The sequence below is a fragment of the Lampetra fluviatilis genome, chromosome 28 (assembly GCF_964198595.1).
Source record: "Lampetra fluviatilis chromosome 28, kcLamFluv1.1, whole genome shotgun sequence".
NCBI lineage: Eukaryota > Metazoa > Chordata > Hyperoartia > Petromyzontiformes > Petromyzontidae > Lampetra > Lampetra fluviatilis.
Window position 1 is genome coordinate 546,818 of NC_136302.1, and position 288,358 is coordinate 835,175.

Sequence of the window (288,358 nt, forward strand, 5' to 3'; positions counted from 1 at the left end):
ATCCCCCACTGGAAGCAAGGGAGAGGTTGGAGAGGCGAGGGTAGAAAAGCTAGCAGTAGAGAAGCTAGCGGAATCCTAAGTGTGAGCGTGAGAAGGCTAGCAGTGCAGAAGCCAGCAGAGAGATTATCGCGGAAAGGCTTGCAGTGGAGAAGCTAGCAGAGTATATAGCGGAAGGCTTGCAGTGGAGAGGCTAGCAGAGTGTACGGTGGAAAGCTATCAGAGTGGGTAGTGGTAGGCCAGCAGCGGAGAGAGCGAAGCGAGCGGAGCGTGGCAGGCTAGCAGTAGAGAGGCTAGGGGAGTGAGAGTGAGAGCAGGCTAGCAGTAAAGAGGCTAGGAGAGTGAGAGAGAGAGCAGGCTAGCAGTGGAGCGGCTAGGAGACAGAGAGAGAGAGTAGGCTAGCAGTGGAGAGGCTATGAGAGTGAAAGAGAGGGCAGGCTAGCAGTAGAGAGGCTAGGAGAATGAAAGAAAGAGCAGGCTAGCAGTAGAGAGGCTAGGAGAGTGAGAGCAGGCTAGCAGTGGAGAGGCTAGGAAACTGAGAGAGAGAGCAGGCTAGCAGTAGAGAGGCTAGGAGAGTGAGAGAGAGAGAACAGGCTAGCAGTGGAGAGGCTAGGAGAGTGAGAGAGAGAACAGGCTAGCAGTGGAGAGGCTAGGAGAGTGAGAGAGAGAGAGCAGGCTAGCAGTGGAGAGGCTAGGAAACTGAGAGAGAGAGCAGGCTAGCAGTAGAGAGGCTAGGAGAGTGAGAGAGAACAAGCTAGCAGTGGAGAGGCTAGGAGAGTGAGAGAGAACAGGCTAGCAGTGGAGAGGCTAGGAGAGTGAGAGAGAGCAGGCTAGCAGTGGAGAGGCTAGGAGAGAGAGAACAGGCTAGCAGTGGAGAGGATAGGAGAGTGAGTGAGAGAACAGGCTAGCAGTGGAGAGGCTAGGAGAGTGAGAGTGAGAGCAGGCTAGCAGTGGAGAGGCTAGGAGAGAGAGAGCAGTTTAGCAGTGGAGAGGCTCGGAGAGTGAGAGCAGTTTAGCAGTGGAGAGGCTAGGAGAGTGAGAGCAGGCTAGCAGTGGAGAGGCTAGGAGAGAGAGAGAGCAGTTTAGCAGTGGAGAGGCTAGGAGAGAAAGCGATGCGAGCGAAGCGGGCGAGCAGCGCGAGCGAAGCGGGCGAGCAGCGCAAGCGCACAGGAGAAAAAGAAGTCCGCGTGAAATAAGCACACGACATATATAATGTGAGGGCCGAGGGCGAACAGATAAATGAGTAACAGTGAACAGGAGGAGGCCCGACTCCCACCCGCACTGAACACAGCGCGACTGCTGTACGCATCAAATGACGCGCTGGTACAGCAGCTGCTGTTGCTGCATTGGCAGTGGTGCAAGTGTAATGTAGTAACTTGGCGGGAGACGACCTTACGGGTAGCACACTCTTTATTAACACCAACTTATATTACACGGGTGGCTAACTGCAGCCTAACCCACGGGGTTCCCCTGGCTACACCCACACGGGCTCTTACGCCCCGTAGCTTCTCGGAACCCACCCGGCTGGGGTGTCCGTCTCGACTCTGGGTCCCACAGCCTCGTCCCACATGGACGTCAGACCACGGGTCCCACAGTCTCGCCTCCGAGCCACACAGGGTCCCGGCCCTTACAAGGACAGCGGGACTAGGGGTCTCAGGGCCCTACCTCTTCAACTCCGTCTTCGATCTTCAACTGGTTATCAACTCCCCGAGTGCTCCCGCGCGTCCACCTTTATAGTCCTTCATGCGGACGTCGCTGAGAGCACCCACCCCAGTTGACCAATCACTGCGCGTTGCCCACGATCCTTTTTCCCACCTTGTGTCAGCGCGCACAACCACGCACCCCGCGCCGCCCCGTGATCTATCACTGTCGGCGCGCGTCAACACCACCACTACACAAGCGTGAAATTAACAAAAATAAACTCAACTTGTTCCGTCAATAACACTGTGACCTTAATAGAAAAAAACACAAACCAATGTATGTGACATGAAGAAGGACCTGCTGCCCAAAGTTTCACCTATTAGATGGCCTTCAAGGCCACCACAGTGTTATTGCTGGACGTGTTTGAGTTGCTTTGTGACTGCATCTGACCGCGTGGCTCCGTTTGTCCGATAGCTGCATCACAGCCGCCCGGGGGTAGCTCGGGGGCAGAGCGAGCGGGCGGGTGGGCGGGCTTGCAATCGGAAGGCCACGAGTTCAAACAACGGCTGGGGGTTGACACAGCCCACCAACCCCTCACTCCGCGGTGGATACAATGAATATCACTTGTGAGGGGACATCAGCAGTGTGCATGTACTGTGTGTTGAACTTCTTCCGAACTGTACGCAGCCAACCGTACTACTACCGTGGTAGTAGCGATAGAAGAGCGACCACCTGAGAGCGATGGACTGGAGTGAATCAGTGAGTGCTGGATCATATATCCACCTCACCACTTCACGTTCAATTCTATCCGGTGCAATGAGGTGGAGAACTGGGTGCTCCAAACTCCAGGTGTGACTGCAGTGTCCCCTCTCCCACCTCACCCAATCATCGTTCGACGCTCGCCAGTTGACAGAATGCAGCAGCGATTGACCTGTGGATCGACTGCCAACCGTCATACGAATGCAGAATTTCCACCGCTGGCTCAGTTTCTGTGAATGGATGGCGAGCACCGCCTCGACGCTCACGTTGAGGGTGTACGCGTTTCTAGGCGAGCTCCCCCGATGCCCCTCGTGCCCCGAGATGTTGACAGTGGAGAGATGATAGCGGCGGTTGTTAATTGGTGCAGAGCCCGAACTGTGGGTGACGGATTCCCCCCTAACAACAGGTGACGACGCCTTGACAACGATGATCACAACGATGTCGATGATGATGATCACCAGTAGCTGCTGCTGTGTGGCTCACTGCCCGGCCTGGCAGAGGCCACGCGAGGTGCACTGCAGCCGAGCAAACGCGATCGGCCAATTCCTCCGAGAGAGACTTTTCTCTCCACCGAGCGCTCCTCCAGCGCGGACCCAAACATCCCCGGCGCTAGAATACAAAGGCGAGTCGTGTGCCACTCGCACGTTTACACGGCAACCGTTCACGGAGATCGTGGGAATGTTTGTGGCACCCAGACCACGGTAGGCTGCAATTAGGAGAAGGTTTATGTGGCGCAGGGTGTTAGGTAGGAGGCTGAGAAAAGCCCCCCCACACTTAAACATCCTCATCAGGGTGTAATTAATGACATCCATAGACAATACGGATGGCCAGGACTCGGCGCGTTGTACACGGGCAGTATCATACCGAGGCTCCGTCCACCCTGTTCGCATGCGCGTCACACGGTCTCCCCGCATGTCTCGTGGACGATAGACGTGCACGTGTGTATGGTGTGGACTTGTATGCGTGCATGTTGAACTTTTTTCCCACCATACATAGCCAGCCCTGCTAATCGGAGGTGCGGGGGAAGGACAACAAACTAATTACAAAAAGTAGTTCTAAAAAAATGGCTTCTCAGTCGAGATTTAAAAAGTGCCATAGCTCCAGTGGCTTCTTAATATCAAACTTAGAGGCCTGGTGTCATAACTTCTTATGTACAGGTTTGGAGTTGAGAATCAAACAGAAATTACCTGCAAGAAGTCTCCACGTTCGTCGTTGTGTCCATGGCCAAACCCCGACTCCACTGGCAGGCCATCAATAAAAAAAACATGCAGCGACCGAACTGGACACAGGCTCTATAGTGCTACGCTTACTACCCTTAGCCACCTCTGCCTCGTTATCATCAGACATGGTCTATCCACTGCTGGATGAAGGCTTCCTCTCAAAGCCGCTGCCGCTGCCACCTCCTACGATCCTACGATGCAATAATCCACGCAGCACCTGCACACTAGTTAAATTAATCTAAATTCTAAACTATATATTTTACCAGTTAAGGCCCCCTGAGCTATATATCTCTTTTTCAGAAGAAACCTGACCACAAATGATAGCCCAACGAAGTGGTTTATCACGTGGATATTTATAGCAGCCAGATGCTCTAAACGTATGTTGATTCTAAATGTGGAGGGGAAAAGCCGGAGGAGCCGGAGAATCTCCGTCTCCTCATTGGACGCGCTCTCTCTTGGAGGTGTTCCATTCCTTAGCTGCCCCTCTGTTATCGGTGTCGACTATCGGCCATCGCCGTCCCTCATGGCCGTGACGACGCGTCCTGCCCAAGCCCCGCTCACTTCTCTGAACAGTTCCTTTGCCACATACTCTAAAACCACATCCTGAGAGGCCGATTGTTATTAAACACCATCACGTCTGGATTTTACCATGGACAGACATTGAAATCAATGGATATGGAAGCGTTGCTCTAATCCATCACCCTCCAGCGTGCAGAAGTTACCTGAGCCATCATCTGCATTAAGAGAGCGGTGCAGTACGACTCGCGAGAGGAGGCAGGCAGGAGAGGCTCTCTGAGAAAATGGCTTCCAGTTTCGAGACGGGAGAACACAGCACCAACATGAACGGAGAAAGCCGAGGCCACCGCAATCACCTCAGTCACGTCGGCGACCTCGGTCACCTCAGCTGCTTCAGTCACCTCGGTGACCTCGGTGACCTCGGTGACCTCAGTCACCTTGGTCATCTCTGTCACCTCGATCACCTCAAGTTGCCAGAAACAGATCTACAGGAAATGATTGAAAAACTGCAGAGGGAAGTTTCAGGATCATTTTGCTGAACCATTTGCAAGAGTGACCTGGGGTATTTAATTTGCCGGCAGTGAGCGAGGATTGCTGCTGTGTAATCTCGGCTGAGTATTTCGCGATATCATTGTGGTGCTTGTCAAATTTGAATTCTGACGTTGGCACACAATGGTCAATATTTGCGAATGACGGCGCTAGATTTTTATCGTTCGCTGTAAAGCTATAACTCATTTCGTTTGAACTTCTTTTGGTGTTTGGTTTGTTGTCCTTCCCCCGCACCTTCGATTAGCACTGTTGGCTATGTACAGTGCGAAAGAAGTTCAACATGCACACGTTATTACAGGTAATACCACACTACAGTATTTACCAGGGCAACCGCTGAATGCGAACCGCGAACCTCTGCAACACGCTGGCGAACGCGCTACCTTTGGGCCACGACACCGCTCACAGAAGACGGCAACATTTTACTCGAGACACGAGCAACAGTCGCGCACGACAATTATGCTGCAGAATTGGTGGAGGTGGAGTGGTTCACACAAGTGAGGCAGAGACTTATTTGGAGGCAACACGTTTATTTCACAATAAGCCCTAAAACATGAAGGGGTATAACTGCCCCTTCACCAGCTACCCTAGGGAGATATCTCCTCCGGGCTAGCTAACCCTAGCTCACACGGGGGGGCTATCCTGGACCGGACCCTGGCTCGAGTGCGGGTCCTGTAGTCGGCCAGGTCTTCTCCAGGTGACGGCTTCTTTCTTCAGTCTTGCAACAACAGCCCCCCGACCCGTTCAAGGGTCCGGCTTATTTTGCCAGTCCAGGGGCTTCCTCCACTCCTAGCCATGCCTCCATTCTCGAGCCTTCGAGAGGGATCTGCTCCTGGTCCTGTGGTCCCCCCAGCCCCCTCCTTAGGGTCCCTTGGCCGGTACCTCCAGTCACCAGGCCTCCGAGTTCATCTGGAGTGCCATGGCCCCCGGTGAACCCCTGCGCTGTCCCTGGCACTCTCGCCCCCTAACCGCCAGAGGCTGGCACTGCATGTGGCTGGTGTGAGCGGCGCGCATCGTGCCTCACACAGGCCAGCTTATACCTCATGCAGTGGCCTCCACCAATGCCACTACATCACCCCCCCCCCTCGTAGCACTCAGCCATTCCGGTTGACAACCCCCCATAAATGAGCTGACCCCTAATAGCAACCTAACAACATGTGCCTTAACGAGAACAATAACAAGCCTGGTAATAAATACCCCAGCCCACCTATATAAATATACACTATATACAACTATACATCACGACCAGGAGCATGGGGCAACAATACGGGATAGAGAGGGTAACAAAGCGCGCAAGCTCAAGCCCCGCACCCCAACAACCACTGCCACCCACACCGTGTATAACCCTACGAAAATTCGACAACAATGGCCCGACGAGTGAGACCTCAATAATGTCGTGGGGGGGGGGGGGGTGGCACGTGTGACTGGGGGTCATGTGAACCGTGAAGTTTTGGAGCGAGTCCGTGTGGCCGGTCCCCTGGGGGAGGGCCTGGGGGGACCTGCAAGAGTTCCGAAGCAGCTAGTTCTGCACCGGGAGCCACCGGCTGGGCGGCGGAGCTTCCGGCGCCCGAAGCTGGAGGAGCAGCAGGCGGTGGCACCTGGGAGGGTGTCAATCGCGTGGCATCTGGGGATGAATCGACAGGCCCCTGCTGAGGATCCCCCTCGGCGGACACACCCCTCAGTCCACCGGACACGTCACACACTTGGCCCTTGCATTTTAGAGGTGAGATGGAATCGCGCGGAGCGACGAAGGGCTTGAGGCGCGACGGGTAGACAGACCAGTACCGGCGGCCCCACTGAATTTGTACACATTGTGGGCAGACAACGTGAACGATCTCGACTGGCCCTCTCTAAGGTTTGAATAATTTTGGCGAAGTATTGTTGTTGTCACTTTATTGTCAAGTGTGTTACATGCATGACATACAACACAGATGAAATTACAGTCCTCTCTCTTGGTCCCACGGTGCAACCAAGCAATTAAAAAATTAATCACAATTAACAGACATAAATAAACAATAAACAATTGGCGATCAACACAAGATAAATAATCAAAAATGTAATAGACTTAAAATAAACAACAGTCAAGAATTATAAAATGTAAAATATTATTTAAATAAAATATTTAAAGAAATAAGATATTTAAACCGGTGTGGTAGTGCGATGTAGTGCAATGTGCAGTCCAGAGATCAGGATGTACGAGTGAATGTGTGTGTGGGGGTTGGGGTCAGGGGGCAAAGGGGGGAGGGTGGGCAGAGGGGGGGAGTGATGGTAGAACAGGGAGGGAGCTGAGTCTCCTGACAGCCTGGTGAAAGAAACTGTCTTTGAGCCTGCTGGTCTTGGCCCGAAGACTCCGCAATCTCCTCCCTGACGGCAGCAGGCTGAAGAGGCTGTGAGATGGGTGGGTGGGATCACCTGCAATCTTGATTGCTTTGCTGGTGATGTGGGTGTTATAAATGTCCAGAAGAGGGGGGAGAGAGACACCAATGATCCTCTCAGCTGCTCTCACTATGCGCTGCAGAGTCTTGCGGCAGGACACAGTGCTGGTGCCGTACCACACGGTGATGCAGCTCGTCAAGATGCTCTCAACGGTGCCTCTGTAGAAGGTGTGCATGATGGGGGGCGGGGCTCCTGCTCTTCTCAGTTTGCGGAGAAAGTACAGGCGCTGTTGGGCTTTTTTCGCCAGTGATGCAGTGTTGTGACTCCACGACAGGTCTTCAGAGATGTGCACACCCAGGAACTTGGTGCATCTCACCCTCTCCACTGCAGCACCGTTGATGGTTAGCGGAGTATGCTGGGTGTGCACTCTCCTGAAGTCCACAACAATCTCCTTCGTCTTCTCAACATTCAAGTGGAGATTGTTGTCCTTGCACCACGTGGCCAGCCTGCTCACCTCACTCCTGTAGTTTGTCTCATCCCCGTTTTTGATGGCACCCACCACAGTTGTGTCATCCGCAAACTTAATGAAGAGGTTGGAGCTGAATGATGGTGTGCAGTCGTGGGTCAGCAAAGTGAAGAGGAGGGGGCTCAGCACACATCCTTAGGGCAATGGAGCCATGCCCTGTCGCCCAAAACCCACTCATGGCGCGAAACACGCCGATTCCGTAGGCGCTCGTTAGCCAACTGGTGCGCATGAGAATGCACCCTAGAAGCTTCGCGTGCTTCAGACAGCCTCTGAATGTTGAAGCGTGTCGCCTCGGAAATTTTGGATTTAGAGAGTAGGGGCGCTATGCGTAGTTGAACGTCAATTGGGGGGTCATGATCCCTGCTGTACACCAGATAGAATGGGGAATAGCCGGTGGAAGCATGAGGAGCCATGTGGTATGCGGCCAGCACACCCGGGACCAGCAAGTCCCAATCAAGCTGGGAGGAGAAGTTCTTACCCTGGTCGGTTAATAGACGCGCGGGGGCACCCTTATTCATAACATAGCCCGCCAAGAAGGCGTCAGTGTTGGCAGCCGCCGACTGGTTGGGGAGCGGCCAAGCCATAGGCCAGCGCAAAAGGTATTCCACCTCCACCAGTAGATATTTATTACCTCGGGGAATAACGGGAAAGGGACCCAGAATGTCCAGTGCGACCAGTTTGTTGATGCGTGAGACACGGATCGACTGCAAGGGTGGACAAGAGGGCCTGGCGAGCTGTTTTCGCCGCACGCACTGTACACAACTCTTCAATAGGTCAGCCACATTCATGGCCATGCCTGGCCAGAAAAAATCACGTTGGATTGTGGCGAGGGTCTTGTGCACGCCCAAGTGTAGCATGCACGGCCAACACAACCCTCCCCTGCAGGGCCGTGGACACGACAACGGCATAACGGCGTGCCCCCTCGTCCCAGCACATCAGCAGGCCATCCCTCAGGACGACCGGAGCCAGGCCCCTATGGCTTTCATCACCCATGGAACGCTCAGCATGGCGACACAACTTGACCAGGGACGTGTCCTCCATCTGGAGACGTCCCCATTCAGTGAGGTCAAGCTCAAGTACGGAGTCGCGTGCCCCAGGACCGTCCATCTCCTCCGTGGAAGCCACATCAGCCGATGCAGCAAGGGGCAGGGCCAAAACGTCAACTGACCGCTTACAGCGGCCAGAACCTGAAAAGCACGCGCATTCGGCACGCAACGGCAACCATGACAGGGCATCAGCATTGGAGTGCTGAGTACCCTTCCTGTATGCCACGGTGAAGGAAAAATCCTGGAGGATCTCGAGCCATCGTGAGAGTTGGCCAGATGGCTGGTCGACCCGCAGCCTATATTCCAGCGCGGCATGATCCGAGCGTACTGTGAAGTGCCAGCCATATAAATATGAACAGTACAGCCGCACAAATAAAACAATTGCCAGGAGTTCGCGGCACGTGACGCGGTCACGCTGTTCAGCCGGGGAAAGTACCCTGCTACCATATGCGATGACACTCCACTCCGTTGACAACCTGAGATAAAACTGCCTCAATGCCGGTGTCACTCGCGTCCATATCGTGGACGAACGGAATAGTGAAATCGGGGTAAAGGAGGGGAGGGACGTTGACCAGGGCCTCGCAAAGTGCCAAAAACTAGGCCTCCTCCTCTTCTCCCGAATAAAACTTTTGACCCTTGGCTGTCAGCGCGTGGAGGGGTTTCGCAATGATAGCAAACCTGGCAACAAAGTGGCGGTAGTAAGATACGAAGCCGATAAAGCTCCGCACCTCCCTCACCGACGTGGGGGTAGGCCACGTCCGAACGCACGCCGTTTTCTCGGAGTCAGTAGAAACACCAGACTTACTAACAATGTGGTGGAAATACCGCACAGATGTTTGCAGCAGGTGGCATTTTTGGGGCTTAAATTTGAGATTTGCCGCCTGCATTTTGGCAAAAACAGTGTGCAACTGATCAAGGTGTGCATCGAACGTACGGCTAAAGACATTGACATCATTGAGATATATGAGACAGGAGTCCCACTGGAGTCCAGCCAGAACTAGCTCCATTAAACATTGGAATGTCGCCGGCACGGAGTGGAGTCCCATTGGGAGCTGGTTAAATTCGAAAAGGCCCTGCGGCGTGCAGAAAGCCGTCTTGGGCCTGGAAGCTTCGTTCAATGGCAACTGCCAAAACCCGGACAGGAGGTCGAGTATGGAAAAATACTGGGTGCCCACTAGAGCGTCCAGGGAATCGTCCATCCGGGGAGAGGGTAAGCATCAGCCACCAAAATTTTGTTGAGTTTCCGAAAATCGACACAAAAGCGCAAGCTACCATCGTGCTTCTTAACGAGCACAATAGGGGCTCCCCACAGACTGGTAGATGGCGAAATAATGTTGGCGGCCAACATTTCATCAACTGCCAGCCGAACATGCTCTTTTTCAGCAGGACTGAGCCTTTAAGGGTTTGGCAGATGGGAGCAGCATCACCTATGTCATTGTTGTGGCTTAACAATGTGGTGCGGCCAATATCGAATTTACTGGTGCTAAAAATATCAGCAAACTCCATTAAGAGTGACCTAAATTTGCTCCGCTGGGCTGTGGACAGTTTCACAGCCTCTGAGCAGAAGGGGTCCACCCAGCGGACATCTGAAACCGAACGCGGCGTCGGACGTGACCCGGCCCCAACGTTACCCACCCGAAGTGCAGGCGACGCATGGGCAAGTACCGTGCCTTGCGGAATGATGGACGTTTGTAACCCGGCATTCAGGACCTGAATGAACAGGTCCCTGTCAGCAGACACCAGGGTCTGTGCCCCCACCAGATCCAGCCCCCGCACAGCTGCGTTAGAGGGACCCAGGAGGATCCCTCCCGCTGTTGCCGCTGGATCAAGCGGCTTTCGCAAACGCAGGGGAACGAGCATTTGCGCGCCTGGGAGAATCTGAACTGTTTGGGACGCAAGCGCCTGTACCGTGGCGTTCACCGTACACAAGCGGGTGGGCAGGAATGCCAACCGACGGCCGGAGGGCAACTCGATACAAACCTGATCGATTAAAATTTTCACCTGCATTTTTCCCAAAAAATCGGTCCCTAGCAAGCATGGGACAGCGAGGGATGACGAACCGAGAATAGGCCCTGACAATTTGACGTCACTTCGACAGGGCGCAAGGAACGGCACTTATTCGGCAATATGTTATAAATAAGCTCGGAAATAATGGTCGCCGACACCCCAGTATTGACGAGCATATGAAAATCGACCTCCTCAATGGAGCCCACAACAACCGACGAATCCGCAGTCGCGGCGACCACCCTATGGGCCAACTCCGACCACTGACTCGGTCGGAGTGGCCAGTCAGTCCGAACGCACTCTGCACTCCCCCGTACTGATGCATGATGAGACCGCGACCTGGCACAATGAGATGCGTGAAGGGGAACTAGGGGCCGAGTGTGTGTGGTGTCGCGACTCGCCCCGGGTTACCATAGAGAGGAGGATGGTCGGGCGGACGACGGCTGGGGCCCGGGGAAGCATCGTCGAGGCGCCTGGCAACCCGATGCAACGTGGCCTCGCAGGCCACAGTTGAACCAGGAGACGAGGACCCGCTCCGGTCGCGGCGACGTCCTCCCCCGCTGGCGAGCGCTTTCTTAACGTGGCTGGTCATCCCTTCGCCATCCACTGTCCAGGGTTGATGCGGAGGCCTGGGCAGGAGCTGGCTCTTGCAATACACTGCACGCCTCCTCGGGCGCAGCACATGCCGCCAATCCTGTCTCCCTTTTGGAGAAGCACGTGCGCTTGAATGCTCCGTGCAACTTTCAGGGAGCACAAGTCGGTGTCGTCGATGGCGTGGACGATCACCTGCAGCTCCCGCGCTAATGACAGGAGCTTTTCCATCACCAGGGCGTCGATGCCCTCCTCGTCCATCCGGGGGTAGGCGGCCTTTACCAACGCCAGCAGTGCACTGCAGAAGGCGAGAAGCATTTCAGTGTCCCCGCGCCTCCGTGCGCGCGAAGCGGTGATGAGTGTTGGACGGCGGCCCGTAGATCGCCGCCATCTGTTGCATCGCCTGGTGCAATGTGGCGCAATCAGCTGGCGGGATGGTGACCAGGGCTGCCAAGGCGTCGTCGTCGAGGGCAGCGGGAAGCGCCTTTAGCACCTCAGCCTTCATCCACCCCACCATGAGGCAGTTCATGAGGAAAGCGCCGCTGGAAGGCAGCCCAGTCGCCCCCAGCAGCCGAGAACTCCCTCAGAACGGGCAGGCGCTGCTGGAGAGATGGGACGCGTGCCGCCAACAGCTGTTCCCCGTCACTTTTGGCGGGAACTCCGCCGCTCTCCGTCGTCAAGATGGCGGCCCCCTGCACCGGTCGCGCCAAGCGTGACGCGGCGGTCCCCGGTTGGCGGGAAAATTGGGTGGGATCTGCGAAGACCTCCGGTTGGCGAAGAGTTTCGGCGGGAACTTCCACATATTCAGTGGGAACTTTGGAAGTAGCGGCGGGAGCCGTAGGCCCGCGCGGCTCCACTCCCCCCTCGTCCGCCACCGGCCCCCCGCGATGAATTTCGTCCAAAATTGACGCCGCTGTGTGGATTAGTTCGGTGAGGCAGGAGTGAGCCACCTCGAGCGCCCTCCCCCACGGCGGCGAGCCGCAGAGCGGCCGGCCGGTGTGTTGCTCGCCCGGTGGTGCTTCTTCACCGCCAACCCCGGGGCTGTTGCTTCGTCATCCTCTTCCTCCGGAGACCAGGTACGTGCCCTGCTCCTCGTCTCCATTCAGCCAGTTAATTAATAACTGTGTGGCCACTTCTAACACCAGTTGTAGTGGTTCACACGATGGAGGCAGAGATTTATTTGGAGGCAACACGTTTATTTCACAATAAGCCTTAAAACACGAAGGGGTATAACTGCCCCTTCACCAGCTACCCTAGGGAGATATTTCCTCCGGGCAAGCTAACCCTAGCTCACACAGGGTGGCTATCCCGGATCGGACCCTGGCTTGGGTCTGGGTCCTCTAGTCGGCCAGGTCTTCTCCAGGTGACGGCTTCTGTCTTCAGTCTTGCAGCAATAGCCCCCCGACCCGTTCAGGGGTCTGGCTTATATTGCCAGTCCCGGGGCTTCCTCCGCTCCTAGCCACGTCTCCCTTCTCGAGCCTTCGAGAGGGACCTGGTCCTGGTCCCGTGGTCCCCCCAGCCCCCTCCTTGGGGTCCCTTGGCCGGTACCTCCAGTCACCAGGCCTCCGAGTTCACCTGGAGTGCCATGGCCCCCGGTGAACCCCTGCGCCGTCCCTGGCACTCTCGCCCCCTAACCGCCAGAGGCTGGCACTGCATGTGGCTGGTGTGAGCGGCGCGCATCGTGCCTCACACAGGCCGGCTTATACCTCATGCAGTGGCCTCCACCGATGCCACTACAGAGGGACACCACTGGAGTATACAGCAGAGTAGAGTGGGTCTACACGGGGCTACGCAAGGCAGATTGGAGTGAAATGATGAAGCATCACGACACGAGAGAGAACCGGAGCAGGAGAACGTTCGGAAGCTGAATTTTAACCGTAAATAGCAGCAGGGCGATGGACGTGAAGGAGAAAGTTTTCAATCGGAACATATCGCCGCTGTGACACGCGAATCGGACACAGGCACAGTGACCACGACGATGCGACAACAGCTCGAGGGTGCAGCGGGATGCGTGTTGTCCACCACTGCTGGGCAGTGGCTTCAGCGTCACCACCGTCAGACGTCTCAGCGATAGCAACGAGCACGGAGCAGGGAATGCAGAGCACGGAGCAGAGAGCACAGACAGGGAGTGTCGATTACGGAGTAGGGAGCACGGAGCAGAGAGCGCGGAGCAGCGAGCTTGGAGCAGCGAGCGTGGAGCAGGGAGCTTGGAGCAGTGAACGCGGTGCGGACCATCAAAGGAACTATAAAATCTACACCACGGTGTTGGCTTCTTGCGGATATCCGCCGTGATGCTGAACTCGGCCAAACTCCGCCAGCCCACCACTACCACACTGCCCAGCTTCCACTACACACAGCTCATCAGCGAGCCCACCACCACCACACTGCCCAGCTTCCACTACACACAGCTCATCAGCGAGCCCACCACCACACTGCCCGGCTTCCACCTTCCACAACACACAGTTCATCAGCGAGCCCACCACCACATTGCCAGGCTTTCAACTTGACCAGAAATAACGAGCAACGCTGAACCAGATCGGCACAAACTACGGAAGGTGAGGTCGACACTTGATGCATTAACTCCGCACTGCTCCCAAAATGCATTTGACGTTGGGTAAGTGGATGAGCGGGTGGGTGGGTGAGTCACCACACTGTACCGCCAGCTCCCTGTCACCAGCTCGCTGTGCACTACGAACCCAGCGACACAAGTCCCGCTCACGACTAACACCAGTGACGATTATTTGAACCGGTCCTGAGCCTCCTTTAAGTCGACTCAGTCTCAAATGAGTACATGGTGCGATGTGTAAGCATCGCCACTTGGGAGACAAAGGCGATCGGGCGTGATGCTGGCCACCCACCCACTCGTGTACCGTTCCGGCCTTCATAAGTGCTACTCTCTAACAGCACTTGCCCCAAAAGTCTGTTGAGGCTATATGGGAGATCTTTGTCTTTGTTTTAAGACAGCAACTTTTCACACAACAGGGGGAGAACAAACTCCACGCAGAAAGGTGCCCGGGTCAGAAATCGAACGCAGGAATTTGCTACGATGACGCGCTAGTGTCACCACTGCGCCACCACCTCCACCACCCTGCCACCACCACCACCTCCACCACCCCGCCGCGGCCACCTCCACAACCTCCACCACCCTGCCGCCACCACCACCTCCACCACCCCGCCGCCACCACAACCGTGGCTCGGAGTGGGTGGACGGCGTGGGAATGACATCGCCACCTCACGGACTCGTGTCCACCAGCGCGTGTCCACCAGCGTATGTCCACTAGCGCGTCCACCAGCGCGTGTCCACCAGCGTGTCCACTAGCGCTTGTCCACGAGCGCGTTCACTAGCGCGTGTCCACCAGCGTGTGCCCACCAGCGTGTGTCCACTAGCGTGTCCACCAGCGTGCGTCCACCAGCGTGCGTCCACCAGCGTGTGTCCACCAGCGTGTCCACCAATGCGTAACCATGGTCACACACGCCTCTCCACGGGACGCCTGGACACACATCTTCATAAAAATAACATCTCCCAGAGCTGCCATCGTCGATGTACTTGAGAATTTTTTTTTTACTTGTGGGGGAAGATAAAAAAAACTCCCACCAAAATGAAGATTCAGGTCCCGCTGCCTCCGTGCTCTCATCCGTCATTACTGGGTCTGTTGACACGAACGCAATAACACAAATCACCTGCAATCCATGTTGTTTCTGTCACTTATCTTTACAATAAATGTGTTTTAAAAAGTTAACTTATCCGAGCCAACTTTGGCAAACGGACAGTGTATTTAATTTACAATGTATTTTTGTCTGTGGACAATTTTTTTGATATAATTTTGCAATGCGATTGCTTCTGCTCCGATTACGTTTGCTTCACTGTCGTACTGAAGTTGCTACGTTATCGCTTTTGTCATCGTGGTGACTCAGGTTAGGCTCTTACCGTGGCCTCTCGAGTTCTCAGCTGGTCACGCGGAACCACCGACTCGTAGAGCACCGGGCATTGAACAGAGAGACGTACACAAGCCACGAGCAGCGTCACCCACACAGGTGACCCTCAGTCCTGTGGTCGGATTTCCACATCATTTGCAGTGAAATTATGAAACTTTGTATTTCTATGTTACCAGGCAAGCCATACTGATCTTTATAGCTCCTTTTCAGAAGTGACCTGGCCACAAATGATAGCTCAATGAAGTAGCTTATCATGTGGAAATGCATAGCAGCCAAATACTCTAAATGCGTGATGTTGATTCTAAACGTGAAGGGAAAAAAACGGAGAACCCGAAGAAAAATCTACGGGAGAGAGACGCAAACTCCAAATATACAGCAGGCGTCAGGATCGGTATCGAACCCACGTCCTCCTGTATATCAGGCGAGGTAGTTAACATCTCGCCACCGTGGCGCCCCGACCTCAATCCAGTGGGTCACCTCTGCCAAAGGCTACAATTCCAGTGGCCTATGCGCTGCGACTCACGCGGCCCTCTTTACTTTGTGCCCATTCACGGCCGACCGAACGCATGTGACCAAATGCCCCGGAATGCGCGTCTACCCTCCCTCCCTGCCTTCATCAACTCGCACTGACCGGCGCGGTGAAGTATGCTTGAAATCACCCACACGGCACCGCACGCCATGGGGGTGGCCGTCGTCCAGCAGTGGATTGGCACAAGGACCGCGCGAGTGCGTGAGTCATCCGCTGACCCGCGTGATGAATGCACGCAACCGATGCCACCGGCCACTTGGCGCGGTGTGGGCGATGGTCCCGCGGCAGCTGCTGCCCGAGTCACGACGTGAGCGCGCACTCGGAGCTGCTGATGGGACGCACGGCTCGCATTCACGCAATGCCTGCTGCCCAGTTGTCAGTGTAACGCCTGGTCGCTCTCACGCTCGCTCTGTGTTGCTCTCCCCGGGGCCCTATGCCACTCCCCCCCGGGGCTCTGTGTTGCTCCCACTCTCCCACCTCGCACTGTTGCGTTGGGGAAAAGGCTGTCAGCTGCTGCTCGCGGTATTGTGGACCGGGAGTCTCTACATTCACGCGATCTACGTCCGTTATAGCCGCACAAACAGCAGCTGCTACTGCTGCCTCTGCTATTGCAAAATGTAAACTACGGGAAACTAACTGGCCAAGCCAACGCACGTGTTGTCTGCCCAAGTGAGCCCAAACACACAGCGACCCACGTGCCTAACGTGTGTGTATAGCACAGCAAGCCCAAAGGCCAAAACCGTTAAGCGGCCAACAACAAATAGCACCGTCAAAGTTATAGTGGATGAGGGTGAACACGATCGTTGAATGAGCTAGACCATTCGTCCTCCCGAGTCGTGGCTAGGAGTTGAACTCAGGCTGGCCGGGTTCCGGGTGCTCCGCCACTACGCCCGTCTACGCTGAGCCGTAGTCGGTTCGTGGCGGGGCCTCGGTGGGGTTGCTTCGGAGCTCGGAGGCAGGCGGTCCTGCACCGCTCACAGCTGGTGACCGCACACATTCCGACGTTACATGAAAAGACGCCAGCAGTGGAACGGAAGCGACTAGGACCCTTGCGTTGAACGCTCAACACAGAACGCAGACGTTTCTCTTCGGGCACCGATACATCATGAGAGGAGAGGTGGAGGAGGGGGGCAGCTGAAGGCAATGATGGAGGAGTTGCATCGGAGATTTACGAGTTTCCTGATGGTCACGACCTCGGGGAGCAATGCAGCACACGCGCAGTCGAGTTGCATGCCCATCAGTAGCCATCACCGTCTCCTTCTTCTTCCATATGGCATTTTCGGGGATTGCAACAGATTACAAATTTACGTCGAGGTTTGATTTCTATTCGACTGCTACAGGAGTAGCCGCGTGGATTTGTTTCAGATCGCCGTTGAGTGATCTGATTGGGCAACCGTTCACGATGTGTTGCACGGTCTGAGATGTCGCACCCCACAGTCACAGACTGGACTCGTACATTTTCCAATTTAGGAGAAAGTGTCCACATCTTCCATGGAGTGTCCGGATCCGATTCAAGGAGGACCAGATTTTGCTCAGTGTGAAGGCCTCCCCAAATCTCCAACCACCACCATCTATCCACTGCTGGATGAAGGCCTCCCAATGCCGCGTCAATCACAGGGGCCGTTTGACCATACTACACCACTAGGCCTTGGCAAGGTAAGGTAATTTACCATTTTTACCGGGTAGAAGGGTAAAGGTAAAGGTGTCGACATGCCAAGGGGTAAGGTAAAGGGTAGGGTAAAGGTAGCTCAGAAGAATTACCCGGTAGGGTAAAGGTAGCGCGAAGTATTACCCGGTAAATACGGTAGCTTGTTTACTAATACAACCTCCGTGGCTTTTATTCGTAAACAGGCTTTTATGAAATGTACTAGTAATGGCAGAACTCCACGACTCCAGGAAGTGGGCCCACTTGCCATAACGTAAGGGACCGTGGCCAATTACAGCCAACGTCAGTTGACAGTGGACAATTAGACCCAAGCCGACACATAACATATACAAAATAATGTTTCAAAATATATATTTTCTATGTTAGAATATAGTATTGTCATCAGTATGACATAAGTATACCAAGTTTTCAGTCGATACCACATTGGGAAGTGGGTTAAAATTGAGTTACAAGATTTGAGGATACAATGACAACAACACCAACAAGCGTGTAAAATTGGAATCGTAGAGAGTATTCTATATGAGTAAAGCGCTCTACCTAGAATTTACCGTTATAAACCTTTTTCATGTGTAGTACCCCAGTAATTACCCTGTAATCGGGTAATTTGTATGGGGTAAAGGTAAAAGGCAGGGTAAAGGTAGGTTCGTTGCTTTTTACCTTTTACCTTACCTTGCCGAGGCCTATACATCACGCTGGTCAGTGCGGGACCATGAAAGGGAGGTGGGCCGGAAATTGAACTCAAGTGGCCGGGGTGGAGGCCGCAGCGCATAAGCCACTGTGCCACATGGCAGCGGCCCTATTCACGACATTTTTTTGAGAAACAAAAGGGTCAGCGTGACGATGCGAGTGGCGGTGATGAGGCACTCCGTCACCAGAGTGGAGCAAAGTGTCCCTCACTCTCCATGAACTGCTTCTTGTGTTTACTTTGTTATCCCCCCCCGTCACCTCCGATTAGTATGGTTGGCTATGTATGGTGCAAAAGAAGTTCAACATACGGTACGTATGTAATGAGCAACTTTCGCGACACATCGTGTAGGGGGTACTCTTCTTTATTACACATACGGGCACAGCACAGGCCAGCATTATCTCCTTCATCTTCCGAGGACACACTTTAGATATTAACGTTCTTACTGACTACACACATGGTTGATCACACGGCGGGTTCCGCCCGTCCACGCCCGGCCTCGCCGCTGGCTGACGGCGTGCCGGTAAGGGCGGTGGATCTCCGCAGATCCGCCACGTGGCCGAACGACGGAGAGAGATGACGGCGAGCAGCAACGCAGTCCGAACCCAGGACTCCACACACCGACCCCGAGTCCTCCTCCACCTCCGCTATTTCCGCAGGCGCGGCTAGGCTCCGCCTGCAGCCACGCCCTCTCCTGGAACCTTCTAGCTGGTTCCCGGAGTTTCTCGGCCAGCCCCGCCCTTTACCTTTGGCCCAGATACCTCTCCCTTTGGGATTGGATGATGTTTATAGTGGTGCCTGTACCCGTGCTTCCCTTTTCCAACCAGTAGATGTCACTGTCATTACACATACACACGGGGGACTGGCAGCGCTCGCCCGGTTCACGTTGCCTCCACAGCAGCTCAGCGATGCGCACAGGCGCAGTGCTCGGACCAATACCACACCAGTTCCTTATCGCGCAATTCTACAATCAGTCAGTCTGTCCACCTGGCTTCACTCTGCCACGCCGTCAGTGCATCATGCTGGACAGGTGCCGGACACAGGGTGAGTTATCTGGGGTGTTCGTGACAACCCACACTGCAGCTGTGGCACCTTACAAAGATTTCACGTGCATATGTATGTATGTTGAACTTCTTTCGCACCATACATAGCCCACCATTGCTAATCGGAGGTGCGGGGGAAGGACAACAAACTAAACACAAAAAGTAAGTTTTAAATTAATTAGTTTTCAATCTGGATTTGAAAGTGCATAGCTCCCAGTGGCTTCTTAATATCGCAAGGAAGAGCATTCCAGACGGCCGCTGTGTATGTATTTGTTGGTGACTCTTCAGTGACTTAAGTTCATCGGAGGGCCACGAGATCTACACGTGGCGACGGAGAACGCTACCGCATCATGGCTCAGCGATTATGCACGCGCTGAATGAACCACGGGCTAGCTGGACACGAAGAGCAGCAGCCTAGACGACTCTGAGCGAGAGTTGAAGTGCGTGATCGCTCTGAACGTCTTGCGACATGCAAAGTGGAGTTATCGAGAGCCTCGCTGCTTAATCCAAGAGGACCGCACGCCACGTTGTATAGAAACCAGGGGTCAGCAACCAAAAATAACAGGAAGTGACATTTATGTTCGAATTAGGTAACAAACAAAAAAAGCCTCAATATTGCAACGTGATGAATACGAGACGCTGGTCCTTAAAGAGCCACACGCGGCTCCGGAGCCGCAGGTTACTGACCTCTGTTAATAAACGCACACAAGCAGCCAGGTTAGAAGAGTACTCAGCCAGTCTATAGGATGCGATGCCTTACAACGGGAGCCAAGCTGCATCAAACCGCAGCTCTGTCGCGATGCAATGTGCCACGGTGGGTGAGTGAAACCAGACACGTGAAGCCACGCACCGCTCACCCAACCGCGCTGTTTAATCGCCACAGGCTCCAGCAGCAACGCCAGTGGCGGCAGCGAGCCAAGGTCACCCGCAGCCACTCTCACGGCACGGCGCAATCTCTCTGTAGAGCGTAGCCATTGACACTAACCTGGCCCATTGTGGTGGTGGATGCCACGTGTTGAAGATACCCATTCTGTTTCGTGGCCTGGATGTGAGTCGCATGTTGTGTACGAGTTGTTATGTACCAGTCGTGCTGTGTACAAGTTGTGTACGAGTTGAGTACTGTGTACAAGTTGTTGTGTACAAGTTGTTGTGTACGAGTCGTGTGTTGTGTACGAGTCGTGTGTTGTGTAAACAACACAACGCTACAGCTGCCCTAATAAGCGTCCCTCATCTGCACATTCATCAGTAACACCGCTTTCATAGGAAACACGTAATGGGCGACGTTTCAGGTAACGGCCCTTCTTCACAGCACATCGATCAATCGTCGTTCCGCAACATCTCATCCACACCATGAGCACCCTACCTCCACGCTGACGCCACAATGTTGTAGCCCTGCAGCCACTAGCGGTGTGACAGCAAGGAATGTTGCATGCACGTGTAATATCTCAATTACGGCGGGAGACGAGTTGACGGGGCAGCACTTATTTATTAACACTGATGCAATAGTAACAGGTACAGCCGAGATACAGCCTATGCTACGCGTGCCTAACTCGGCCACGCTCTCAGGTCCTCCGGCTACGCTCTCCCTACAGGGAGCTATCGGACCACAGTAACAGGTACAGCCGAGATACAGCCTACGCTACGCGTGCCTAACTCGGCCACGCTCTCAGGCCCTCCGGCTACGCTCTCCCCACGGGGAGCTATCGGACCCGCCTTGCCAGGCACGGGTCTCGACCTCTGGGTTACACAGCCCGGCCCTTACAAGGACGTCGGGCCGTGAATCCCAAGGTCTCGCCTCTGAGCCGCACAGAGTCCCGGCCCTTACAAGGGCAGCGGGGCTAGGGGTCTCAGGGCCCTATCTCTTCCTCCGTCTTCTGTCTTCACTGGTTGACTTCTCCTCGAGCGCTGCTGCGCATCGCCTTACATAGCCCTCCGCGCCAGGGGGCGGGGCCTATGCGGACCGCGATGTGGACATCTGCCTGCGGACCGTGATGTAGCCACCCACTACGCGCTGTCTCACGATCCTCCCCGCCAGCGCGTACCACCTCTACACACGCGCCATGTGCAGGGGAGCGGTGGTGGAGCGGTTAGCAGCGCCGCGCTAAAACCTGGCGAAGCGAGTTCCCACTCACGAGAAACACCGGTGACGATTATCTGGACCGGTCCTGGGCCTCCCCTAGATCGACTCAGCCTCAAATCACTACCTGGTGCGGTGTGTAAACAACGCCACGAGGGAGACAAAGACGGCCGGACGTGGTCCTGGCCTCCCACCCCCTTGTGCGCCGTCTGTTCAGGCGTTCACCGGTCAGCCGCCTTCTCGCAACTGTTATCCCCGTCCTGGCTTCTCCATCATCGGCTCCACCCCGCTTCTGTTAACGGCTCTCAAACCCTCACCACCACACACCTCAACACTGTGACCAGAGAACTCACCACTCACCTCATAAACCACTCACCCTCCTGAACCTCACCAGACACACCTGACACCTCACCACTCGGTACAGACACTCACCAGACATAACTAAGCTCCTGAAACTGTCCGATGCAGTTTCACTACGCCACACGCACACCCATTCTAGATGAATGCATTGTACCAACGGACTGCACGACTACACCACACCGCTACCCCTACACCACTCGTGTACACTACCGCACCATTTCACTAAACCGGTTAACACGAAACCACAACCCCACCACGCCACTAAACTTCACTGTCACTTGCTCACTTATTTCTCCTTCATTCACTCATTCATTCCTCATTCACTCAAGTGGCTCTCCTTGGGTCACTCACTCCACCCGTCCGTTCACTCAATCGTGCCTCTCAATCATTAATTCTCACCCATTCTCTCATTTCCTCCAGTTCCTTCAATTCACTTATCCCTCACAAACGCACTCATTGTCTCATGTACACATGTTTCGTTCTAGCGAGCAGCAAAACATCCTATTTTCCAATTTCCATTAAAGATTTAAGACCCAGTTGTTGAATTCAACAACACACTTCAGGACAATTCTGAGATAAAAAAAAAAGTTGTTGAAGTACATTTCTCTTTCATTCTTCCCTCCTTCAATCACTGAATCCTCATTAATTTTGTCTTACCTCAATCACGCATTAATTATCAGTCTTACCTTATTCAATCACTAAATCCTTTCATTCATTCTCATATAATTAAATCAATCATTCCCTCCAGTATCACACCCACCAGGCTCCCTGGTCCTCTCCTATGACTTCCTGGCCCTGCCGTTGCGAGGGACACCGTTGCTAGGGACACCGTTGCTAGGGACACCGTTGCTAAGGATACCGTTGCTAAGGACACCTGTTGCTAGGCTAACAGCTGGCCTTCACGGCCAGCAGATAAACATTTTGTTTCGTAGTCCACCGAGTGGGATTGTTTTGTTTTTCGCTCATAACTCGGTACCGCAAGGTCGTAGAATACCTTGCTTGCACACCCTCAGATGACGGCGCTTTCCAACGATACCAAATGTGTGCCCTTAGATACCGTGCCGCAGTGGCGAGATGTTAACTACCTCGCCTGGTGTACAGGAGGTCGTGGGATTGATCCCGACCCTGCTTGTGTATTTGGAGTTTGCGCGTTTTCTCTCTCTCCCCGCGATCGCGTGGCTTTCCCCTCCATATTCATAATCAACATCGCGCATTAAGAGTACGTGGCTGCTATAAATGTCCACATGATAAGCCACTTCGTTGAGCTATCATTTGTGGCCAGGTCGTTTCTGAAAAATAGCTATATAGCTCAGTGGGCCTGACCTGGTAAAATTAAAAGATGAGTTAGTTTATCTTTGTCAAAAAAAATTGATTTGTATAAAGTTTGTAAAAGTTCGTACAGACAAACCAACACACAGGGGTTGGGTTTTATATGCAGCATAGATCTGGTGTGACAACGTACATGAACACAGTGATGCGTGTGTAATACACATGTACATGATACATGGATCGGGCATACACGTATGTGTACAATGGACATGTGCACAAGGAGACAGCATACACTGTATGTGCAATGTGGCATCCGTGGCGAGGGAAGAGCTGTCACGTCTGGCTCTGGTAGCACCCCGAGTGGCTGTAGAGGTACAACACGTGGGGCGCGAGCACGGAGAGTAGTGACGGTGTGGATAATGGGGATTGATGATGATGATGAAGATTTGGAGTTATGGTGTAGAATTATGATCATGATGATGATTTGGAGTAATGATATAGAATGAAGATGATTTGCAGTGATCATGTTGAATGATGAAGATGATGATTTTAAGTGATGATGATTTGGACTGATGAAGATAATGATGATGTGGAGTGATGATGTAGAATGAATGATGAAGATTATGATTTTGAGTCACGACACAGAATGATGATGATTTTGAGCCATGATGATGATGGTGCTGGCGCCTCTAGTGGCCGTCGCCGCCGCAGTGACTCACAGTCGGAAGACGCGCTCCACCTCGCGTCTCTGCGCTCGGGAGAGCAGCTCGGGGACCTGGGTCCCCCCCCTCTCCCCCGCGATGATCCGGGGGCCCCTTTCCGCGGGAGGCAGCTCCACTCGCTCCCCCAAATCCCGGTTCCCGTGGCTGCTCCCCCCGAGAATCCCTCCCGTCCCCTCGGTCCCTTTGGCTCGGGGTCGCCACGACCCTTGGAGTGCCGCTCCGGCCGGAGCCGAGGCGCGGCGGAGCCGCTGGGAGGGGGGGCCCTGAGAGGGGGAGGGTAGAGAGGGGGGGCCCTGAGAGGGGGAGGGTAGAGAAGGGGGGCCCTGAGAGGGGGGCCCCTCGGTCCCCGCTGTGACCCCGACGGCGGCGCGCGTCTCAGCCGCCTCCTCCTCCGCAGCGCCGATGGTGAGGCGCCGCTGCAGCTTCCGAGCGAGCTCGTCACTCGCCATGGCCTCTCCCGAGCTCGTCCTCCTAATCCGCGTCCTCCTCCTCCTCGTCTCCCGCAGCTCTGACCCGCGGGTCCGCGCCCCGCGCTAAATTTACCCGTGGCGGCACGCGGGGGGCGGGGGGCTGCGCGGTGCCGCGGGGTAGCATGGAGTGGGCTGAGGTGGAGCTTCACGTGGATAGCGTGGAGTTGTTGCGTGGAGTTGTGTGGGGTAGTGCGGAGTTGAGTGGAGTTGTGTGGGGTAGTGCGGAGTTGAGTGGAGTTGTGTGGAGTTGCAGGCTGGACCAGGGTGGTATGTTGAACTTCTTTTGCACCGTACGTAGCCAACCGAGCTAATCAGATGTGCTGGAAAGGGCACTGAGCACGTGGGAAGAGAGCACGTTGGTGGGAGGTGGAGGGTGAAATCAGTGACACAGTGACAACATACAGTGAGTGACACAGCGAGTGATACAGTGAGTGACACAGTGATTGACAGCGAGTGATACAGCGAGTGACACAGTGAGTGACACAGTGATTGACAAAGCGAGTGATACAGCCAGTGATACAGCGAGTGACACAGGGAGTGACACAGGGAGTGACACAGGGAGTGACACAGTGAGTGACACAGTGATTGACAAAGCGAGTGATACAGCGAGTGACACAGTGAGTGACACAGCGAGTGACACAGTGAGTGACACAGTGATTGACAAAGCGAGTGACACAGTGAGTGACAGCGAGTGACAGTGAGTGATACAGTGAGTGACACAGTGATTGACAAAGCGAGTGAAACAGTGAGTGACACAGCGAGTGACATAGCGAGTGACACAGCGAGTGACAAAGCGAGTGACACAGTGATTGACAAAGCGAGTGATACAGTGAGTGACAGTGATTGACAAAGCGAGTGACACAGTGGTGACAGTGAGTGATACAGTGAATGACACAGTGACACAGTGAGTGACATAGTGATACAGCGAGTGACACGGTGAGTGACACGGTGAGTGATTCAGTGAGTGGCACAGTGAGTGACACAGCGAGTGACACAGTGAGTGACAAAGCGAGTGATACAGTGAGTGACACAGCGAGTGACACAGCGAGTGACACAGTGAGTGACACAGCGAGTGACACTGAGTGACACAGTGATTGACAAAGCGAGTGACACAGTGAGTGACACAGTGAGTGATACAGTGAGTGACAAAGCGAGTGATACAGCGAGTGACACAGTGATTGACACAGCGAGTGACAGTGATTGACACAGCGAGTGACACAGTGAGTGACAAAGCGAGTGACACAGTGAGTGACAGTGACAAAGCGAGTGATACAGCGAGTGACAGTGATTGACACAGCGAGTGACACAGTGATTGACAAAGCGAGTGACAAAGTGAGTGACATAGTGAGTGATACAGTGAGTGACAAAGCGAGTGATACAGTGAGTGACACTGAGTGACTCGCCATTCCGGAAGGGCGCGGCACCCCCGCCGCACAACGAGAGCTTGCGTGATTTGCCAAACACGCGAAATGCGCCACATATTGGAAGCTAAACAGTTTAAGCCTGGATCGTGAGTGCATGGATGGGCGACCGTTATCTCGAAAGGGTCACATGAGCTGCGGAGGCTGCATTGAGGGCAGTGCAAAAAAAAATCTGTTTTACCGCACGCATATGGTTCACGCCTTTACAAACTGCTGACCAACGTGGTGAAGTATGGCCACACAACCCTCCCAAGCCGCAAATACAGCCAGCCGTGATGATTACACTCACACGTGGGCTCCCCGTGTCCACACGTTCACTCACTCACACGTGGCTCCCCGTGCGCACGCGGTCACTCACGGCTGGCCGGTCACGTGACGCGGCGTGGTGCTGGAGCCGTCACGTGACGCGGCGTGGTGCTGGGGGCGTCACGTGACGCGGCGTGGTGCAGGGGCCGTCACGTGACGGTTGTCAAGCACTCGCGTCCCATCGTCGCTCAGGGAAGCTCGCGGCCCAGACCCGGTGAGTTTCTCTCTAACAACAGCAGCAGCAGCATCAAACATTCACAATAACAACAACAGCAACAGCATCAAACATTCACAACAACAGCAGCAGCATCACACATTCACAATAACAACAACAACATTCTCTGCTGTTAACGTACAAAGCTACATCTACTGCTGGACTAGGCCCTTGCGGGTTGGTTTTGCTGCGATACATTTCCACACGACGATAAGCCGCTTTGTTGAGCTTTTGTCGTTTGTGGCCAGGTCGCTTCTAAAGAAACAAGTTACTACCTCAGTGGGCTTTATTAGGTGGTAAGGTAAAAAAGTAGTTTAATTGTATTTGTGTGTGTTTTAGTGATGTGTTTACCTTGCCTATACTTTGCATTCCTATCGTGTTTCTGGATTGTTTCTTGTCACGTTCTGACCTCGCCCCCACTGGGCATCTGTGCCAAAGAGCTTTATAGCTCATCGGATTCCTCCGGTATGAATATTCTGATGCTGGTGTCGTGAGTATGGAGCCCTGCTGGGGTGATTGAGGTGTCGCTCGCCGCTGTTGGTGGCCGTGGCCGCGAATCGAACCGAAGTGGCCGGGTCCGTAGCGCAGTGGCGCTCACCGCTGCGCCACCACGGGGGTCGATCTCGTCCCCGGCTGGAGTCCGTCGAGCCGAAGTTCCTCGATTTCACACCCAGCCTGGTCTGTACATCTGGCGAAAAAGAGCTTTGTAGATCATCGGGTTCTTGCAGTCGAAATAAAATGATTATGATTCTGGTGCCACGCTCGTGCAATAATCACCCTCGATCTCTGTTGATGTTTCTGTTAACTCTGTTTCACTCTGAATTTGACCGAGCCAACTCGTCTTGGTCAACTCTTGTGTTGGATATTAATTATATTTCATACGGATTATGTTTGTGTACTATTATCCATTTCTTCTGTAACGCAGCTGTTTGCGCTCAAGATTTATATTTAATCCATTGTACTTTTATATTATTGCTTTAGTAATTTTCTTTTTCCATGTCACGTGAGACTATCCTTGTCGCCTAAGTTCTCACCTGGTGGAACACCATAAACGTGAAAGTCGAACTTGTCACACTTTGAAATGGGAGCCACATGAGTGAAGGTGGTAATGTATTATTTAAAGACATCGTACGTTGGAAATCCACCCCTCCCCTTTGAAAAAATAAATTGTAAGAAAATCCCCCTGTCTTCAGACCTTCTTGTGCTTGGCCCTCTGTTGGTAAAGCACGAGAGATGTGGCCACATGTCACGATTCATCACTAAACTTGTGTTCATTTTAACACGTCGGCTTTCCTGACCAATATGCAAAATAGAGGTTTTGTTGTTGTTGTTAAATCGCGTAAATAAACGGTGTCGTTAAACCCGCCACCATCTGACACAGCCAATTAGTATGGTTTGTCACTTAAACAAAACATGGCAATTAGTTACGAGTTCAGCACACCGGTGTGTTGAAGAGTAAACCCACAATATTTTCAATTAAGTACTACGTTTCGCCGGTAATTATAACCAGCCTCATCAGGCGACAGCCATAATTATTTACGCGTTTGTGTCTGCATGTTAATATCAATTACCGCCAACCTTTAATGTTCGGTACTTGGAGACGTTAAATTACGCCATCCAGTGCCGTATAAGTTAAAGTGAGGGGATTTTGCTGTGCATAGAGAAACTGACCTTGGGAATTTCACACAGGTGGTGAAAAAGTTTGGCCAAGGTCGCAAGACAAAAATGTGTGCAGACCACATCCCGCTGGACCTGCTCTCTTCTCTCACCCCGGTCCGGGCAAAGATGGTGGTGACACAGCGACCATGCTTTGTTTTATCACTCTCAACACGGCGTTCATGCGCAGTACATTAGTTTGCAGCAAGTCTTCATACGTATTTTAACATCGTGTACAGCCCTTTTGTTAATCCATACTTGGAGAAGGGTCTCTGTACACACTGTGCAGACTGTGGGTGTGATTTGACCGTCTGGTCAGTGAGGGAATAGTAATGACATGGGAGTGTAGAATTATAGGACAACAATGGCTTCTGCTGCAATGTCCTCTGCTACCCACTACGGAGCAGCCTCTGGTCAAGCCTGGCAGGCATCTATCCAAGCACTAGTCAGGCTGCGGCCTGCTTAACTTTGGAGATCTGACAAAATGGGTTACATTCTGGTTGATTAGGTAATCTACCATTTCGTATCAATGGAGACGAATGCATCTATTTTATCCTTTTTAATCTAACCTTGATGTTTAAAATATTTAGTGTGCTTGACTACAGATTATATGTGTGTTTAGTTTATTGTCCTTCCCCTGTATCTCCGATTAGTGCGGTTGGCTATGTACGGTGCAAAGAAGTTCAACACATATATAGTATGCATGTGTATGGAAGTCTATGCATATACCAAATCTGCACCCTGTGGAGCAGATATATATGTCTATATGAACATGTCTGGAAATGAATGCTTATGTGTGTGTACGCAGACGCGTTCACATACATCACGTGCCTCCGACAACGTATGGCATTATCCGCAGCAACGGAGCAAGTTTACACATCTCACAGATCAACCTGTGTGTCTGACGGGAGCAGGGAGGTATGGCAGCACGTGGACACATGCACGGGCAGGATTGCACCACTCACTAAAACTGTTTGGATAAAAACCTTTTGTCCATGTTGAGGTAGGGGCTGCTGAAAGTGTATGAGCAAAATCGTGAATGAGAAGGGTTGTCATCTAATTATCCATGAAAATAACTTCTCATATCCATAACATTAATCGTAGATAATTAAATGATTACGATCCATAGCTCCCTATATGTTAAACATAATTTCCAGTAGGAAGGGGTGTAGTGTAGATGGATTCAGGTGTACAATCCACTGCTGGATGAGGACCTCCCCATGCCGTGTGAGTCGTGGAGGTTATGTGACCACACTTCACGCCAGTCAGTGCAGGTCAGATTTGGTGCAAAATCAGATATCTCTGTGAGCAGGACTCAGACTCTGCTGGGGAAACCGATCACATGCAGGAGTGGACTGGACATCGTTTGCCGGTGCTCATGCAAGATCTTCCCGCATGTGTTCAGCGTGAGCACGCTGAGTGTTACAAGTTAACGCACTTTACAGGCGTGACGTTGGTTTTGTGCAGCAACAGTGAACGTGGCCTTTACATGTAATTTTTGACTGAATGTCGGCTCGGAGATTGGAATTGTGCCCTGCGTTTGCGCGTGCGCATAAATGCGTGCAATTGTGCTTGCAATTGTGCGTGATAGCATACAACAGGCGTGATTTGTTTCGGCTGGGTGCAGAGATTTGGCGTTCCTTGAAGATGTGGGAGACGCTTGCGTCCGCAAAGTGGAGGGAGAGGTTGGTGTTTTTTTTTTCTTTGAACACAATTGCTGATCACACGTCCAATGGCCTAAAACGCCAAGTGGCCAACAACAAACAGCACTATCAAGGGTTTTAATATAAGAGAATGTCTTGAATTGAGCAATGTTATAAGGGCTTGGGAAAATAAATTATGGGAGAGATTTTTTAATGTCAAGCACCGTGAAGTGTTGTGATCGGCGGAGTGGCGGGTGAACACTGTGGATGAGACGAAACAGTCTGGCAGACTGAGTGCTCAACATGGGTAGAGGAAGCAACGATAGAAGAGTGACAAGTGGGTTCACTGACCACCTGCGAGCAAGTGACTGGAGTGAATCATTGAGTGTTGGATCATCGATCAACCTGATTGGATGTTAAACAAGATTAGTTGTGCCTGACAGTGAAGTCATGTCAGTATCATGGCTGTATTCCACTAGTTCCACTTAAATTTCGATTTAAAGCTTTCGTGACTGCAGGGATTCATCTTCTTGGTTCTTTCGGTAAAGTCACGTAGAAGAGAAGTAATAAAATAATAAAAATAAAACATAATAAAATAATTCTCACGACGTTTCGGCCACAACGCAAGCAGCCGTCCTCAGGTGAAGAGGACGGCTGCTTGCGTTGTGGCCGAAACGTCGTGAGAATTATTTTATTATGTTTTATTTTTATTATTTTATTACTTCCCTTCTATGTGACTACTGAAAGAACCAAGAAGATAGTTCCACTTAGCCATTCATCAGATGCATGTCTAGCACATTTATTCTTGCACTGCTAGTGGCTGTCGTTCCTGGTGTTTGGCTTTGCAGATTTCCCAGACTAAATAATTTGATCCAAATTTAAAAAAAGAGTCATGTTCGTTTCCCTGTTTAATGTTAAGCAGAAAAAAAAATCCAGTTTTCTTTCATATGCAAATACTGACATGTTTTTCACCAGGAGAGACATGACACTGGTTAATATTGTTATACAACATTGTCATCTGCTTCCAGTGCACCTAACCATGTCTTTGAATTGGTTTCAGATCTCAGCTCCATGAAGGAATGTGGGTAGCTTTCAATCTTACAAGTGGCCGTGTAAACTAAACACACGAAGGACCGTGGCAAATTTTAATGCAGTAAAGTGGAGAAATCAGCGATCCTTTTTTGTCGCAACTAAAATCAGATTCGGTTCCCCACTTTGCTCTTTAATGCTGAGATTACTCTGGCTTTTGGGTCCCTGGCCAGGTCTGCTCTTTCAAGGATCCCTGCACCCCTACTACACGAATCAGGGAGGAAAGTTTGCAGATGCAGTAGTTTAATCGTCGTTGCAAATTGTGATTGGATTTTTCCTTCATTCATCATACATTTTATTTACAGATCTCTTGGATGCATACAAATGTTAATGGTTGCGAGTAGGCTTGCCTCCACAGATAATATGATTCTCAGATATTAAGAATAGTTTTCTGTTGATTTAAAAATTGTGAGTGGGAATGATTCTGCCGGAAATGTTGATAAAATTGATGATGATCTTCTTGATCGCCGTACCGATTGTATGGATGTTAATAATATTTACACTGGTGATGGCGCTGGTGATGTTTAGGTGGCCCAGCCAAAGGAAGTGCTTTCAGAAACCTTCATCCCCGAGGAGTTCCACATCATTCAGAACCATGGCGTTGTGGGCCTGCAGCTTAAAGACTCGTGAGTTTGCGCATGCGTGTGTACCGTAAGATGTGTGACGGTAAAATTGTATCGGGAATATTGCCTGGATAGTTTCGCGATCTGCGCACATTGTATTGTGTCAGTGTTCATGTGGCTTATGTACGTATTGCCTTTGAAGTTGAGGATGGTTAACAGTGGATTTTGTGGGGGTGTTTTCGCAGGAAATACACCACATATCTAGAAGACGATGAGAAAAATATGCGAACTTTTCCATCGATGTGAGCTACAGCGCCTGCCTCCATCCATGAGATGTTCACATTCACAGGCATCACACTTCAGCCCATACAAATAATCCTGCTCCACTTCTTGCTCCCACACCTGTGTAATGCGAGCGTAAATGGGGTTGTTGCTGGCCTCTGGTCCAATCACGCGGCCCGGGGCATTGGGGGGCGGAGCCTGGTCTGCGGGGCGTGTGGGAGGGGACACCGTTCACCTCGGCTCCAATGGGAGGCGAGGTGAATGGGGGCGGAGCCAGCGGGGTTGTATGGGAAGGCCAGATCTGACGATCCGGGAGGTGGGAGTCAGGGTCACGTGGGGGTGAATGGATATAAGGGGGGAGCCCGGAAGAGATCGGGGCAGTCGGGGAAGTTAAGAGGCTGAGCCACGTTGGGTGGTGAGGAAAAGATCCGCGCCATCGGCCACGTGGCCGAAGGACCTCAGCACGCCGTCGGCCAGCGGTGTGCGGAGTGCGGGAATAGAGGAGCTAACGGAGGAGCGTGCGTGGCACGCGAGAGAGAGAGAGGGAGTGTGCGTAGCACGCGAGAGGGAGTGTGCGTAGCACGCGAGAGGGAGTGTGCGTGGCACGCGAGAGGGAGCGTGCGCGGAGCGTGCGCGGGGCATGCGCGAGACGACACTGGTCCGGGAGGAGGCCAGTGGGGTGCGGAGAAGAACCTGAATAAAAGACAAACGGAGACCAGCAGTGCCTGACGGAGTCTTTTATTACACTGGTGTCAGAAGTGGAACGAGATGTCAAAACATCTCAAGAAAAAGAATGTACCTGCACCATCTTCAGAAGACGAAGAGGACCTTCCTCCGGCGGTGGCGGTCCTGACCATGGAAGGCGTGGGCGAAGTGGTGGCGAGCGACACGACAGGAGTATAAGATGTCGTCGGGGCGGCCGGGCCGTCTGCGACGACGGGCGCCGAGGACGGCTGGCGACAAGTGGCAGTCCAGCTTGATTCGCTGCGGGCCGTTCTGCTGGATTTAGTCACCTTGGTCGCGCCAGCGACGATGCCAGATCGGCCACGCGGCAGGCCTTCAAGCGGGGAGCCTTCGGGTGGGGCCGAGCCGTCCGCCATTGGGGCCTCTGCGAGGCTTCCCGCCCTCTCCGACACGTGGCAGGACTGCGCCATCTTGGGTGTGGTCGCGGACGAATGGCGGGAAGCCGCCATCTTGTCGCCGCCGCGGCGGGAAGCCGCCATCTTGTCGCTGCCACGGCGGGAAGACGCCATCTTGTCGCCGCCACATGGGACGCCTGCATTGGAAGACAGCGGCTCGGGGACTCGCAGCCATCGCCTGACGACGATTAAAGCATTCTCATTTGGAGGAGATTGGAGCGCATTTGCGTGGCGTTTTGAGTCAGCCGTCCGATCCACCAAGTGGACAGATGCGGAGGCCTTGGAAGTTCTGCCGACGCTCCTGGACGACAAGTCTTTGAAATTCTTCCGCTCCATCAAGGCCGCGAAGAAGGCAACGCTGAAAGGGGCGTTCGACGAAATGGCGGAAGCGTACGAGCCTCGGGACGACGCACACCGCAGATTCGTCCAGAGGCAACGGGCACCGGAGGAATCGCCTGTGGCTTTCCGGGGCGCTGTGCTTGAGCTGGCCATGGCCGCGTATCCAGAGACAGAGCCCGACTTGTTGGAGCCCTTGATACTGGGTAAGATGTTGGAGCTGTCCAAGGAATTGGGCATTCCGATGCCGGTGTGCGGCCATTAGCAGCTGACCTCCCGGATAGCAGCCAAGTGCCTCGACGCGCAGTTGAACTTGCGCCATTGGGCATAGGTGACCGCCTGGACGGGGAGCCCGACCGTGGACTCCGTCAAAGGCCGTCTTCGTGCCGGACGAGAGGGGGCCTGGCGATCTCAGCTGAGGGATCGTCGAGATGGGGGGGGGGGGGGGGAGCCAGGCGGCGGGCCGACTCGTCGTGTTACCGCTGCGGGCGTCTTGGACACTTCGCGCGGGACTGTCGGAGTCGCCCTCACCCGCCTCTTCAGCCGGAGTCCCCGGCCAGGGACGCGACGTCAACGCTGGAGAGTCAACCGTGTCAGGCAAGTCGGTACGCATCAGACACCCGGCAAGGCCTGTCATCTCATGCATCACCGAGGGTATGCATTCCAGGGGCCTGTTCTAACGGGGGGACTCTAAGGGATCCGCGTCGCTCGCTCACACAGTGGCGGAAATTTGCACGGAGGGTGGTCGCAGCCGCGACTGGGTCGTCGACCGTGCCGGGTTCGATACAGGGGGTCGACGTGCGGATTTTGGTAGATTCGGGCGCGTCCGCAACTATCATCTCGGACGTGATATTCCATCTCCTGTCCATTCCGTCGTCGCGGGTAACGACCTGTTTACGATTCATGTGTTGCGGTGAACGGAGGGAGTATGGGCATCGTTGGTCAGGTGGAGGCGCGTATTTTGGTTGGGGGTGTGTCGGCTTCGGGGACGGTGTTAATCTCCAGGTCCCTCTCTGTGCCGTGTTTATTGGGGACCGATTTCCTGGCAAAGATGCCCATTCAGATAAGGGTTGATCAGAATTGTATTGAGTTACCGGCGGGCCAGAAGATTTTCTTTTTGCCGTCGCCGTGGGGCCAGTCCGCTCCGGACCGCCAGGTGCAGGCGCTATCCGATGTTTCGGTCGACATTCCACCTGGCTCGCAGATGCTTATCCCACTGCGTTATCGGAAGCCCGTGCCTGGGGTCGAGGGGGCGGCGGGGGTGTTGTTGTTGCCGTCCAACGCGGTTACGGATGGCCTGGCGCTGGTCGGGGCACGGACAATTGTTTGGCCGGGTCAGCCTCCGTTTTTGCAAGTGTTGAATGGAGGCGCGTACATTGTCGTCGTGCCGGCCGGAACGGTTTTGGTACATGCTACGACCGCCTTCACGGCCCATGACGATCCTGCCCACCGGGGCCTCGTAGGGGGGGTTTCGGCCTCGACGGCGCAGGACGATCGATGGATCGCCGGGTTGTGCCAAGAAAATGCGTCCTTGACTACGGACCAGCGGTCCGCGCTTCGCGCGCTGTTGGAGAAATATTCTGATGTCTTTAGTAAAGACGATTTCGATCTGGGACGCACCTCGTTGCTCTCCCACCATATTAATACCGGGGATGCTGCTCCCATTCGGATGAATCCACATCGGTTGAGCCTGGCGGAGAGGGATCATGTACGCGGCGCGGTGGATGATATGCTAGCCGCTGACATTATCTTTCCGTCCAACAGCCCGTGGGGCGCTCCGGTGGTCCTGGTAAAAAAAAAGAATGGTAATTTACGGTTTTGTGTCGATTTTCAGAGGTTAAACAAGTGTCGGTTGCGGACGCTTACCCCCTGCCGCATATGGATGATTCCCTCGATGCCTTGTCTGGGGCGAAATTTTTTCCACTCTTAACCTCTCTTCGGGGTTCTAGCAGCTCCCCCTGGATGAGTCCTCGAGGGAAAAGACGGCTTTCCATATGCCGCAGGGCCTGTTTCAGTTTAATTGTCTTCCCATGGGGTTGAACGCCGCCCCTGCTACGTTCCAGAGGTTGATGGAACTCGTGTTGACCGGTCTGCAGTGGGACACGTGCTTGATATATTTGGATGATGTTATTGTGTTTAGCCGTACGTTTGAGGAGTATCTTCAGAGATTGGATGCTGTTTTTGCTAGGGTGCGTTCCGCCAATTTGAAATTTAAGCCCAAGAAGTGTCACCTTTTGCAACGATCCGTGCGCTATTTGGGCCACATAGTCAGCTCTGACGGTGTGGCCACGGACCCGGAGAAAACGGCGTGCGTCCGGGACTGGCCGATTCTGGCCACGGTGGGTGATGTGCGTCGTTTTGTCGGGTTCGCTTCCTATTATCGCAGGTTCGTTCCAAATTTTGCCACGATCGCTAGGCCGTTGCACCTCCTTACGGCAAAGGACCGGAGGTTCAGCTGGGGGCCGGCTGAGGAGGCGGCGTTTCATGGCCTACGCGATCGCTTGGCGTCAGCGCCGACGCTGGACTACCATGATTTCACTCTGCCTTTTATTCTGGATACCGACGCTAGTGACACGGGGATTGGGGCCGTCCTATCGCAGTTTAATGGTGGCGTCGAGCGCGTGGTGGCTTACGGGAGCATAGTTTTATCTCCGGCGGAGACCCGCTACCGGCCAATTGGCGCGATGGTTGGAAACTTTGCAGGAATTTTCGTTTGAGATTCAATATCGTAAGGGGTCGCGTCACGCAAACGCGGACGCGCTCTCCCGATTGCCACAGGGATCCCCCTGCGCCTGTGCCTCTTGCACGAATAGGTGCACGCGGGTTCCACAGCCCCCGCATCCTCTCGTGTCCGCTGTGGAGATGCCCGGGGCTTCCACGTGTCCGGAACTGGACGACGGGGTTTTGAATTTGCCGCGTTCCGTGTGGATTCGAGAGCAATTGCTCGATGATTCGCTGGGGGCCTTACGGAGTCGGGCTGCAAAGGAGAGGGGATATCCGTCGTCCGATGGGACGCCGGTAGCGGCTCTCCGTGACGGCTTGTTGATGTGGAGGGAAGGCTTGCACGATCGCTGGCGTCTTGTTGTGCCGTCGTCGTTGCGATATGAGTTGATTCGGATTCTGCACGCTGAGAAGTTGTTACATCTCGGGGTGCAGAAAACCTTGTTGACGTTACAGTGGGATTATTTTTGGCACGGCATGACGACTGATGTCGTCGGGCATATTCGGGTGTGCTCCGACTATGCCCGGCGGAAGCCGCCTAAGCAACCGTATGTTCCCCCAGTGCAGTCGATACAAGTGTCGCGGGTTAACGAGTTGGTGGCGTTGGATATTCTGGGGCCCTTTCCCCCGTCCGCTCGGGGGAACAAATTTTTATTGGTCGGGGTAGAATATCTTTCCCACTGGCCGATGGCCTGGCCCTTGCCCGACCAGTCGGCGGCCGTCTATCACGGCGGCATTTCTGTTCGGATATGGGATGGACAAGGGGGCGCCGGAAAGGTTGCTTACAGACCAAGGGCGAAATTTTTCTTCCAACCTATTGAGGGATGTGTGCGACGCACTGGGGACTAAGAAGGTTCGGACGTCTCCGTACCATCCACAAACTGATGGGATGGTTGAACGGTTGAACCGGACCCTGTCGGCCATGCTCTATCATACGGTTAGCGAGAAGCAGGCCGATTGGGATTTGCATATCCCTGGGGTGCTCTCCGCTTACCGGATGGCGCCGCATGCGTCAACAGGGTACTCACCCTTCTTTTTGATGTACGGCCGCGAGAATGTGCCGCTGGTGGAAGTGCAACTTGGCACGCGGGCGAGGGGTCCTGTTAAGCCCTTCCCCGAGTATATTCGTGACGCCGCTCGGTGCGTGGCGGAGGCGCGGAAGGAGGCCCGATTGGCTACGGCCAGGACCCAGGCCCGGAACGAACGTTGCGCCCGGCGCTCTCATTGTGGGTCCCCCTGGCGAGTGGGGGACATGGCCTGGCTCCACTGCCCACATGTACCGGTGGGGACCTCCCCTAAGTTGCACAAACCCTGGTAGGGGCCGGTTGTGCTTATTGAGGTCCCTAGCCCGCAGTCCGCGCGCGCTCGGGTCGGATCGCGGCGTTGGTACGTTCACACGTCCCGATTGAAACCCTACCTGGCCCTGCGAGTGGACGCGTCATCTCCTAACGTTGCCTTGCCGGTGTCTGTCGCGTCCGACGCGCCACTTACTTTGCCTGTTCAACCTGCAAGTGCGCCTGTCGTGCCTCCTGTAGAGGGGCCGGCTGTGATCCTGCCAGACACAGGGATTCCTGCACCGGGTGGGCCTACCACGGCGACGGGGACACTTGGCCCCGCTGCCCCTCCAACCCCGCCGCGGTTGTAGTTACAGGGGGCCCCGACTACGGACCTCTCTGGGGAACGAGGTGCTGGGACGGACAGGCCTCCACCAGCGGCGGATGGTTCCGGTTCCGCCGCTCCTAAAACCCTGTCGGGATTGCAACATCTCTCGTGAAGGACGGGCTGGCGACCCGCACTCGTTCCAAATCCCTTCCCTTTCGTTAAGTGTGTTGTTGTTATACTCTCCGTTGTGTCTGGTGATTCCTGATTGTGATGCTGTCGCTCGCATTATTTTGTCCTGTTGCAGCCGGGACGGCTGGCTTTTCATCAGGGGGGAGGGGTCATGTAATGCGAGCGTAAATGGGGTTGTTGCTGGCCTCTGGTCCAATCACGCGGCCCGGGGCATTGGGGGGCGGAGCCTGGTCTGCGGGGCGTGTGGGAGGGGCCACCGTTCACCTCGGCTCCAATGGGAGGCGAGGTGAATGGGGGCGGAGCCAGCGGGGTTGTATGGGAAGGCCGGTTCTGACAATCCAGGAGGCGGGAGTCAGGGTCAAGGGGGGAATGGATATAAGGGGGGAGCCCGGAAGAGATCGGGCAGTCGGGGAAGTTAAGAGGCTGAGCCACGTTGGGTGGTGAGGAAAAGATCCGCGCCATCGGCCACGTGGCCGAAGGACCTCAGCACGCCGTCGGCCAGCGGTGTGCGGAGTGCGGGAATAGAGGAGCTAACGGAGGAGCGTGCGTGGCACGCGAGAGAGAGAGAGAGAGCGTGTATGGCACGCGAGAGGGAGTGTGCGTGGCACGCGAGAGGGAGCGTGCGCGGAGCGTGCGCGGGGCGTGCGCGAGACGACACTGGTCCGGGAGGAGGCCAGTGGGGTGCGGAGAAGAACCTGAATAAAAGACAAACGGAGACCAGCAGTGCCTGACGGAGTCTTTGATTACACCTGCATGGATTAATATACAATACAATGTGGATTTGTATAGCATTTTCATGAAAATGCATCTCAAGACTGTATAGAAACCCTGGGTATAATGTTTTAGGGAGACAGGCATGCAGTAATAATGCACGCTTACATGCATAGGCATGTTTTCTATGTAATTGTCTTGTATTTTTTGTTTATATACTTTTAAGTAAACACTACCAAAGTAAAGTTGATAAGACAGCTTAGCATGGGCGAGCGTGGATCGTGCCTGCGTGCATGCACTGTATCTGTTGTTAAGCTTGGGTATCTGCAGAGTTCTTATCTGTGTGGGTATCTGCAGAGTTATTATCTGCAGGGGTATAAGGATGTGATTGTTGGAACAAATGAACCACAAAAACGACACCATCTCCATTATTAACACTTTCCTATAACAGGAAGAAATATACCAAAGTAGACTAACATTTTATCACATCGACTGTTCAAGTAGGCGAGGTTGGGAAGGGCACGCAGCTAGGAGGGATGATGGCCGGTGGCCAAGGCTAAGGAGTGGTAACCAAAGAAGGAGAATACACCTAAACCTACGCCACTGCAGGTGCTAGATGGATTGTTGTATCACAAGACTGTGAGAGACGGTGACAGTTTGGGGAGGCATGCGTGTGCAGTTTGGTGAACGTTCTGCGACTCTTGTATCGTGTGTGTGCTGTATGTGTGCTTGTGCTAGTGTTTATGCTACGTGTATGTATGTATGTTGAACTTCTTTTGCAAAGTATTAGCCAACCGTGCTCTTCGGAGGTGCAAATGTACATGTGTGGTGTGGGGAGACAAAGGCGGTAGGGCAATGGCGCTGGCCACCCACCCCCGTGTATGCCATGCTGGCCTTCATAGGTGTTTGCTTATACCACTTGCTCAAACAGTCTGTTAAGGCTATACGGGGGATCTTTGTCTTTGTGCTGCATGTGTAGGGAGAGGTGGCCCAGTAGTTAGTACTGCACTACGAACCCAGCGACCAGAGTTCGATTCCTGCTCACGGCCAACACCAGTGGCAATTATTTGAACAAGTCGTGGACCTCCACTAGGTCAACTCATCCTAAAATCAGTACCCAGTGCAAGGTGTAAACATCACCACTCGGGATACAAAGGCAATACTGGCCACACTCCCCCTCATGTGCTGTGCTGGCCTTCAAAAGTCCTCGTTAACAGTACTTATTCTAGATTTGAAGCTTTCGTGACTGCAATAATTCATACTCTTAGGTTTTTTCGGTAAAGTCACGTAGGTAAAAAATAAAAATCACACATACAGCACAGAGACACAAAAATGCATGCACATAGCAACATCGACCCCCTACTGCAAACACTTGGCAGGACCCTCCTGAAAACGAGTGCTTATTAAGGCTATACAGGAAATGTGTCTTTGTGCTGTACGTGTGATTGCGTTTGTGTGCTGTGTGTATGTGTAGTGTGTGCACTGCTCGTGTGTTTGTGGTGCTGTGTATATTGTCCCGTGTGTGCACTGCTCGTGTGTGTAGTGAGTCCAACTGAGTCGCAGACGTTATCTTGGGAGCAACACTATTTATTCACATACAATACGTAACATAACAAATGTACGTATGCCCATCTAACCACGCTACGGCAGAATTAGACACGGTTCGCTATGGGTCCCGGACCGCGTGGCTAGAGGCTTCTCCCCGACGTGGATCTTCGTAACACCAGCACACAAAGAACCTCACGCTCCTCACGGAGCTCTCGTTAAATGCCCCCGGGGCCCGGGCTGGGGCAGGCTCTGCCCTTAGCCCCGCCCACCTTCCAGGCTTCTCGAGCTCCCTCTCGAATGTTCCCGAGAGCTCTTCGGGACCACGTGACCGCCCCTTGGCCCCCGTCCACCGGTGGCCCCCCTCCAGCATCGTCCGGTCACGTGACAACAGGTTAGCCAGAGTATCATGCCCCAGGGTAACCCTGGCTGGCTGACGCTCGCTCTCGCTCCCTCACCGGGAGCCACCACCGCACACTGCTTGCGGTGCCTCCGCGTTAACCAGTGCTCACCCAACCACCGCTAGTGTTGGTACTGCAGCCCGCAACCCGGGCTGCCCGCAATGACCACATTACCGGCTGTGACTTCGCAAGTCCCGTCACCACACAGTGACAAGTACAGTCACTACATGTGTTTGTGGTTCTGTGTGTTCTGTGCGTATGGTGCGGTGTGTGCACTGCACGTGTTTGTGGTGCTGTGTGTGCACTGCTCGTGTGTTTGTGGTGCTGTGTGTGCTGTGCGTATGGTGTGGTGTGTGCACTGCTCATGTGTTTGTGCTGCTGTGTGTGCGCGCAGGCGTCCGATGGCACGCAATGAGGTGGTGGAGCTGACTCGCGTGCTGGATACGTGGCTGGAAAAGCTGGGACCCATGGAGATAGAAGGTCCCACACCTGTGAGTGAGCCTCGGGGTGAAGATGGTGCTGCTCCCTGTGCAATTGTCTTCATGTGTACATTTGTGTTTATACGTTTGATAAGCCATTTATTGACATTTATTATTAGTGCACTGAGTCTCAAGACTCGTTTTCAGGAGGGTCCTGCCAAGTGTTTGCAGTAGGGGGTCGATGTTGCTCTGTGTATGCATTTTTGGCTAATGGGAGGAAACCGGAGAAGCCAGAGGATACCCATGTAGAACAGGGGAGAACATACAAATGTAGTGGATTCACGGAGAGTGGAGACGACTTGTATAGGCAACACGCTTATTCCAATAACGGTAACAATATCAGTCTTCCACAAAGGGCAGCGGCCCTTTTACCTACTGCCTGGGGAGGTACGGCAGCGGGTCTAGGGGTCCCAGGGTCCTAGGCTAGCTGGTCTTCTGGCTTTGGTCTTCAAACTGGCCCCGGACCCGTCCAGAGAGTTCCAGGGGGGGTCTCGGGTGATCCTAGAACACCCCACAGCCCCCCCCCCCCCCTGCTTTGGGGCTGGGGAATGTAGCGACCCTCATGCCGGTCCAAGTTACTGCCTCTGGTGGGCCCTGTCTGCTACTGCAGGTAGCCCATTTACAGTGCGACACAAACTCCATTCAGAAAGGCGCCCAAGTCGGGCACCAATCCCAGGCCCTTCTTTCTGTGAGGCACGAGTGTTACCACCAACACATTTCTTCCTAGTCTTTCTTTCGTGATAAATATTGGTGTCATTCGGGACCTTGGCAACCACACTAGCTTGCAAACACCCAGCGCTGTCCTATGACCTCAACCAGCTCTTAGCACTCATTTTCTGGAGTGCACCAAGCCTGAGACAGGCATGTGAGTGAGATTCCACCTCGAAGTGGCAGTGAATTGCAGCTGTTGTCATGCGTCTGCTGTTGTCATAATTTGCGTGCATATAGATTCACTCCTTGCTGCAGCTGGTGCAACAGGAACAATGCATATACAACGCGGTTTTCCACGAGGTCATCCGGCAGGTCAGCGTGCAGTGCACGGAGAGGGGACAGCTGCTGGCCAAACTGAGGTGTGTGTGTGAATGTGATTGTTTATTAGCATGGTAGGGAGCGGTAGTGTAGTGGTTAGCGCGCCATGCTACAAACCCGGCGATCGAGTTTTATTCCCGATCACGGCCAACACCAGTGACGATTATCTGAACCGGTCCTGGGCCTCCCCGAGGTCTACTCAGCCTCATGAGTACCTGGTGTGATGTGTAACATCGCCACACGGGAGACAAAGGCGGCTGGGCGTGGTGTTGGCCACCCACCCCCACATGTGCCATCCAGGCCTTCATAGGTGCTCACTAACAGGACTTGCCCCAACAGTCTGTTAAGGCTATACGGGGGATCTTTGTCCTTGTTCATTAGCATCATCAACCCCAACTCAAACCCCGAAAATGCATTCCAATGTCACGATTCTTTGTCACAATTTGATTCATGATTAATGTGTCATCTCCTTTGTTCTGTCTTGTCATATGTTCTGCTTTGCTCCTACTGTTTTGTCAATTCTGTTCGTCTATAGGTATAATTAATTTGTCTCTCTGCCCTTTTGTGTCCGTTTCATTTACCATCGTTCTCTGTGGTGTTCACTCTCTCTTGTCTCACTGTACACGGCGTTTCCGCACAGTCTGTAATAACCACTGTGTATAGTGGTTATCCATCCATTAGGCTTACCCAAGGCTCTGTTCTGCCGAGAAAGGGAGTTAAGTTACCTGCCGGTTCAATATAGTATCTTAGGACGCAGTTGTACGTAGATGCCGCATGCACCCACATTGTGCTGTGTTGGTGTTTGGGCAGGGAGCGATACTCGTCCCTTCTGAGCCGCGTGCCAGTGCTGGTTGCCGGGCTGCACGGGGATGTCCTGGCAACTAGAGCCCAGCACCGCCGCCTCATGGAGCAGCTCACAGCCTTCCAGACGTCTGTCAACCGGATGGCCAGGTCACATGGAGTCTCAACAATAAACAGTGTCACCACCACACGGCTTGAACACCACAGTGCTTACACAGCACAACCTCACCACTACACAGCCTCTACACCACACAGTTTCACCGCCATATGGGCTTGGCGCCACACGGGCTGAACGCCACGCAGCGCACACACCACACACCCCACACCCTCAACGCCACACGACCTGAACGTCACATGGCCTGAACGTCACAAGGTTTTAACACAACTCAGCGCGTACACCACATCGCCTCACCGCCACACAGCCTCACCACCACGCGGCCTCGATGCCACACAGTGCATACACCACATATACACTAAAGACGTCACACCACATATACTCTAAACCCCATTTACCATGCACACCATAAACACCATTTACCAGATACACCCTTAAAAACCTTTCCATGCTTCTCTGCACACTTTAAATCTTTTGAAAACAGATGCATGCTTGGCTTTACACTGAGACACACAAACAGCAACACATGACTCAGAGAACATTTGCAAAATATAAACAATATTAACTGTTAAGAAACGTATGTGGGCTTGGGCAGGACACATCGCTCGGTACAAAGGACAATGGCCATTGGTCAGGACTAATGGCGGAGTGGCATCCAATCCTTCTTTCGTGTAGCTGATGCAGATGCAGAGCAACAACTACAATTTCACATTTAGGTCAAGCCAAATAACCGCGGCGTAAGTAGCCAACCGTGCTGATCAAGGACATTAAAGGAAACACAAAAATGTGAAAATGCCCACTGTGGAGATGGAGCATCAACTCGTGTGCAGGAGCTGATTGTTGCATCACAAGACTGGGCAATTGTGAAAGCTTGGGGGGAGGCCTTTATCCAGCAGTGGAAAGATAATGGCTGCTGATGATGATAGTGCCACAAATGAACCACAATACCTTGCTGATCTCGTCATGGAGCATAAACCATCACACAAACTCCGGTCACCCTCGCAGTGGCTTTTGGCTAACCATCGAACACAGATGGTCGCTGTATTGCATGCTTTCAGATGCGCTTCTGCGGCCATCTGGAACACTCTTCATTCCAATATTAGGAAGACACTGGAGTGATGCACTTTATAATCTAGATTGAAAACTAATTTTTGAAAACTGATTTTTGTGTTTAGTTTGTTGTCCTTCCCCCGCACCTATGTACAGTTGAAAAGAAGTTCAGTGTACATATTTACGTACGTGCAAGCCTGCTGGTGACACCCTGGCCAATAAGGTGCCACACTAACAACAGTAGCCTTGTGGTTCTGCTTGTGCTCAGATATAATTTCTTTGCTTCTGAGTGCAGCGAGCTGAGCTCTGTGCGAGAGCGGGACGGCCAGGTGAGCGCACAGGCCCAGAGGGAGAGAGAAGACCTCAAACGTGTGCTGGACGAAAGCAGACGGAATGCCAAGTGAGGCCGCAAACGTGCAAACACACGCACAGTCATACCCGTCCACACACTCACACACTCGCAATTACATGCATTGTACATGCAAAGACACATTTATGCACCTAAGCAGATGAACCAAATTGCTGAAATGTATCCAACCTCATTACATCTTGGAATCTAAGCAGGGCTGAGCCGGGCGGTGTTGGCTACATACAACTATGATCCAGCACTTTAGAGGCAGCGAGGGTTGTTGGGCGTCGAGGAGCCATACCCCTGGCTCGCCAGCAGAATGTTTCCATCTGTACGGGGATAGAATGTTGTCGCCTTGTGCACGCAGTTATTCTCCGAGTGCTCCGTTTTCCTTCCCCATCACTCGTCATTAATAGGCTGAAAATATATTAAAATAAAAATTCAATGCAGGCCCCTCCTGAAAAGAGTGCCTCAACTGCACGTGGCTCTCCTGGATAAATAAGTAATAATGTAAACGTTCATGGTGCTTGGGCTGTTTGATAGTGCCTGCATCCTCATCTAAACTCACTGCACTCCATACAATGTGTACGCCATGTACCGTGCGCGAGTGGTGCTTCGCATCACTGTGTCTCCATACAGCCTGCTGGAGGAGTACCACAGTGTGTATGGCCTGCACCGACACCGGCTGGAGAGCAGCATGGGTGTCTTGCAGCGAGAGAGGGATGGCTGGGCCTCCGCTGCGTTGGCTCTGGCATCCCAGGTGTGTGGGTGTGGATGTGTGCTCAAGCGTGGCTGTTGTGAGCAGGGATCAACCTGATGGCCATGGTTCAGCGGGAGTCATTAAAGTCAAGTTGTTCTTCACTGTACCTTCATCATCAACAGCCACTGCCTTTTCGCTGCCGGATTAAGGTCTCCCTGTGCTTGTCACCATTTAGTCGGTCCTGCGATGCCACATTCGCTGTCAAGTGTGAACTGATCTCATGGCTCGATGTTCATGGTGGGCATCCTCTTGCGCACATTTTCTTCTAAGCTGCCATTCCTTCACCAGTGTCATCCATCGGCCATCGTCCTTTCCGGCAATGCGTTCCACCCAAATCAACTTTCTCTCTTTACAGTCAATTACATCTCTGATGTGTTTGTTTGTTCACTGGTCTGTGTGCTCCTCTTTCTGTAACTAAAAGCAAAATACCAATGTGCCTAAATAAGAATGGTTTTGGTCACTGTCTGTCTGTTACTTGCCATGTCATTTAGATTTGGACACACTGACAAAAGAAATGTAATATGCTGAAGAGTGTACATACAACTGCACCTCCGATTAGCACAGTTGGCTATGTACGGTGCAAAAGAAGTTCAGCATACATTGAGAGGTGCACTCTTGGAATTACACAAAGAGGCAGAAGGAGGAACACATGGATTAGAAAACATACACATGTGGGCATGGGCAGGGAACGTTACCCAGTCGGGATGATGAACGGTGCACCGACAGCCAAAGGAGAAAACATGCCTGAAAGTACGTCTACCGTGGAGTTGGAGCGATGACATATCTTAGTGTGCAGGAGCTAGATGTATTGGTTCATTGCGAAACTTTTTGAGGGATGGTGACGGCTTGAGGGGCCCTTTGTACAGCAGTGGATAGATGTTACTTGGTGGTGATGATGAAACATTTTACTTAGTGGGTGGCAGAAGTTTACGGACTTCGCAAAAATATTTTACGAGACATTTTATGGCAGAGTGTGGAAATAATTCTTCACACCCTTCTGCTCACCCCCCCCACCCATCTCAACCCGTCAGCTGACGGAGGAGCGTTCCATCGTGAATGCGCGCCGCCTGCGTGGACATTCTCAAGCCTGGGCCAACGTTGCACAGCAGCACTTGCTGCTGCTCAGCAATCGGGTAGCTGCGTATATGGCAGCCGCTTCCCCATGTGGGTGCATGGTCACGAGGGGGGAGTGGTCGTGTACCGGTTAGCGCGCTGCGCTATGAACCTGGCGACCTGAGTTCGAGTCCTGCTCGCGGCCAACACCAGTAACGATTATCTAAACCGGTCCCGGGCCTCCCCTTGGCCGACTCAGCCTCAAATGATTACCTGGTACGGTGTGTAAATATCACCACTGGGGAGACAAAGGCAGCCGGGCATGATGCTGGCCACCCACCCCCTCGTGTGTCATGCTGGCCTTCATAGATGCTCACTAACATCACTTGCCCCAACAGTCTGTGAAGGCTATAAGGGGGATCATTGTCTTTGTCTTGCTCACATTCATCTTTGTGCATTTGTGCGTTCACCGTACCTATGCATGTGAGTGTGTGTGTTAATGCTTAATAAAAATCTAAATGTCATTGTGGCCACAGTCCTTAATGCCACCTGTGGTGGTTGGAGGCCCGAACTACACCAGATGTAGCCTCTCCTTCGTGTTTGTGGGTGCCGTTCACTCTTGAGAGGCTCATCTGCTTTTAATAATAAAAAAATACCCAGGGTCTAACTTTACAGATTACCCAGGATCTAACGCAGGGTTTAACATACACCTAACACATGGGTACATTTGCACCAGCTTGCATACAAACGTGCTCTACACTGGTAAACGTGTTTGGATCTCTTGAAAATGAATGGGCCGTATAAATTCACTTTTATTCACCAGTCAGGATCCTTGGAAAGCCAACATCGGTACATGGCAAGTTCCGTCTGCCTGACTGCTCCCTATCGGCTCAGCCTTTCCAAAGCTTGGCAGGAAAATTCATCCTCACCCCCAGCAAAACAATCGAGGCCTGCACCACACAATGCAATTCAAATTCAAACCACAATTCAATGCTGGCTTCTAGGTGTTTGCTATTTTTAGTAACTCTTAAGCTAAAATCCTATAATGGTGTTTTCATATATGTGCATATATTCATGAGGGTCTACGTCATGGGACCTCATTTGCCAGTACCAAAATATGATAATAGGTTTTCCCCTTTTTCCTGGCGTAAAAAAATGGAAAACCTATTATTCATGAGTGCTTAAACGTATTGCATTCATATAAGTACACCCGTATGCCCTCTTGGGTATGTGGTGTCATCATTTTCATCATATAATGTATTTAAATATGTAGCACCACTCACAAAGCTACGCAATCACTGTGTGTGTATGGAGCACATAAGCGTTTGTGTAGAATGCACGTGCGCTTGTGTTGGAGTGACGGTGTGTGACGGTGTGTGTGCAGGATGACAGTGTGGTGGCGGAGGTAGGCTCGCTGGTGAGCAGCTGGGCTGAGAAGGCAGCTCGCTTGGACAGAGCCTGCCTTCAGGCTGAGGCCAGTACGGCGGCCAGACTTCAACAGGCTCATTTCGGCCTCCAACGCTGGGTCACGCGTACTACAATCATAACGTAACGCATGCCAATGCACATCGACTATCAACATGCTCACTCTCGTGGAGTTTGTGCGCTCGTTGACATTTTTCAAAATAGGTGACGACCACAAATATATTACCAATGAAGTCTTGAGTAGCGGATTTCATTATAATCAACGCAGGTCTGTATGTACCTATTTATGCTGAGGAGGCTTGCTGACAGATCACGGGCAGTCGCCCTCCACTATAACGGAGGCCAGAGGAGCGACGCTCACAACAACGAGCGAAGTTCTGGGCAGCTAAAATGCAGTAAGTTGGCACAGTAGGGGGTCACAGGTGGTACATCTGCCAGTCATCTCAGTCTACCCATGGCACCTGGGTCTGTCCCGTGACCTGTCAGCAAGCCTTCGACACTTCATGTGGCCTCAAAGTGCACCTGGCCTGGCACAGGCACCGTGGTGAAGTCACCGCCACTTAGTGGTGAATGGCGGGTGTTATGTATGTAGAACCTCTTTCACACTGTACGTATCCAACCATGCTCATCACAGGTGCGGATGGTCTGATCAGGGGAGTCCTTGCTTTGGGCTTCACCTTGCCCACCTGGCCTCCTTCCCCATCCTATGCGTATGTACATTGTCAGTAGACCCCCCATAAGCAATTGTACGCATTTGGGTTAATCCCCCCTCCCTCATCCATGAGTATGTACTAAATGGATGGCCCCCATTCACTTGCCATTGTTGTGGCAAGGATTACCACTCAATGATTGGCCTATTAAGTCATTATAGGTGCTGCAAAACCGACAGCTGACCTCGTAAGGCGCAAAAATATTTTTTCTCGAGACACACGGGCCTATTAATTGATTGACTGTCAAGTATAATTTGTTTGTCTCTCATTGGCCTTGCAGGCCATATCAGCCAAAAATGTTTGTTCGTGAACGACACTCGTCCAAACGGTCTATAAAGGCAATACCGGGGATCACTTCAATGAATGAAATTGCATTTGTGTAGTGTCATTGATGACGGCACTATAGTGTAGCGACAGTACCGTGTGAGTGGTATTGTATGGGCGGAGCCTCTCCCTGGCACCTGATGGGCATACCAGGGGAGAGGCTGAGTAAACACGAGGGGGCACGTGACCGGATGAGGTAGTAACGAGGACCAGGATGAGGGTGAGAGGAACACGTGATGTGGGTCCTGAACTCTCACGAAGGATCTGGAAAAGGGGCGTGGCCAAGGGCGGAGCCTGGCCACGCCGCAGGGATAAAAGCCGAGCCCCAGGGGGGACCGGGGTTGGTCCTGGCTGGGAAGAAACCTCCTTCATCGTGGTCTTTGGTCTCCGGGCGTCGCACACGTGGCCTAGGCAGCGTGTTGGCTGTCCTGGTCCGATTTAGTACTTGTCCCATCCAGAGTGCAAATAGCCATCTCCCCCCAAGTTAAGTATAGGAATGGTGGGTTACCACCCTATGTCGTTATCCCGTTAGCATTAAGAGTTTATGTGATGTTAGTTAATAAAACGTGTTGCCTCCAAGTGCTAGTGTGCACCTCGATTGAACCCATTACATTTATATTGGGCTTGTGTATCGCAAAACGAAACATCTCACGTTGCAGAGCCGCCTATCAGCAGTTGACCCCATGCGACACGTGGTGACTAAGTACCTGGCCTGGCGATGGGCATGAGTCTGAGAGTAGGGGGTCATGATTGCTATGTGAGTAATTTGTGGGTAATCTTTATAGCACTTTGTCTTTGTACGCATGTGTGTCTTCTGCAGACAAGATGGAGAAAATGGATTTGGTTTCCCAGAGATGAATTTGATGGAAGAGCTTCAGGCTGACTTACAACGCTGGGCTGAGGTGAGCACGCTGTGTCAACTACACCTGCATATGTGTAATAAGACTCTTTGAGACGACTTCTGGAATCCGTATTTTATTCACTTTGGGTTACATCTACTTCACGCTGCTGATAGACAACGTGAAGGGACAGATAGACCGAGAGAGACGCACTGCCACGTGGCAACTCGGAGCCCCGCTCTCGCGTGGCTCCTTCCTCCGTTGGTTCCCGTTCTGACCACGTGTCGTTCCTCTCTACCCCTATTTAATCCCTGGGTCACGTGGTACGCTTCAGCCAATCCTCGTTAGCCTGCATCGAATCTTCCAGGCTCCCTTGTCAGCTCCCGGGACCACGCCCCTGACTCATCTCCCCATTGGCTGAGGCCAAAGCCAGCAGAACCAATCTCCATAGCTGTCACCCTTCCATCACGTCAGGGCCATGCCCCCAGGCTTCCCCCCATTGGCTGTAAACCAGAACCGGCAGAGCCAATCACCATGACAAGGTGTGATACGTCAGTGAGCCGGATATATTCTCATATTACATATGTATACAAGTACAAAGACACAAATCCCCCGTATAGCCTTAACAAACTGCTGGGCCAAGTGCTGTTAGGGAGCTCTTATGGAGGCTGGCACAGTACACGAGGGGGTGGGTGGCCAGCACCATGCCCGACCGCCTTTGTCTCTCCAGTGGTGATGTTTACACACCGCACCAGGTACTCATTTGATTCTGAGTCGACCTAGGGGAGGAGGTCCTGGACCGGTTGTGATAACTGTCACTGACGTTGTTTGCTGGGTTTGTAGTGTAGCGCACTAACCACTACACTATCGCTCCTCTATACCAATACCAATACCCGTCATTCACCACTAAGCGATGGTGACGTCATCACGGCACCTGTGCCAGGCCAGGTGCACTTTGAGGCCACGTGAAGTGTCGAAGGCTCTTTGACAAGAGGTCATGGGACAGACCCAGGTGCCATGGGTTGGCTGACTGAGATGACTGGTAGATGCACCAGCTGTACCCCCCAATTTGCTGTAATTTAGTTGCTCGGCACTCCGATCGTTGTTGTGTCGCCCCTCTGCCCTCAGTTGTTGTTGGAGGGCGACTGCCTCCAAACACTCAGTAGCGTATTTCACGAGCCTCCTCCATCGAGGCCAATCTAAGATACCACTGGTACCGGTCTTTGGCAAGTCCACTCAGCTCCACATCCTCCCGTACTGCATCAGTCCATCTTTTTTCCAAACCCATGTCGTGCCCGTTTAGCCCCCTCTATACGGCCAAACAGAAGCTGCTTGGGCATGCTTTGGCTGGGCATGCGGGGCTATATGACCCAGCCACACACAGAAATACACACAATAGGGATGGGACAAATTCAAATCCACATTCAGATTCTTCCCATTCCCACTATGAGTTATATGCACATATCTCGATGTTTCATGAAGTTGCTAACCCTTCTCTTCCCCCTCCTTTTACATTTGTATTACAAACAAATAACCGATAGTTACATTATTTGCTTTAGCTCCTTCCATAAACATTTGATGAGGTGATGCAGCGGTAGAGCAAGTGGCTCACAATTAGAAGGCTGCCATTTAAAATCCTCGCTTCAACTTTCAGAATCAGAATCTTTATTTAGACTCCAGGAGGAATTCGATGAGCTATGAAGCTCTGTTTCACAGATATCCAGTTGGGGCGGGTCAGAAAGTTAACAACAACACAAAATACAAAAATCAAAAGTAGTGCAAATTGTAGGAAAGATAAGCCACTCACTAAAATTAAATCAAGGAAAATAAATAAAGTACATGAGTACATTTTAAAACGTATGCTTTCGTGACAAATATCATCCATATGTAATAAAGCTCGTTGAGGCGACTTCTGGAATCCGTCTTTTATTCAACTTGTATTACAGCTTTCCTTCACGCTGCTGACAGGCAGCGTAAGAGGGACAGATAGAGAGAGAGACACACTGCCACGTGGCAACCCGGAGCCCCACTCCCGCGTGGCCCCCTTCCTCTGTTCATTCCCGTTCTGACTATGTGTCGTTCGTCTCCACCCTTATTTAATACCCGGGTTACGTGGTACATTTCCACCAATCCTGGTTAGCCTCCATGGAATATTCCAGGCCCCCTCGTAAGCTGCCGGGACCACGCCCCTGACTCATCTCCCCATTGGCTGTGGCCAAAGCCAGCAGAACCAATCCCCTACTTACAGCTGTCACCTTTCCATTACGTCAGGGCCACGCCCCTAGGCTTCCCCCCATTAGCTATAAACCAGGACCGGCAGAGCCAACCATCATGACTAGTTGTGATACGTCATTGAGCCGGATATATCCTCACATTACACATATACAGAGGTTTTGGGCTAACGAATTGGCATGTTCTGTTTACGTGACAACCCTCACTAATTATGGGATCTAACCCTAAAAACCTGTATCATAGATACACGAGTACAAATTGCAAAAGTACATCGATTTCTGCCGATTTTTCAACACTAAGTGCAAGCTTGGGTAAGGCAGCAAAACAACAACAAAACCAGTCCCAGACCTCACTAAAACAACAAAAAGTAGCTCAATAAGATTGCACATTAAACTTGAACTATTGATACACAGGTAAAGATCAAAGTTATGGTACTCATCTTCTGCTTCAGGATATTTTGTGAAGGAAACAAGGCGTTACTGCTGCAATGGCAAAGGATATCATTTGAGCAAGGGACTCACTTTGACTCCTTTCATAATAGAAGAGTTTATATTTTGAAATGTTTACTGTACAAAGTGAAGTTGCTCAGCCCCCATCACTGCCCTCCGGCGTGTGTGGACAGAGCCTGGCGGAAGATCTGGAGCGCTTTGGTGGAGTTGAAATGCTGGAGCTCACGAAGGAGCTCGCCTCTCTGGGTTCCATGTCAGCTCGGCTCACAGCGCTCTCTCAAACTCTCCATCACGAGCATTGCCATGGTCATGTTACTGCTCTTCAAATTGATTATAAGGGGGAAGAGCATCAGGCTGCAAACGAGGATCTGCAGAAAAGAGAAGTAAGCGATTTTAACGGTTGTCAGTGCCACACTGATGAGGAACAAAACATTGGTGATGGTGATGGCAGTGTAGTAGCGGAGGCTGGAGAGGGGTGGGAGCGTGTGGCTGGGAGGTTGGAGCGAAGCATGCGGTTCTTGCATGCCAGGGTGACCGGCGATAATGGTATGTGTCACTGTGAGTGTTTGGTATGCATCATACACATTCACGTGCTCCCTTCATCATTCAACGCCAGCCCATTGATTCTTACATCCATGTTGAGGACTTGGTCTACTATTCTGACTTGATTCATCTCATCCATACTTTGTTCAATTTCAACTCCCATACTGCCGGTTAAAACAACACACTCGACCACTCTTTCACTCACCCTGTTCTCCACCAACTCACCCATCCGCTCACCCACCCACTCACCCACTGCTCCTTCACTCACATTGCCCCCACTTTGAAACTCCCTGCCATTTTTTTCTCCAAGTTTTACAAATAATCTCGCTAAATTCAAGACGCGTGTTAACTTATCCATTTCAACTGAGATAGTGCTGTTTGTTGCTGTCCCCTTGATATTTTGGACCTTTGGGCCTGTTGTCAACAACTATGTAAAAAAAGAAATCTGATTGTGTTGTATGTAAATATGTATGCAATGACAATGACAACAATCCCCCGTATAGCACCCCAACACACACATTTGATGCCAACACCCACAAACACAAGTGTGTTGATTCCCTTTGCACTTTTGTCTCACTAGAGTGTGTGTGTGTGTTCCTAGGACTGGCAGACGCACTTAAGGATCTGTGCCGAGCATTTGAAACCTGGTCTGAAAAGCTGGTCCTGGCCTCCTCGTATGCACACGCCATGCCAGCTTCTGATTGGTTGCAGCTCGTTAAGTCCCTCTCAGATTGGTCAGTTGTTGTGATCAAGGCCCTGGTGTTGGTTGAGAACGTACCGTCTGAAGAGAAGAGCGAGAGGTGAATAGTGTTTTCAATACTCGGGTGCACATCTCCTGTTTACAGCCCTAGGCCAGTGGTGGAAATTCCACCTTTTTATGGCAGGGGCGAGTCTTCCCATAAGACAACCACGATTGACTTCCCAACATTTATCGGCCCCAGAGAGATGGTGGGTAGCATTAACCTCAACCAGGATTTCTAACTCGCAACATTCCGATTGCGAGCTGCTCACTACCACCGAGTCATCTTGCCAGTGTCTGCAATATTGGCAGTAATATTTAGTGGCTTTGAGCTACTGTTACGTGACCAGAGATTGGCACATATGATAGTCATAGTCAGGCCTGCCCAGAGGTGGGGGGCAGAAAGGACAATTTTTCCCCAGACCTCACATAAAAGAGGGCTCCACGGCGAGCCTGCGGATTGTGGGATAAGGGGACCCCACGTAGCATTCTGCCCTGGGACCTCCGGAACCTCCGAGTGGCCCCAACCATAGTCTTTGTGTGCAAGTGCCGGGCGGTGGTGGCGATGCACATGGCCTGTAATCCAGCACTGTGCAGGCAGCTAGGGTTGGTGGATCGCACACAAACGTTGTGAAACTCCCTTCCAGTGGGCATTCGAGGAGTTGCCATACCTTGGCTCGCCAGGCAAAGGTAGTACAGCAAGTGGACTAATCTCCATCTGTTTCCATTTCTACAGGGATATAGTGTTATAATTATTCAAATATGCTTTTTACCATCGTTACTGCGAAGTCTGTCCAGATAAATAACTATGTTTGCCTTCGATTGGCACAAGTGTATGTGTGTGAACATGCAGTATGAGAAGTGGAAGTGTAGCAGTTAGCAGCTGCACTGCGAACCTGCCGAACAAGTTTAAATTTCGCTTGCGACCAACATCAGTGACAATTATCTGAACCGACCCTGGGCCTCCCCTAGATCCACTCAGCCTCAAATTAGTACCCAGTGTGGTCTATAAACTTGGCCACTGGGGAGACAAAGGTGGCCGTCGTGGTGATGGCCACCCCCCTTGTGTGCCGTGCCGGCCTTAATAGGTGCTTGCTAACAGCACTTGCCCCAACAGTCTGTTAAGGCTACATGGGGGATCTTTGTGTTTTTTTGTATTTATAGTGGAGCGATGGATGCCGTGGTGGGTGCACTACAGGGCTGGGCGGGGCGTTTGTCGATGGCAGTGGATCGAGAAGCGTCCAGGCTGGCAGAGCAGGCGAGTGGCGTGCCCGTGTTAAACTCCACACATACCGGTCACACGCTATTGTGACGAACGACATCGGCGTGCCATCATGGCCAAAGTTGTTGACGCCACCTCACGTTTCTACCCTCCGCCAGGTCCCGCAGCTACTGCACAGTAGACACACAGCGACCTCCATCTGGCCCTAGGTTTCTCCCTTAGTCGCCTCGGTGGCATGCTGCGGTGGCGAGGTGTTAACTACCTCGCCTAGTATAGAGGTGGTCATGGATTCGATCCCGACCCTGACGCCTGTATATTTGGAGTTTACATGTCTCTCTCACAATGGTCACGTGGATTCTTCCCTGGGTCCTTTGGTTTTTCCCTCCACATTTAGAAACATGCGTTCAGAGTATTTGGCCATCTATAAAGGTCGATAAAATAAGCCACTTCGTTGCACTAAAATTTGTGGCCAGGTCACTACTGAAAAAGAGCTACATAGCTCAGTGGGTCTTACCTGGTAAAAAATTTAATAGTTTCATAGTTTAGCTGAGACCATTCAAATGTTGTCTCAGCAATCGACCCTCCCCCATCCCGCACACGTTCCACCCAGCATGGATAATGTTGCTGAATCGCATCTACAAACCTCACCTGTGGTGTTCTCCTGTGGACTTATCCTGTCTTGCCTCGAAATCCCTAGCATCCGTCTCTGACTCCTGTGCTCAAATGGCAACAAACCTCTTTTCGAGCTGCTTAGCATCCAGCTCTCTGGTCCAGACAGTAATACTGATAGCGCAGGCATCACTCCGTGGAACGCGGCCAGAGAATTCTACATATGTACGAAGAAGCCAAATTGCTTTTAACACATAGAGATGAAACGTTCAATCGCATCGTGTTTTACATATTGTATTTGTACATGCACAACCCCTTTTGCAATCTACTGATCGATGTACAGTACTTATATGCTCCATGCCTACACTTCCCAACTTTGCCAGCCCACACTGACCACCATGGTGAAGTACCGTCAAATAACCCCCATGACCCTCGCGGCGTGGGGAGGTCCTCATCCAGCAGTGGATTGACAGGGCTGTGCACACAAATAATGATGACAGCAGTGACAATGATCCGAGCGACACTCGCAACGATGATTGACGCTTTGTTCCGCAGTTGGGTATGGTGCGGGAGGGCATTTCGTCGTGGCTGGTGAGGGCTGTGCTCCACCTCGTCTCCCCATCATCACCATCACAACGAGGGGAAGGGGACGGCGAGGGTGAACGTGGCAAGGCCATGCTGAAGAAGGCGTCGTCTCTCGGCGGAACGATGTCGCACATCACTCGACACATTGCCAGGTGAGAGCGCACAGTCAATGCCTTTCACTCTCTTCATTATCATCACTTGTTCACCTTCATCATCGTTATCATCATCTTTACCTCGATGGAAATGATTGGAACTTCTAACTGTTGCAATTACCTCCCGCACCTCCGATTAGTATGGTTGGCTACGTACGGTGCGAAAGAAGTTAAACATACATATATTACGATCACCGGTGTAAACTTACGATGCTATTCAGAATTACCACAACATTCAATCTGGTTATGCTGTAGTAGAACACATTTTTTTATTGTGTTGTTCGGTGGAGTCTTGGGCATGTGGCTGTATGTCTTTTCTATGTCTATCACACCGTGGTGTAGTGATGACCACATTTCATCCCCTGCCTTTATTCACAGAGCCTTGGAGAATTAATGTCAACGTGATTGCCGCTTCCTTTTTCACATTGAAGTTTTAATCTTCGCGTAGCCTAAACTGCTTGCTGTTGGTGTCATTTTCCACTCCAGGTTGTTTTGTCAATTCGTGCCATCACAACAAATGCTTAACAAAGGTGCCAACTGCAACACACGCTGGCACCCGTGATGTTGCACACTCAGTATCGTACGCAGCGTGGGTGCACGCATTGGAACTAATTGTGGCTTCAGCAGGCAGCTGATTTTATGCTTTTAGAGTATTTGGCAGCTGCTATACATTTCCACATGAAAAGCCACTTCGTTGATCAATCATTTGTGGCCAGGTCGCTTCTGAAAAAGAAGCTAATAGCTCAGTGGACCTTACCTGGTAACATAAAAATACGTGACTTCTTTTTTTCGTGTGATTTGCTTACCTTTCCTTTACTTTTCACTCCTTTTGTGTTTTTGTATTTCTGACCCACCCCTTCTGGGCAGCTTTATAGCTCATCGGATTCCTCCAGTATAAATAAAGATTCTGATTTAGTTTTCTTTTAAAATGCATAAAGTGGCCATACTGGCTACTTGAGGCTTCTAAAGAACGATTATATCACTACCTTGCCCACTGCTTTGCCAAGCACATGTGATTTTAATGCAAATCAGAATGAGAATCTTTATTTATGGTGGAGGAATCCGATGAGCAATACAGTTATTGTTCACAGACTACCACTGGGATTGCCTTGGCACCACCACAGTGTTTTATGGTGAAACAGTGTATTTGTGCTTACCCATCATGCTAAACATATTCTCCACTGAGAGGGTTGACCACACATTGACTAAATAACCCATACAAAAAAATGTTTGTGGTATAATTGGGCATGTGAGATTACAAATTGCACACTTACATGTACACTGTACTGACATTTTGCAAACTGCCCATATTTTATTAACTAATAGTGCTTTTCAATAACATGTGGTGGTGGTTATATGTACTTTTTTTTTAAATCAACAAATTACTTCCTGACATGCAAATCACATAGAATACTCCCGACCTCATCACATCTCAGAAGCTAAGCAAGCAGGTTTGAGCCTCGACATTGCATGGATGGGTGACTACCAAGCACATCAGCTTGTCATAGGCAGCTGCGGGGCTGTGCTCTGTGGTGGGCAGCAGCGGTCAGTCCAGCAAAATCCCTTGTTGTACTGTAATTTCCATGTGCCCCATATCTATGTTCATTATCTTCACCAACCCACACTGACCGGCATTGTGACGTACGGTCAAATAATCCCCGTGACCTACTTTTAAGTTTATTTTAATTTCTTACACGGATGATCCCATTTCGCCAGTTATCCAGCTATCTTACACGGGAGATCCGTGGTGCTGTGTCATCATAGTGGCAACAAAACATGCAAAAATGTCAATATTGCAGAGCACGAGCACCAGGTCCTTACGGAATATTGCGCAACTAATAAACAAGGCATTTGATGGTCGTTAACGAGGTATTGCATGGCGTGGCGAGACCCTCATCCAGCAGTGGATAGACAACATGGCCATCGCGGGGTTGAGCGTAGTGGTTAACGCACTGCGCCGTGAACCTGGAAAACGGTATGCGGCAAGCACCAACAGCTGCGTGCGTGTCGAGGTTATGGAATTATCTGCAGTGTGACGCTCGCCGCTGTGGTTGTGCAGATGCTGTGAGGCTGTGGCGGCGTCAAGTGGAGGCAGCAGAGAGGGCATGGCGCTGCGAGACCTGGAGGTGGGGACATTGCCTCAGTGGTCATCAAGTGTTATTATTATGGTTGTTGAGTGGCTCGTGGAGATAATGGTCTGCCTGTATCAGTCTGGCAAGCACTGCTCAGATTGCGGGGTCAATCCCTGGGCCCCCAGTGCCACGGTGGCGAGATGTTAACGACCTCGCCTGGTATACAGGAGGTTGTGGGTTCGATCCCGACCCTGACGCCTGTATATTTGGAGTTTGTATGTTCTCCCCGTGGTCACGTGGATTTTTCTCCACCAGTTTTTCCCTCCACATTTAGAAACATGCGTTTAGAGTATTTGGCTATTATAAATTTTCACATGATAAGCCACATCGTTGAGCTATTATTTATGGCCAAGTCACTTCTAAAAAAGAGCTACATAGCTCAGTGGACCTTACATGGTAGAATAAAAATGAGTTTATAGTTTTTAAAGACCAGCATGTGTGTGTGTGTTTATATGCAGGTCGTTTGTCTTTCCCCCCCAATGTTTTATTCCGATTTTCTCCTCCTGTGATCCCTTCAAATGACCTGTAGCCCATACGGTAGGGGCAGCACTTTCTTACATGTCCTGCCACAAAGAGTGAGAATCAGAATCTTGATTTATCCTGGAGGAATCCGATGAGTATTGAAGCTCTTTTTCACAGATATCCAGCAGGAGTGAGTCAGAACGTTACAATAACAAACAATATAAACAACGATAGGAGTGCAAAGTATAGAAAAAGTTAAATCACTAAAAAAATTAAATGAAGTAAAAAGTTGCAATTGCATAAGTAAACCAATTCCAAAGCTTGGACAAGGCAGTAAAAACAACAGCAAAATCAGTCCCAGATCACACCAAGAAAAAATACATAGTCCATCAATAACAATGCACATTAATATTGAACTATCGATACTGCACGGGTAAGGATGAAAGCTACAAATTACCTTTGCAAATGCAATTGTAATGTTCGTCACAAGACAGTCAAGCAGATATTTTACAATTTTCTCGTTTTTTATACATCACTGTGAGCATACTTGCGTGCGAGTGTGCACGTGTTTTGCATTCACTGAATATTTTCGTGCGGTTTTTCACTTATTGCAGGTGGAATATTCTGAATGGATGGAAGTTAGTCAACTGTTGCTGCTTGAACTATCGTCTCATCAAATCCCTCCAGCGGACACTGCCGAGGTGACCGCTGTTTGTCTGCGGTTGCCCCGTCCACATTAAAAAGTCATCTTGTGTGCAAATCAGCCACGATATTTCTGGATTCACCTCACTCAGTCTGGATAATAGGACCGAGTGATCACTACACACGCTTCGTCACTGTAAATAATTCCACTTTATCTCTACTGCACAAATCACATTTTTCTGTGACTGACATCTTTTACATGATGGTGCGATTGGAAATGGTATTTTTGTGCTTGTCTCCGATCACGTGGGAGGCCCTCATCCACTCATCCAGCAGTGGATTTACAAAGGGCTGTACATGTTCAAGATAAATGTGGTATGTTATGTATACAATGTGAAATGTCAATCATAATAATCATCAGAAGGGCTTGTTATAACAATCCCAAGGGCATCCTCCAGTCTGCAATTATGTCTGATTAATGTTTCCTACAGAACCACAACAATGTCCACGGGCAACTCGGATATGGGTGATATCTGAATCGCAGCTTTGATCTGTGCCGCATCATCACGCGTCATGTGGGACATGAACAATGTATGTCAGCGTAGCGGCGCCACTGCTGGGCAATAGGGAGCACTTTCACTTGTCTATTTTCCACCATGGCAACCTGTGAGCAGATGCCACAAAGGAACCTCCATATCACCAACACGCAGCAGAGTGCTGTGCCCTCTGCGTGTGCGGCGAGAGATGCGATGCAGACGTCGCATTGTAACACGCACCACCCCCCCCACCAACCCATGTAGCTGCTTGCCTCCTTCTGTCCTTCATATCCGTGTAATGCTGACCTATGCGCACATGAACCATGGGGACAAATACAGCTCGATTAAGGATCTGTCATGCATTTGGTTTGAGAGTGATTAAAAACCAGTGTACGTATATATGTTGAACTTTTTTCGCGACGTACGTAGCCAACCGTGCTAATTGGAGGTGCGGGAGAAGGAGAATAAATTAAAGAAGTACATTTTCAATCTAGATTTAAAAGTGCATAGCTCCAGTGGCTTCCTAATATTGGAAGAAGTATATCTGAAAGCGTGGATTTCTTGGCGATGTTTGCAGACTGAAGACAAATGTTCGGACGCTACGGAGAAGAGTGGCCCCACCGTGCAGGTGATCGGACATGACGCCAACGTGGAGGCCAGATCCCTGAGCAAAGAGATGTCCGCACTCGCATTGGTATGGCTCCACAGCAAGCACAAGGCTTGCAGAGTTAGATCGTACGGTGGCATCTCGAACTAACATTCTTCAGGGTACTGGAAAAAATGAACATTAGATTGGATATTTCCTGCCATAAAAAGGCATGCATTTTATGCTGTCTGATTTTCATTCTCTGCTTCTCTTTCTCTTACTGCCTCTGATGCTGTACTGTTCTCTTACAATCTACTAATTCTACAGCCCTGTTTGTGCAGTCTCAGTGTTACATCTCTCTCTGCTTCTTTCTCAGTACAGCACCTTGCCTCTCCTCTCTGCTTACATCTCCATGTCGTGAGTTTCTGCTTCCAAAAAACGCCTTCGGTTTAGAGCCATGCAGCTCCTCACGCATTTTTTCTTCTTCACAAAACCCAATGTAAAATATTGTAAATATCACGTTGAGTTGTTGATACAGATGGCAGCTGAAACGAACGCTGCATTTTACAACATACATTTTACAACTGCAATGGTGATAGTTGCTGTCATGCTGATAAAGGCACATACGGGTGCTTATGATGAAGTGATCTCGATAGCAATTAACATTTTAGAAATTTTACTTGTTTAGCTTTCCCCTCATACGCTGGCTTCTGAGTCACCAATCAAACGCACGGTCGTGAGATGTGCAGAGCAACGCTGCAGCATCAGGGTATCCGTGTCCCAGAGCCTCCGCGTGAATCACGTAACGAGCTCTCAAGGTTAACTTGTCTACCTGCCAGCTTTGTAAGCCCAAGAAAGCCAGTGTAATCCATGCAAGGTATCGCGGCGTATTAATCACATCCTAACAAGAAGGCTGGTGGCAGAATGGTTAAACCCCTCTCTTTGATGTATTGTCCACACCCCAGAGATCTTTTATCCTCGGTGTAGACATGCATTTTACCTGGCAGCCAGTTGGCATCGGGGGCTATACATTATTTGTGGTCGGACCCTGAACATTATTTTGCATTCCTATGAGAAAAGTGAACCGCGTTTTGTTAAAACGTTAGTTAGCACGGCCAATTGCATTAAATTTCCTCGCTCAAGATAAGCGATGCTCCTGTAGCATACGTCATTCGCTATAAATTTGTTTACATCGATGTTTACGTTGTGAAAACCCAGTAAATCCTACATTGGACGTACTGCTGAAACACAACTCCTCATGTCCGCAATGTTAGTTGATCATTTGAGCTGTTTTTGCAGACACAAAGGAGGATTGTTATCGTGACGGGCACTTGCGTAGTTTTAAATACAAATTATTTTACCTGCTTGCCATCCTCTTTTGTAATGTTGTGTTTGCTTGTACACAGGGTCAACAACTTCAGACATATAATGCGATGACTACAATCAAGCAGCTACAAGCACAGATATTGTGAGTAGAAATAAACTGAGCACCCAACGTCTTCACTGTTGAATCTAATTTACAAATGCTATCAGTATTTTCTTTGTTGTGCAAACATCGTACCGGTGGTTTTAACATTATTCAGTCCATATCAGTACATGTCGAAGTCAATCATCAGCAGCCATTGTCTATCCACTGCTGAATGAAGGCCATAATCCATATTCCATGAAGTCTGGTATAGATGTGCAGGGTGATCCAATTGTAGAAGACCCCTGAGATATCAATAACCTCAGCTTACATCTTGTGGAATGCTGTGAGATGATCGCACCAGTCAAGTTGCACAAAGTTTATCCGGAGCAAGGCCACTCAGAGGTTTCGCAGATCCGGTGCCGAATTCAACGTGGGGCCCCCCTTTATCCCACCATCCACAGGATCGTTGCGGGGACCATCTTCTGTGTAAGGCCCAGCTCAAATTGCCCCTTCTGCCCCTCTCCTCTGGGCGGTCCTGATCAGGAAAGGGTTAAAAGATTGATTGAGTGATTGAGATTGATGGGAGACGCGTCGAGGCTTGGAAGTACAATTTAGCTTCCCTTTATTGTTTCCCTTTCTTTTCTTTTTACATTTCACCTGGATATTCCCTCGAGATGGCATATTATCGAGGGTGTCAAGTGACACATCGCAAGCACGTGATCACACGTACGATTTAAATCTATACCATCTACTGAATGCATTTATACAATGAACATCGTGGGATCTCACTCTGCACTAAGATAAAAACTAAAACTATTTATATTTTACCAGGTAAGGCCCACTAAGCTATATAGCTCTTTTTCAGAAGCAACCTGGCCACAAATTACAGCTCGGCGAAGTGGCTTATCATGTGGAAATCTATTGCAGCCAAATACTCTAAGCGCATGTTTCTAAATGTGGAGGGAAAAACCGGAGGACCCAGAGAAAAATCCACGTGACCACATTGGAGAGAGACAGGTAAAATACAAATATGCAGGTGTCAGGGACGGAATTGAAGCCACAGCTTCCTGTATACCAGGCGAGGTAGTTAACATCTTGCCACCGTAGTGTCCCACTTGCTCCAATTGTTCCTTTGTGTGGGCTCAGCCGCATTGCTTGCCTCTTAGCAGCCTGGGGGAAGCAGGCAGGCAAGGTTCCTGAGCATTGAGGTTCCTTGCAAGGAGCCGTGCTGCTGACCCCTACAGGAGCACGGAGGCGCGGGCGCAGAGCGCGGAGGAGTGCGTGGCTCAACTGCAAGAGCAGCTGCGCACAGCTGACGACAGGGGGGAGAGAGACGCGAGCAAGGACGGGCTGGGACAGAGCGAGGAGCAGGGAGAAGGTGGAGGAGGACGAGGGAGGGCGGTTTCTCATGTGGAGGAAGTCGCTTCCACCGGTACAGCTGCCGGCGGTGACGGTGAGACCACGGCACCGGCGCTCACTTGCGTCGCCCCACACCCGTGCAGCACACGATGCTCTAGGCGCTGTGGCCTTGGGGAGACTTTCCCAAAAATAAGTGGATGAGAGTGGTCAGAAAAGGGTCCCTGGTATCGTCGTCGTCGTCGTCGTCATCAATTGGAAGTAAAAACAGATTTAGCAACGTAAAGTTTTTTCATTATAAGTACAAAAGCTCTCAGCCTGGTCCAGACCAGCAGCTCAATAGAGCAGAACTTGTGACCATTTAGTTGTTTAGATCGCCAATTCAAAGAGCTGAGATAATATTCTTTGGATCTTCGGGTAAAGTCACGTAGATAGGTTCAAAGAAAATAACAAAAAACTACGACGTCTCGATCACAACACAAGCGATCGTCATCAGGAGGAAAAAAATTACCCGTAAAAACAAAGTTTTTCACTATAAATCCTTTATATGCGTGGCATCGGTTTTATTTTATTATTCATTTCTGTTTTTCTTGAGTAAGAGTTTCATTTTTATCACATTGGTATTTTAAATTAAATATGAAAAAAAAAATTCCTAAAAAGTGGAACATTTTGGAAAAACATTTTCACGAAAATAAATTGTCACGCACAACGAGTCTGTGTGCAAAATGTCAGCTCGATTGGATCACGGGAATTGGGTTAAAAAACGACCGAAAGATTTGCACGGTCGTAAGCGCGCAAGCAAGCAAGCAAGTGAACTTAATATAAAGGATTTTAAAAAAAGAGGGGGAAAGCAGCTGAGGCAGACTGTTTTAAAGGTTTAAAATGGGTGTAGCCCAAGGGTCATAAACGAAGTGAGCAGGGCTAGTGATGTTAATGTGAGAAATTAGCATGTTAGTGTATGATCGGAGAGCGGTCTCCACGACGAAGGGTGCAGAGGTGGCTATGTTAATGTGAGGGATTAGCATGTTAATGGAAGATCGCAGAGCAGCAACGTCGAGCTCGGCGAGCGTCTGAGGACGCTGTCGCCTCGTCTGAAGACGCTGTCGCCTCGACAGACCTGGTTTTCACCTGAGGACGGCTGCTTGTGTTGTGGCCGAAACGTCGTGAGAATTATTTTATTATGTTTTATTTTTATTATTTTATTACTTCCCTTCTACGTGACTGTGAATGTAAATTCAGAGTCAAAAATAACTACTAACATCGGAAGGTAGGATGGAAACATCACAGCCAGTTGTGATTTAAACTGGTTAATAATGTCCTTCCAATCATTGGTCAGTTTGTACCCATCTTCTCGGTTGAAATTGTGTCCGTGTATTTATATCTGGATGATTTCATGAACGAATCTTTGTTGATAGCCAGTGGGTTGCAGAGTAGCTTCGTCTTGGAGAAATCAATTTCGTGTGAGCCCACCACATTAAAACAATGATCAGCCACGGCCGAGGTATTGGTCCCACCGTGTTTCAGATCTACCTTATGTTCACGAACACGGTCCGAGACATGTCGCTTAGTTTCCCCCAATGCACAGTGAGGGAAAAAAGGATTTGATTCCCTGCTGATTTTGTACGTTTGCCCACTGACAAAGAAATGATCAGTCTATAATTTTAATGGTAGGTTTATTTGAACAGTGAGAGACAGAATAACAACAACAAAATCCAGAAAAACGCATGTCAAAAATGTTACAAATTGATTTGCATTTTAATGAGGGAAATAAGTATTTGACCCCCTCTCAATCAGAAAGATGTCTGGCTCCCAGGTGTCTTTTATACAGGTAATGAGCTGAGATTAGGAGCACACTCTTAAAGGGAGTGCTCCTAATCTCAGCTTGTTACCTGTATAAAAGACACTTGTTCACAGAAGCAATCAATCAATGAGATTCCAAACTCTCCACCATGGCCAAGACCAAAGAGCTCTCCAAGGATGTCTGGGACAAGATTGTAGACCTACACAAGGCTGGAATGGGCTACAAGACCATCGCCAAGCAGCTTGGTGAGGTGACAACAGTTGGTGCGATTATTCGCAAATGTAAGAAACACAAACGAACTGTCCATCTTCCTCGGCCTGGGGCTCCATGCAAGATCTCACCTCGTGGAGTTGCAATTATCATGAGAACAGTGAGGAATCAGCCCAGAACTACACGGGAGGAGCTTGTCAATGATCTCAAGGAAGCTGGGACCATAGTCACCAATAAAACAGTTTGTTAAAACACTACGCCGTGAAGGACTGAAATCCTGCAGCGCCCGCAAGGTCCCCCTGCTCAAGAAAGCACATATACATGCCCATCTGAAGTTTGCCAATGAACATCTGAATGATTCAGACGACAACTGGGTGAAAGTGTTGTGGTCAGATGAGACCAAAATAGAGCTCTTTGGCATCAACTCAACTCGCCGTGTTTGGAGGAGGAGGAATGCTGCCTATGACCCCAAGAACACCATCCCCACCGTCAAACATGGAGGTGTAAACATTATGCTTTGGGGGTGTTTTTCTGCTAAGGGGACAGGACAACTTCACCGCATCAAAGGGACGATGGACGGGGCCATGTACCGTCAAATCTTGGGTGAGAACCTCCTTCCCTCAGCCAGGGCATTGAAAATGGGTCGTGGATGGGTATTCCAGCATGACAATGACCCAAAACACACGGCCAAGGCAACAAAGGAGTGGCTCAAGAAGAAGCACATTAAGGTCCTGGAGTGGCCTAGCCAGTCTCCAGACCTTAATCCCATAGAAAATCTGTGAAGGGAGCTGAAGGTTCGAGTTGCCAAACGTCAGCCTCGAAACCTTAATGACTTGGAGAAGATCTGCAAAGAGGAGTGGGACAAAATCCCTCCTGAGATGTGTGCAAACCTGGTGGCCATCTACAAGAAACGTCTAGCCTCTGTGATTGCCAACAAGGGTTTTGCCACCAAGTACTAAGTCATGTTTTGCAGAGGGGTCAAATACTTATTTCCCTCATTAAAATGCAAATCAATTTATAACATTTTTGAAATGCATTTTTCTGGATGTTTTTGTTGTTAATCTGTCTCTCACTGTTCAAATAAACCTACCATTAAAATTATAGACTGATCATTTCTTTGTCAGTGGGCAAACGTACAAAATTATCAGGGGATCAAATACTTTTTTCCCTCACTGTAACTACTGCCGCAGACACCGGGGTATTGCATGTCAGGGATCACATCATTCACAGATGGGGTCAGATCACGAATTTTACGTGCTGTGTTGAATCGGACCTGGATCTTGTGTTTGCTCATGATTTTGGAGATCTTTTTGGTGACCCCTGCTATATATGGCAGGCAAGGTGATGGTTTTGATTGGCTCCTCAGATGTTCTATCCCAAAGGTTGAGGTGATAGCTTTACGGATTGTGTAGTCTGAATATCCATTCATCTTGAGAGCTTGGTGTACGTGTTCCAGTTCACTGGCTCGGTGGTGATGGTCGGAAATACATCGAGTTCTATGGTGTAGAGTTTTGATGAGGGAATTCTTCTGGGATGGATGGTTGTGGGAGTCAGGTATTAGATAGGCATCCGTATGGGTGGCTTTCCTGTAGACAGTGTCCCATTGAGCCATCTGGTTTCTTTTCAATTAAAACATCCAAGAATGGTAACTTACATTTACATGCAAATTTCTCACTTTAACATCACTAGCCCCGCCCACGTCGTTCATGGCCGTTGGGCTACACCCATTTTAAACCTTTAAAACAGCCTGCCTCAGCAGCTTTCCCCCTCTTTTTACTCCTGATGACGATTGCTTGTGTTGCAATCGAAACGTCGTTTTTTGTAAAAAAAAAAAATTGTTCTACGTGACTTTACCGAAAGACCCAAAGAATATGAATTCCTGCAGTCACGAAAGCATTAAGTTAGGATTTATCTCATCACTTTATCTCATCATTCTCATCGCTTTATATCTCATCCCTTTCTTTCTCTCTCTTGATGCAGTTGTGCAGAGTTCCAGATGCGATTCGCGGATAGCCAACATTATATATAGCAAGTTCGTTAAAGGAATACTGTATTTATTAATGTGCATAAAATATGGGGTTGTGAGAAAACAAGAGATGCATTGCAAAAGCAGAGCAGGTTTATGATAGAAAACACAAACAACATTTCCAATGTAATTGCATCTGCTGGAATGGACACGAGTCACTCGGTGGAGTTTGATTAAATGGTTAACCAGGCGTTTGAATGTTGTTGGACTGTCCCTTTAAATTTTAAGAAGCAACTTCACGTGAACTGCACGTAATAAACTCAGCAGTGCCACGAGGAGAGAACCCGGTCCCACGATGGTGCCGAGGAGGCGTAGCTTGCTTTGAGACCGTTTGCACTCTTTCTGTCTTCCTTTCCAGGAAAAACGTTGGGAATCCCTGAGCAAAGACACGGCCTCTCGGGAAAGCCACGCTCTGCCGAGAAGCTGAGTAGACCCAGCAAGTCCCCTCGCGGTGGCAAGAAACAATAAACTAAAAAACGTAATTTATATTTTACCAGGTTAAATTTCACTGAGCTGTTAGTTATTGTTCAGGTGACCTGGCTACACTTGATAGCTCATCGAACTTGGCTTGTCATATGTGGGAAGTTATAGTAGCAGCCAAAATAATCTGAATGCACTTTTCTAAATGTGGAGGGGAAAAAAACCGGAGGACCCAGAGAAAAATCCACACGGCCACTGGGGGAGAGAGAACAAACCAACTCCAAATATAAAACAGGCGTCGTCAGGGTCCGGAATCGAACCCACGTCCTCCTCAGCACCAGGTGAGGGATAAAATTAGCAGCCTTTATACGAAGGCGGCTATGCGCAAAACAGCAACGTGCTTAGTAGGGAAGTGAGTCCAGGAATTAATTAAATTTCTGAGAGGATGCAGAGTGGATGCCGCCACCACTCTCAGACGACAGCTGATCAGAAGCTTTCACATGTGCTACAGCAGTGGGTCGCCCCTCGTTAGGTTCTCCCATGCTGAGCGACACACGAGCCGATCTGTAATCTTCATCTTCGCTGGTAAAAGTCAAAAGTTAAAGTGATTTTATGCTCAAATGAGCACCGAGGCTTTGGTGTTTATGTCGTGTTTACAGCCCTGAGCCAGTGGTGGAAATTCATCATCCACGAAGTGGGAACAATTTTACTGACCCTGGAGGGATGATTGGCTGAGTCAACCCCCAAACCAGGATTTTAACTCGCAACCTTCTGATTGTGCGCGGTTCGCTCGACCGCTGACCCACCTGGCGAATGGTACGATTTTGGTGGTGTACCATTGCTGAGAAAGGGACTGTGTGGTGGATTAAAACTCATCAATACACATTCATAAATAACAGTACCCTATAGCGGAATATATCTCACACGTGAACGTTTGGGCAACGGTCCGTCTTCGTAGCAGGTGATCAAGGGCCATTGCCCCAAATGTCACCTATTGTTTTCCTCTTCAGGACCACATGTTGTGTTTTTGCTATTTGTGCTTGTGCACCACTGCCAGCGTGGTGAGCACATTTTCGTTGTTTAACGCTGGGATGGATCGAGCGGTGGTAGCTGGAACTGCGGGATGGCGAATGGAGATCCCTAGAGAAGCAAGTTGAACGTTACCTGTGTTGCATGCTGCCGTGACGATGCGTAATTAGCTGTGAAACGTATTACGTTAAGCGAATTAAAGTTTCCGTGTTGCTGTGGAGGCTTTTGGGCTGCAAGAGATGACCAGCACTTGACGGCTTCTGCAAGTCATTGACTCTTACAGCACTCCTATCCTTAACGGTGTGGCGTTCATCCTGTCGATACCTTGTAATTTTGATGCCCTTAATAACGCAATATTGGAACACAAATGTTACATGGCTTGGCTTTGGATCTTCTGTAAATGCCTTGGATATAAATACCCCGATTTACATCTCTCCATTTTATGTCAGTTTGTCGTTTCACAAATATGTCGTCACTTTATTAATACCACGACCTAATTTGTATCGCCTCATCCCACACTTATGTCGCTGACAGCGTCATCCATCCTTTCTCGTATCGTCACACCTTTGAGGAATCCATGCCCGACGTATTACGGTGTCACGGACATCATCCCGTAGGAAAGTAAATGGACGAGGGTGAGTTGCAGTAGCGCGGTCGCCGCTGTCCCGAGTCTCAAGAAGATACAGTGGGGAGATGTTCCACCACATATTGGTGGGTGGGCCATGTTTGCCAAGGCACCAAATCTCATTTTATGCAGTAAAAAGCTGAAAGCGATAAATTTCCTTTCCCGTTCAAATGAGCATTGAGGCATCATTGCTCATCTCCTGTTCACAGCCCTGCAGAGCCAGCGTTGTAAGTTCCACGTTCCATTTCACCGAGTAGCTAAGGGGTATTTGAAATTTATAACAAATTAAGGGATGACATGTCTACGAACAGAAAATGAAAACACTTTTTGCGGTGTAAAAAAATCATTGTACAGTAATTTTATGTGCAAGATTCATATATGCGTACAACGGTTCATAAGTAGGCTTTACAAACTGTGGTGGTTATTATATAAAGGGAATCATTTATCCACAGATGTGCACTAGAAATTAAAGTGTCGGCAAAGTATGCCTGTTAAAACACTTCCCAATGTCGGCATACAACATTAACTTCTGGGATACGTCATATTTCTGTTTCTTGAATGGCCTTTACAGCATAGCATCAACAATACTACTACGTCATTTTACCGAAAGAACCAAAGAGTAATTCCTGCAATCAAGAAAGCTTCGAATCTAGTTTGAACCACCTCAACGGGGAGGATTTGCCGTGTTTGTTTCACACTTAACTTCCAATTTAGCAATCTTTGGAAGAACGTAATCAACCAGGCTATGATTTAACTGCGTGTTAACCGACTCTCTGGGTTGCATTGCATGACACTTACTAATTTTAATAAACTTGCTTTCTCCGTACTTTTTTGTAAGTCTATTGTCTCTCCTCTGGCCGCTATGGGCTGGAATTCCACACAACTCTCTCATTGTTTTCTACCCCCACCCCTCTCGATTCAAGGCCTCGACACAGAGGTGTTGTCTTTCTGTGTGTCTATGTGTGTGTCCCTCTCTGTGTGTCTCTGTGTGTTCTCTCTCTACTTGTGTGTCTGGCTATGTGTCTCCGTGTCTGTGTTTTGTCTCTCTCTCAAATTTCACAATCTTTGGAAGAACGTTAATCAACCAGGTAGGATGTTGACTGTTGTTAGCCAACTCTCTGGGTTGTATTGCATTATATTTCTAAGTTTGCTATGTTTGTTTTCTCATTCATTCGTACCTGATGATGGTTGCTTATGTTGCAATAGAAACGTCGTATTCTATTATTATTAAATTTATTTTCTTTGTACGTGACTTTACCGAAAGAACCAAAGAGTAATACTGCAAAGTTCCATCTTGATAAAATCACATTTGCAAGTCCCATGTGCTTTTACTGGAAGGACCGCATTGGTGACCTGTGTCAGCTAAATTAAAACCTGATCACAACTTTCAAGGTCCAGTGAATTTTCCTCCATATTTACATGCACTCCACAGCTTGTGATGCGTACTGCGCTACCATTATGGATTTTGTTTGTAGCCCTTCGCTGTGGAATACTCTACTCTTTTGCTATAGCATTGTTAATTCTGTCCATTTCCAGAGAATGAAGGAACTTCTTTAGAACATGTATTTGAGGGACATTTAAAAACAGTGATTTGTCGACTTGTGATGTGCTGCCAGTACAGTGCTTAAATTTAACTACATCGAGAAAGCTTGCATTGTATATTGCGCAGTGCTTTGAGACTTCAGAAAGTGAGATATAATTTGCGTGGAGCAAGATGTGTAGCTTCCACGTCATGTAATGTGGCGGCAGCTCCAGATACAATAACCTCGAGCAGAGTTCTTCAATTTACGGCTCGCAGAGACATAGAAATATCCAGATGAGTGAGATGGGAGATAAACAAGAGGGAGATGAGAGAGCTGGGTGACAAGATGTACACATTAGTGGTCATGTGCAGATCTTAAGACATCGGCTGACATATTTGAAGAATTCTAGATTTGAAGCTTTCGTGACTGCAAGGATTCATATTCTTAGGTTTTTCGGTAAAGTCACGTAAAATTAATAAAAGTAAAATAAAAATCACGACGTTTCGGAGGCAACACAAGCTTCCGTCTTCAGGTGGAACCGTCACAGCCCGACAGCTGTATCAAGTAAATGAGAGATTACAGGAGATACCACTCCGTATACATAATGGTTGAGGGAGGGGGGAAGGGGCAGGAATGGCCCACTTTTTATTATTATGGTAAGGTGCGGTTTGAGACTATGAATAGACTGCATAACAAAAGACTGAGCCTTTATTATGGAGAGGTTCGGTTTGTGACTACGCCTGGCCTGCATAACAAAAGTGTGAAAAAAGAAAGCTTAACCTGGTAGAAAGCTAAACATGGTAAAACAAAACTGGCTGTCTATCAGTAACCTGTAATAGTTTTCTGTCAAATAAGATGGTCCAAATAAGTGTAGTTAAATCTTTTTTGCATGGTTAATCACATCTTTCCAATGATTACTCAGTTTGTAACCATCATCACGGTTGAAATTATGTCTGTGTTTGTATATTTGTATGGCTTCGTGTACAAACCTTTGATGGTAGCCAGGAGGTTTGCAGAGCACCTTGGTCTCGGAAAAGACAATTTCATGAGAGCCCACAGAGTTGTAGCAATGATCGGCAACGGCCCATTTTCTATCAGATACTCTCTGCTTCCCTTCACAGGCAAGACCTCTTCGGCAGTACTCAACTCAACCCAATTAGTCTCTATGGTTAAGGACATGGTACTATCTCCTGATGACATCCTCGTCAGTTTTGATGTAGTATCTTTGTTTACCAAAGTCCCAGTACCGGACACCCTAACAATAATTGAGGACTTAGTCCAACATGGATTGAATTCTGACGTACCTGCGTTGGTTAGGCATTGCCTCACCAACACCTATTTCACCTGGAATGGCACCTTCTACAAACAGAATGAGGGTACCCCTATGGGCTCCTCCTTGTCACCAGTTATAGCCAACATGTTCATGGAAAAGTTTGAATCAGACGCCATCCAGACATCCACCCTGCGTCCTTCCCTGTGGAAGAGGTATGTGGATGACACTTTCGTCATCTGGCCACATGGCCTCCCAGCATTGAACCACTTCTTGGACCACATCAATTCTAGACACCCATCCATTAGATTCACCATGGAAGTGGAGAAAGATGGTAAACTACCATTCTTGGATATTCTGTTTGAGAGGAGACCTGACGGATCCTTGGGACATTCTGTCTACAGGAAAGCCACCCACACAGATTCCTACTTGAAACCGGATTCCCACCACCACCCATCTCAAAAGAATTCTCTCATCAAAACGCTATACCACAGAGCCCATGGCATTTCTAACCAACACCACCTGGCCGGTGAATTAAGACATTTACATCGGGCCCTCAGGATGAACGGATACTCTGACCGCACCATCCGCCAAGCTGTTTCTCCCACCATACAGAAACAGCCACATGAAACTCCGACCAAAACTATCACGTTACCATACATAGCAGACGTGACCAAAAAGATCTCCAAAATTCTAAACAAACATATGATCCAAGTCCGATTCAGTACAGTGCATAAAATCCGTGATCTGATTCCATCTGTGAAGGATGTCGTTCCTGACTTACAGTATCCTGGAGTCTACAAATTGAGTTGCAGTTGTGGTGATTGCTACATTGGAGAAACGAAACGTCATGTTTCTGATCGTGTCCGCGAGCACAAGTCAGATCTGAAACACGGCAGAACTGATTCTTCGGCCGTTGCCGATCATTGCTACAACTCTGTGGGCTCTCATGAAATTGTCTTTTCCGAGACCAAGGTGCTCTGCAAACCTCCTGGCTACCATCAAATGTTTGTACACGAAGCCATACAAATATACAAACACAGACATAATTTCAACCGTGATGATGGTTACAAACTGAGTAATCATTGGAAAGATGTGATTAACCATGCAAAAAAGATTTAACTACACTTATTTGGACCATCTTATTTGACAGAAAACTATTACAGGTTACTGATAGACAGCCAGTTTTGTTTTACCATGTTTAGCTTTCTACCAGGTTAAGCTTTCTTTTTTCACACTTTTGTTATGCAGGCCAGGCGTAGTCACAAACCGAACCTCTCCATAATAAAGGCTCAGTCTTTTGTTATGCAGTCTATTCATAGTCTCAAGCCGCACCTTTAATCATTGGAAAGATGTGATTAACCATGCAAAAAAGATTTAACTACACTTATTTGGACCATCTTATTTGACAGAAAACTATTGCAGGTTACTGATGGCCAGCCAGTTGTTTCACCAGGTTTAGCTTTCTACCAGGTTTAGCTTTCTTTTTTCACACTTTTATTATGTAGGCTAGGCGTAGTCACAAACCGAACCTCTCCATAATAAAGGCTCAGTCTTTTGTTATGCAGTCTATTCATAGTCTCAAATCGCACCTTACCATAATAATAAAAAGTGGGCCATTCCTGCCCCTTCCCCCCTCCCTCAACCATTATGTATACGGAGTGGTATCTCCTGTAATCTCTCATTTACTTGATACAGCTGTCGGGCTGACGGTTCCACCTGAAGACGGAAGCTTGTGTTGCCTCTGAAACGTCGTGATTTTTATTTAATTTTACTTTTATTAATTTAGATTTTTTATCTACGTGACTTTACCGAAAAACCTAAAAATATATTTGAAGAACCCTGGCCCACAGCATGTGAGCGAATGCAGCTACAGCATCGGCGAGTCTTGTGTCCCACCAGCGTTTGCTCTTCCCGCCTCCGCCCCCTCTTGCCTCGCCGCTTCACCGCTGCTGTGCGCAGTGGCCGTCGCGCTGGTTTGTTCGTCTGCCATTGCCGGCAGTTCCAAGCGCGGCAGGGCCAGGGTGAGCCCCAGGTGTGAGCCCCCCCTCGCCCCCCACAGGGCGTCCAGCGTCTGGAGGTAGCGCAGTGACAGGGCGCCTGGCACGGCGGCGAGGACACGCGCCGCTCCCGACAGCTCCAGCGCCGTCTGCTTCTCCGCCTGCGCCGCTATCAGCTGCACACGGAGAGATGAGCACGTGGGCTTAAAGAGAGGCACGCGGGGGGGGGGGGCTCTGCATTGGCATGCTAGATTTACATCGATGGGGCATACGTGACGGCCTGCTGTGCCGGGCGGACTGGTTGCCCTGCATGTGCTAGAGGAGGGGGCTGTCACGTGGCTCTGTGGCTACGTGGGCTGACGGCCACTCACATACAGTGAGGGAAAAAAGTATTTGATCCCCTGCTGATTTTGTACGTTTGCCCACTGACAAATAAATGATCAGTCTATAATTTTAATGGTAGGTTTATTTGAACAGTGAGAGACAGAATAACAACAAAATCCAGAAAAACGCATGTCAAAAATGTTATGAATTGATTTGCATTTTAATGAGGGAAATAAGTATTTGACCCCCTCTCAATCGGAAAGATTTCTGGCTCCCAGGTGTCTTTTATACAGGTAACGAGCGAGATTAGGAGCACACTCTTAAAGGGAGTGCTCCTAATCTCAGCTTGTTACCTGTATAAAAGACACCTGTTCACAGAATAAATCAATCAATCAGATTCCAAACTCTCCACCATGGCCAAGACCAAAGAGCTCTCCAAGGATGTCAGGGACAAGATTGTAGATCTACACAAGGCTGGAATGGGCTACAAGACCATCGCCCAGCAGCTTGGTGAGAAGGTGACAACAGTTGGTGCGATTATTCGCAAATGGAAGAAACACAAAAGAACTGTCAATCTCCCTTGGCCTGGGGCTCCATGCAAGATCTCACCTCGTGGAGTTGCAATGATCATTAGAACGGTGAGGAATCAGCCCAGAACTACACGGGAGGATCTTGTCAATGATCTCAAGGCAGCTGGGACCATAGTCACCAAGAAAACAGTTGGTAACACACTACGCCGTGAAGGACTGAAATCCTGCAGCGCCCACAAGGTCCTCCTGCTCAAGAAAGCACATATACATACCCGTCTGAAGTTTGCCAATGAACATCTGAATGATTCAGACGACAACTGGGTGAAAGTGTTGTGGTCAGATGAGACCAATATGGAGCTCTTTGGCATCAACTCAACTCGCCGTGTTTGGAGGAGGAGGAATGCTGCCTATGACCCCAAGAACACCATCCCCACCGCCAAACATGGAGGTAGAAACATGCTTTGGGGGTGTTTTTCTGCTAAGGGGACAGGACAACTTCACCGCATCAAAGGGACGATGGACGGGGCCATGTACCGTCAAATCTTGGGTGAGAACCTCCTTCCCTCAGCCACGGCATTGAAAATGGGTCGTGGATGGGTATTCCAGCATGACAATGACCCAAAACACACGGCCAAGGCAACAAAGGAGTGGCTCAAGAAGAAGCACATTAAGGTCCTGGAGTGGCCTAGCCAGTCTCCAGACCTAATCCCATAGAAAATCTGTGGAGGGAGCTAAAGGTTCGAGTTGCCAAACGTCAGCCTCGAAACCTTGATGACTTGGAGAAGATCTGCAAAGAGGAGTGGGACAAAATCCCTCCTGAGATGTGTGCACACCTGGTGATCAACTACAAGAAACGTCTGACCTCTGTGATTGCCAACAAGGGTTTTGCCACCAAGTACTAAGTCATGTTTTGCAGAGGGGTAAAATACTTATTTCCCTCATTAAAATGCAAATCAATTAATAAAATTTTTGACATGAAATTTTCTGGATTTTTTGTTGTTATTCTGTCTCTCACTGTTCAAATAATCCTACCATTAAAATTATAGACTGATTTTTTTTTTGTCAGTGGGCAAACGTACAAAATCAGCAGGGGATCAAATACTTTTTTCCCTCACTGTAATACCATCAAAGTGCTACATATTTAATTAATAACATTTCTTGTGTATCTGGTGCTCTGTGTAAAAGCATTTGCTAAATTTACTCCGGCACACACACCCATATAAAGCATGGACACAGCTTTGCAGCAGTGGCATGCCGGTCCGCGCACAGCGCTCCGAATCCAGGGGCCTGAGTTATATTCTCCCAGGGAGCGCAGGACCGGTTCAGATATCACTCGCCACTGATGTTAACCATGGCCAGGAATTAAACTCGGCACCACTACCGCATGTTTTTGATCCACGTGTCACAGTGGGTGACAGGCACACTGGAATTTAACTTTTCATGATCAACTTCGGTGTTACTAAAAAAACTCCATCCTGTTCTCGTCTGACTTTTTATCCCATAAATGAAAATGTAATCGCGTGGCCAAATGTGCTGCCAGTGCTCATCGTCTGTGCTGTACAGGCGGGAACTTTACCAAACTCGCATCCCTTCATTACACCGCGTGTGTTAGCCGCGCCGCACGTTCAGCCAGGCACAGCTGCGGATTTTCCATTTGGCCACTTCATGCTGCATCCTCACTTCCTGGCCCTTGTGCTGACTTCTCGGATTTTCCCGATGACGCATGACGCAGTCGCAAGCGAATCACCGTGCATAATCACTACGTTTGCTTTCTACGTTTGTTCTTGAACTCACCGGTGAGTGAGCCACGGCAATGATAATCGGCGTGTCTTTAAACACTTGCACACAAGGCGACACTTTAATTCGATTTGCCTGTGTTGGGTGGTGGAGGGGTCTTGCACCTGAAATTTAGCCGGATGACGAGTCGGAGTTGTTTGTGTGTATACAGGTTGTGTGTGTGTGCACGTGGATGGATGCAGGTGTGCGTGTGTGCCAGTGTGTGCCGCGTTCGCTACCCGTGCCCTCGCCGCCCTGTTTGCATCGGCCTCCACACACACGGACGTCTGCAGCTCCAGCGGAATCCGGACGTCATTTCTGTAACCACAGCACAAACATCACACCACAGCTACGCCACATCCACACCACACCTATATCACAGCTACACCACACATCACACTACAGCTACAACACACCTAGACTGCACATTACACCACAGCTACACATCAGATTTGCACTGTTAGCTACGTATGTGTAATAAGAGCCATGTATGGCTCACGTGGCGATCGGCTTGCCGGTCCCGCTTTGTAGCCAATAAAGGGAGAGCCAGGGAGCATGGCCTCGGCGTGATCACGGCATGTTAGCTAGGGCCATTGGCTTGGCCAATTTGGGCCTCAGCTAATGGGAAGCCGGATCAGAGGCGTGGTCCCGGGATTGACGGGGAATGATCTGGAACGGGCTGGGCTGACTACGGAGGATTGGCTTAGGGGTACCACGTGACCGAGGGATGAAGAGGGGGAGAGACGAGGGAGTCGGGAGCAGACCTGGGAACGAAGAGAGCAGGAGCCACGCGCGTACGGGGCTCTGGGTGCCACGTGCGCGAGTGACTTAGCTGGTTGTCTGCCCACTTCCCGTTGCCTGTCAGCAACAGGGAGTATGTGTAACTGTGGAAGTGGAAAATAAAGAACTTATTCCAAGAGCCGTCTCGAGAAGGTTTATTACATTGGTGTCAGAAGTTCTTCTGGGACCGTTTGGACGATCTTTAAGATGTCCAAGCACCTCAGAAAGAAGAACCCGCCCGAGCCTCCATCGGAGGAAGAGGTCGAGACGGACGAAGATGATCTGCTGGGGGCTACAGCTCCTCTGCCGCCGGCTGCTGCTACTCCCCTCGACGCCTCTCAACGCCGACAGGGTGAGGATACGACCACCGCGGGGGCGAAGGACGGATGGCGGCTGATGGCGGAGCAGATCGAGTCATTACGCGCAATTCTGCTCAGTTTGGTGACTGCGGTGGCGTCCTCACCAGCCGTGGGTCGCTAGATAGCGGACCAGCTTAACGCCGCGGATAGAGATCCTGCCCAGGAATCGGCGTCCGCCATTGCTCCTGCCACGCGGGAAGAGACCGCCATCTTGGGCGGGGCGGCAGCACCGGAGCCCTTGGCCGCCATTTTGTGCGAGCCTACCACCACGCGGTCGCCGGACACCATTTTGCCTGCGACGGGTGGGGCGTGGGAAACGAAGTCGGAGACGCCCGCGGCGTATGCCTGCCACCGCGGACATCGCCTTCCCCAGATCAAGGAATTTATCGCCGGGGGCGATTGGAGTGCTTTTACGTGGCGCTTCGAGTCGGCCTTCAGATCCGTGCATTGGACGGAGGCGGAGGCGCTGGAAGCGCTACCTACACTGCTCGATGATGTTTCTTTGGGGGTCTTCCGCTCCATCACGGCATCCAAAAAGAAGACGCTGCGTGATGCGTTTGCAGAGATGGCGGAATTCTACGACTCGCCGACAGCGGCCACGAGAAAATTTATGTCGCGTCGCCGAGGACCGGAGGAGTCGCCTTTGGCTTATCGGGGGGCGTTGGTGGCGCTGGCCATGGCCGCGTACCCCAACGCGACAGCCGATCATCTGGATCCTCTCATCCTTTCCCGTATGCTGGAGCTGTCCCAGGAGCTCAACATCTCGCTGCCGGTATGCGGCCACGAACTGCTTACATCGCGATGGGTGGCGCGCTGCCTGGACGCTAAGTTTAACATCAAGCGCTGGGACCAGATGGCGGCGTTGGCGGGGAAACCCGAAATCGACGGGTCACCATTGGGGTGGTCTCCACGACGGGTCGTCCACTGCTCCGACGACTCCGGCGACGACGACATGCTGGCTGCTGCTGTTCCGCACGGGATTCCGGGACGGCGGCCGCGCGACCAGCGTGACCAGCGTGGTGGCTACGCGAGCCGTCCACGTGCGAGGGCCGAGTCGTCCGACCGCCGGCCGACGACGGCCACGTGTTTCAAGTGCGGCCGACGTGGCCATTTCGCCCGCGACTGCCGCTGCCGACCTCTGCCTTCGCCACTTCCGCCAAGGGGGCCTCCATCTCCTCCGCCGGGCGCGGAGCCGCAACACCAACGGGCGAGTCGGCACAAATCAGACACCCGGCAGGTCGTGTCACATCATTCATCCACTCGCACTCATTGTTGTACTCCTGATGATAATTGTCCCTCTTCTGCATCATTTCCACGCTCTGCTACACAATGGAAAAAATTGGCTCGTAGGGTTGTGGCTGCAGCATCGGGCTCATCGACGGTACGGGGTACCATCGAGGGCGTCGACGTCCGTATTTTGGTGGACACTGGTGTATCTGCCACCATCATTTCCGATGTAATCTTTCATCTTTTGTCCATTCCCACGTCACGGATACGTCGGGTTAATGATGCGTGCGTAGCTGCAAATGGGGGTAGCATGGGTATCTGCGGTCAAGTCGATGTGAGTATCGCTATCAGGAATATTACCGCTAAGGGGTCCGTGTTGATCTCGCACTCGCTAGCTGTCCCATGCTTGCTAGGTACAGACTTCTTGCGCCGAATGCCACTAACAATACGGGTCGACCAAGATTGTTTGGAAATGCCGGGGGGTCGTAGGATGTCGTTCCTGCCTTCCCTGCTGGGCAGTACGCCTCCGGGTAACGCTGTTACCGCCGTCGTCGCTGCTACGGTTGAGGTCCCATCAGGCGCACAAATGCTCATTCCGCTGCGTTACCGGAAACCCCTTCAAGTTAAAAAGGGTGCAATGGGCGTGCTTTTGTCCCCGTCAAATTCGGTAGCTAAATCTTTTTCCTTGGCGGCGGCCCAAACGATCGTACGGCCAGGTCAGGCACCGTTCATACAGGTGTTGAATGGGGGGCCTGACCGGGTTGTTGTCCCGGAGGGATCGGTGTTGTCTCATGCCACTACCGATTTCGCCACTTTTGACGAAAAGCCGCACGTCCAAATGCCCACTGGTGGACTTCCACGCGATCGTTCGCAGGAACGGTGGATCGCGGATTTGTGCGGGGAAAATTCTTCCTTGTCGAACGAGCAAAGGACTGCCCTGCAGTCATTATTGCTACGCTACGCTGACGTTTTCAGCAAGAATGACTTGGATCTCGGCCGCACGTCACTTTTGTCACACCATATTGACACCGGTGCGACACCTCCCATCTGTATGCATCCGCATCGCATGAGCCCGGCGGAAAGAGAATATGTGCGCGGCGCAGTGGACGAGTTGTTGGCGGCAGATATTATTTCGCTGTCCAACAGCCCTTGGGGTGCGCGTCCGTGGTTCTAGTTAAGAAAAAGGATGGTGGGACAAGGTTTTGCGTAGATTTCCGCCGGTTAAATAAGATTTCCGTGGCGGACGCGTACCCTTTGCCAAGGATGGATGACTCATTGGACGCTTTAACGGGTGCTAAATTCTTTTCCACCCTCGATTTGTCCTCGGGCTTTTGGCAGCTTCCCCTCGATGACGAGTCAAAATCCAAGACGGCGTTCCGCACGCCGCAAGGTCTCTTTGAATTTAATCGGTTGCCTATGGGCCTGAATGCGGCTCCGGCGACGTTTCAACGACTCATGGAATTGGTACTGGCTGGATTACAGTGGGAAACGTGCCTCATATATTTAGACGATATCGTTTTTAGCCGCACGTTCAAGGAACACCTCCAATGCCTGGAGATGGTTTTTCAAAGGATGCGGTCGGCTGACTTAAAGTTTAAACCTAGGAAATGCCACCTTTTGCAACACTCCGTCCGTTATTTGGGTCATATCGTCAGTTCGGATGGCGTATCCACTGACCCTCAGAAAACACAATGTGTCCGAGAGTGGCCCACACCCACTTCGGTGGGCGATGTTCGGCGGTTTATTGGGTTCGCATCCTATTATCGCCGCTTCGTTAAGAAGTTTGCAACATTGGCTAAATCATTGCATGTTCTGACGGGAAAAAATCTAAGGTTTAAATGGGGTCCGGAGGAGGAAAGCTCTTTTCACTCGCTTCGGGATCACCTTGCCACGGCGTCTACGCTCGATTACCCGCACTTTTCCCAACCGTTCATCCTTGACACAGATGCTAGCGATATCGGCATTGGGGCCGTTTTATCACAACGTAAAGACGGGGTGGAGCGAGTGGTTGCGTACAGCAGCAGAGTTCTGTCCCCTGCAGAAACACGATATTGCGTGACAAGGCGGGAACTTTTGGCGATTGTGCATTTTGTCCGCCTGTACCGGCCGTACCTGTATGGAAGGAAGTTCCTCGTCCGCACTGATCACGTGGCTTTGCAATACTCCTTAAAACTGGACCAACCATCAGGCCAATTGGCTCGGTGGTTGGAATCATTACAGGAATTTTTCTTCGATATTACGTACCGAAAGGGGGTCCGCCACGCTAACGCGGACACGCTCTCCAGGCTGCCACCCGTTCCCCCGTGCACTTGTCTGACGGGTATGCACCGCTGTGCGGCGCCGCTCGCTTCGCCCTGTCCGGTTATGGGGGCGATGACGAACGAGGACGACCAGGAGGTGTCGGTGGACACTGATGATACCCTACAGCTGCTGCACTCGGTCTGGCTGCGCGAGCAGGAGGCTGATACCTCGCTGGCTCCGCTGCGGAAATTGATCGGGAAACAAAAATCTCAATTGGCGGGTTGGACGTGGCGGATGTTCCGGGGCAAGGCGGGACTATTAATGTGCTCCGACGGGTTACCTGACCGACCACGCTTGGTCGTGCCTACTTCCCTTTGCTATGACCTGCTTCGCGCCCTGCACGCTGACAAATTGATGCACCTCGGCGTGCAGAAGACTTTGGCCGCGACGCAGAAAGATTTCTTCTGGCCCGGCATGACGGCAGACGTTAATGACTTTGTCCGCTCATGCCATGATTGTGCGAAGAGGAAACCGCCTCGGAAACAGTATGTGCCGCCATTACGTTCCATTGAGGTGTCCCGCATAAACGAATTGGTTGCCCTGGACATTCTCGGCCCGTTCCCTCCATCGGCTAGGGGCAATAAATACCTTCTGGTCGGAGTGGAATATTTTTCTAGATGGCCGATGGCCTGGCCTCTGTCCGACCAGACGGCCGCGTCCATCACCGATGCTTTCTTGAATGGGTACGTCATGGATAAGGGGGCACCCGAGAGGTTGCTCACGGATCAGGGATGTAACTTCTCCTCCAAATTGCTTAAGGAAGTTTGCGGGGCGCTGGGAACAAAGAAGATCCGCACTTCCCCGTACCATCCTCAGACGGATGGCATGGTGGAACGATTCAACCGCACCCTCTCGGCTATGCTTTGTCACACGGTGAGTGAAAAGCAAACCGATTGGGACCTGCACATACCGGGCGTCTTAGCGGCATACCGCATGGTTCCACACGCGTCCACGGGATACTCATCATTTTTTCTGATGTATGGCCGTGAGAACGTACCACCCATTGATGTACAACTGGGTACTCCGAGTAAACAACCGTCCCGCTCCTTGCCTGATCACGTACGGGACTCGCTTGAATGGGTTACGGAGGCACGAGAGGCTGCCAGGTGTGCGACGGCCCGTGCACAGGCAAGGAACGAGAAGTATGCGCGTCGATCGCATACTCACATGTCCTGGTCAGTGGGCGACCTGGCATGGCTCCACTGCCCTCAAGTGCCGGTGGGCACATCCCCTAAACTGCACAGGCCGTGGCGGGGGCCTGTGACGTTGGTGGACATTCGGAACTTACAGAGTGTTCGCGTCCAGTACGGAAAACGTCGGTGGTACGTCCATTCGTCGCGACTTAAACCCTATGTTAGTACGCGTGTTGATCCCTCATCCCCACTCACTGGCCTGCCGGGATCTGATGTGCCGGATGCGCCGCTTGCCTCGCCCGTTGATCCCCAGGGGGACTGTTGTGTGCCTCCTGCAGATGAACAGGTTCTGAGGGCTGAAGAAGCCCCCGCGCCCCCCCCTCCAACGGGACCTGCCCTGGACATGACCGAAAACGACCAATCTTCTTCTTCACGCCTACCCCCTCCTGTCAAACCGGCGACGAGGCGACCATACGCAGGAAGCGGAGAGGGTCCCGCGTCGCGTACGCGATCTAAATCTCTCCCGTTTCGTTAGCGTTTGATTGTCTCGCTATCCCTTCCCTGTCGTTACCGCGCTGCAGGGGCGCCCTAATGTATGTCGGGTTTTTCATGGGTGATTCTGTTTTAAGTGTTGTGCGGCGCAGGGACGCCGTTTCACCCTTCATTGTTAAATGCGCCTTGGTGCCCTAATAAGCTATTTTATGGAATCGGTTGATCGCCCTTTTCCCAGCCGAGTCGGCTGATTTTTTCACCGGGGGGGGGGGGGGGTGATGTAATAAGAGCCATGTATGGCTCACGTGGCGATCGGCTTGCCGGTCCCGCTTTGTAGCCAATAAGGGGAGAGCCAGGGAGCATGGCCTCGGCGTGATCACGGCATGTTAGCTAGGGTCATTGGCTTGGCCAATTTGGGCCTCAGCTAATGGGAAGCCGGATCAGAGGCGTGGTCCCGGGATTGACGGGGAATGATCTGGAACGGGCTGGGCTGACTACGGAGGATTGGCTTAGGGGTACCACGTGACCGAGGGATGAAGAGGGGGAGAGACGAGGGAGTCGGGAGCAGACCTGGGAACGAAGAGAGCAGGAGCCACGCGCGTACGGGGCTCTGGGTGCCACGTGCGCGAGTGACTTAGCTGGTTGTCTGCCCGCTTCCTGTTGCCTGTCAGCAACGGGGAGTGTGTGTAACTGTGGAAGTGGAAAATAAAGAACTGATTCCAAGAGCCGTCTCGAGAAGGTTTATTACATATGGTACGGAAGAAGTTCAACATATATACATACCACACATCTCAGCTACACCACACATTACACCACACTAATACCACACACCACGTGCACCACACCTACATCACAGCCACCTCACACGTTACATCACACAACATATTTCACCCCACGTACACCACACACATTACGCAACAACTCATCAAACGTTGAGTTGCCTCCCAATTGGGATTGGAAGCCACAACCTCCAACCACGAGGCCAGTGGTTGGAGGTTGTGTAAATCTCATTTGTGTGTACCTCAAATGCGGATCTGAGCGGAGTGGGTGTGTGGATGGGAATGCGTCCGTGTTTATCCGGGATTCAAATCTAAGGGGACGGATATAAAGATAAAATGGGGGGCAGAGAGGAGGGGGGCTGCCAGAATGGAAATCTGAACAAAGTCGTTCTCATGAGAAGTAATGTCAACCCCTCGCTCTCTAAGGACAGTGGACATTCTGTGAGGGAGGGTAAGCAGCGGTCGTGTAGCGGTTAGCGCTACGCTGCGCTACGAACCTGGCGACCCGGGTTCGATTCCCGCTCACGGCAAACACACACTGACGATTATCTGAACCGGTCCTGGTTCAGCCTCAAGTGAGTACCTGGTGCAGTGTGTAAACATCGCCACTAGGGAGACAAAGGCGGCCGGGCGTGGTGCTGACCACCCACCCCCTCGTGTGCCGTGCTGGCCTTCATAGGTGCTTGCTGACAGCACTTGCCCCAACAGTCTGCTACGGCTATACGGGGGATCTTTGTTGTTGTTGGTTGTGTGAGCGTGTGTGAGCGTGTGAGTGTGAAAAAGACGCTTTGCTTACATTTCAGCTCTTTCCACTTTTATCCCCCATGAGCCCACAACTGCATCCAAACATTCCTGATATAAGAAGAACACGCATGAACACAACATCACTTTACTTTGCATCGCTTTAGGTAAGCAAGTTATTACACTGAACACATTATTTTTACGATCCTTTGTCAATCCACTGCTGGATGAAAGCTTCCCCAAGCTGTTGGTCTTGACGCGTAACAAACCATATGGTACCTGCGTGCAGGTCCATAGCGGCGTCCTCTCAGCCACATTCCCTCATTTGTCTGCCACTCCGTCCGTAGTCTTGACCGCCGGCCATCGTCTCTTCTAGCGACGTCGTTCTGCCCAAGCCCACTGACATTTCTCAGCAGTCAAAGTGTCTCGAGCTTGTCCTCTGGTCGATGTGTTCCTCTGTCATTCTAAGTGTGCATCTCTGTTATCTTCTCTGTGCACCGATCAGCCTTTGTTCCCTTTTGTTCATACGCTCACACGCAGGTAGTCGCGCTTTCCACGTTACATTAAGTTAATCAGAAAACTGTGAATGTCCCAAAGCCATATGGTTTCATAACTTCCGCGAAGCAATTTACCACGGAAAGAGTACGTGCTCCAGTTACACGTGGGACATAAAAACACAGGGCAACTCTGCCATGGGTGTTAGCAGTCAGAATTGACTGCTCGGGGTTCCCCTCTTGACCTATGGCACTCACGGGGAGTGACCCATGCGAGTATGCATGAGTAGAGATCACACGTAAAACTAAAGAACTGCAAAGTCATACACCCTGCTGGCAAAGTGGGGACTCGATCCAAGGCATGAACTCACACTAGTGAATTAAATGGTCAAGGAGGGTCAATAATGCCCACGAGACCCCTATTATAATTTGCTGTGATGTACGGTTGCTACCTGAACATAACAGTAGTTGTAAGAGTAATTACGTATGGGTGACAGCCCCAGTGTATGTGTTTAAGCGTGGGTGTAGCCGTGCACTTTGATGGGGGATCGGTGGTGCAGCGTGCTAACTGCCGCACTACGAACCTGGCGAGCCGAGTTCGATTCCCACTCACATGAGATGATGAATATCTTAACTGGCACTGGACATCCTCTAAGCTCGACTCAGCCTTGAATGGTTACCTGGTGCGGTGTATAAACATCGACACCGTACCCTTCTTCATAACTGCTCGCCAACACCGCTTTTCCCAGCAGCCTGTGTGGAGCTCTATGACCGTGCATGATTTTACCTTTGTATGCTGAGCCAATTCTGGCCGATGCTGTAGGATGTAGCTCAGATCCTTCTTGGCCACCAAGGCTCGAACCTTAGCCTGCAGCACCAAGCCCAAGGCCTCGAGTGGCTGAGCGACGCTCACGGCCCAGATGCTGGCCCGCTCCACACGGTAGTGGCAGGCGACGCTCACCCGCACGCTTAGCGAGTCGCTCGTGATCACCTTGGGGGAGCAGGCACCGCAGCCACAAAGATCCTCACTCAACGGCTTGCTGCAATTGCTGGAGAAACTGCTGTTAGCAAGCACCATGCCCGGCCACCTTAGTCTCCCCAATGCTGATGTTAATTAAACTATTATTTATTATTATTTTATATTTTTTCTATCTACGTGACTTTACCGAAAGACCAAAAGAGTATGAATTCCTGCAGTCACGAAAGATTTAAGTCAAGATTTAACCGCCTCTACGGGGAGGGTTTCCACACAACCATTAGATTTTTTAACAGACTCCGAGACAAGAAGGCTCATCTGCTCAGGTCACTCAATTTTCTGAAGAGATGTCGCGACACCAAGGTAACAGCGATCGCCTTTACACTCACATCTTCTGCTGTCACTTCTCCTAATGCTAAACGGATCTTGTTCAGGGCCGGCCTAGCTCTGATCTCAGAGAGAATAAGATTGCTCCGTTTTGAACTCGATAATTTAGACAAGACTCTCTTACAATCACACTTAGCATTGACAGAAAAAATGTCTACATCTGATTGGGACCATGTAGATAACATAACTGCCTCTTCAGCCGCCTCGATGTCAGCTAAATGCAAAGATAACCTGATTTCCAAGTTCAGCCTGTCTAAGAAGAATCCAGAGCCACACATTAAAAAGTTAGACGTTGATAAGATTGTTATCAATCAGAGTAACAGCCCAATTTCCGACAGCCTAAAATCGGTACTAGCTCAAAGGTTGAATTTCGCAGTCACCCCTAAACACATCCCAGTTGATGATATCATTGCCCAGGTCGACGTAGCCCTTAAAGATTTGGGACACATTCCTGCAGACGTGGCGAGATCGTAAATCACTGCAATCCTAAAAAACGGTAAGAAACCCATTAGCAACATCAGCAAGGATGAGCGCTTTTGAGCTTGCTCAACTGAAAAAAGAGAGATGACATAGTCATCCTCTCAGCTGACAAGGGCAATGCCACTGTCATGGATAAAACCACATACAGTAACACAATTCAGGACCTACTTAATGATGACACCTATACCAAAATTAATCGAGATCCTACCAACCGCCTGGTCACGAAAACCAAAAATATCACCGATTCCACATCTTTAATCGAACCAACCAAGCGGCTCTCTAAAACCCTCTGCTGCTCGACCACCCAGATTTTACGGCTTACCAAAAATCCATAAAGAATGTACACCACTCCGTCCTATCGTCTCCACCATTGACTCACCCACCTACAAACTGGTCCGATTTCTGTCTGAGACCTTGCTGCCATTCACTGGCAAGACCACCTCATTACTTCACCTGGAATGGTACATTCTACAAACAGGTTGAAGGTATCCCAATGGGTTCTCCCTTATCTCCAGTGGTAGCCAATTTTTTCATGGAAAAATTTGAGACAGATGCCATCCAGACATCCCATCTTCGTCCTTGTGGAAGAGATATATAGATGACACGTTCGTCATCTGGCCACATGGCCTGCCAGCTCTGAACCAATTCTTCAACCACATCAATTCCATAAACCCAGCCATCAAATTCACCATGGAGGTGGAAAGGGATGGCAAGTTACCATTCTTGGATGTTTTAATCGAAAAGAGACCAGATGGCTCATTGGGACACTGTCTACAGAAAAGCCACCCACACAAATGCCTATCTACAACCCGACTCCCACCACCATCCATCCCAGAAGAATTCCCTCATCAAAACTCTACACCATAGGGCTCGTTGCATTTCCGACCATCACCACCTAGCCAATGAACTGGAGCACGTACACCAAGCCCTCAAGATGAATGGATATTCGGATTGCACAATCCGTAAAGCTGTCACCCAAACCGTTGGGAGAGAACCACCTGAAGACCCAATCAAAACCATCACCTTGCCATACATAACAGGGGTCACCAAAAAGATTTCCAAAATCATGAGCAAACACAAGATCCAGGTCCGATTCAACACAGTACATAACATTTATGATCTGATCCTATCTGTGAAGGATGTGATCCCTGACATGCAATACCCCGGTGTCTACAAACTAAGCTGTACCTGCAGCAGTAGTTACATTGGGGAAACTAAGAGACATGTCTCAGACCGTGTTCGCGAACACAAGGCGGATCTGAAACACGTTAGGACCAACACCTCTGCCATGGCTGATCATTGTTTTAATGCTGTGGGCACACATGAAATTGATTTCTCCAAGACGAAGGTACTATGCAAACCACTAGCTATCAACAAAGATTTGTTCATGAAGCCATCCAGATATATAAACACAGACACAATTTCAACCGAGAAGATGGGTACAAACTGAGCAATCATTGAAAGGACGTTATTAACTAGGTAAAGTCGTAACTGGATGTGATGCTTCCATCCTACCTGCCGTTGTTAGCAGTTATTTCCGACTCTCCGAGTTACATTACCTTGAAAATGCCTTTACATTAACAGGCTAAATGTCTCACTAACAGCTGCTGCTCCCCTTTCCTTGATGCGGCGGTGGCGCTTGTTGTTTAATAGGCTGAATGTCTCTCAATAACACAGCCGCTGCTGCGGGAGCCATCTCACATTGACATGCGAATCTCGAGCAATACAATGGCTTCTTCAGCACCATAGCCGTGAGGTTACATTAACAGATTGACATGCTAATCTCTAGCAACACAATAGCCGAGGTATACCTAGCTCTGCGATCATACATTTACTTGCAAATTCCATCTCTAGCCCCGCCCACTTACCCCTGGGGTTGTACCCATCTCAAACCTATATAACCTTTGGCTACAGGAGCTCTTTCGCTATATTTCTTCCTGCCTCAGCAGGCCGCCTGCTGTATTTTTTCACCTAAATACGATTGCTTGTGTTGCGATCGAAACGTCGTGATTTTTTATTTCATCATTTTTTTTATCTACGTGACTTTACCGAAAGACCCAAAGCGTATGGTCTGTTAAGGCTATATGGTGAATCTTTGTCTGTATTTGTGTGTGTCTCTGTGTCGGTGGTCACCCAATACAAGCACTATTTAGACTCAACCCTGCGTAACTTCCAAGGTGTGGTGGGATCGGGGCGCATCCCGGGCGGTTTGGCCTAGAGGCTCGACACTCATTCGCAACGCACACACCTCATGTAGTGGCACCTCCAGAGTCCGCATTCTCAGATCCACTTTCTGGTAGGTGTCCAGGCACGGGAGAATGAAAAATATCCCTGGGAATAGAGAGACAGCAACAGGGTGATGGTGCAACACCGACAAGGGCAGACCTGCAATTGCTCGTGTACACCACTGTGGCCTCAGCTAGATCGAATATTGGGGAACGTTAATATGTCAGTGCCTTAAAAGGCACTGGATGATAAAGTATGAACAGATTCGTACCGAACTCCAAACCAACACTTTCTGTAAACAATGAGAGGACCAATCAACAACTTCAGAATGGGTGGAAACGATTACATTTAATAATAATCACGTCAACTTGTAATGCGGCCATGCATGGTATTGGCTCGTTCTTGTGGAGAGATCGACTCAGAGGCGTCAGGAGGAGAAAACACAGATGAGCGAGAAGGCAGCAGCAGCCACGCGGTGAGAAGCTGGCGCCAACTGCCCAAGCTCTGCAGTCATCTATCTATAAAGGTGTTATTGTTTAATTAAATAGTGTTTACATGTGGGAGGAAACCAGAGCACCTGGAGAAAACCACACGTGCCAGGGGGTAACACTCTATCCCATACAGACGGAACAGGCGGAGTCCACATCTCGACGCCCACGGGAAGGGAGTGTCGCAACATTTGTGCTGCGATCCACCAACTCTCGCTGCTGCCTCCACAACGCTGGGTTACAGGCAGCCACGTGCAGCAGCGACAACAACCGCCATTCGCTGCTAAGTGGCGGTGATATAACCACGACACTTGTGCCAGGCTATGTGCACATTGAGACCACGTGAAGTGTCGAACGCCCACTGGCAGGAGGTCACGGGGCAGACCCAGGTGCCACGGGTCAACTGACTGATATGATTGGCCAATGCACCACCTGTGCCCCCTACTGTGCCAACTTTCTGTGCTTTAGCCACCCGGCGCTCCGCTCGTTGTTGTGAGCGTCGCTCCTCCACCCTCCATTGTTGTTGGAGGGCGACTGGTTCCAACTGCCCAGTAGCATCCTTCACGAGAATCCTCCACAGAGGCCGATCTTGACACCGCTGGTACCAGTCATTGGCAAGTCCACACAGCTACATATCCTCCTGTACCACATCACTCCATCTCTTCTCTAGCCCGTGCCGCGCCTGTTGAGCCCCCTCTATCTGGCCGAACAAAAGCTGTTTAGGCATGCGGGGGCTGGGTATGCGGGCTACATGACCCAGCCAATTCAGCCTTGCCTGCCGGAGGAGCTTACCAATGGGGCTTTGTCCAGATCTTTCAATGATTTGTGAGCTCCTCACACAATCGAGCCTGGTTAACCCAGGATGGATCGTAGACAGGCCAGCCTAAATGTTTCTAACCGGCGAAGATGTTCCATTAGGGGGGTCCACGTTTCGCAAGCGTAGAGAAGGGAGGGCATGACTATGACCTGAAGCTTCATGTGGAGCGACAGACCAGGTAGCTTCGACACAGCGTTACGCAACTGATGAAAATATAATGCCGCTCGACTGATTCGGAGCGAGACCTCTGTCAAACCAAAGCCGCTCATGAGCACACTGCCCAGGTATGGGAAGCTCTCCACTCTCTCCACTCTCTCCACAATTGCCCCATCACCTATTGGGAGTTGTGGGGGTGGAGTGTCCGATGGTACAAAATACCCAGGCAGGTGCTTAGTTTTGGTGGGGCTGATGGTAAGGCCCCACCCACCTCTTAGTGGCATGCTCCAGGTTCAGCAGCAGCGCCTCCAACTACTCCAGATCATCAGCATACATAACATTGTTGACCAATAGGCAGCAGCACAGCCACCACCACCACAGGTGTGCTGCTACTGCTGCTCACAAAAAGCACCAAGGCACAACTCCCACAATACCTTGCATATGTGTCACGTGACCCCTATATTGCATGTGCAATATCATTGAGGACTCTTGGACGCCGGGGTTGGAGGCACACGTATTTATTCCGCGTCAGTTGGCACAATCACGGACATACAACACTGGAGGGGGTATCGGCCCCCTCACCCGGCTAGCTGGGGATACACTTGCTAGCTATGCCTAACCTACCTCCTAGTCCTCCACTAACGGGCTAGGGGAGGCTATCTGGCCCGACACTGGTAAGTCGGGCTTACGGTACCCGGAGTCCCAGACCAGCTCTGATAAGAGCACCGGCTCTGGCTCTCGGGACCACGCCGCTGGCTCGGTCCTGTGCGGCCCTGATAAGGGCGGCGATCCAGGGGAGTCCAGGGCCCTATCTGGACGATCTTCGGTCTTCACTGGTTTAGCTTAACATATCTCCCCGAGCCCTCCGGCTCATCCCCTTTTATACCAAACCCCCCGCTGAGGGGTGGGGCCCCGGGGGATCCCAGCTCCGAGTCAGCCCCCCAGGCTGCCCGATGCGGACGTCGCTGGGAGCACCTGTCCGTGCACCGACATAGCCACGCCCACTGTATTTCTTTCCCATCTGATACCATTGTATACAGCCCCTCCGTAACACCCCTACATCACCCCCCCCTGTACAGCTCGCAGCTGTCCCGGCTGCAAAAAAAACAACAATAAAAGTGTATTTACCCCTTGAACCCGCGTGTGCCTCACAATTTTTTTCAACAATAACAAGAACACCAACAAGAACCGCAACAGCAAGAAGAGAATTAACCCGGCGCACCCCCCCCCCCGAATAAATACGAATACCGTAAGAGCACCCTATATCCAATATGTAGGAGAACACACCACACACACAACACACAATGAACACAACATATGTACAATCCAGTGTGCAGGAACCACACCACCCACACAACACACAATGAACACAACATATGTACATTTCTCCGGCCCTCACAAAAGTCTGCGCATTTTTGCGCGTGTTCTTGCAGCGGGCCCGTCACACGGGGCAACCCCGGATGGCGGACTGTCGGGTGGCAACTGTCCGTCTCCGAGTGAGTGTCTTTTTGATGCCGCGAGACCCTCGGCATCCCCAGGAGGGGTTGTCGGGCGTGAGTCCGTCACTCCTGGTGCATCTGGGGGCGGGACAGCCGGCAACACGTTAGGTGAGAGCAGCGGAGACGGACCCTGTGAGTCGGTCGACCCCCCACATGTTTGGCCACGCGTGTGTGAAGTGGGAATTCGTACCGCAACGAAGGGTTTTAATCTGGACGGGTGCACAAACCACCGCTGCTTCCCCCAATTGATGCGTACGCACTGAGGCCGCAAAACCTCAACCACCTCCACAGGGCCCCGCCACGGCCGCACCAGTTTAGAGGAGGTTGCAAGTGGTACCTGTGGACAGTGCAGCCATGCCTTGTCCCCCGGCTTCCACTGCAGCACGTGCGCCTGACCCAGCCTGAGTCTCTCATTAGCTTTCTGACGGAGGTCGGAATTTTGCATGGCAGCATCCCGTGCCTCTGTTAATTTAGCAAGATTAAATTTAACATGGTCGGCCAATTTAGTTTTACCCTGCGGCGCGGGGATCTGCAGCTGGGCCCGAACAGGCGGGTCAGGTTCGCGGCCATACATCAGGAAGAAAATCCCATTGCCGCATGGGGGGCCATTCTATATGCTGCCAAGACCCCTTGAATTTGCAGGTCCCAATCGGTCTGTGAGTCCGAAACCTGCTGTGACAACATCGACGTGATGGTTCGATGCAGACGCTCGACCATCCCGTCAGTTTGCGGGTGATACGGGGAGGTACGAATTTTTTTCGTGCCCAGGAGCTCACAGACTTGTTGGAGTAGTTTGCCGGAAAATTTTTTGCCCTGGTCAGTCAGCAGCCGCTCCGGAGCACCTTTGTCCAGGACGTATCCCTGGACAAAGGTCTCCACGATGGCTGCTGCCGACTGGTTGGCAAGGGGCCAGGCCATAGGCCAGCGCGTAAAGTACTCCACACCGGTCAACAAATATCTATTGCCCCTGGGGGTGGCGGGGAATGGGCCCAGAATATCCAGCGCGACAAGCTCGTTGACTCTGGAGACTTTGATAGATTGCAAAGGCGGGTTAGACTCCCGTGCTGGTGGTTTCCGTTGCGCACACCGAGGGCATGACCCCAACAGATCCGCGACATCCCTTGTCATGCCCGGCCAAAAAAAATCAAGCTGGAGCAAGGCGAGGGTCTTTTGGGTCCCCAGGTGGAGGAGGCGCTCATGAGCGGCCCACACCACCTTACCCCGCAACCCAGAAGGGACCACCAGCCGGTGTCGATGGGATCTCCCGTCCCAATGCATTACCATACCCTGGACCATTTCCCATGAGTCGGCATCACCCCTCCCCCGCCCAGCACCCCCGACGCGACGACGCAACGTGAGGAGGGAGGTATCCTCCATCTGGAGGCGCCCCCATTCAGTGACAGGCAACCACAACAGGGAATCTTTTCCCTGTTGTGCGATCGAATTCGTCATTGACGCTGCGTCGTCGGCGGCCGCCAAGACCGGAACGGATATCTGACCCGGAGGCCTGCAACGTCCCGACCCCAGGAGGCATGCGCATTCGGAGGTGGTTGGCATGCGCGACAGAGCGTCCGCATTGGTGTGGCGAACGCCCTTACGGTACGTAGTTTCCAAATCAAAGTCCTGGAGAATCTCCAACCATCGAGACAATTGTCCCGATGGTTGTTGAACTCGCAGGGCGTACTGTAGTGCCGCATGATCTGTACGGACGGTGAAACGCCGACCGTACAGATACGGGCGGTACTGTTGGATGAAATTGACAATTGCCAACAGTTCCCGATGGGTGACACAATATCTTTGCTCCGCTGGAGACAACACCCGACTACCGTACACGACTACCCGTTTTACGCCGTCAACCACCTGGGAAAACACGCCCCCAATACCCGTGTTGCTCGCATCGGTGTCGAGCAAAAAGGGTTTAGAAAAATCGGGGTAAACCAAGGGAGGAGCTTTTACCAGAGCGTCCCGAAGGGAGCGAAAAGCAGCCTCCTCTTCCTGTCCCCAATGAAACCGGACCCCCTTTGACGTCAAAGCGTGTAGGGGCTTCGCAATTGTCGCAAAATCCGCGACAAACCGTCGGTAATACGACGCGAATCCAACGAAACTCCTGACCTCTCCCACAGAGGTGGGAGTCGGCCAGGAGCTGACGCACTGCGTTTTGGCGGGATCGGTAGCAATACCTGAGCGTCCGACGATATGTCCCAAATAACGCACAGATTCGCGTAACAGATGACATTTTTGGGGTTTAAATTTCAAATTAGCAGCCCGCATTTTAAGGAAAACCGCCCGCAACCTCTGGAGATGTTCGTCAAATGTTTTGCTAAAGACGATAACGTCATCCAAATAAATCAAGCACGAGTCCCATTGCAATCCAGCCAAAACCAATTCCATCAATCGCTGGAAAGTTGCCGGCGCTGAGTGGAGTCCCATCGGCAACCGGTTGAATTGGAACAGGCTGTGCGGTGTACGGAATGCAGTTTTAGGCTTTGAATCATCGTCCAGAGGAAGCTGCCAGAATCCCGAAAGCAAATCCAATGTGGAGAAGAATCGCGCTCCCGCCAAGGCGTCAAGCGATTCGTCCATCTGTGGGAGCGGGTATGCGTCGGCAACAGAAATTTTGTTGAGGCGACGAAAATCGACGCAAAAACGCAACGAGCCGTCCTGTTTCTTAACCAGGACGATCGGCGCTCCCCAAGGGCTGGTAGAGGGAGAAATGATGTCGGCGGCTAACATGTCATCAACGGCCGATTTGACATGGTCCTTTTCGGCGGGACTTAACCGAAAAGGATTCTGGCGTATTGGCGCGCTGTCACCTGTATCAATATGGTGACGCAGCAGATGAGTACAGCCCAAATAGAATTTGTTCCGACTGAAAACGTCGGAAAATTCACGCAGCAGTGTTTTAAGCTTTTGACGCTCTAAATCCGACAGGTCCGTCGATCCCGCACAAAGCGCCTCGAGCCACCCTTCATCGCTGTCCGAATGTGGTCGCGGCAGAGGGACAGTGCTTACGTGATTCGCGACGGGTTCCTCACAGGGCACCGGCGTTGCGTGAGCAAGCACGGTCCCCTGTGGAACCACCACCGTCTGCGACCCCACATTGAGGACCGCGATGAAAGGATCCCCGTCCCCTTTAACGATGGTCTGGGCCGGAATTAAATGAGGTCCGCTAACCCCGGCCCTAGACGGCCCCAGCAGAACCCCCTGGTCCCCAATGCCTTTAGCGAAGGGCCGACGAAGTTTAAGAGGCACCAACATTTGTGCCCCCGGCGGTACGCGTACCGTTCTATCGACGAACGCCGGTACCGTCGCGAACGCCGTCCGACCCGCAGCGGGAGACGGCAGAAACGCCATGCGTCGGCCCGACGGGAGCTCAATGCAGCCCTGGTCGATCAAAATACGAATCGGCATTTTGCCCAGGAAGTCCGTCCCCAGCAGGCACGGAACCGCCAGCGAGGAGGAAACAAAAATCGGGCCAGATAATTTGATATCACCGATACAAATTTGCGCTCGAATTTGTCCAATGATGCCAAGTGAGCCCCCGTTAGCAGCATAGAATGGAACGTTAACGGGCAGCAAAGGACGGCTCTGGACAGGAAGAATATTGTAAATTAGTTCTGAAATGATGGTCGCCGATGCTCCCGTATCGACCAGGATGCGCACCTCAACCCCGTCAATGTGCCCCACAACGGCTGACGACCCCGACGATGGGGCCACAACGTGATGGGCCAACACGGACCACTGGCTGGGTTCGATATGAGTCCCCACAGTGGTGCGTGTTGGCGCGACGGTGTGCAATGTCGGCCCCCCGTTCGCTGCGGTGTGTGAGTGTGTGACGGGTGTGTGCGTGGGCCAAACATGAGGTGTGCCGCGACTCGCCGGGTTATGTTGATGGAGCTTGGGAGGAGGGCCGGCGTCCTGTCGAGGCGTCGTCCCGCGCTGCCGAGGAGAGCGGCACCCCGAGGCGACATGGCCCCGGATGCCGCAATTGTAACAGCGCGGGAGCGCTGGCGACGACGATGGATGGTCGAGGCGGCTCGACCCGTCCCGGCCCGCCCGTACTCCCGTTCTCTGCTGCAGTTGATGATCGACGGCGCAAATTTCCTCCGCTGGGAGTGTGGCTGCAGCCACAGCATGCCCGGTCACTGCCTTGCTGGCCTTCCGTCGCTGCGAGAGTAGGTTGGCGTGGAGGAGTCGTGCAGCCTGGAGGGAACACATTTCTGCGTCGTCCTGTGCCACGACGACGATGTCTAAGTCGTCCGCCAGCAGGAGGATCTTCTCGGTTACCATAGCGTCCACGCCTTCGTTGTCCATTCGTGGGAAGGCCGTCTTTGCTAGTGCCAGGAGACTCGTACGATACGCCAGGGGCGACTCCTTTGCACCTCGCTGGCGATCATAAAAGAGCTGCCTGCAGTCCGACGGTGGTCCGTAGACTGCAGCCAGCAGCTGCAGTGCCATCTGCAGCGTGGAGCGTTTGTCCTTCGATGCCGATGTAAGAGTGGCGAGGTCGTCGCTGTCGAGGAGCGCCGGCAGCGCGCGGAGAGCCTCGGCATCTGTCCACTGCGCCATTTCCTGGTGCGCGAGGAAGCGCCGCTGGAAGCCGCCCCAGTCGCCATCCTCGCCAACAAACTCCTTGAGTGGAGGTAGCCATTGGTGCAACGCAGCGGCCGCCGTGGAAGGTCGCTCTCCGTTGTCACCGTCACTCTGCTCGGCTTCGGCGCGAACGACGGATGGCATCGCCGGTCGCACCAGTGGTGACGCTCTGTCCGCTGGTGATGACGCGGCAGCCACTATACGTCCGACGTCGGACGCGAGGCTCAGGCCGGCCACGCCCTCAGCAGCTGCTGCGGCGATGGCGGAAGATTCGAAGTTGGGCTCCGTCGAAATGGCGGGAAGGCGCACTGGTCGTCGGCTGTCGTCGCCCCGTGGCAGTCCACCAGCCCCCAGCCGTGTGATCTGTTCCAGTGTGGCGGCAGCAGCGTACAGCAGCTCCGCCAGTTTTGCGTGAGCCTGCCTCAGTCCATCTGTCGACGGATCCCCCCCATCCCAATGCTGCGGTGTGGATGCATCTGGCCCCGGCTGCTCGATGCCTTCTTCAGCCGTCTCGTGCTCCACAACTGCATCGGTGTCCTCAGCCTCCGGTACCCTGGCTCGAGCTGTCCGGCGCGTGTCCATGTTCGTGGTTGTTCACTTCTGTCACCAGATGTAATATCGTTGAGGACTCTTGGACGCCGGGGTTGGAGGCACACGTATTTATTCCGCGTCAGTTGGCACAATCACGGACATACAACACTGGAGGGGGTATCGGCCCCCTCACCCGGCTAGCTGGGGATACACTTGCTAGCTATGCCTAACCTACCTCCTAGTCCTCCACTAACGGGCTAGGGGAGGCTATCTGGCCCGACACTGGTAAGTCGGGCTTACGGTACCCGGAGTCCCAGACCAGCTCTGATAAGAGCACCGGCTCTGGCTCTCGGGACCACACCGCTGGCTCGGTCCTGTGCGGCCCTGATAAGGGCGGCGATCCAGGGGAGTCCAGGGCCCTATCTGGATGATCTTCGGTCTTCACTGGTTTAGCTTAACATATCTCCCCGAGCCCTCCGGCTCATCCCCTTTTATACCAAACCCCCCGCTGAGGGGTGGGGCCCCGGGGGATCCCAGCTCCGAGTCAGCCCCCCAGGCTGCCCGATGCGGACGTCGCTGGGAGCACCTGCCCGTGCACCGACATAGCCACGCCCACTGTGTTTCTTTCCCATCTGATCCCATTGTATACAGCCCCTCCGTAACACCCCTACACATGTAGAACACTCAGAGCCGGTCTATGCTTGTGTGGGTGGCCTAAACAACAACACAACCACACGTTCAGCTCCGTCGAGCTGGTTGGTCCGATCAAGGCTGAGTGCATGTGAGCCACATGCAGGCTCAAGCGGAGCTCAGAGGCGACCTTCACGCGGGGCCCCGTGACCCGCGCGTGTGACCGCGTGCGTTGCGTGTGGGGTACCTGGTCCATTGGCCCTCACCGACAAGAGGCGACCCAAACGGAAGATAACGGCTCTCTCATACTCGTAAACCACCTGCAGTCCGGCACAACAAGAACAAACAACACGAGGCAATGAGAGACGTAATGAAACGTGCCACGCGAAGCGATAACAACCACCTCCTCCGCGTTCGCCCTGCGTAGGCAGCGTACCAACAAACAGCGGCAGAGCCTCCACTAAAAGCATCGCGAGGTAACTCTTGCACGTCCACGGGACCAAGTCACAGGCACGCAGCTTACTGTGTGTGGCACGGTGGGAATCGGTCTTCACGAGACTGAGTGGCCATGCTGGGCGCTTCTGCAGCTGACATGGCCCATACGGCACGGCAGAGAACAAGGTGGCCCGGGACAGACGCCTGCATCCTAGCTCTGTTGTTGTCCTATAGAGCGGTGGTTCTCAAACAGGGGGGTACACGGACCCCCGGGGTGTACCTGGCAATGTCCCAGGGGGTACGTGAGGTGATTTATAAATATGTGAAATTATATCACACGTTAGTCATTGGTGAATAATCACGTATGAATATGGCAATATAAAATAACTACTATAATATATAAATCCATATGGTAACCTAGCACAATATATAAATACATTTCTAAACTCATTGATCGTAAACGATGTGGTTTCCAAGAGTAACCAGCGAGTGCAAACAAATTACATCACGCATGCAGAGCGTCTGTTGACATTTTTTTGTATTAGGTTGCAGTTACTAGCTCGTAAGGATACCTCACAAATGGACAATTGGTTAACATATCGATGTCCATTATTCATATATTTATTTCTCAGAACCATGTTGAGTCAGGCAAGGGTGGTATACTCGGTTGAAACAAAATTCAACAGGAAGCCACTAAAGGTTGAGAACCAATGCTCTAGATGAGGATGATGATGGCAATGACGTTGCTGATGATGACAAACATGCTTTTCTTTGTCGATATAGTTTAATTGTGAAATGGGAGTCAAGGTCAAAAGACTAAGAGGGCCTTGGGGAATCTCCCCTTGAGCAGCTTGCCCCGGCGTAGCAGAGAGTGTGGCCCGTTGAAGTCTTGTGTCACAGGACTTCTGAAAAATCCGTGGTGGCCTTTAGTGCAGCCCCTAGACGTGCAGCCCCCGACAATACACAAATGGTGAAAACATCCCCCATCATCATCGTGCTGCTGTCAAACCCTCATGGGTTTCAAATGTGTGGCGGCCCTCACACTGAAAGTGGCTCCCCTCTGAAAATGAGTGAAGAACACTGCTCTATGCAGTCGTGCGTGCACTTTCCCATCGCAGAGATACGGATTTTTATTATTATTATCAGAGTTGGAATATATATAAATCAAACTAAAGAGTACATACTCATTGGTTCTTTCGGTAAAGTCACGTATGTAGAAATAAAATAAAAATAAATCACAACGTTTCGAACGCAACACAAGCGCTCGTCCTCAGGTGAAAATGGCATAAACCACACAGCGAGGGAACACACAGAGGGACATAACACACAGAGCACACAGAGAATGGCAAATTACACGGAGGCAAATATAGCAAGAAGATGGGCAACAAATCGGGGGAAACACATGGGAAAACGAAAACGGAGAAAGCACATGGGAAAAAAACCCACAAACACATTGACTTACGCACACACATATGAACTCACACACACATACCAAGAGACACACACATGGACTTACACACACACATGGACCCACGCACACACATCGACTTACACACACACACACACATATGGACTCACACACACATTGACCTACACACACATACACATATGGATTCACACACAGACATTGACTTACACACACACCGGCTGACACACACACATATGGACTCACAGACACATACACATCGATGTACACACACACATCGACTGACACACATAGACACACACACAGTGACTTACACACTCACATGGAGCCATGCACACACATCGACTAACACACACACATCGACCAACACACACACAGCGACTGACACACACACATGGACTGACACACACACCTGGACTTACACACACACACACATCGACGTACACACACACACACATCTGGCATTGCCCAGGCAAAAAAGACACACACACACACGGACCTAAATGTACACATATGTAGTGGTGATACGCGCTGGGTGTATACGTCGTGTGCCAGCGCGTATGTACGGGTGTGTGTGTGGTGACGCGCGCTGACGGGGAGGAGCAGGCGTCAGTGCGCGGGTGGGGGTAGTGCTGCTGATTGGCTGTGTGCCGGTGACGCGCTGAGAGGGAGTGATCGGGTGGCAGCGCGGTGTGATTGGTCGGGGAGTGGAAACACGCGCTGGGCGGAAACGGATCGTAGAGATAGCGCGTGGTGATTGGGTAACTGAGGAGCGGTGCCGACGTTGAGGTCCGCATCCGCTCCGTCTCCCGGGAAGAAGAGATATATAAGGTGATGCACAGAGGAGTAGGGGGGCGGAAGTGGAACCATCTAAGAATGAAGACGAAGGTGCAGAGATAGAGCCCGGAGAGGAGAGTAATGGAGAGGAGAGGAGAGTAATGGAGAGTAGAGGAGAGTAAGGTATAAGTGTGTAGCCAGAGAGAGAGAACGGTCTACACGAGCTGAGTAATGTATAGTGTGTAGCCAGAGAGAGAGAACGGTCTACACGAGCTGAGTAATGTATAGTGTGTAGCCAGAGAGAGAGAACGGTCTACACGAGCTGAGTAATGTATAGTGTGTAGCCAGAGAGAGAGAACGGTCTACACGAGCTGAGTAATGTATAGTGTGTAGCCAGAGAGAGAGAACGGTCTACACGAGCTGAGTAATGTATAGTGTGTAGCCAGAGAGAGAGAAAGGTCTACACGAGCCGAGTATGCATACGGTGTAGCCAGAGAGAGAGAAAGGTCTACACGAGCCGAGTATGCATACGGTGTAGCCAGAGAGAGATGCAAAGTCTACACGAGGCGAGTGGAGAGTGTAGCAGAGGCGCAGAGTCTACACGAGACGAGAGAAGAGTGTAGCCGAGGCGCGGAGTCTACACGAGGCACAGAGAGCCAGCAGCACAGAATCTAAGAGAGTCAAGAGAAGCGTAGGGCGGAGAGAAGAGGTCACGAGTTGTACCGTTGTATGGTGACCGCATTGTGAAGAAGAGAGGCCACGCGTTGTATCGTTACAAGTCAAGATTTAATAAAAGAAGTGTGTTCCCGTCAAGGAGTTTCCTGCCGTCATTTTCCAATACTTCATCTGGCGTCAGAAGTGAAACGGGCTTCCAAGCATGGAGACAAGGAAGACCCGTAGGACCCACGGGATTGACCGCGAGGAAAGCCTGGACGACTCGGGGCCGCTGGTGGCGGGGGGTGAGGAGGAGGACTTGCCCACGCTACAGGATCCGTCGACGGCGCCGGCCGAGCGACCGGGGACCGACGCCGGGCTTCGTGAGGCGCACTCCCGACTGGCGGAGCTGCTGCTCGCCGCCGCGTCCATCTTGGCGGAGATCAGCTCGTCGGGAGGAGCGGGGACGGTGGGGGACATTTTACAAGGTCGCCCCGCAGATTCCCGCCAAAACGAATGGGGGATTCCCGCCATTGCGCCTGGGCCTACTTTTGGCGGGAACGGCGAGCGCCACGTGGTGGTGGGTTCCCAAGCGCGCGCATCGACGTCATCAGCGCGCGAGGGGGTCCGCCATTTTACGTCTGCTGCTGGAGCCGCCATCTTACACACCGACGGAGAGGCGGAGAGGAACCACGAGGCGGATGACTTCATTTTTCAGCAGCGCCTGCCCACGTTGTCAGCCTTCAAGGCGGAAGGCGGAGACTGGGGCCAATTTCAGCGAAGGTTTTTGGCGCATCAAGAGATGTCAGCGTGGTCCGATGCTACGGCGCTGCGGGCGTTGCCCGCCATGCTGGACGACGATGCGCTCGCGGCCTTCAGGGCTGCACGGAAGTCGGACCGCTCCACGCTGAAGGATGCGCTGGGTTTGTTGGCCAGGGTCTACGGACCTCCCTCGGCGTGCCGCCATCATTTCTACGCAAGACGGAAAGCGGCCACGGAGACCGCGCTGGCCTATCGCACGGCGTTGCTGGCTCTTGCTGATGCTGCGTTCCCTCGGATGGACGAGGAGGGCCAAGACGCGATGGTTTTGGAGCAGCTGCTTAAGTTGGCGCAGGACCTGGGGGTCCCTATCAACACAGCTGACGAGATTGATATTTCTTCTTTGAGAGTCGCCACGAGTATTCAAGCGCACGAGGCCCTACAACGGAAACAAGGCGTTGGTTGCAACGCTGCTGTCGTCGCAGCCCCGGGTTCGGTGGTCACCGAACCCCAAGTCGTCAGCCCACGAGAGGAGGCGTTCGCCACGGGACGACCAGGGGACTGGAGGCCGGGGGCCCGGTCGCCTCTGCGATCGGGCCGAAAGTCGGAGCAACCAAGATCTACTCCGACCCTCGTCACGTGCTATAACTGCGGCCTCCGGGGCCACGTGGCGTCCGGGTGCCGCGCTCCGCGGCAGCGCGCCATGGGAGCTCGGCTGGACGACGACCGAGAGCCCAAGTCATCTCTACAATCCCCGGCAAGTCGCGGCACCTCACACGCTCGGCCTGTTTATTCGGCACACATGGGACGCCGCGTTGCGGCGGAGGAGGGCCGGTTAAGGTTCGGGGATTCGGTTCGGCGAGGGGGGTTCGGCCGGGACCAGGGAGACATTGAATGGGCGGAATTGGGGCATATGTGCCATTTTACGCCGCTAATGGGGGATCGTTGGGCATTATCGGTCAGGTTAGGGCGTCCATTTGCATTGGAGATATCAAATTGTCGGGACCCGTTTTCGTTTCGTCTTCTTTGGCAGTTCCGTGTCTTTTGGGCACTGATTTTTTGGCTAAAATGCCTATTAAAATTCTTATCGATCAACGATGCATTGAACTGCCATCGGGTCGCCGGATTTCATTTTTGACGGGCCCTTCTGACATTCGGACGGCGTGCGCTACGATACAAGCGGTGGCGACGCAGACCGTGCAAGTGCCCCCGGGTTCACAGATGTTGATTCCCCTCCGGTTGCGGAAACCATGGGTGAGGGAGGCTTCGGGACAAAGTATGCTTTTGGGTCCTTCTAACAAGGCTGTCGGGGGTCTTGATTTATCGGTGGCTCACACTTTGGTGCGGGCTGACAGGGATCCGTTTGTGATGGTTTTGAACGCGGGGTCGCGACCAGCTGTCATTCCGCAGGGCACCGTGCTGGCTCACGCGGCGCGGGTCCCTGTGGATGATGGGTTGGTTGCGCAGGTGGGCTCGAGCCCCGCGCGGAACGTTGAGCCAAGGGAAGACCTTGAGTGGGTCCATTCGCTATGCGCCGCCTCGGACGATTTGTCGGCGGCGCAGTTGGGTGCGCTGCGCGAGTTGCTCATTGAATTCTCTGATGTATTCAGTAAACATAAGTATGACATTGGGTGCACGGATTTGTTGCACCATCACATTGAAACGGGCGATGCGGCGCCGGTCAGGCTAAATCCCTTCCGACTGAGTCCCGTGGAGAAGGAACATGTTCAGTCGGCTGTTAACGAAATGCTAGAAGCCGATATTATTTCGCCCTCCTCTAGCCCGTGGGGAGCGCCTATTGTGCTGGTTAAGAAGCAGGACGGGTCCCTGCGATTCTGCGTTGATTTCCGTCGCCTGAATAAGATCTCTGTGGCTGACGCGTATCCGCTCCCCAGGATGGATGAGTCCCTCGATGCATTGTCTGGTGCGCGATATTTTTCGACTCTTGATTTGTTATCGGGGTTTTGGCAGTTGCCGCTCGACGAAGAGTCGAAACCTAAGACAGCATTTCGGACTCCAGGGGGGCTGTTCCAGTTTAACCGGTTACCCATGGGACTTCACTCCTCTCCAGCGACGTTTCAGCGACTTATGGAGCTGGTTTTGTCAGGCTTGCAGTGGGATACATGCTTGATTTATATGGACGATGTCATTGTTTTCAGTAAAACGTTTGAAGAACACCTCCAGCGATTGAGAGGGGTGTTCTTGCGAATGCGATCGGCTAAGTTGAAATTTAAACCGGCCAAATGTCACCTCCTTCGTAGGTCGGTTAGATACTTGGGTCACATTGTCGATTCTTCGGGGATCTCCACCGATCCCGCGAAGACGGATTGTGTCGGTTCGTGGCCGACACCTACGTCCGTTTCCGACGTGCGTAGTTTCATCGGGTTTGCTTCTTATTATCGGCGGTTCGTTGAGCACTTCGCCACTATTGCAAAACCCTTGCACGCTCTAACGGCGAAGGGAGTGAAGTTCAAATGGGGACCGGAGGAGGAGGCCGCGTTTCGCTCCCTCCGGGACGCCTTGGTGGGTGCCCCACCCTTGTGTTATCCCGATTTTGCCAGTCCCTTTTTGCTGGACACGGATGCTAGCAACACGGGCATTGGGGGGGTGCTATCCCAAGTCGTTGGGGGTGTCGAAAGAGTTGTCGCCTACGGTAGTAGGGTGTTGTCTCCGGCGGAGCAGCGCTACTGCGTCACCCGTCGCGAGCTGCTTGCCATTGTCTTTTTTGTGCAGCAGTTTAGGCCATATCTCTATGGTCGTCACTTTACGGTCCAAACGGACCACGCGGCGCTACAGTATTCATTGAGGGTCGCCCAGCCCTCGGGCCAGTTGTCGCGTTGGTTGGAAGTCCTCCAGGACTATCAGTTTACGACTACGTACCGTAAGGGGTTGCGACACACAAATGCCGATTGCTTGTCGCGGTTGTTGCCTTGTGATGAATGCGCGTGTTTGTCGGGATCGGCGCGCTGTAAACCGACGCTTGCGGGGGAGATGGGGGCACTGGCTGCGACAGCGGGCGCACCGATCGTGGATGATTCCACTGCCTCTCAGGGTCGGGACTCGCTGCTCTCGCTGTCGCTCAGCGAATGGGGCCGCCTCCAGATGGCGGACAGCTCGCTGCTAGCATTGCGCCGCAAGGTTGGGGGTCCCGAGGGGGACCAGGAGCGTACCGGCTCCTATGTACTTGAGCAGGGCATGTTATTGAGATGGGACAGTTTGTCCCGGCGGAACGCACTCGTGGTGCCTTCCGCTGTGAGGGGGAGGGTTGTCTTGGCGGCACACGAACGCCTCTTGCACTTGGGAGTTAACAAGACGCTTGCCCTGCTTCAGCGTGACTATTACTGGCCGGGAATGGGAAGTGATGTGGTAAATATTCTGAAGGGGTGCGTTGAGTGCGCCAGGCGTAAACCACCGCCCGTGGCAGCTAATCCACCGCTGCAATCTATTCAGGTCTCGCGTACCAACGAGCTCGTTGCACTCGATATTTTGGGGCCCTTCCCAGTCACGCCGAGAGGGAATAAATATTTGTTAGTGGGGGTCGAATACTTTACCCGATGGCCTATGGCGTGGCCTCTCGCTAACCAGTCGGCAGCGGCTGTGACGGATGCCTTCGTCCAGGGCTATGTCCTGGACAAGGGGGCTCCCGAACGCCTGCTGACCGACCAAGGTAAAAAATTTTCGAGTAAATTGTTGCAAGAGGTGTGCGATCTGTTGGGTACCAAGAAGGTGCGTACCTCCCCGTACCACCCGCAGACAGACGGGATGGTGGAGAGACTCCACAAAACTTTGACTTCCATGCTGTGCCAGCAGGTGTGCGAGGCACATGTAGATTGGGACCTGCAGGTCCCGGGAGTCCTTGCCGCGTATAGAATGGCCCCCCATGCAGCTACGGGGTTTTCCCCATTCTATTTGATGTACGGTCGGGAAGCTGACCCGCCAATGGAAACGCAACTTGGCCTGTCCGCTCCACGAACTAATTCTAATTTGGCAGAACATATTAAGTTTAATATTCACAAGCTGACAGAGGCGAGGGAGGCCGCACGGCTTAATTCGCGGGCTCGCCAAATTGCTAATGAACGGTTGCGGGCACGGAAGGTGTCCATGCACGAATGGAAACCAGGTGACAGGGCCTGGCTGCATTGCCCTCAGGCACCCTTGGCTACGTCGCCTAAATTGTTGAGACCGTGGAGGGGACCCGTGGAGGTCGTGCGCGTTGCACGGCCCCAGTGCGTTCAGATAAAGTGGGGAAAGCACCGTTGGTACGTTCACCCCTCCCGACTGAAACCGTTCTCGCCTCCATATGGCCTCCCCTTGTGTCGTGATGGCCGGGCGTGTGACGTGACCGGCGACCCAGAGGGGGAAATGTCTCTGCCTGATCCACACGTATTTTCGCCTGATCTGCTCCCAGGTGTCTCGGAACTGACAGCTGCCGATCACCGGCGGCCGGATCTCCGCGGCGGGGCCGGCCCTTTCAGGCCCGTTCCGCGCCGTCTGGAGCAGCCGGAACCGCCGGACGGTCGTCAGTGTCCCGCCCCATACGACGGACCAGCCAGACGGACTCGCGCCAGGTCGTGCTACTTTGCATGACCTGCCTCGTGAGGAGTCGGGGCAGTTGGAGCGCCTCGTCACTGCGTGTAGTCGCAGGGACGTGGGGCGCGTTCGTTTTTTGGAATTTGCTTGTATCGTGTTATTGTTGACTTTTCGTGTTCATTGTCAATCTGTACATAGTTATTCTTGTTGTTGTTGTTGTTATGTTACGGGGCACACTGGGGGGGTTACGGGTTTTTTTTGTTGGTTGTCGTCTTATCGTTGCGGTTGGTTGTTGTTAGCAGCCGGGAGGGCTGCGAGCTATGTGGGAGGGGGTGATGTAGTGGTGATACGCGCTGGGTGTATACGTCGTGTGCCAGCGCGTATGTACGGGTGTGTGTGTGGTGACGCGCGCTGACGGGGAGGAGCAGGCGTCAGTGCGCGGGTGGGGGTAGTGCTGCTGATTGGCTGTGTGCCGGTGACGCGCTGAGAGGGAGTGATCGGGTGGCAGCGCGGTGTGATTGGTCGGGGAGTGGAAACACGCGCTGGGCGGAAACGGATCGTAGAGATAGCGCGTGGTGATTGGGTAACTGAGGAGCGGTGCCGACGTTGAGGTCCGCATCCGCTCCGTCTCCCGGGAAGAAGAGATATATAAGGTGATGCACAGAGGAGTAGGGGGGCGGAAGTGGAACCATCTAAGAATGAAGACGAAGGTGCAGAGATAGAGCCCGGAGAGGAGAGTAATGGAGAGGAGAGGAGAGTAATGGAGAGTAGAGGAGAGTAAGGTATAAGTGTGTAGCCAGAGAGAGAGAACGGTCTACACGAGCTGAGTAATGTATAGTGTGTAGCCAGAGAGAGAGAACGGTCTACACGAGCTGAGTAATGTATAGTGTGTAGCCAGAGAGAGAGAACGGTCTACACGAGCTGAGTAATGTATAGTGTGTAGCCAGAGAGAGAGAACGGTCTACACGAGCTGAGTAATGTATAGTGTGTAGCCAGAGAGAGAGAACGGTCTACACGAGCTGAGTAATGTATAGTGTGTAGCCAGAGAGAGAGAAAGGTCTACACGAGCCGAGTATGCATACGGTGTAGCCAGAGAGAGAGAAAGGTCTACACGAGCCGAGTATGCATATGGTGTAGCCAGAGAGAGATGCAAAGTCTACACGAGGCGAGTGGAGAGTGTAGCAGAGGCGCAGAGTCTACACGAGACGAGAGAAGAGTGTAGCCGAGGCGCGGAGTCTACACGAGGCACAGAGAGCCAGCAGCACAGAATCTAAGAGAGTCAAGAGAAGCGTAGGGCGGAGAGAAGAGGTCACGAGTTGTACCGTTGTATGGTGACCGCATTGTGAAGAAGAGAGGCCACGCGTCGTATCGTTACAAGTCAAGATTTAATAAAAGAAGTGTGTTCCCGTCAAGGAGTTTCCTGCCGTAATTTTCCAATACTTCACATATATGGACTCAAACACACACACATCGACTCACACACACATCGACTTACACAGCCATCCCCGATGATGCCACAGCTAGAGCAATTTTGTCTCTCTGACGAGCCTTAGCGAGGAGCAGTTTGAAAACAAAGGTCTTCCCAGTACTGGCAGGTGCATCAGGGAAAAAAATACTCGATGTGTAGTCTCAATGTCTTCCAAGATTTTCGTGTAGGCTTCTATTTGTGCATCCAACAGCTTTGGTTAATTTTCTTAAATACATTTAAGAAGCTCTTAAGCATAATAGCATATTTCACGTAGAATCTCTTGAGTAAGGGCATGCAGGTTGTCCCTGTAGAGTGTTGGTAGTCCCATAGACGTGAGGTATTTTCCACCAATGGAGTGCAGTTTGTCCTGAAGGAGAATGAGGGCCTGTTTGAAGATGACATCATAAAAGTTGACATCGAGGTTTGTATTTTCTCATTGAGCTCCGTGGAGGATGTCCTCACTCATGCCCTCTTTGTATTTTTGCCAGAGTCCCATGTGGTTAGATGGGCTGCAAACTTGAAGATTTATGCAGAAGAGCAATATCAGTTGACAAGGGGACTGACCAACAGAAGCTTCTGTCATAGCTTTATGAAGATGGTGATCATGCGCAAGAATTGCACGAAGATTATGTTTGACAGACAACTCCTTCCACTGTGTAGAGGTCTTGGAAAGATTTGTGCCCTTTGGCAACATGGAGAAGCATTGGGATAAAGTAGCACTGCTGATTGTTGGGATGAACTGTGTAGACTCGTCCTAAGGCATCAGATTCCCCGTCAGCAGCACGTCGCCTCCATCTTTTTTTTAGCAGTCCATGTATAGTAGGAGGGAACTTAATGGTAGATCAGGTTGGCAGCAAATGGGTCACTTGGGCACAAAACAAAGAACGCCATCAGGGTGGTATCTTGTGGGGCCAGGGCCTGTTGTTGGGTATTTCCTTTAGTGACGGAGATGCGTTGACCATTTTGGAGGTGAAGTGCCAAATGGACGACTGTGGGGGAACGGTCATGGATGGGGAAGCCAAGAATTCAGCAAATGGCCTCATTGTTGCTGATGTATGTTCCTTGGAAAAAAAGTTTGAGCTCATGCACACTTTGCCCTTCTGTGTTTTTGTAAGGCAAAGACAGCCATGTCAGTGCCTTTGTTGATGTAAACATATTAGATGGCTTTTTTTAGAATAGCAGAATTTTACATTAAAGTGGGCCTGGAAGATCTTGCACAGAAGAGGGCAGTAGGGAACGATCCACCGGTTGTGCACCTTAATTAGCGAGTTAGTGGCAGGTCTGAGCGTTGTTTGAAATCCACCATGCTCAGTATTTCTGTGACGATATAGAGGATAGCCATCATGGGCCGACTGAGTGTCTTTCAAGTAGTTCCATGGATACCTCTTGGTACACCTGTGGTCTTGCATACATGGCACATTTGGATATAACTGGCCACATGGGCCATGGACCATTTGGTTGCCGACCACATAGAAAAAGGGCAGGTTCTTGATGGGGGTGAGGTAGCTCAGCACTGCTAAATGTGTCAATGTGACTTGCATTAATTGTTTCCCTCATTCATAGCGAAATGTGAGGATGAGGAAGACGACGTTTTTGCCACCCAATGGTTGTGCAAGTTACTGCTTGTCTATGCAAAGACGCCGCCTTCATTGGTCGTAATAAGCATCATGAGGTCAAAAACTTTGAGTTTTAAGACCCTCGCTAAGATGTCAGGTCTGTCTGGTGGCTTTTGGTTTGGATAAAGGTAAACCTGGATCTCCTTTCATTTGGGAATGCAAGTGAAGGTGATGAAGAGATGGAGCGTGGCATATTAGCCGATGTACGTCATGGCATCCAGAGTCTTCTCATGCATATATCTTGGTGGAGTTGTGAAGGATGAAGGCAAAATAACTAATCAGCCCACATTGTGACCGTTTGCATCTCCTTCAGCATTTATGGCATCCCAGAGATTAACATACTTGTTCACACGCAGGCGGTTTTGATTCAGTTGAATGTAAAGAAGGTGCTCACTCTAATGTTGGCATACTTATCGACAACATATTGGTGAAAGAGGTTGGCACACCATAATATGCGGTTTCCTCCTCTGTCCATGATCACGAAGGAAGATAAGTTTTTTTTAGAGGAGACAGTTTTGTGAGGATGTCTTTGTCCTGTAGCTTTGTAATTGGAGGAATGTTGACGTGATACCCATCTTGGCCTTGCGACAGGAAAATGTGTTATTGTAGGGCATCGTATGCTCTGTTAGTGTCAGGAAATCGTGCGATGGTGTTTTCTTGGTATGGAAGAACAATGTCTCTCTCACAATGTCCCTCACCGACCGTAAGAAAGCAAGGTCAACAATATTTAGGGCATTGAACCTCCCTGCGTGCTCCCCGCTTTGGTGGAAAGTAAATGTGCGGTATGGCAAAATATAAATGGGTGATGTTTCCACGACTGTAACAAAACGATAGACGAAATGCAATGGGCTGTAGCTAAGAAAGTCCCAACATATTCAGCAGTATAACATATTAATCAGCTTAGCAATACTACGTATCAGTAAAAAGTGTGACGTGAGCAATCGAATAGAAATGCATTGAAGAAATAAGCTGAAATAAGTCTATATTAAAGAACAGCAGTACGCAGCAGTGCATACCAACTGTGGTGGTACGTGGTTTCTCTACAGCAGTGCATACCGAATGTGGTTGTACCTGCTATCACTCCAGCAGTGCAAACCGACTGGTGGTACCTGGTTTCACTGCAGCAGTGCATACCGACTGTGGTGGTACCTGCTATGATTACAGCAGTGCATACTGTGTTGGTTCCTGCTATGATTACAGCAGTGCATACTAACTATGGTGGTACCTGCTATGATTACAGCAGTGCATACTGTGGTGGTACCTGTTATGATTACAGCCGTGCATACTGTGGTGGTACCTGCTTTCACTACAGCAGTGCATACCAACTGTGGTGCTACCTGCTTTCACCACAGCAGTAGATATGACTGTGGTGGTACCTGCTATGACTACAGCAGTGCATACTGTGGTGGTACCTGCTATGACTACAGCAGTGCATACCGACTGTGGTGGTACCTGCTATGGCTACAGCAGTGCATATCGACTGTGGTGGTACCTGCTATGACTACAGCAGTGCATACTGTGGTGGTACCTGCTATGACTACAGCAGTGCATACCGACTGTGGTGGTACCTGCTATGACTACAGCAGTGCATATCGACTGTGGTGGTACCTGGTATGACTACAGCAGTGCATACCGACTGGTGGTACCTGCTTTAACTACAGCATTGCATAACGACTATGTTGGTTCCTGCTGTGATACAGCAGTGCACACTGTGGTGGTACCTGCTTTCACTGCAGCAGTGCATACTGACTGTGGTGATACCTGCTATGATTACAGCAGTGCATACTGTGGTGGTACCTGCATTCCCTACAGCAGTGCATACCGAGTGGTGGTACATGCTTTCACTACAGCAGTGCATACCAACTGTGGTGGTTCCTGCTATCACTACAGCAGTGCATACTGACTTTGGTGGCACCTGCTTTCACTACACCAGTGCATACTGTGGTGGTACCTGCTATGATTACAGCAGTGCATACTGACTGTGGTACTTGCTATGATTAACAATAATATATGCCTAGAGTTTCCTGGCTGGCTGCTGCCTGGGCTCCTCTCTACCACAACAGTGACTCCATTGTTCGTGGCTGCTGTGGGGTCGTTGCCATCAAAAATAGCTGGGTAACTGGCTATATACGATTTTCCGTGTAACAAATAAACGTTAATTTGAGTTGAAACGCTAGAAGGAGTTCGGAAGACAGATGAAAGATAGCGACACCGCAGAGAGGGGAGTAATGGATACAGAAGACCGACTCAGTTATTTAATATCGCTCACACTTTTCAATTTGTTCTCCTGTTCTAATTATTTTGCCGAATATTCTTGAAATCCAAGAGAATATAACAAAAACTCAATAAATATTATCTTGGTATTTTATTATTATGATGTAAAAACGCAGACTGCTTTTAGTACTCCGTGTACAGGAGGGTCGTGAGAAAACTGTGAACATGACAGCAGTTTCCTTTTATTTTTCATTGCAAAGCAACAACGGCTCCAGGTATTTATAATACATTTCGGCCGATCATAATAACCACTGCTCGTCAGTGCAGCACTTTCACGTATCACTCAGTGCTGACGTTAGCCACGGCTGGGATTCAAACTCATGCAGCTGGGTTCACTGTTGCGGTGCTTGCCGTGATATTTTTCGTGCTGAAAAGTGTGCAAAGGACCGCGGAGAGACGCACGCTCAGATTTACTCCGAGGGGACAGGAAGAGGAATGCGTGAGTTGGAGAACGCCACGCAGGTTGGAAAACGTCGGATTCACTTTTGAGGCAAAGTAACGGCTATGGGGGGCGATGGCCGAGATCAAGGATGGAGTGGCAGCCAGAAGAGCGTGGCGACTTGTGGAGGAGAGATGACGTGAGCTCGAGTGGCCGGTGCCAGATGCACGGGGAGATGATATGGTGGCTCGGGGAGGCGCTTATCTGGCAGTGGATCGTTCCGTGACCGATGCCGATGTCTCTTGAAGAGAAATACGGCCACTAACCCGTGCCAACACTCGTCATCATCATCAAAGGCCTCGCTTGCCCAGTTGCCGTCCGGCCGACGTGAAATCTCCCCCCCCCCCACCACGAGGGACACAGCAATAACGCTGCCGTTATTATTGCAGCGCCTCCAACTCGTGCGGGACAGCAGCAGCGAGCAGCTGCGGTTGCTCAACAAGTAGCTGAGCGCGCGTGGGAGGAGAGGAGGAGGCGGAGGTTCAATCTGTTTGGGAATCTGCAGTGACGAGATTGGAAGCGTAAATGTCATGCGCACGCCTCTGCATGAACGTGTGTGCGTGTCTGTGTGTCTGTGGGGAGCGGTAGTGTAGCGGTTAGCGTGCTGCGCTACGAACACGGCGACCAGAGTTCGATTCCCATTCACGGTCAACACCAGTGACGATTATATGAACCGGTCCTGGGCCTCCCCTAGGTCGACTTAGCCTCAAATGAGTACCTTGTGTGGTGTGTAAACATCGCCACTAGGGAGACAAAGGCGGCCGGGCGTGGTGCTGCGTGTGTCTGTGTGTGTGGGGAGTGGTAGTGTAGCGGTCTACTCAGCCTCAATTGAGTACTTGGTGCGGTCGTGTAGTAAACATCGCCACTGGGGAGACAAAGGCGGCCGGGCGGGCAGGCGGGTGTGGTGTTGGCCACCCACCCCCTCGTGTGCGGTGTTGGCCACCCACCCCCTCGTGTGCCGTACTGGCCTTCATAGGTGCTCGCTGACAGCACTTGGGGGCCGTCCATAAATGATGTCACGCGTTTTTGGACGATTTTTTACCCCACCCCCCTCGTCACACGGCGTCACAAAAAGTCAGACCCTCCTGACGTCACAAAGCTCTCCCCCCCCCTCCAAAACTATATTTCAATTTTGAAAATTAAACATGCTTCAAATCGCTTTAAACTATTGTCATTGTAGAGCGTATTTAATGTGGCGCTGCACTCTGATGTTGTAGGGGGAAACACGTATTAAAAAGGAGGCGTTGGAAAGCTTAAATTTAGCATAAAATTCACTTGAAAATATTCAACGTTTAACTAAAACTGCAGATGTTCTGAATATTATATTGAAATTATCTTATAATTATAATATTAAAAGTAATTATAACTATAAAAAAATACTTGAAACTTTGTAGTAGAACGAAGCAAAATGGAGAGTACAATTATAACAATCACATATTAATTCCACAGAATGAAAAGCCCTGGTAGAATCATTAGAATCAAAATGTTTAATAACAATCATTAAAAACAATTTTTAAATGTATGCTTCTCCATTATCCCATGGAGAAGCAAAATACTCCTTCATGGAATAAATAAAAGGTGACCTTAGCAAATTTAAATAATGAAATAGTTAATAATGAAAATTAATCAAAATTAGTGTTATTTAAAGTTGCTCATTTTGATGTGACGTCACTTCGTCACAAATGTCTGACCCCCCCCCCCTAGGTGCGTGACGTCATTTATGGACGAACCCTTGCCCCAACAGTCTGTTAAGGCTACACAGATGATCTTTGTCTTTGTGTGAGTGTGTGTGGCACAGTAGGGGGCACAGGTGGTGCATCAGCCAATCATCTCGGTCATCTCAGTCAGTCGACGCGTGGCACCTGCTGGGTCTGCCCCGTGACCTCCTGCCAGCGGGCGTTCGACACTTCACGTGGCCTCAAGGTGCACCTAGCCTGGCACAAGCGTCGTGGTGACGTCACTGCCACTTAGTGGCGAATGGCGGTTGTTGTTGTGTCTTTGTTGATACTTCCCACCTTGACGCAGAAGAGGAGCGACACGGGGACCGTGAAGATGCAGAGCAGCACGGCGAGCGCAGTCAGCAGCCACTCGCAGGGGGCGACGCGCAGCGACTTTACAGCTACACACAAAGACAAATGCACAAAGACCCCCCCCGTAAAAGCCTTGACAGCCTGTTGGGGCAAGTGCTGGTGGCGAGCAGCACCGATGAAGGCTGGAACGGCACACAAAGGGGGTGGGGTGGCCAATACCACGCCCGGCCGTTTTTTCAGCTCCAGGCCCAGGACATATTCATATATTCGCCACAATTGTTGGTTTGTGAGCGGGAATCAAGCTCGGGTTGCGGGTTCATAGCGCAGTGCGCTAAGGGGACGTCCATAAATGACGTCACGTGATTTTGGACGATTTTTGACCCCCCCCCTTCGTCACACGACGTCACAAATAGTCAGACCCCGCCTCAAATATGACGTCAAAAAGCTCTTCCCCCACCCCCCAAAAAAAATAAAACATGCTTCAAATCGCTTTAAACTATTGTCATTGTAGTGCGTATTTAATGTGGCGCTACACTCTGATGTTGTAGGAGAAAACATTTATTAAAAAGTCTATTTAATAAAGTAGAACGTGTTGTATATATTTATTTAAAGTTGCGCATTTTGATGTGACGTCACATTTCTCAACCCCCCCCCCCCCTCGTCACACATCGTCGCAAATGTCTGACCCCCCCCCCCCCCCCAGGTGCGTGCCGTCATTTATGGACGGCCTCTCACCGCAGCACCACCACCGCTGCTCAGTCACACGCAGACAAACATCCCCCGTATAGCCTCATCAGACTTTCGGGGCAAGTGCTGTGAGCGAGTAGCAGCACCTACACGGGGGCCACCCACCTCCTCGTGTGCCCTGCCGGCAGCCTTCTGACGGTACAGTGTAGTGACATCGCGGGGTGTCGCTGTGTAGTGCCGGCCCTAGAGGGGCACGGTGAGCGGTGTAGCGACATCGCGGACACCACGTGGTGTGGGTGTAGTACCAGCCCTAGAGGGGCTCGGTGAGCGCTGATTGATAGCGCTGGATGGCATCGCGCTTGGCGTGTTGTTCATCCTGAAGAAACCTTCGTCTACGCGGACCTGGACCCAAGCTGGGGTCCGGTCCGTAGTAGCTTGTTACGGTGTAATTAGTGCGGTTAGCCTGGTGGTCACCACCACAGGTTGTTATTCTGTAAAGGGGCAGTTCGCCCGTGTGTTGGTGTTAAATAAATGCGTTGTCTCCAAGAGTACGTCTGCCACTCAACTGAACCCATGTATCGTGGAATCAATCGATTAAACGATACATGTACAGTACACGCCCAACACCAGTGACGATGTTCATAACTGGTCCTGGGCCTGAGCCTCAGATGAGTGCAAACATCGTCACTGGGGAGACAAAGGCGGCCGGGCGTGGTGGTGGCCACCCACCCCCTCGTGTGCCGTCTTCATAGGTGCTACTCGCTAACAACACTTGCTCCAAAAGCATGTTCAGGCCACACGGGGGATCTTGGCCTTTGTGACGACACTCACTTTGTTCTATATTACCAGGTAAGGCCCACTGAGCAACATCGGCCTTTTTTAGAAGCGACCTGGCCACAAGTGATAACGAAGTGGCCCATCATGTGGAAAGTTATAGCAGCCGAAAACTCGAAACGCGTGTTGTTGATCCTAAACACGCAGGGAAAACCCGAAGCACCCAGAGAAAAATCAACGCGACCGCGGGGAGAACACGCAAACTCCAAAAATACAGCAGGCGTCAGGGTCGGGATCGAACCCACGCACCTCCCGTGTACCAGGCGAGGTAGTGAACATCTCCTAGTCACCGTGGCGCCCCTGCCAAGGCTACACGTGAGACACGTGTGTGACTGCACACACACGTGCGCTTACGCCGCCGCGCACCTTCATCCGTGCGCTCCGCCTCCAGGGCCGTGTCAGCCGCCCGCTGCTCCAGGGCCTGGTCGACGTCGATCACCAGGGACGAGCTCACGGGACCGCCTCCTCCTCCTAGCGCTGCGTCCACGCGCGTGCCGCGCACAGCGCCGCTCTGCGCATGCAAAGACAAAGGCACCCCCCCCCCCGTGTAGCCTTTAATATACTTGTTGGGGCAATGGATGTATGTGTGTACCTCTTTGTTGAACTTCTTTCGCACCGTACATAGCCAACCGTGCTTAACAGGATGAAGGCCGGCACAGCGCGCGAGGAGGAGAGCCCCACATCTACATGACCCTCCGTATGAGCCATGGGGGTTATTTGACGATACTTTACCGCGCTAGTCAGCGCGGGTCAGCAAAGGGGGAGTCCAGGTCATGTTCCGAACCTCAGAGGTAATGTACCACTCATGTTAGCAGCAGGCAGGAATCAAATGCAGGTCGCCGTGGTTGGCAGTGTGCTAACCATTGCGCCACCGCTCGCCCCCACCACACTCACAAATGATACAATCACAGAGAGCATCTACCCCGGACAGCTCCTTGTCTCACCTCCGTTAGTTTCTTGCAGCTCCTCACGACACCCGTACGACAAGAGGCTACGTGCACCCAGCACCACCACCCCCACCCTCACCACTACCAACCACCACGCTTACCACCTCCACCCAGGACCAACTCCACCAAACCCGACTTCCACCCAGCCATCACCACCACCTGCATACACCCAGCTCCACCTCCGGACGACTTCCTCACCCTGGAGCCGCTGCCGCTCCGGGAGGTCGCGCCGTTGCGCGCCTCCCGCTTGGAGCGCCTCTCCATCGCTCCTCGCGAGTCGCCTGGGTCAGAGCCGCCGAGAGGACTGACGGGGCCCCCTCCCTCGTTCCTGCTTCTCCTGATGAACGATGGAGACGCCGGGGAGCGAGCGAGTGAGCGAGCGCCGTGAACTCGGACCACGTCGACGGAGAAGCGCTTATAGGCGCGATGGGAGGACGAGGATGAGGAGGGGGAGGGTTGGTTATGCAGAGCGGTGTCGCAAAACCGGTTGCGTTAATGAGTTGGGGAGTGAAGTTGGGGAGTGAATTATTCCGCGCGCGTTCCGCAGATTAAACGCAAACACAGGCAGTGGTGACCCCTCTCCTCCGCAATTCAGCACCGCCATGCGAGCCGATAGTGACTCCTCGCCGCGCGTTGTCATCGATCCACACTGCTGGATGCAGGCCTACAATCACCTTGGCAGGCACGGGGGTTGATTGGCCATACTTCACCACCTGGTCAGTGCGAGTTGATGAGTGGGAGGGGGTGGAGAGTGTGCCAAGGACTGGCTCAGATATGACGCTCCACTGATGTTAGATCGTAGGTTCAAAGCGCAGTGCGCCAACTACGAGGCTACAGCTGCTGCTTAATGGTTGCTATTGTACATTCCCATGACATGACTGTATGTCCGTGTGTTGAACTTCCTTCGCAACATAGCCAATTGTTGCGCTAATCGGAGGTGTGGGGGGGGAAGGAAAACAAACAGAACACAAAAGAAATTAGTTTCTCAATCTAGACATAAAAGTGCCTAATTCCAGTGGATTGCTAATATCGGAAGATATAGCGTTCCAGACGGCCGCAGAAACGCATCTGTAAAGCGAGCGATGTGGTGACGTTTCGACTTAAAGCTTTCGTGACTGCAGGGATTAATCTTCTTGGTTTTTTCGGTAAAGTCACGTAGAATGGAAATAATAAAATAATAAAAATATAACATAATAAAATAATTCTCACGACGTTTCGGCCACAACGCAAGCAGCCGTCCTCAGGTGAAGAACAGGTCTGTCGAGAAGACAGTCTGAATGACAACCCCAGGCTTGGAGCGTCTTTTTTAAGCTGGGATGGAGGTGGAAGAAGAGCGCCTTGACAAAAGAATTTGCATATCGAGAGGAATTTAGCATTTTCATGGGAAATGCGTAGGAGGTGGGCGGGGGGGTTTCAAAGTCATATTATGCCCATTATGCAGGATTAGCAGCATCAAAGGGAGGGGGTAGGGGGTAGCATTAACAAAGGGAGGGAATGTTAATAGTATGTAGAAGCAATGGAACATGTCAATGGGAGAGCGACGACAGGAGACCCGCAGCGGAGCAAATAATACAGTCAATTCCAGTGAGTGGACTGCGGTCTGAAAGTCACCGTAAACGTGAACAACAATCAGTTAAGATCCGAAATGGTTTATTACGTCCTTCCAATGATTGCTGAGCCAGAATCCATCTTCTCGGTTGAAATTGTCTCTGTGTTTGTATATGTGGATCGCCTCATGAACGAATCTCTCATGGTCGCCAGATGGCTTGCAGAGAACCTCTGTCTTGGAGAAGTCAATGTCACGTGAGCCCACTGAATTGTAACAGTGATCTGCCATGGCTGAGGTGTTTGTCCTACCGTGTTTCAGGTCTGCTTTATGTTCACGGATGCGGTCTGAGACATGTCATTTGGTTTCTCCAATGTAACTGCTACCACAGAGGCAACTTAGTTTGTAGACGCCAGGGTACTGTATGTCTGGAACCACGTCTTTTACAGACGGGACCAGATCACGGATTTTATGTACTGTGTTGAATCGGACCTGGATCTTGTGTTTAATCAGGATTTTGAAGATCTTTTTTGTGACCCCAGCAATGTAGGGTAAGGTGATGGTTTTGAAAGGCTCCTCATCAGCAAAGATGAGCGTTTTGAATTAGCTCAATTAAAAAAGAGGGATGACATTGTCATCCTCTCAGCTGACAAAGGCAATGCCACTGTCATCATGGACAAAATAGAATACAACAACAAAATTCAAGAACTACTCAACGATAGCAGCTATACAAAAATAACAAGTATAACCCGTAAAAACAAAGTTTTTCACTATAAATCCTTTATATGCGTGGCGGCTAGAGTCCTCTCGTCCTCTGACTTGAGATGGCTGCCACCTATGGGTCAGATGATTGCATGGCAGCATTAAGCAATTGGTAATTAAATATAATATTTTTGTCCTAAAAAGTGTAAGATTTTGGAAAAAAGATTTTCAAGAACATTTATTGTCACGCACAACGAGTCTCTGTGGAAAATGTCAGCTCAATTGGATCACGGGAAGTGGGTTAAAAAACGACCGAAAGATTTGCACGGTCCTAAGCAAGCAAGCAAGTGAACTTAATATAAAGGATTTTAAAAAGAGACCCCACCAACAGCCTCGTTACTAAAACCAACAAAATCATTTCTGATTCAACCGCATTAATTGATCAAACCAAACAGTTCTCGTTGAAACCTTCTGCAGCCAGGCCACCAAGATTATATGGCCTTCCAAAGATACATAAAGAAGATATGCCTCTTCGTCCCATTGTCTCTACTATCAACTCCCCCACATACAAACTGGCTCGTTTTTTGTCTGAAATCCTGTGGCCTTTCACTGGAAAAACCACCTCTGCGGTACTAAACTCCACTGACCTGGTATCGACAATCAAGGGAATTTCCCTGTCCCCAGACGACCTGCTTGTCAGTTTTGATGTGGTTTCCTTATTCACCAAAGTTCCTGTACCTGACACCATCGCAATCATTGAAGACTTGGTTCATCAAGGACTGAATACTGGGGTACCCCCCCTGGTGAGACACTGCTTAACCAATACATATTTCACCTGGAATGGAACTTTCTGCAAACAAACTGAGGGCACCCCAATGGGCTCCCCCCTATCTCCGGTTGTAGCCAACGTTTTCATGGAGAAATTTGAGACTGACGCCATCCAGACTGCCACTCTACGCCCGACCTTATGGGAGAGGTACGTAGATGACACTTTTGTCATCTGGCCACATGGCCGGCCTGCTCTAGACCAATTCCTCAACCACATCAATTCCATACACCCAGCCATCAGATTCACCATGGAAGTCGAAAAAGATGGCAAGCTACCCTTTTTGGATGTCCTAATTAAAAAGAGACCTGATGGTTCAATGAGCCGTTCTGTCTACAGGAAAGCCACTCATACGGATGCTTACCTAAAACCGGATTCCCACCACCATCCATCCATCCCAGAAGAACTCCCTCATCAAGACTCTATACCATAGAGCCCAATGCATCTCCGACCAGGAACACATTGCCAGTGAACTCAAACACGTACGCCAAGCTCTTAAGGCTAATGGTTACTCCGACTACACAATCCGTAAAGCCATCACTCCAACCATCAAGAAGGATCCTGTTGAGGAGCCTTTCAAAACCATCACCTTACCCTACATTGCTGGGGTCACAAAAAATATCTCCAAAATCATGATTAAACACAAGATCCAGGTCCGATTCAACGCAGTACATAAAATCCGTAATCTGGTCCCGTCTGTAAAACACATGGTTCCAGACATACAGTACCCTGGCGTCTACAAACTAAGTTGCCTCTGTGGTAGCAGTTACATTGGAGAAACCAAACGACATGTCTCGGACCGCATCCGTGAACATAAAGCAGACCTGAAACACGGTAGGACAAACACCTCAGCCGTGGCAGATCACTGTTACAATTCAATGGGCTCACATGACATTGACTTCTCCAAGACAGAGGTTCTCTGCAAGCCATCTGGCTACCATGAGAGATTCGTTCATGAGGCGATCCACATATACAAACACAGAGACAATTTCAACCGAGAAGATGGATTCTGGCTCAGCAATCATTGGAAGGACGTAATAAACCATTTCGGATCTTAACTGATTGTTGTTCACGTTTACGGTGACTTTCAGACCGCAGTCCACTTACTGGAATTGACTGTGTATTATTTGCTTCGCTGCGAGTCTCCTTCCACCGCTCTCCCATTGATATGTTTCATTGCTTCTACATACTATTAACATTCCCTCCCTTTGTTAATGCTACCCCCTACCACCTCCCTTTGATGCTGCTAATCCTGCATAATGCATGGGCATAATATGACTTTGAAAACCCCCCGCCCACCTCCTACGCATTTCCATGAATATGCTAAATTCCTCTCGATATGCAAATTATTTTGTCAAGGCGCTCTTCTTCCACCTCCAACCCAGCTTATATATAAGCTCCAAGCTTGGCAGTGTCTCATTCTTCACCTGAAGACGGCTGCTTGCGTTGTAGCCGAAACGTCGTGAGAATTATTTTATTATGTTTTATTTTTATTATTTTATTACTTCCCTTCTATGTGACTTTACCGAAAGAACCAAGAAGATGAATCCCTGCAGTCACGAAAGCTTTAAATCGAAATGTTAATAGTATGTATCTGCAGTAACTAAACCACCACGTAAACAACTAAAGTATAAACTACATAGTATCATCAGTATACTAAATATACTCTTCAATAAGCTGAGCTACTAACAGTAATACATTACAATTCTACGTCACAAAAAATATATGCTTCCAGCTAAACTTTATTCTCTTACATCACACGGGTATACCTCGTACTATATACTGCCATAGACAAACCCAACATTAAATTATATACTGTATTACGGTGACTTTCAGACCGCAGTCCACTCACTGGCATTGACTATATATCTTGTATTCTCCACAGGGAATGGATTCTTTTCTCTGCTGCAAGTTTCCTACCACCACTCTCCCATTGACATATTTCGTTGCTTCCTCTTAGTATCTTTCACGCGACGGTCAATGGTATAGTGTATAGCTGATTGTATAATAGTAAATAGTATGCAGTTGTAATGTTTTATACAATGTAAAAAGTAATATATAGTATCGTAATTGTATAGTGAATATACAGCAGTGTGATATACAGTAGGGTAAGTAGAATAATACAGTGTAATATTACAATGTATAAGGTATAGTGGTGTATTATAATAATACAGTATATAATTTAATGTTGGGTTTGTCTATGGCAGTATATAGTACGGGGTATACCAGTGTGATGTAAGAGAATAAAGTTTAGCTGGAAGCATATTATATTTTTTGCGACGTAGAATTGTAATGTATTACTGTTAGTAGCTCAGCTTATTGAAGAGTATATTTAGTATACTGATGATACTATGTAGTTTATACTTTAGTTGTTTACGTGGTGGTTTAGTTACTGCAGATACATACTATTACCATTCCTTCTCTTTATTAATGCTACCCCTACCCCCTCCCTTTGGTGCTGCTAATCCCGCATAATTCACGGGCATAATGACTTTAAACCCCTCGCCAAACCTCCTACGCATTTCACAAGTAGTACTAATCGCATATCTGAATTTCCCATAAATATGCTAAATTCCTCTTAATATGCAAATTATTTTGTCAAGGCGCTCTCCCCCCCTCTCCATCCCAGCTTAAAAAAGATGCTCCAAGCCTGGGGTTGTCATTCAGACTCGGTCTTCTCGACAGACCTGTTCTTCACCTGAGGACGGCTGCTTGCGTTGTGGCCGAAACGTCGTGAGAATTATTTTATAATGTTTTATTTTAATTATTTTATTATTTCCATTGTACGTGACTTTACCGAAAGAACCAAGAAGATGTGGTGACCGTCTTTGTTCAAGGGCTAGCCAGAAGCCGCTGATGCGAGGATGACCGGAGTTTGCGTGATGGTTTATGCTCTTTAACGAGATCAGCGAGGTACTGTCGTTAATTTATGGCAAGCGCTTTGTGTGTAAATGCGTGCCGTTCCATCCACAGGATGCCCACTGTTCGGGTACTTTACACCAACCGGGCAGCAACAACGGACTGCGAACACCAAGGGATGCCACAGAACCCCGCACAGAGAGACGCTCCGAGTGCTTGGTCCGGGGGCCGTATGAGCATGGTGGGGATGACCGGCAGTGCGTGAAGTTGAGGTGTGCTGGAATCTGGGGTAACTGCTTTGTAAAAAATTATTGCAAAAAGCCCGCGACGCGATTATTACCCACAGATCTTCTCGGTTGACACTCGCATTCCAACATCTATTTAACTCTTTACGCGCAATCTGTTTGTAAATATATTATATATTCAGGGGTTGGTCTCTTTAGAGCGTATATGCTGTCAGTTTCCTGCCAAGTCAATTGCATTTTCATAAGTCGAGAACGGCCAGGCATAATTGTATTGGAATTAGTTTTTACAGTTTCCGATTGGCTGTTTGTATGTACGTGGATTGTAGAGAAACCTTTCCTAAACCGACTTGCTCATCTGTGCTTGGTTGGCCTCTAAATTTGCATCAATGAAACATACATATGCAAAGGGAAGATAAAAAAAAGTTTCGCCAACGTCATTCAGTGAAATTAACACGTGTTGTTGCAGAGACAGCAATGAATTTGGTGGCAGATCAGGAGCAATTATAAAGCAGTGGATGTTGTGTCAATATCAGTGGCCCCTCGCAAATAAAAAAACGAAATCCAGGACCTCCATTGTTTCTCCAGGAATTGATCAGAGATCCTCCAATCACAACTCAAAGCTTTACATAACATCATAAACAAGGATCTATTTGACAATGTAAACCAAGTATACGACTTGTAGGTGCAATGGCCTAAGGGCTTTGTGAATCAATGTTTTTTATAGCAGAAAACTTGACCAATTGAGATTTTTGGATTCTCAACTGCAGGATATGGCCCATAAAAGGTCGCTGGGCTACTCAATGTTAGGAGTCAGCGGCATTCTCAAGCGAACCCCGTGGTGATCGCGGTCAGTGCTCGCTGTATGTCCTCATCAAATGTTCTCACACACAAATCACCTTGCTACTCAATACATCACCAAGGTGGCAGGAGCAGCAGCACTTAACCCATATATTTACCAAGGTGAAACAAAAAATTGGAATGTAACTTTGTTTAAATGAAGCTGACACTTTATTATTCTATCTCGCACACCACGATCATCAAACAGCAGCAGCAGCCATCGTAAAGAGCATCATCACCATCATGAACAATGATCAGTCACCGTATTCACGTACAACTGTGGCCTCTTCCGTCACCGTCTGCACCAATTTGAGCAATGAGATTTTTTTTTTGCTCCAAAGTTTTTGATGGAAATGCCATTGCACCCCCACCCCCCACCTGACAGCGTGAACCACGACGGGACTGCACGGTAGAAATGCCTCAGAACCCACAGCACCGTTGCCCTCACCCCGGCCGCTCTGGGCCACCCTCAGACTGCGGGCATGAGTCGAGACAGTGGTCCGATGTTCAATTGCAAATGCGGCCGTCATTCCTGTTAAAAGTGGTGGAATGCTGGCTACAATCGAAAACCAAAAAGTATGGATCCTTGCAGTCACTAAAACTTCAAATCTAGAATCGAAGTGAATTGGACCTTTAAAACGTCTGAATCTTTTTAATGTAAAACAATTAAATTTTGGCATATGACATCATTCACGTGTCTACATTTCTATTGTACATAAAAGGCCACGCATCTTGTTAAACGAACTATACAGACAAGATGCAAAAAGGTGTTCTCAAAACAGAATGCCGAATTGATATTCATCGCGTTGACAGGTAACAAAATATATTTAACATGTTAGAAAATTAACTTAATTTGTGCAGTGGAAGAAATCTGGGAAGCGAATCCCATGCAGAAAGATGCATTGCTAAATGATATATCGTGTTCTTTCATTGCTGTCATTCTGTCAATCTTAGGAAGCACCTGCTACATCAAATTAACGTGCTCGGTGGTTACACAAAACTAGTTAAACCCCACGTAAACTATTAAAAACAAACTACATTCGTGTCCATCACGCCAACTTTTGGTCAATGATGACCTGGACACAGGCCCACGCATGGTCCATAAAACTACGATTCAGTTAGACAAGAGAAGCACGTGCGGGACGCGGCCTACTCGGCATTCTGGGTAGCTGCGTGAATAAGTAAGTTGCGCATGTCTCGCGGCGGTCTCTCCGGCATTGCGAGCTCGGCTCGCGATGGTGTCGTCATGGAGATGAGTGGCATGTGAGGGTGTCACCGTGAGTGGTGCGTGAGGGTGTCACCGTGGAGGAGAGTGGTGAGTGAGGGTGTCACCATGGGGGAGAGTGGTGAATGAGGGTGTCACCATGGGGGAGAGTGGTGAATGAGGGTGTCACCGTGGGGGAGAGTGGAGCGTGAGGGTGTCACCGTGAGTGGTGCGTGAGGGTGTCACCGTGAAGGAGGGTGGTGCGTGAGGGTGACACCGTGGAGGAGAGTGGTGAGTGAGGGTGTCACCGTGAGTGGTGCGTGAGGGTGTCACCGTGGAGGAGGGTGGTGCGTGAGGGTGTCACAGTGGAGGAGAGTGGTGAGTGAGGGTGTCACCGTGAGTGGTGCGTGAGGGTGTCACCGTGGAGGAGAGTGGTGAGTGAGGGTGTCACCGTGGAGGAGAGTGGTGAGTGAGGGTGTCACAGTGAGTGGTACGTGAGGGTGTCACCATGGAAGAGAGTGGTGCGTGAGGGTGTCACCGTGGAGGCGAGTGGTGAGGGTGTCACCGTGGAGGAGAGTGGTGAGTGAGGGTGTCACCGTGGAGGAGAGTGGGGTGACTGCGGGGGAGGAGACACCGAAAGAGCAGCCCGAGCCGAGAGAGCGTCCTCCTGGGGACCGCGAGCACTCAGCGATCGCTGCGCCGCAGGGGATGCGTCGTTCACGTTTTACTCTATTAGCCTGAATCGCAAAAGCCAAACACATTAGTCCGTACCACCATGGCCTTGAAATGAAAAATGTTAGCTTTAAATTGGCATGGGAACTAGTTACCTATTGGTAGATATTGGGTAACAGATAACCCCTTCAAAACGTATTAACACAAACTAATTTAAAAAAAGTGTAAAATGTTGCAGGCACGTGGAATCCTGGGCAACCACACTACCTTGTCCACAAGATAGTGTGTGTGTGTGTGTTGAGCTAGGGATTCTGTGTGTGTGTGTGTAGCAGGGGCGGAAGAGGCTCAGCTATGAGCCTGGAGTCCCCGTTCAAAGCCCGAGTGCTGGAGCCGGGACTGCTCAGCGTCGTTGCCGCCCCGGTCTGCGCTTCTTCTTGCGCACGGGGTCGAGCTCCTTGAAGGTCGCCTCCTCTGGCTCTCCTTCATCCTCATGCACCTTGTCTGATGAACATCACCAGGGCCCAGTCAACCACCGTAATTAGAAAACCACAGAGCCAGGCCCGCGAGCGTTTCGTCAACAACACAGGCTGCCCATCAACGCACGCCTAGTGCAGGCTCTGCCGTTCCAGGCTCTGCTCCTCCCCAGCCGCCTCCGCCATGCACTCAATCCAACACGGACGTTTTACAGGTGACCAAACATGAGACGGCAGAGTGAGGAATATGGACCCAATGGGTTGTATACAATCGCATATTGGCCATCTTTATCCCCAAGAGCTACGAGTGAATGAGAAAGGCAGTTCCAAATCGGGCAAACCCCATACGACAAACCAGTGACGTAAGCTCATTTGGCTGTGACTCCAGTTGACATAAGAGAGTTGACTGCCGTGAGCTTGTCACTCCAACTGGATAAAAAATGACCTCAGGAATCAAGCAACAAACCTGCGTCAGCCACTTCGCGGACCACAATCGACTCCAGCTCCGTGGTGCATCTGTCCAAATGCTCCACCGTCGATCGCAGAATCTTACAGACTGCAAAGTGCATTCCGACATGCACACACGCAAATACCACGCGCGCACACACATGGGGATCATCAGGGATGGTGAGGTCAACTGCACGGTCATCGCGCAGTGGTCGACATGCTCGTGGAATCCTCCTCCACGGAGCCTGGAAGCCAACGCGGTTTCCCATTGCACAAACCACCAATGCACCAGAACGATAAATTATTTGGTGATGCTGCGCAAGCAGAACATAACAAGAAAACCACACGTTAGTCAATCACACCACGGCCTTAAACCTATCTAGAAGGCGACGTTTCGGGCAACGGCCCTCCTTCACAGCGCAGAGAGAGGCCAGAGAGTCTGCGTTTACAATTGCACGTCACCTGTGCACCGTGGCAACTAGCCGTGTGGCTCAGCGGCGGAGAGAGAAGGCTCGCGATTGCAAGGCTGCGAGTTAAAATCCTGGTCGATTCTAAATGTGGAGGGATTTCGGGGAGAACATGCAAACTCCAATTATAAAGGCGTCAGGGTCGGGATCTAATCCACGACCTCCTGTATACCGGGCGAGTAAGTTCACATCTCGCCACCGTGGCGCCCCATAACCTCCCTCACGAGGCACCGTGACTGTATCTGAGTGGCATCGCGGGTTTGGTATCGTCCAGATAAGGTACTGGATACCCGGCACCAAGGAGTCTGTGATCCGATGTGAAAATGCAGTGCACTCACTGTCTTCGGATTGACAACCACCAAGATTCACAACCACACAGATTAACTTGCTCTGTAAGGTTCCGTCTGCCAAAAGATGGACTGCAAATCACATTTAATTTAGGGAGTAAATAAAGTAAACGGTGTTCAAAGTAACCTCTTTAAAAGGAGTTCGGAGCCTTTACTCTATGACAGGATACAGTTTTGATTACAAAGCGGCACTTCTCCAAGATCCATCATCAGCAGATGCGAATCATTAAACCGCATCCGCACAAAGCGGGGCAGATGCAGATACCTGATGCACAAATGGAATATTAGAAAATCTCCGGTATGCGACTGTGGTCATCCAGAATAGACCCTATAACGTATAATGACGCAATATCGGTGTCGACTATCAGCCACCTTCGTCCCTCCTGGCCGTGACGACGCGTCCTGCCAAAGCCCCGCTCACTTCTCTTAGCAGCACTTTTGATGATGTAATTGATGTTGTTTTTGCTACTTTGCCCAAGCTTTGATAAAACGGACTTATATAAACATCTTGATTAGAGAGTTACATAAACATGTATACAACTTTTCACTTAATTATATGTAGTAGCTTGCCCTAACCATTTTCTCAATTTTGCACTCCTATCGTTTTTTTTATTGATTGCTGTTGTAACTGGCTGACCCACCCCCATACTGGACATCTGCAAAAAATAGCTTCATAGCTCATCGGATTCCTCCTTGCAGTCTAAATAAATATTTTGATTCTGATTAATCTTCGGACACAGAAAGCAAGAAACTTAAAAGGACATCATAACTAAATCAAGGCGAGCAGATATTTGACCCCGATAGCGGGCATGCAAGGAGGAGTGACCCTTACCATCCCACCGCAAGCTGGTGCGCTGCTCGCACTCCAGATGCTCCACGTGCTTCATCGCGTCCTTCAGCTCCTCCCGACGCATCTCCAACTGCGCGTCGGTGCGCTCCCACAGGTGCAGCTCTTCCGATTGCCGGAGCTGCGCCGTCGCCTTCCTCATCGCCGGATCCACCAAACGACGAAATTCGACAACGTAGTCGTGATACTGCGCCATCCTGGACACGTGGCCCTGGGACTCGTAGTGACCGCTCACGGAGATGCCGGACGCTCCATAGACAGCGGAGTCGACATTCAATCCGGGTTTGCTCGCCGAGCCGTACGCGTCCCACTCGGCGGCATCGACGTCCTCCTCCACCTTCACGAAGCTCACGCCGCACACGCCACAGTGCTCGTGGGTCAGCCGCGCGAGTTTGAGAACCGTTTGTCCTGTGGCTTCCTCCCTCAGTTTGGCGCTCAGGGCCATGGCAAACTGTAGGGCTCGCAGGGCCGCTCTCCACCTGCGCCGAGCCTTCTGATGCATCCGCTCCTCCATCTCCTGCCGCGTGGTCAAATGCTGCAGCAGCAGCTCGCTCCGCTCGGTGTCCTCGTACTCCTCCCCCTCCTCCCCCCTCTCCTCGCTGTCGCCGTTCAGGAACAGTTCCGGGTTCGAAGCGGAAATCCCCGACTCCTCCGGGTCATACTCAAATTGCTCGGGAAATCGGGAGGCCAACAACCTGTGGTAGAAGAAGCCACGCCTCTGCGAGCTCCACACGCAGTCGTAGAGACGCTCGTCATCCCTTTGTGTCAGAAGCACGTCCAGGATAACCGTCACGTCCCTGGGTCCTTTGGCCGCGTCGGCCGCTTCCAAGCAGCGCAGGAGACGTGTCGGCAGCCTGTCCCGTCTCTCGGGCGAGAGGTGCTTGCTGGCGTTCCTGACGGCCGTGCGGATGCAGAACTGGAGGTGCTCCCTCCTCAGGATGTGGATGTTAACGAGCATGACCAGGTACAGCACGACCAGGCGCTCTGCTGCTCCCGACTCCACGCAGAGGTCATCATTGCAGGCTTTCAGCAGAAACTCATTGTGCTCGCCGCACGCCATGAGGGCCAAGAAGTTGACGTGCCTCACCATTCTGTTGTAGCCGGAAGGTTGGTGCTGGCCTCTGCTGAACTCATGAATAGCCTTGAAGATGTCACTGTGATGTTTTACCTGAAGGGGTGAACAATTAAACAATGTGAGAGTGAGTGCCGGAACATCACACCCACGTGTTTTCTCAGCGTGGGTTATGCTGCAACAATCGTACAATACAAATCGCAAAAATGCGCTACCAACTCGACGCGTACGTTGCCGCGGCCAATCTTTTCATTCATAATTGAGTTTTGGCTCGGAGACAGTTGCTGAATTTGGTTGTGTGGATTGTTCTTCAACTTACTGGTGAGCCGCAACTTTAAATGTTTGTGCACCACGTGGACATTAAATTTGTTTGGCCGTGTGCGGTGGTGTGGGGTTTCTAATGACACGCAGTTGGCCAGATAATTACGCGGCTTAATCCAACAATCTATTACGGTTCAATACACACCAAGACACCGTCCACGTATCTATTTGGAGCCAGATGTTATAGCCACATCCTGGGCGCTTAACCCTTTGATCAACGGGGACGTTTTTCTCACCATCAAATTCCGTTCCCAGAGCATGGCGCTGATTATGGCAGCCTCGGCCGGTTGGTGCACCCTGTTTTGTCTGTTAATTCAGCGTTCTGCCAAGTTTTTTGGAGTTCTCTAACAAGAGATGAACTTTTAAACATTAGGGAAACAACCCCTGTGGATTTATTTCCCACTTTTCTGCTTCCAGCGGCAGAATTAGTGGGCATTCTAGTCAAAGCCGCGCTCGGCTTTGCTCAAGCAGTGAAACGCCGCCGAAGGGGTAAACGGGTGGGGGCTCTAGCACGGCTACGCAGACGCGGGATCCGAACAGTGCTTTCAAACTTTTTCCTCTCCAACGTACGTTCACTGTGCAACAAAATGGACGAACTTCAGCTACTGATAGTGAAAAACAGAGACTTTTTTCATCTTCTGTCTTGTGCTTCACGGAGACATGGCTGTGTGATTTGATCCCGGATACTGCATTACAACTGGCAGGCTTCCAACTCGTAAGATCGGATCGGGACATAGCACTCTCCGGCAAGACGACGGGCGGTGGTATTTGTTTTTACATTAACAGTGGCTGGTGTGTAGATGTAACAGCGATTCTGTAACATTGTTCTCCGGACCTGGAATCATTTTTTAAAAACTGTAAACATTTCTACTCGCCTCCCGAGTTCGCGTCGCTCATTTTGGTCGAAGTTTATTTGCCGCCGGGTCCTCAGGTTAAAGAGGCCCAACGCATGCTCGCCGACCAGATTCTGAGTGTGGAGCGAGAAAATCCGGATTCCCTGGTTATCGTACTCGGCGATTTTAACAAAGGTAATCTCAGCCTCGAACTCCCCATATACAAACAATTCATTAAATGCCCTACCAGAGAAGGGAACACTCTGGATCACTGCTACACTACAGTCAGTAGAGCCTACCACGCCATCCCCCGAGCAGCACTGGGACACTCTGACCATGCCATGGTCCACCTGATTCCTGCATACAGGCAGAGACTAAAGCTCTGTAAACCTGCTGTGAGGACATCTAAACAGTGAACCAGTGAGGCTATGGAGAATCTGCGGGCGTGCTCGGACCGTACTGACTGGGATATGTTCACGACTGCTACCAATAGCCTGGATGAACTCACAGAGGCTGTGACGTAGTACATCAGCTTCTGTGAGGACTGCTGTATTCCAACACGCATCAAGGTGAACTTCAACAACAAGCCCTGGTTTTCAGCAAAGCTCAGAAGATTGAGGTTGGAGAAAGAGGAAGCGTTTAGGAGTGGGGATAGAGACAGATTCAAAGAGTCGAAGAACAGGTTTAGCAAGGCAGTCAGAGAGGCTAAACGACTGTACTCCGAGAGACTAAAACATCAGTTCTCTGCTATCCACTCTGCTTCTGTCTGGAGAGGGCTCAGGCAGATCACCAACTACAAGCCCAGAGCCCCCCACACCACTAACAACTCCCGCCTGGCCAACGACCTGAACGAGTTCTACTGCAGATTTGAAAGAAAATTGGACTGTCCTGAACTACCGCTTCCCACCCAAGAGGCCTCCCCCCCCCTCCTCCCCACTACAGAGATGACTCTATCAATTCAGGAGGGAGAGGTTAATAGACTTTTCAAGAGGCAGAACCCCCGCAAAGCAGCTGGGCCAGCCTCTGTCTCTCCAGCGACCCTCAAGCACTGCGCTGACCAGCTGTCTCTCCGGTGTTCACCAACATCTTCAACACCTCACTGGAGACATGCCATGTACCAGCCTGTCTCAAGTCCTCCACCATCATCCCTGTGCCCAAAAAGCTAAGGCCAACAGGACCTAATGATTACAGACCCGTCGCCCTAACCTCTGTGGTAATGAAGTCTTTTGAGCACCTGGTGCTGGCACATCTCAAAGCTATCACAGACCCTATCCTGGACCCCCTGCAGTTTGCCTACAGAGCCAACAGGTCTGTGGACGACGCAGTTAACATGGCCCTCCACTTCACCCTACAGCACCTGGACTCCCCAGCAACCTACGCCAGGATCCTGTTTGTGGACTTCAACTCTGCTTTCAACACCATCATCCCTGCCCTGCTTCAGGACAAGCTCTCCCAGCTGAACGTGCCCGACTCCACCTGCAGGTGGATCACAGACTTCCTGTCTGACAGGAAGCAGTGCGTTAGGCTGGGAACACGAGTCTCTGACTCCCGGTCCATCATACCGGATCTCCTCAGGGCTGCGTCCTTTCCCCTCTGCTCTTCTCCCTGTACACCAAAAGCTGCACCTCCAGTCATCACTCCGTCAAACTCTTTAAGTTTGCGGACGACACCACCATTCATTGGGCTCATCTCTGGTGGGGATGAGTGACTATAGGTGGGAAGCTGACAACCTGGTGACCTGGTGTAGCCATAACAACTTAGAGCTTAATGCTCTTAAGATAGTGGAGATGGTTGTGGACTTCAGGAAGAATACAGCCCCACTCACCCCCATCACCCTGTACGACTCCTCAGTCAACACTGTGGAGTCCTTCCGCTTCCTGGGCACTATCCTCTCCCAGGACCTCAAGTGAGAACTGAACATCAGCTCCCTCATAAAGAGAACACAACAGAGGATGTATTTCCTACGGCAGCTGAAGAAATTCGACCTGCCAAAGACAATGATGGTGCACTTCTACACAACCATCATTGAGTCCATCCTCACCTCCTCCATCACCATCTGGTACGCTCCTACCACTGCAAAGGACAAGAACTGCAGCGTATCATCCGCACTGCTTAGAAGGCGATTGGCTACAATCTGCCTACCCTCGAGGACCTGTACACCTCGAGGACCTTGAGGCGAGCGAGGTAGATTGTGGCCGACTCCTCCCACCCTGGACACTCTCTGTTCCAGCTACTCCCCTCCGGCAAAATGCTGTGGTCCATCAGGACCAAAACCTCACGCCACAAAAACAGTTTCTTCCCATCCGCTGCTGGCCTCTTCAACAAGGCCAGGGGCTCAAACTGACTTTAACGCTCAAACTGATTTTAACACAATATCTGTGTTAAATTGTTGTTGTGGTTGTAGACGGAGGTACTCGGAGACGGAGGTGAGTTAGGGGCTTCCGCCAGGGTTTATTAACAAGTATCACTATAAAGGGTTCCCTCTTCACCCCTTCCACTATCCCCGTTCCTCCAGTGACCCCGCTTACGTCACGGGGTCTCCCTTAAATACCCTCTGAGGCGAGACGTCACGTGCACTGCCCAGCGCGTGCGACCCCACGTCCCGTGATGTCACCGCACCTGACAGCGCACGCGACGCCACCACTCTCCTCTACTCCTCTACATCTGCACAATGACACCCTGCTATATTTGCACTATGTTACCCTATTTGCATTTTTGTAATTTTATATTGTATATTATAGCTATTGTATATTTTAGATTTTATTTTATTCAATTTTTACATACTTTAGCTCTTTAGTATTAGTTAGACTTGTACGTTTAGTATAGTTAGACTTGTAAACCACTTATTTAAGATTTAAGATTCCTATATGTTGAATGTATGCACCTTCCGGCCAAAGTAAATTCCTTGTCTGTGCGAACTTTCATGGCGAATAAAACCCTTTCTGATTCATATTGGATCATTCTCAGCAGGAAAGCTACCGCAACCCCCATGTTACAGACAGACGGACGAACGGCCAGACAGAGTTAATGCAGGACTGCTTTCACTCTCCGTTGGAGGTAAATATCCAAGAGGAGCCCGTGCGGCCGAGTGCAGGAAGCTGCCATTAGGCTTGTCCGGCCGCGATGCGTCTGATCCATGCGTGGCACCCACCTGCGGGTTGGGCGGATGCATCCAGCTCCACAGGTTCAGCGTGGCGAGGTAGCCGTGCGGCAGGCAGACCGTGTTCACGTCGGGGCGCATGCTCGCGTGGACCGCGCAGACCAGCACCAACTGCAGCTCCGCCATCATCGCCGTGTTGGCGACGCTTGGCGCCAGGCTGCCGCTGCGACCCTGCCGCGTCTTGATCAGGTTGTGGAAGCGGTAAAAGGCGTGAGTCGAGCCCTGCACATCTCCCTGCGCAAATGCCTTCTCCACCGATTCCGTGAAGAGGTTGAAAAAGCTGGTGTAGCGTCCATTGCGCAGGACGACCATGCCGGCACTAACCGGCTCTGGCCTCTTCTGCTCGACGCGCCGGTAAAATGCTTCTTCTTCGGCACGCAGGAGCCTGCCGGGCTCCGTCGAAGAATTGACGGCGCGCGCCGCGCAGTACATTTTTAACCAAAGGTCGGTCGATTCCCTCCGGCTCTTCTCCCTGTGGGAGCCGACTTCTCGCGCCATGAGCTTGTGCATCACAAAGCTGACATGAGGGTTGCTCCGTATAGGCGCCAGAATGTCCCTGCAGGACGCCGGGTTTTCGGACAGCCCTCGCAGGTGGAAATGGCTGGGAAAAAGCAGGGCGAGGAGGTCCTCGCAGTCAGCCAACTCTGGCTTGGGAAGGAGCGCCTCTACAAACTTTGCCGCTTCGGGTCTCTGGGACTTTAGTTGCGGGACCACTTTCAGGAGAATTCCAGACAGCGTCACCAGGTGAACTTTGCTTGCCACCAACGTTTTCAATTCCGCCCTGCCGGCCGCACCGTGCATGTCGCGGCAATCTTGGAGCGGGCACGCTCTTCCCGTCAAGTGGCGCCTGCAGACGCTCGGCGTTTCACGTGCGCGGGACTCCGCCGCTCGGACGAGGCGCTCGCAGTGATCCAGCAGATGCTGCGCGAGGACATCGTCTGCCTTGGGCGTGGGTACGCACGGCTCACCGTCGCCGTGCCTCGAGCCGGCAGGGACGTCAAGGAACCTGGCGCCCTCGTGCCTCAACACTCTGCAGGTCTTCTCGCTCCGGCTCAGGCCGTAAAACTCGCAGCTCTTCGCCAGCCACTCCTCTTGATGAGCCGTGGCCTTCTCCGAGCTCGCGCCGCCGAGGAACCTCACCACGAGCTGCAGCAGAGGCTGCAGCACCTTGAGTATTTTGGGGATGACGTGGGGCGACCCCCCGCTCTCAACGTCCAGCAAAGCCACGGTCGCTTCGGCAGCACCTACAACCACGTCTGCCTTGAGGAAGAGCGTAATTGCTTCATGCAAGAGATTTTCGTCACTTTCCAACTTCCCAAGCATGTAGCACGCTTCAGCCTTCCCACTCACAAAGTTGTTATTTTCGCACGTTTCCCTCACGCTCTGGAGCTCTGCTTTTATTTCGCTCTGCTGCCCACGCAAAGCTTCCTCCTCTCCCTCCTCTCCCTCGTCTTGTCGGCTTGCGTGTGCCCACAACGCCTGCACCGCAGCACGAGCCTTCGCCAGGAGGCACTCGGCAGCAAATTGGCTCCCAGGCCTGGCGAGCTGCAACGCGTCGGTAATCATCCCATGTTTTCGAAGCATCTTCCCAGCCTCTTCCACTCTCCCCCTCTGCTTGAGGAGGGCGATGGTCTGGGCCAAAAAGTTGTTCATCTTGAGGAAGGCAAGTCGCTCCTCGAAGGGAACGCGGGACAGCGAGCGCATCATCGCGTCCTCGTCGCCCTGCTTCACGTGATGCCTGGCGGCCATGAAGCGGAGCTCGCGCCACTTCCACGGAAAGTCAGGGGCGAGGCCTCCGTCGGGGCTCTGCTCGGCCTCACACCTGGGCGCACACACCGTGGGGGGGGGGGGGGAGGGGGGGTGGGGAGGCCCATGCCGTTCAACACTTTCAACGTAGGTCTGATATTGTTTTAATTCTCTACAGCACCTTCACCAAGGTGCCCAATGGCAATCATAAATAAAAGGTATTTTTTGGGTTAGGTCACGTAAATATAAATGTGTCGTTAAGCCAGCCACCACCCGACACAGCCAATTAGTAAGGTTTGCCACGTAAACAGAACATGCCAATTGGTTACTAGTACAACGATGTTTCACCAGGAATTACAACTAGCATCATCAGGCGACAGCCAGATTTGTGGAGAAATCCTCCTGTTTCACCTGATGATGCTGTACTAGTGTAGTGGTTTAACGTGTGCCAAGGGGGGTAATTGTAAACACGTGTGGGCTGGAAACAGTGGGGTCGTACCGGGACAGGCTGGTGTTGCTGGGGGACAACGGAGGAGACGGAGATGGCCCATTAGGCAAATATGGATGCAGGGCAGTGATTGGCCGGTTGTTGTTGTCAGGGACAGGGTGGCGCCTCTTAAGTCTGGGAATGGGGACAGGTGGCGGCGGGGGCCGCGGGTGCAGGGCGTCGGGGGGGGGGGGGGGGACGCTGGTTAATTAATTGGAAATTAATGAGGGGGATAAATAGGGGAGCGTCAGAGTAAGACGGGGAGTTGTGCTGGGAGCTGGACGGAGTCGGTCGGAGCAGAGGAAGAAGAAGCGTAGAGTAGCAGTGGAGTAGAAGAAGTGTAGGGTAGCAGTGGAGTAGAAGAAGAAGTATAGGGTAGCAGTAGAGACGGAGAATCTGAACGAGAGAGACAGTCGGAGTGAGACGGAGAAGCCGAGAGAAAGCGACGGCTGGAGTGGGACGGAGAAGCAGAGAGGGGAGTCGAGAGGGACGGAGAGAGAGGGAGGAACGGAGCGAGCGAGGCCGGCGGAGCGCGGCGAGCGAGCGGAGAACGCGTTGGAGAATGGTGGCAAAAATGTGCTGAGTTGGATAAAATAAAGTGACGACAGAAAAGGAAGAAGTTGTCAACGTAAAGTTTAGCACTACACTAGTAACGAATTGGCATGTTCTGTTTACGTGACAAACATTACTAATTGGCTGTGTCGGGTGGTGTCGGGTTTAACGACACATTTATATTTAAACGATCTAACCCAAAAAAAACCTGGATTATGGATGATATTGGTCGTGAAAGCCTGTGTTAAACTGGAAATCGAATGGTGCGATGAGATGAGTTGATGAGTAGTATGTGAATATGATGATGAGTGAAATAAAAGATGATGAAAGTGGCAATCTGTAGTTGATGAGTGAGTGTGATGAATGGGTAGGGAAGTTGGGAAGAAAGACTGTGTAAAAGATGGGGAATGGAGGGGGAAGGGGAGTTGGGGTAAGCAAGGGAATATTAGTGAGTTTTTAGGGAAGAGTGAAAAATAGTGATGCTGATTGTTTGACGATAATGCACAACCGTGGTTTCTCAATTATATAACCGTAAAAACGCCAAACAATCTTTTAGAAAATGAACGAACTGTATAACTATTAGAATAACTGACGTAGCGCCAAAATTGAAGCGTACAGATCACGTAACAATACAACATCTTCAACATGCGAAGAGGGCAACCGGGTTACGCAGACCAAAGTCGCACAATTGAAATGCAACCTGAGGCACGGGTGGAGTACATACCGTTCAATGAGCCTCGCAGCCTCGTCGTAGCACGAGCTCTTCATGTACCACCTGACTGCCTCTTGCACCTACTCGCACACGTGCAGCACATGAGCACGAGGTCAACACGAGGCAGTCCCGATAGCGCGCGCTGCTGCTGCTGTCCTCGCATCATGTCAAATAGACAGCAGCAAAGACAACGCCACACGACTGCGGCTGACGACGAGGCTGTACAAACCTTCCTTTCTCTGGTCACGGCGATCGTACGCTGTAGAGTTTGTCTCACGTCCTCCACCTTTGTATCGCCAATCCACCTGTTGGCGTGGAGGGCCTCTACTTATTGATCCCTCCACGTGGCAGTGCGGGGCAGCTGATGCCAGTGATTTGTTGGCCCTCATTCTCTTTAACACGCCCAAGCCAGACGAGTTGACTGTCTTTTGCGTTCAAGTCTCCTGCTGGACCAGCTTTTTTGTCATCCTTTGGTCTTACAGAACGGCCGAGGAAGTAGATAACATAGAACTTCATCAAGTGGCCTACAGGTTACACACTGTCGGAGTCGCACTTTCCCTGTCTGCCCAGCCACCGAGAGTAATGTTGTCGTGTGACAGTCACACCGATATTTTGAATTCTCAGGAGCTGTCAACATTCCTGCAGAACCAAATATAACACGATGATGTTTGTTGTGCAGTCATTGGGCGACCGTGCCGAGACCATCGACTTTCTACACTTGAGAAGCTGCTTTATTCACAGGTGGCTGCTACCCGGATTCGAATTCAGTTCTTCTCAGCGGTGGCCATCAGAGCGTTCGGACCTCTGAGCCACCCGGCCACTTCGCCCTAACCCCGTATCATTAACGAGGCTTCAGCTCGTGCTAGACAGCTCGGGATAGGCAACACTCAGTTAGCACATGATAAAAAGCCACACGTCCTTCAGGCCGTGCCTCTTGCTTCGCTTTGCAATTGTTGTGATATCAATAACGGGGCAGATCCAATGTCGTAGCTTATAATACGGGCGACGTACTCAAGATGATGAATAACATTTACAGGCGTGTGATGAAAGATGGTAACGGAATGGGGGGGGGTAATGCCGGAGGCTCACCTTGCCGAGACGCTCGCACAGCCTGCCGCAGAGGGGGTAGCTCTTTGCGTTCTGCAGGCACTTGAGCACCATGTGGGGCAGGCCACACTCGAGGTACGTTTTGGCCAGGGTAAGGTAGTCCTGGGCCTTGCTGCTCGCAACACGCGCACAGCAGCAGCAGCAGCAGAGGGGGGGCGTCGTTGCATACCGAGAGCTGCCATTTGCCGAGAAGCGGCAACATTCTGTGATGCTCATGCCTGGCTAGGTACACCTTAAAGTAATGGGCAGTGACAAAGGCTTGCAAGTTAGACCACAGTGTAATGTGCGTCCCATTGTTTAAACAAAACAAAATATCATCACTGGCTACGTTCTATCAACTGTTAAATTAAGGCCTCCCCGAGCCGCCGCCATCCCTCATTGTCTAACAATGCAACAATTCAACAGCTCCTGCACAAAAGCCGGTAATCATGGCTCCATCTCCACGGTGGTCGTCCTTCCCGGCATTGCATTCTACCCGGGCCAACTTACTCTTTTCCGGTCAACATGACATCTCAGATTTTTGTCTATTCTCTGATCCATGCGTTTTCCTTTTCGTCTCTCAGTGTAATTCCCCCCATGCACCTCTGCACACTTCTTTGTGCCTTTCGCAAAAATATTCTTGGTGAGCGTCCACACTTCAAATCCACATCACTGCCGCCGGCGATGTGGATTGGGAAGCGTGGATTGGGAAGCGTGGACCGACTCACAGGTGGCACGGACCGGCTTCCCCAGGCACTCTTCCTCAGGTGCCGTCGATACTCGCTTCTCGCTATCGAGCGCCAACCCCCATCCTCCGCGCCAGTGCCGGCATGAGCAAGGCAGCCCGTGGCTGGCGCCGCGAGGGAGCAGCGCGGCGCAGGTGCGGCCGTACCGAGGGCTCCATCCGCTGCTCTGCATGCGTAGCACGGTATCGTGAGCCAGCGCGAGCTTCTCCTTTACCGCATCCCCACCCTTGTGGTAGCACTTGGCTGCCACCTGCACACAAAGACAAAGATCCCCCCCGTACAGCCTTAACAGACTGTTGGGCGAGTGCTGTTTGCGAGCACCTTTGAAGGCCTGTACGGCGCACGAGAGGCTGGTGCTATAATGCTGTTTCCTTGTCCTGGAGGAAACTTCCTGCGTGGATAAACCCATATACGTAAGTAAGATGTTTGTTTGCATGTGTTATCACACGTATTTGTGATTCCTTGTAACCTGGTGTCTATTTTGTGTTTTAAAATATTAACACCACCTGTATAATGCCAGAAAGGGTAAAACATTTTTTATCATCTGAAAACTGGCAAAAGGGTCCCATGGAAATGTGTTTATCTCTGCTATGTTCTGAGTGGGTCACCTCTGCCAAAGGCTTGAGGTTTGAGTTCCAAGATGTTAAAACCTCGCCTGGGATACAGGAGGTTGTGGGTTCAATCCTGACCCTGATGGAGTTTGCATGTCTCTCTCTCCTCGTGGTCGCATGGAATTTTCTCTGTGTACTCCGATTTTTCCCTCCACATTTATAAATACGCGTTAACAGTATTTTGCTGCTAGATTATCCACTGCATTGACCTTTGATTTGTGGCTAGGTTGCTTCTGAAAAAGAGCTCTATAACTCAGTGGGCCTTACCCTGGTAAAATAAAACAAGTTTAGTTTAGTTAAATAGGTAACCGTGCATTCAATAACAAACACTTGCAAGCGATGGCTCCACTGCCACACTCAGGCCCAGGTGTCCAGAGCGAGCTGTCTCGGCACTCACCTTCCAGCGACGATGCTTGAAGAAGTAATCTCCCTGAGCGTTCCACTCCTCCGGCGTGGAAGAGCGCACAAATATACCATCATCCAGGGCTGCAGGACAAAAGACAAAGGTCTCCCATATAGCCTTAACAGACTGTTGGGGAAAGTGCTGTTAAGCGAGCTAAATCTTAAAATGAGAGGAGAGAGGTAAGAGGTTGCGTGGAGGGAAGTGGGGTTAGATGAGAGGGGAGAGGCAGGAGAGTGCTTGGAGAGGAGTAAAGGGAGATGAGAGACAGGAGAGTGCTTGGAGGAGAGTGGAGTAAGATGAGAAGGGACAGGCAGGAGAGGACATGGAAGTGAGTAGGGTGAGATGAGAGGGGAGAGGCAGGAAAGTACATGGAGATGAGTAGGGTGAGATGAGAGGGAAGAGGTAGGCGAGTGCTTGGAGGGGTGTGAGATGAGAGGGGAGAGGCAGGAGAATGGGGAGGGGCGTGGAGTGACACGAGTGGTAGTCAGGGCTGAATCCATGGAGGCTCTTGGGAGAGGTAGGATAGTGCGTGCGCGAGTTGGATGAGTGATCGGCTCGAGAGCCGGCGGAGCGTTATGGCCGAAGCAGTGACGCGAGTCGCCACCCACCTTCTTCTTCGCCCGGGGTGGTACGGACAAGTGAGACGAGGTTCCTCCTGACGAGGTAGCGGAACATGGGCGTGCGCTTCTCTTTGTGGTCATCAAACACCCAGAGGTTGACCCGGGCGCGCGTCACCGCCGTGTACAGGTGCTTGAGCTCGCTGATCAGCACCTGGGGAAATACGGTGCGGTGAGCTGGGCGCCCGCGTCCGGGTCACCGCATGGCCTCGGCGAAGCCCCCTCGCAAGTGAAACCCTGCCGCTCGTTGTAGCCACCACCCTCTGCAGTGTGTGTGACAAACCGAGCCTGCGAAAGCCCAGTACACGTATGTATGTTGAACGTTTTTCACACTGTACGTAGCCAATCACCCTCATCGGAGGTGAATGGGAAGGACAACAAACTAAACACAAAAAGAAGTTCTAAATACATTTTTTTATAATTTAAATTGAAAGTGCATAGTTCAGTGGCTTCCTAACATCAGAAGGAAGAGCGTTTCAGACAGCTGCAAAGGCCGCTGTGAGGATGACCGGAGTTTGTGTGATGGTTTATGCTCATTGACGAGATCAGCAAGATTTTTATACAAACTATTCTAGTTTGTCAATTTTCATTAGGATAAAAAAATAAACCGCCAATTTTGATTCAGGGATTCTTCAAATGCCTTTAATCAAGTAATGTTGATCATGACAATGGTTTGCGTTTGACAGAGTGCCACCCTCCTGTATGCTGGGTCTTCCCAGAGCAGTTTAAATCTTACATCTCATCTCAACACATTCGAATTCGAAAGGGCACTCCCAGTGGCAGCTGTCCCCTGGGGGCACAAGGTGCCTCAGCACTTGACCTGCCAACAGACATGAGTCTGCCAGTCGGGGGCAATGATTATTGCCACGTGTAATCGCCACAGAGTAATCGCCTGGAATATGCTCAATCTCATCAGTTATAATAAGCTAAGCTGGTTTGGGCCTTGCTAGTGCTTCCATGTGTCACCGCCATGCATAACACTTGTTGGAGGCTGCGGAGCTCCGTTATGGGCAGCAGAGGGAGGTGTAGCATCTATTGCTATACTGATACTGCACTTCCATGCTCCCACGTCTACGCTCCCCGACTTCACCAACCCACATTCACCAGCGTGGTGAAGTATGGTCAAATCACCCCCACAGCTCGCCTGGCATGGGGAGGCCCTCATCCGGCAGCGGAGTGACAAAACAGCTGAACGTGTGCACGTGCGCAAGGGTTCAAGTGCAGTCCGAAGTCGACTCTGGTTTATGAATGTCAGGTTCCGTGGAGGAGGCCTGTGGGGGCGAACGCTTGGCACGGTTAGCGGTGTTGGTGGAGCCAGCTTGGTGGGGATAGACTGTGCAGCAGCAACGACATGAATAACCGGACGACATATCCCATTCACAGATCTGTGCCACCATATGGAAAATAAAATAACTTTTAAAAACTTCCTGTCTACCATAAGGCACTCTGGAATGCATGATCTGAGCAGCATTGCGTGACAAGGAATGTGAGAAGTACTTTCACGTGGAGGACAGATGTGTGGGTGCCACAGTGGCGAGATGTTAACTATCTCACCTGCTATACAGAAGGTCATGGGTTCCATCCCAACCCTGGTACCTGTATATTTGGAGTTTGCATGTTCTCCTCGTGGTCACGTGGATTTTTCTCCGGGTCCATATTTAGAAACATGCATTTAGAGTATTTGGCTGAGAAAAAAAAATCCACATCATAAGCTACTTCACTGAGCTATCATTTGTGGCCAGGCTGCTTCTGAAAAAGAGCGATATAGCTCAGTGGCCTTGCCTGGTAAAACCTATTTACATTTTTGTTTAAATGTTGATACTGCTCAACCTGAGCTATAAGTGCTCTGTTACTTGCATTGTCTTTGTACTGTTCGCCTTTAGACATTCTCTGGTCTAATACCGGTGGTGAGACAAGGCCATGAAGAAGGCGGTCTCTGGTGTCGGACAATCAGTTTCAAAGACAATGTGTTTATTATCAGAGGATTTTTGTTTTCGTGTTTTGCCACAAGTACGTGTGGTTAATGCAGACTTGATGCCTTGCAAAATGTATCTATTTGGTGTTTGAACATCTTAACACCTGTTTTATTTCCAGAAAGGGTAAAACCTTTTCTTATTTTTAATTATGTAAAAAAAATGTTTAAAGATTAATGAAGGAGAGGTATCGTCTGCTTGTTTGCATTGTGCAGCGGTAGCTGGCAGACAGCGAGCGACTGCGAGTGAGGAGCCGACCTTGTGGGCAATGGAGTCAAAGTTGAGAGGGCGAGAGCAGGGCAGCACTTCCTCCAGCAACACCTCCTGGAGCGGCTGCGGTGAGGGCACGGCGCTGGCATCGTTGCGGACAGGCGCCTCGTACGAGTTCACCACTCGCCACTCCTTGGTTGCCTGCACTCGCCAATCGCGGGCGTAAAGAACACGGCCGGGGTGAAGGTACAAGTCGTATTTGGTGGTGGGATGCATGCAAGTGAGACGCCGCGAGAGAATGAGATGAGCGGAGAGAGTTCAGCTGGTGTGACCACAAGGACGGTGAAGATGTGCCAGGACATAATGGCTGCAAGCTGGAATCACTGAGGAGTCCCTTGACAAGGACGGAAGGTGGCATATTGGGGACACATGCAACGTGGCTCGCAGCTCAAAATATGATGGAGATGATACAGCAGGAGAAGGGGGGGGGGCAAGAGAAAGGCAGAAAATGGTCGGTGGGACAATGCGAGACAGTCGGACTAGATTCTTCACTGAAGAGTGCAAGAGGTGGAAATAGACTGGACATCTGTGAAGAAGAGCTTCATAGCTCATCAGATTCCTCCTGCAGTCTACATAAAGATTCTGATTCTGATTAAAACCAGGATTTTCAATGTGACCCGGCCACCTGCTGTGGAGGTGGCCAGTCGTTACGGCAAATTGGTCGTCATGGCAAGCTGGTCGTCATTTGAGTAAATTGGTCGTTTTTGGTAAATTGTTCGTGATGACAAGTTGGTCGTTGTGGTATGTTTCTTGTAAGTTTGTCATTGTTGTAAGTGGGATGGTAAATAGGGAATTGCACCAAGCGGAGGCCATGGGGGAGCTTGCCTCTGAGTCGGAGAAAAAGTTGTAGAGGAGGACGTCGTCGAACTCCAGCCCCTTGGCCTCGTAGATGGTGAGCACCAGGCCCAGGCTCAGCTCCTCTGGGAGATGCTCCTTGGCTTTCTCATTACAAACCAGGATCACCTGTTACGCACAAAAGGCAAAGGTACCCTGTGTGGCGTACGCAGACTATTGGGGCAAGTGCTATTGGCGAGCACCTGCAAAGGGCCGGCACTGAGCACGAGGGGGGTGGTGGTTAGCACCACGCCCGGCTGCCTTTGTTTCCCCAGCGATGTTTACACACCGCACAAGATAGTCCTTGAAGGCTGAATCGACCTAGGGGAAGCCCACAACCAGTTAATGTATTCGTTAATTGATGTAGCTGCTATCCACTACGCCGTGCGTGTTTACCTGTGTAATTACTCACATGTAAGGGCATGCGTGCACTCACAAGCAGATAATACAATGCGCGACATGTAGACTAACCCTAACCTGCACGAAGCACTCCTTACACTCGAGTACGGGCTCGGTTTGGAACTGTGAGGCTAGATCTTAACACGAGTATGGTTGGCTACGTACAGTGCGAAAGAAGTTCAACATACATACACATAGAGGATACTCGTTAACAAATCGTTCGGCCCATTACTTAAATAAGGGTGCCTTGTGCTTCGTATGCGAGTATAAAGCTAAGACACGTACAAACCGGCATTGCTAACTGGTAACTAATCCGCTAACCGGTTTAAGCATCGATTACTGGTTATGAAAGTCTAGGAACCAGTAACCGATTCCAATGGAACTTTCAAGTCAGTCATGAATGCACCGATTGGCGCACACGTACAAATGGCACGGCGGCCTAGATCACCCCTTGGTTACATTTGTCCTAGTTACTGGGTTGAGAAAAGATAGAGGGGCAGCCCTGCAATTGCTTTATTGCTCATTACACTGCTGGCAGAAGGGCCTCCAATAGAGGGTATTTGGCATTGTCTCCTAAGCTAACGTCTTGGAAGAAGGAGGCGTACCCCCTCACTTTATCCCACCACGCGTAACCTGCTAACCGACTGCGGTGAGCCTGTGTATATTGCCGGGTGGATAGTGGGGGGGAGGAATTTTAAAAACCTGCTCAATTGTTACAGCTGCTGTGCCCAGAACCAACGACCGCTGGATTGCAAGTCCAGTATGCTGCCTATGACACCACTGTGGCAGATCCTAAGTTGAAAAGGTTCCGTTTACTGCTGCAGATTTCTACACGTGCGGAAAAACGGTTTATACCGGTTTTATGCGGATTACCGATGACTCAAACAAAGCCGACCTCCACCGCCCAATCCCAAACAAACCTGGTGCGCCCCGAACTCTATGGGCTGGGCGCGGCGCTGGTGGCCGCGCAGCAGGATGGCCAGGTCCTCGGAGCTGCACGAGTCGAGCAGGATGGGCCGCGGCCCCGTGAACAGCCCCTGGTCCCGTGGCAGCCAGTCTAGCGACTCTGGGAAGAAGTGCTGGAGCAGGTCCACAATGCTGGAGGCAAATTCCAGGATGCCTGCCGCGAGGACACAGGGACACGGAGAGGACGGAGCGGTGGTGGTTACAGAGGGGATCGTGTAGGCCACAGGTTAACAGACCAAGTGTTTTACTTGTGGTCCCACCTGAGAAGGCACGGCTTGACTTGTGCCAAGGTTGTTGCGTTTTTAATAGTATTACTATAACCTACAATACACAGGTGTGTTGTAACTAATTGGCACGTTTTGTTTACGTGACAAACCTTACCAATTTGCTGTCGGGTGGTGGTGGGTTTAATGACACATTTTCATATTTACGCAATCTAACCTAAAAAAGAAATGTATTTTGGATAATAATGGTTGCGAAAGCAACCCGACTAGTTTTGCTCCCAGCTGCATTCGCAGAAGGGCGGTGGTATATGGCAAAAAGGGGCCTTCCCCAAAAATATAGCGGATTAATTAGATACCGGTTCAGAGCCCGAGTCCAATCAGCTCACTCAAGCCGACTCTGCCCCATGGACCACGGAGAGTCTGCAGACCGGACCTCAATGGTAGCGACAGCGGCTCAGCATGCCTCCCACCTGGCCCCCCAGGCGCACATCTGCACGTGGTCGTGGGCGCTTACCCGAGTGCGAGCGGTAGTTCTGGCAGAGCTCATAGAGACGCTTGGGCTTGCGCACGTCAATGCGCGAGTGATGCGTCGTGGCGCCGCCACCTGGCGGGAGGCTGGCGAAATGGAAGAGCGAGCGCAGCTCACTGAAGCGGAAGGCCACGCCGCGCATGATGCTCTGGGCCGTGTCCCCCGTGAGAAACATGGCATTGGGGTCGGCACAGCAGCGCATGAGCAACGCCAATTCGGCCTGCACACGGGACACGGGGGTGGTGGGGGGGGGGCGAAGGGGGGTGGCGGTCGCAGACGACGGCGCTCGTCAATCAGCACCACTTTGCCGTGGTCTCTCCACCATGAACGTCCTCCCGCTGTGGGGCAAACGCCTTCCGCTGGTGTCGGCCGCTCTTCACCTTCACTTCTACAAATCATGTTGTCTCCCGCTTTCTCCTTTGCCTTCTAATCCGCCGTTAGTCTCGCCTGTCTGTCCCCTGACATCCTAGCTAGATGTCCTGCTCAGGTCTTCATAATCAACGATTTTTGGGTTTAGATCGCGTTATTTATAAATGTGTCGTAACCCTCCACCACCCGACACGGCCAATCAGTAAAAAAAAAAAAAGTGTCACGTTGACAAAAGACAAATAGTTCACTGCTTTAGCCCACCGGTGTGTTGAAGCGTGAAACCACAACATTTACAATTTGAGTACGACGTTTCGCTGGTAATTGCATCCAGCATCATCGGGCAATTTGTCTTTTGTCAACGTGACACTTTTTTTTTTACTGATTGGCCGTGTCGGGTGGTGGAGGGTTACGACACATTTATAAATAACGCGATCTAAACCCAAAAATCGTTGATTATGAACAATATTGGTCGCGAAAGCCTACGTGTTAAACTGCTCAGGTCTATTTCAGCGTTATTATTTTGTAGCAGACATTTGTCATGCACTTTTTGATTCTCAAGTGTTGATTCACACTTTGGTCCGTCGCTCCTGGTTATGTTCACCAATGGCGTGCTGTACCTCCCTACCTTGTTATTTAGTTATGGACCTGGTTGGTGCTGTGGGTCACTTTGGTGAAATACAACAATCCATACATGCACAATGCACATGCTCTAGAAATGTTTATTTTTCAGATTCAAGCATTTTGGATTCTTGCATTTTTATTACCATTTTGAACATTTAGGGGATTTTAGGATTTTCGGGCAATAAACATTAAGCAATAATTATTAAACGCGTCTTCGTGCGAACAAAAGTGACATCGCCCAATGCCACGCGAGGCTACTTTTGGTGAGAAAAAAATGAAGTGACATCATTTCCTGTAACGTCATACTTTTGGATCAATCCGAATTCAAACAAACAATTCTGATCGTCCGAATTTCTTATCTAGGTCCAATTTTCACATTTTTCAGATTTATCCGAAAATCAGGAACACATCCCCAATGTGCCCTGAGATCTGGACATCTGTAAAAAAGAGATTTATAGGTCATCGGATTCCTCCAGTGTAACTAAATGTTCTGATTCTGATCGACTTAACACATGCACCGACACGGTTGATTTTGCACCTGCGTAAAGTCCTGGATCTCGTCCCCGTAGAGCTCATGTATTGACCAAGGCATGACCTCGAGCTGGCAGAGGCGAGAGTAGATGTGGAACACCAGATCCTCCTCGTCAAAGAAGCACCTCTGGGACTTGACGTGCTGGTAGGCGCGGAACAGCTGATGCACCTCGCCACGGTCCCCGGTGAAGTTGGGCGCCCGCTTCTGGCCCAGCTCCTTATAGTGCTCCAAACCGAGGACCCCGTTGGGGCTCTTGAGGGCCTCCATGGAGCCCTTTATGAAAGACTTGATCTCCATCCACACCATGGCAGGGTTATACGGGCTCTTCCCCTTCACCATGGCTGGCCAGATGTCGCTTGTGAAGACTTCGTACGTCACAAACTTTCTGGGGTCCTCTTTTTTGGATTCGTGAAATTTACCAATATCCGCCTGGTGGTCTTCCTCGTTGTCAGGATCCTCTTCCATCGCGTCTTCTGCATTATTGAGGTCCAAAATATCGTCGTCCATGGACCACCCATGGACGGCTTTCTTTAAGCTTCCATCTTCGTTCCTGGCAAAGAACGGGTTGGCGAGCGACGCATCGAGCAGCAGAAGGAGTTGTCGCGAGTTCAAGAAGAGCGGAAAGTTATCATCTTTGACGTCCTGGAGCCTGCACACGCTGCTGATGTTAATGGGCGAGTAGTGCCGGGTGCCGGCAGTAGATTTGGATAGTTCCACAAAGTTCCTTTGCACCTCGTGAGACAGCACATGGTTCTTGGTGACGAACAGCTGATGAAGATGTTCATAAATTGGAGCAGCACCTTCCTCGAGTTGCTGACTTACAAGCTGTGTGGCACCAATCTCAGCGGCAGGTTCCAATAAATAATTTCCTCGGTCAATTTCGAAACGCTCTGAAGCATGGAGGCAAGCTTCCCGTTCCAGCTCACACGTCCCCTTTCGGCTGGAATCATCTACACAGCCGTTCTTCACAGGGCAGTCAAGGGCAACGTTCTCCCTGGCTCCCACGTCGTCCGGCAACGGAGGCGGCGGAAGCATGGCCTTCGGGATCCACGGCTCTCCCAAGAGTGTGGTCGTCTGCCAATACCTGTCGAACATGTTCCACAGCCGGTACATCAGGCACGTGGTCTTGCCGGTGCCCGAGCGGCCAATGAGGATGATGGCTTCCAAGGGCGTGGGGTTCAGGTTGATGACCGCGTGCTCCAGCTCTCCCACGCGGAATGGGTATTCGATCGTCTGCTCGGGGCAGCGCAGGACGTTGAGCGCCACGGTCGTGCTGAAGGTGTGGAACTTCATGATGTTGTACTCAGTCTCCATCGTGCTCGCTGGAGGAAAGTAATCTCGGGCTTCTGCTGTCACGGGCTGGGCACCATCAGAGCTGCCCGTCTTGACGAAGAGCAGCGGATACCTCTGCCGCACGTTCTGCTGCGAGGGGAACGATGCCCGCTCGATGCCCTTCAGCTTGTGGTGGAGCAAGCAGGATGTCCCGCGGTTGTAGGAGGAAATTATCCTCTTTATTCTGTGGTCGAGTTGCTTGTGCTCAAGGACAATGTCCCAAATGCGGATGATCTCGCTGTAGACTTCTCCAGTCTTTTCTCCCGAAGTAGACTCTTCAGAATCGATGATTTTCTCGGGCTCGGCACTGCAACGTGGCGAAAAGTCGATTGCCAATTCCCAAAGCAGCCTGGCAGCCTTGTCTAACCTGGCCTCAAACAGCCTGATCTCGCTGGACTCGGCGATGCCTTTCACTTGCTTGATGCGGTGAAGGTGCCAGTCACCGTTGCCAAGCGAGTAAATCACCCTTACGATCTTCCTCTTCGTGGTGTGCGGGAGGCTCTTATCGTTGAGAATTCTGAGGGCATCGCGGGTGCACTCGATCTCCCAGGTCAGCGAGTTGAAGTCAGGACCCGCCACGCCGTCGTCACCATCGTCATCGTCCCCTACACTGTTCTCATCACGTGCATTTTCACCGTCGGACAAACTGTACGTTTCATCAAGTGCATCCGGAAGCTCCTGCCTCGGTGGCGTATGCTGCGGAGGCTGCGGCGGGGCGCTTCCGCCAGCTTGGCGTTCGGCGACACTCAAAGGCGACTCCGTGACTGTTGGCGCAGGAGACCTTGGCTCCGCAGATTTTGCCGTCTGCATCTTCACAGGATCGTATTCTTCAATGAGATCTTCAATTTCTCGGGCCAAAGCGTCTCTGGCCAAACTGACCACATCCTTCTTCAGAGCATCCACTTTTTCCACGTCGTCTCCAGCGTCATCATCATCCTCCTCGACTGTTTCATCCACAAAATCAGAGGACGCCTCGGGCCCGACCTCCGTCTTGGCGTGCGTGCCGTTGCGCTCCGGCGGGCGCTTGCGTCTCCTGCCGTCGCGTCCCTTTCTGCTGTTGCCTTTCTGCTTGCAGGCCATGCTATTCCACATCTGCATGCGGGGGTCTTTCTGCTTGATGCCCCAGAATGCGTGCCTCCCTTCCTTGTTTTGGCACGTGTGATCGATGCGGTACGAGGCGAGCGAGCGCAGTATCTCATTGTGGTGCTTTGAATGCGGCAAAGAGAAGACGAGGTGCAGCAGGGAGTTGCCATCCGCGTCCCTCACATTGACATTCGGGGCTTTCTCCAAAAGCAACTTCAGAATGTGCAGCCCCTCTTCGTCTGGAAAAAAAAACAGTGCAAAAAAATATAAAGCAGGTCCTGAAATGCGGCTCTACACTAATCGCCCAGAGTGCGCCCGATCTCGTCGGTTCTCGCAAGCTCAGTAGGACTGAGCCTGCAATGGGGCCAGGTTGCAAACAACATGCCGACCAGGTTGTCGTAGACGGCTGCGGGACTGCTACGTGGCGGTCAGCAGAAGGCAGTGTGGCAAATCCACTATTGTACTGTGTTCATCTTCTTGGTTCTTTCGGTAGTCACGTAGAAGGGAAGTAATACAATAATAAAAATAAAACATAATGAAATCATTCTCACGACGTTTCGGCCACAACGCAAGCAGCCGTCCTCAGGTGAAGACCAGGTCTGTCGGGGAGACAGCGTCTGAATGAAACACCACCACACTTGGAGCGTATATTTAAGCTGGGTTGGAAGGGGGGAAGGGCGCCTTGACAAAATAATTTGCATATCAAGAGGAATTTAGCATATTTATGGGAAATGCAGGTATGTGATTAGTACTACTTGTGAAATGCGTAGGAGGTGGGCGGGGGGTTTCAAAGTCATATTATGCCCGTGCATTATGCAGGATTAGCAGCATCAAAGGGAGGGGATAGGGGTAGCATTAATAAAGGGAAGGAATGTTAATAGTATGTAGCTGCAGTAACTAAACCACGTAAAAAAAAAAACTAAAGTATAAACTACATAGTATTATCAGTATACTAAATATACTCTCCAATAAGCTGAGCTACTAACAGAAAGTAATACATTACAATTCTATGTCGCAAAAAATATAATATGCTTCCAGCTAAACTTTTTTCCCTTACATCACACGGGTCTACCCCGTACTATATGCTGCCATAGACAAAGCCAACATTAAATTATATATAATACAGTGTAATATTACACTATGTATTATTCTATCCATCCTACTGTATATCACACTGCTGTATATTCACTATACAATTATGATACTATATATTGCCTTATACATTGTATTAAACATTACAATTTTATACTATTTATTATTATACAATCTGCTATACACTATACCATTGACCGTCAAGTGAAAGATATGCTAATTCTTTTGTCAAGGCACCCTTCCCCCCTTCCAACCCAGCTTAAATATACGCTCCAAGCATGGTGGTGTTTCATTCAGACACTGTCTCCCCGACAGACCTGGTCTTCACCTGAGGACGGCTGCTTGCGTTGTTGCCGAAACGTCGTGAGAATTATTTTCTTATGTTTTATTTTTATTATTTTATTACTTCCCTTCTACGTGACTTTACCGAAAGAACCAAGAAGATGAATTCCTGCAGTCACGAAAGCTTGAAATCGAAATTTATTGTACTGTGCTTCTATTCTCCCGCGTCTATGCTCCCCGCCGCCTTCACCAACCCACACTCGCCAGTGCCTTGAACACTGGGCGAATAAAAGTCACGGTTGATGTCAACTTCGGCCACACTCCCAACTGTGCTTTGGCAGCTGTGCTTTAATAACTGTGCATTTGCTCATGTAATTTACCCTTGAATTGTATAATTTGGATATTATTCTGTTTTGTTAAAAGTTTATGCACGATTGAGTTTATGCCAGATTGTGTTTACTTGTGGTCGAGTTTATGTGCAATTAATTTATCCAGATATGTAATTTCCTCCGAAATCTTCCTTCATTGCCGACCCCCCCCCGGCCTGGCCAGAACCATAGCTTTGTAGCTCATCGGGTCCTCCCAGCGAAAATACAGTTGTCAAGGTCCAAGGTCAAACAGCGCCCACGACCTGACACTGCATGGGAGAGGCCCTCATCTGGCAGTGGATTGTCAAAAGGGCCGCGCACAAAGTGCATAACATCATGACGATGCCAGCGGCGATGGTACGGTCATTAGAACGGTCGTGTTATGCAGGGAATATTCTCAGGCGGGGAAGCGAAGTCCAATTTGTACGTCTCACTTGGGGGCTACCACCCCCCCCTGACTCCCTGCCTTGTGTCCATGTCACCATCGAGCATGGCAGGCAGTGTCACCCTCTGCTGGGCGAGGGTGAAGGTGGATTTACCCTCGTCATCCCTTCCCGCCCGCTTGGTATCCAATTACAAATCTTCCAATTGCGCGGCATCTGGAGACAGCGGTCACGCAATTTAGTGCCTCGCGACTGCAAGCTGTTGTTGGATACGGTTGGGGTGGATGGGGTGTGGGGGGGGAGTAGGGTTGGGGCACCTCTCCTAGAGCAGGCGATGTTGAGGGCGGCATGCAGCGGCGTGTCCCCGTGCACAAGGGACAGCCAGGCCGGGTCGGCGCCGTGCTCCAGCAGCAGGCGCGCGATGGCGATCTCCCCGTGCAGCACGCACAGCGGCAGCTCCTTGCGCCCGTTCACCCGCACTGCAACATCAACAGCCGCACCTCCGATTGGCACGGTTGGCTACGCGCGGCGCAAAAGAAGTTCAACATTGTATGTACGATTTCACAGCCACCGCACGCTTCACCGACTCGCCATGGCCGCACCGTTGGTGGCAAGAAGTGAGGCTTCTTAGCCAGCAGCAAGAGGCAGGAGCAGATGAGTGAATGCAGCCAGAAACTCCCACGAGCCTTGTCTCTGGAACCCCATGTCGTTTTTAACTCGCAGGGTAAAAATCTTTGGATTTTGTTGCCGTCGTATATCTCCAATTTTATGTAAACTGCATGATAGATAATGGCCCACAAAACAGATCACCGAGCTACAGTTGAGATCCCTTCAAGGGACTCCTGTTCCACACAATTGTGGGCAGCTCTTTTACACTCACTGAAACGGATACATATAGATGATGACAAGGCCGAGACCATAAAACATCTACACTTGAGAACTTGGTTTTTTATCACTTTGACCTCTATAAGCCACCGGGCCAGCTTTTCACCGGTGACACGCACGCTGCACCACACGTTTCAAAGCACCACAAGCATTCACCTACACAAACCCACACATCCATGCACAAGTCCCCAACGCCACACAGTATTGCAAGCTGTGCACACAACACACTACTAGCACCAGCCTCACCCACACTTCAGGTCTGGAAATATGATCTCTCCATGCTCTGTGACCAAATCACCCAGTGTATGTGTGTATCTTGCACTTATTTCGCATCATACATAGCAAACCGTGATAATCAGAGATGCGGGGAAAGGACAATAAAACTTAACACAAAAATCAGTTCTAAAGAAATTAGTTTTCAATCTAGATATAAAAGTGCATAGCTTTTCAGACTGGCCTGGCTTTGATGTTGATTGGCGTGGCTCTGCTGTCATTCACTTAGTGGGCCGAGTTTTCTGCGCAGGAGCAGTTATCACCGAGCACGTGCATCGGTTGGTCAATCGTTCGTATTCATTATAAATCGAAAGAATAACAATCAAAATCGTCAGTTGTGCTTCATTTAGAGGGATTTATCCGATCATTTATTTTGTGAGTTTAAATTTACGAAACTATTAGTGGTTTTGACATAGATCCGCGAAAAATTTATATTTTAGGATTATCCGTGATTTTGAATAATCCGTGACCGTCCTCCTCGTCATTAGCACAGATTACCAAGAGTCTACTGTAGAAGCAAAATTTATTTTGTGGGTTTCACGAAGGGTCTACAACCCCCTGCCTTGGCTGTGTCACCATCTCCTGTACAGGCCCTCTGCTGCACATGCCTTCTGCTGCACATGCCTTCTGCTGTACAGGTGCTCTGCTGCACAGTCCTTCTGCTGAACATGCCTTCTGCTGCACAGGCGAATGATTCTCAGGAGACTCACGTTTACCACTCGATACGTTTACCTTCAACAGAACGTGCTCGTGTTATGTCCCTGGGGTGCCCGTGTTAATCAGAGCAATTCACACGCACGTGTTGCTTGAGAGCAGCGTATGTACGTATGTATGCTTGAACTTCTTTCGCACCATACGTAGTCAACCATGCTAATTGGAGGAGCGGGGGAAGGACAACAAACTATCCCCCTGTACGCGGTGCCGGCAAGTAACACACCCCCACAGTGCAGCAGGGCCCGCAGCAGCAGCCCGGCGCTGTTGAAGCCGTGCGTGGGCAGGAGCCGGGGGAGCATGGTCTGCATGGAAAGCTCCGACAGGTCGGCCTGCGCGGCCAAGGAAGCCGCCCCACCTCGCAGCAGCATCAGGCTGTGCCTCCAGTCGCCTGCGTTCAGCAGCTCTTTCAACAGCTCGGTCCAAAGCTCGGGTCCCACCAGACCATGCGCCTCGCTAGGCACCTCTACAGCGGCACACGCGCACAGAGAGAGAGGGGCAGGGCGGCTTCGCCACATAGGCCTGGCACACCTTCTGCACGTACGAGAACTAACTGTGATCGCACACAAAGACGTTTAAAAAAAATAACAACAAAACTACGTTAGGGTAGAAGGCGGACGTGGATGGGTCAGGCAGGAGAAAGTGAAACTCGGGAGAGAAGGAAGAGTGCGACACCACAGCACAGCTCATGTTGAAATAACTGGGCCCAGCACAATGACAAAAACGAGCCTCGGGGACATCCGGGGCAGGAAGGGCTGCAAGGCATGGGATAAGGGTCTCACAGCCACAGCACAGCAACAGGGGCAAGGATTTGACAGATAGAGAAAGCGCTGCAGGCGTGCAGGCCTGGGTAAATGCGTACACGACGCTCAGTGCCGAGGCCCCACCTCGCAGTTCCTTGAGACACAGCAGCAGCTTCCTGGTGGCTGGGTGCTGCGCAAGGGAGCGACGTTTACTTGGGCGCTTCGCCAGTGCCGCGAGCTCCTCCAGCGCCTCGCGGAGGGAATCGTCCTCAGGAGTGGCGTTGCTCGCCGGCGAACGCCTCTTACTGTGCGCTGCGCAGAAACAATGTATGTACGTTGAACTTCTTTCGCACCGTACATAGACAAACGTGCTAATCAGAGATGTGGAGGATGGATAAAGATCCCTCGTGTAGCCCACGCAGCCAAGGGCTATTCCCAAGCACCGTTGAAGGCTGGCACATTGCACCTGTAAGGGGTGCCCCGCAGTGGCGAGATGTTAACTACCTCGCCAGGTATACAGGTGATGGGTTCAATCCCGACTCTGCCCCTGTATATTTGGAGTTTGCATGTCTCTCTCCCAGTTGTAGGGTGGAATTTTCCCTGGGTCCTCCGGTTTTTCCCTCTACATTTAGAAACATGCATTTACAGTATTTGGCTGAAAAAATTTCCGCACAATAAGCCACTTTGTTGAGCTTTCATTTGTGGCCAGGTCGCTTATGAAAAATAGCTATAGAGCTCAGTGGGCCTGAGCTGGTAAAATAAAAAAAGAGTTTAATTAGTTAATAGTTTTCCCCCTTCAGCTTCTCAAAAGCCTTGGCTTCCACGCGACCATGGGGAAACATGCAAACTCTAAATTTACAGGCATCATGACGTCCTGCATACTAGGCGAGGGAGTTAATATCTTGCCACCGCAACACCCATGCTATAGAGCCACTCTTAAGTGAACGCTTACATAATATTAGCATCCTCCGTGCATTGCTTTCTCTGCATTGCTCGGTCACCTTTACTTAACATTTATGTTGTACACAAGTGTGCTCCCAAATACTGGAAGTACCCATTGGTAGTCTGATTTTCCCTATGATACAATCTTTAGATTAAAGGCATTATCTGGTTGCCCGAGAGTAGTTTTGGTTTCCACGAATTATCTTGCTTAGTTTGCTGGCAATTAACGACTGCTGACAATACGTGCGTGGGAATCGGAGGAACTGCAGCGCAAAGCAAACCGATCCTGCCTTCCACAACTCGACCAACGCAACGCACTTGGGCCCTGGGCCTCCTACCTCCTCCCCATCAAGCGGGCCCACCACCCTCTTACCCACCACTTCCCTGTGCATCCTCACCCCTCGTGCTCTGCTCGTTCCTCCTGGTACTACGCAGCGAGCTCGCACGAGCTGGGTGTTGCTGTTCCCCACGATGATCCTGGGTTGGCGGAGCGGTGTGGTGAGTAGGGGGGTCCTGGGTTGGCCGAGTGGTGTGGCGAGCGCGTGGGTCCTGGGTGGGTGGAGCGGTGTGACGAAAGCGATGGTCCTGGGTTGGCGGAGTGGTGTGGCGAGAGTGGAGGTCCTGGGTTGCCTGAGCGGTGTGGTGAGTAGGGGGGTCCTGGGTTGGCCGAGCGGTATGGCGAGAGCGGGGGTCCAGAGCAGCTCGTGCCACAGTGTTCTCCGGTGGGATGCAGTCGTAGGGGAGGAAGCCGGAAATATCCCGAATGTGGATGCTCGCTCCCAGGAGCAGCAGCAGCTTGATCTGTTCCACTTGCACTGTGTGACACGCAGACATTCGCGCTAAGACCCAAGCGTACGCACACGCACGCCTAGTGGTGCGATCAATGATGCCGCTCAAGGTTTCCTTATTGAATGGCTGGCGCACACAGTTGATTCGCCGTTTCCATGGCCACCATCATCACATCATCAAAATTACTAAATGTATCCACTCACAAGAGTGTTGTACTGGCCAAGGCATTGCGAGATAGTAATATATATTTATTACCAGGTAAGGCCCACTGAGCTATATAGCTCTGTTTCAGAAGTTACCTCAATTGATAGCTCAACAAAGTGGCTTATCATATGCAAATTTAAAGTAAGCAAATACTCTTAACTCCAAATATACAGGCGTTAGGGTTGATTGGAACCCACAACCTCCTGCATACTAGGCGAGGTATTTCACATCTTGCCACTGTGGTGCCCCTGGTTTACGTCGGGGATGCTTTCTTGAAAGGTGCGACGACAAATATGGAAACAACGTAAATAAAAGCGATTTATGGTGTTGGTGGAGGCTAAGGTCGAGGTTGACATAACGTCAGTAGGTAGAAAATAGATCACGACGTTTCGATCGCAACACAAGCGCCCATCATCAGGTGAGACAATCACAGCAGGGAAACTGCTGAAGCAGGCGAGAGAGCTGCCGTGACAAGAGGCTGTATAGGTAGGGTACGTGGGCGGGGCTAGAGATGGGAGAGAGAGGGGGGCAGGGCAGCAAGATCGGTGGCGGCCGGAGAGCTCACCAGGGTGAGAGAGGGGGGGTTGGGGGTGGGGCAGAGCAAGTCCGGCGGCGGGAGACACGGCAGAACCAATACCTCTGCCGTGGCGGATCAGTGTTTTAACGCGGTGGGCTCACGACATTGTTTTATCCGAGACCATGGTACTCTGCAAACCTTCGGGCTACCTTCAAAAATTTGTCCATGAAGCCATCCAGCTATATAAACACAGACACAATTTCAACGGAGAAGAGAGATACAAACTGAGCAATCATTGGAAGGACGTTATTAACCGGTTTAAGTCATAACTGGTGGTGATGTCCCCTTCCTACCTGCCTATGTTAACAGCTATTCTCGACTCTCTGAGCCACATTCACTAACACAGCCTCTCTCTCTCCCCCGACCACCGATTATCTATGCCCCACCCCTCTCTCTCCCCACTTGCCTCCCCTCCCTTATCTCTGCCCACCCCCTCTCTCCCCCCTGCCGCCGATCGTGGCAGCTCTCTCTCCCCCCATATCCCACTCGAGCCCTGCCGCCGATCTTGCTCTGCCCCCCCTTCTCTCTCTCACCCTGGCGAGCTCTCCCGTCCACCGCAGATCTTGCTCTGCCCCACCCACAGCCCCCCCCCTCCCCCCCTGGCGAGCTCTGGCCGCCACCGATCTTGCTGCCCAAGCCCCCCTCTCTCCCATCTCTAGCCCCGCCCACGTGCCCTACCTAGATAGCCTCTTGTCACGGCAGCTCTCTCGCCTGCTTCAGCAGTTTCCCTGCTGCGATTGTCTCACCCGATGACGGGCGCTTGTGTTGCGATCGAAACGTCGTGATCTATTATTTTCTACCTACGTGACTTTACCGAAAGAACCAAAGAGTAGAGATATCTTTTGCGTGAGAGATGGGTAAATGCAAATGATTAATAAAACGGGGGAAACAAAATGGAAATTCCACTAAACAACAATGCACCACAGTGATCAAAAGTGCAATTATGGAGAAAAACTAGAGCCAATCAGATCTGAATTACACGAATGGCCTCTGCGACCAACAGTAACATTTCACACTGTAAATCACTGTTAACGGTTCAAATCTGTAAGTCACGGGAACACACATCAGAGCCGAAACATCAATGCAGACTGGAAACAAATCGACTTAACAATACACAGTGTAGTATTGCACGTACAAAAATTCTCAGCCTCATCCAGACCAACCTGGTCAAAGGAACCGAACGTGCGGAAATATTTTCGTTTAGACCACCAACTCAAAAGGTTGAGTAAATGTGGCCGTCCCAGCCAAAGGAAGCAGTGAAACAAAGACACAACTGTAAATCGGTTTCGTCTTCATGACTAATCAAGAGTAAAGTAGTCAACGTCCACTACTTCTATAGACCCCTGGGAGCCCCGGATATGGATTAGCACGGTTGGCTACGCACGGTGCGAAAGAAGTTCAGACATATGTACAAATTTTGATTCCATTGAGACTCACACATTAGCACTCAATTTCTGAGCATTCAGTTCTTTTGAGCTGGTGGTCTGGTTCAGGCCCAAGAGCTGTAGTACACGTGTAGTAAGTTCGAGGAGACGAGGTTGGAGTTGAGGCACACTCTGTTTATTAACTCAGTGACAGGCACAATCGTTGAAGGGGTATCGGCCCCTTCACCCGTACTATGGGAAACCCACCCTAGTACTAAGCCCTCTGTCCTGTTCCCCAGTCCTCCTCTAGTGGGCTACGGGAGGCTGACTGATCTGGCCCTGGCAAGCACAGATCTCGGCACCAGCTAAGCCGGCCTTGCCCTGACAAGGGCAGAGGTCCGGGACCTCTTGGTCCGCGCCGCTGGCTTACCCAGCTCGGCCCTGACAAGGGCAGCGAGACAGGGGAGTCCCAGGGCCTAATCTCCGAGTCTTCGTTCTTCACTGGTCAGCTTCGTGTCGAACTCGCCTCGAGCTCTCTGGCTCCCCGCCTTTTATAGGGATCCCCTCATGGCCGGGGGCGTGGGGGATAACGGATGCGGACGTCGGTGTGACCACCCGTGTGTGTGAGTGCAGACACCCCTGTGTTTCTCGTCCGCCGTTTCTCCCGTAATAACCCCTACACACGCAATGCTGCTGCACACACGTCTCTTTGTCGTTAAATCTACGAGGTGCGCACACTCTAAGCTTTCCAACACACATGGCAACCCGGCTACAACTACCGATGCTAAAATCCCTTCTCCCCCTGGGCGCCTTCTCCTCTGGTTTTCCCCACACCCACCCACGCACGTTCGTAGAAGCCTTACGGTCTCTGGAGTACCGCGTCCTCGCCACCAGGTGCAGGACAGTCTGCCCCTGTGCATCCTGGTCATTGATGTCCATCCCATGTTTGCAAACCAGCTCGTTCACCAGCCAGAAATTACCTGCCACCCAGAGACAAGCGGCGTTGGGATGCGGTTACACACTGTCAGTCATGCTCACACATCGTCATCATCATCTTCATTAACACCACCGTGGAAACTTTGGACGTGTCATTTGAAACTCAGAAATGATCAAACTTCTCCATTGCTTCTCTCTAATGCGGCGTCATGCAAACGAGGTTGACAATGCTTCTCATCCACGTGCCTATCACTCCACATAAACAAAAGTATTTTTTGCGCATCTCGTTGTTTCAGCAGTATTTATTTAATACAAGCAACCTCTGGACTGGTTTTGATTTTCAGTGTGTCATCAGCAGTTCACGTATCGACAAACACTGGCATACGGCACACATGCAGAACACGTCTCATGTGTATGTGTATAGCCCAGGGGTCGGCAACCAAAATAACAAGAAGAGCCATTTCTTTCCAATTCGGTACAAAATTCAGTATTTCAAGAGCCGCAATGCATCTGAGTACATACTGTACATACGTACATATCGTCAAGAAGCAGCCCGTAAAGAGCCGCATGCGGCTCCGGAGCCGTAGGTTGCCGACCCCTGGTATAGCCAATAGTGAGCGAGCGAGTTTGTGATTTTCACAACAGCCTTACATACATTGTAAGGCTGTTCTAGTACGACTAGGTGACAATTTGTATTAACACGGGCGAAACTATGCTTGTGACTAGAAAAATACTCAAATGTTTTGTTTTTGGCCCCCTTATATTTGCGGGAATGTAGTTATTAAAATACTCTTATTTTGGCACATTGCAATGTGGATTGAAATTGCTGAATTACATTTTCCAGAAGCACTCAAATTTACTTAATTTCTCAATTTTTATCCCAAACAACCTTCAATAATTCCAGTGTGACAGAGAACACTAGAATTAACAATGAAGACGGTCACTGCATCGCGCGCTTCCGGTTGCGCTTCTGCGGCCGTCTGGAACACTCTTTCTTCCGACATTAGGAAGCCACTGGCACGATGCACTTTTAAATCATCTAGATCAGGGGTCCTCAAACTTTTTAAACAGGGGGCCAGTTCACTGTCCCTCAGACCGTTGGAGGGCCGAAATTTAGTTAAAAAAAACTATGAACAAATTCCTATGCACACTGCATATATCTTATTTTGAAGTGAAGAAACAAAACGGGAACAAATACAATATTTAAAATGAAGAACAAGTAAAGTTAAATCAACAAACTTGCCAGAATTTCAATGGGAACTATGGGCCTGCTTTTGGCTAATGAGATGGTCAATGTCCGGTTCCATATTTGTCACTGCTAGTCGTAACAAGTGATGCAAGTGTGCATCCGTTAGTCTAGATCTGGTTGGAGATTTCAAATGTTTCATTCTGGAAAAAGTCTGTTCACAGACATAAGTGCTGCCAAAGATGGTTGTCATTTTGAGTGCATGGTTCCTGAGATGAGGATATGTCTCAGAGGGGAGAGATGCATAGAAATTATGAAGGCTGCTTGACTTGAATGCGTCTTTCAGAGAGTCACAATTCTGCAGTTCAGCCAGTTCCATTTGGTAAATTGTATCCACATTTTCAATGTCAATAGAAAATGGGTTACGGAAAAGCTGTATGTCCTGTTCATGGAGATGAAGCTCTTTAAATCTAAATTGGAACTCCTTTTGCAATTTTTCCAGTGAATCCACACATGTTTTGTTTGGGAATTGCAACCAATGGTTTTTCCGCTAACAGATTTTGAGTTGTGGGGAGATGGCAGAAGTTTTCCTCATTAACTTGTTTGATGAGGAGGCTAATTTTACTTCAAATGCTTTGACATGTGATTGCATATCACAGAGGAGCTTCCCCTTTCCTTGAAGTTGCACATTGAAACTGTTGAGTAGCTCTGTTACATCTGTCAGAAAGGCAAGGTGCCATTTCCATTCTGCATCATTGAGCTCTGGTACTTCTTTGTTTTTTGAAAGCAGAAAAGCTGTAATTTGTGGAAGTAAGTCATAGAAACGTTTCAAAACTCTCCCTCGACTCAGCCAACGGACTTCTGTGTGGTACAGAACATCTTCATAGTCAACATTTAGTTCAGACAGAAATTCCTGAAATTGTCTGTGGTTTAGTGCATGAGCTCTAATGAAGTTAACACAAGATACCACAATTTTCATAACAGAGTCCCACTTCAGTGATTTACTACACAGCGCTTGTTGGTGGATGAGGCAGTGTATGGCTATTGGATGAGAATGGTTATGTTTGTCCATCTCTTGGTTAATGCGAGCAATTACTCCTTTCTTCGACCCCACCATGCTAGGAGCACCATCAGTTGTCACACTGGCTAGTTTAGCCCAATTCAGCTCCAAACTATTCAGTTTGGCAAACCTTTTCATAGATATCCTCTCCTGTAGTTGTTCCTTTGATGCTTTGCAGTGCAGCAAGCTCTTCTGTGACTTCGAAATAGTCATTCGTCCCACGAATAAAAATTAGAAGTTGTGCAGAATCACGAACATCATTGCTTTCGTCGAGTGCCAAGGAAAAATAGGAAAGTTTTTTTGTGGAGTTTTGCAAATGCTGATGCAAATTGTCTCCCATTTCTTCAATCCTCCGTGTAATTGTAGGTCTTGAAAGACTCACTGTACTAAATAAATCGGCCTTCTCTGGACACATCTCTTTGGCAACAGAAAGAAGACATTCTTTAACAAATTCTCCCTCCACGAATGGTCTGCCAGTGCACGCTATTAGCTTGGCAACTTGAAAACTTGCTCGCAGTGATGAAATATTTAGCTGCTTCTGCTTCACAAAAGTATTTTGCTGAGTTGTTAATGTATTTTTCAGTTTTAATATTTTATCTTTTCTCACTTCTCCGACCAAACAATCATATTTATCTTCATGTTGAGTTTCATAGTGTCGACGTAAATTGTATTCTTTGAACACAGACACTATATTCTGGCATATCAGACACACAGCTCTTTCCTTGTACTGCATGAAAAAGTAATCATAAGTCCACTGTTCTTTGAATATCCTACACTCCGAGTCAATTTTTCTCTTTCTTGACATCATTGTTTCCTAGGGAGTCAAAATTGCTATTAGTAAAATACCAATATATATACAGCGCCACAAAAACAATATACCAGCAATAACTTTGCCCACACAGAGACATACAGACTGCACTGCCCATCAATGCAGTCTGATTGGGGGAACTCCGCTTTTACCCCAGGCTCACACTGGTGCGGGTGCAATTAAAAAGTTAATTACACCTGCAGTTTTGTTCACAGATCGCAGTACATCCCCAGCACACAGGAATATCACTGGGAGTGGAGCCGAGGGGCAAGTGAGGGAGCTAAGGGAGGGAGAGCCAGTCAAGCGCAGCCAGGGGAGGGCTGGCAGCCTTAAGCCTGGGGGGCAAATCCAGTCAATTGGCCCATTGAACCATTCACCAGCGCAGCCCAATGAGTGCCCACCGCCGCAGCTCAATCAGTACTCACCAGCGCAGCCAAATCAGTGCTCGCCACCGCAGCCCAATCAGTGCCCACCACCGCAGCCCAATTAGTGCTCACCAGCGCAGCCCAATTAGTGCTCACAAGCGCAGCCCAATTAGTGACCATGGGCCGGATAAATGTCCTCGGCGGGCCGCATGTGGCCCGCGGGCCGTAGTTTGAGGACCCCTGATCTAGATTGAGAACGCATGTCTTTAGAAAATGCGAGGTTGTGTTAAGTTTGTCGTCCTTCTCCCGCACCTCCGGTTATCACGGTTGGCTACATACGGTGCAAAATATGTTCAACATACATACATACAATAGTAACCCTGGGTTAACACTCTTATGCGTTTCCCACTTGTGTACCTTGAATAATCACTCTGCGCACTTCTGTTACTTACAATAAATGCCCATGTAAAGGATGAGAATCATCACAGCGTGCAAGGGGTTGGCTCCGATGGAGGCGGGCTTGGCACCGTGGCTGATGAGCCACGTAACCAAAAAATAGATCCACTTCTCTTGACCCGGGGCCAGCAGCTGTGGGAACAAAGGGCACTCGTCAAAAAATACAGGGCCTCACACGCCAGTTTATCACAGCTCTCCTCCCTTGAAACTTGACAACCACTGCTGACATCCTCACAAAGTGGTGCTCATTTTATCAAACATTGAGGGGTGATGGGCTAAGTCAACTCCCAACCAGGATTTGAACTCACAGCCCTCTGACTGGGAGCCGTTTGATCTGCCACTGAGCCACTTGCCAGGTTGCTTAGATCATAATCACCAAATAAGACCCTGCCATGGCATGGACGAGAAACATGGAGGCCGACGGAAAACACTGAAATAAAAGCTGGAAATTACACAAAGAAGCACGGTGAGGCATACGTTGGAATGCACCGAGAGACAGGGAGATTAGAGAATAATCACAAGTTAGAGGCTGCTGTAGATTTGACCTTTCCAAAAGATAATTTAAAAATGTGATCTTGTCTGTTCCTTGTAGACATTTGTAGCAAAAGATCAATTAGCACAGTAGTTGGAAAACAAACAGGCATGATGGCTTGGGATGATAAGTTACATTAACCTGTGAAACTCCTTCCTTGAGCACAGGCATCACCAGAAAGGCCATAAATGGGCACCCTGCTGTTTTAACTACGCCCATGACAGGGAACCGGCCACACTCAGTATCTGAACTTTAATTTAGAATACATCCTGGTGTTTAGAGTCGAAACGTTCATAATGACAGCCACTGCATATGAATATTCTTGATCATGGTATTAAACTTTAACTTTGATGAGGACATACGACTACATGGCAATGCAGCTCAGGGTCAAAAGGTTTAATATTACTACTTTGCATGATCTTATGAACAATCCCCGACAGGGGAGTCGGCCGACAGTGTGAATGCACTAGTGGCCACGGGAGGTATTGACAGCAGGGGTATCAGTTGTGAGTGCAAAGGGACTGGTGGCTACGAGATGTAATGATGGGGGTATCAGTTGTGAGTGCAAAGGGACTGGTGGCTACGGGAGTGATCGAGAAGGGAGCGTGGTCAGGTGACGGAAGAGGACGGTAGAGTCTGCCGGTGAAGCGAGCGTCCAGTCAGCGATAAGGTTCGGGAAGGGGGGCGCGGCCTCGGTTGGTTATAAGGGAGATGCGCGGGAGACTCGGCGCTGTTGCAGTGGGGTCTCCGCCGATGTCAAGTGAACGTGTCTTCAATAAAGTGCCATCTGAAGAGAAATGTGTCAAGTCGTCATTACTTCCATGTATATTGTAGTTCTAATTTGATAAGTAATGTTGGATGTCAATGTAAGTTGATATTAAAGTTTCATAGATCAAGAAGGGTCTGAGTGCTACCTTCTTAACTCATGCATCATGCTTCTCAATTGCGAGAACGGTATCCTGCGGTGAGATCTGCATTTTGAGACCTGATATAATTGCCAATAATTAATAAAGCGAAAATCAGTAAATGTTGAAAGCAAGAATCATTGATATTATGATTGATAATAAATACCCCTAGACAATGTGAAAGCTAATAATTGTGATGAATACGATAATCTATTCATTAACGGTCTAATTTAATCAACTAAATGACCTTGAATTCATAATTCGGAATAACTATTCTTTATTCAAAATTGTCATTTATCATAAGCACACCAATTAATAATTGATTTTACAATTAATAACACGTAATAACTGCATTTAATTAAATAATAATACATTTTCACTAAATTTCGATTTAAAGCTTTTGTGACTGCAGGGATTCATCTTCTTGGTTCTTTCGGTAAAATCACGTAGAAGGGAAGTAATAAAATAATAAAAATAAAACAATAAAATAATTCACACGCCGTTTCGGCCACAACGCAAGCAGCCGTCCTCAGGTGAAGAACAGGTCTTTCCGACAGGTCTTTCCACAGCCCTGTTCTTCACCTGAGGACGGCTGCTTGCGTTGTGGCCGAAACGTTGTGAGAATTATTTTGTTTCATTTTTATTATTTTATTATTTCCCTTCTACGTGACTTTACCGAAAGAACCAAGAAGACATTTTCACTAATTACACACAACATTCATATTTTTTACAACCGATATATACAACAAGGCATCATATTGACCATTAAGGACACTAACTGGCCTTGGGCAGGAGAACGATGGCCGGTAGTTCAGATTGGTGCCATGGTGGTGAGATGTTAACTACCTCGCCTGGTATACAGGAGGTTGTGGGTTCAATCCTGACTCCAACGCGTGTATATTTGGAGTTTGCATGTTCTCTCTGGCGTGGATTTTCCCCCGAGTCCTCCGGGTTTTCCCTCCACATTTAGAAACATGCGTTGAGAACATTTGGCCGCTATACATTTCCACATAAGCCACATGGTCGGGTTATCATTTCTGGCCAGGTCGCTTAAGAAAAAGAGCTATACAGCTCAATGGGCCTTACCTGGTAAAATAAACATAGAGTGTATAGTATAGTTTAACGTGGAAATGGCAGCCGAAGGAGGAAATACAGCTGAGAGGACGTCCACCTGGGAGGCAGACCACTGGAAGCAACAGGTGTTTAGGAGTGAGATGGATTGCTGTTTCGCACAACGGTGGAAGATGGCTTGGTGAGCCATCATTTGGCAGTGGATAGATCGTGACTGACGATGTTTGCACATGTCATAGTTGCTTTGGTGTCTCTGATCACAGCACTTGATTTACAATTGGGAGGATGGCAGTTCAAATCCCGGCCATGGGGTCAACGCAACTCGTCATTCCAAAGTGGTTGATAATATGAACACGGCGTTAAAAGCTAATAATGGTCATCCTATGGTAAAACGCTTGAATTAGTTCAACTCTTCATGTCAAGAGAAGGCCCCAGGGAAGAATATAACACATAACTACCTCTGAGATTCCTTCAAGCGACCTCTATTCGACACAGTAGGGGGCAGCACTTTCCCTCCTGCTCTGCCATCGACAGTGATGTTCGTCACATGACAGTCAACCCGAGCTTGTTAAGCCAGATGTGGAATTTACTCAAATGCAGCAAAGAACCAAATTGATTGCGATGTTGTTTTGTGCAATCATTGGTAACTGGGAATATATCAACTCCCTACACTTGAGACCCAGTTAAATCACAGGCGGCTGCCTGGATTTAAACCCAGACCCTGAGTGGCGACGGCTCAGCACTCTGACCTCTAACTCACACGTCCACCTCTTTAGGGAAATCGCAAAAAAAATAATTCAAAACGAAATGACCTCCACAACACAAGTGACCAGAAAAATTCTACAGCCACATCATAAAATCATCGACCCACCTGAAAGAGGGAGTAGAGAGTGACGAATAATGCTGGCTCCGCTCCGACCACGGAATTTAGGGGTTGGAGGTCATCGGGCGTACACACCACGATGTACATCTCCTGTTATTTGCACACCGGACACAAATCAAAACCAACATCACCCACACTCCACGACAGAGGGCTATACCCCAAGCATTAATATCGGTCAGGTAAACCAGCACGAGTCGTTGGAAAACTCTGCTGTTAATTTGAATAGGGCATGATTACCTGGGAACTGCGCACGCGTTGAATGGATCGTACAATATTAAATACCGCTAATTAAGCGCGTGCGTCTACGAAGTGAACGCTGCATGTGTCAATATACGCGCTACGTTAACGGCAGAACGGAGTGCAGCAAACCCCATCATTGTCCCGTACTATGCTCCACAGTGCTGCATACGTTTCCTTGCTTTCAGAAAATATATGACAAGCGCTTGGTGGCAATCCCATAAGGCTGAGCAGGAGATGTCGCGCCCGTAGGCATCAGACACGATTGGCACGCATAACTTGCGGTTCGGCCACACGTGCCTTCCAGAGGCCCTGCTTTGCCATCTCGTGCAGCAGGTGGTGCCACACTTTCTCCGTGTGTAGCAGTGGTTGTTCTTGAAGCATCCGCAGAACCCCTACAAACAGGCTCTTGTTGTAGGTCTTGCCTGCGGCCAACACAGACAGAAAGGCCACCAAGTCAAGTGTGGGAGCATACATGAAGACAAAACACAGCATTATCACCATAGGGGTAAAACGAAGGGAAAAATTATATTAAGAAAACTGACATTGGTGTGTGTGTGTGTGCATGTGTGTGTGTGATCGGGTCTCCTCCAGAAAAAACAAAAAGCCACTATGGATGGCCATGTAGAATGTTCGAACGCTCACTGCAGAGGAGGTTGCCACTCCTCTGTCGGGAGCTGGATCGGTACTGCCTGGATATCTATGGCATTCAGGAGGTCCGGTGGACTGGCTCTGGCTCCTGCCACCATGAGGGGTGGACAGTCCTCTCCTCGGGGCAGGAGACTGCCAAACAACAGGGAGTGGCTCTTCTGAACAAAATAATGAAGGGGGTGTGGGAGCGTGGCGGTGAGGTGTGGGAAGCTGCAAGCCCCAGGCTACTTTGGGCTCGCCTTCCCGTCAACCGGAGGCGAGGAGTGGTGGTCGTGGTTACTTATGCCCCCACCGAAGACGAACATCCGTGGAGGGATGCAGGCAAGGCCGATGAGTCAGATGCCTTCTATGACCTCCTGTCACAGGTGCTGGCTAAAGTGGCCCCTCGGGATAGAGTCATCTTGTTGGGTGACTTCAATGCCCGAGTTGGTCATGATGCTGGCACCTGGTCTGGAGTGATTGGAAGGCATGGGCCAGATCAGCTCAATAACAACGGTAGGAGGCTGCTAGATTTTTGTGCAGCCCATGGGCTTGTAATTTTCAACACGCTGTTCCGGCATCGGCGCATCCACACATCATGGATGCATGCTGGGTCCAAGCAAGAACATCTGCTGGACTACATAGTGATGGACCAGCGGATGTGAGCCCATGTTCTTGACACCAGGACCTACCGTGGAGCTGATCTGCCCTCTGACTATTGACTTGTCATCTGTAAGATGCGCCTGCCATTCTTCCACTCTGGTGGTGGGTGTACACCCAGGACCCCATTCCAACCTAAGGTGGCCTGGTCTCAGCTACAGTGTTTGATCCCCTGCTGATTTTATACGTTTGCCCACTGACAAAGAAATGATCAGTCTATAATTTTAATGGTAGGTTTATTTGAACAGTGAGAGACAGAATAACAAAAAAATCCAGAAAAACGCATGTCAAAAATGTTATAAATTGATTTTCATTTTAATGAGGGAAATAAGTATTTGACCCCTCTGCAAAACATGACTTAGTACTTGGTGGCAAAACCCTTGTTGGCAATTACAGAGGTCAGACATTTCTTGTAGTTGGCCACCAGGTTTGCACACATCTCAGGAGGGATTTTGTACCACTCCTTTTTGCAAATCTTCTCCAAGTCATTAAGGTTTCGAGGCTGACGTTTGGCAACTCGAACCTTCAGCTCCCTCCACATATTTCCTATTGGATTAAGGTCTGGAGACGGGCTAGGCCACTCCAGGACCTTAATGTGCTTCTTCTTGAGCCACTCCTTTGTTGCCTTGGCCGTGTGTTTTGGGTCATTGTCATGCTGGAATACCCATCCACGACCCATTTTCAATGCCCTGGCTGAGGGAAGGAGGTTCTCACCCAAGATTTGATGGTACATGGTCCCGTCCATCGTCCCTTTGATGCGGTGAAGTTGTCCTGTCCCCTTAGCAGAAAAACACCCCCAAAGCATAATGTTTCCACCTCCATGTTTGACGGTGGGGATGGTGTTCTTGGGGTCATAGGCATCATTCCTCTTCCTCCAAACACGGCGAGTTGAGTTGATGCCAAAGAGCTCCACTTTCGTCTCATCTGACCACAACACTTTCACCCTGTTGTCCTCTGAATCATTCAGATGTTCATTGGCAAATTTCAGACGGGCATTTATATGTGCTTTCTTGAGCAGGGGGACCTTGCGGGCGCTGCAGGATTTCAGTCCTTCACGGCGTAGTGTGTTACCAACTGTTTTCTTGGTGACTATGGTCCCAGCTGCCTTGAGATCATTGACAAGATACTCCGGTGTAGTTCTGGGCTGATTCCTCACCGTTCTCATGATCATTGCAACTCCACGAGGTGAGATCTTGCATGGAGTCCCAGGCCGAGGGAAATTGACAGTTCTTTTGTGTTTCTTCCATTTGCGAATAATCGCATTAACTGTTGTCACCTTCTCGCCAAGCTGCTTGGCGATGGTCTTGTAGCCCATTCCAGCCTTGTGTAGGTCTACAATATTGTCCCTGACATCCTTGGAGAGCTCTTTGGTCTTGGCCATGGTGGAGAGTTTGGAATCTGATTGATTGATTGCTTCTGTGAACAGGTATCTTTTATACAGGTAACAAGCTGAGATTAGGAGCACTCCCTTTAATAGTGTGCTCCTAATCTCAGCTTGTTACCTGTATAAAAGACACCTGGGAGCCAGAAATCTTTCTGATTGAGAGGGGGTCAAATACTTATTTCCCTCATTAAAATACAAATCAATTTATAACATTTTTGACATGTGTTGCTCTGGATTGTTTTGTTGTTATTCTGTCTCTCACTGTTCAAATAAACCTACCATTAAAATTATAGACTGATCATTTCTTTGTCAGTGGGCAAACGTACAAAATCAGCAGGGGATCAAATACTTTTTTCCCTCACTGTAGCTGATGGAAGTTGCAAGCGAGAATTTCATCATCGCTTGCGGCTGGGGTTGGCATCGTCCCCCACTCCTCCTGATGTCGAGGGGAAATGGGCAAGGTTTAGGACTGTGACTCATGCAGCTGCAATGGCTACTTTGGGTACGCGGTCCAGACCTCCCCAGAGACCCTGGCTGACAGAGGTGGTGTTCAGGATGGTTGAGAAAAAGCAACAGGCCCACCATAGTCGTCTACAGCATCCCACATCAGAGAATGAGGAGGCTTACCGCAGCCTCTACTCGGAGGTTCGGAGAGCCGTGAGGCGCTGCAAGGATGGGTGGTGGTCGTGGGTTGCTGAGGAGATGGAGGCTGCCTCAATGGCCCGTGATCACAAATCCCTATTTAACCCCATCAAAAAAGTAACCTGCAGTGCCACACCTATTACCGTCATTAAGGGAAAGAACGGTGATCCAATCTCCGACTCCCAGGAACAAGTTTGCAGATTTGCTGAGCATTTCTGTTAGGTCCTGGGGGAGGGGGAATCCCTCAGCCTGGAAAACATCATGGCACAAAGTGGGGATGACCCTGCTGAGGCTACGGTGCCTCAAATATTGGAGGAGGAAGTCACCCCCTGTGAGTGGCTGGCTGAGGTGCCAACCGTTGAGGAAGTACTGAAGGCGATCCAGAGTCTGAGACCAGGAAAGGCACCGGGCAGAGATGATCTCCCAAGCGAAATGCTGAGGGAGGGTGGCGTTTGTGCGCAGACTGCTCTACATGACATCATAACAACAGTCTGGGCCACTGGACGGGTTCTGCAGGATTGGAAGGATGCCCTGGTGGTCCCCCTCTTTAAGAAGGGGGACCGCACAGACTGTAACAACTACAGGGGCATCTCACTCCTCAGTGTGCCGGGAAAGGTCCTGGCAAGGATTATTTAACATCGCCTTGCGAGGCACGCTGAGGAGAGGCTTGCGGAGCCCCAATGCGGTTTCAAAAAAGGGCGGTCCTGCACAGATACCATATTTCTGTCTGTCTGCTACAGCAGAGGTGTAGGGAGTCCCTGACCCTCTGCTCACGCTCATTAAGGACCTTCATGATGGTGAGCAGGCCCGGGTAAAACTACGTGGCCGGGAGTCAGAGCCATTCCCTGTACACCTTGGGGTGAAAGATCTGGACAAAGTCCCATCGGTGAGCACCTCCGGCAGGCAAGGCTGCGTTGGCTGGGCCATGTAGCCCGCATGCCCAATCACCGCATGCCCAAACAGCTTTTGTTCGGCCGGATCGAGGGGGCTAAACGGGCGCGGCACGGGCTAGAGAAGAGATGGAGTGATGTGATACAGGAGGATGTGGAGCTGAGTGGACTTGCCGATAACTATTACCAGCGGTGTCAAGATCGGCCTCTGTGGAGGAGGCTCGTGAAGGACACTACTGGGCAGTTGGAGGCAGTCGCCCTCCAAGAACAACAGAGGGCGGAGGAACGACACTCACAACAACGAGCAGAGTGCCGGGTGGCTAAAGCACAGCAAGTTGGCACAGTAGGGGGCACAGGTGGTGCATCAGCCGGCCATCTCGGTCATCTCAGTCAGTCGACCCGTGGCACCTGGGTCTGCCCCGTGACCTCCTGCCAGCGGGCGTTCGACACTTCACGTGGCCTCAAGGTGCACATGGCCTGGCACAAGCGTCGTGGTGACGTCACCACCACTTAGTGGCGAATGGCGGTTGTTGTTGTTGTGATCGTGTGTCAGCTGCTGGTGAGGAAAGTGGCGTTCATGTGCGTGTACTCATACGTGTGAAGTGGGTTAAATTCAGGCGCACACCAGAGGTCGCAATCGGGTACCCGATACCCGTACCCTACCCAATACACGGCTACCCGTACCCGGCCGGGTACGGGTACCCGTTTGCGACCCTGGTGCGGCCAGGTATGGGTATGGGTAAGGAATCAAAACCCGTTTGCGACCTCTGGCGCACACTCGAACTTTGGAGGCAACACTACTCATAAGCTAAACACAACAGGTAACTCTTAACATTAACAGGATAACGACATAGGGTGGTAACCACCGTTCCTAACTTAGATAACACACCAGGATACTACATTCCTGGACCAGAGACCGAGGATCGTAGATGGTATCGCTTCATCCCAGAGTTGACCCAGCAGAACAGCCCAGCTCTCCGTCCACACCCGTGGCCGGCTCTGCCCCAGGCCACTCCCCCCTTACCGATCCTTCGGGAAGGCCCGAGCCCCCAACCACGTGACCTCCCTGGGGCCCCTGGCCCCCCTTTATTCGATCACGTGTCCTGTTGGGTTCACGCAGAGTGGCACGGCCTGACACGACCTCCATGACACCCGCCTACCGCCCCCATATCGAGCCAACACAGTAGTGTCGTTCTACTACACTACACGTGCATGTGTGTGTCAGCTGCTAGTGCGGAACATGGTGTTCATGTGTGTGCATTCCCTATGTCTCCAAAATAACTACGTGCACAGTCTCCGTACAGCGCCTTGAGATGAAAGCACATTTAGACACATGCTATACAGATCCACATTATCTAGTAAGTGACCTCTATGCGTAAATCCACACGTGCCTATGTTGCGGTGAGTGTGCGGCACACTGCGTGCCTCGAAGACAGTTTCACTCGTCGCCGTTACCGTGGCGCTCCTCGCTTTGCCCACCACTGGATAACATCACACCTAATGCTCCGTGTCTACAGAGAGTAAAAAAAACAAAGGCATACTAACAGTTAATGGCCTTGAATATTTCCATGAGGAATTCAATGGTGTGGACGATGGTGTGGTCAGGGGAGACGAGCAGGACAGCCAGGCCCTGTTGTAGCACAGCGACCGCTTCCTTTGCCTCGCCCAGCCCAGCGAATGCCTCGCCCAGCCGATAGTAACCCTACACACAAAGACAAAAATCCCGTCTTATAGCTTGAACAGACTTTTGGGGCAAGCGCTGTTCGTAAACACCTATGAAGGCCAGCATGGCACACGAGGGGGTGGGTGGCCAGCACCATGCTCGGCTGCCCATGTCTCCCCAAGTTGCGATGTTTACACAATGCACCAGGTACTCATTTGAGGCTGAGTCGAACTCGGGGAAGCCCAGGAGCGGTTCAGATAATGGTCACTGGTGTTGGCCGTGAGCGGGACTCAAACTCGGGTCATCGGATTTGTAGTGCAGCGCGAAAAGCACGACAGTACTGCTCCCCACATACATCTCTCTCTGTGTGCCTGTGTTTCCCTCATCTCCCCGTCTGCGTAGCGTCCCACATTACTGTTGAGCGGGCTCTCTTCCTGGGGGCTGCCAAGAAATTTCGTGGGGCCACATGATGGCACAACTTTTAAATGCATTTGAAAAGACATTCACAATCCCACAGGATTATCCCAAATATGAATTACCGTAGCATCTGACTAGTGCACATATTTACAGACGATATTTGTGTTGTTGATTATGATTACTCGTGCGAAGGTATGGCTTTGCCGCCTGTAATGAATACCTTGTACCATTGCTGGTCAGCGTCGATGGACTTCCGCGACACGTTCACAGCATCTGCGTAACTCCCTAACTTGATGTAAGTCATGGCCATGTTGCAGAAGAGCTGGGAAACATCTCTGTCAGGAGTCACACGTGACCAGTCGCTTAATGCTACGACTCGGGGTTTGCTTAAATGAAATCCACTCGCACCGATTAATGAATCATGTAATAATTTACAGCGAAGGTCTTCTTATATTTTTTGTAAACACGTCATTACTGCCAATGCAACAGTTCATCCCATGAAAGTATAGCACCATGGATGGGCTGCACTTGCAGGCAACGACAAATAACCCAGAAGCGGTTGGGGGCTGTTGAGAGGTTCTGGGATCCCACGTGGCCCCTCCTAACAGTTGGGGGCTGTGGGGTGTTCTACGATCCCTCGCAAACACTCCCAACGGCTGGGGGGCTGCGGCTGCACTGGCCTGCAACGGCAGACAGCCCAGAAGCGGTTGGGGGCTGTGGGGGATTCTGGGATCCCCCGCATCCCCTCCCAACGGGTGGGGGCTGTGGGGGGTTCTACGATCCCTCAGAGCCCCGCCCCCCTCGGCTGAGAAACGTATATAAGGCGGACCACTGAAGAGGTTCGTGGCAGTTGAAGACCGAAGCCTGAAGACCTGCTAGTGTAAGACCCTGGACCCCTAGATTCGCCGTCCTTTTAAGGGCCGGAGCACTGTGAGGCCAGTGGTAGACCCTAGGGACTCCCTTACCCGCTGTCCTTATAAGGGTCAGGTCTGAGGAACCAGTGGTTGGACCTGTACCTTGGCTGGGTCAGACAGCCTCCGATAGGATATCATATCTGGAGGACCTGGAGCGTAGCCGGGGTAGGCACGCTACGTAGGCGGCGTATGATAGGCTGGGTGGAAGAAGTACACGAGATAGACTGTACGAGAAGTTGATGTACAGTAGTTAGGGTGTGTGTGTGTAATAAAGACGTGCCCCCTACATGCGTCTCCGGAGCACACTACAAAAGCACAAACACCTCCTGACATAGGCTGGCCTACAAGGGGAAGCATTATCACCTGTTATTACGTCTTGGACCCAGCTTATGCCTATCTCTATGTGGAGTGGTTGGCGGCACTGTGCTTTGAACCCAGTATCACGGGGTCGATTCCCGCTCACGACCAGCACCAGTGACGATTATCTGAACCGGTCCTGGGTCTCCCCTAGGTTGACTCAGCCTCAAATTAGTACCTGGGAGACACAGGCAGCCGGGCATGGTGCTAGCCGGCCACCCCCTCTTGTGCGGTGCCGGCCTTCGTAGGTGCTCACTAACAGCACTTGCCCCAACAGTCTGGTAAAGCTATATTGGGGGATCTTGTCTTTGTATTTTGTCTCGCTGTGTCTCTCCTGTATCTCTGCATTATTTTGTCTACTCTCGGTGCCTGTCTCTATTGCTAGTTTTCTTCATTTTAAGTACATGTCATGAGTTTAATTTCATGAGTTATTTACTGTAGGTACTTTATTTCATACAATTACACTTTGATTGTTTATGGTCTCAGCCAAGAATGATCGGAGAAGTCTAGGCCTAGCCTAATGCATGGTAAACAAACATTCAGAGGTGACTGCTTTCTGTTAACAATTACTATAAAAATGTTTCGTGGTATTCATAAACAATTAGATACAGTATGTTCCATTAGTTGAATTATGGGTAGTGTTAGGGTAGATATTGGATTAAATGAAAGAATCATAGAAGTGCAGAGCGTATGTACAGCCATACGATACAGGCAGCGATAGAAAACGCACGACAGCACGACACGGTACTGAGCGAAAACGAACTAGTAATCAGGTAGGGGAGGCACAACTATTTCCGATTTTGGGGGAAAATTGTTCAGTTTGCGACAAATTTTAAGTGTATTTTCATGTGTTACGTGGATGACGCCATTTAACCAGCCGGCAACAAAAACGTCGATATTGCAGAAAACGGGCACAGGGTCCTTAAGGAGTATTGCACGACGAACAAACTATATATTTAACGGTCATAAACGGAACACGAGAATCAACGAAACGGTTCAAATATAATACGACTCGGAATCGTTCCGCACAAGTACAGTTGGCCGTGGCTGCCTTTCTCGAGTGCCCGTTGCGTTGCTATCGCACAATGCACGCTCGCTCGTGACATTCCTTAATCCTGTAACAAGCCAAGTTATCTCCAGCTGATTTTTGCTACCTGCTTGTCAACGTCAGTCAATCCATTACAACGTACACGTGACCAGTTGAACTTGTCCATTAGATTTCACAAATGACTTTTATTTGTTATTTGCATTGTCTGTTGCATGTGTTTTTCCCCAAAAGCCTTAAAATAAATAGATGAAAATTTAATAAAGTTGTGTCTGCATTTTAGCATACCTGCCGAAAGAGTAGGAGTAGTTTAGGCGCACCTGCAGAGCTTTCTCGTACATTTGGAGGGCTTCAAGGTAGCGGCCCTCTTGAAAGGCATTATTCCCCATCCCCTTCAAGTAAATAGTGAGGGAGACCGGATCCATTTCTCCTGCAAATTCACCCAGCGCTATGTAAAAAAATCACCTGCACACATCACCCGACACGACATCAGCACATCACCTGCACGCAACACTACATCAGTACATCACCTGCAGACATAATCTAACACTACATCAGTACATCACCTGCACACATCACCCAACACTACGTCAGTGCATCACCTACACACTTGAACCAACACTACATCAGTACATCACCTGCAGACATAACCTAACACTACATCAGTACATCACCTGCCCACTTGAACACTACATCAGCACATCACCTGCACACATCACCCAACACTACATTAGTGCATCACCTACACACTTGAACCAACACATCAGCACATCACCTGCACACATCACCCAAAACTACTTCAGTACATCACCTGCACACATCACCCAACACTACATCAGCACACCACCTGCACACATCACCCAACACTACATCAGCACACCACCTGCACACATCACCCAACACTACATGAGCACATCAACGTCTGAATGATGTTCAACATCATCCCCCCTTCACTCTCTTATGCACGCAGCTGCCACCACGCGCCCCACAGCACAGTCGATTAGAAACTGTGCTTGCTCGCCCTCCTCGTGTTTAGAAGGATGTGCACCGTCCTATCTGGCTGATCAGTGCCTGCTGCCAGGTTCCGCCAATGCCCTTTTGTCATCAACTCCCGTGACCTGATCGTCCACGCAACGCAGCTCTGCGGTGTCCGGTCCATCCACTCACCACCGACTCGCCCACTCGCCCATCCACAAACCCACTGACCATTCTCCCACCCACCTGTCCACTCACTACCTCATCCATACACAAAGACAAAAGCGACGAAGATCCCCCACACACACAGCCTGTTGGAGCAAGCGCTGTTAGCGAGCATCGTGTGCCGTACAGCCCTTTGTAGGGGCTCACCCATACAACAAGACAAAGATCCCCCGCATAGCCTTAACAGACTGTTGGGGCAAGTGCTGTTAGCGAGCACCTATGAAGGCCGGCACGACACACGAGGGGTTGGGTGGTCAGCACCACGTCCGGCCGCCTTTGTCTCCCCAGTTGCGATGTTTACATACCGCATCAGCTACTCATGAGGCCGAGTCGAACTAGGGGAGGCCCATCAGGGCATGCACGAACCAACACGCCCGCTGCTCACTCATTCACTCGCACACGTCAGTGATGTCCGGCATGTGATGTCCACACGTCAGTGATGTCCCGCCCACCGACGTGGAACAACTCACTGCTGTCGGCCACTGTTCGGGAGTTGTCACTGCAGTCGTCGACTGAAGTCAAAACAAGTTCTGTAAGGCTCATGAAGCATCACCATTGCGTCTTCATGACAGCCTTCGCTCTGTAGGAATGGCGCACTTACCAAATGCACCTACGGAACTTGTATTTATGTTTTATCAGGAGCGGAAAAGGTTTCCATCCGCGACGACGACTGAAGGCTATAGAGTAGCAATGCAGGAGGGTCCGGTACAGTATTCACGTTCTCATACACCTGTCAACACGTGTCACGGCCCCCGCAGTCTAACCGGGGGCTGTGGTGGTCTCGATGTGATGGGGACCGGCACCCAGCGGTTCGCGAGTTCGCTGCGTGTTGCAAGCGGTTCACGATTGGATTCCAGCGGCCGCCCCGATTAATACTGCGGGTGTGTTAACTCGACGTGTGTACAAAGAAGACAAGGGAGCCGTCTGCTTCGTAGAGTGGACGCGAAAGATGTCGTGGGTTGTCATTCGCAAGAGTTAATGTCTAAAAAGTTGCCAAATTCTAAAATAACATCGACATTTACTCCATTGGGATCACGCAGCAGCGGCAACCATCGCCCGCTGCTCGCCGACTCATGCCCCAGGCCATTCTGGTCTCGAGTTCTCTCACCTGGGTTAAACTAAATAAACGTAGTTCTCTCACCTGGGTTAAACTAAATAAACTTAACGACTGCACGGCAACAACAAAGTAGAGGAGGGAGTGACGAGCGAGTGACAATCGTTACTCCCCGTGGTCGTGCGCCGCGCTGGATGAGGCCACTTGGAAGTGACCTCGATTCACCGAATATCCGCTTCCACGTACAGTAAAGGGCCATCCACTTAGTACGCATGGAGGGGAGGTGGGTGAAGCCTCGATAATAATGTCTACATTGGCCTTCAAATGAGTTAGATAGTCCGGCGGTGGTCTATTTTCTTAAACACGTTAATATTGTTAATCATTGATCGTCTCTGCGTGGATTAAATATCGGCCGTTCTATAGGATTCGGGGAGGGGGGTGCGTCAGGCGAACATACGCAGTGGGGGGGGGGGTATAAAGTCCGCGTGCGTACAGGGAGGGGTCAAGTTGACAGATTTGTTGCGTACCGACTCAATGGATGCCCCCCCCTAGTACCGTCCTCTTCACATGGACGCGACGCTTTGCTCTGCGAGAGTTCGCGAACGCAGCGGTCGTCTCACGACGCGGTGGTGAAAATTCCACACGGAGCCACGACTTGGGCAAGCTTTCATCCAGCAGCGGATCTATAACAAGCCCGCGGCATATTGGCGACGACGATGGTGGTAGTGTACACGATGGTGGAAGTAGTGTACAAGATGGTGGTGGTGGTGTACAAGGTGGTGGTGTACAAGAACAAACCTGGAGGCTGCTTGCCTTGCTTTCACGCCGCCACTGCTACGGCTGTTGATTCACTTCCATGCCTGCTGCTGCGGCCGCAGCCCGACACTGCTGCCACGTGGGGCGTGTGTAGTGGGCTGCTGTTGCTGTTGCTCGAGTCGCGGGCTGCTGTAGCTGCTGCTCGAGTCGCGGGCTGCTGTAGCTGCTGCTCGAGTCGCGGGCTGCTGTTGCTGCTGCTCGAGTCGCGGGCTGCTGTTGCTGCTGCTCGAGTCGCGGGCTGCTGTTGCTGCTGCTCGAGTCGCGGGCTGCTGTTGTTTGCTCGCTTTGTGTGATCTCGCTGCCACCACCGCCGCCGCTCTTGTTGTTATCCCACCCCAGGCCCGCCAGCCCACCCACAAACCTTTCCCGCCAGCAACTCCTCGCTTCCCGTAAGCACCCGCGACCCACGTGACCGCTCCGTCGCAGCAAATCGCGGCGCGCGTAGTCCACCACATGGTTTGCGGGGCACGCATAGAGACGAGGCGCGCGTCACTGGTGAGAATCCGCGTGGCTTCCCCACGCTCGGCCGCGTTCTCAGAGCAGGACAGAGGGGGCGACGTGTCACATTGCATCAATGTCGTCGTCGTGATGGGCGGCAGGAAAGTGGTAACACTTGGGACACATATCAAGATCGGTTCGCTTCTTGCGCATGGTTTCATCCTACAGTTCATACAACCCACACAAAAACTGCTTTTTGTTTTTCGTTTGTTGTCCTACCCCCGCGTCTCCGATTAGCTACGTAAGGTGCGAAAGAAGTTCAACATACACAATATCACTGGAATGGGCCAAACATCCCCAATACAGTACTGAAAAATTACTCCATTGGGATTCCACATCACAAATCTTAACCTGTGCGAAAACATGGTAGCACAATCTTGAAAGTCTTGAGATTCGGTGAGGCTTTCCTGGGTAAACAACATAAAATAGCAAATACAAATATTCTAACACTTCACTGCGCCACATCTTTAGGAGGTCAACTTTGTTATTGTTACACAGTACCGTAGTGCCGTCTTCAGTGGCTTGATTATATTCAGTGAATCCATCGATACATCCAACAACATCGTTATAAAACTACACTTTTTAATTTACCAGGTAAGGCCCACTTCGCTATATAGCTATTAAATTTCGATTTAAAGCTTTCGTGACTGCAGGGATTCATCGTCTTGGTTCTTTCGGTAAAGTCAAGTAGAAAGGAAATAATAAAATAAAACAATAAAATACAATTCTCACGACGTTTCGGCCACAACGCAAGCAGCCGTCCTCAGCGTCTTTCCGACAGAGCTGTTTCTTCACCTGAGAACGGCTGCTTGCGTTGTGGCCGAAACGTCGTGAGAATTGTATTTTATTGTTTTATTTTATTATTTCCCTTCTACGTGACTTCACCGAAAGAACCAAAAAGATATATTGCTATTTTTCAGAAGCGACCTGGCCACAGATGATAGCCCAATTAAGTGGCTTATGTGGACATTGATAGCGGCCAAATACTCTAAACCAAGGCCGTAACAATATATATTGGGGGGGACATCCCCCTCAATATTCAAATATGCTCAAAATGTCCCCCCCAATATATTGCTATTAAAAATTATTGCTATGCTATGTAAATAAAAACAACTTGCTAAATCTTGGCCACAATATCTGGACTTGTCTTCATATAAATCAATGCATAAATTTATGTTTATATGATTGTGGTTATGGTTGTACTTTATTAATCCCTAACCTCTGCCATTACATATAATGAAACAAGAAATGGTAAAAAAAAGTAAAAACAGCAATGTAATTCAATACACTATTAGACATTGTCAAAAATAAATAAAAAGTCTATCCCATATGTAATAAAGGTCGTGGAAGCGACTTCTGGAATCCGGTCTTTATTTGTCTTTCTTTACAACACTCCTTCACGCTGCTGACAGACAGCGTGAGAGGGGTAGAGAGAGAGAGACACGCGCGGCCACGTGGCAGCCTGGACCCCCGCTCCGGCGTGGTCTCTACCTCCGTTCGTTCCAGTTCTGACCACGTGTTGTTCGTCTCCACCCCTATTTAATACCCGGGTCACGTGGTACCTTTCCACCAATCCTGGTTAGCCTCTATGGAATCTTCTAGACTCCATCGTAGGCTCCCGGGAACACGCCCCTGACTCGTCTCCCCATTGGCTGTGGCTAAAGCCAGCAGAACCAATCCTCTACTTACAGATGTCACCTTCCCATTACGTCAGGGCCACGCCCCTAGGCTTCCCCCCATTGGCTATGGACCAGGACCGGCAGAGCCAATCATCGTGACGAGTTGTGATCAGTCAGCAACCCTGATATATCCTCACATTACACATGTGCTAGTAATTTTTTTTATATTTTAGGCAGGAAATTAGTTTTCAAATTTAGATAAACGCTTGTTTCTAAATGTGGAGGGAAAATCTGGAAGACCTGGATACAAAACTACGCGACCATGGGGAGAACATGCAAACTCCAAATATACAGCAGGCGTCAGGATTGGGATCGAATGCACGACCTCCTGTATACCAGGCGAGGGTAGTGAATATCTCGCCACCGTGGCGCCCCTTATCACGAGCCACATAACCTTCTCATGATTTGTCCCATCATCATCAGACCCATCATAATGTGTGAATTATTTACGTTCATGGCGGGAGTCGGATCAGATTTGAGCAGCTCATCGCGTGAGTTGCTCACTGCCCACCTCTGTGAAAGGAAATCAATGCTCAGCTGCGGCTCAACTTTAGCACAAGCACTCTGAGCCAGTGGTGGAAATTCGTCATTCCTATGTCGAGGCAAGTCTATTCATAGGACAACTGTATTAACCCAGGAGGGATGATTCTATTCTTGTGTGTGGCAATATGTCCAGGACCTACATTAAATGTCGATGTCTGCTCGCCACGAGAGGGCTTCAGAGAGGGTCTGTGTAGTTATTCATTTTCTTCCTCTTTTGAAGGAGTGCAGGCGACTTACTATATGGCTCATAGTTTGGGTTGCATGGCCAAAGTCGCACTGTGCCTTGTGTCTTTAACTTTCCATTCATGAAAGAGATGTGCGAATCAGCCTGTTGATGTTTTGATGCGGTTGATGATTTCACCAGTGGTGAGTGGGTGGGCGAGTGGGTTGGTGAGTAGGTGCGTGAATGATTAGGTGAGCGAGTTGATGGTTTCACCAGTGTATTCGAGGAGGAATGTCGAAGCCAGGAAGTGGGTGTGAAATGAGGCGTTTATTCTGGATGATCGACATTGTTCCGCTTTGTTTCGCCAGCATTCTTCTGGATCTGGGTAAGATTCCATGATGGTGACAGCAGCGCGATCCCAGAAGGGGGATCAGGGCTTGAGAAGTCGGCGGTAAGGAACATTGCTGAGGTCTTGAATGATGGGTAGGTGGTTATCGTTGGCAAGAACACGTGTCAACTCCCACGCAGTTTGCGTGTCTTTGCAGATATGTGGTGGCAGAAGGTACACCAGAACAGGAAACCAGGGGATTGATTGATGTCAGTTTCAGTGTTCCGGTTATGATATTGCAATTTTCAATTATGCATCTTGCAGTTTTGTGTATGAGGTCCTGGACTGGGCCACTGAGTAGATCAGTGAGAGTAAGGATGGGCTCAGTCAACACCCAACCACCTAGCCAATAATACAAACATAAATTAAACACATTGGCTTTTGCGATTAAAACTATCATGATTGATTTTGCGGACAGATCGCCGCTTGAGCAAAATGCCAATGTGTGTCATACACCCACCTCCACTAGACACAGCTACACAAAGTTGGGACGTGAACAAACGCGACAATGTTTAACGTCGTACCCAAATTGTAAGAACTTGTGATGGGATCGCTCTCCAACACACCGTTGCACTAAAACAATAGCAACCGACGCGTTTGTTAACGTGGCAACTTTGTTTATTTGGCTGTTGGATAGGGGAGGGCGTAGGACACACTTTGACATTTTGCTCACGCGGTGATCTGACCTTTAGAGTCAATAATGAATCGTATATACATGGACAGTACAATCAAAGTGAACAATGTAGGAGCGCGTCACGGAGCAGAGGGCTGAAGGAGTGGCGTGGTGGCTAGGAGATGTTAACTACCTCGCCTGGTGTGGAGGAGGTCGTGGGTTTGTTGTCCACCCTGACGCCTGCTGCTGCTGCTGGATATTTGGAGTTTGCTTCTCTCTCTCTCCGTAGTCGCGTGGATTTTTCTCAGGGTCCTCTGGTTTTCCTCTACATTTAGAATCGACATCACCACGCGTTTAGAGTATTTGGCTGCTGCTGTACATTTCCACGCGATAATAAGCCACTTCGCTGAGCTACCATTTGTGTGATTGGCAGGTCGCTTCTAAAATAAGTAATATTTAAACAGCTTTAATTAAATGCACCCTACTAGTAATGGAAGAACTGCAAGACTCCAGGAAGTGGCCTCGAATCTTGCCATAACGTAAGGGACCGTGGACAATTAGACCCAAGCCGAAACATAACATGTACATTTAAAATATATATTTATGATAGAATATAGTATTGTCATCAGTATGACATAAGTATACCAAGTTTGCCGTCGATACCACATTGGGAAGTGGGTTAAAATTGAGTTACAAGATTTGAGAATACAACAACAGAGTGAGTTAAATAAAAGCGTGTAAAACAGCTACATCGTTCAATGGGCGTTCTTTACCGTGTAAAATAAAAGTGTTGTATTCATGGTTTAAATGACTGCACCGCATAAAAACGTCAGATTAAATGTGGGTGTGCACCTGACCACGTGGGCCTTAGCTGGTTAAAATAAACAATAGTTTAACGAGTTTGTTTAGTTCTAGATTTGAAGCTTTCGTGACTGCAAGGATTCATATTCTTAGGTTTTTTCGGTAAAGTCACGTAGGTAAAACATCAAAATTAATAAAAAATAAAATAAAAAATCACGACATTTTGGAGGCAACACAAGTCTCGTCATCAGGTGGGACCGTCACAGCCGGATTAGCTGCATCAAGTGAGGCAATGATTCAAGATGTAATCCCTTAAAAGCAAGTTGAGAGGGGGAGGAGAGGGGGGGCCTCATCAGAATGTGGTAGCCAATGAATGGAACGTATCAGGAGGGAGGGGGGCGGGGCTCAAAGACGGCACGGAGTGCCACGTACAACGCATCGGGAGGGGGAGGGGGGCGGGGCCAAAAGGATGGACGGCGGCTTGGACGCGGTTTCTGCTGCACACGCCAACGCATTGGCCAGAGAGGGGAGGCCTGATACATGATAGAAAAAGAACGAAAATGCCCATGTTTATACCAATGAAGAGAGTACTGTTAAACATTGGGGATGTTAACACTCGGTAAAGTAAAGTAAAATAGTGCCTGTCAGATAAGATGGTCCAAAAAAGTGTAATTAAGTCTTTTTTGCGTGGTTGATAACATCTTTACAATGATTACTAAGTTTGTACCCATCATCACGGTTGAAATTATGTCTGTGTTTGTATATTTGTATGGCTTCGTGTACAAACCTTTGATGGTAGCCGGGAGGTTTGCAGAGAACCTTGGTCTCGGAAAAGACAATTTCATGAGAGCCCACCGAGTTGTAGCAATGATCGGCAGCGGCCGAAGAATCAGTTCTGCCGTGTTTCAGATCTGACTTGTGCTCGCGGACACGATCAGAAACATGACGTTTCGTTTCTCCAATGTAGCAATCACCACAAATGCAACTCAATTTGTAGACTCCAGGATACTGTAAGTCAGGAACGACATCCTTCACAGATGGAATCAGATCACGGATTTTATGCACTGTACTGAATCGGACTTGGATCTTATGTTTGTTTAGAATTTTGGAGATCTTTTTGGTCACGCCAGCTATGTATGGTAACGTGATAGTTTTGGTCGGAGTTTCATGTGGCTGTTTCTGTGTGGTGGGAGAGACAGCTTGGTGGATAGTACGGTCAGAGTATCCGTTCATCCTGAGGGCCCGATGTACATGTCTTAATTCACCGGTCAGGTGGTGTTGGTCAGAAATGCCATGGGCTCTGTGGTATAGCGTTTTGATGAGAGAATTCTTTTGAGCTGGGTGGTGGTGGGAATCCGGTTTCAAGTAGGAATCTGTGTGGGTGGCTTTCCTGTAGACAGAATGTCCCAAGGATCCGTCAGGCCTCCTCTCAAACAGAATATCCAAGAATGGTAGTTTACCGTCTTTCTCCACTTCCATGGTGAATCTGATGGATGGGTGTCTAGAATTGATGTGGTCCAAGAAGTGGTTCAATGCTGGGAGGCCATGTGGCCAGATGACGAAAGTGTCATCCACATACCTCTTCCACAGGGAAGGACGCAAGGTGGATGTCTGGATGGCGTCTGATTCAAACTTTTCCATGAACATGTTGGCTATAACTGGTGACAAGGGGGAGCCCATAGGGGTACCCTCATTATGTTTGTTGAAGGTGCCATTCCAGGTAAAATAGGTGTTGGTGAGGCAATGCCTAACCAGCGCAGGTACATCAGAATTCAATCCATGTTGGACTAAGTCCTCAATTATTATTAGGGTGTCCGGTACTGGGACTTTGGTAAACAAAGATACTACATCAAAGCTGACGAGGATGTCATCAGGAGATAGTACCATGTCCTTAACCATAGAGACTAATTGGGTTGAGTTGAGTACTGCCAAAGAGGTCTTGCCTGTGAAGGGGAGCAGAGTATCTGATAGAAAACGGGCTAGTTTGTACGTAGGAGAGTTTATCGTCGACACGATGGGTCGTAGCGGTGTGCCTTCCTTATGGATTTTGGGAAGACCATAGAGTCTGGGAGGTCTTGCCGCCGATGGTTTTAGAGAGGGACGTTTGCTTGGTTCGATTAGGGAAGTCGAACTCGTGATGATACTGTTGGTTTTCGTCGTTAGGCTTTTAGTGGGATCGTTTTTAATTTTGGAGTAACTCCCATCATTAAGAAGGTCCAGGATTTTGTTGTTGTATGAATCGTTATCCATGATGACCGTGGCATTGCCCTTGTCTGCCGAGAGGATGACTATATCATCTCTCTTTTTTAGGTCCGCGAGTTCAGAGCGTTCGTTTTTGCTGATGTTACTAGTGGGTTTCTTAGCATTCTTAAGAATAGTAGCTATTTCAGCTCTTGCTACATCCGCATGGATGTGTCCTATGCCTCTGAGGGCTACATCAATCTGAGAAATCATATCATCTACTGGTATATATTTAGGGGTGATGGCGAAATTTAGTCCTTTGGCCAGTACCGTTTTTAGATTGTCAGAAATTGGGATGTTACTCTGATTAATCACGGTCTTGTTAACATCCAGCTTTGCGATGTGTGGCTCTGGTTTCTTCTTAGATAGGAGGTTGAATTTAGAAATCAGGTTAGCTTTGCATTTGGCTGACATTGAGTCAGCAGAAGCAGAAGTCATGTTATCAACGTGGTTCCAATCAGAAGGTGACATTTTTTGTGTTAACATTAAATGTGTTTGTAAGAGAGTCTTGTCTAAATTATCGAGTTCAGATCGGAGTAACCTTATTCTCTCCGAGATTAGTGATAGGCTAGCTTTAAATAAGATCTGTTTAGAGTTCGGTGAGGACACAGCAGCGAATGTGAGTGTGAAAGCGATGGGTATTACCTTGTTATCTCGGCATCTCTTGAGGAAGGCCAGCGTCTCGAGAAGCTGTGACTTCTTGTCTCGTTGTCTGTTAAAAACTATAACAGATAGGTGGAATTCCTCCCCGTAGAGGGCATTAATTCTAGATTTGAAGCTTTCGTGACTGCAAGGATTCATATTCTTAGGTTTTTTCGGTAAAGTCACGTAGGTAAAACATCAAAATTAATAAAAATGAAATGAAATAAAAAAACACGATGTTTCGGAGGCAACACAAGTCTCTGTCATCAGGTGGGACCGTCACAGCCGGATTAGCTGCATCAAGTGAGGCAATGATTCAAGATGTAATCCCTTAAAAGCAAACATAAGATCCAAGTCCGATTCAGTACAGTGCATAAAATCCGTGATCTGATTCCATCTGTGAAGGATGTCGTTCCTGACTTACAGTATCCTGGAGTCTACAAATTGAGTTGCATTTGTGGTGATTGCTACATTGGTGAAACGAAACGTCATGTTTCTGATCGTGTCCGCGAGCACAAGTCAGATCTGAAACACGGCAGAACTGATTCTTCGGCCGTTGCCGATCATTGCAACAACTCGGTGGGCTCTCATGAAATTGTCTTTTCCGAGACCAAGGTTCTTTGCAAACCTCCCGGCTACCATCAAAGGTTTGTACACGAAGCCATACAAATATACAAACACAGACAATTTCAACCGTGATGATGGGTACAAACTTAGTAATCATTGGAAAGATGTTATTAACCACGCAAAAAAGACTTAATTACACTTTTTTGGACCATCTTATCTGACAGGCACTATTTTACTTTACTTTACCGAGTGTTAACATCCCCAATGTTTAACAGTACTCTCTTCATTGGTATAAACATGGGCATTTTCGTTCTTTTTTCTATCATGTGTATCAGGCCTCCCCTCCTCCTCTCTGTCCAATGCGTTGGCGTGTGCAGCAGAAACCGCGTCCAAGCCGCCGTCCATCCTTTTGGCCCCGCCCCCCTCCCGATGCGTTGTACGTGGCACTCCGTGCCGTCTTTGAGCCCTGCCCCCCTCCCTCCCGATACGTTCCATTCATTGGCTACCACATTCTGATGAGCCCCCCCCCTCAACTTGCTTTTAAGGGCTTACATCTTGAATCATTGCCTCACTTGATGCAGCTAATCCGGCTGTGACGGTCCCACCTGATGACGGAGACTTGTGTTGCCTCCGAAACGTCGTGATTTTTTTATTTTATTTCATTTTTTATTAATTTTGATGTTTTACCTACGTGACTTTACCGAAAAAACCTAAGAATATGAGTTTGTTTAGTTTTGATTTAAAGCTTTCGTGACTGCAGGGATTCATGTGTTTGGTTCGTTCGGTAAAGTCACGTAGAAGGGAGAATTGTTTTATTTTTTTTTATTTTATTATTTTCCTTCTACGTGACTTTACCGACCGAAAAAACGCAGAATATGAGTTAGTGAGTTTGTTTTGGTTTAACGTGGAGTCGTCGTCTCCATGGCGACCCCGCCCGCTGTGACGGCTGCGGGGGGGGGGCGACCCGGAAGTGACGAGCCGCGAGGTCGCGACGCTTTGCCAGAGCGCGAAGGTCGCCATGGAGACGCGTGGCGCCGTCTCCATTGCAGCAGCAGCGGCAGCGCGGGGTGGTAACACGGCGCAGCGTGACACCACAACAGTGTGACACAACAACAACAACACAGTGTGACACAACAACACAGTGTGACACAACACAGTGTGACACAACAACAACACCACAACAACACAGTGACACAACACAGCGTGACACCACAACAACACAGGGACACAACACAGCGTGACACCACAGCGACACCACAACACAGCGTGACACCACACAGTGTGGTGACACAACAACAACACAGTGTGACACAACAACACAGTGTGACACAACAACAACACTGACACAACAACAGGAGGTTTGTTGAGCCTGTGGGTGGCGTCCCGTCGTCCCACGGGATCGTTCCGCTGGCGTAGCCACGAAAGCCTCACCGAGTCTCAAGACGCTTTTATTCAGAGGCGGGTCCTGTCGAATTTTCGCAGGAGGGCGGTGGGGCGATGTGGCCGTGTGGAATCCCAATCAAGTAATTGATTGGGATTCCACATTATTGCGGGTTGTTTAGTTTTGGGAGAAAACCGGAGCACCCGGAAGAAAACTCGTGCAGAACATGGGGAGAAAATACAAAACCACAAAAGCAGATCATTCTCTCTCACCTGATGATGGACGCTTGTGTAGCGACCGAAACGTCGTGTTCATTTTGTTATTTCTTCTACCTACGTGACTTGACCGAAATAACCAGAGAGAATGGATTCCTGCAGGCGCCCGGGTGAAGATCGAACCCAGAATTTCTTGCTGCGAGGCGCAAGTGTTACCACTGTGCACCACTATAGGAGTAGGTGACATAGGCGGGTGGGTGGCGCCACCGAAATTCAGTTCAGAAACTTCCTGCGGTGCCCCCGCTGCTTGAGGATGAGTTGAGTGCACATCGGTGTTGGTGTGTTGTTGTTGTGTCAAGCTCGAGGAGAGATGAAGGCGTATCTGAAGGGAGCAAATGGGATGCTGCCTCTCTCGCAGAAGCCCATCAGAGTGGGCAGTGGTACTGACTGCCAGCTCCACATACAGGTACATACCCGAGCTCCGTACACGAATGCTCGACTTCGTTTCAAACTCATTTACCCAGGTATTCATCACGTATTGATCCCTGCAGCCATGTTGAGGACTCGCTCCACCTGGCTCATTCATCTCATCCGCATTGTGTTTAACCATCATACTCCAGGTCAACACTTTTCTTTAGTTTTTCCAAATTTTGAATTTCTTCCCATTGTCTTTTATTCCCAAGCTGTTATAAAATTCCTTAATTCAACTAATGTGTTAACTCCATGGTGGCGAGATGTTAACTTCCTCACCCAGTCTTCTTGGTTCTTTCGGTAAAGTCACGTAGAAGGGAAATAATAAAATAATAAAAATAAAACGTCTTTCCGACAGACCTGTTCTTCACCTGAGGACGGCTGCTTGTGTTGTGGCCGAAACGTCGTGAGAATTATTTTATTATGTTTTATTTTTATTATTTTATTAATTCCCTTCTACGTGACTTTACCGAAAGAACCAAGAAGATGAATCCCTGCAGTCACGAAAGCTTTAAATCGAAATTTTTCCTCACCCAGTATTCAGGAGATCGTGGGTGCGATTCCGACCCTACCGCATGTATATTTGGAGTTTGCATGTCTCTGTCCCTATGGTTGCGTGGATTTTTCTCCGGGCCCTCCGGGTTTTCCCTCCACGTTTAGAAAATGCCTTTAGAGTATTTGGCTGCTATACATTTACACATGATTAGCCACTTCATTGAGCTATCATATGTGGCCAGGTCGCTTCTGAAAAATAGATATAAAGCTCAGTGGTCCTCACCGCAAGTGTTGTAGTTAATGCAAATATGATCCCTTGTATAAAGCTGTCAGTTTTGTTGCCAGTTAAAAGGGTGAGAACCTATTACTATATCTTGCTACTGGCAAAGGAGGTCTCATAATGGGCCTCACCTGGTAAAATAAAAGTAGTTTCGTAAAATAAAACTAGTATGTTAAAACTTTGATAGTGTTATTTTTAGACTTAAACTTTTGTGACTGCAGGAATTCATATTCCAAAAATGAAAATTTAATTAAAATAATAAGATACATTAGCGCGTTGCAACTCGTGTTGCTTGCACAGCTCTTTCCCCCGCCCACTCACTTTGGAACCCGTATAAGCAGCTACATTTGTCTCCTCTTTTCTCTCCGCCTGATGAAGACCGCTTGTGTTGCGATCGAAACGTCATGGGTTTTTTGCTTTTATTTTTAAAAATGTATTATTTTTAGTTTATCTTATTATTTTAATTTTATTTTTGGATTTTTTCTATTTACGTGATTTTACCAAAAGAACCAAGAATTTGATAGTGCTGTCCATTGCTGGCCGTTTGACGTTTCGGACCTCTGGGCCTGTGCTAAGCAACTGTGCAAAAACATGATCTATCAGTGCTAACTCCAATGCTCTGCCACCACGAACATGTCTTGCCCAGCTTTATTGGGTTATCTCTCCTCTTCTTGGTTCTTTCGGTAAAGTCATGTGGAAGGGAAGTAATAAAATAATAAAAATAAAACATAATAAAATCATTCTCACGACGTTTCGGTCACAACGCAAGCAGCCGTCCTCAGGTGAAGAACAGGTGTGTCGAGAAGACAGAGTCTGAATGACAACCCCAGGCTTGGAGCATCTCTGTCACTGAGCACGTGTGGATGAATGAATCTCTTAGTCGTAGCTGGACAGTTTGTTGGCGACCAGCTAGATTTGTGTGGATGGCTGTGGCCAGACAAAAGCGTTTCAAACATCAGGGGGCAGCTTAACAAGCGGCTGGTGGACATGAAGCCACGATGCCTGTCCGATGCGGCGAGTGGGGCGGGCGGCGTCTGTCTTTTGTGGCGCAGGGCTGCGGCGACACAGAGGATCGCCATGCTCTGCTGAGGTTCAGCACGGCAGACGGCTGCTTCGTTCTGCAAGACCTGAACTCCGCCAACGGGACGTACGTGAACGGCTGCCGTGTGCAGAACGCCACTGTGCGCCTGGCTCCCGGAGACACCATCCGCTTTGGGGGCTCCCCTCACTCCTACTCTCTGGAGGTCCCTGCAGAGCCACAGGTACCGCTCACTTTCACGTGCTCGTAGCAGACCGAGCCACGCATACGGATAACAGACTCTGAGCGCAAGGCACCACCGACGTGTCACAGGTATGAGTGACAAATAGCGGCGAAGCACGCTGTGTTCTACAGAATTATGCAATGCATACAGGAACACGACGTACGCAATTGTAAAATGTCCACGCCTATGACCAATGCTCACGATATTGTCATGTCTCAGAAGCTAAGCATGGTTGAGCCAAGATATTACTCAGATGGGTGACCACCATGCATAACAGCTATTATAGGATGTATGTATGTTGAACTTCTTCTGCACAGTACATAGCCAACCGTGATAATCAAAGGATGTGGGAGCTTACGTAGTGGGCATTGCGGCAAAATCCATTGTTGTACTGTTCTGTGCTATGAAATATATGCTGCCCACCTTCACCAACATAATCTAACCAGTATGGTGAAGTATAGTCATATAGCCCCATGACCTACACATCGTAGGGAGGTGCTATTCCAGCAGTGGATCAACCAAGGTCTATATATGTGCATATACTTAGATAGGTGTCCTTAAGCCATGCATGTATGCTTTACATGCAAAACTCACACAACCAACACAATCTCTTTCCGTGACACGATTAAAAAATCTACATTAAATCTGAGTGGTTAGTCTTTTAAAGTCATTCTACATGCAGGTGGCTAAAGTCAAGGCTTAAATTAAGGAAGGGGTACCTGGAGGTGAGCTTTACTAGGATACCTGTTTGTAGGAGAAGGAATTGGTAAAGTTGGACAAGAGACCAGAGATGGTCACGTTATGGAGGCTGTGTCCTTCAGATGTCAAATGTTGAATGGCTCGGTTAATGAGGTTGGCAATGTTTGCTTTGCCTGTCTGCCAGTCGTCTCTGAGTCTCACCATGTACATGGCAGGGTGTTTTATATGTGAGATGCAACACACCTCATTGGGTGTGGAGGATATAATATAATTATGAGAATGATTAATGATAGAACAAATAAGAACTCTTCACAACGTATATTCTAGTAACTGATGGAATAATGAGTGACGTGTTGTGTGTGTGTTTATTTATTCTCATAAGTGGATGACTAATGTGTCAGGTGGATTCTTGTAAGTGAAGAATGTGCGATGTGCAGAGCTTACTGTCGCCAGGTGTAGTGATGAGTAATGCCGCACGTGTGCAGGTGTGTTGCCCTCCAGTGGGCCACAAGCAAGCCTGGTCTGGGCCCATTACTGTGCTGCAGGAGACTCCAAGTAGTCCTGTGACTCACCCTCCTCTACCAGTACTCGGCAGTCCTGCAGCTAGTACGCACCTACTACCAGCGTCTTAAGCATCGCACACGCACCACCACCTTCTAGGCAGAGTATTCAATCACGCCTTTACTATACTCATTGCTGGCCTGTGGAACACTGAAAAATAAATTGTTACCAGATGTACATTGTAAAATCTCAAAAACTTAACATTTACAGGAGATTAGCTGCTTTCACTTACTATCTTCATGACAATTGTATTGATGGAATTGGGCAGAAGCTGAGCAGAGCAATATGTAAGAGTAATAGTATGCACAATAGTTTTTTTCTAAAGCGCAAAAAGCACGATTATAGCCTTAGGATATTGGTGCTGCCATTATGCCTTGCATGTCACGTGGTATCACCATACTGCGTGTAGGATACAGACAGCTATGTTTTAAAATGCACTCTTTTGAGTTGATACTCTCAAACAATGCTTTTTGCATTATATGTTCAGTATGATGATCTCACATGGCACGCTAGGCATGATGGGAAGACTGATGTTACAGTTACAGTTGCTCCTTTTGCTGTCTATAGATCACTTTTTGCATGTATAATTATTACTATCTGTTCCAACCTTGCATGCACTTTTTTGTCTGATAAGTTTGTCATCTTGACAGAGAGTGCTTGAAACGGTTTAAATATCTCTGTGGTTTGTAAACACGGATTCTTTCAGATAGTGCCGACACCAGAAGCAACCCCTGGTCTCAGTGGAATCGTGGATCAGGAATTCCTCACCCACCACAGAAGCCTCGACCCCACAGTGCAGGCAGCCGGAGGCTAAGCTCCTCCATCCACAGCCCGACGGCTACTGCGCCAGAGGGTGAGTCACACGGAGCCACGGCTGCCAGGAGGATGAATGATAATAAAAGAGTCAGGTCTGGCACCTCATTGGTATGTTGGCAGAAAGCCACGATTTGTAACGTTTTGGTGGAGAAATGAAAAGTTTCAACGTTTCCAAACAACTGCACATCAAAATGGTTCCGTGAAGAAATTTTTTAAACTCACCTTTCCACTGCAGAAGCAGACAGGACAAGACTGAGGCTAGGCCTGGGTTCGTAAGGGTCCGAATTTCCTTTGGTTCATCAGCTGTGTGTTTTTCTCTACATTCACATTCAGTCGTTTGCCTGTGCAGACAAGTTCCATGGAATTGGTACGGTCAATTTTGCCTGCTACACTGGGTTTTACATAATTAAGCGTATATATTAGATCCTGTTCTGATGTGTACAACGAAGCACGGAGACACTGTCTGACCCAAACATTGTCTTAACAATTATCTTATTGTTTGACTCATACAGGAATGGGTAAAGGTTGTAAGTTGGTACATTGGGAGTATTTGAAAGTAGATCCATGTTCTTGTAACAATGTCATGTTAACCCTTTCCCGTTCCACGACGTCTGCAAGGTGTAGGGTAGCGTAGCGCCGTTGTTTTTAAAGACATTGTACTCACCGCAGCGAACTTTCGCGACACGATCGCTGGTGCCAAACTGTGCCACACGCTCTCCCGCACGGCATTGTGGCAGCCTTAGTATGTCTTCCGACCTGAAGACGAACGGATAACGTTCTTTTATTTTAGTTTTAGAAATTAATTGAGCAAGCATTAAGATGCTGGCTGTAGCTGCAGTCGGAGTGCATTGCTGCGTATACTTGAGACTTACAGTTGTGTTCCTACAACTATATTTGCAGACAACTGGAGCCACTGTGACGGATACAGCCGGGTAAACGGCGATCCCGTCGCCATCCAGTGCAGCTCGGAGGCACTTTTTCAACAGAAGGTTGGGGCCATATTTTTTACATTGCTTAATTAAGTATAAGTTTGGTTTACAAACACTGTATAGACAAATTGGATTTTGATTCATATTATGAACCACACCCAGCATACACTATGGATGTTTTCAATTCACCATGTCAGTGGCCACATAGTCCAAAAAAAAACACTCAAAAAAATGTGTTTTGGCATCGGTGGATGTCACTGCATGTCGTGTGAAGCCGGCCTGTGTGAGGCACGACACACGCCGCTGACACCATCTACAGCACTGTAGTGGCAAGGCTGTACCGGCCCTAGTGGGGGGCCGGCTGGGATCGCCAATCGAGAATGGATGGCACTGCAGTGCCAGCCTCTGGAGGTTAGGGGGCGATAGTGCCAGGGACGGTGCAGGGGTTCACAGGGGGCCATGGCACTCCGTATGAACCCGGAGGCCTAGTGACCAGAGGTACCGGCTAAGGGGCCCCAAAAGAGGGGGCTGGGGGACCACGGGACCAGGACCAGGTCCCTCTCGAAGGCTCGAGAAGGGAGGCGCGGCTAGGGGCGGAGTAAGCCCTGGGGACTGGCAATAAAAGCCGGATCCCTGAACAGGTCCTGCTGCTGTTGTACACCTGAAGACCTGAAGCCATCACCCTGAAGAGAAGCCCCGAGTTGGGGTCCGGTCTCTGATAGCCTCCCCAGTTGTGTTAGGGCTCGTTAGCCCGGAGGGACTACCTCCTTAGGTTACCTGGTGGAAGGGGCAGATACCCCTTTGTGTTAGAGCTTTTGTTATTGTTATAATAAACGTGTTGCCTCCAGAGAAGTCTCACTACAAATGTAAACAAATCGAGTAAAGTGTGGGAGGATGTACCAAGACAGTACGTGGCTGCATCTACCCTCTGGCACCACAACCCCTTGGGTCCTTCTCGACAGTCGCAGTTGATGTGATACAGCCACGTGGCCACAAGGCAGTGGCCGCCCCCAACCTCCTTCCGCCACCCACGACGAGGTTTTCTAGTTTTCTAGTTCTGAGAGTGGGCAGGCTCAGCCAGGGGAAAGTGAGGAGCCACACGTTAAACCTGCTGTAGTAGGCGTTCCCATATAAACACATTAAATACTGTCAACACTTTAGATGAAATCAACTTTTTTTTAAAAATCCCATTCTTGTACTCTACTTCTATGAACCCACATCAGATAATCTCTAAGACGCACATGGCGTGTCACAGCGCTGATCCTGCAGCAGATTGACAGGGGCTGTACATGTTCGTGCTAGATTAAAAACTCATTTCTTTAAAACTGCTTTTTGTATTTAGTTTATTGTACTCCCCCCACACCTACGATTATCACGGCTGGCTACATACGGTGCGAAAGAAGTTCAACAACATACGTGCCCACTTATGCATCCACACATCATCTCGAGATAATGTGTTTTGTATATTTTCGTGTGTGTGTATAGACATGCCGTAAAACCAAATTGCAATGTCACATGTCCTCATGAGATGGCTGGCATACCTGCGCAGTAGCCTAACAGGGTCCTGGATGTGCCACCCTGCAGGAGCAGCAGCTGCTAAAGCTGGGAGATGAGGTGAAGCGCCTGCTTGTGTTTGAGGCTGAGTCGAAGCGTAAAGATTTGGTCATCTCGACCCTGAGGGATGAGACGGGGGCACTGAGGCAGCAGCTGACACAGCAAGAGTTGTGGGCAGCTGAAAGGGATGGCACGCGACCGGCCCTGGAGAGAGAGCTCCACAACAGGACGCAGGAGGTCAGAGTCCTGCGGGAGCAGGTAACTCGGATACATCTCCAGTGATGATACATATGGAACAAGAGATACATATATCGTTATGGTATGTTAACTAACGAATTAACTACTGAGCTATTTAGCTCTTTTTCAGAAGTGACGAAGTTAAATATAAGACAGCCCATTGAGTCTAAACGTGGAGGCAAAAACCCAGAAGACTTGGAGAAAAATCCACGCGACCACGGGGAGAACATGCAAACTCCAAATATACAGCAGGTGTTAGGGTCGGGATCGAATGGATCTTGTCACCGTATTATTGAGCACCAAAAGAGTGCAAGCCCCAGAACGTGTGCATGGCTGCAGTGTGTGTGCGGGTACCCCCAAGCATGACCACAAAGCCCGTGACCGAATCACTCCGAATGCGCCCAATCTCATCCGATCTCGGGAAAACCTTGAAATGTAAACATCGCAACAAGGCAACAATCTGTAGAACTGCTTGGATCCAGCAGAGTGACCCGAGGGTCATAATGTGAGAACATTGAGAAGATAATAAACATATCGATAGGCACATGGGATGTTCATGTGTACAGCCTTTGTGCGGGTCTTGCAGTTAATTGACCATAATTCACCATGCTGATCAGTGCGAGTTGGTGAAGGTAGGGAGCATAGATGTTGAAGCATACATTACAACAATGGAGTTTTCTGTACTGTCATCTGCTGCCCACCATGCAGCCTTGCAGCAGCCTATAAAAATCTGTTGTGCATTGTGTTTGGCCATCCAAGTACTATCCACGCTCAACTCTGCTAATCTGAGATTTGATGAGATCGGGTGGATTCTGGGTAAGTTAAGGATAGGTGTCTATGTTGTACAGTGGTCCCTCGGTTTACGATGCCATCGATTAACAATATTTCGATTAGCGATCCGCCTCCTATAGGATCCCCCCATTGTTTCTATTAACGATACATTTTCGATGAACAATATGTTTACGATATCACGCGGTTCCTGCCAATTTCGGCAAATCGGAGCGAAATAAAAAATAGTTAACAGCACTCCTAAGCGGACTCAGCAGACCTCAAACAATAAGCGACCCGCCATTTTATGAGCGTTTTGAGAGAAATTGGCTTCCATATTTTCAATGTTTGATGTGCGTTGCTTATGGAAACAGCTTTATTGAATACTTAGTGTATTTTTTACTTAAAAGTTAAATAAGATCAATAATAAATGGCCCCTAAATTGAATGTGGAGAAAGCCTAATGTAAGAATTTTATTTGATGCTCTTTTTATGCACCTTTTTATGCTCTTCTTATTCATTATTAACCCGTGCTTATAATTACGTTAATGCTTTAATATGTTATTATAACGTTTATTTATTAAAATTGCGTCGTTTAATATTATAAACTATGTTTTTAGGATGAAAAAGGTCAACTTCCGATCGTCTTTGAACAAATTGAGTCTTGAACATGTATTTCCTATATTCGATTAATGATCATTTCAATTAACGATGGTTTTTGTGGAACCACTATATATGAATGTGTTTTTCCTTTGTCCATACACGTTTGAACCTACAACAACGGTGATGTTGCAGCTGAACAGGCTTGAGGTGGGCTCTAGCGAGGTGCTGAATCACACGGCGAGAGAACGCGATGTGGACGTTGCTCATCTGAAGACTGAGCTGGACAAGGCTTGCAGAGACCTGGCACTGGCCAAAGGTGCGGGGGTGTGTGGGGAGTGGCAGGACGCTACTGGGCAGTTGGGAGATAGTCGCCCTCCAACAGCAGCGGAGGGCAGAGGAGTGACACTCACAACAATGAGCGGAGCGCCGAGCGACTAAACCACAGCAAGTTGGCACCATAGAGGGCACCGGTTGTGCATCTGCCAGTCAAATCAGTCAACCAATTGCACCTGGGTCTGTCCCGTGAACTTCTGCCAGCGAGCCTCTGGCACAGCACGTGGCCTCAAAGTGCACCTAGTCTGGCACAAGCGCCGTGGTGATGTCACCGACCACTTAGTGGCGAATGACGGTTGTTTTTTTTTGGGAACGGTAGTGTAGTGGTGAGCGCACTGTGCTATGAACTTGGCGACCCGAGTTCGATTTCTGCTCCTGACCAATAACAGTGATGAATACTTGAACCAGTCTTGGGCATCCCCTAAGTCGACTCAGCCTCAAAAATGGGTGCGATGTGTAAACACCATCACTGGAGAGACAAAGGCGGCCGGGCGTGGTGTTGGCTACCCACTCATGTGCTGTGCCGGCCTTGAAAGGTGCTTACTAACAGCACTTGCTCCAACAGTCTGTTAAGGCGATGCTGCATTTGTGCACGAGGGGAGTAGAGTGAGATGAGAGGGGAGAGGTAAACAGAGGCGAGTCTATGGAGTATCTTGAAGATGGTGACTGTGATCTTGAATTTAACCCAGGACTAGATTAGGAACTATTGGATGGAAGAGGTGCGATGTGGTCTCATTTACGGTTGCAAAATCTGGCAGCAGCATTTTGGATCATCTGGAATTTGAGAGATGGAGGGCCATGGGGAGGCCGTAGAGCAGAGGGTTGCAATAGCTGAGCCAAGATATGATGAAGGCACGGTTGTGGAGTGTCTGGAATTGTTGGAATACGCGCGCTGCACGTGACAGGGCTCGTGACGAGCCTGCAGCGCGAGGCGTCGCAGCGTGAAGAGCAGCTGAGGAGGCTGCACGCCGACCTGCTGAGCACGCAGAGGGAGCTCCGTGAGGGGGAGCAACAGCAGCAGCCACTGGCTTCCACATCTGGCAAGGTGCCTTACACACCCTCACTCCGGTGGGCTTCTCTGACATGTGAGAAGGTCTGCTTCCAGTTTTAGTGGTCAGGTTGTCACTTTAAATACGTGTACGTTATTCGCGTTTAGACCAACGGTACAAACTAGCAAGGCTCGTGGAAGAATACCGCTGTGGAGACGGAGCAATGAAATCACCGAATGTGCAGGTGCTAGTTGGATTGTTGCATTGCGATACTGTAAGAGATGGTGAAGGCTTGGCGCAGTATTCATCCAACAGTGGATAATACAACAATCAGGACATTTCTCCTGAATCGAACACCTGTCTCGTCACACTGCAGTTGGCTTGTTTTTGTAAATGGGTTCACGCATATTATCAAAGATCTCTCCTGCTAACACAATGTGTCTCTTAACATCCTTCTCACAATCCTCTGTGGTGCTGGACCAATTCACCTGGAATGTACCTGATCTTGTCAGATCTCGGAAGCTGAGCGATTTGTGCTTGGAGAGTTGCTTGGACGAGTAACCACCAATGCACAGTAGTAAAATCAATTGTTTTACTGCACTTGTATGCATTTTTTGTCTATGGTCCTCCCTTCATTTATCGACACTGACCAGCATGGTAAAGTATGGCAAAATAACCCCCACGACCTGCACGGCACAGGGAGGCCCTCATCCAGCAGTGGATTGACAATAGGGCTGTACCTTTACAAGTGCAATAAGTGTAGATACAGTATGTCAGTGAGATTTTACATTGGCAGAACATTCAATGTGATTGTTGCGTGTGCGTGCCGTTGTGTGTGGGTGTCCAGTCTCTCATACAGAAGGAAACGCAGAGACTGGAAGAAGCGCTCGCAGCCAGAGAGGAAGAGGTGGAGTCGCACAAACACGTAAGTGTCGGGAGGCTCTTGAGTGCACGTAGATGCTATTGAAATTAAAGTATTCTATATTCTTTGGTTCTTTCGGTAAAGTCACGTAGGTGAAAAAAAAAGAAAATCGCGACGTTTCGATTGCAACACAAGCAATCATCATCAGGTGTGACAACCACAGCAAGACATGTTTTACTGAAGTGGGAGAGATGCCAGGGTTAGGGCAGTTAAATAAGTCAGAGAGGGGAGGGTGGGGGGGAAAGGGAGGGGAGCGAATGGGGAGAGGAGGGCGAGCGCTGCAGGGATGCTGAGTGCAAAGAAGCAACATGATTGCTGCCAAGATAGATGATGGCGCCCAAAGCAAGATAGCCGCACTGCTAAACGCTGAGGATGCAATTAACTCGGTAAAATAGACTAGTACCCGGTAAATAAGATGGAACAACTATGAACAGTTAAATTTTACTTGGTTAATAACATCTTTCCAATGATTGCTCAATTTGTATCCATCATCTCGGTTGAAGTTATGTCAAGTATTCTATTGAAGTTCAAGTATTCTATTGTATTATGGCCACTGCATTATCCTCCAGGCCATCAGAAAAGTGGAGTTGCGGCTGAGGGACATGGAAGTGGAGGTTGAAAACCTCAAACGGGAGAAGGAGGACGTTGCCAAGTGTCTCTCGCAGGAGAAGCAGGTGCTCTGATGCTCTCCAAGCTGGTTGCTGTGGAACCTGTATTCAATGATTGCCACCGCCTCCTGCTTAACCTTTGTGTGCTGTGCTCTCATCCTAATCTGACCATCACCGCTGGGCGGTGGTGGCACACGCCTCTAATCCAGCACTGTGGAGGTGAGGGTTGGTTGATCGCACGAACGTTGTGAAACACCTTTCCCGATGGCATCCAGGTGCCTTACCCTGGCTCGCCAGGAGGAGGCGGCACAGCAAGTTGACTAATCAGCATTAGTTTCCATCTGTACGTGGATAGAGTGTTATTTGCCCTCTCGTGTGCATGGGTTTACTCCGGGTGCTCCGGTTTCCTTCCACATGTAAACAACTCATTAATCGGCTGAAAACAATAAGATGAAAACTCTTCTGAAAAATAGTCATATGGCTCAATGTAGCTTTTGTGGATAAATAAGTAATTATAATTATTACTTATGTATGTTGAAATTCTTTTGCACCCTATGTAGCCAACAGTGCTAATCGGAAGTGCAGGGAAAAATATATAATTATACAAAATTATTATACACCTCTGTTAATTTTGCTTTCTTTCTATCTTGTTTCTGTTTCCTAAAAATAGTTTTAAAGCATTTACACACATTTATTTAAACTGTTATCAAACATTCTCCACCATACACAGCATGATCAATTATGGCTATGGTGTATTTCGTGTGATCCACTGTAATTTGTATTCATAATGCGCTTATGCATGAGCCCATTGTTCTTGTGGAAAGGGGAAATCAGCTTCGCTCTCATACATGCTTAAGGATCGGAAGTAAAATGTGTGAAAAATGGGAAAATGGTTTAATCACAGTCGCCGCAGTGGACGCCATTGAAGAGACGTCTGCACCGTCTCCTGGCTTTGCATTACGTCAACTGTGATTGTGCATACAGGGACTCCTCTACTTACGAACGAGTTAGGTTTCAGAGGTCTGTTAGTAAGTCGATTTGTTCGTAAGTCCAACTTTACTCCTCTCGATTCCAAACATGTTGTACGGCATGTACACTAAACACAGGGAATGGCTTTCAAAGTTGTATAATCTCCTGTAGATGCCACAGTTCTTTATGTTCTGCAGATTCAGATGCCACCACCGCCATCTATTGCACGGCGGTAGAACTTAAACTCTCAATCCGAACAGGCAACTGCACATAAGCACAGGTTTGTTCGTATCTCTGAAAGGTCGTAAGTCGAATGTTCCTAAGTAGAGGAGTCCCTGTACTGACAATGTGTACACTCCCTGACAGGTGACAGGCTAGCAAGGGTAATCCTTGTGCTTTGTCTGTTTGTGACCAGGCACTTGAACGTGTGCAGGAGGAGGGAGAGAGGCTGGGATTGCAAGCGCAGGAGGCCTCGCGGAGAGAGCGACTGGCTACCACCCGGCACCAGGAAGCTCAGCACACGGTACAGCATGGAGCTTAGTGCCAGTGCTGAGGCTCACTTGCTCACATCTCAAGGTTGCTCAGCTGAAGAGAGCAGCGCACTGTCTCCGGCTGACCATCTGCAAGTCCAATCCTAGCCCCTGTTCAAACTCAGGCTCAGGAAACTTTGCTCTTCTCCTCTGCCAGACTGTAATTTCTGTCGATTTTTTTTTATTTTATTACGAAATTAACCCCTTGATATGGACGTGCTATATAATCGCAGCTTTTGCATATCCACGATAATTTTATTGAGCAAATTTTTTTTATTTTACGGGGTTGTATTTTTTATTTTAAATATTTGCAAGAAGTTGTGCGGCGTGGGGATGGCACGGATTGTGAGAGCATGAAGGTTTCCCTCTACACGACGCCACTCTCCCTCTCAGCCGGCCTTTGTCTGCTGCACTGTTTACATGCGGGTGCTTTCCTTTACAAGTTTTTGGAATTACATACGGCACTGTAGACATTGGTTTATTTATACGTTGATATTTGCACTTTTTAAATATGTTTAAGGTCATCATTATTAAAGGTAAGTTAATTAACACAAACTATACAATATATGTATTTATTAATATATACATACGGTTTATATGTTTAAACATAATATATGTTTATGCCCCCTAACCCTAGTTTACTCATAAACTGTAAGTATTAATATTTACGGATTTAATATTCGCGCCACGTATCCCCCGCGAATATTAAGGTTTTACTGTATAGAACATATGCTTTTTGCCATGTCCCACTATTTGGTAGTGTCTTAAAACTAGGCTGCATTTTGATTTGTAAAAAATATAATTTAGTTGAATTCGAAATGTTGCTCAAATATTGTTGGCGAAAGGTTTCAATTTATTTTTCTACTTTGTATGTTGAAACTTGTTATGTCCTACAAGGGGGTGAGCCAAACGCAGCACTGCATGAGAGTGCTGCCATGTTTTGCAGCTGGCCGAGTTGCGTGCGGTGCTCGTGCGGCTTTTGCCCTCGGCTTCGGACGCAGAGCTCCCACCTGAGCCGGCCATCAACCAGGTGACACGAGCGCAGCCCAACACTTGCTCAGCCCAACACACATTGCAGCTGAACACACATTGCAGGCCAACACACATTGTAGCCCAACACATTACAACCCAACACACATGCATCCCAACACACATATAGCCCAACGCGTGCGCAGCCCAACACACGTGCGGCCCAACACATTGCAGCCCAACACATTGCAGCCCAACACACACGCAAATCAAAGTGTTCCCGCACGCAGCTTTTGTTGCATTATTCAAATGTTGCATGGCGTCCCACGTTAAACACTGCAACTTGGTTGCTTTTGTTATAGAAATGCGGATCCACACTTTGTGAGCCATTTAACTCATTCATGGCCCATATCCTCTGACAGGACCCCCAGTATGAAGAGGGTACTTCAGAACTCTGTGCTTGGCCCTATTTTGTTTTCTATGTATGTCAGAAATCTAGGAATCTCCAATCTGCACTCTTGACATTCACCTTTTTTGCTGATGATACAGCCCTAATGGCTTATGGAAGTTATATGGAGGAGTTACAATAGCATCTATAACAGGACTTTGCCCATGTAATTATCGGGCTGCCCCAAATCTGTCTTGCCACCTAAGCATATCGTGGCTCTGGACTCACACCCTATTGAGCAAGCTGACAACTTTAAATATCTAGGAATTGTCATGGCTCCCTCCCTTAACTCCCCCTCTTTACTTCCCTATTAAACCAAAACACAAAGCTTACATGCACAATGTGTGTGTTGGGATGGACCTGTACCGAACCTTTTTATAATTCGATTGCACTATTTATGACTCGCATGTGTTTCTATTACGACCTTTAAATACCTCGTTTGTTAGTAGTGCAATATTCCTTAAGGACCCTGACCTCGCTGTCTGCAATATCAATGTTTTTGTCTTGGTGGTGTTGTTGCTGTGCTCACGCACCTCGAATCTCCCTTGTAAATTAGCCATTTAACAAATAAAATAAACTTAATACCTCTGTATAAGTAAGTGTGGGTCAACAGTCTGAGAAGGGAAAGTCAACATGTTAAAGAAGCACTGCAAATGAACAGTTACAATGATGCTAAAATCAGCAGGGCATTGAATGCAAAAACAAAATCAAATGACACGAGCATTGAAACTGCCCAAGTACCGTGCATTGCGGGAGTAACTGATAAACTAGCAAGATGTTTGGAAAAACAAAACATCCTAGTATGATTTGGCACGGTACATAAAATACAGAAATTAATATCTGGTACAAAAGATATATTACCGAAGCTATCAACAGAAGGTGTGTACAGGATTAACTGTACGTGTGGTAAATGTTATGTTGGGCAAACAGGACGAATGATCAGCACGAGACTAAAAGAACATCAGAGAAATATTAAATTCTCCCAAATACAACTGTCAGCAGTAGCAGAACAAACGTGCCAACAAGGACACTCAATTGATTTTGATCATGTTGAAGTTCTGTGCAAAACTAGCTACTACTGGCCAAGACTAATGAGAGAATCTATCGAAATTTAAAGAAATAAAAAATAATTTTAACCGTTCGGATAGCTACCGCCTTAGTGCTGCGTGGAAACGAATAATCAAATAATACATAGTTTAAATGCATGCCTATAAAGGGCAGCATACTTCAATAGGGATTACCGTTGGTAGGGATATTTTAATAAACACAATAGACAGGAAGGAAAATATCAAAGGGCTCGCATAATGCACATGCATAATGTACGTTGACTAAGTAATCCCCCCCACTTTACACAAGAGTGCAGAAATGTGGTCACCACATCTACACCTCTATATAAGGAATGCAACAGACTTCTCCACAAATTTGGCTGTCGTCTGATGAAGCTAGTAATAATTCCTGGCGAAACGTCGTACTCAGATTGTAAATGTTGTGGCTTGGTGTGCTGTACTAGTGACGAATTGGCATGTTATGTTTACGTGACAACCCTTACTATTTAGCTGTGTCGGGTAGTGGCGGGTTTTAACACCATATTTATATATTTACGCGATGTAACCCAAAAAAACCTGTATTATGGATATTCAGACAACACAGGTTTTCACAAAATTATACTTCATGATTCTAAATGAAAGTTCAGTATGTTTTGAGCAACCTTAATAGTCTGTTTGAATATTTGAGGATACACATATAGTATTAACGGGAGTCATAGTGCAGCAGAGAGCACACTGCGTTACGAACTTGGCAACTTGACTTCGATTCCCAGTCACAACTGACATCGGTGATGAGTGAAATCGATCTTGGGCCTCATCCCCTTCAAGCCAAACCAGTGTGGTGAAACACGGTCAAACAGTTTCCATTACCAACATGACATGGTGAGGCCTTCCAGCAGTGGATTGACACAGAGGCACTGTGTCGTATGTTTGTCAGGTGGAGCAGCAGCTTAGTCGGATCGTGGCGCGAGTGGCGGAGCTCGAGGCTGCGCGGGGTGGCGCAGCAGAGGAAGAAGAGATGTGGCGGGCCCACTGTGCCAGCCTGCAGCAGGCCCTCGTGTCTGTCCAGGTGCTCCGATAGCACATACCAATGGGAGACGGATGGGGGGGGGGGGGTAAAGGGTGCTGGCGAGGGATGGTATGAACAGCTTCAAGCTCTGATGACATCTTCAGCTTGATCTCTGCAAGAAGGAATCACTTTAGTGCAAATATTGTGAGAGTTATGTCATGAAAGTTATAAATTGCAAGAAATGTTTGTGTAAAACACGTGGTTATTGGATGTACGTAGCCAACTGTGCTCATCAGAGGTGTGGAGGAAGGACAACAAACTAAACATGAAAAGCAGTTCTAAAACAAATGTTCAATCTAGATTTTAAAGTGGATAGCTCCAGTGGCTTCCTAATATCAGAAAGAACAGCATTTCAGACGGCCACAGAAGTGAAAGTGTGAGGTATCACGTACCCTTATTGCGTGCACCCTGGCAGGCTGCAGCGGAAGGTGGCGCCGGCGCCGATAACAGCGATGGCCCCCTGGGCACGAGCGTGTGGGAGCTGCAGGCGCTGTGTGTGGAGGGGCCTGCCGCCTCGCTGCGGGATGCCCTGTGCACACTAGTGGGCGGCCTGGTGGCGTGGCAGGGGCACGTGCTCTCTGCCCTCACTGACGCCGGAGTTCGTGCTGAGGATTCACGCACGCCTGATGGTGATGACTGTGCACCGTTGTGTTCCTCTATATGACAACTAGCAGCGCAACCAGAGCTCGAAATAGCCATCATATTTATTTCATCATAATAATAATCAATGTGATGAGGAAGTGTCATTCGATGTGAACCGTCATAAACGGTTTGCCAGACGTGCTTCGCATCCCCTCATGTACCCCATGTGACTGTAGGCTTTGATAATTGTGTTTGTGACAAATACTGTCTCTCGATCTCACCACCTGTGCCGATCTTCTTCCACCCTCCAGGAATAGCAGCTTGCATACGAACATTACACCAACAGTGCCAGGAGACTACAACTCATTGTAACACCATCCAGGTAAACACAGCCTGCATACACGGGGCTCGCTGTGAATGGTGTACGCACACACATGCAATGTTTCTGTTCATTGTGCATTTATGGTCAAAGCCATTTTTTTGCACCAAGATATTTTGTGTAATTAAATGCGTTTTGATGCTATTCATGAAATGTAAGGCATTTCGTCATCATTGTCCATTATCATGAGCCATTGGTTATCCACTGCTGGATGTAGTCCCTCGATGCCTAGATTCATTTCAGGCACGTGAACTGATCTCAGAATATGATCTCACCACTCCATCTAGGCAGTAATCATCCTCGGGAATGTTCCCTCTTTTGGCCGCCATTCCATTGCCAGTCTTGTCCATTTGCTTTCATCCCTTCGAGTGATTGGTCCTGTCCAAACACACTTTTTTTTTGCGTGCGGAAGCCTGACAAAATGTTAACTTCCTCACCTCGGTATGCAAAAGGTTGTAGGTTCGATCCCGACTCTGACACCTATATATTTGTAGTTTTAATATTTTCTCTTTCTGTGGTTGCGTGGATTTTTTTCGGATCCTCCGGTTTTTCCTTCCACATTTCGAAACATGCTTTTAGAGTATTTGGCTGATATACATTTGCATATGATAAGCCACTGTGTTGAGCTATCATTTGTGACCAGGTTGCTTTTGAAAAAGAGCTACATAGCCCAGTGTACCTTACCTGGTGAAATAAAAATAGTTGAAGTTTTTAGTTTTCGTTCAGCAATGTATAGATCATGGTTATTGATGACGATCATTAAACAGTGGTGTTTATTGAACAAAATGTGATATTATGTTGCTTCCTTAGCTTTGCTTTTCCCACCGGTGGTGTACATTCTGAACAGCTGGAACTGGCGGCACTGCAGGAGAAGCACGAGGAAGAGGCGCGGACTCGAGAAGAAGAGAAGGAGCAGAGCGAGCGAGAGCGGCAGGAGCTGGAGAGAGTGCACGAGCAAGAGCGGGAGGGACGGCTGCAGCGGGAGATTGAGCAGAGACTGCAGCATGACGTAGAGGGCATCAGGGACCAGGCTCGGCTTGAGATCCAGCAGGTGTCTTTCTTAGACATCTTCAAAGAACAATCCCCACTTTGATCTAGCTTGTATTGTGTCTCAGCTATGTCATGCGTGTCTTCGTGCAGAGAGAGGAGGCTGCGACTGCCTGCCAGAATCGCACCCAGGAGGCAGAGGCAGAGCTCACGCAGCTCCGGACGGTGAGCGCTTCTCTCATGCTCTGTGCTGTCTTTCCCCTTGCCCTGGATATAAACACAGATCTGGTGCAAGGTTATCGTGACCCCTGTCTCCACAATAGGCCCATTATTAACATCCCATTGGTACACAACATGTACTGACTGTTGTTTTCTTCTTCTTTTTTTATTAATATATTTTACGTAGAAAGTCCCTTGAGAAGGAATATCTTATTTTCAAGGGTGTCCAGGGTGTCAACTGCTGCTTGGGCTTGCATCAGCATATTGTAGAGGCGTGGCTGTGGCACGCTACGGAAGGCATGACGCAGTGCTGACATAACACTCACCTGACCCTCATCAGACAATCACCACTCACCTGACATCACTCTTAGTCATCAACTCACCTGATCCTCAATTAGGATGCAGCCCTCCTGTGCAAGCTGAGCCATTGTGAATGGTTTTTCGGTTAAGCCGCACCAGAGCAGACACATTATTTGGTAAAGTTTAATTTTTTAAAGTGTTTACCACATTCGCTTAAGCTACATGTCATAACCTTTCCAAAAGACACCTCTTTCATTTAACTTAGTGGAGTGATCCAAGAGGAGGCCCCTGGACAAAAAGATAAATTTCCCCTCCTATTGCCTTAACAGACTGTTGGGGCAAGTGCTGTTAGTGAACACCTAAAGTGAGGGAAAAAAGTATTTGATTCCCTGCTGATTTTGTACGTTTGCCCACTGACAGAAATGATCAGTCTATAATTTTAATGGTAGGTTTATTTGAACAGTGAGAGACAGAATAACAACAACAAAATCCAGAAAAACGCATGTCAAAAATGTTATAAATTTATTTGTATTTTAATGAGGGAAATAAGTATTTGACCCCCTCTCAATCAGAAAGATTTCTGGCTCCCAGGTGTCTTTTTTACAGGTAACGAGCTGATATTAGGAGCACACTCTTAAAGGGAGTGCTTCTAATCTCGGCTTGTTACCTGTATAAAAGACACCTGTTCACAGAAGCAATCAATCAATCAGATTCCAAACTCTCCACCATGGCCAAGACCAAAGAGCTCTCCAAGGATGCCAGGGACAAGATTGTAGACCTACACAAGGCGGGAATGGGCTATAAGACCATCGCCAAGCAGCTTGGTGAGAAGGTGACAACAGTTGGTGCGATTATTCGCAAATGGAAGAAACACAAAATAACTGTCAATCTCCCTAAGCGTGGGGCTCCATGCAAGATCTCACCTCGTGGAGTTGCAATGATCATGAGAACGGTGAGGAATCAGCCCAGAACTACACGGGAGGATCTTGTCAATGATCTCAAGGCAGCTGGGACCATAGTCACTAAGAAAACAGTTGATAACACACTACGCCGTGAGGGACTGAAATTGTGCAGTGCCCGCAAGGTTCCTCTGTTCAAAAAAGCACATATACATGCCCGTCTGAAGTTTGTCAATGAACATCTGAATGATTCAGAGGACAACTGGGTGAAAGTGTTGTGGTCAGATGAGACCAAAATGGAGCTTTTTGGCATCAACTCAACTCGCCGTGTTTGGAGTAGGAGGAATGCTGCCTATGACCCCAAGAACACCATCCCCACTGTCAAACATGGAGGTGGAAACATTATGCTTTGGGGGTGTTTTTCTGCTAAGGGGACAGGGCAAATTCACCGCATCAAAGGGACGATGGACGGGGCCATGTACCGTCAAATCTTGGGTGAGAACCTCCTTGCCTCAGCCAGGGCATTGAAAATGGGTCGTGGATGGGTATTCCAGCATGACAATGACCCAAAACACACGGCCAAGGCAACAAAGGAGTGGCTCAAGATGAAGCACATTAAGGTCCTGGAGTGGCCTAGCCAGTCTCCAGACCTTAATCCCATAGAAAATCTGTGGAGGGAGCTGAAGGTTCGAGTTGCCAAACGTCAGCCTCGAAACCTTAATGACTTGGGAGAAGATCTGCAAAGAGGAGTGGGACAAAATCCCTCCTGAGATGTGTGCAAACCTGGTGGCCAACTACAAGAAACGTCTGACCTCTGTGATTGCCAACAAGGATTTTGCCACCAAGTAATAAGTCATGTTTTGCAGAGGGGTCAAATACTTATTTCCCTCATTAAAATGCAAATCAATTTATTACATTTTTGACATGTGTTGTTCTGGATTGTTTTGTTGTTATTCTGTCTCTCACTGTTCAAATAAACCTACCATTAAAATTATAGACTGATCATTTCTTCGTCAGTGAGCAAATGTACAAAATCAGCAGGGGATCAAATACTTTTTTCCCTCATTGTATGAAGGCAGGTATGGCGCACAAGGGGTGGGTGGCTAGCACTACGCCCGGCCGCCTTTGTCTCCCTAGTGGCAATGTTTACACACTCCACTAGGTACTCATTAAAGGCTGGGTCGACCTAGGGGAGGCCCAGGACCGGTTCAGATAATCGTCACTGGTGTTGGCCGTGGGCAGGAATCAACCTCGGGTCATTGGGTTTGTAGCGAAGCACGCTAGCCGCTATACTACCACTACATGTCATGTCGAGGTAGGACACCTCTTTCATTAAACTTAGTGGAGTGATCTACACATACAGATTAGCCCTGTATTGTATAGATCATTCGTTTATTTACAGTTATTCATTCCAACTCCTAAAAGTTGTCACATGATTGTGGCCTGCCAACCACCAGAGTGGCATAATTTGTACACACATCCCAAAGACATTGACACCCTCGATCTAGACTCAAGAGGTGATGATTGCAGCGTGCATCGTTACTATTTCACACTATATTAAGTCGCTAGTTGGAGTGGCGACTACCTGTGCATGCATGAAGATCCTGTTTGAATGGGATGCTGAATATTGTGGTTTGAGCTTCTGCTGGTTGAGGGAGAACTATCAGATCTGAAGGTCAGTGACTACAGAAATAGCAGAGGAGAAATTGCCTTTAAATTAGCAGTAATAGGACAAGGACAGTGATGCAGTGAGACGGTCATAGTTATGTGTATTGTCTCGAGTATATATGTATGTGTGTTGAACTTCTTTCGCACTGTACGTAGTCAACCGTGATAATCAAAGGTGTAGCGAAAGGACAACAATGTTGTGTTATAATATCTAATGATTGAGGATAGGGATGAGTATGCAAATTCATCACAGGCAATATCTAAGGTTGTGAAGTAAGAGCTGATTTTTAATCCTAGATTATATCACACGCGTTTACAAGCGTACGTACCAGCAGCTGATGTTTGGAAGTGTGCACTTGTGGTTATTACTGTGATGCACAGGGCTCGTTGAATCGAGGGTTCTTTTGATCTGATTAGACATCAAAATGTTCCAGGCACTGCCGCTGCTGCTCGAGCACTGCCACATGAGTGTTGACTCGTTCAAAGTGGCGGCTTGCTGGCCGACGTTTCGTTTAAAAAAACAGCCGGTGGTAATACGTGACAGTTACAGTTGTGGTTATAGTAACGCAACATGTGGACATGTATAAGTGAGCTGGCTTGAACTTGTACTGTAGGTAAAAGGGGAATGGTTATGATGTGTATTCTTAGGTTTTTTCAGTAAAGTCACGTAGGTAAAACATTAAAATTAATAAAAGTAAAATAAAAATAAAAATCACGACATTTCGGAAGCAACACAAGCTTCCGTCTTCAGGTGTAACCGTCACAGCCACGACAGCTGTATCAAGTAAATGAGAGATTGCAAGAGCTACCACTCCGTATATATAATGGTTGGAGAGGGGGAAGGGCCAAGTACGGCACACTTTTTATTAATATGGTAAGGTGAGGCTTAAGAGGCTGAGCCTTTGTTATGGAGAGGTACGGTTTGTGACTAAGCCTGGCCTACATAACAATAGTGTGAAAAAAGAAACAAACTAAACATGGTAAAACAAGTCTGGCTGTCTATCAATAACCTGTAATAGTTGTCTGTCAAATAAGATGGTCCAAATAAGTGTAGTTAAATCTTTTTTGCATGGTTAATCACATCTTTCCAATCATTACTCAGTTTGTAACCATCATCACGGTTGAAATTATGTCTGTGTTTGTATATTTGTATGGCTTCATGTACAAACCTTTGATGGTAGCCAGGAGGTTTGCAGAGCACCTTGGTCTCGGAAAAGACAATTTCATGACAGCCCACCGAGTTGTAGCAATGATCGGCAACGGCCGAAGAATCAGTTCTGCCGTGTTTCAGATCTGACTTGTGCTCGCGGACACGATCAGAAACATGACGTTTCGTTTCTCCAATGTAGCAATCACCACAACTGCAACTCAATTTGTAGACTCCAGGATATTGTAAGTCAGGAACGACATCCTTCACAGATGGAATCAGATCACGGATTTTATGCACTTTACTGAATCGGACTTGGATCTTATGTTTGTTTAGAATTTTGGAGATCTTTTTGGTCACGCCTGCTATGTATGGTAACGTGATAGTTTTGGTTGGAGTTTCATGTGGCTGTTTCTGTGTGGTGGGAGAAACAGCTTGGTGGATAGTGCGGTCACAGTATCCGTTCATCCTGAGGGCCAGATGTACATGTCTTAATTCACCGGCCAGGTGGTGTTGGTCAGAAATTCCATGGGCTCTGTGGTATAGCGTTTTGATGAGAGAATTATTTTGAGATGGGTGGTGGTGGGAATCCGGTTTCAAGTAGGAATCTGTGTGGGTGGCTTTCCTGTAGACAGAATGTCCCAAGGATCCGTCAGGCCTCCTCTCAAACAGAATATCCAAGAATGGTAGTTTACCATCTTTCTCCACTTCCATGGTGAATCTGATGGATGGGTGTCTGGAATTGATGTGGTCCAAGAAGTGGTTCAATGCTGGGAGGCCATGTGGCCAGATGACGAAAGTGTCATCCACATACCTCTTCCACAGGGAAGGACGCAGGGTGGATGTCTGGATGGCATCTGATTCAAACTTTTCCATGAACATGTTGGCTATAACTGGTGACAAGGGGCTATAACTGTCACCAGTTATAGCCAACATGTTCATGGAAAAGTTTGAATCGGACGCCATCCAGACATCCACCCTGCGTCCTTCCCTGTGGAAGAGGTATGTGGATGACACTTTCGTCATCTGGCCACATGGCCTCCCAGCATTGAACCACTTCTTGGACCACATCAATTCTAGACACCCATCCATCAGATTCACCATGGAAGTGGAGAAAGATGGTAAACTACCATTCTTGGATATTCTGATTGAGAGGAGGCCTGACGGATCCTTGGGACATTCTGTCTACAGGAAAGCCACCCACACAGATTCCTACTTGAAACCGGATTCCCACCACCACCCATCTCAAAAGAATTCTTTCATCAAAACGCTATACCACAGAGCCCATGGCATTTCATAGCAGGCGTGACCGAAAAGATCTCCAAAATTCTAAACAAACATAAGATCTAAGTCCGATTCAGTACAGTGCATAAAATCCGTGATCTGATTCCATCTGTGAAGGATGTCGTTCCTGACTTACAGTATCCTGTAGTCTACAAATTGAGTTGCAGTTGTGGTGATTGCTACATTGGAGAAACGAAACGTCATGTTTCTGATCGTGTCCGTGAGCACAAGTCAGATCTGAAACACGGCAGAACTGATTCTTCGGCCGTTGCCGATCATTGCTACAACTCGGTGGACTCTCATGAAATTGTCTTTTCCGAGACCAAAGTGCTCTGCAAACCTCCTGGCTACCATCAAAGGTTTGTACACGAAGCCATACAAATATACAAACACAGACATAATTTCAACCGTGATGATGGTTACAAACTGAGTAATGATTGGAAAGATGTGATTAACCATGCAAAAAAGATTTAACTACACTTATTTGGACCATCTTATTTGACAGACAACTATTACAGGTTATTGATAGACAGCCAGACTTGTTTAACCATGTTTAGTTTGTTTCTTTTTTCACACTATTGTTATGTAGGCCAGGCTTAGTCACAAACCGTACCTCTCCATAACAAAGGCTCAGCCTGTTAAGCCTCACCTTACCATATTAATAAAAAGCGTGCCGTACTTGGCCCTTCCCCCTCTCCAACCATTATATATACGGAGAGGTAGCTCTTGCAATCTCTCATTTACTTGATACAGCTGTCGTGGCTGTGACGGTTCCACCTGAAGACGGAAGCTTGTGTTGCCTCCGAAACGTCGTGATTTTTATTTTATTTTACTTTTATTAAATTTTAATGTTTTACCTACGTGACTTTACCTAAAAAACCTAAGAATATGAATCCTTGCAGTCACGAAAACTTCAAATCTAGAATTAAGGTTATGATGTGATCCACGGTTCCCCACTGTCGCATCATGGAACGGACTGCAGCTGTGTTCTGATGCCATTGCGCGCTCACATGCTCACAGACAATGTCAGCACAGAATTCACGTTGAAGCTTTAACCAATAAGTAAACTCCATACGTTCAGCACATCGGGTTATTATCGTTGCTCATTCCTGTGAATCACACAGTGTCACTTGTGTTGGTTGATACATACGTGGAACGATTCGTTTTTTGTAGTGGCGTGAGAACAGAAAACGCCATACAGACTGAGTGAGTGTGCACGGTGGTGTGCGGGGCAGGCGATGGAGGACAAGGAGCGTGCTGTGGCGGATCTGCAGGCCGCACTGGACCAGGCTGCACGGGATGCAGAGCAGCTCAAGGCCGATGCCGTGAGTTCTGCAACGTTGTGGCACGTTGCCGCACACACAGCTCCGTACCCTCCAGCGAGCGGACGCCTGCCATAAATGCCGTGTGAAGATTCCGCTGGCTGGCGCACGTTTACATGAGCGCTTCATTATCTCCTCATCTCTGCCATACAAGCCCAGTGCGTTGCCAGAGGGGTGGAATGCTCACTCATACATCACTCAGCCGCACGCAATCAGCCACCTGCATTACTGCAGTGTTGTTCTCATTATAATGCTGTGTGGACAGAGGCAATGGTGTACGAATGAACCTGGCCATGGATTTAAATTTAAACAATAATTCATACAAATTTGGACAATTACTTCGTATAGCGGTGTAGCCAAGTGTATGATTACTAGAGTTATTAATGATTAGTATTATTTTGGTGCTTGTTTACCCAGGAAAATCTCATGGAGGCTCACGACTCTTGCAGGAGGATGATGCTGTGTGTCATTCCAATTGAGTCATTGTCGGGTACATTTTCAAACTTGGCCCACGACACCGGCACACAACATCACGGGATCTTTCACGTCTGCTGTGAAGCGAACGGTGTACAGTAACATCACGGTTATTACACCTGCATCAACAATCAGGGCGGCCGATGGATTAAAACCACGGATCTTTGTAACAGGCGATGAGCACACACTAGCATTGGGCCACACCGCTTCTGCCAGCAATATCAGTGGAGCTTAATTTCGTGCCTTGTATTATTTTATTTCTAAATGTTAAAAAATTTGAAGGGAGATTATGTATGTGTAGTGACATTGGGGATACCTCTATATGGTGCCGGGCTGAGAGGGCCAGGGCACGCGATGCACGGTCATCGCATAAACCCTGTGGGCGGGTGTAGTACCAGCCCTAGCGGGGCTTGGTGAGTGCTGGATAGCGCGGGCACCACGCATAGCATGTGGTGAGGGCTCCCACGAGGGGGAGCGGGAGAGTGTGAGCCCAAGGGCAGGGTTGCCGCGGGCCATGGCACTTTGGTTGACCCTGCAGACACGTGATCTAGAGTGTCCATAGAGAGGCCCCCAGGTGGGGGGACTAGGGGGTGATCACGTGTCCAGGGAGAGCTCTCGAGAGGGAGCTAGAAGGATCCAGAAGGCGGGCGGGGTCAAGGGCGGAGCGGCCCCGACTGTAGGGGGACATAAGGTGGGTCCCTAAGAGGGACGGGGTTGCTGCATTCTACAAGCTGAAGCTCCATGTCCACCAGCTGAAGCCTCCATCTCAAGCTGGAAGCTCTACGTCTTCGAGGCAAACACGTGGTCGCGGACCCGGGTAGGGACCCGACCCTTCGTAGCAGTAACTCCTCTGTATAGTGTAGTTAGCTGGGTGGTCACCACACTAGGCTGTATCTGGTGAATTGGCAGTTACCCCTTGTGTTACGTGTTACAAATAAATGTGTTGCCTCTAAAAGGAACAACGTCTGCGACTCAGTTGGACTCACTACATATGTATGTTGAACTTCTTTTGCACTGGAGGTGCGGGGTTAAGGACAACTAACAAGAGTAGGTGCAGTTCGATGTCTAAGATTCAGACAAATGTGGTTTAATTGCAAGTCCACACATGCTCATTTGTTACGGTTTGAAGTGTAGGCATGTAACCAGGTATTAGTTCGCAGATTAAATCGATTGCATCTATTATTATTTGTTCTTGGTGAAACCCAGGTGACTCTTGCAAAAGAGGCAATTTTTCACATGTCTCAATGAGTTCATTTATCTCTAAACTATTAAAAACTAAACTATGTTTATTTTACCAGGTAAGGCCCACTGAGCTATATAGTGACCTGGCCACAAATGATAGCTCAACGATGTGTCTTATTGTCATGTGGAAATATATCACAGGCAAATACTTTAAACGCATGTTAATTCTAAATATAGAAGGAAAAACCGGAGGACCTGGAGAAAAATCCACGCAACCACGGGGGAGAACATGCAAACTCCAAATATACAGCAGGTATCAGGGTCTGGATCGATCCCACGACCTCCTGTATACCAGGCGAGGTAGTTAACATCTTGCCACCGTGGCACCCCCTGGTTAAATAACGGATACGCCGATGACGACAACAACAACAACATTTGTTATTCTGTGCGCGCGCACTGGGTCCGCCAGGAGCGGAGCCGCGAGGAGGAGGTGCAAATGGCGCGCGAGGACGAGCGGAGGTCGCGGGACACTGAGGTGGCGGGGTTCCGCGAGCAGGCGTCTCAGCACGCGCTCACCATCGTCTCCCTGGAGGGGAGGCTCTCCGCCCTGCTCGCCCAGAGCGCTCACGACTCCCGGAGCGCTCACGGCGCCCGGCGAGCCCCAGCCAGCGGGGGCAGGCGCCCATCAGGTCCGCCGCTCCCGCTGTTGTACATATTGTGATATTAACAATAAGGTCAAACAAAATGATAAAAATGATAAAAATGTGAACATTTATGTAAATATGTTAAAATATTAAGTGTGTAATGTAATGAAATGCGTATTTAAGTGTAATTAAGAATGTGTGTATTGTTGAGTGTAATGAATAATGATTGCGATTGTGTCTTAAGTATATGATTATTGTAAAAAATATTTTTGATTAATGAGAATAGGTTTTCCCCTTTTTTCTGGCAACAAAACAGGTGTTAAGATGTTAAAACAGCAAACTGAAACCTTATTACAAGGAATCATGTCTGCATTAACCACAATACTTGTGGTCAGAATGCAAACAAAAAACATATACAGTGATCCCTCGTTTATCGCGGTTAATGGGGACCGGAACCCCTCGCGATAGGTGAAAATCCGTGAAGTAGGATTGGCCCCCTAGGAATTTCCGTATATGTGTGTGTGGGTACCAGAATGTTTAAAATATGTATATTTATACTTTATATATATTTTTTACTTAAATCTATTTAATTATAAAACCTTAATATTATACATTCACTCTCTCTCATACGATACGTATTATGGTGTTCTACACTCACCAATGACAGTAGTATCTTGAGACTTGACTCCAGTAATGACGACGACGACGATGACAATGACGATGACAATGACGACGATGACAGACCTGTGCAGTTCGATGAATGTGATGATGAATGATGATGATGATGGTGTTACTGCACAGGTATAATGAGGCCTTTAAATCAGTTCGAAAAATCCGCGATGCACTGAGGCCGCGAAACTTGAACCGCAAAGTGGCGAGGGATTACTGTATATACAACACTGCGCCCATCGACTGCTGTCGCTTGTTTCGCTTGCTCTCGCCCTCGGTGCCAACGGATGGCAGGCGTTGGGGTGAAGGTATCCACTCTGGGTGTACGTCCCACACGTGGGCGCAGGGGGATTAGTTTGAAGGGCGTGCAGTTCCTTGCCATGTTGCGACCCATAGGGTGCCGTCCCGGATCCATGAGACCTGGCGTGATGTTGGTTTTTATCCGCGTTAGATGCTCTTGCATGAACCAATGCTAGACCGATACTTAGAGGGATCACTAAGTCAACTTTTGTGAGCAAATATACACGATTGCTTATCCAAGAGCTGACCATTTGAAGTATAGAGCGTTTCAGCGCTGCATCCTAGGTTTAAGCATACAGGTGTATGTACAGTGCTTTGTCAATCTACTGCTGGATGAGGACCTCTTCACACTGTGCAGGTTATGGGGGTAGTTTGACCATACTTTACTCCACTGTTCAGTGTGGGTTGGTGAGGGCAGTGAGGGTAGACGTGGGAGTAGACTATGGTGCTGTACAACAATGGATTTTTACACATTTCCCTCTGCTGCCTATAACATAACCCTATAGCCTATAACCGTTCTGTTGCATGGTGGTCGCCCATCAAAGCACAATCCAGCATTCTGGGTAATTTTATCATAAGCCAACCTGTCATCCAGCATTGTGGAGGCAAGGGTTGGTGGATCAGACAAATTACAAAATGTGAGACTCCTTTCCTTTGGGCATCGAGGTGCCACACCCTAGCTTGCCAGCAGAAGGCAGTACAGAAAGGTGTGGAATGACATGATCTGTCTCTTCTGCATGGAATAGAGTGTTGCCGCCTCGCATGCATGGGTTTTCTCCAGGTACTCTGGTTTCCTTCCACATGTATAACCACTCGCTAATTGGCTGAAAATATAATATACTGTACAGAGAACTGCAGAGCAGTTGATGGCGCCGGCTCACCACCTGGCAGCCCTCCAGCTCTCGTTGGGTTCCTCAGCGATTGTGAGATGCAGTTTGTATGAATGACGCTATTTAGAATAAATTGTAAGATCTTTTTTTTTAGTTATTGAGTGCAAGTATTTGTAGCCTCCTGTGGGAGATCTGGACAAATTCATAGATCCAAACTGGAAGTTTTGCCAAGGAATTCAGTTGACCACAAGGTGGGTCCAACACAGCTGGGTGAGTGGCAATACGTGTGTAGCAAGGGGCTTGATGATGGCTACCGCAGGTTTAATCAGCCTCTAGGGGTGGGATCAGTTCATATTGCCAATCAAGCAGCAGTGATGTACTAAATAGTTTTTATATATTTAGAACGAATTGAGATATTGGAGATGGTTGATTGTGTGAGGTGGCCGAGTGGCTTGAGAGGTCAGAATGCTGAGCTGACACTGCAGAGACCTGGTAGCTGCCTCTGATTAAAACTGGGTTCTCAAGTGTCGATAGTTGATGGTCTCAGTCCGGCTACCAATGAATGCACACGAAAAAAAAACATTTGCTTAAGTTTGGTTTTGCACTTAAGTTGACTAAGTTCTAGCTTTGAGAGTTAAAATATCAATTGAACTGCCATGCCACGACAAATATTACTGTGGGTGGTAGGGCAGATGGGAAAGTGCTGCCCCCAACCGTGTGTAGACTCGAGGTAACATGACATTGCAGCAGTAGCATAATTGAGATAAAACCGTGAAAAATGGGTTAAATAAAACAGCGCCACAGGTATCGACAAATGACCATGCAGGCTATGCGTTGATATATTTAGTTATATTTAGTTGCCTCAAAATTCCATTGGAATCTTTGCACTTTAGGGATTTGTGCAAATCCTGAATGTGGCGAGATGTTAACTACCTCGCCTGGTATACAGCAGGTTGTGGGTTTGATCCCAACCCTGATGTCTGCTGTATATTTTGAGTTTGCATCTTCTCCTCGTGGTCACTTGGATTTTTCTCTGGGTCCTCCGGTTCTCCTCTCCACATTGAGAAACATGTGTTTAGAGTGTTTGGCCGCTATAAATTTCCATGTGATGATAAACCACTTCGTTGATAGCCAGGTCACTTCTGAAAAAGAGTCTATTTAGCAGCTTAGTGAGCCTTACCTGGTAAAAAATATTATTAAAATAAATAGTATGGTGCTCGTCGGGTGGTGTTCACGCAGGGCAAGGGGAGTCCCCGAAGTCCGGCAGGCCTGGAGTGGGGTTCACCGAGACGGACGGCGAGCCCACCGAGATGGTACCTGCAGCAGCATCGTGTGGCGGGCGCTCCTGCTCACAGCTCCGGTGGGAAGCCTGAACGTCAGCGAGTTAACGGAGACGTGCACTTTAATGTTTACTACAAGTGTATGGGGCAGTGTCGTAGCTGTGGGTTCAAGTGAATTATTCTTGATTTGCATGAGCTGTTGTATAGTGGTTTGCACAATGTGTCATGATTTCTGTCATTCATATTCAATTTCTGGTCTGCACACCACTGGACTAGGCTTCCCGTGGATAAAATTTCCCTGACATGAGTCCCTGATGAGCACGGTTGGCTACGTACGGTGTGAAAGAAGTTAATCATACATAAATATTAAAACTGAGGAGACAAAGGCAGCCCTGCATGCCATTGACAAAGGCTATCCCTTCATCTGCCAGACGAATCGTAACAGATATTTGCTAATGGAACTTTTCATTAACATCCAGTCTGAAAGAAATGTGGTATTTTGTCTGTGTATTTGTTCATATATTGTTTGTGTGTGTGTATATGTTTTGAGTCGTGTGTGTGTGCGTGTGCGTGTCCTTGCGTTCGTCCATGTGTATACACATCAAGGTGTTGTGTGTGCTATTTATATTGTCCACATCAACAATAATGCTTATACTCTTTGGTTCTTTCGGTAAAGTCACGTAGATAGAAAAAAATAACTAATAAATCACGACGTTTCAATAGTAATACAAGCCACTGTCTTCAGGTGAAATAATACAGCAGGCGGACTTCTGAGGAGGAAATGTAGCGAGAGAGCTACTGCAACCAAAGGTGATATAGACGTTTGTGGTGGGTACAACCCAAGGGTAAGTGGGCGGGACTAGGGATGGATTTTGGAAATGTAATCGCAGAGAGGGTATGGGTGGGTGAGCTCGGCTAATCCGAGGAGGGGGAGGGGGGCTGTCGCAACGGGCGAGAGGGTGGGCCGACGCGAAAGCTTCAAATCAAGATTGAACCACCTCTACGGGGAGGATTTCCACACAACTCAAGACATGACTTCAGCCGAGAAGATGGATGCAAAATTTAGCAATCTTTGAAAGGACGTTGATCAACCAGGTATAGTTGTTAACTGTTGTGTTGGGCGATTCTCTGAGTTGCATTACATTTCTAAGTTTGCAAAGTTTGATATCTTTTTCTTTTTTTCTCTCTATCACCTTTTTCCCTCTGTAAATTTCACCCCCACCCTCTCGTCCGTTGCGGCAGCCTCCCCTCCCCCGTCCTCGGATTATCCCGAGCTCACCCACACATACCCTCTCTGCGATTACATTCACTTGCAAATTTCATCCCTAGTCCCGCCCACTTACCCTTGGGTTGTACCCACCACAAACGTCTATATCACCTCTGGTTGCAGGAGCTCTCTCACTACATTTCCTCCTCAGCAGTCCGCCTGCTGTATTGTTTCACCTGAAGACGGTGGCTTGTGTTGCTATCGAAACGTCGTGATTTATTTTTCTATCTACGTGACTTTACCGAAAGAACCAAAGAGTATGAATTCCTGCAGACACGAAAGCTTCAAATCAAGATTGATAATGCTTATTTTGTTTTGTGTATTATAGAGTATTGCATTGAACTAGGACCCATATCTAACAATGAAGAACCTTACCTATAAACATCTGATAGTTCACCAGCTTCAAGTAAGCCTGATGAGACACTGTATGTCAAAACTGGTCCAGAGTTTGCTTGTATTGAACCAATTTTGCTTCGACTATGCACTCCCAGAAGGACGTGTGGCTGATGGGATGTGTAAAAAATACTTGTATTGTTTCATGTGGAAGGACAGAAATGGGAAAGAGGCATGTCGTCTCCATATTTTGTCGACTCACTCTCAAATGAGTACCTGGTGTGGTGCATAAACATCACCAGTCTGTTAAGGCTACACGGGGGATCTTTGTCTTTGTTTGCAGGCGTGATCTGACAGAGGTGCGCGCCTTGGCCCAATCGCACCATGACGAGGTGCAGTGCTTGAAGAGGAAGCTCGCCACTGCCCTCGGCCGCCTCTCAGACATTGCTGGTACCCACTGACTATATAAATTGACGTATTGGCGGTACACCGGTGCAGTATAACACACCAGTCCTCAGAAAACAGTCTGACGATGTCCCTGTTGCCCTTGAGTGCAGACTGTCCATCAGAAGTTGCCTTAGATTCAGCAGCTGCTTTCCCATTCGAACGTGTGACACTACAAGTCATATCATCTCTTGATGCCACCGTCCGCCAATAAATTATTCCGGAAACGAGTTGAGGAACTGTCCGACCAAGTATAGGACACGAGTCATATCTGCCTTTGGAACACAGAGCAGCCAATCGTCATCAGGCTGGGTGCTGATATATGGCAACAGACTGAAGCTTCGTGTTCAGCGGCTCATAACATTCATCTTCCATCTGCTTCGACATCACGATAACTGATTTTGATGCACCCCACAATATTTTCTGACCGGGGTTGTGAATTGCGGGAAAATAAATAATTATTGCCAATTAATTTTTATATCGCACACTGGTGTACCACCAATACATTCAAATACAATCATGATCAATCCCCTGCTGGATAAAGGTCTCCCCAAACCATCACCATCTCCCACAGCCCTGCGATGCAACGGCTCACCTTGCACCTATGCACGAGCTGGTAATATCACTCCCTCTCTGTGGTGGACTTTGGCTGCTACTGTTGTTATTCTTGACCAGCAGCTATGTGGCAATTAAAATCTGAACCGGTCCTGGACCTCCTGTAAGTCGACTTAGCCTTCATTATATGAGCACCTGGCACGATGGACGTGGTCCCGGACATACCGCCACCTCATGCGCCGTGCCGGCCTTGGTTCCCCACACCTCTGATTAGCACGGTTGGCTACGTATGGCTACGTACGACATACATTTATAGGTGCTTGCTAACAGCACTCGCATCTACAGTCCACGTGGGCTACACAGGGGCTCTTTGGGGCTGTATGTATGTTGAACTTCTTTCGCACCGTACGTAGCCAACCGCATGAATCGGAGGTGTGGGGAAATTACAACAAACTAAACGCAAAAATTAGTTTTAAAGAAATGAGTTATAATCTAGATTTAAAAGTGCATAGCTCCCAGTGACTTCCTAATATTGGAAGGAGGAGCATTTCAGACGGCCGCAGAAGTGCATCCGAAAGTGGACAATGCAGTGACCGTCTTTGTTCGATGGCCAGCCAAAAGCCACTGCTGTGAGGATGACTGCAGTTCGCGTGATGGTTTATGTTCCTTGACGAAGTATTGTGGTTTATTTGTGGCAAGCACTTTTTGTTACTGCGGTGTCTGCTGGTGCAGGTGAACTCAGCGAAGGGCAAAAGGTCGCGGTGGAGCACGGGCGCGCCCAGCTGCGGGAAGCACGCGTGGAACACGAGCGTCTGCAGTGCCACGTGACGCAGCTGTCCCGCCTAACGCACAAGCAGACCCGGCAGCTGCAGCAGGCCAACGAGCAGCTCCGGTACAACACTCACCTGTCAACACGTCACGGCGATTTCCTTTGTCTGCCACAAACGAACCACAATACCTCCGATTAGCACGGTTGGCTATGTACGGTGCAAAAGAAGTTTAACATACGTACATACATACATACAAGGAGCATAAACCGTCACGCAAACTCTGGTCATCCTCGCAGCAGCTTTTGGCTAACCAGCGAACAAAGACGGTCACTGCATCGCACGCTGTCAGATACACTTCTGCAGCCATCGAGAAAGCTCTTCCTTCCGATATTAGGAAGGCACTGGAGCTATGCAGTTAAATTTTGATTGAAAACTTTTTTCTTTACAACTGCTTTTTATGTTTAGTTTGTTGTCCTTCCCCCGCACCTCCGATTAGGAGGGTTGGCAATGTACGGTGCAAATTAAGTTCAACTTACATACGTCATGATGCTAACAAATAAAGCCACTGCTCTTGATGCGGGGCCAGCAGCTGCGGGAACACAGACACTTTCGCCACTTAGATCGTCAAAACAAGTCAAAGTGATTTCCTGCCCAAGTGAGCATTTGAGGTTACAATCTCTGAGCCAGTGGTGGAAATTTCGCATTCCTATGGCAGGGGCGAGTCTATCAACAGGACAACTGCTGTTGACTCTCTTAAAGAGTTGTACTCTTTTTCATGACCACGGAGGGATGATGGGCTGAGTCAACTTGCAGCCGTGATTTGAACTCGCAACCTTCCTATTGCAAGCCACTCGCTCTGGTCGTGGGAACAAGTATCCCAGGCCAGATGTGGCTGTGTGTGACTGGAGCCCAGTGCTCTGAAGGCAAGAGTCAGTGGCCCAAGCCCACTCCTGAGCTGCCAGGTGGTCATGAGATTGCAGTCCTCTTGCGTGTGTCCATCCTCCATGCCCTTTTCTGTTTGATGAGTTATAATCATTTACAAAAAGTGTTAGAATGGTTTTTAGTACTGTCAATTGGTTAATTTACGAAGAACATCCCTTAATCACAACACAGAATCAGGCCGTCATACATCTCAATGTTTGTGTGAAAAGGTCAGGACACGGAAGCAGTCATGAACACGACATGTTTCTTAATGCTTGAAGCACCAATGTGCCTCAGGCAATATGGAGACAGGTTTACGGAGCAACAGAGAGCGCTGAATGACAAGAGGGCGGAGTTGGAGAACTTGCAGGCCGAGATGTCCCAGATGAAGGCAAGCACGTCCACCCGGCTTGCCCTGCAGCGCCAGCAGGTGAGGAGACATGAGAGGAGGAGAGGATAGAGGAGGTGAGCACAGAGGAGGATCTTGCAAACAGGCGGAGCGCGTCCACCGTGGCCGTGTTAGATGGGGATGGAGAGGCGTCTGACAAACACTCGTGTGTGCAGGCGGGCGAGGAGAGCGATGCGGCGGAGCGGGCAGCTCGCTGCAAGGGTCACCGCCATGACGAGGTCATTCAGCGGCAGAAAGAGGCACTTGTGGAGCTGAGGGCCCGGCTCAAGGCCATGGAGAAACTGCGGCCTGAGTGTAAGATCCTCGCAGCACGTGCCTCCAACTTTGAAGGGAATGTGTGGTTGAGTGTGATCGTCTATGCACCCTGGCCCTGTATGGGAGTGGTAAGTGGAGCGGTTAGCGCTACGCTGCGCTGAGAACCCGGCAACCCGGGCTCGATTCTCGCTCACGGCCACCGCCAGTGACGATTATCTGAACCGGTCCTGGGCCTCCCCTAGGTTGATTCAGCCTCAAATGAGGACCTGGTGCGATGTGTAAACATCACCACTGGGGAGATGAAGGCAGTTGGGCATGATGCTGGCCACCCACCCCCTCATTCGCCGTGCCCACCTTCAGAGGTGCTACTCGCTAACAGCAATTGCCCCAACAGTCTGTTGAGTCTATACGGGAGAGCTTTGTCTTTTTGTATTTCATGCAACCTTATTCGGCGCTTCATTATAACGTTTGCCTGTCTGTGTGTGCACGTTTAGTGACCGTGAGCACCAGTAAGTCAGTGCTTCAGCAGGAGTTTGCCCAAGAAGTGAAGCGTCAAGAGGAGTTCCTCGCATTACTACCTGCAGGGGAAGCCGATGTAAGTCTTGACCCATATTTCTTCATGGGATGGTTTTGCCGTAAGAATAGGTTTTCCCCTTTTTTCTGGCAACAAAACAGGTGTTAAGATGTTAAAGCACCAAACTGAAACCTTTTGCAAGGAATAATGTCTGCATTAACCACATATACTTGTGGTGAAAATACAAACAAAAAACATGCTCTGACAGTATATGCATTGTCTTTGAAACTGATTGGTACACACCAGACAGCTTTCTATAGAGCCTAGTCTCAAACAGTGTTAGACCAGGGGACGCCACAAGGCGAACAGCACAAAGACAATGCACTATCAAATTGATAGAAAGCTGTCTCTGGTGTGGACCAATCAGTTTAAAAGACAATGCATATATTGACCGAGCATGTTTTTTGTTTGTATTTTCACCACACGTATCTGTGGTTAATGCAGACTCCTTGCAAAAGGTTTCAGTTTCTTAACACATATTTTGTTGCCAGAAAAAAGGGGAACACCTATTCTTATATTTTGACACTGGCAAAGGAGGTCCAATGATGTATCTTTTTGCCAGTTTCAAATAGATGAAAAAAATATCAAGTATAATACTTGCATTGCCTTGCAAGTATAATATTCGCATTGCCTTGTACTATTTGCCTTTTGGCGTTCTCTGGTCTGACACTGGTGAGACAAGGCCATGAAGAAGGCTGTCTCTGGTGTTTGCAAATCAGTTTGTGTGTTTATTTTCTTGGTTCTTTCGGTAAAGTCACGTAGAAGGGAAATAATAGAATAATAAAAATAAAACATAATAAAATAAAATTCTCACGACGTTTCGGCCACAACGCAAGCAGCCATCCTCAGGTGAAGAACAGGTCTGTCGGAAAGACAGCGTCTGAATGAACACCACCAAGCTTGGCAGCGTATATTTAAGCTGGGTTAGAGGAGGAAGGGCGCCTTGACAAAGGAATTTGCATATCAACAGAGGAATTTAGCATATTTATGGAAAATGCAGATATGGGATTAGTCACTACTTGTGGAATGCGTAGGAGGTGGGGGGGGTCTCAAAGTCATATTATGCCCGTGCATTATGTAGGATTAGCAGCAACAAAGGGAGGAAGTAGGGTTAGCAGTAATAAAGGGAAGGAATTTTAATAGTAAGGATAGTAAGGAGTAGGGAGCTGTCTAACCCTTTCCCGTTTTCGAGACAGCAAGTTACAGGGTGGGTGCACTGTTCACTGCTGAATCTCGGAATGTGCAAATAGTTTTCCTTAATTCTATTTAGAGAGGTATAGCATTGTTGTTTTTAAAGACATTGTACTCACCGCAAAAAACCCTAGTGACACGACCGCACTCTATGATAGCTGGCACCAAACTGTGCCACACGCTCTCTTGCATGGTCTTGTTGGAGCCTCAGTACCGATGAAGTTATTTTATTTACACATCCTTCATTGGAACGGAATCGGAAGAAAAACTGATGATGCACATGTACGTCATCAGAATTGGAAAGGGTAACTGCACGGGGCGCTGTGTGGTTTTACAGGCAGAGAGTCATCTCTCGGCAGTGATGGCAGAGGCTGCTATGGAGCGCATGGCTCGACTGGAGACCATGGAGAGCCTGGAGCTCAGCGAGAGAAGCGTACGAGCCGCGCACTGCACATGCACCCAGGGGCATCGTCAATGTGCACACAGCCTGGCACTTTGCACCGAGGCCAGCCAGGGTGCCAGTGTGCACAGAGGAAGGGCATTGCAACACAAACGTGTACGGCGCGAAGACAAAGCATTTAGTTTCTATCCGTGAATTTAGTTTCTGTCCACCTCCAGTGCACTGCGTACCTTTAACTTGTTTTTAACCCACGTACTTCAATACAGATTTCAATTCTGAATGTAACACCAAATGGACTGTAAGCAGTGCATTGGGGCCCAAATATGCCATGGCAGAGTGGTTGATTCACTATTGGAAGGTTGCTATTTCAGATCCTATTCAGGGGTCAATTTGGCCAATCATCTCTCCATAGACAAGAAGTACCACTTTGTGCAAAGTTAACAGCAGCAGTCCGATTGAGACTGGTCCCTGCTACATGATGCATAATTCCACCACTGGCTCAGGGCAACTAACCTAGAGAAGTGAGCAGGGGGACACTTGGACTTTGTGCTTGAGTAGAGTCCAATGCTAATTGGATGTATTTTACATCCTCTAAATAGGACCGCAACACGTGTTGAGATCTAACAAGATCTGAGTGGTCTCGCCAACCCCATCGTTCATCTTCCCAGCTTCGAGCTGCTGCGCCCGTCAGGGGCCCTGCTCGACAGGTTCCGTACCGGCCGGGGCCCATGTGCGGCCAACCTCCAGACCTGAGACCAATGTGACACCAACCCACACTGTGACATCAACCTACGCTGTGGATGTGGTCAGCGGCAGACCGAGTCGCGCATTTTGGAACCAGAGTGGCGAGATGTTAACTACCTCACCTGGTATGGAGGAGGTTGTGGGTTTGATCCCGATCCTGATGCCTGTATATTTGGAGTTTGCATGTCTCTGTACCCCTGGTCACGTGGATTTTTCTCCGGGTTCTCCAGTTTTTCCCTCCACAATTTGAAACGTGCGTTTAGAGCATTTGACTGCTATCAATTTCCAAATGATGAGCCACATCGTTGAGCTATCATTCGCTTCTGGAAACAAGAGTTATATAGCTCAGTGGGCCTTACCTGGTAAAATTTAAATAGTTTAATGATGTAATGTGAGGTTATATCCGGGTCGTTGACGGATTACAACTCGTCACGACGATTGGCTCTGCCGGTCCTGGTTCATAGCCAATGGGGGGAAGCCTAGGGGCGTGGCCCTGACGTAATGGAAAGGTGACAGCTGGTTGTAGATGATTGGTTCTGCTGGCTTTAGCCACAGCCAATGGGGAGACGAGTCAGGGGCGTGGTCCCGGGAGCCTCTGGAATATTCCATAGAGGCTAACCAGGATTGGGGGAAACGTACCACGTGACCCGGGTATTAAATAGGGGTGGAGACGAACGACACGTGGTCAGAACGAGAACGAATGGAGGAAAGGGGCCACGCGTGAGCGGGGCTCCGGGTTGCCACGTGGCAGTGCGTCTCTCTCTATCTATCCCTCTCACGCTGCCTGTCAGCAGCGTGAAGGAAAGCTGTAATGCAAAGTTGAATAAAAGACCGGATTCCAGAAGTCACCTCAACGACCTTTATTACAATAGTTTAGTTTAAATAGAGTGGTCCCTGACCGGACTCAACGATGGTCTCAGGGACTTCGTTGCCGATGAATCGGCCATTGCCCAGCTCGGAAGGACGAGTGTACGAGAATAAAATCAGATGTTGCGTGCAAATTGACTGATCTAGTGCAGGCGACGGTGACACCTGCTGCACTTTGCTGCACTCTCTGTCCGTGACTGCAGTACCTGGATCTGGCCCAGGCCTTGGCCGAGCTGCTGCAGACGCCGGAGTTGCCTGGCTCCCGTCCCCTGGCGGTGACGCCGAGGGAGGGGAGGGCGGCGTTGAGCGAGAGGCGGCATGAGGATCGAGCGTCGCTGCTGTCGTCAGTGCGCGCGCTGCGCTCACAGCTGCAGCACAAGGAGACGCTGTTGCAGGGATACGAGGGAAACCTGAGGAAGCTGCGGTGAGGCTCCTGGGGAAGGATGCTCAGCGTAGTCTTTTGTGCGGAAGGTCTGCACGCTTAAGCAAAAATGATGAATGGATGAGAATCTGTCCCCGCAAAAATAAATGTTTAATCCATCAGCCTATGCACATTTTGGACAAATGTTTTGCAGCAGCGTTTGATGAAGCGGGAAAACTCTGGACAGGTTTTTGACTTTCTGAGTCTCGTCAGCAGAGGCAGGCCTGTTAAAGATATGCCACGACATTGTCAGATGCTATAAGGAAGAGCCAATCTTACACACTGCGGGGCCCATTCTGAGACCCAAGAGGTGAAACTGTTTCAGAGTTTTCCTGCTCAAATGAATGCTGTTGTAAAATATTTGTCCAGAAAACCAGTGTTGAATATGACGTTATTTTATACGTCCATTATGCGGAGTGACAGACTCTTGCCTGCTTATTTATTATGCTATGACCTGTGATCTAATTATTCAACCGTTTTAGGCTCTATCCTATACCAACCCAAACACTGTGCTCACAACGCCCTGGATATTAGACGAAATATTATGTGCAGCATCATTGGTGGAACACTTTGGTCCTGGACCAAATCCATGGCGTCCCTTGCTGGAAACCCCCCACAGCGAGTATGAGCAGACGGCCGCGGCGCGCGCGGAAAAGGTGTCGGATCTGGGTGAGGAGGTGGACAGGAGGAACGAGGAGATTTCACTGCTCAGGCAGGCACTGGAGCAGACGCGGGCGCAGCTGGAATCCGAGCAGCGCCTCGGCCGCAACCTTAAGCAACGCCGGGTGGGTGGCACTGCCCCTCGTGCCCTGCACCAGGGTTGAAAGACAAAGATCCCCCCGTGTAGCCTTAACAGACTGTTGGGGCGAGAGTTCTGTTACCGAGCAGCATCTATTGAAGGCCGGCACGGCGCACAAGGGGGATGGATGGCCAACACCACGCCCGACGGCCATTGTCTCCCGAGTGATGATGTTGTTTTTCACAGACCGCACGCACCAGGTACTTATTTAAAGCTGAGTTGACCTCAGGGATACCCAGGAGAAGTTAAATATTCACCACTGTTATTGTTCGTGAGCAGCAATCGAACTCGGTCACTGCTGGGTTCGTAGCGCAGGGCGCTTACCACTGCAACACCGCTCACTGCACCAACAGGATCCCCGCACACTGTGGTAAAGAGCTGCGATATGGCCCCTTACTTGAAAGGTAAAGATAAATCGGACAACGGGAAAAACCCTGCCACTGCTCGCTCGCGCCACTACTGGCACAAGAGCGCTCGAGGTCTCCTCTGCAGAGTGTATTTGGCCTACTCTTCTACACTGGCCAGAACACCACACACGAACTGCCGATCGACTAACTCTGGGCATAAAATGTATGCTGCTGTGGGTGGACAGAGGCGGGGGGGGGTAAAGAAACGCACACCGTTGTTTCAGCTGCTGCATGAGGAGGTCGAACCGGCGACTTCCACATTGCACGCCCAATGTGATAACCCATTAAAGAAAGACTGCTGCCAAAAACGTCGCCTATGGAATATGTACGTTTTTCTTTTGAGACAGTGTTCTTTAAGAATGAGTTGCAGTTTTTTTGTTCAATGAGCTTCTGTGCCACCAATGCCGCAGCAACGCCAAATAATTGGTTCGACTTGATAGCCGTTACATCACGGCAGCAGCCCTTATTTCTTACAGATTGGATAGTCTTACATTTTGTGTGAAGTTCCTTCTCAACCAACATATTAATTGATCATTCAGTGTATAAATGCAAGGTAACAGACTAAAAAATTAACCCGTAAAAACAAAGTTTTTCACTATAAATCCTTTATATGCGTGGCATCGGTTTCATTTTATTATTCATTTCTGTTTTTCTTGAGTAAGCAAGCAAGCAAGTGAAGTTAGTATAAAGGATTTAAAAATGAAAGATCACCTCTTGACATGCCCCGTATATTCCCGAGGGCACTAGCGTTGACCCGTTTTACCACTTTCAAGAACCTGGCGGCTTTAATTTAACTGCTCTATAAATAGTCTCCATTGTACAGCGTGGGGGCAGGGATTTCATGCCATGTGGTTAGTCAACATTTGCGTCATCATGAAACGGGCGGCTAGAGTTTTCTCGTCCTCTGGCTTGAGATGGCTGCCACCTATGGGTCAGATGATTGTCTGTCACCATTAAGCAATTGGTAATTAAATATAAAAAAAAAAATCCCTAAACTGTAAAATTTTGGAAAAAAAATTTCACGAAAATTAATTGTCACGCACAACGAGTCTGTGTGCAAAATGTCAGCTCGATTGGATCACGGGAAGTGGGTTAAAAAACGACCGAAAGATTTGCACGGTCGTAAGCAAGCAAGCAAGCACGCAAGCACGCAAGCAAGCAAGTGAACTTAATATAAAGGATTTAAAAAATTCGACGTGCAGATACGAGTCACGTTCCTTGGCATTTTTGATGGGTGAGCAACACAGATGATGTTATTTAACAGTGCCGGGAGGTTCTCAGAATGATAATGTGCAAGTATACTCATATCCTGTTTACAGGGGTGTGCGTTGGGCTCTAGTTTACCAGTCACGGTAGATTCTGTTCAGGGTTCACGATCGTGCTCTGAAGCCTCCAATTACACTAAGATATTCCCACGTTCCTTCCCCTTATCCCACATGAGCAGGGGGTGGTGTTAACGCTGCAAGAGAAGCAACCTGCTGCCAGGTGCACACACAGCTGTGTACGCGAGGACATCCACGGCAAGGTGAGCTTCGCGCGGTCCCGCTCTCGTCGCACTGCAGAAGGTGTCGTGCAATGGCATCGTTGCACCACTGTGAACCAGAGCCACGCCCTTAACCCACACGGAGTGCCCATCGGCAGTGTTAACTCCACAATGAATCGTCAACGTTTGACCACCGTGAATTGCATCACCGATCTGCTTTGTTCCCTTGCCGACACTTAGGGGTTTGTATTGATTAGTCTAGACTGGTCATACACTGAATTGTGGCTTCTGCAATAATAAAAGTTTTTTAACTCGACAGTGTATGGGAATAACGCGACCCGTGCGTCACGCTGCGCATACCACGCGTCAATGCGACAAACGATTGTAAATATTTGTATGTGTAATGCCCCTGGGTTTATGGAAGGAAATATATGTTAATGCTGCGTTGGCGGTGGTGTGCAAGCATAAAAAACTAAAGAGCTCAACCCCTTTGTCAATAAGACTGCTGTAAAAGAAAAAATATTTCCTAGACAGCGTTTTTGGCAATGGCACTTTCTTCAGTTTTACGGCCTGTCAAGATGGGCCATTGCCCAAAGTAAAAGCCTCCTTGAGCACCTCACCACTGCTCCACGTGACTTTGGCCATGAAAACTGGTGCTCTTGCATTGATTGCTTGAGAACAACTGGTCGCTGCGCATATCTTTATGTACGCACGTTGAACTTCTTTTGCGCCGTACGTAGCCCACCGTGCTAATCGGAGGTGCAGCAGAAGGACAACAGACTAAGCGGGTCTTCTTCAAGTGGGAAATTAAAGATGACCCACAGCACAGCGACTGCAGCCACCCGAACCAAACAAATGTACCACATCTGTAAACAGCTGTGTTCTACTAGGCCTGCTCTCCAGTGGACTGGGCAGCGTTGGTCATGCCACTCCAGGAGCTAGCGTCACATCTCTCACACCTGGATGTATAATTTGGATGTATGATCAAACCTGGATGTATAGTTTATGCGTGCTTGCCATATGGTAGAGAAATAGGATTGCCCAGATTGGTCACCTGTTATATCAATTTCCTTTTAAGGTCACGGTGTTATTGACAAATGTGTTGAGCTTGTAGTTGTATGGAGTAAAGATGCTGTTTGCATTGCAATGGTTATTATTGTTTTGTCCCTAACGATAAAACCATAATTGGCAAACACTAGTCATAGTTTGTCTTGATCGTATAATTTTACTAACACGCAACTAAAGTACAAAACACCCCGAGTCACACATTGTACCACTGTCTGTGCTGACTGCACATTGTACATTGCCACCATCAGTACATGGCTGTCGTTCATTGCTCAAGCATCAGAGTTGCGTTTACATGGCGTTTCAATTCTCTTTCTTCAGCTTAACAGTGACGATATGGCCGAAGGAGCACCTCCCACTGTCTTAGGCCCTGAATCAGTAACTCATTCGCTTCGGATAATCCTCGTCTCTATTCTTCCAGATCTTTCTTTACTGCATCCGTCTGTCTGGTTCTCTGCTGCCCTGCTCTCTACGATCCCTCTGCATGCGTGTGGTGGTGCCAAATGTGGTCTTCCAGTTTAATTCTCATCTTGTGTCCACTCCATTGCCGCCTCACCTGTTTTCTCCATTAGAGTTGTTTTCTATCCTAATTCTTGTTTTTACGTTCCTGAATCTTTGGAACCTTGATATGCTCAGGTTCCTTTTCAGGATTCTTCTTCATATGTTGTATTATTTTTGTTGTTATTTCGCTTATGTACCCAGGAAAGCCTCGCTGAGCCTCACGACTCATTCTCAGGAGGATCCTGTCAAGTTTTCGCAGTGGTGGGGGGGGGGTGATGTTGCTGCGTGGAATCCCAATTAAAGAATTTGTGGGTATTTTTTTTACCATTGAGATGTTTGGCCAATGCCAGTTACATTGTACGTTATTAGCTATGGGCCGACACTGGAGAACCAGGAGGAAACCCATGAAAAAAAGGGAGAACATACAAATTTTACGCGCATATTCCCGTGTTGGGAATCGAACCGAGGCATTTATTGCTGCGAATCACAAGCGTTACGACTTGCGCGCCACCCTGCGGCACTAATGCATAACAAGATTTTCACTGCCGTTCTTCAGGCTGAGAGCAAACAAAGGGCTCTGGTGGAGCGACTCCGCAAGAGAGAGTACGAGGTGAGCGTGCTGAAGGGACAGATCCGACATGGAGCGAGCGCCGCCTCCACACAGCATGCAGGTGAGCTCCCAGCAGCGGCGCCAGCACTTCAACGTTCACGCTGAAGGAAGCACGTCCCGTACTCAGTTGCATGACCAAGACGTGGCCCACCTACGACAGTAGCTCGTGGAGCGGCCAGAGGGCCCACGGACATGTGAGCTTACCCAGGATATTGGCTGGATTGACATTGTTCTGCTTCATTATACCAAGCGATCACAATTTTATTGGGTACTTGGTCATTAACTACATTAACATCATCGTCACCATGCCGGATGAAGCCCTCCTCAGGCCCTCATCATCACTGAGGACCTTGCAATCCACCTCACTCGTGCACATGGGGCGCCACGGTGGCAAGATGTTAACTACCTCGCCTGGTATTTAGGGGGTCGTGGGTTCGATCCCGACCCTTGACACCTGCTGTTTGGAGTTTGCATGTTCTCCCCGTGGTCGCGTGAATTTTTCTCCTGCTCTGGTTTTTGCCACCACATTTAGAAACGTGCGTTTAGAGTATTTGGCTGCTATACATTTCCACGTGATAAGCCACTTTTTTGAGCTTTCAATTGTGACCAGGTCGCTTCTGAAAAAAGAGCTATACAGTTCAGTGAGCCTTACCTGGCAAAAAACAATACAGTATTTTCCCATATAATGCCGTGTTTTCATAACACAAATTGTATATAACGCGGATAATGTATTAGGGAACACATTTTTTATAACACAGTTCAGTTAAAAGAACTATGTCGCTTGAGTAGGAATAAACAGTTGTACGGCTGCCTCGGCGTAGCATCGCACAAGGCGAGATGCTTCTCGATGCTACCCACGCATCTCAGTCTTTGTTCAGCCTGTTTACGCATCTCATGCGTTATCGCAATTTTTCCATAACGCAGTGTTCTTTGGGAAGGCAACTACCATGTTATAGGAGAACAGACAGTTTAAAATAGTTTAATAGAGAGATAAACACAAAGGAGGGGAAGGAGAGAGATCAGTGAGATAATAGATTCATAATAGATAGAGATACGAGTCCTGGAGATCAAGAGGTACAGCTTTGCTGTCACATACATACCTTAGGACATCTACTATGTCATAACATATGGTGTCTTGTGGGTACCAATACACACCAATTGTATTCTGTGACCCAGCAGAAAATAAAAGTTGAAGAACCCTGCATTGAGTAATATATGACAATTGTCACGTGTAAGCTTCTAAATACACTTGTCTCTTTCTGTACAGATGTGGAAACTTGAAGAAACACATTTAGACACGGCTGTCTAGTGCCAATAATATGAAATGTGAGATTTGTTTTCGTGGATAATTTATCACAGTATTGTAATATCAGATCTATATAACATTTGTGCTTTAAAGTGATACCGTGCAGCAATGCTTATTGAGTGCCTGAATAATACACGCGGACACATCCTCGGTCTGTGTACACTTCCATGAGGACGCGGTGCATACCGGAGCTCGTGTTTACGTGTGTAGTGGGCTCAAATTAGGGGCACACAACTTCTTGGGAGGCAACACTTTATTATTAACACAACAGGTAACTCTTAACGTTACACATAGGGTGGTGACCACCGACCTAGCCTCGCTAACACACACCGTTAGTGATGCTCGGACATAACTAGCGTGGCCCAGCTAGGAGGGCTACTGGATGGCCACACTGACTTGAGGCTTGACTCTTCTTCACGAGGCATCTTCATCCCGGACCCGAGCAGCCTCGAACCCGGTGCGGAGTGCGCTTATATGCGCCTCGGCGTGCCCGGGCCTCACCCCGGCCACGCCCGCCTTCGAGAACTCTCGAGAAGGCTCTCCTCCTGTCCACGTGACCCCAAGGTGCCCCCGGCCCCCACCTTGATCCGGTCACATGTCCAGCCGGGTTCACTCAGAGTGCCATGGCCTGACACAACCCCTGGGGCACTCATCCACGGCCTCCAGATCCCCTGAACAGTCCGTGACACCATTCCCTCATCCAGACGGGATGACGTCATGTGTATGTGTGTGGACCCGCCTGGTAGTGACGTTCCCCCGCATAGTGACGTCCCACGTGTGTATGTGTCCACCTGGTAGTGACGCTTCTAGTCACTATACATGTACGATTGTTGATTGCCAAAACAGGACTGTTCCATTATTCATAAATATTTTGTTGGATTAGATCGCGAAGATATAAATGCGTCATTAAACCCACTACGACCTCGACAGCCAATTAGTAAGGTTTGTCATGTAAGCAAAACATGCCAATTACTTACTAGTTCAGCAGAGTAAACCCACAACATTTATAATTCGAGTACGACGTTTCTCCAGTAATTAAAACCAGCCTCATCAGCCGATAGCCAGAATTGTCCTGTCTCACACCTCTCCTATCTCACACCTCTCTACCTGCCGTGAAGCCCAGTGCACCTATACAGTAACATTACATATACTATTTCAAAAGCTGTCACGACGTTTTTCAGACACTTTGAGCAAACTTGCGGGCATTGAGCCTTATTCAATCTGTATGTAATTACATTCAACCCAACAGTGCTGTATTTTGACAAAACGTTAGTAACAAAAAGTATCAAACTTGTTTAACACCGCTCGTTAAGCCTGTGTCCACGAAAGGTTGAGTGGAGTCTGACATAACAGCCCCGGTTACATAGCCAGGCATGCTCAGTAATCACATCTTGTTGAAATATAAGTATGAACTTGTGAGATCATTATAAATTTTAAAGTGGCAATGCCACTTAGTGTTTAGCCAGAAAGCCCCCGCACTGTGGTGGGGGTGATTTTATGCAGTGGTAGGAGACCTGTGGAAGCATTTCGCACCTTAGCAGCAAAAAATGAATGTAGAAAACGTCGCATTATTTACATCTCCTTTACCCACCACCGGCACAATAGGCTTCACTGTTTCAGTCACGTTGGCGATTACGTATGTGTAATAAAAGACTTCCACGACGATGCTTGTCAGAGTGCTTCTCTTATTAACGGCAGTACGGCACAGCTCCGCTCCCTCCCCCTCCGGGTGATTTCCCTCTTCTCAACACCGTAGACGAGGCGTCCCTCTCCGAGCACCCCCGCGGCTCACTCCACTCTCCCAGCCTCGCCGCTAACTGACGGTGTGCCGGGAGGAGCGGTGAGCTCTGCTGGAGGATCTGCCGCGTGGCCCGTGGCGAGGAGGGGATGAGCAGCAACGCGGTCTGGAACCCAGGCTTCCCACACCGACCTCGAGTCCTCCTCTCCTTATATTCACCCCGGCGGAGCTAGGCTCCGCCTCTAGCCACGCCCCCTCGTGGAACCTTCCCGATGGTTCGAGAACTTCTCTATCCGACTCTGCCCGTCCTCCCTGGCCCAGATATTACCCCCCTTCGGATTGGATGCTGATTACGTAATGGTGCCTGTCCCCTTTAGCCTCTGGCACCCCCCGGATGGCGCTCATTACATATGTATCACAACTCTGTAATGTGAGGGATGCACTAACAGTAACGCTTCCAACTTTTCTAAATCACTTTTCATCGCTTCCCTACAAAAGGCAACGCACAGTAATTTTTGAGATGGCGGAGAGATTGAAGTTCGTTTTGAGGGAATTGTGTCAAGATGTTAGACGGCGAGAGTTCTATTTCCTACAGCGGAGCCCGCGCCGATGGTACGCATTGGGTGAACTGCGCTGCCCCATCCACTGTGCAACCCAGACCTGGAACCCACAGGTCTTCCGTCTGTTCGGGCCTTTAAAGGCTTGGCTGGCTGACCACGGACAACACTTTTACAAGTGACTGGTGCACGTGATGCCCCTCACGAATGGTTACACGATGCACACTGACGATTTCCCTTTGCCTGCATAGACATTGACCCCGGTTCCAGATTGGAAAAAACATTTTTGGCAAATGTTCATGACTTTGCAATAAATCAAGAATCGGGTTTAATGAAAATTTATTCTGGCAACATGGTGCGTTATAGTTAGGGTTTTTGCTCAGATGTTGATTAAAGAGATGTGTTAATGCTCTTGATCTGTTAGCATTACTCTGAATAACATAATTATCATCATCATGATGGTTAACAGAACAATGTAAATGCTACTCTTACAGTTGGCACGTTGCTGCGACATCACGTTGGTAATGTGAATGCGAACTTTTGAGCACAGTCGTGTGCCGGCTGCGAGAGCTTTTGAATACCGGCAGAAGTCGCGTGTTGATATTGCTTGTCCATGCCCTTACGAATGGTAATAAACTTCCTTAGCATGTGTGTTATTGCATGCTCTATGTTTTAGTTATTTAATGCCCACAGTTCATTTCATACGGAACCGAGTTGTACTGAACGCCCGATCCCCAAATACGAAGGAGACGTCACAGCGAAACACTCCTCTGCTCTGGACGCAGTTGTCTGGCTTGACCACCTGATTGTGAAATTGTAGTTGTTGCTCTGCATCTACATCAGCCATACGAAAGAAGAAGACCGAATGGAACCACTTTAAAATGTACAGAGGGCAATATTTTAACTGCAACTGTCATTTTACCACCGAATGACTTAACCCGAGCCACTGTCCAAACCTACACCGCCAAGTGAACGTGCCGCTGGCATCAAAGCTCGTGTAGTAATTAAAGTGCCTTCAGATTATATGTAAGTTGAACTTCTTTCGCACCATACGTAGCCGACCGTGCTTATCGAAGGTGCCGATAAGTATACAGAGAGGGATAGCGGAGTGGTAGGAGCCGGGGCGCATGGTCTGCTGAGGCTATTTCCATGGGGCAGCTGAGAGGAACGTGATTTGAGGTTTGAGCAGATGGAGTATATTTTTTTTAGTACAGGTGTGGCACATTAGGAATGGATCACTTTTTTAATTATATCCTTGTGCAGCAAGGGAGTAAAGTGTGGTTCTGTGAAGGTCCTGATGTGCTGTGCAGTGCATCAATGCATGTGTGTACAGCAGCATGTGATGACTGAGTCCGGCCTGTAGGTGACTGGCAGGGTTAATGAATAACCGCACGTGTAAACCAGCCACATGGTTAATGGCGTCTCGGAAGAATTGCTGCGTGTAACACGCGCTGTTGCATTTTACAGGTAAAGGACCCAAAGGTTGTTTTTGATCGTTATATATATGTTCTAGACTTGTTCTAGACTTTAAGCTTGGCTTTGAATTGTTCGTTTGTGATATATGCAATTAGAGGCGTTTTAGCACTGTGCATTGTAAAGGGATGACGCACTGTAATTAGTTACTGTCATTGTAATTCTCTAACTCTAATACAGTTTAGTCTATAACCATGCCCATGTACCCAGAGTATGACTACTTGCAATGCTTTTGAGAATAGAACACATGTAAAGTAGTAAGCTGTACAATGGTGAGATACAGTACGTATACTGTACACATACAGTACATATAATGGGTGTAATATACCGATATAAGTGGATGGTATAGATAGACATACAGCTTAGGATTAAAGCAATAGTCGAATAGTGATGTGCAAATGTGATTGTCAAAGACAAGGATGGTTTATCAGTAGTAGAATTGGGTTTAAGAGAAAGGGTTAATGAATAACCGCACGTGTAAACCAGCCACATGGTTAATGGCGTCTCGGAAGAATTGCTGCGTGTAACTCGCGCTGTTGCATTTTACAGAGCGACGGTGCGGTTCTTCACAAGATTAATATTAACTACAAGAAATAAATGTGCTTGCCCTCGATTTGGAGCACCTGCCCACGTCCTTCATTTCGAGTGTGCAACATATTTTGGCGAGCCTGGCAGGAGAGTTTCCCTGAGTTCACTGACGGGGATCAACTCTTCCAATAAGACGGACCAAGCAATTGTAAAGGCAGAATATATAAAGATATTCGTACAAGGATCTGAACGGTCTTCACATCATGGCACTGGAACAGCTGCAGGACAAGGCCAGTACTGCTTTGGATCAGCTGCAGAAAGCCCAGCTATTGGAAACATGCAGATATTTGAAGTGTTTCAATTATGATGAGACTGGTGAAGATAAAAGCAGACGGGCTTTGATTCGTATGGCAGAAAGATTACTTGATGGAGTTGAAGACCAAGAAGAAGATGATGAGGCCTGTGCATATATTCAAAACCTGCTGTCTTTCATTGAAACAATACAGCAGAAAGAGAAAGACAGCAATGGAACAAGTCAAACATTGCCACCATCAAAACTTTCTGAAGATATGGATGGTGACATACAAGAGTCACAATAAGAATCCAGAAAAACCCTTGAGGAAAAGAAAATCTCAAGTGAAGGTAAAACAAAAACTACAGCAACATTGAATCCCATACGAATGGCCAGACTAGGAAATGTGCCAGAAGTCACAATACGGAGAGAATTCAGGATCTGCAGGCAGATTGGTGAAAGAGGGCAGAAAGACAAGTTATCTTACACCAATCTGATGCACCAGATCGACACAGGAACCCGTAAGGGACATGCCGAGTCTGACATCATTGAGGCAGTAGTCAGAGCAATCAGTCCTGGTCTAAATTTGAGGGACATGCTAGAAATAAAAAATGATTTGACTATTTACAAGTTAAAAACCATTTTGAAAGGATACTATAGAGAAGAAAGCACATATGATCTCTATCAGAAGTTGATGAACATCTCTCAGGAGCCAACAGAAACTGCACAGAACTTTCTGTTCCGAGCTATCGAATTAAAGGACAGACTATTATTTGCATCTAAAGAAAAAGGAGCTGATGACCAGTACAATCCAGATTTGGTACGCAGGAAGTTCCTGAGATCGATTGGCACAGGATTGCTCAGTGACTCTATAAAATTCCAAATAAAGCCCCATCCTGATGACATCACTGTCACTGATGAGATGCTGATTGAAAAAGTCAATGAAGCAGCCAGCTTGGAATTTGAGGGACAAAACAAGCCCGAGGGGGTCAAAGGCAAGGGGTATCCTGAGGGCAGCAAGGCCCGCGGGGCCGAGGCGCAGCCCAAGGGCGGGGTGAGGGCCAAGGCGCAGAATGTCAGGAAGAAGGTGCTGCACAGGGTGTACGCGGTGCGCCACCGCAAGGTGCACACCTTCCCCACGTTCTGCAGGCCTCACATGCTGTGTCTGCAGCTGCAACCCAAGTCCCCGGTCAAGAGCACACATACGTGCAACAAGATGGGCCACTACGCCATCATCAAGTTCCTGCTGACGACAGAGCTGGCGGTGAAGAAGAAGCCCTACAACATGCGTGATCAAGACAAGATATAAGCTGTGGTCATATAGTTGTTAGTTGTTTAAGATGTTTTTGTTTGTTAGTGTTGTGTTAAGTATGTTAAGAAGGGGTCATTGCCTAAGAGGAGAAAAAATGGTGAGGAAAAGGTTTCAAGTATGTTGGTAGGCCGATAAGTAAGTACCTAAGAGGTAAATTCCACATGGCATTGACAAGCTGTAAAGGATCTACACTATGGGAACCTCATTTGCCAGTAAAAATATGATAATTGGTTCTTTACCCTTCTATCTGGCAACAAAACTGACACCTTTTTACAAGGAGTCATGTTTGCATAGACCGCAATACCTGCAGTCATAATACAAACAAAAGAACATAACTCTGATAATGTGCACTGTCCTTGAAGTTGATTGGTCCACACCCGAGACAGCTTTCCTTAGAGCCTAGTCTCATATGGGTTGGACCAGATGACGCCAAAAGGCGCACAACTCAAGGACAATGCACCATCAGAGTATGAGAGCTCGGGGCAAGCATCTACACTATGGGAACCTCATTTGCCAGTAAAAATATGATAATTGGTTCTTTACCCTTCTATCTGGCAACAAAACTGACACCTTTTTACAAGGAGTCATGTTTGCATAGACCGCAATACCTGCAGTCATAATACAAACAAAAGAACATAACTCTGATAATGTGCACTGTCCTTGAAGTTGATTGGTCCACACCCGAGACAGCTTTCCTTAGAGCCTAGTCTCATATGGGTTGGACCAGATGACGCCAAAAGGCGCACAACTCAAGGACAATGCACCATCAGAGTATGAGAGCTCGGGGCAAGCATCTACACTATGGGAACCTCATTTGCCAGTAAAAATATGATAATTGGTTCTTTACCCTTCTATCTGGCAACAAAACTGACACCTTTTTACAAGGAGTCATGTTTGCATAGACCGCAATACCTGCAGTCATAATACAAACAAAAGAACATAACTCTGATAATGTGCACTGTCCTTGAAGTTGATTGGTCCACACCCGAGACAGCTTTCCTTAGAGCCTAGTCTCATATGGGTTGGACCAGATGACGCCAAAAGGCGCACAACTCAAGGACAATGCACCATCAGAGTATGAGAGCTCGGGGCAAGCATCTACACTATGGGAACCTCATTTGCCAGTAAAAATATGATAATTGGTTCTTTACCCTTCTATCTGGCAACAAAACTGACACCTTTTTACAAGGAGTCATGTTTGCATAGACCGCAATACCTGCAGTCATAATACAAACAAAAGAACATAACTCTGATAATGTGCACTGTCCTTGAAGTTGATTGGTCCACACCCGAGACAGCTTTCCTTAGAGCCTAGTCTCATATGGGTTGGACCAGATGACGCCAAAAGGCGCACAACTCAAGGACAATGCACCATCAGAGTATGAGAGCTCGGGGCAAGCATCTACACTATGGGAACCTCATTTGCCAGTAAAAATATGATAATTGGTTCTTTACCCTTCTATCTGGCAACAAAACTGACACCTTTTTACAAGGAGTCATGTTTGCATAGACCGCAATACCTGCAGTCATAATACAAACAAAAGAACATAACTCTGATAATGTGCACTGTCCTTGAAGTTGATTGGTCCACACCCGAGACAGCTTTCCTTAGAGCCTAGTCTCATATGGGTTGGACCAGATGACGCCAAAAGGCGCACAACTCAAGGACAATGCACCATCAGAGTATGAGAGCTCGGGGCAAGCATCTACACTATGGGAACCTCATTTGCCAGTAAAAATATGATAATTGGTTCTTTACCCTTCTATCTGGCAACAAAACTGACACCTTTTTACAAGGAGTCATGTTTGCATAGACCGCAATACCTGCAGTCATAATACAAACAAAAGAACATAACTCTGATAATGTGCACTGTCCTTGAAGTTGATTGGTCCACACCCGAGACAGCTTTCCTTAGAGCCTAGTCTCATATGGGTTGGACCAGATGACGCCAAAAGGCGCACAACTCAAGGACAATGCACCATCAGAGTATGAGAGCTCGGGGCAAGCATCTACACTATGGGAACCTCATTTGCCAGTAAAAATATGATAATTGGTTCTTTACCCTTCTATCTGGCAACAAAACTGACACCTTTTTACAAGGAGTCATGTTTGCATAGACCGCAATACCTGCAGTCATAATACAAACAAAAGAACATAACTCTGATAATGTGCACTGTCCTTGAAGTTGATTGGTCCACACCCGAGACAGCTTTCCTTAGAGCCTAGTCTCATATGGGTTGGACCAGATGACGCCAAAAGGCGCACAACTCAAGGACAATGCACCATCAGAGTATGAGAGCTCGGGGCAAGCATCTACACTATGGGAACCTCATTTGCCAGTAAAAATATGATAATTGGTTCTTTACCCTTCTATCTGGCAACAAAACTGACACCTTTTTACATTATGACTGCAGGTATTGCGGTCTATGCAAACATGACTCCTTGTAAAAAGGTGTCAGTTTTGTTGCCAGATAGAAGGGTAAAGAACCAATTATCATATTTTTACTGGCAAATGAGGTTCCCATAGTGTAGATGCTTGCCCCGAGCTCTCATACTCTGATGGTGCATTGTCCTTGAGTTGTGCGCCTTTTGGCGTCATCTGGTCCAACCCATATGAGACTAGGCTCTAAGGAAAGCTGTCTCGGGTGTGGACCAATCAACTTCAAGGACAGTGCACATTATCAGAGTTATGTTCTTTTGTTTGTATTATGACTGCAGGTATTGCGGTCTATGCAAACATGACTCCTTGTAAAAAGGTGTCAGTTTTGTTGCCAGATAGAAGGGTAAAGAACCAATTATCATATTTTTACTGGCAAATGAGGTTCCCATAGTGTAGATGCTTGCCCCGAGCTCTCATACTCTGATGGTGCATTGTCCTTGAGTTGTGCGCCTTTTGGCGTCATCTGGTCCAACCCATATGAGACTAGGCTCTAAGGAAAGCTGTCTCGGGTGTGGACCAATCAACTTCAAGGACAGTGCACATTATCAGAGTTATGTTCTTTTGTTTGTATTATGACTGCAGGTATTGCGGTCTATGCAAACATGACTCCTTGTAAAAAGGTGTCAGTTTTGTTGCCAGATAGAAGGGTAAAGAACCAATTATCAAGCTGTAAATGATTTTATCTTGACAGGTACTGGGAAAAGAATCCTAACCATTTCTGGTCAGTAAAATGTGAAGCATGGTTTAATAATACCAGATTGTCTGGTAATTCCAAAAGCATAATACAATGCTTGGGCTCCTATCTCTTCGTGCACAAAGAGTTGGAGCTCACCCCAAAATAGAGAGCTTCTGGAGTGGCACTATCTTGGAAGGGATATGATCCCTAGAGAAATTGTGTTCACGATTTAATAAACTCCTTTCATGACCAGTTTAAGGAAAAAGACTACAAAATGTTTGCAAGGAGAAAGGTGGAGTGTCGAGACGACACTCATTCTGTGGGGGAGAGTGTGGCACATTAGGAATGGATCACTCTTTTAATTATATCCTTGTGCAGCAAGGGAGTAAAGTGTGGTTCTGTGAAGGTCCTGATGTGCTGTATAGTGCATCAATGCATGTGTGTACAGCAGCATGTGATGACTGAGTCGGGCCTGTAGGTGGCTGGCAGGGTTAATGAATAACCGCACGTGTAAACCAGCCACATGGTTAATGGCGTCTCGGAAGAATTGCTGCGTGTAACACGCGCTGTTGCATTTTACAGGTAAAGGACCCAAAGGTTGTTTTTGATCGTTATATAAATGTTTTAGACTTGTTCTAGACTTGTTCTAGACTTTAAGCTTGGCTTTGAATTGTTCGTTTGTGATATATGCAATTAGAGGCGTTTTAGCACTGTGCATTGTAAAGGGATGACGCACTGTAATTAGTTACTGTCATTGTAATTCTCTAACTCTAATACAGTTTAGTCTATAACCATGCCCATGTACCCAGAGTATGACTACTTGCAATGCTTTTGAGAATAGAACACATGTAAAGTAGTAAGCTGTACAATGGTGAGATACAGTACGTATACTGTACACATACAGTACATATAATGGGTGTAATATACCGATATAAGTGGATGGTATAGATAGACATACAGCTTAGGATTAAAGTAATAGTCGAATAGTGATGTGCAAATGTGATTGTCAAAGACAAGGATGGTTTATCAGTAGTAGAATTGGGTTTAAGAGAAAGGGTTAATGAATAACCGCACGTGTAAACCAACCACATGGTTAATGGCGTCTCGGAAGAATTGCTGCGTGTAACTCGCGCTGTTGCATTTTACAGAGTGACGGTGCGGTTCTTCACAAGATTAATATTAACTACAAGAAATAAATGTGCTTGCCCTCGATTTGGAGCACCTGCCCACGTCCTTCATTTCGAGTGTGCAACACAGGCCCAAAAATGCCTAGCAACAAACAGCACTATTGAAGGTGTAATAGAGAGTGACCTTTGCTGCACTGTCACGTGTTAAGTGAGCAGGCAAGCGGCTCCTGTGGAGGTCTCTGTGGTCACCTCTCCAATCGCTATCCAAGCCCAACCCTGCCACATGCTTCCCAGATCTGACTCGAGACCGTGCAGGCGCAATTAGGAGCGATTAAAGCTTTTGCCAGTGTACACACACACACACACGTGGCCATTAATCATAGTACAGAAACATTGCTATAAAGAAGGCCATTGCCCAAAAGGTCACCGCAATCATCTTGTCTCTTGGTGGTGGCACCCTTTTTTATTCATCGATGGCATCTGAATTGGGTCAGCACGCCGCACACGTGCGTTAAACGTCAGGATTGTAAACGCACCAGTGAAGTGGTTTGTTTCACCCGTTAATAGAGATCAGCAGTGTCGAGCGCCCAGTGTTTCTGGAATGCATGTTTGAGATTTTGGTGGAGCAAATGACGCAATGGCCGTCTCAATTGACTGCGAGGACGAAGTGAGCGGTCATCAGGCTGTGGCAGTGGCGTCGTCGTCGTCGTCGTCGCTCGCGCGTGGCCGAGGGAAGGTGGCAGCGTCCCGAGGACCCTTGCTTGTGCTGAGTTGACGGGCGATTGCAGACTGCAGAGATCGTGGGGGGGGGGGGCTGATCCTCGACAACACCAAGGTCGGCTGCCAGTGAGTCCGCTCAGAGTTGTAAGTTGAACTTCTCACGCACTGCACGTAGCCAACCGTGCCGATTGGCGAGTTGGTAGGACGACCATACTACAAACTCCACACCAATCACAATTATGTGAGCACCTGATCGACCGAGTGAAGGCCGCGTTGTGCGGTAATCGGTGTCTGCGCCTGTTCGTCGCCATTTGCACAGCCTGCAGCACTATCCGGCTGGTGTGGTGTGCGCACCCTCTCTCTTGTGCATTTCACGACACGTCATGCGCTTTATTTGTTTGAACCGCAATTTATTTTGCAAGGTGAAACGCATGCAAAGTACCATGCATGCAAATATTACTACGTGACATCTCCCAAACTCCGCGTGAGAATGCATTTGTTTTATATTCTGCTTGTTTTACCCAGAGACGTCTCACCAAGTCTCAAGGCTCTTTTTCAAGAGGCACCTGCCGAGTTTTTTTTCGCAATAGGGAAGCGATGTTGCTGCTGTTTGCGTGATTCCAATTGAGTAATTTGGAGGTAATTTTTTGTAATTGGGGATGATTTGACCAAGACCATTAATTGCATATTGTACGTATTTTGTAGCTGTACGAGAAATCAAAGAACTCGGGGGAAAGCCAAGCAGAACTGGTTGCGAACGTACAAACTCTACACGGCACAAGTGTTATCACCGCGCCTCCCGTTGCGGACAAGAGAATGTCACGGTGGACATATTTACAAAGTCCCTTTTTTACAAACGGCTCGTGTCAATTCCATTGCTTGTTATCAAACAGGGCGCCACTGTCACCCGCAGGGGGGAGGAGGGTGGGGGCGACAAAATCCAGGTCTTATATTGCCTCTTTAATAGGATGAGGAGCTGCCGCTGCTGCCGGGTAATTTCTTGCGCTGCTGCTGCCTCCTTAATAAGCGTGCGCAGAGGAGTGTGTGGCCCTCCTCTCTACTCTCTACCTGGAAGTTCACCAGCACTGAGGGCCTACTGCTGCCACTGCTGACCATGCGTGACAATCGCCTGCGCGTGGGTCACCGTCACATCCGGTAATGGCGGTGTGCCATACCAAGAGACACCGAGCGTCTCCTTTTGAATGTTTCTCTAACGTTTGTATTTGTGCCCTATGAATTCAATAAAAAAAATATGAAAACTGCGGACTGAGCTTTCACTGAAACTTTTATCGTCCACTAAAAAACTGGGAGGCCAAATGCAAAGTTCACACAGGGCGCCAACTAAGGCCAGCCCTGCATTCTAATCGCCGCGTGGTCGGCGCCACAGCATGGGGAAGTGCCCCGCGGATCCGGAGGCGACGGCTTTCGCGTGGCGCCCGTGCGCGTGTCGTCGCACGGTGGCCCGCTCAATATATTTTTCGAGGTTGGCAGCGGTCAACGGCTCCAGCGGAGGTCAGGAGCCACTCCTCCACACCGACTTGGAACAGCTGAGATTTTGTCAAAGCAAGTGGCATTAACTGTAACATTGACTGCCGCTCCCACTGCTAGGTGAGGGTTTCCTCCCTGGGGAGTTCTTTGATCATACTTTGCCAAGCTGGTTATCGCAGGACAGTGAAGCGGAGGCCCAGGACTGGCTGGGCCCTTACTTGCCACCAATGTTAGTCATAGCCGAGGATGGGTTCACGGTGGAGGGCGCTCGCCACAGCACCACCGCTCCCTGCCCCGATCTACGTTGCTCACAGTTCCGTCTGCGTTACGGCAACCGAGTGACGTTTCTGTAAATATTTGTGTATTTAAAAAAAATCTATTCTGTTATTGCTCAAATTCCTATTTGCCTCATTGTACTTTATCTCCTATTGCTTTTGCCATTTGGGTGACCTATGGCCCTCTTGCAAACGAGACAAACCTCGAGTGATTGTGCACGTGCCGCGTGATTCCACAGGCGAAGATGGGTGAACATCATCAGCATTCCTACATGAAAACCGATGCCGTTGAGCGTAAACAAAGCTGCGTATGTATGTACGCTGAACTTCTTTCGCACTGTACGTAGCCAACCATGCTAATCGGAGGTGCGGGGGAAGGACAACAAACTAAACACAAAAAGCATTTCCAAAGAAATTAGTTTTCAACCTAGATAATTGAAAAGTGCATAGCTCCCAGTAGCTTCCTAATAGCGCACGGAAGAGCGTTTCTGACAGGCCGCAGAAGCGCATCTACTTAGCGACTATCCCGTGACATGCGGTGGGAATGCGCCTCCTAGCTCAGAACACCGTCTCGTCCTGACGACTCATGACGATGATCTTGGCCAGGTTCTGTCGGACGGTGTCCCAGCGACACACCACCATTTTAAGGTCGGAGTCCATCTCTTTGAAGGCATCCTCCCCCCAGTGGCTGGGCCCATCCTTGTTGTCCATGCCGCCGCCATTGTTCTTCCTGCGCCAGTTGGCCTCCTTGATCTCCTCGACCCTGCGGTAGAACGCTCGCCGCACGCGGCCCCTGACTCGTGACGCCTTCCTGACAGTCCTCACTCGCGGTATCCACTGCCATCTCAAAACGCAGCAGCAGGACCATCAGCGGGAGCAGCAGCAGATGCACCACAGCTAGAGCTAACGCCCAAAACATACACGTTACATCCGTAACATGAACATTCATTCCAACCTCGTATCTATGGGACCGTTTTTTGCCAGTATCAAGATACTGAATGATAGAAAATGGTTTACTCTTTCTGACAAATATACGTGGTGTTTAGATGTTTAAATACCAAATAGGCACACTATTATAAGGCATCGAGTCTGCATTAACCACAAATGCTTGTGGTAAAAAAATGCAGATATTCCTCGATGATGTATGCATCGTCCTTGAAACCCATCATCTCTCCAGCGGTTGGACAATGGAAAGCCTCGCCTCTTTCCTCCACTGGCTCAAACTGCAAGCGAGGAGATGAGCACCAATTCCTCGATGCCCATCAGAGCCGGAGGTGGCTCCGACTCTACTCACAGTGCCATGTGAACCACCAATTACATCCCGTGCTCGAAACTGTAAAAAACCTCAACGTGTGGAATTGCCAGGGGTGAGCTTAGCGGGGAGCTATGCTGCTTACCCGAGGTACCAGATGTTTTTGTTGTAGCCGAGCAAATTCCCGGGCACGCCGGAACGGTGGCGCAGGGACTTGGGTATGCGGCGTTCCAACAGCAGCGTGCTCGCAGCGATCTGACGTTGAAAATACAACCGCAGGATTCACTCTGTCAATTTGCCAGTGTCCACGGTACAAGAGGGGGGGGGCGAGGGAGGGAGAGAACGTGTGTGCTGCGTCGCTTATTGGGCGTCATCTGTCTGGTGGGCGACTATGTAGAGTGCACCGTCCGCTCGCGGTGCTGACACCTCGACGAATGAGGAGTGGTGAATAACAGAACCGGCGCGCACGTTGTGAGACACTGATGAGCGCCGTTAATCTGTATCCCGGATGGGCGAGCGTGGGCGTGGGACGGGGTAGCATGGGGACAGGTGAGCATGAGGATGAGCGTGCGATCGATAGCTGCACCGGCATAAACTGATGAGGACAGAGTGCTCGCGTGCATCACCTGGATCTTCCAGGTCTCCATGCGCTCGTGAGCCACTCGCCAGAAGGTGTCGTCCATGGTGGCGATGAGGAGGTTCAACATGAGCAGGTATGCGAAGATCATGTAGACAATGAAGATGAGGTAGATGACGTAGGGCGTGTGCCGGTCGTAAGGCACAGGCAACTCGATGAGTCCCATCATGAGCTCGATGGCCGTGAAGAAGGTCACAGCGAAGTTCTGGAAATTGGGGTAGACCCTGGAGTCCAGCGTCTGGAAGACGACGTAGAAGCCTAGGAACGAGTCAATGGCATTTCAACGCGGCTCACCACTGCTTACTATGCTCACGGCAGTTTGTGGCAGCTCGCAGCAGCTCACCACAGCTCACCACAGCTCACAGCAGCTCACAGCAGCTTACCGCACTCACATCAGCTCAGAGAAGCTCACCACAACTCACCACGGCTCACCGCAGCTCATCGCACTCACTGATTAGCATGAGGCACTGTTCCGGCACAGTGCTCCCAAGGCCGGCCTGCCTCATGCTAAACAACAAACCCCCACGATGGCGGTTGGGATTTATGCTGAATATCTAAAACGATTACAGGCAAGGAAAGATGTTGTCGAGAAGATACTTCTACATCCGGAGTGAGTTCAACTGCGGACGTGCCTCATGATTGGCCATCGCAACGTCCGGAGGTGAAATCGACCACACTCAGAGTAGTTGCGTCTTTTTGGTGAGATCCTTCCTTGTGGGCGCTCGGCACGCAATTGCGAACGTGGGAGTTCACATCCCGGCCTAGGGTCAATTCGGCCCGCACCTCTGGGGGGGGGGGGGGGTCGATAAAGTGAGTACCACTTTGTGGAATATGAGCGTCGATTGATTTTTGTTTTTCCCTTCCTGGCGGAGAGACGGGTTCCTGCTGGTAGAGAACGGAGCTCGTCCTGGGCGCCTCTGCGCCGTCGACGGCGACGAGCACCGGCCAAGTGAAGAATGGCGACCTGGGTGTTGGGTGACTCACGGAGGATGGTGGGTGGGGGGGCACTCACCGGCGGTGAAGCCGAACACGCAGATCACCAGCAGGCAGCACCAGCGCATGAGGTCGCCGAATATAATCTGGAAGAACACGCCCGTTGAGGGATGTCACGGTGGATAGGACATGTTAACTACCACTTCTGGTATGCAGGAGATCGTGTGTTCGATCGTGACCCTGACGCCTGCTGTGGGTTTTTCTCTGGGTCCTCCGGTTTTTCCCGCCACATTTAGAATCGACATCACGCGTGCAGAGTATTTGGCTCCTGATATAAATTTCCACACGATGAGCCATTCGTGATTGCCAGGTTGCTTACTGAAAAGTGCTACGTAGCTCAGTGGGGCCTTACCTGGTAAAATAAAAAATTGTTTATCATGTATAGAGACTGCGCTTCGCACGACGTGACACGTTAGCCCATGGCGAAGGTCAATGCCGTCGTGGCATGACACGGACGCCGCCGACGACCACCGATGACAGACCGAATGTATGAGAACAGAATCTGCCTGACAAGGCCGAACGAACAAGCGTCCCGGGGTAAAGTCACGACATCGCGCGTCGTGAACAACATCGAGAGAAGTAAGCGAAGCCCTGGTGGTGGTCGTGGTGGCGGTGGCACTGGTGACGGTGGTGGCGGTGGTGGCAGTGGTGGCGGCGGCGGTAGCGGCAGTGGTGGGGGTGGCGGCAGTGTTGACGGTGGTGGTGGTAGTGGTTGTGGTAGTAGTAGTGGAGGCGGTGCTGGCGGCGGCGGTGGCAATGGCGGCGGCACCTTCTGGATCATGATAGAGAAGGGGCCCAGCAGCTCGAAGCCGCGGGCGAAGTACAGCGTGTTACACCAGCCGAGCACGAGCGCCAGGGACATGGCGATCGACTCCCCTTCGTGGCTCATCACCCGCAGCACCATGATGATGGCGATCAGGCACGAGTAGCAGACCCTGCGTGGACACGGGTGCCACGATGACATGCAGAGGACACGGAGCCGAATATTTGGAGTCGGCCAAACATCGCAATGTAAGACTGTAGAGATCTCAGGCAATCGTTGGTAGCACCGTATCTGACCGCATTCCCACTCATCTGTGGTGTCCTCTGCGTTACCAATCTACAGCGGTGTTTTGAGACACGGTTTGCATGAATGACGCCATGTAGATACAAACACAATTATAATAAATATTGTTAATATTAGTGCCAGTGACTTCTGCGTGGCCACCTCCACTCTTAATCCCTCCCCTCTCCCCGCCGACCCGTGAAAACAGACCCCGCTCCATGCAGTAGCGTCGAGGCCCTTGTGTAGCCTCTTCCTCCCGATCCTTATCTCTCTGGACCCATTGCTCCTATTTTTACATTCCTTTGCCCTCCTTTTTCTCTTATTTCCCAGTCTTATTTCTGTTCATTATATCCTCAATTCTACTCCTCTTCATGTAGTGTCGCTATAGGTGCAGCAGTTGCTCGTTTCCCACAATAATTGTGTTCAAATTAATCACGGTGCCACAGTGGCTAGGAGATGTTCAGAGTGGAGAGGTGTTAACTACCTCGCCTGGCATGCAGGAGGGCGTGGGTTTAAACCCAACCCCTGACGCCTGCTGTATATTTGGAGTTTGCATGTTTATCTCCCAAGTGGTCACGTGGATTTTTCTCCGGGTCCTCGGTGTTTCCCTCCACCTTTAGAATCAACGTGCATTTAGAGTATTTAGCTACTGCTATACATTTACACATGATATGCCACTTGGTTGAGCAATCTTATGTGGCCAGGTCGTTTCTGAAAAAGAGCTACATAGCTCAGTGGGCCTTACCTGGTGAAATATAAATGAAATAAAATCAATAAATCACATTGTCGGAAAAGTGAACAGTGGGCGTTGTGTTGGTAGATTTGCCCCCATCATAAGAACACGGAATATCCACCACTGCTCATGGCAGCACAGCACTCGTGACGTTGAGTCGCCATGACGACCGACACAGTACGGACTGTGGGTTGAGAACAAAAACCTGGCACTCAGTACCGCTGACGCAAGCAGACCAGGAGTGGTGAGGAACAGCCAAACAACCCCCACAACCGACAGGACCTGAGGAGGCGTTCATTTCGCAGTGGGTTGACAAAGGGCAGTTAATTATATACTATTATTGTCATTATTATTTTAGCGATGTTAGATATGCACAATCGGGGGACATCTCATATGTATGTGTGTATATATGCTGAACTTCTTTCGCAATCATACGTAGCCAACCGTGCTAATAGGAGGTGCGGAGGAAGAGAATAACAAACTAAACACAAAAAGCAGTTCTAAAGAAACGAGTTCGTCAATCGAGATGATAAAAATAATTAATAGTTCCAGTGGCTTCTTAATATCGGAAGGAAGAGCATTCAAGACGGCTGCAGAAGTTCATCTGAAAGTGCGCGATGCGGTGACCGACTTTGTCCGATGGTTAGCCAAAAAACGAATGCGAGGATGACCGGAGTTTGCGTCATGGTTTATGCTCAAAAGGAGCGGTGATCCGGTCGTGTTTCATCTGAGCAGCACGGCCGTGGGAAGCTCTGCATGGATGCTACACTTCATCTCACGTCATCTCGGAGCACTGCGCAGATCTTCAGATTCGCCAAGAACACACGCCGGTTCATCCTCTTCATGGAGTTTTGACTGACCAAATTCTCAGTGCTGTTACCGCATCGGTTTTTCATTACACAAGCACTGTTGTTTTTGCATGTGGCAGCAACTCACATGAGCACTGGGAAGGGTCCTCCGATCACTGTGTTTTTGCAGTAATTCTTGGGCCCGATTTTAATGATGTACGGCACCTGAATTCGCAAGCAACATAAAATGACATCAGTCAGCGGGACAGCCTCACCCGTGGTCACAATTGCAGACAGGATATGTGGGATATTACGTTCGAATAACAATGCCCCCTCCCTTTATTCCAAGGCACTTTGAAGCGCATTCAAATGTTGTGTTAATTCAGACAGCGTGCGTCTGTAGCTTAGTCGACGCATCCGTCTTGCCCAGGAGCGTTTCCTTTGCTCTCATGGCTGCTGCTGCCGCTGCTGCCACTGCTGCTATCACTCCCTTCCTCAACATACTCACGCTCGGCCGCAAGCCTCCCTTTCATTGGAAAGGTCTCAGAACGAGTCCTCGTAATGAGCATGGGTCGTCTAGAGCAGGGGTCGGCAACCGAAATGACAAGAGACTTTTTTTTCGAGCTCGGTAACAAAAAACTCAATATTTCAAGAGCGGTAATGCACTGTGGTGAATACGAACGAGATGCTGATCCTTCATAAAAAAAAGTCACAAATCAGCCTTTAAAGAGCCACAGGTTGCCAACCCCCCGGTGTAGAGCAGCCGCTCGCAAACTTTTTCGAGCGTGCGGACTCCGTTGCAACCTCCAAACATTTCGATGGCACTGCCACGTGCCCAAGCTAGGTCTCAAACCTCCCTTTCCTTAAAATACCCAGGCTGTTTGAAATTGTACATTTTCCCTCGGTGAGTATATTATTATTTACATTTTCCGCACCCCACTGCAGTCGCCTCGCGGACCACTGGGGGTCTGCAGCCCACAGGATGGGCCTTACCTGGTAAACTACAAATATTAGTAGTAGCTGCTCGACACAAGTGCCGTTACTAGAGCAGTGCTCTTCAGAGGGGGGTACTTTCGCCTATAAAAAATAATTAGTGTGAGGGCCGCCACACATTTTAAACCATTGGGGTTTTGATGATGATGGGGGGTGTTTTCACATTGTGTGTATTGTCGGGAGGGCCACACGTCAGGGGCCGCACTAAAGGCCACTGGGGGCTTGCGCCAGTGGCCCGCGGTGGCATTGCAAATGTAGAACACTGCCCGAGAGGTTGTGAACTCGGACGAGGGGTTGCAGCTGTTGACCTCCAGGTAGAGGATGACGGCAGCCCCCATCACTGTTATGATCTCCCCGAGCAGGCGCACGAAGTCCTCCTTGGTGGAGTAGGCCTCCTGCACAGGGCCGCCACGCAACACATCACCGCCATCAGCAGCAGGACAGAGCCGCATAAGTCACTCCGCACCTCCGATGAGCACGGTTGGCTAAGTATGGTTCGAAAGAAGTTCAACACATACATACAGTACCAAAGACAAAGAGCCCCTGTGTATCCCACGCGGACCGTGGACACAAGTGCCGTTGGTGAGCACCTATGTATGTCAAACTTCTTTCGCACCATGCGTAGCCGTACGAAGCCAACCGTGCTAATCGTACACGCATACTTTCGCCCAGACTGTGCCGTACCGAACTGTGTTTGGTATGGCGTGCAGTTGACATTGGGGCGTCCACACACGGTGCGTTGTCGCTGCCACCGCTGGATGAAGGCCTCCGGACGTCACGTGGGCCATGGGGGCTGTGCAGTCATAATTCACAGACGCCGGAGTTCAGTGCCGTTTGGCATTGAAGACGAGCGCATTAATGGATTTAGCCATGCCGTCCTCTCTGGTAGCAAAACGAGGGAACACGCCAGGGAGCACATCGACTACGGAGATGGAGCGGCGATATCAACCAATGTTGGATCTTTCGTCCTTGAGACAGTGGGAGATGGCGCTGTAGCTTTGCCTTCATCCAGCGGTGGATCGTTCATGCCTGCTGAAGAAAAGTCAACATTGTTTTTGTTTAACGTGCACGTGGTAATTTCCTGCACAAATCTGCTGCTCAAAATAGAGCCTAGAAATAGTGGCCTGTAAATTAAAGGGCATAATGCGGGCTCCCTTGGGCGACTGGCTTGTCACGTTTGTTGTAGCATTTGCTTCACTAGAAAAAAATATACAATAGACTCTCGATTATCTACGTGCGGTTTATCCGATTTGCGGATTAACTGCACACCTGGATTTTCCCTTAAGATCAAATTAATCTAAAACAGTTATAGATTGTTATTCTTGGAAATGTTTATTACAGGTCACGTGCTGAAACCAACTAAATATGTTGCTCTGGTTAATCTGAAATCCATGTGAGATCGCCTCTACAGTACAGGAGTTGCATATCTTTGCAACAGTGCGGTGGAGTTTGATTGATGTTGATTGGTGTGGCTCTGCTATCATCCACTTCGTGGGCCGAGTCTCCTGCTGAGCAGGAGCAGGAAAGTGTTATTATCACCGAGCACGCGCATAGATCGGTCGATCATAAGTATTTGTTCTAAATCTAAAGAATAACAATCAAAATCGTCAGTTGCGCTTATTTTTTGCTTAATTTTGAGTGATTTATGCGATCATATATTTTATGAGTTTTAATTTATGAAACTGTGCAATGGCAGAGAAACTTAAACATAATTTACACCTATATGAGTGGCTTTTGGCATAGAAGTCCGAGGAAAATGGATATTTTGGGATTATCCACGATTTCGAATTATCCGCTGGCACCCTCACCGTCATTAGTGCGGATAAGCGAGTCTACTGTAGAAGCAAAGTTTGATTTGTGGGTTTCATGAAGGGTCTACAACTCCCTGCCTTGGCTGTGTCACCATCCTCTACACAGGCGCTCTTCTGCACAAGCAATTGATTCTCAGGAGACGCTCGTTTTCCCCCTCGATACGTTTACCTTCAGCGGCACGCGCTCGTGTTACATCGCCGGGGCGCCTGCGTTCTTCGTTCGTCTAAAGAGAGGGGCAAAGAATCGGCGGAGATGTCGGCGCAGGCTGTGCTCGCGGAGACTCACATGGATCTCCTTGAGGACCATGATGGTGATGTTGTCAGACAACTCTGGTGGGATGAGCTTCAAGGGTCGGTAGAGGCAGCAGATGGTGAACACCATGACATAGAAGACGTAGGAGAACATCCAGACGAGGAAGTAGTTGAAGCCAAAGGAGTTCCACTTGTGGTTGAGCAGGTCCTTCACGGGCCGCAGGTCGATCATACTCTGCACCTGCGACGAAGCGACGTTTTAAACAAAAGATGATTGCGCTTTTCACATCTCCGGCACTACAGAAGAAAGCATGCTGTATGTATGTATGTTGAACTTCTTTGGCACCGTATGAAGCCAACCGTGCCAACTTGACACAAAAAAATCTATTCTAAAGAAATGAGTTTTCAATCTAGATTTTAAAGTGCAAAAAACATGAACTACTGCGGCGACGTCAGTTCTCATCACAGAACGTAGCGTGACGCATCTCCTGGGTAGTGGAGGGGGTGGCTCTGGATGACCTCTCCTGGGTAGTGGAGGGGGTCTATAGATGACCTCTCCTGGGTAGTGGAGGGGGTATATGGATGACCTCTACTGGCTGTTTGCGAACCTTCTTCTTAGAGCTGGAGGTGATTATGTCGAGGACTGAGCGCTGGTCTCCCCATGTGTCGATCTCGCGCAGGTCGTACACGGTGTAGGAGATGGTACCCATGGTCCAGTACACCTTTTTCCTTCTCTCCACCAGGTAGCTGAACATCTGCGTCAGTCAAGCGTGCCGGTGAAGCACGCCGGTCGGACGCGGGAAAGTTCACAAGAATCGTGTCAACAAGAGTGGACGGAGAATGTGATGCTACAGAGTCAGAGTCAGTATTTATACAGCAGGAGAAATCCGATGAGCTATGAAGCTCTTTTTTCACAGATGTCTGGTAGGGGCACACAGTACAAAACACGATAGGAGTGCAAAGTATAGGAAAAGTAAGAAAAACACTAAAGTCAAGCAGCTTCCAACGCCCAATCACACCCGCAGGTCTGGCTCCCACTGTAATTCCTCTCCCTCCACCTCTCTCATAAAAACCTCCGCTTAATTCATGAGACGCGTGTACTGCCTTCTCGTACAACTCTGACCGTGCTGTTTGTTGCCGGCAGTTCGGCGTTCAGGCCCTCTGCTCAGCGACCGTCTTTTTATTTGGATTGTGCTGGCTGCTATAAATGAACCTTATGGCGGTACCCCAGGGTGCTATAGTACCCCGACTCTCGCATAATGGTTTGTGCATAAATGACGTCGCGATTTTGGCCGATTTGTGACCCCCCCTCCCCACCTCATCACACGGCGTCACAAAAAGTCAGATCCCCCTCAAATATGACGTCACAAAGCTCTGCCCCCCCCCCCAAACCATATTTCCATTTTGAAAATAAAACATGCTTCAAATAACTTTTAACTATTGTCATTATAGTGCGTATTTAATGTGGCGCTGCACTCTGATGTTCAAGTTCATTTATTAGGTATAGCCCTGTGAGCCATTTAGCTCTTGAATCGGGTGCAACCGCAACAAACAAAAAACAAAAACATGAACAAGAAAACATCTTAAAGTGGATATATATTTAGCATAAAATTCACTTGAAAACTAAAACTGCAGATGTTCAGAATATTATATTGAAATTATCTTATAATTATCAAATATTAAAAGTAATAACTTAAAAAAAATACTTGAAACTTTGTAGTAGAACGAAGTTAAATGGAGAGTAAAATTATAACAATCACATTTTCATTCCACAGAATGAAAAGCCCTGGTAGAATCATTGGAATCAAAATGTTAAATAACAATCATTTAAAAAATGTACAAAATGTATGCTTCTCCATTCTCCCATGGAGAAGCAAAATGCTCCTTCATGGAATAAATAGGGAGATCATGAATCTCTTCATCCTGTGGAATGGATATTCCATTCAGATGAAGCTCTTCTTCGTCTATCCAATCTGCACTCTCTCCATTTTCTTCGTTCGCGATTACAACTGTAGGGGTGTTAGAGAGAGAGCCGTTATGCATGGCAGCTTATGGGAAACAAACACAGTGGGCGGGGCTACGTGAGTGCACGGGGGGGGGGTGCTCTCAACGACGTCCGCACCAGGCAGCCCGGGGCCCCACCCCTCAGCGGGGGTGGAGTATAAAGGGGGATGTGTCAGAGGGCTCGGGGCAGAATGTTAAAGCTAAACCAGTGAAGACCGAAGATCGTCTAGCTAGAGCCCTGGACTCCCCTGGGACGCCGCCCTTGTCAGGGCCGCGCAGGACCGAGCCAGCGGCGTGGTCCCGAGAACCAGAGCTAGTGCTCTGGGACTCCGGGTACCGTAGCCCGACTTACCAGTGTCGGGCCAGACAGCCTCCCCTAGCCCGTTAGTGGAGGACTAGGAGGTAGGTCAGAGATAGCTAGCAGTGTATTCCCAGCTAGCCGGGTGAGGGGGCCGATACCCCCTCTAGTATTGTATGTCCACAGTTGTGACTACTTGTACGGAATAAATACGTGTGCCTCACCAACGGTGTCCAAGAGTCATCAACGGTACTTCACAACCATTAGTTCACGTTGCCGACGTGCAGCGACTCTCTGTGGCCTGATGCGTTTGGGCAGAATAATAACTGATTCCTGCTTGTGTGTTACAGAGTGGTTGCGCAGCATGACGAACGACGCAATGTGTGCCATTTTTTGTAAATCCTATCGCTAAGCACGGATTGTATTGACGGACAGTACAAGTCATATGGAATCGACCAATAAGGATTTGAAGAGCGAGGAAGGATCTCATCCTCTTTCAAACTTTGTGCTGCAAACAGAGATGGGAATCTATGAGATGCTCCGTCTGGTGTCCGTTCTGGAATTTTAAGACCTTTGCTTGTGTAGGGGTGTTAGAGAGAGAGCCCGTTATGCATGGCAGCCTATGGTAAACAAACACAGTAGGCGGGGCTACATGTGTGCACGAGCAGGGGCCCTCTGCGACGTCCGCGCCAGACACCCTGGGGGGTCGATTCGGTCATTATGATCCCCCGGGGCCCCACCCCTCAGGGAGGGGTTGGGTATAAAAGGGGAATGTATCGAAGGGCTCGGCAGTGTTGTGTTAGCTAAGAAGAGAAGACGGAAGACGTCCTAGATAGAGCCCTGGTCTCCCCCTGGCACGCCGTCCTTATCAGGACCGCGCAGGCTCGAGCCAGTGGTGTGGTACCAGAGCCAGAGCCCGTGCTGGTCTGGACTCTGGGTACCGGGCCCGACTGACCAGTGTCGGGCCAAGATAGCCTCCCCTAGCCCATTAGAGGAGGACTCAGAGGCAGGCTAGGGTTAGCCTAGAGGTGTGTCCTCAGATAGACGGGTGAGGGGGCCGATACCCCCTCAGTGTGTATGTCACAACGTGTGGTGTTAAATAAACAAGTGTGCCTCCAACTCCGGTGTGAACGAGTCATAAGCGTTACTACATCTGGCGTCAGAAGTGAAACAAAGTACGAACATGGATACACGCCGGACGACTCGAGTCGGGGTACCAGAGGCAGAAGACACCACTGCAGTCGGAGGGCCCGAGACGGCTGAAGATGCCATCGACCAGCCGGGGCTGGGCGCATCCACGCCACAGCAGCTGGAGGAAGGGGAGCCGTCGATGGAGGGGCTGAGGGAGGCGCACGCGAAGCTGACCGAGCTGCTGTACGCCGCAGCCGCCATGCTCGACACCATCACGCAGCTGGGGGCTGCGGGACCGCCACGGGGCAACGGCAGCCGACGATCACAGCGCCTTCCCGCCATTTCCACGGAGCAACATTTTGAAACTCCCGCCATCGCCGCAGCTGCTGTTGAGGGCGTGGCCGCTCTAAGCATCGCGTCCAACGGCGGGAGTACAGTACCTGCCGCGTCACCACCAACGGGCGGAACGTCACCACGGGTGCGACCGGCGATGCCATCGCTGGTTCGTGCCGACGCTGACTTGAGTGAGGCAGACGAGGGAGTGCGTTCTTCCTCTGCAGCCGCTGCCTTACATCAGCGGCTACCTCCACTCAAGGAATTTGTGGGCGAGGATGGCGACTGGGGCGGCTTCCAGCGGCGCTTCCTCGCTCACCAGGAGATGGCACAGTGGACAGACGCCGAGGCTCTCCGCGCGCTGCCAGCACTTCTCGACAGCGACGCCCTCGCCACTCTAACATCGGCTTCGAAGGAGAGGCGCTCCACGCTGCGGAAGGCGATGCAGGTGCTGTCGGCGGTATATGGTCCACCATCGGACTGTCGCCAACTCTTTTACGATCGCCAGCGGGGGACGAAGGAGTCGCCCCTGGCGTACCGCACAAGCCTCCTGGCACTGGCGAAGGAGGCCTTTCCACGAATGGATGACGAGGGTGTCGACGCCATGGTGACAGAGAAGATACTTTTGCTGGCGGACGACTTAGACATCGTCATTGTCGCACAGGACGATGCAGAGATGTGCTCCCTCCAAGCGGCCCGTCTTCTCCACGCAAACCTGTCCTCTCAACGACGGAAGGCCAGCAAGGCGGCGAGCGGGCGTGCCGTCGCTGCAGCCACCCTCCCGGCGGAAGAGGTTTGCGCCATCGACCATCAACGGCAGCATGGAGCGGGAGTACGGGAGGACCGGGCCGGTTCAAGCCGTCTACAACATCCATCGTCGTCACCAGCGCTTCCACGCTGTTACAACTGCGGCATCCGGGGCCACGTCGCCTCGGGGTGCCGCTCTCCTGGGCAGCGCAGGACGACACCTCAACGGGACGCCGGCCCTCGTCACAAGCTCCACCATCATAATCCGGCGAGTCGCGGCACCCCTCATGCTTGGCCCACGCACACGCCCGTCACACACTCAAACACCGCAGCGAAGGGGGGGCCAATATCGCGTACCATGGCACCAACACGCACCGCTCTGGGTACTCAGATTGAACCCAGCCAGTGGTCCGTGTTGGCCCATCGGGTTGTAGCCGCGTCGTCAGGGTCGTCGGCCGTTGTGGGCCACATCGATGGGGTCGAGGTGCGCATCCTGGTCGATACAGGAGCATCGGCAACCATTATTTCGGAGTTGATTTATAACATTCTCCCTGCCCAAAGCCGTCCTTTGATGCCTGTTAACGTGCCATTCTTTGCTGCTAACGGGGGTTCACTTGGCATCATCGGACAAATTCGTGCCCAAATTTGTGTCGGGGATATTAAATTGTCTGGGCCGATTTTTGTTTCCTCCTCGCTGGCGGTTCCGTGCCTGCTGGGGACAGACTTCCTGGCCAAAATGCCGATTAGGATATTAATCGACCAGGGATGCATTGAGCTCCCATCGGGCCGACGCATGGCGTTTCTGCCATCCCCCGCTACGAGCCGGACGGCGTTCGCGACGGTGCCGGCGTTCGTAGATAGAACGGTGCGCGTTCCTCCGGGGGCGCAAATGTTGATTCCTTTGAAACTTCGGCGGCCCTTCGCTAAGGGCATTGGGGCTCAAGGGGTTCTGTTGGGACCGTCTAGGGCCGGGGTCAGTGGACCTGATTTACTCCCGGCCCAGACCATAGTGAGAGGGGAAGGAGAACCCTTCATCGCGGTCCTCAATGTGGGCTCGCAGACGGTGGTGGTCCCACAGGGGACCGTGCTTGCTCACGCAACGCCGGTGCCCTGTGAGGAACCCGTCGCGAGTCATGTCGGCGCTGTCCCTGCACCGCGACCACATTCGGACAGCGATGAAGGGTGGCTCGAGGCGCTTTGTGCGGGATCGACGGACCTGTCAAATTTAGAGCGTCAACGTCTTAAGACACTACTAAGGGAATTTTCCGACGTTTTCAGTCGGGATAAATACGATTTGGGCTGCACTAATCTGCTGCGTCACCATATTGATACGGGTGACAGCGCGCCAATACGCCAGAATCCTTTTCGGTTGAGTCCCGCCGAAAAGGACCATGTCAAATCGGCTGTTGATGACATGCTAGCCGCCGACATCATTTCTCCCTCCAACAGCCCTTGGGGAGCGCCGATCGTCCTGGTTAAGAAGCAGGACGGTTCGTTGCGGTTTTGCGTTGACTTTCGGCGCCTTAATAAAATTACGGTTGCCGACGCATACCCGCTCCCACGGATGGACGAATCGCTTGACGCCTTGGCGGGAGCGCGATTCTTCTCCACATTGGACTTACTTTCGGGATTCTGGCAGCTTCCTCTGGACGATGATTCAAAGCCTAAAACTGCTTTCCGTACTCCGCACGGCCTGTTTCAATTCAACCGGTTGCCGATGGGCTTACACTCAGCGCCGGCAACTTTCCAGCGGTTGATGGAATTGGTTTTGGCTGGATTGCAATGGGAGTCGTGCCTGATTTATTTGGATGACGTTATTGTCTTTGGCAAAACTTTTGATGAACATCTCCAGAGGTTGCGGGCGGTTTTCCTAAAGATGCGGGCTGCTAATTTGAAATTTAAGCCCCAAAAATGCCATTTGTTACGCGAGTCAGTGCGTTATTTGGGGCACATCGTGGGACGCTCAGGTATTTCTACCGATCCCGCCAAAACGCAGTGTGTAAGCTCCTGGCCGACTCCCACCTCAGTGGGAGAGGTTAGGAGTTTTATTGGGTTTGCGTCGTATTATAGACGCTTCGTCGCTAATTTTGCGACTATAGCAAAACCCCTACACGCTTTAACATCAAAAGGGGTTCGGTTCTGCTGGGGTCAGGAGGAGGAAGCTGCTTTTTGCTCCCTTCGGGACGCTTTGGTAAACGCTCCTCCCCTGATTTACCCTGATTTTTCAAAACCATTCTTGCTCGACACCGATGCGAGCAACACGGGTATTGGGGGCGTGCTCTCCCAGGTGGTTGACGGCGTGGAACGTGTGGTTGCGTACGGCAGTCGGGTGTTGTCTCCAGCGGAGCAACGATATTGTGTCACCCGTAGGGAACTGTTGGCAATTGTCCATTTCATCCAACAGTATCGCCCATATCTGTACGGTCGGCATTTCACCGTCCGCACAGATCATGCGGCACTGCAGTACGCCCTGAGGGTTCAACAGCCATCGGGACAATTGTCCCGATGGTTGGAGGTCCTCCAGGATTACGATTTCCAAACCACATACCGTAAGGGCGTTCGCCACACCAACGCGGACGCTCTGTCGCGCTTGCCAACCACCTCCGAGTGTGCATGCCTCCTGGGGTCTGGACGTTGCAGACCTCCAGGGGACACATCGGTTCCTGTCTTGGCGGCCGCCAACGACGACGATACAGTAGTTACTAATTCGATCGAACAACAGGGCAAAGATTCCCTGTTGGGGTTGCCCGTCATTGACTGGGGGCGCCTCCAGATGGAGGATGTGTCCCTCCTCGGGTGGCGACGTCGCGTTGGCGGTGCGGCGGGGGGAAAAAGAGGTGGTTCCGACGCATGGGAAATGTGCCAAGGCCTGCTGATGCATTGGGACGGGAAGTCGCGTCGACATCGGCTGGTGGTCCCTACTGGGTTGCGGGGCAGGGTGGTATGGGCCGCTCATGAGCGCCTCCTACACCTGGGGACCCAAAAGACTCTCGCCTTGCTGCAACTTGATTTTTATTGGCCTGGCATGACGAGGGATGTTGGGGATTTGTTGGGATCATGCCCTCGATGTGCACAACGCAAACCGCCGGCACGGGAGTCTAACCCGCCCTTGCAATCGATCAAAGTGTCCAGGATAAACGAGCTGGTCGCTCTGGACATTTTGGGACCATTCCCCGCCACCCCCAGGGGGAATAGATATTTGTTGACTGGTGTCGAGTATTTTACACGCTGGCCTATGGCCTGGCCTCTGGCCAACCAGTCGGCAGCAGCCATCGTGGAGGCCTTTGTTCAGGGTTATGTCCTGGACAAAGGTGCTCCGGAGAGGCTGCTGACCGACCAGGGCAGAAATTTTTCCGGTAAACTACTCAGACAAGTCTGTGATCTCCTGGGCACAAAGAAAATTCGGACCTCCCCATATCACCCATAAACTGACGGGATGGTCGAACGGTTGCATCGCACCATCACGTCCATGTTATCACAACAAGTTTCGGACTCGCAAACGGATTGGGACCTACAAATTCAGGGGGTCTTGGCGGCGTACCGGATGGCACCCCATGCAGCTACGGGGTTTTCTCCCTTTTACCTCATGTACGGCCGAGAACCAGACCCGCCTGTTCGTGCCCAGTTGCAGATCCCCGTGCCGCAGGGAAAAACTAATCTGGCTGACCACGTTAAATTTAATCTGGACAAATTGACCGAGGCACGGGATGCTGCAATGCAAAACTCTGACCTCCGTCAGAAGGCGAATGAGCGCCTCAGATTGAGTCGAGCGCACATGCTGCAGTGGAAGCCGGGGGACAAGGCATGGCTGCACTGCCCCCAGGTGCCACTGGCAACCTCCTCTAAACTGGTGCGGCCGTGGCGGGGCCCTGTGGAAGTGGTGGAGGTGTTACGACCGCAGTGCGTGCGCATCAAGTGGGGGAAGCGGCGATGGTTCGTGCACCCCTCTAGGTTAAAACCCTTCTCTGCGGTACACAATCACACTTCACACGCGCGTGGCCAAGCATGTGGGGGGTCGGCCGACTCGCTGGGTCCGTCTCCGTCGCTCTCACCTAATGCCTTGCCGGCTGTGCCACCTTCAGGTGCATCAGGAGTGACGGGCTCACGCCCAATCACCCCTCCTGCGGATACCGAGGGTCACGCGGAGTCGGATGAATGCTCACCCCAAGACGGACAATTGCCACCTGATGGTCCGCCACGCGCGGTTACCCCGTGTGAGGGGCCCGCTGCAAGGACGCGCGCTAAAATGCGCAAACTGTTGTGAGGCCGGAAAAGGTGTACATAGCTGTTGTGTTCATTGGATGTTGTGTGGGTGGTGTGTTCCCCACTCCTCGGATGTACATATGTTGGCTTCACCGTGTGTTGTGTGTGCGTGGTGGGTTCCCTGCTGATTGTATATAGGCTGTTTTTTTTTTTACGGAATTCGTATTTATTCGGGGGGGGGTGCGACGGGTTGTTTTCTCATCTTGCTGTTGCGTTCTTGTTCTGGTTCCTGTTATTGTTCAAAAATAGTGAGGCACACGCGCGGTCAGGGGGTGAAGGCACCTTTATTGTCAAATTTTTGTATGTTGGCAGCCGGGACGGCTGCATGCTATGCGGGGGGGAGTGATGTAGGGGTGTTAGAGAGAGAGCCCGTTATGCATGGCAGCCTATGGTAAACAAACACAGTAGGCGGGGCTACATGTGTGCACGAGCAGGGGCCCTCTGCGACGTCCGCGCCAGACACCCTGGGGGGTCGATTCGGTCATTATGATCCCCCGGGGCCCCACCCCTCAGGGAGGGGTTGGGTATAAAAGGGGAATGTATCGAAGGGCTCGGCAGTGTTGTGTTAGCTAAGAAGAGAAGACGGAAGACGTCCTAGATAGAGCCCTGGTCTCCCCCTGGCACGCCGTCCTTATCAGGACCGCGCAGGCTCGAGCCAGTGGTGTGGTACCAGAGCCAGAGCCCGTGCTGGTCTGGACTCTGGGTACCGGGCCCGACTGACCAGTGTCGGGCCAAGATAGCCTCCCCTAGCCCATTAGAGGAGGACTCAGAGGCAGGCTAGGGTTAGCCTAGAGGTGTGTCCTCAGATAGACGGGTGAGGGGGCCGATACCCCCTCAGTGTGTATGTCACAACGTGTGGTGTTAAATAAACAAGTGTGCCTCCAACTCCGGTGTGAACGAGTCATAAGCGTTACTACACTTGTTTGAACAACTTTTAAAGGAGGAAGAAATATGTCTATTACCACACTAAAATAGGAGCTTCTTGGTTTCAAACAGCACTTGTTGTCAGTGTATTTTACAATCTGTGTCAAGTGTTGGCTTGTTCGTACGTGGACGTCGTACCATTTCTGATCTCTGGACAAGAGGTTTTGTTCCTGGAGCTCAGACTGTGTTGGCTCGATGTCTTCAGCCACTGTCGGAAAATGATCGACAATCAACTAAGACCAAATTTCGGCTAGAGTGTTTCCTGCAAACTTAAAATTCTTCTTCTCTAAATCAGCATCAGTAAGTTCCTTACTGAGTGGCACTATTTTTCCCTCGACCCTATTAAATGCGCTTCTTCCTGGAGCGTTGGTAGCAAGGAATATAGCGTCTAAATCGTGCTGAAGAAAGTGGTGGACTGTAACCTTTATCACTTTTTGGTATCTCGGGTTCTCGTCTGGGCCACCATCAACTGTCGACACTAAAATTGGTTCGACCAATCGATCAATACCACTCCTTGAAATGACGTCAACCTCCTCGAGAATAAGCAATTCTTCGAAATCAAATCTATGGCTGAATGCTGTTGATGACGAGTGTTTTTCAAATCTGATTGCTATGTAGGTCGGTCCCCAATAACCAACAGCTTCTCGGTTTCCTGGGCCATTAGACTGAATTTGGATTCCAGCATAGACCGAAGGAATTAGCTTGTGTCCTGCGGCCACAACCCAGTCATGGCCAGGCAGACTGACTCTGTACTCGACGTGCATCCGCAATGAACTTTGCTTGTTAGCAGCAGTCAACCCTGTTGGAATACGAGCTTTGCTGTCTTGCCTCACAAAGCACACATCGTTCGGTCCTAGCATGGACGCCAACTCTTCCAATTGCCTAATTGTTGCTGTACAAAACAAACAGTCGATATATTTGGTACAGTGATCATTCTGTCTAATGAGTTTCACAGGGACCGTTGACACATGACGCTGCCCTTCAAGAGATGAACTGCGCTTCGGCAAAAGACGAAGGTAGAGCCCACTTCTACTGATTGTAAAGCAATCCATCTTCAACTGTTCAGTCAGCTGATCTAATGTCTTTATGCTTCTCTACACATCGCTCTGCCTTCTTTCCTGCGATGCCGATCCATGCATAGCAATATCCATATTATCCACAACAGCTTCCAGTAATGAAGGCTGATCTTCCTCAATTTTAGGCCTACCAGGCTTGGCCCTGACGCTCAGAGATGTGCGTAGGTCTGGATTATCTTAAAACAGAGCATTTAAATACACATCTAGTTAGAGCATTTCATTTTCTTTTCTTCTCATCTCTTGCCTTTCATGCTCTTTTTTGATTACCCTTTTTCTTCTTCAACTGGTTTTCCTATTCTCTGTCAATTCTACATACTGTTGCTGTGTAAGCATTCCACGTTTTTGGCGTTCGTACAAGCCGACCAGATCAGAATTCAGAATGTCAATCTGTGACTGCAAATGCAGCTGGGCTGTAGCAATTCTTGATGTTGCTGAATTGCTAGTACTTGGCGCTGAATCGTCAGCCTGAGCATCGGTCACTTGTCCATCAGACTGCGATACAGAATTCTGAGGTATTTTGACGGGAACATTTTATTTTTTATCGGCTATTGATGTTTGTTTAGCCCAAAACGTAAGAAGTGATCATTTTCTTGTGATGGAAACCGCCTTTAATTCTTGCAACCAATGATCAACTTTAACTTGCAAATCTGTACGATTTATTTTTAATCATTCCACTTTTGAACCAGTTCTTCTTGGCAAACCTTTCTGCTCTTTGTAGGATATGCCAGCACGTACGAATGAAAAAGACACTGGTACATTTTATTTTTATCCATTGTAGCGGTCAATTCGTTTAAAAAAATATTTGAGATTTTATTGGTGTAATATAAACTTTCATTATTCAATTCAATAAATGTTGTATATTTTAATTATGATATGAGTTGAAAGTAATGACCAGCCTGAATATTTTAAATAGATAGCATTAAATTAATGAATTCCTTGATTAGCTATTCTATGATAATTTGATTACTATGATTACTAAATTAACTCAAACTCAAACTGATACGAAGTAAATTTTGATTTAAAGCTTTCGTGACTGCAGGGATTCATATTCTTGGTTTTTAAATCCTTTATATTAAGTTCGCTTTCTTGCTTGCTTGCTGGCGTGCTTGCGTGCTTGCTTGCTTGCTTACGACCGTGCAAATCTTTCGGTCGTTTTTTAACCCACTTCCCGTGATCCAATCGAGCTGACATTTTCCACACAGACTCGTTGTGCGTGACAATTAATTTTCGTGAAAATTTTTTTCCAAAATTTTACACTGTTTAGGGAATTTTTTAAAAATATTTAATTACCAATTGCTTAATGCTGACAGACAATCATCTGACCCATAGGTGGCAGCCATCTCAAGCCAGAGGACGAGAGGACTCTAGCCGCCACGCATATAAAGGATTTAGAGTGAAAAACTTAGTTTTTACGGGTTAATTTTTTCTACGTGACTTTACCGAAAGAACCAAGAATATGATACAAAGTATTTAAAAAAATAAAATGAGCTAGTACGGAGCACCTTTATAGAAACATGTAAAAAACTAAATTTCAATTATGTTGTGGGTATAAATTTCGCGGAGACGTCTTCTGGAGGCAACGCATTTAATTCAATAAACGTAACAATAACTGTAACACGAAGGAGTACAGCTCCTTCACCCGCTACCCTAAGGGAGGTACAGCCTCCCTTCTAGCGTGCCCGATATACTCGGGACGATGCTCTGCGGGTCCTCCGCTAAGGATCCGAGGGGAGGCTGGGCTGACCCGACCTGGCCAGGGTGTACGGGTCTCACCATTGGTCCACTCCAACCTGGCTCTGACAAGAGCCTCGGTTGAGGGTCCAGGGTGCTAGGCTAGTCTTCAGATGTCTTTGGGTCTTGAGTGGACGAACACTGCCGGTCCCTTTGAGAGGACCGGCTTTTATACACAAGTTAGGGCTCACCCTGCCCTTAACCACTCCTCCCCTCTCGAACCTTCCAGAGGGTTCTGGGAGGGTCCGGAATGAACCGGTAGCCCCCCAGCCCCCACCCCATGGGGGTCTGGGGTCTCCACCTCCGGTCACGAGATACCCAGAGGGGTTACCTTAGGTTAACACCACCCGGCTGCCCCCTATCGGCCAATGAGTGTGGTGGCTAGTCACTACATAGAGCGCCCTGGCAACGGTGCTACACATACAGCGCCCTGGTAACGGCGCTACAATTTTTGGGCAATTTATTTTATTTGTGTGAATGATTAGTTTTTGTGCACAATTGATTATTTTTTGCGCGGAAAATACTAAATCGTGCACACGATATACTGAATCGTGAGCGGTTAAAAAAATGCATTTCCATAAGGGAACTCTGTAATGAAATCAAAGATCCTAAATGGTTAAATTCAGTCACTCATGGTTCATAGCAGGACAATGGCGAAAAGAAGCATTACGCTATTTTCTGGATACAAAAAACTAAAATTCCATGGAGGAATAATTAATCATGGATGACGCATTGGCTATTGTACGCTTGCCGAATGACGTATATTTAGTACGTGCTCTATGATAAATTATCCCTCCATGCTCAAAAATGGCTGTTTGATATCTTTGTACCCGAATTCGATTCCCGCTCACGGCCACCACCGGTGACGATTATTTGAACCGGTCCTGGGCCCCCCCTAGGTCGACTTAGCCTCAAACGAGTAACTGGTGTGGTGTGAACATCGCCACTTGGGAGACAAAGGGGGATGGGTGTCGTGAATCCAAGTCCCGGGCGAAGCCGGGTAGTAAATTTAGTATTTAATAAAAAATGTGTGATAAAAAATTCTGTCAAATGATATGACAGCAATAATAGTATTTACGTTTTTAAAATTCTTATTCGAAACTATCAAGCGTTTTGAACGAATGCATTAAAATTTTATTTGCACTTCCTCTTCCTGATGAGGTATTATCTTACCTATAAACATCATTCTTTGTCTGTCTATCCGTCTGTCTGTGTGTATTCATGTGCTTGCGAGGGATTTGGCTCTCAAACGGTGGGTTTACGTAAAAAAAAATGTGCCAGGTACCACGCCATAAGACCCGCGGTTGGCAAGCGCTATTCCTTTTTCACGTCCGTCACGTTTCAACAGACCATAACCCCCAACGCAGTCGTGTTGTTGCGCCCTCAGATGTCCAAGGAATGAGCCCCCCACGGCCATCGTCAACGGCCGCTCCTATCGACATGGGCTCCGCCGCTGACCCGGATGTTGCCCAGGGGGCGCCGGCCTCTTCTCTTCCCCCTGCGAAACCCCCACTGCTGTACGACGGCCCTGCTAAACGGACCCCTTCAAGGGCCCCAAGATTTTCATAACCCTTCCCACGCTCTCACACGCACCACGACGGGCACCTACCTTCACACTTACCTTGTCTAGGCCGGGCTGCCACGGTTGGTGGTCCTTCTTGCCTGTGACTCGCGTTCGGTCGTTGTCATTGTTTTTGTTGTTAATGTTGTTATTCTTGGAGCGTGTCGTGGGTGGGCGATGTGACGGATTCGTGCGGATGCTTTCTTTGCACACGGTTGCCTGATTGTACATTTGTAAATAGTGTGATTTTTACCTTGTCTAGGCCGGGCTGCCACGGTTGGTGGTCCTTCTTGCCTGTGACTCGCGTTCGGTCGTTGTCATTGTTTTTGTTGTTAATGTTGTTATTCTTGGAGCGTGTCGTGGGTGGGCGATGCGACGGATTCGTGCGGATGCTTTCTTTGCACACGGTTGCCTGATTGTACATTTGTAAATAGTGTGATTTTTGTACAGGTGGGTTGGGGTATTTATGTTGGGTCATTCTTGTTGTGTTTTGTTGAGGCGCACGTAATTGTTCTGGGTTTCACGATTTTGGGGTGTTATTGCCAGCCAGGACGGCTGGGTGCTACGGAGGGGGGGGGGGGTAATGTAGTGGCATGGTTGGCCATGATCGCCACTACTCATAGCCGGCAGTACTAGCTCAGGCCAGTAGAGAGCAGAAGGGAGGCCGGACCTGCTCAAGAGTGATGATGGGCAATTGGCCCTAGGCAATCCTTAGGGGGAAGCATAGGGACCAACGGTTGGGACCCCAGGCCCCCGGGAGGAGAGGACGAGGAGTTGCCGCCGATGCAGCACTTCGTGGTGATGGCCGACGCTCCGCTCGCCTCCGACACCAGCCTCCAAGACGCACACTCCAGGTTGGCGGAGTTGCTACTCGCCGCCGCCGCTGTCTTGGCGGACATCTCCGTTCCGGCGAGGGGAAAAACGGCTGCGGGGTTGGTGGAGAAAGCGAGGTTGGAGGGATCCCGCCAAAAGGCGCTTCGCGCCAAAAGTCTGGAAGTTGCCGCCGTTTTTGAGGGGCCGCCATCGATTGGCGGGAAACACGGACACCACGTGGCCGGAGACCTCCGCTCAGCGCAGCCCACGTCATCAGCGCGCGCCGGAGCTCTCCATTTTGCGCCTGACAACCGAGCCGACATTTTACACAACTACAGCGGAGCGCGGGAAAATCTCTCCGACGTCGACGACGATCGGGTCCTCCAGCAAAGATTGCCCGCGCTGTCGGCGTTCAAGGCGGATGGGGGCGACTGGGGAGCCTTCCAACGAAGGTTCCTCGCTCATCAGGAGATGTCGGGGTGGTCCGACACCACTGCCCTGCGTGCGTTGCCAGCGATGCTCGACGACGACGCGCTTGCAGCCTTCACATCTGCTGCAAGGTCGTCCCGCTCTACGCTCCAGGCCGCACTACACCTGATGGCGAAGGTGTTCGGACCGCCCTCCACGTGTCGCCACCAGTTCTACGATCGGCGGAAGGTGGCTGGAGAAACGACGCTCGCCTATCGCACGGCACTGCTCGCCTTGGCGGACGCAGCTTTTCCCCGCATGGATAAGGAGGGGAAGGACGCCATGGTGACGGAGCAGCTGCTGGCGTTGGCCCACGAGTTGGGGGTCCCCATCAATGTGGCGGACGAAATGGATATCTGCTCCCTGGCGATCGCCACGAGCATTCACGCGTACGAGGTCCTCAAACGCAAGCCGGGGGTTGTCTGCAAATTGGCGGGGTACGCGGCACTGGCCGCCACGATCGCCGAACCTCAGCCAGCTGCGGATCAGGAGCAGGCCTTCGCTGCATCGCGTCCGGGGGAGTGGAGAACGGGAGGTCGTTCGCCCACACGTTCATCCCGCAAGCTGGAGCAACCGAAACCTACGACGTCCCTCGTCGTCTGCTACAACTGCGGCCTTCGGGGTCACGTCGCAGCCGGGTGCCGGGCCCCGCGTCAGCGCGCCACAGGACCACGTCGGGACGACGACCAGGCCCACAAGTCATCCCAACAAAACCCGGCAAGTCGCGGCACCTCACACGCTCGGTCCACAAACACGGCACATTCGGGTCGCCGCTTGGCGGTGGGGGGTTCGCGGCTGGGTGCCGGGGGTTCATTTCGGCGAGGGGTGTCCGTACACGGCCCGCAAGCAGTCGAATGGTCCGAATTGGCCCACAGGATAGTGGCTGCGTCGGCCGGGTCGTCCGTGGTAACGGGGTTTATTGACGGGGTTGAGATCCGGGTGCTTGTGGACACGGGTGCGTCGGCCACTATCATTTCGGACCTTATTTATAACATTCTTCCCGTCCAAAGTAGACCCCTTCTGCCAGTAGACGTGCCATTTTATGCGGCGAATGGGGGATCCCTGGGGATCATCGGCCAGATTCGGGCGACTATTTGCATTGGTGACATCAAATTGGCGGGCCCTATTTTTGTATCATCATCGCTGGCCGTTCCCTGTTTGCTAGGTACGGACTTTTTGTCCAAAATGCCCATCAAAATTCTCATAGATCAGGCCTGCATTGAGCTTCCGTCAGGTCGGCGGGTTGCGTTCTTGACGAGCCCTACCAAAATACGCACGGTTTGTGCGACGGTGCAGGCGCTGGCAACTCAGACTGTACGGGTGCCCCCGGGATCGCAAATGTTGGTACCCCTTCGGTTGAGGAAACCACTCGAGGTGGGTGCGGAGGCACAGGGGGTGCTGTTGGGGCCGTCTAACAGGGCCAGAAGGGGCCTCGACTTAGCGGTTGCTCAAACCATGGTGAGAGGGGACAGTGAGCCGTTCGAAATGGTCCTGAATACGGGGTCGCGGCCGGCCGTAATTGCGCAGGGAATGGTGCTGGCTCACGCCGCGCCGCTACCCGTTGAGGAACGGCTCGGGGCTCAAGCAGATTTCACTGTCGAGTCTCATCCTCCAAGTGACGAGGGGACAGAGTGGTTGGACTCGTTGTGTGCCGGTTCTGCTAACTTGTCCAAAGTGCAATTGGGAGTCGACGCTCCCACGGGGAGGGATTCGCTGTTGTCGTTGCCCCTCATTGAGTGGGGCCGTCTCCAAATGTCCGACAGCTCCCTCCTTACGCTACGTCGAAAAGTTGGCGCTCCCGAGGTAGGGGATGCGCGGGTCGGTTCCTGGGTGTGCAGACAGGGCCTTTTGATGAAGTGGGACAACATGTCCCGGCGTCACGTGCTCGTTGTGCCTGTTGCTATGCGGGGTAGGGTCGTTCTGGCAGCTCATGAACGGCTCATGCATCTGGGTTTTCACAAAACGCTCGCCCTAATCCAGCGAGACTATTATTGGCCGGGGATGGCTAACGACGTGGCGAACATTCTTAAGGGATGCGTAGGGTGCGCCAAAAGAAAACCGCCACCATTGGCAGCTAATCCACCGCTGAAATCCATTCAAGTTTCGCGCACAAACGAATTGGTTGCGTTGGACATCTTGGGGCACTTTCCTGCTACACCGAGGGGAAATAGGTTCCTGCTGGTTGGCATAGAATACTTCACCCGATGGCCCATGGCATGGCCACTCGCCAACCAGTCGGCTGCAGCGGTGGCGGACGCCTTCGTCCAGGGTTATGTTTTGGACAAGGGCGCCCCCGAACGCTTGCTGACGGATCAAGGAAAGAATTTTTCGAGCGTTTTGTTGCGCGAGGTGTGCGACCTGTTGGGTACAAAGAAAGTGCGTACTTCCCCCTACCACCCGCAGACTGACGGGATGGTTGAGCGTCTGAACAGGACGATTACGTCTATGCTGTGCCAACAGGTCTGCGACGATCAGGTTGATTGGGACTTACAGGTGCCGGGGGTACTCGCGGCCTATCGAATGGCCCCTCATGCGGCGACGGGGTTTTCCCCATTTTTTCTTATGTATGGGCGGGAGGCCGATCCGGCCATGGACGTCCAACTGGGGATTTCCCAGCCACGTGCAAAATCAGAATTGGCAGACCACATCAAATTTAATATCGCCAAATTGACTGAAGCGCAGGAGGCGGCGAGGTTGAATTCGCGGTCTCGGCAAATCGCGAACGAGGGATTGCATGGGCGGAGGGTGCATACGCATGATTGGAAACCAGGCGATAAGGCCTGGCTGCATTGTCCACATGCACCGTTGGCTACGTCCCCCAAATTGTTGAGACCTTGGAGGGGACCGGTGGAAATTGTGCGGGTTGCACGACCACAGAGTATACAGATTAAATGGGAAAAACGCCGTTGGTACGTGCACCCCTCCCGACTGAAGCCCTATGCGGCACCGTGTGACCCCGTTCTGTGCCGTAACGACCGGGTGTGTGATGTGACCGTCGACTTGGGGAGGGAGGTGTCGCAGGCTGCTCCTCACGTGTCTCCACCTGACCCACCCCCAGGTGCCTCGGGCTTGACGGCTGCTGACCGTCGGGAACCTGAACCCCGCGGCACGCACGGGTCCTCGATGCCTGGCCAATGTCTTCCTGAACTGCCGGCACCACCGGACGTTCAACCGCGTCTGGTGCCGTACGACGGACCGGCAAGGCGGACTCGGGCTAGGGCACGACAATTTTCATGAAGACATTTTTTTTTTCGACACCGAGCTCGCCCGGTGTTCCCCTCTGCCGGGGTAATGTCCCGTTGTAGGGACGCTCGGAAAGAATGGGACGCTGCACGAGTCGAGAGAAGAGAAAAAAAAAAAAATTTCCATTTATTTTTCTTTCTGCATACACATTGCTATTGTCACTCGCCGGATTGTATATATTGTTCTGTTGTCGCGGTGGCATTGGTTGATGCTTGCGGATGGTAGTGTTCGCGTTGTGTTGTGTTGTTACGTTAGTTGTTGTTCTTGTTGTTGTGTTGTGTTACGGGGCACACAGGGGGGTTTGTATATTTTTATAGCAGCCGGGTCGGCTGCGAGCTATGTGGTAGGGGGTGATGTAGTGGTGGTGTTGACGTGCGCCGACTGTGACAGTGATGGATCACGGGGCGGCGCGGCGTGGGTGGTGAGGCACGCTGAGATGTGGGAAAACAGGATCGTAGCCAGCGCCCAGTGATTGGGCGAATAAGATGGGTGCTCGCAGCGACGTCCGCAGGTGGGGTATAAAGGGGGACGCGCGAGAGCACTCGGGGAGAGTTACCCAGTTGAAGACCAGAAGACGGAGCTGAAGACCTAGTGCCCCGAGACCCCTAGTCCCGCCGTCCTTGTGGGGACCGGGGCCCTGTGTGGCTCGGAGGCGAGACTGTGGGACCCGGGGTCCGACGCCCACGTGGGTCGGGCTGGGGACCCACAGTCAAGACGGACACCCCGGGCAGGGAGTGTCCCGAGTAGCTCAGTGGGCGTTAGTCGCCAGAATAGCTCAGTGGGCGTTAGTCGCCAGGGTAGCTAAGAGGGCGTTAGTCGCCAGGGTAGCTAAGAGGGTGTTAGTCACCCGAGTAGCTCAGTGGGCGTTAGTCGCCAGAATAGCTCAGTGGGCGTTAGTCGCCAGGGTAGCTAAGAGGGCGTTAGTCGCCAGGGTAGCTAAGAGGGTGTTAGTCACCCGAGTAGCTCAGTGGGCGTTAGTCGCCAGAATAGCTCAGTGGGCGTTAGTCGCCAGGGTAGCTAAGAGGGCGTTAATCGCCAGGGTAGCTAAGAGGGTGTTAGTCACCGAGTAGCTAAGTGGGTGTTAGTCACCCGGGTAACCAAGTGGGTGTTAGTCACCCGAGTAACGAAGTGGGTGTTAGTCACCCGAGATACTAAGTGGGTGTTAGTCACCTGTGAACGAGTTTGGTAAAATAAAGAGTGTGTTACCCGTGAAGTCGTCTCCCGCCGAGTTACTACATTACACATACGCGAGCGTTCAGGGTTTCAGCGCAATCGTTCGCGCTGCATTTCGACATCGCAGAGTCGCACCGATTTCGGATTTATTGGCACCCCAGTCGCGGAGTGAAGTCCACCCCTGGAAAAAAGTGTCCCAGAAATAAAAAATGTAATTGCCTCGGCCATTTTGTATTATTTGGTACCCCGTGGTGCCGCCATAAGAATCACATTCCCATGCATTGGGCCACGTCGTTGAGCTATTATCATTTGTGGTAGCCAGGTTGCTTCTGAAAAATACCACGTAAGGCCCGCTCTGAGGTATTAACTTATCAAATATATCGTTTATTTTTTATAGTGATTTGTTTACCTTTCCTATACTTTGCACGCCTGTTGTGTTTTAGTATTGTTGTTGTAACGTTCTGACCTGCCTCAACTGTACATCTGTGAAAAAAGACCTGTAAAGCTCATCGGATTCCACCTCCGGTATAAATTAATATTTTGATTCTGATTAAGAACCACGCTCGCAGGCATCACGCCGTGCTGCTACGTTCGAACGCCAGCCACGGACAGCGGAGAACTCGCCCGAGAGGTCGACCCATTGGGTGATGGGGCGACAAAATTGGATCAACGTTCAAATGCCAGAAGGATTGTCACCTGGCGGGGCCATGAGGGATGACAATGGCTTGGGGAGGCCTTCATCCAGCAGTGGGTAGAGCATGGATGATTATAGAGTATAGGATAAAATGTGATATAATGCAGTATGCACGGTCCTGTGATGATGCTATGGAAGGGCGAGAGAGCTAACGTGTGGCACAAAAACGTCGAGTCTCTGCTAATGGCTGCATCGACTATGAGAGAACCAAGACAACGATCCCCGGTGTAGCCTTAACAGACTGTTTGGGGCAAGTGCTGTTAGCAAGCACCTACTTACTCACCAACTCACATGGTCACCTATCTGTCACCCACTCACCCTCTCACTCAACCACTCACTCCTCACCCACCCATCCTCTCACCAACTCACCCTCTCGCTCAATCGCCCACTCACCCACCCCCTCGCTCATTCCGGGGAAGGCTTGCAGATATTCCCAGCACAGCAGCCGCCTACAGCAGGAGACCGACGATCCTGGGACCCGCACCTCCCGATTCGCATGGTGGGCTACGTACGTCGCGAATGAAGTTCAACATTCATACGGTACATACATACAAATCCGAGACGGGCAGGTGCCCTGAGGCACGTAGCTGGGAGACGAGCAGGGGGAGAGAAGGGGAGGAGGAGGGGGGAGGGGTCATCACCGCGTCGTCGCCAAGCGCTACGGCGAGCTTGAGTGGCGTGTAGCCCTCGGAGTTGGCGAGGCTTTCGATCTGGCACCACTCGTCGGGCTGCACCAGCTCGGAGAGCAGGTCGTACATGGAGCGCACCATCTCGCCATTGGGGTGCTGCACCAGCACGTGCAGCACCGAGTTCCCTGCTCGCAACGCGGAACGCACCGCGCGCCCAGGGTTTCGTCTCGTGTGCCGTGCCCCTCATAGGCGCTGCTCGCTAACAGCATGTGCCCCAGAGAGTTTGTAAAGCCTATACGGGGGGGGGGGGGGGGGGGATCATTGTCTTTGTAACGGCTCTATCTCAGTCCATGGGTGGGTGTGTGAGCATTTGGGCGGCAGGGTGGCGCTCAGGTGGTCATGCTGTACTTGTGCCTCACAGTAGGAAGGTTCCTGGGTTCGATTCCCGTCTCAGGCACCTTTTCAGTGTGGAGTTTGTATGCTCTCCCCTCGGGGCTGCATGGGTCTCATACCATAGCTACAGGTGTGCAATTAAAGCGGCATTGGCCAAAAATCCCAATGCTCAGAGCAATTCACTCAATTGGGATCACGCGCGGCAGCAACATCGCCACCTACTGTGAAAACCTGGCAGGACCCTCCTGAATAAAGAATCTTGAGACTCCAGGTGACGCTTTCCTCATTAAGTAAGCGTCGTAGCGATAATAATAATGATAACAAATAAAACAAATATTCTAGTCTATAGCATCTGTGTGATGTAGGATGACGGAAGCCGTATTCACGGGCGGTGCGCGGCGCTCACCCAGCGAGTCTTGCGCTTTTAAGGTGGCGCCGTTCTTGACGAGGAGTCTCACGATCTCCCCGTTGCCCGTGCACACGGCGAACGACAGCACGAACTCTCCTGTCGCCACGCACACCACGGGCGCCCGTTACCAGCGATCGCGTGTGGCGGACGCGGACCTCGCTTGACCTCGCTCGGGTTCACCGCACTCCTACGCTCGTATTTGTGGTGAGGGCCGTCCATGGGGGGAGGGTGCGGGGGGCGAAACCCACCGTATGTGTGTGCCCCCCTGTGCCTTCAAACTAAACCGGGAGTATTACATCTGCCACCATGACAGTTGGAACACAGGGGGCTCCCCCAAAGCGCAGGGCCCGGGGCCGTCGCCCCGATTCGCCGTGTAGCTTTGGGACGGCTCTGACCGTCGTCACGTCTATCCGCTGCTGGATGAACGCCTCCCCCAAAGCCGTCGCCGTATCTCACCCACGTCTGTCTAATTCGACATTTCCGCTGTCTCGGGATGCGATGAGCCGCCTGTCCTCCCAAGTGCGGGTTCTCCCCGGGATTGCTACAACTCCGAAATGCTTTCATGGAAAAAAAAACACTCGACACGGAAAGCCCAGCATGGGAAAAATCTGCACGTAGACGATGAAGGGCTGCGAAACCGTGGCCAGTTAAAGGCATGCAGCGCTCGTATGTGATCAGTCGGATCGCGTCCGCACGGCAATACATGGCTCTCCCTCTGGCATCGGCGCTTTCCCTGCCCCGGAGCGACGCTCGACAGAACGGCGAGCAAACATTGATGTGATATCTAGGGGACCTTTTTTTGGCAGTATCCAAAATGATGAAAAATAAGAATAGGTTTGACCTTTTATGCCAATAAAACAGGAGATGTTAAGATGTTCAAACACCAAATAGATACATACTCTTTGTTTTTTTCGTGACTTACCGAAAGAACCAAAGAGTATGGATTCCTGCAGTCACGAAAGCTGCAAATCAACACCGAATAGATACCTTTTGAAAGGAATCACGTCTGAATTAACCACACTTGTGGCAAACAGCTCAAGAGAACTGAACACGTGGTCATTTCGAAACCGCAAACTCAAACGGTGGCCACACGAGCGGTTCTTATGAGCTCAGTGTGGTCTGGGTAAAGCTGAGATGAGATCTGTAAATGACCGAGGAAACCCAATCAATAACAGGACAATTGAGCAGGCCTGGAAACAGCAAGTTTTTAAAACAAAATCCAGAAACGTGTACACAAAGCACTCGGTCTCGGTGCAATTATGCAACAACAAAAACAATCAGTCGTTCCCGAAGGACTACATTATGATCCTGTTGTCTTAGGTCACAATACAAGAAAAATATAGCAAATGTGACCGCCTGACAACAGCAATGCGACAGAGCGGTTTCGTCCTCATAATGAGTCATGTTAATAACTGATGAGTCGTAATAATAATAATGGTGAAACCAGTCCATTGTCGTCTAATCTCTGTATCGGTGACCTAAGACAAGAAGACAACAAAGGCAGTTCTTCCGGAACAGCTGATGGTTTTTACATTAGTGCAAACAATACTGAGTGCCTTTTGTACGCGCAGTGCACATCTTTGTGCGTTGTCCAAACCCTCCCTTCCTTTGGCTGTCGCTCTGCCGCCAGCCTCGACTTCGTAGGCGCCGCGGACGCTCACCGTAGTAGCAGCTGCTGCCGTCAGCTGACGTGAAGCAGGAGCCCGTGGCTCGCGGGGAGTGGAGGTCGGCGCCGCAGGAGAGGAGCTCGCGCACCATCTGCACGTCCTGGTTCATCACGGCGATATGCAGCGCCGTCTGGCCTGCGCCGCCGCGGTCAGTCACGCGCAGGGCACGCACGATCAGTCACGTGCGATCAGCGGTCAGTCACGCGCAGGGCATGCACGATCAGTCACGCACGGTCAGTCACGCTCAGGGCACGCACGGTCAGTCACACACGGTCAGTCACGCGCAGGGCACGCACGATCAGTCACGCGTAGGGCACGCACGATCAGTCACGTGCGGTCAGTCACGCGCAGGGCACGCACGGTCAGTCACGCGCGGTTAGTCACGCGTGCACTGTCGCACCGCACGGCAATCTCGACTCTCACGGTCAGCCCAAGTGAGTTTTCGAGCATGGTGTCTGTTGCTGTTTCACTCGCTCTCTCCTACTCGCTAACATTAGCTGCCCCATCCATCTCTAAACATTTATAAACAGCCTGCCTCAGCAGATTTCCCTCTCTTAATTTTAGAACTTTCGTGACTGCAGGAATTATTATTTGTTTCTTTCGGTTAAGTCACGTCTAAAGATAAAATAATAAATTAAATTAAATAATAGAATACGACGTTTCCCTCTTTTGCACCTGAAGACGATTGCTTGTGTTGCGATCGAATCGTCGTGATTTTTGTTATTTTTTCTATCTACGTGGCTTTACCGAAAGACCCAAAGAAAATGGTTCTCACTGAAATGGTATCTGCCTTTTAATGTTTAATGTTCTATCAAAGGAAACAAAGCGCAATCTTAAATTTTGAACGGTTTCTGAATGACGCGAACAAACATGTTTATGGGGCACGTAAAATCGAGATTTGGGGGCCTTAAAATTAAAAATCTCTGATCTTTACTGTTTGTGTCCTAAAAGCTACATGTCTACCAAATTTTAGCTTTCTACCTTGTCGGGAAGTGCACTAGATGTTTTTGGAGACATACAGATTAAGGTCTTTATTTTATTTAGAAGCTAATAGAAGTTTTAAAAAAATATATATGTTGTCGATTATTGACAAAAAACAAATAAAACATTACAACAAATATGCCTTACTCCCCCAATTTTACTGCAAACGTGCAACCGACATCGTGTCATCATGAGTCGAGAGTCTGTTCGGAACCCTCGTAGAGTGGCCCGTGGAATTGGATATCACAGAGCTACCTCCCTAATCATAACTTTGTGATAATTGTGCCATGCGCCATTATTAAATGTCGGGCCTAGTTTCATTGAGCACTTGGTTAAGCCTAAGTCAGGCCTAGTTGAATCAAGCACGTGGTTAATCCTGAAACTGGCCTGGTAATGCATGATGTTGATGCCGTGAATTGTTAAACTGTTCATTACATTTAAATGCTTAGTAAATATAGCGATTGACTGATGGAATGGTAACCACCCGTGGGTTCTTGGCGAGGATCACTGCCAGAACAAGGAGACACAGTGAGCACGGGTTATGACCCCGGGTCCACACAACACGCTCGTCAATGACACTACGTGGCCTTAAAATGAAAACGAACATCGTGGTAAGTAACTTTTTCGGGCAATGGCCCTTTCTTCTACGCAAATAGAGAGGTCACAGTAGCAGAGTGGCTTCTCTGTGTTGAGGTTTTTGTTATTTGTTCTTGTGCACCACGGCCAATGCAGTATCACCAAACACTCTGATCCACACAACACGCGGGCAGAACTTCCGCGCCTGGCCTGCCACCCAGAGTAACGTTTGTCCCTTGACTTGAATGTGGCTTCGGTAATCCTACGGCGAAAATCAGTCAAACTCTTCACGTTCAGGGAATGGCCAACTGAAGCAGATAACGCAGAGCTACCTCTGAGATCCCTTTGAGTGACCTCTGCTGCACAGTGCAGGGGGCTGCACTGCCCCACCCGCTTCCCGCACATTTGCATGGAGTCGCCTCGTGGCATTCCCGGCTACGAGTCCCGACATCGTGTGTCCGCTGCAACCACGCTACCTTGGTACATATCAGAGGTGATGGGCTGGTTCAGCAGCGGTGGAATCCTGTGGATGAGCATCATCGCCGCATCCTGGCTGTTGCAGAGGAGCGCCATGTGCAGGGCGGTCTCTCCCAGCTCCCCTGAACGCGCACATGCACCGTCACAACTGCGACCCAAGTTCTACTGCTTCTCTCTTCCACGTCGTCCCGACCACCAGCAATTTGTTTTCCTGCCTTGGTGCAGCAGTCAGCGAAGTGCACTGGCAAAACCAAAGGTGGACGGTTATATTCTATCTCCAGGCACGGCAGTTAAATCCCCCCGCCCCTGTCCACCCGGCGATTGATTTCTGATCAGGTTCTACGCCCCTCCCGTCCCTTAACCGACCCGCACTGACCAGCGTGCCAAAGTAGCGGCACGGGCAGGCCTGTCATCCAGCAGTGGATCGGCATAGAGCTGCGAATGGTGTTGCCGTTTTAAAAACCGTTAAACTATTTTTTTTATTTTACGAGGTAAGGCGCACTGAGCTATATAGCTTTTTTTTCCAGCAGCGACCTGGCCACAAATGCAGTTTCTAAATGTGGAGGGAATAACCAGAGAATCTGGAGAAAAATCCACGCGACCACGGGGAGAGAAAACACATAAACTCAAAATACACAGCAGGCGTCATCAGGGTCGGGATCGAACCCACGACCTCCTGTATACCACGCGAGGTAGTTAACATCTCGCCACCGTGGCGTCACATTTTGCCTGCGTTGTGGACGTGGGTCGACCAGGCGATGTGGGGGTCCCTTCCTGTGGCACGGTGTTTGTGTTCCCGGCCACGCTGTTGTGCCCATCACAGCTGTGACCTCGGGGCCCTCGCAGAACGTACACGTATTTTTGCTGCTGTGTTATTGAACAAACACCGGCCTTGTTTATTGTTGCAACAAACTGCCCCAACCCCTCGGATCCTGGAGGCTGTACGTGTGTATGTAGAGTATGTTCAACTTCTTTGCTAATCGGTGTGGATGCTAAGCAGGTTTTGAGCCTGGATAGCGCTCTGGATGGGTCAAAACCCACGACAGAATGCCATTGGTAGCTGCAATGCTGTGCTGCATTAAGGGCAGCATAGCAACATCCATAGTTGTGCAGTACTTCCATGTCCGATATCTATGCTATTCCCCAACACGCACTGACCGGCGTGGTGAAGGAACGTAAAATAACCCCCACGGCTCACGCAGCGTGGGGAGGGCCCATCATCCAGCAGTGGATTGACAAGCGGATCGAAGTAGGCACGCGAAAGGAATGTGGCCCTGCACTTACCTCTGGCCAAGGGGTTCACCTTCTCGCTGATCAGCAGCCTCTCGATGGCTTTCACGTTGTTGTGCCGTGCTGCCTCCAGCAGCTCATTGTCCTTCTGTCTGCAAAGCGCATTCATGTTGGGTCTCCAACGGGAAGGGTTTTACAGAAAATCACACCTTCAGTCTTTTCCAACAAATTCATCCCAACTCGTGCTCTTGGCATCACGAGAGGAAGAATCCATTCGGATTGGCGACAGAGCGACGACACCCTCCATGAGCCAGGGAGTGGCCCACGGAAGCGGACATCACGGAGCTGCCTCCGAGATCCCTTCAGCGTTGATCTCTAATCCACACACAAAGTTGCAGCACTTTGTCACCTACATTCTCGGAGGTGGAATATAGCTGAATGAGGTACAGATCCGAATTTAATGTGGGTGGTTTTTTTTCACTGGTGGCTTTGACCTGGATTCGAACTCAGGGGTCTCCGCAGTGCCGGCCACCCGGCCACCTCCCAAAAATGCCACTTTCAAAAGAAACGGAAACCTCTAGAGGGAGCATGACCATTCCTCATCGCTAATGCTGGTGGTATATGATGAGTTGTTGCTGTATTAAACTGGGTTCTGAAGATTAGTAAATTGACGATTGCGCAGAAAATTTGGTTCTGCACTAAACGTGGCTTAATGCCCAGCCATCACGCGAGAAGCATTGCTCTCACGTGGCAAGCTGAGCGGCAAAGTGCCACCCCCTGATATGTGGACCATTTTAAGGGATCTCAGAAGGAGTTCTAGAAACTAAAATTCTTTGGGGCACTCTGACACGAAGGCTTGCATTGCCTTCGCGCTACGGTGGCGAGATATTAACTACCTCGCCTGGTATAAGGAGGTCGTGGGTTCTGATCCCGACCCTGACGATGCCTGTATATATGGAGTCTGAATGTTCTCGTGTTCGCGTAGGATTTTCTCCGAGTCCTCTAGTTTTCCCCTGCAGATTTAGAAACACGTGAGTATTTGGCCGCTAAACATTTCCACAATGAGCCACTTTGTTGAGCTATCATTTGTGATAGCCGGGTCGCTTCTGAAAAATACCTTTATAGCTCAGTCGGCCTTACCTGGTAAAATAAAAAATAGTTTCGTTTAACAGTTTAGTTCAGCTCTGCAAGGGATCCCAATGGACACCTCTCATGACACTGACAGCACAATTTGGTTAAGCTTCATGTTGCAGTATATCATCCGACGGTATGTACGTATGTTGAACTTATTTTGCACCGTACGTAGCCAACTGTGTTAATTGGAGGTGGCTGTGCTGCACGCGGCTGCCTGTATTCAGCACTGTGTTAGAGGCGACGGTTGGCGGTTCACGCACACTTGTGAGGCTCCCTCCCTACCCGTGGGCATCTCCTGGCTTGCCAAGATACGAAAACAGTACAGGAGGTGGATGAATTTACAATTTGCACGGGGATGCTGCATTCATTGGTTCCTCTCATGTGTATGTATATATATATGCTCGTTAATTGCATTGGCCAAACATGACAATATAGAACCACATAGCTTGGCCAATTGTTGGCACTGGTCCTGACAGCCTTCTTACCAACTAACAATAGCTATCTATTGTAATATTTTGACTACATTAACCCCCCTCTGGTCTTCGCACCTGATAGGCTCACAGTGATAACGACATCACCTTTACCCCCCTCTATTTGGGACCAAGAGAGGAGGAATTCTCCAAAATCTGTCTGTCGCCTGATGATGCTGGTTGTTATAATTACCGGCGAAACATCACGGTACTCGAATTGTAAATTTTGTGGGTTTACTCTCCAACACACCAATGTGCTGTACTCGTGTAGAGGAGTGAAGTACGCAGTGCGCACAGTTAACCGAGGGCAACTGAGGGCAAACAGGTGCGCGTGTGCAACATGAGGTTTGCACGGACAAACCGCCAGTTGTTAAGGGGCGAAGCAGGTGCAAACGGGGTCGACCGGTTGTGCACGTTGAGAACGGAGGTGTTGCCAGGGAGACGGGAGATAAGGGTTGATTGATGGGCCAACAGGCGCCAACCTGGCGAGAGCTTAAAGAGACACACGAGAGGTCTCAGATAATTAGCAGATTGATATAAGGGTGAGTGCGTGAGTGGAGAGGGAGTTGTTGCTGAGGACGAAGAGTGAAGACATCTCGCCGCTGCCGCTCCAGCCATCAATGGGACCTCAACCCTCACGCCGTCACCGGGCGGGTGTTGGCTGATCCCCCCGCCCGGGACAGATGGGTGAGCGGGTCTGAGGGAGCATAGGTGAATGCAGCAGTGTAGATGTAGAGTTGCTGTGTACAAAAACGCTGTGTGCGGAGACGTTGTGTGCGAGGATGCTGTGTGCGGAGACGCTGAGAGCAGAGCTGCTGAGTGCAGGATAAGTGAGGTGAAAGGTAGATAAGAGTGGGGAGAAGTTAAACATAAGTGACCGTAAAGAGAGTTATAGCAGTGCCTACAACTGGTGCAAGAATAGGTGAATAAATTGTAAGCAGGTGACTTGTTACAACGTGTTGGTGTGAGTAATTTTTGAAGACACTACACTAGTAACGAATTGGCACGTTTTGTTAACACGACAAACCTTATTAATTGGCCGTATCGGGTGGTGGTGGGTTGAACGACATATTTATATCTTGCTCTCTTTGTCTCCTGTCTGCGAGTGAACGGGAACTGTGCAGCGCGTTACACGCTCTGAATGCTCGTCACGTCCCCTGATGGTGGCCTCTGTGGGCCTCGTGGCCTTACCGTGATGTCATATTGATGACGCTGTCCGTGCGGCCGCGCATTGGGATCATTGAGTAGCACCACGCTCGATTGTGGTAAATGTTTGCTGCTTGCCGACGCGCATCCCCTACGCAGAACGTCTGGAACGCTGCGAAGCGGAGGGGAAGGGGAAGCTGCAAATAGTCAAACTCCACAGTCGCCCTTGCAATCGTCACCTGCCCTTTCGCCTCCCGTCGTCTTCGTAGATCACCGTGTGGCCCTTCACACGGGCGCGTAGCAGCCGGGATTTCGAGAACCTGTGGTCCGTTACGCATCCGGACACAGGTGGCTTAGCGGCGCAGAGCGAGCGGCTTGCAGTAGCAAGGTCTGAGAGTTCAAATTCTGCTTGAGGGAGGGTTGACTCAACCCATCGTCCCTTTGTGTGGAAGTCAGATGCGCTTCTGCAGCCGTCTGGAACGCTCTTCCTTCCGATATTAGGAACCCACTTCAGCTGTGCATTTTAAAATTGTCTATATTGAAAACTCGTTTCTTTAGAACAGTTTTTTGTCTTTAGTTTGTTGTCTTTCCCCCACACCTCCGATTAGCATGGTTGGCTACGTACAGTGCGAAAGAAGTTCACCATACATACATTACCATAACGTCCATATTACCACAATGACAACATGCATGCATAGAACAATGGTTGTCTTATGGTTAGACTCGCCGCCAGCATAAGAATGTAATATTTCCGCCACTGACTCAGGGCTGTAATCAGGAGGTACGCACCACCTCGGTGGTTATTTGAGCAGGAAATCAGTCTGACTTTACAGTCGTAGATTCTCCGAGTCGTGACTTTAAGCTGCTAGCAAAATATATATTTTTGGAAAAGTTAACAGAGTGTTAAATACAAAAACAGTTCCATTATCATGAGCCGTGGTCTATCCACGAGGCGCCATGGTGGCGAGATGTTAACTACGTCGACTGGTTTTCCAAAAAAGCTGCAGTATGTACACAACTGAGCCACCCGAGTCTAGAACATTACTCCTGTCTTATCATCCTTGCTGACATCAAAAATCAACATCTCATACGGGACCCTACCGTCAAACCTCCCGGTTTCAACCATCCACGACGCCGATGGTCGACCATCGACCGAATCAGGACCGGTCCGTGTGGCCGATGCGGGCCACCCGATGCCACAAATGACGCCATCAAAGATTTGGCGGCATGCGAGTGGAGTGGCCACGAATCCCAAACCGTCGACCGCATCGTGAACACTCCGCTGTTGCTACTGCTGTTTTCGCTCCTTTAAAAGGAATGAATGGACGAGATCCACTCTTGCTTCTAAACAGACAATTGGGTGGATAACAAAATCTAAAATTGTATCTTTATTCTGCTGCTATTAATCCATACGAAAAATAAGAGGATCGTTCCTGCACTGGCTCCCAGTGGAATTCAGGATGCCATTTTAGGTCCTGCTACTAACCTACAAGGCTGTGAATGGTCTGGCACCTGCCTACCTCAACACCCTGAATATATCCCTACATCCTTTCCCATAAGTTGTGCTCCATAGAAGGTGGATTATACTGTGTAACAATATGTTTTTGGTTCTTGGGGAGTAAGTGTTATTTCCTAATTACTTATGCCTCAAAAGTACAGAAAATGGCTATTATTCCCCACAAACTTTGCTTTTGTGACCAAGACAGTGATAGTTTGAAATGTACCTATTTTCCAGAACATTCCAGATAGATTCAGTGCTGAGTAAACTTGGAGTAACTTCAATGACATTCTAGAACTTTCCAGTTTAGTTCCAGTTGTCTAAGTGGATACATATTTGCATTTTTCTGAGATGGCATCAAGAGGCTGCAAGCATCCGGCACACACATTTTGCTATGTCTGCGGCCAATTTATCAAGACAAGTGCGAAAAAGTACTCTGTGGAAGCATCTGCTAAGATGTGTGAGGCCTACAAGGCATATTTCGGCATGCCTGTCGGGGATCAAGACAAACCCTGGGCACCTCATTTCACCTGCGAGCAATTAAAACAAACTCTGGAAGGTAAGATGGAATTTTACTTTATAAAATTTGTTTTAAAAAATGTAATTGTAAAAGTTTTAACTTTTAAATGTTTTACAATTTTTAATGTTATTTAAAAAATATATCATCAAAAATGTTGCGAGAATCTCTTACACATTAGTCATGGGTGAAATAAATGTATTTTTGTAGGATGGTACAGAGGGGGAAAAGAGAGCCATGAAGTTCGCTATCCCAAGAATTTGGCGGGAACCCACTGACCACTCAAGCAACTGCTACTTCTGCATGGTGGACCCTTCCAAACGTCGGACTGGCAAGAATGCACCTGCTATCACGTATCCGGACCTTCCTTCATCCATCGCCCGGTGCCACACTGCCATGAGCTCCCCATACCCACTCCTCCAGAGAGAGAGCAGCATTCTTTAGAAGAGAGCAGCAATTCAGAGAGCGAGGAAGACGTTGTAGATCCAGATGACAATTTCATAGGTGTAGCTGAGGAGAGAAACCCATACTACCCCAACCAAAAAGACCTCAACGACTTGATCAGAGATCTTGGTCTCACTAAGTCCAATGCCGTGCTTTTGACATGTAGGCTCAAGCAGTGGAACTTGTTGGATGAAAGAGTGCAAGTCACAGATCAGAGGAAGCGTCACCAACCTTTTTGCAGCTTCTTCGCCCATCAAGATGGGCTCTGCTTCTGCAACAATGTGACCAGTCTGTTCGAGGCAATCGGAATTGCCTGTAACCAAAATGAGTGACGCCTCTTCATTGACAGCTCATCCAAGAGCCTCAAAGCTGTGCTGCTTTATAATGGTAACAAGTACCGTCTCTTCTCCTGGCTCACTCGGTGCACCTCCAAAGAGGATTACAACAGCATCAAGACCTTGCTGGATGCCTTGAAGTATGATGAGTACGGCTGGGAGGTCATCGGAGACTTCAAAATGGTGGCATTCCTGATGGGTCTCCAAGGCGGTTTTACCAAGTTTCCCTGCTATCTTTGCCTTTGGAACAGCAGGGACACCAAGGCGCGCTACCACAGGCGGGACTGGACACAGCAGACTGAGTTCTCTGTGGGGAGGAACAACGTCGAGTGGTAGCCACTGGTGGACCCCCGGAAGGTGCTGATGCCATCACTGCACGTAAAATTGGGCCTTATGAAACAATTTGTCAGAGCTGTAGACAAGGAGTCGGCAGCCTTCAAGTACCTTCAAGACTTCCTAAGCTGTCTGAGGCAAAGGTCAAAGCTGGTGTCTTCGTCGGGCCACAGATAAAGAAGATCCTGGAGTGCAATTAATTCTAGATTTGAAGTTTTCGTGACTGCAAGGATCCATACTCTTTGGTTTTTTCGATAAAGTCACGTAGGTTAAAAAAGGAAAACAAATAAATTAAATCACGACGTTTTGGAGGCAACACAAGCTTCCGTCTTCAGGTGGAACCGTCACAGCAAAATTACTGTATCAAGTAATTTTGTATCAAGTGTAATTTTGCTGTGACGGTTTCACCTGAAGATGGAAGCTTGTGTTGCCTCCGAAATGTTGTGATTTTATTTATTTGTTTTCTTTTTAAACCTACGTGACTTTACCGAAAAAACCAAAGAGTATGCAATTAATTCCCCAAGAAGCTCATTAGTAAGGAGAAAGCGGTTTGGAGCAGCTGTGTCGCAGTGGTTCGTGGCTTCTTGGGCAATCACAAGGTCGAAAACTATGTGGAGCTGGTTGAGACTCTAGTGAAGAACTGCGGCACAATGGGCTGTAGGATGTCCCTCAAAGTCCATATCTTTGCTCATCTTGATAAAAACAAGTAGAACATGGGAGCGTACTCGGAGGGACAAGGCGAGCGCTTCCACCAGGATATACTGGACTTTGAACGCCGCTACCAAGGATAGTATAACGAGAACATGATGGTAGACTACATTTGGGGGCTGATTCGTGAAAGTGATTTACTGTATAATCGTAAATCTCGAAAAACTACTTATAAATCTCTTGTAGTTATTTTTGTATTACTTTAGGATAAATACACGTTAATTTTGATTTCATATGTTGTTTTTTCTGACTTTATTTGAACTAAAAGATAGACATTCGCACGTTTACTCATTGAAAATAGGTACATTTCAAAATATCACTGTCCTGGTCACAAAAGCAAAGTTTGTGGGGAATAATAGCCATTTTCTCTACTCTTTAGGCATAACCAATTACGAAATAACACTTACTACCCAGGAACAAAAATTGTGTTACATCGTGTTACTTGCCATCCCAATTTCCGTGGTGCTTTGTGATGTTACGCACCAAGG

The 288,358-nt window shown here is 49.8% G+C and overlaps 5 protein-coding genes across 14 annotated transcripts; 2 read left to right on the top strand and 3 right to left on the bottom strand.

The window, feature by feature from the left end:
- The first annotated feature begins 25,719 nt into the window (after positions 1–25,719).
- AXDND1 (axonemal dynein light chain domain containing 1) lies at positions 25,720–69,299 on the top strand. Of its 2 annotated transcripts, none has more exons than XM_078869480.1 (24): positions 25,720–25,920; positions 27,610–27,711; positions 28,385–28,494; positions 29,204–29,261; positions 30,837–30,934; positions 31,117–31,173; positions 40,192–40,288; positions 41,225–41,346; positions 42,116–42,256; positions 43,567–43,671; positions 44,260–44,380; positions 45,412–45,513; positions 46,818–46,981; positions 48,713–48,794; positions 51,586–51,958; positions 52,557–52,755; positions 53,859–53,952; positions 55,081–55,262; positions 57,322–57,388; positions 58,471–58,557; positions 59,612–59,728; positions 61,027–61,088; positions 62,273–62,481; positions 66,780–69,299. In XM_078869480.1, exons 2-24 carry the CDS (start codon positions 27,646–27,648, stop codon positions 66,887–66,889), a joined length of 2,823 nt encoding a protein of 940 aa, XP_078725606.1. In that variant the 5' UTR covers positions 25,720–25,920; positions 27,610–27,645; the 3' UTR covers positions 66,890–69,299. The 2 variants fall into 2 exon arrangements, with proteins under 2 accessions (XP_078725606.1, XP_078725607.1); XM_078869481.1 differs by lacking the exon at positions 25,720–25,920 and adding an exon at positions 26,444–26,598.
- Positions 69,300–73,158: 3,859 nt separating this feature from the next.
- On the bottom strand, positions 73,159–116,147 carry LOC144942651 (stomatin-like). The gene is made up of 9 exons (XM_078869449.1): positions 116,082–116,147; positions 115,303–115,447; positions 113,401–113,504; positions 97,255–97,327; positions 88,316–88,398; positions 85,012–85,215; positions 83,786–83,841; positions 76,158–76,236; positions 73,159–73,464 (listed from the first exon to the last, which is right to left on the bottom strand). Exons 1-9 carry the CDS (start codon positions 116,145–116,147, stop codon positions 73,159–73,161), a joined length of 1,116 nt encoding a protein of 371 aa, XP_078725575.1.
- Positions 116,148–123,046: 6,899 nt separating this feature from the next.
- TRANK1 (tetratricopeptide repeat and ankyrin repeat containing 1) lies at positions 123,047–177,933 on the bottom strand. 5 transcript variants are annotated; one of them, XM_078869488.1, is made up of 26 exons: positions 177,540–177,933; positions 174,808–174,917; positions 172,392–172,506; positions 171,637–171,793; positions 166,186–166,310; positions 165,637–165,738; positions 162,254–162,389; positions 158,310–158,426; positions 154,911–155,327; positions 153,715–153,882; positions 153,054–153,293; positions 151,276–151,437; positions 146,425–149,072; positions 144,882–145,116; positions 144,098–144,297; positions 142,765–142,907; positions 141,933–142,080; positions 139,693–139,855; positions 139,079–139,167; positions 138,217–138,320; positions 137,328–137,457; positions 136,251–136,318; positions 132,733–134,563; positions 127,341–128,523; positions 125,714–125,803; positions 123,047–125,275 (listed from the first exon to the last, which is right to left on the bottom strand). In XM_078869488.1, the coding sequence occupies exons 2-26, from the start codon at positions 174,864–174,866 to the stop codon at positions 125,175–125,177; spliced, it is 8,931 nt and encodes a 2,976-aa protein (XP_078725614.1). In that variant the 5' UTR covers positions 174,867–174,917; positions 177,540–177,933; the 3' UTR covers positions 123,047–125,174. The 5 variants fall into 5 exon arrangements, with proteins under 5 accessions (XP_078725614.1, XP_078725612.1, XP_078725613.1 ...); XM_078869486.1 differs by having other exon boundaries at positions 174,776–174,917; XM_078869487.1 differs by having other exon boundaries at positions 174,808–174,952.
- An 8,777-nt stretch (positions 177,934–186,710) lies between these two features.
- On the top strand, positions 186,711–234,979 carry FHAD1 (forkhead associated phosphopeptide binding domain 1). 5 transcript variants are annotated; one of them, XM_078869492.1, is made up of 32 exons: positions 186,711–186,762; positions 187,648–187,754; positions 189,587–189,796; positions 190,981–191,101; positions 191,763–191,909; positions 192,773–192,861; positions 194,386–194,613; positions 196,155–196,278; positions 197,201–197,340; positions 198,132–198,209; positions 198,776–198,880; positions 200,199–200,306; positions 201,260–201,343; positions 203,714–203,845; positions 204,261–204,474; positions 204,739–204,809; positions 205,654–205,857; positions 205,947–206,018; positions 212,546–212,635; positions 214,758–214,977; positions 217,971–218,091; positions 219,955–220,061; positions 221,343–221,502; positions 222,599–222,731; positions 222,866–223,004; positions 223,460–223,560; positions 225,068–225,163; positions 226,945–227,165; positions 227,782–227,947; positions 229,813–229,893; positions 231,974–232,088; positions 233,295–234,979. In XM_078869492.1, the coding sequence occupies exons 1-32, from the start codon at positions 186,711–186,713 to the stop codon at positions 233,306–233,308; spliced, it is 4,050 nt and encodes a 1,349-aa protein (XP_078725618.1). In that variant the 3' UTR covers positions 233,309–234,979. The 5 variants fall into 5 exon arrangements, 4 of the variants coding, with proteins under 4 accessions (XP_078725618.1, XP_078725617.1, XP_078725619.1 ...); XM_078869491.1 differs by lacking the exon at positions 233,295–234,979 and having other exon boundaries at positions 231,974–232,347; XM_078869493.1 differs by lacking the exons at positions 186,711–186,762; positions 198,776–198,880; positions 233,295–234,979 and having other exon boundaries at positions 187,167–187,754; positions 231,974–232,347.
- Positions 234,980–246,518: 11,539 nt separating this feature from the next.
- LOC144942677 (transient receptor potential cation channel subfamily V member 6-like) lies at positions 246,519–284,130 on the bottom strand. Its single transcript, XM_078869482.1, has 15 exons — positions 284,081–284,130; positions 281,340–281,461; positions 280,055–280,177; positions 278,016–278,156; positions 276,352–276,450; positions 275,565–275,737; positions 255,073–255,219; positions 254,499–254,705; positions 252,710–252,796; positions 251,557–251,633; positions 249,612–249,777; positions 248,862–248,928; positions 247,839–248,107; positions 247,358–247,467; positions 246,519–246,723 (listed from the first exon to the last, which is right to left on the bottom strand). Exons 1-15 carry the CDS (start codon positions 284,128–284,130, stop codon positions 246,519–246,521), a joined length of 2,043 nt encoding a protein of 680 aa, XP_078725608.1.
- Between the last annotated feature and the right edge of the window lie 4,228 nt (positions 284,131–288,358).

Excerpts from the sequence above, each read along its gene's own strand:
- TRANK1 (XM_078869486.1), bottom strand. The coding sequence starts at position 174,912 with ATGGATCCGGTCTCCCTCACTATTTACTTGAAGGGGATGGGGAATAAT. Across the intron at positions 144,298-144,881 it reads GAACTACCGCTCGCACTCGG|GCATCCTGGAATTTGCCTCC; the intron begins GTAAGCGCCCAC and ends TCCTCGCGGCAG. Across the intron at positions 125,276-125,713 it reads CCGCGAAGTGGCTGACGCAG|ACAAGGTGCATGAGGATGAA; the intron begins GTTTGTTGCTTG and ends GATGTTCATCAG.
- LOC144942677 (XM_078869482.1), bottom strand. The coding sequence starts at position 284,130 with ATGATCCCAATGCGCGGCCGCACGGACAGCGTCATCAATATGACATCA. Across the intron at positions 276,451-278,015 it reads CGGCAGCAGCTGCTACTACG|GAGAGTTCGTGCTGTCGTTC; the intron begins GTGAGCGTCCGC and ends GCGTGGCGACAG. Across the intron at positions 251,634-252,709 it reads CCGTCATCCTCTACCTGGAG|GTGCCGTACATCATTAAAAT; the intron begins GTCAACAGCTGC and ends TTGCGAATTCAG.
- LOC144942651 (XM_078869449.1), bottom strand. The coding sequence starts at position 116,147 with ATGGAGAGGCGCTCCAAGCGGGAGGCGCGCAACGGCGCGACCTCCCGG. Across the intron at positions 115,448-116,081 it reads GGAGCGGCAGCGGCTCCAGG|AGCGGCGCTGTGCGCGGCAC; the intron begins GTGAGGAAGTCG and ends TTGCATGCGCAG. Across the intron at positions 85,216-88,315 it reads TGGAGGTGCCACTACATGAG|GTGATCACGAGCGACTCGCT; the intron begins GTGTGTGCGTTG and ends TGCTCCCCCAAG.
- FHAD1 (XM_078869491.1), top strand. The coding sequence starts at position 186,711 with ATGGAGACGCGTGGCGCCGTCTCCATTGCAGCAGCAGCGGCAGCGCGG. Across the intron at positions 192,862-194,385 it reads AGGCACTTTTTCAACAGAAG|GAGCAGCAGCTGCTAAAGCT; the intron begins GTTGGGGCCATA and ends GCCACCCTGCAG. Across the intron at positions 214,978-217,970 it reads CGGGGGCAGGCGCCCATCAG|GGCAAGGGGAGTCCCCGAAG; the intron begins GTCCGCCGCTCC and ends GTGTTCACGCAG.
- AXDND1 (XM_078869480.1), top strand. The coding sequence starts at position 27,646 with ATGTGTGCAGACCACATCCCGCTGGACCTGCTCTCTTCTCTCACCCCG. Across the intron at positions 29,262-30,836 it reads TCCGCAAAGTGGAGGGAGAG|GTGGCCCAGCCAAAGGAAGT; the intron begins GTTGGTGTTTTT and ends GGTGATGTTTAG. Across the intron at positions 51,959-52,556 it reads CAGGGTGACCGGCGATAATG|GACTGGCAGACGCACTTAAG; the intron begins GTATGTGTCACT and ends GTGTGTTCCTAG.